Source organism: Anastrepha obliqua, chromosome 4 (genome assembly GCF_027943255.1).
Source record: "Anastrepha obliqua isolate idAnaObli1 chromosome 4, idAnaObli1_1.0, whole genome shotgun sequence".
NCBI classification, from domain to species: Eukaryota; Metazoa; Arthropoda; class Insecta; order Diptera; family Tephritidae; genus Anastrepha; species Anastrepha obliqua.
In genome coordinates, this window is record NC_072895.1 from 1954581 (window position 1) to 2242938 (window position 288358).

Here is a 288358-nt window from a genome sequence, read left to right on the forward strand (position 1 = left end):
TATATTTTAATATACCTCTCTTACCACTACATGCGTACAGGTAAATGAATTCAATATATGAGATTTCTTTGGTTAATTTGTAGTTTACTCAATTATATTAGACTTACCTACATATATTTTGTTGCACATTAAATAATGACTTAATCATATTTAACAATAACGACTTTCTGTTTTTTATTTTTTTTATGTATATAAAAAAGAGTAATACTTTTTCGCAATTTTAATTTTTGATTTTATATGAATCGAATCGTTTCATGTACTTTTTCCTACTGGAATATATATTTGTTTAATACTAATTATAAATTTATACCAATTAATGGTTTAATACAAACATTTTTTTATTCAATCTAATATTTTTGATCACAATTCACTCTGCATAGTTTTCATCTGCTGATACGATTTACAAACAAAACTTTTTGATTTTTTATGTATTAATTTGTAGATTATTTAATTACCAAGTAATTTTTTTGGGAGTACATTTGATAAAATTTTTTATATAATTTCTATTCATTTTATTTTTTTTATTAAAAAGCAAATACAGTAAATAATATAATACCGACTATTTTATATTGGAAGAAGTACCAAATCCTCAAAAGCTACCAAATTTATAGGACTTTTCCATTTTGACTTCACTACGACATTTAACCAGGTTTCGTACAAAAATATCAAATACACCAATTTTATTAAACAATGGATTTCATTCCATATTAGTTTTGTTTTTAATGATAAAATGATTTCCCTAACAGTGGTTGCCCTACAGCTTACCAGAGAACGTAAATTTATAAATATAAAAGTTTATAAGTTTAAAAATTTACTTTCTCTGCGCTTACTTCAGCCACTTGCAACCCTGGAATGGGTTCGGAAACATGTTGAGTAGTTTTTGAAATGAGAATTTCTCTGAAAATTCAATTTGCTCACGGTTAGCCATAGAAATTAATCCAAGTACTGCGACAAGACGCAAACACAAAGTGAAGACTAATCAGTGTTCGACCAACTGCTTGTTTTGGACTTTAGTTGTACCAGCGTTGATTGGCTAAGATCTATTGCTCTTCTACTCTACTACGACACACTTCAATGAAGAACCCCAGAATGCATAAAGCTTCTCTATGCTTGCTGTACTACTGGCTAACGAGCAATCGACTATACACTCTGAACTCTTTCCTTTTCAGACTGAAATCTCTGTTATTTTGCAAAATAAATATCCCAATATTTATTTGGACAATGCGATAGCCTGCCGAAGAACAAGATACATAGCCCGTAAATAAAGAAGTCCTACGAAGAAAGTTGTTGCGTGTGAAGGAGGAGGTTGTCGTTGTTATAGCTGCATAAACGTTCTCCATACATGTATGGGGAATGCTGACAGTTTTTGACCGGATGTAAATCCGAGTCGTTCCGGTGACGTGGAATCGACTGTTGTGGATAGCAAGGTAGTAGTAAGAGGTGTCGACTTGAATGAAAAACTCGGGCAACCTAATCGACAATAACCACGGTGGAGAAATAATGAGGTGCACCTATTATAGTCCTGTTACTTAGCTCTCAGCAAATTTGACAATATCAGCTGATTTTCGTGTCGTCACACCAACCCGATTGGTGATTAGTGTGACCAGATTTCCATTTTAGTAACTTGATTAACATTTTTTTTTAGTTCTCTAGCCTCGGAGTTTTAGTTCTTTCTTCTTGACATTTTTTCTAGCCTCTTCTAATTAAAAAGTGATGTTAATAATTATGTAAAATATACATTTTTTAAAAATTAGTTCAGTAATTCACTCAGTTCTATTTAGATTTTTTTATCATATGGTTCGGCGATTGCGATTATTGTTGATGTTGAAAAGTCGTTCAATCTGGGTGCGGTACTGGTTTAAAAGGCGAGATGCGTATTAGCATATAATTTTTTTCATACTTTCAGTATTATGTACAATGGACTGCATTGAAAAAACAGAGTTTAAAAAAATCCATCTTTGTATTTTAACTTATGTTTAGAGAAGGACCGCAACACTTTTTGACATATTTGAGGTTATGTAACAAGATAAGGTACTCCTTTTCCAAAAAGGTCGGCATTGGTTCTTCAGTATTATAACTGGTGTCGGGAGAAAGGACTTTCGTTAAATCCGAACAAGACTTGTGTGGTACCCTTCACCCGAAGAAGCAAATTAAATCTAAGGACACTTCAACTAGGGGACGCCGACTTAACTCTATCTGGAGACATGAAATATCTGGGAGTAAGCCTTGATAAAACCGTGACCTGGAAAAATCACTTATCTTACATCACAAACAAAGCCTTCAGCGCAATATACGTATGCCAAAGGCTATATGGTAAAACATGTTGACTGCGGTCAAAGATGATGGCATAGTCTTATAAGACAATAATAGTGCCAATGATCACCTATGCCTCTCTGGTATGGTGGCCAAAAGTAGACCAAATTAAGACTCAGATAACATTTAACGTTTACAGAATAGCCTGTCTGAGCGTTACGGGAGCAATGCGAATACGCCCCACAGCGGCTTTAAGAATGGTCACTGGACTCATTCCACTATGTCTTGTAGCCAAAAAGATGGCAATTAGTGCAGCGCTAAGGCTTCCTAATCTACTCCATCTCAAAGAAGGCAATCTTACAGGAGATGTAAGGATTCTGGGTTGAGTCCGAAACTCTCCGTGCCTTACAGTTCACAATAAGATGGAAAGGAAACTAGAATTCTCCAAAAAATTCAAAGTGGTCATTAGTGACGGCTCAGCGTGGAGAAACAATTAAATACTCCTAACACAGGGCGCACAGGTGTGGTTTACTGTAGGGGTCCAAAATGGAAGACGGTAGGGCGGGGGCTGGAATTGTCAGACCACATTTCGCAAAAGTAATTGCAATGGGAAAAACCACTTCCATTTTCTAGGCCGAGGTCCACGCCTTAGAGCTGTGTGCCAGAGAATGTCTACGGAGAGGCACGCACTGTGCCAATATTAACATTCTCTCTGACAGTCAAGCAGCTCTAAAATCGCTTGATAGCTTCTCATTCCAATCAAGGTTGGTCTGCGAATGTTCTAAAATCCTCGACACCCTAGCATCAAAAAACTTTGTTACCTTGATGTGGGTTCCGGGACATGAGGGGCACGAAGGGAATGAAATTGCTGACACTTTAGCGAAAAAGGGGGAAGCACTCCCTTCATAGGTCCTGAACCTTTCTGCGGGGTTAACAACAGCTTCTTAAGTGCCCATCTACGTGAGCAGGAACAACGAGGTCTAATCGATTACTGGAGTGCCAAATCGAACTTGCGGCAATCGAAAAGACTCATAGATCCGGAACAGATAAAGGCAGATGCAATCCTTAACCTAAGCAGAAAGGACATAAAGCTTTAGACTGAACTTTTCGGGTAATAAAAAGCACTAACTTCATTGCAAAGAGCAAAGGGTTGGCAACACTACACATCTAGGCTAGTGTGACGCACGCATTCTCTGATGGGCGCAATCCTGTTTCTTTCCTTCTTGGACTATAATTAATTTTAATATGCAGGCAGTATTTGCTTTGAATTAATTATTTCATAAGCCGGTTAAAAATTGTCGACATAAATACGCAGGTGCGAATGAATTAATTTAATTTAGTTAAAAAATTACTTTAAAATTGGAAAAATAATAGTGATATCTCTAAATAATACAAAATTACTGAACTGTCCATATAGTGAATTTTTATACCGATTACTCCGTCTTCGGTTAGGCTCAGTTTAAACGGCAGCCGCATCTAATGCTTTTGCTTCTTTGCTTCTATGTTGCTAAATTAAGTAACTAAGTAAGCCAATAGTTAGTGGAAGCAATGATCTGCACAAGACTGTAATGCTATTGATGAAGTAAGCCAATAAAGTAATAAAAAACAGTACACACACTAAGGGAATGCTCTTAGTCTTGCAACACCCCGGCAGGGTGCACGAATTATACGAAGTGCAAAGTCTTGTATGCCATGCAAAGCTACAACAAGAAAATGCGAGCGAAACGATATTTGCAACATGCAAGTATTCCAAGTGAAACCCATGTAACCAGGCCATGAATTATGATCTGACAACTGCGACCCTCTGTCAGTTATTTGCTTTTATTCCTGTATTGTAACTTTGCGGCGTGTAATGTGGATACTCTTCTACTTTAGTGTAGGATTTTCGCATCTTATGTTTTTGTGCAATCGTGCTAGACAGAGAGAATCCCACTACTGCACTATCCTGCCTGGCTGCGTATTTGCTAGTTGTCAGTATTTTACTCACATCATTTCGTGTCAAGCCATTTTTTTATCCAGGCCTTGTAAAAAATTAGCAGCGTGAAAAACTCCAGGTGATTCGTCGCTGCTGTGAAATGTAAAATCTACATCAGTTGCATCTAATTTTTTTTTTTTTAATTCTTATTTATTAGGTAAATTTTGGATTCCATTGTTCAGATTTTGATCGTACGCCCTGTTTCTATGAATGCTTTTTATACCATTGATTTTTACAAATTAAGTTCTTATTTGCTAATTTTGATCCGAATATATGTATGTACCGAATTAGAAGTACCGTTACATTTTCCATCTAAGCTTAAATTTATAACGAGCATCGTTCTTTATAATTAAAAAATATTATTTACGTACATACATACATTTAATATCTTAACCATCTCTTGCACAGCATTTTCCTTACTTACATTTACACACATCAACACAATACATCCATATATTATAATTATATAATTTCTCTTTCTTAAGCTCACCACTAATCGGTTTAACCGCTTGTATGTATATACACTCGTATTTGTTTTGTTTTTGTTTTTGTTATTGTAATTGTTTCTTGTTTACTATTATCAGTTGTGGATTATTGGTCACTAGATACGCTAAGCTAAGCTTTTCCATCGAAAACTCGTTTATTAATGATTTTGAAAAATTTCCTATAGTTTACATGAATTCATAAGTATGTAAGTATCTGGTAATTAGTATAAGTAAATAGTAAAGTTTTTTTTTCTAAGTGTCGAATTGCTTTGTGCAAAAAGTTTAAAAGTGTGCATTAACTGTGTTATGGAAATAACAGTAAATTCTACTAAGTTTGTTTCATTTTTGATCTTATTTATGCGCAATTCATTTCGAATTAGATAATCGTCAAGTTTCTCAAATTTTTATTTCGTCTTAAAAATAATTTGTTGTAAAGAAAATTTATATTAAAATATTCCGATTCGTTTATTCGTAGACATATGCAGTTATTTCCAAACGTTGCTGATGATGATGCCACGAAAACTATGTTTTATGGGTGAATTTATTATTCATATTTCGTTCATGAAAAAACTTCTCATACAAACTAAGTTTCTTCTATAGGGAGCAGCGGGAAGCAGTAGGTGTTTCGGCCTAAACCCCTCTCATAGCCGTATGGGCCATATTTATCAAGATTATCCGAACATCAAATAATTTTTTCAAATAGCGGTCGGCCCTCGGCAGGTAATGGCAAATCTTCGACCATCATCTTCTGTTCGGAGTTGGCTTAAAAATGTAGTTCCCCCCAGCAAATGTAGTTCCTTCAAGCCGCACATCACAAATAGGAGGAGGAGCTCGGCCAACCACCTAACAGAAGTGTACGCGCCAATAATTTTTTTTGTTTTAATGACTAAACAGTCAAATAAATTGAAATTATTGTGGGTATCAGAGTAAAAATGTTATATTTCTCATACAAAGGGTGTTCCATCTGGTATATGGTATTTGAGTTACACATTTTTTTTGACTGTGACAACTCATGTAACATCCGTCGTATGCCAAAAGAACAGTTTATACTTAGAAATTTACAAAATGCGTCGCTTTTCGCTTGAACGAAGTTGGAAAACATCAACAACAATTGAAAATCCGCGAAAATTGACTAAGTCTGTTAGACTATTTTTTGTGGGATGTCGTTAAGAATAAGTATTACTCCTATTCCATTGGTGAATTTTTTACTAAGAACGAAACGAATGCCATCCATTAGCCACCGAAGTAATCTGACATGGCTCCTTGCGATTTTATTCTGTTTGATCGAGTCAAAAGCACATTACGGGGAACGCGTTTTAACAGCCGCAAGGAATTAATGGAAAAATCGGAGACGGCTCTAATGGCATATTGAAATTAGAGTTCTACAAAAGGTTTCGTGAGCTGGATCGAACGCTGGCGCAAACGCGTTGCAGTTGATGCAGAGTACTTTTAAGGCGATAATATCACTTTTAAGGAGTAAACTTGTGTTTAGATTTTTCTGAACAACTTCCGGGAACTCTTTGGTCGAGGTGGTTTGTATGTACATCTGTATATTAGGATGTTTATTGTTTCTCGTGCTATGTTTTGATGTTTATTTAAGTAAGAAGAAATGAACTAATTTTTGAAATGACTTTGAAAGCCACCCAAAGTTAAAAAAAGTTAAAATTGAGAAACAAAAATATTGATGTTGTAATTAAAAGCGCAGATTAAGAAATATCGATCTGTAAATATTTAAAGTAAATTTAAATTTAAAGTTCATTTTTTCCCATTTTTCTTAGAGAGAGGCGCAAGCGCAGCATCAATCCACCAATGCGGCTCCAGTTCCAATCTAAACTTAATTATCAAGAAAAGCTTTCAATTCGCAGTTCCCGAATTTCTATAGGACAATTGCTTCTTATGTAGTAATTTCGGACTAGTTTTTCAGACATACAAAGAATTACTTTGCGCGCTGTTTCTGGTGTATTAACCGAAGCAATACTGGCCCCCTCTAGTTTGAAGTCAGGCCATTTGTGCTGCACGCATAATCACACACACGTACGTATACGCAAAGTGTTTGGCTTAACAGTACGTACTTAGATACTCGCATAGGCTGTCATAGGGAGAGGGGAAAGTTAAAAAAGTATTAGATGGTATGAGGGGAAAAATGAAGTGAGTGCAACGCGTTGGATCAAAAATTCTGCGAGACAATTAAAAAGTTGAATATTTGGTTATTTACATGACAACCAAAAATGCAAATAACACCAAACGACAAATGGTCGTAAGTACTATGACGGTATGCACATGTGTGTGTGTGTGCACATATGGATGTAGGATGAAAGTGATATTCAAATTAAGAAAGATATATCCGAACACACACACAGCTATGTGCATATCAGTAATTGTAGAATAGATACTGTACTTTGTGCTTGGAGGTAAAATTGCTCGTAAAAAACTTGAATAATTAAAATTTTTTAAATTGCCTAGAATTTTGTGTGGGTGTTGAATTATGTACGATGGTTGTGTAAACGGCAGCGTTAAAATTTTGCGATAATTTAGAATAATTCTACTCACATGTGCATTTAGATATGTGAATCTATGTAAAAGCTGCATTTCTTTAAGGTAAATTCATGAAGGGTCTTTCAAAAGTGACGCGCAGATGTCAGTAGTGAATAATTCCCAGAGGGTATCTTTTTATGTCATCTTTAATATTTGCCAAGTAGACAGATGTACAATTCTACACCATAGAACAAGGCGTTAAAATTATTGAAACTTTTTACGAAAATAGTCGATCTTTAAGAACGACGTACCGCAGAATTCGTGATTGTTTTGGTGGAAATAGTCATACGAATAAGTCGACAATTCAAAGGTTGGTGAAAAAAACTCAAGAAACGGGTTGCGTTGAAGGTAGAAAAAGGACTGGTAGACTAAAAACTGGACGTTCGGTTGAGAATTTTGCTGCTATGGCGCAAAGTGTTGCAGAACAGCCTTCAAAGTCGATATCTCGACGTTCTCAACAATTAGGTATTCATGAATCGACTCTTTTACCTATTCATGGTGGACGTTGAAATAATGTCATTTTTCACACATAATTTATTAAGAGCGTATTTTGATAAAAAATAGTGAATCCTGAAAGAATTTAAATTTCCAAATATTTTTTGTTTTAAAACAACATATAGGCGCATCTTATTGGTAAATATGCATCAATAAAGACGTCTTAAATTTGTAATGAAGCTCTGTTATTCGAGGGTAATCGTTGACTGTATTTTCCAAATATTCATTGTAGGCAAATTTTTGAAAATAGAGAAACTTTAACAAAGATTTAAAGAGAAAAAATCGGATGGATTTGAGTAAATCGGGCGCAAGGTTCCACGAGGAAACAACGTGCACAAAGAGTCCAAACAAACAAGCGGGATTAAAGCAGTCTCTCCATTTTGTTGAAATTTTCAGTAAATATGCCTGCGTACATTCTACGGTATATTTAGATTTTTTAACGTCAGAAGAGAACAAAGAAGTTAACAGCTCGCTCACTATGCATGACATGACGATCCTAAACAGAACAGAGAAATCAACATCTCGTCCACTGCGAATAACATGAGAACCCTAAATAGATCAGAGACTTCATTCAGTTTCTCATTGCCATATTTACATACAAACTGTGTGCATGTTTGTACGTGTTTAGAAGACGCAATATCGCAAATATGTAATATCGAATTAGCGGTAAGGGTAAAAATATGCATTTAGCTACGAAGACAGCAGACTAAACTCTCTGTGGTACATAACAAAAACAATTGAGATTTCACTGAGACTGTTCGCAATATACCGCGGTTAGACTAAAGCTAAAGAACCGAGTGTTTTGAAACTTGAACTTAAGCTTAAGAAGTTTTGTAATTTTGTCTGTAATACTTTTGCTTTTACACATGGCCCCCCAGCAAAGCGTCAGGTGGGGCCTTATTCCGTAGCCTTTGTAGGCAAAAATATCAAAGTACCCATAGCATATATTAATATATGCACAAAGTCAAACATATTTCTGTTAATTTTTTGTTCAATTTCTGTGTTAGTTTAGAGAAATTAAAATTCTGACATACTGTGGCATTTGATGGAATTATTCCTTGCATTCATGCATACATATTTTGGAATTGGTAAATACATATGAATGTGAAAATATTCACGAGAAAATTAAATAGATAAAATTATCGATAATTGTGTACATATAGCCTTGGCTAAAAGTATTAAGAACCCCAGAAAAATGCAAGTAATTTCAAATGTGGCTACCAAAGTAACCACAGCTTTATGCCATTGTGTTGCTAGTGTGTTTAATATATATATAGTGCGCATAGTCTAAAATGAAGCATTTTTAATACATAATAAATAAAAAAGTGGGAGGAAACCCCTCACTAGTGTACGGGATTTATTTTTAAATTTATACGCGAGTCTCTCAAGGATCGTAGAAAATCCTCTTCTTCCCTTGGATAGGGCAGCTAGCCCTGTCGGAACAAATTAGAAAATCAGTTAGTCCTCTAACAGTTAGAAGAAGGCCTTTAAAGGCAGGTTTAAGAGGATAAAAAGCCTGAAAGAGGTTGTGGCTTACGCAAGAAATCGGAAAAAGCGTTTAAAAATGGGCTCTCCGATACTGAAACTTTGATTTTGTTTTGTTAACGTGCATTTTTGGAGAGACTAATTTAGATGGCGACCGCCGTAGCCGAATGAGTTGGTGCGTTCGGAATCGGCTTGAAATTGTAGGTCACTACATTTGTGGAACAACATCAAGACGTACACCTAAAATAGGAGGAGGAGCTCGGCAAAACATCCAAAAAGGGTGTACGCGCCTATTATATATAATTTAGATGGAGTTCAATTCCAACAAGACAATGCCCATTGTTACAAATCAGCGACTCATGTTCTTGTTTAGAGAGAATAACATTGTTTTGTTGGATTGGCCAGCACAGTCTCCAGATTATAAAGCCCATAGAGCACATGATGGCGATTTTAAAGCGTAAGATGAAGGAACACAGCATAACGTCGGAAGCAGCGAGAAAAAAAGCTTTAATTCACAAGTGGAGCTCAATAAGTACAGGCGGATGTGCAAAACTTGTACGCAGCACAACCTAGAGGGTTACTGCTGTTATCAAAACAAATGGTGGACCTACTAAATATTAATGTTTTTTATCACTAATTCCTTTTATTTGTACATATTTATTGATTAAAGGTCATTATTTAACTTTTTAAAAGGAACATTTAAAGAGGTGCCTAATACTTTTGGCCAAGGCTGTATGTAAATTTAGGAAAAGAAATGAAGTAAAGAAAAAACAGTATATTATACATACATAAAAATTTTGAAAATATTAAAATTCATATTATTTACAATGAAAATTATGTATATTATTTTGAAATACTTTTATCTAAAAAATTCGTGAAACTGGTTTTTGTTGTGAGCAAATTAAATTTAATCGCGAAAAAACGTTCGAGCGTTTGCTTTGGCATAATCACATTTTAACATTTATAAAAACTTCCGCTTTTAATATAAATTTAATTTTTTATTAATAATAACTAGCACGCAATTAAGCTAAAAAATTAAAACTAGCAAAATTTATTTATTTATTGCTCTTTGTGATTTTGATTTATTTGCAAATTTAACTATTTATTTACTTAATTCCGCTGCGCTTTCACTTTTATTTGCATGGGCAACTTCCTGGCAACAAACATGCACAAAATTGCATATGTATGCGTAAACAAAACTATTTATCGATTAACTAACATTACTGTCATAGTGTTTTTTATATTTCTAATTAAGCGTTCATATCAAAATTTGTATTTTTTCAACATAAGATTAACATCTTTGCGTTCAATCCACCCGGCTGCTTCGCGAATACACACAAACGCACATATGCCTACCGACTTACATATACCCAGATGCACAATTGTAGTTAATAACCTTAAGTTCCTGCTTTGTGGTTCAGTTTTTACATTCCTTTCATGTTCATTTACTTTTCACACCTCCTTCACTTTATTGCAAATTACAGTCGTCGGACGCGTTGTTGATTTGCTGTTTGGTTTTGCGCGATGCACGGCGTATGAGTGACCTGTAATTTAGTACAAAATACGAGTATAAGGGTAAGTGAGAATAGGGGGGATATGTAAGAATGTAAGTATATGCAATTTACTCTGATTGTCGTATCTGATCACACTATCACTGAATATAAATAATATGTTAGGTATACTAACCTAGAGCGGGGCTTTAATTTGGCATCGCTGCTGCTGGTGGCCGGATCAACGGCGTCAACCAAACTAGACTTTTTATCACTGGAAACGGATGGACTGGCGTTGCGATTCTTATCTGAAGAAGAAAATAAGTATGTTTGTAAATTTGTATATTTGGATTGCCTTTATTACAGTTATTACAGTTGACAGTTGTGAAAGAGAAAGGTAGAATGATGTTGCAGAGACACAAACAAAGGTAGGCTCAAAATGAGACAGAGGTAGTTAAGGAGACGGAAAAACGATGGATGTCTGTTTATGAGCTTCAATCCAATTGAATTTAAAGCTTGATTCGGGATTTATACAAAATTTCTAAAAAAATATAAAAATTGAGAACTGGAATTCATAAAATAGCAGTATCCTTTTCACTCTCTAATCATTTAGGAATTTTGGATAAATAGTTAAGAAGCAGTCTTAGAAAATTCTGGATCCATTTTAAATACACCACGCATCAGATGGTTTCGGAAGGATTATCGGGATGAAGGGAACATCGAAAGAGTATGTACTGTTTGCGCTACCTGTACCAATGCTTTGTTTCTGCCAAAATCCGCTGCCGTTTGCCGGGACCACACCTTTTCGAACACTTTGTCGATCTAAAATTATGCAAAAACTATGAATGAGCTATATTAGGAAATCAAATTAAGCTTAGAGTAGGCAGGGGAGCTCTAACAATTTATTTTTCCAATAACAACAATATGTATAGTGGGAACAGTAAAAAAAACGATTAAGTCGGAGAATCACATGACTAGAGAATATCGTAAATCATCATAGATAGGCTGGGTTGAAAGAGAGGAATCCTTTCGGACTTGGATTCTTAGAAGGTTCAAGTTGTTGGGTATGTAAATTCTTTAATTATTGGCTATATTAAAAAAAATAGCGCGTACACTTCTGTTAGGTGTTAGGTCGCTATTGGAAAAAACTTTTTCACAAGGATTGAACCTACGCACCAAACCATTCAGCTACAGCGGCCGCCATATTAAGTATAAAATTTTAAACTCTGTTCGTAGCTCATTTAAACTATACGAGTATTTACTCCCTACAAAATGGCAATAATGTGCCTTACGATATGCATTTCGATTCGAATTTTTTTGTTATTATATGCACTAACATTTTCACCATTCGTTTGGTGTGTTTTGCGATGTTGCCAATGCGCTTGCAAACCCGTTATCAGCAGAGGTAAAATATTCAGTAATGAAATGAGCTGGTAAAGAGCAGACAAAATCTGTCTGTTAGTAGAGGAGTGCAAAGTCTAAAGTACGAAGAAACGTATAAAGTTGAGTCTGAGGCGGAAAACAAAGTTTATTAGTTGTTAGGCTTGACGAGCAGTATATACAGAAAAAGGGAATAATAATGGAATCTTAAGTTGAGCTTTACAAAAAATGCTACGGCCACCGTAACAGATGAAATCAATTGCTCCATGTTTTGCGCAAAAGTGAGGCTTGCTATGACCTAAGTGGAAAGATTGAGTCGCTTGGCTGTAGCGCGGCTTCTTTTGGGAGCTGTCGATGATGCCCTAGAGCAAAATATAATTGAAAAATATTTCAAACTTAATTTAACAGCTTGGCTAGAATGTCTTTTTGTTATAGTTCATTGCGTTATTCGCTCATTTTGATATGTAATTCTCAATTAGTTTGAATAAATAGAAGAAGAATACAGCCGCTTAGTGTTAGTTAGCATAAGTTTGTGTATAACACAATCATTAGTGCAAACGATAAATATTTTAGACAAAAACAATTGTCGAAACGTTCAAATTTAGTGAATTGCACGACAGGTCAAACCAGATAAGATAAAGAGCTTTTCATGTTGGACACAGTCTCTACTTAAGAAATCTGCAGATGAGAGATAAATACCCGGCTTCCTTGCAGAGATTTTTTGGTACATAGAGGTTAGTTTGTCTTCTAAAATGTTCCAGCACTAAATATTGCTACCCTCGTTGAAATTAGGACTACATTAAAAGAGCCAGGGCAGTGGAACCAAGAATTATATAGAGACGTGAAGTGTCGCTGATATCACTGGGACATCTTAGTGCAACTGGTTTCTTGGGTGGGCGATTATCAAAAGGAATGCCCTAAGCGGTAATACAATCACGCTTAGCTGGCCATATCAAATGATCTATGAAACAAAGTCGCAATTGCTAATGCCAAATAAAAGAAGGGAACCAATGAACAAGCCACTTGTTGGATGCAATACCCATTAATGGATAATCTCTTATACAATTAACGTGTCAATGAAGACTTAAAGCTTTCAAGATAAGGAAGAGATGGAATAGATGCACGACTGCCTATGCCAAGGCAACTGTACCTTAGTTGATTATAGTAATTGTAAGAGGGTATTGACAAAAAAGTTGTGCAGCCCGGTTCACTCAATTAGATGCAATAATTTTCATGGAATGAAATGGTTATTAAAGCACCTATGTTTGATCTAGTAATCCAAGGTTTTCTGATAACTCAAGTGAAGTCTGTACTTTGCTCGAAAAAAGCAACATGCATCATAATGTGGGCAAACCATAGCCTAACCATAGCCAGGAAGTTGAAATGATGGGCATGAACTTGAAATAAGAAAACCATATGTTTTTGCGAACAAAAAAATGCTTCGCTTGGGATTAGAAGTATTTCTTATTCTAATATCATAAAAGCAAAAAGTAGCACAAACGAAATAATGCACACATACACGCACACTCAAGAGTATGCAATGCAATTTATTGAAATGTCTACATCGTCCAAAAATACTGGCAGCCACAAAATACGAGACAATAAAAAACTTTTGTCAATTACACACCCATATACATAAATATGTAGGTATTTATTATGTAGATGCTGAAGGGGCTGAGTGGCAGCACAACGACAAACAACAATAAAACTGGTCGTTCACACAAATCTGCAGTTGCAGTTCTAATTCCAGTGCGCCAATAAAGTCACAAAAAGTACGATTGAGTGCAGAAAGAAAGTTGGTCGAACAAGGAGAACAAGGACACTCAATGCAAGGTAGTGGCGCAAAGGGAAGCGGGAAATCATGAGGCAAACAGGCGCACAGGCGAATAGATGCACAAAGCGAGGTAAGCGCTGATCTTAAGGGAAACTTATTGAATGCCAATGAGGACGAAGTTCAAGTGTAGTTCAGACCAAGCACGCTCTTCATGTCTACTGTTTCGAGTTGCGCACTCATACACTCATACATACGTGTATACTGCTTACCTATGTTTGCTAAGCATAAATATGCAACATGGCAAAAATATAAATATGTATGTTAATACTTTTGTTATTTTAATTAATGTATGGAGAGAAAGGCGTGGTGTATTTTTCATTTTGAGTGACTGAAATTAGCGCCAAGCCGCTGAAAATAATTGTGTTGCCACAAGTGGAATAACAGTTTTGATTTTGGCCACTGTAACCCAATTTATTATAAACTTGCGACGCTGTGTGTTAGAGAGATATACACAGGGTCCGTACGGTATTTGTGGAAAACTTGATAACCCTCCTTATTCATATTGACCATTGGGATTAATGGCAGTCTGCAGAGAAAAAATGGTGTTATGAGGATGCTTATTGGTTTCACGTTCAACTATGCCCCACACATAGTAATCCAGGCGCTTAAAGTCTGAGGATTTAGGTGGCCATAAGTTCGGTGCTTTGTGATTATGGAAATTTTCAGCCATACAATCTTGTGTCTTGCGAACTGTTACCGCGTACACTATAAATCCAGGGTTTCACTACTGTCACTAGAATCTCGATATATGCAGCAGAACTCACACGAAATCCTTGAGTAAATATTGGGTGTGCAACTAAGTTTTAAAGGATTTAAAACATATAGTAATACTTGTGTCAAATTGTACTGAGTATTTGTATAACGAGTTTCATGTGAAAGTGTCATCATTAAGTGTCGTTTCTTAGTTTGTGTCATTTCGTCGAAGTGTAAACAAAAAATTTTTTTATACAAAGACTATGTCAGCTTTTGTGCCTACAAAACTTCATTCGCGGGAAGCATTGCTATTTTGCTTCCATCTGAAGAAAAGTGCAGCGGAAAGTTATCGGATGCTGTGTGAGGCGATAAACGGAGCACTTTACAGACAAAAAATTATGCGATTGAAGCGGGCAATTGCGGAAAAACGTCCGGATTGGGAAACCAGACATGAGACATTGATCTTTCATCATGACAATGCTCGGCCGCATGTCGCACAAGTGGTCAAAACCTATCTCGATGGTAGCGGATGGGAAGTTCTACCCCACCCGCCTTATAGCCCAGATCTTGCACCATCAGATTACCATTTGTTCCGGTCGATGCAGAATGCCCTTACGGGAGTGCGTTTCACTTCGGTTGAAGGTATCCAAAATTGGCTTGATGAGTTCTTCGCCTCCAAAAGCGAGCAGTTTTATTGGGACGGAATCCATGCATTACCAGAGAAGTGGGAAAAAGTTATAGCTAGTGATGGACAGTATTTTGGATAAAATAGGTTGTACCAATTTTTAACAATAAATTTTTGAAATCGAAAAAAAAACCTTTAAAACTTAGTTGCACACCCAATAAGTGTGGGGGCTGACATGTACCTTGACACATAAAACCAAAACAGTGGCTGGAAGTTTCGTGTGCATGACAACAGGAAACTCTGTATGATTCGAACATAGCCTTCTGTCATTTCCGCGGTTGGTCCTTTGGTCGTGGTCAAAATGTTTTTCGTTAGAAAAAAACCATGACATCTCACGCGCTTCAGGGTGTTAAATTTTGTTTAAAAAATGTTTTGATCAGATAACTGCCTATTCTCATGTTTGCGCCGACATAAATTGTCTTCTGCGCATAACGTAGAACTTAAATCGGTGATTTTCTCTGAAAAATTTACGGATAAGACCCTTAAAAAAATTGAGCTCCCACTCATTGATTTTGAGAGATCCTCGTCAGTGATCGATTGCACTTGTTGAATACATTCTACAGATCGGGCAGTGACAGAAAGTTCCTCGTCTGTTATGCTTTGTTAATTGGTCTGTTTTTTTCCGCCATTATGATTGGTTATCTTATTAAATAGGTAGGTAGGTATAGTGGTTGTCGGTTGACACACCTAAGCCTGCTGCAGGCCCATTGTGATACCACCAGGGCTGTCTCCTCTCCTCAATCTACATTGTCCTCATTGAACCAACCTGTGGCTTTAATATATCTAACAAGACTTGTTATTTTTATATTGCCTACTTCTGCCAAGTTATTCACGGAACTTTTTCCTAAAATATTGAATCTTCTTCTATCCAGAGCCATGCACCCGCATAGAAAGTGTTCTATAGTCTCTTCTTCTTCAATGTCGTTACAGCTTCTGCCGTGGGCGTAGTCTTTAGTGCCCCGCTTATGTAGAGACTAGCACCCCTTTGAACACTTTCTAGGCGTTTTACTGTTGTTCTTTTCTCAAGTGTTGCCCACCAGACTAAGACACCGTATGTCATGATAGGGCGTACCACTGCTGTATATAGCCAGTGTACTATTTTGGGGGTTAGGCCGCATTTTGCCCCCACAATTCTTTTGCATATATAGAGTGCTGTTCCGTTAACTTCACAAGGCCCTCTTCTTCTTCTTAATTGGCGCGATAACCGCTTACGCGATTTTGGCCGAGTTCAACAAAGCGCGCCAGTCGTTTCTTTCTCGTGCTAATCGGCACACCAAGTGAAGCCAAGTCTTTCTCCACCTGATCTTTCCAACGCAGAGGAGGCCTTCCTCTTCCTCTGCTACCACCAGCTGGTACCCCATCGAATACTTTCAGAGTCGGAGAGTTTGTATCCATTCGGACAACATAACCTAGCCAACGTAGCCGCTGGATCTTTATTCGCTGTGCTATGTGTATGTCGTCGTAAAGCTCATACAGCTCATCGTTCCATCGCCTACGATATTCGCCGTTGCCAACGTGCAAAGGTCCAAAAATCTTACGCAGAATCTTTCTCTCAAACACTGCAAGCGTCGCTTCATCGGATGTTGTCATCGTCCACGCTTCTGCGCCATACGTTACGACGGGCTTGATGAGAGTCTTGTAGAGTGTTAGTTTTGTTCGTCGAGAGAGGACTTTACTACTCAATTGCCTACTTAGTCCAAGGTAGCACTTGTTGGCAAGAGAGATTCTACGTTGGATTTCAAGGCTGACATTGTTATCGGTGCTAATGCTGGTTCGTAAATACACGTCTTTTACAACCTCAAAATTATAACTGTCAACAGTGACGTGAGTGCCGAGATGCGAGTGCGCCACTGTTTGCTTGATGACAAGAGGTACTTCGTTTTGTCCTCGTTCACCACCAGACCCATTCGCTTTGCCTCTTTATCCAGTTTGGAGAAGGCAGAACTAACAGCGCGGTTGTTAAGTCCGATGATGACGATATCATCGGCATACGCCAACAATTGTACGCTCTTATAAAAAATTGTGCCTGAGCGATTAAGTTCTGCGGCTCGTACGATGCTCTCCAACATCAGGTTAAAGAAGTCACACGACAGCGAGTCACCCTGTCTGAAACATCGTTTGGTATCAAATGGCTCGGAGAGGTCCTTCCCAATTCTGACGGCGCTGCTGGTGTTGAGCAACGTCATCTTACATAGCCGTATTAGTTTTGCGGGGATACCAAATTCAGACATCGCGGCATACAGGTAACTCCTCTTCGTACTGTCGAATGCAGCTTTGAAGTCGACGAAAATATGGTGTGTGTCGATTCTCCTTTCGTAGGTCTTTTCCAAGACTTGGCGTATTGTAAATATTTGGTCGATGGTAGAATTTCCAGGTCTAAAGCCACACTGATAAGGTCCAATCAGTTGGTTGACGGTGGGCTTCAGCCTTTCACACAATACGCTTGCTAGAACCTTATAGGCGATATTTAGAAGACTAGTCCCGCGGTAATTATCATAGATTGCAGGATCGCCCTTCTTATGGATTGGGCAGAGCACACTTAAATTCCAATCGGCAGGCATGCTTTCATCCGACCATATTTTGCATAGGAGCTGATGCATGCACCTTACCAGCTCCTCACCGCCATGTTTGAATAGCTCAGCTGGCAATCCGTCGGCGCCCGCGGCTTTGTTGTTCTTTAGATGCGTTATTGCTATTCTCACCTCGTCATGATCGGGTAGCGGATCAACGATTGGGGTATCGGGATCTTCACACTCTCTGTGACATGCGCAGCTGTCACTATTTGATAGGTGCGAGAAGTGTTCCCTCCATAATTTAAGAATGCTCTGGATGTCATTCACCAGATCGCCGTCTTTGTTCTTACAGGAAAACGCCCCGGTCTTAAAACCTTCTGTAAGCCGCCGAACTTTCTGGTAGAATTTTCGGGCGTTGTTCCTATTGGCCAGCATCTCAAGCTCCTCGCACTCACGTATTTCGGCCTCTCGTTTCTTCTGTCGGATAATACGTCTCTCGTCCTTTCTTAGCTCTCTGTAGCGATCCCACATGGCTCGCGTTGCTCCCGATCGCAGCGTGGCTCTATAGGCAGCAACTTTTCTCACAAGGCCCTCGGCGATACCCAAATCAGTCATCGCGCTTGTTATGGCCTCCGGTAGAATGTTGTTGAAAGCGCCTTTTATGTCTAGGAAGGCTACCAGAGAATACTCTTTATTCTCTATTGATTTCTCTATCTCTGAAATTAGTTTATTAAGTGATTAAGTATAAAATTTATGCAGGAATTTGTAACTGATATTTTGTAGGACATTTCGCTGTTAAAAATACCAGTTGGTGGCATGGAAATAGTTGCAAAGCAAACTGGTGGTAAAGTAACTAGTTCAGAACTAGTTGTGTTTACTGTAGGCTAATTATAAATATGCACATAGGTATGTGCACATACTCACACAGTCATAATTATTGCTAGAGCGCCGCCCATGCAACACACACGCACTCGTAAATACATACATAAACGTAGAAAAGTGTGTAATTACTAATAAAACTATTATTTTTCGTTTCAATTATTTGTTAGAATTTAGTTTCAATATTTGCAAAGATTGGCGCAACCGCAATCATAAGCCAACTGCTGTACTTCAATATTCTATATAAATTACTGGAATAAGCTGGAACGCTTACAGCAAATTTGATGAATTTGTTGAGCTATAGCAATAAAACAATGCGGATTATTCATGTTTTTCATTGAAAAAGAGATAAAAATTTACACGCGTGTAATAAATTTTTCCATAATAGACTGTTTATTGACCTTGATTTATATCATTTGATGGCTGAAAATCCAAATATGTGTTGCGAATTTAATTTATTAGCTTGCTGGCCTCAATAGCTGGCCACAGTAACATTACAAAAAAAACTCAAGCTTAAGTGCCTTCATATGGTACTTGGACTAAAGTTGTGTACTTACATACCTATTAATTTATTTATTAATTAATTTAGTTATGTTTTGCAGTCCACAGATAAATCTTACAGACTACAATAAAAAATATGTTTAAGTATTTAATTAATTTGCTTATATAAACTTAAATTAAAGCCGAGGTTAGGATAGTTGTTGCAGAATCGAATGCATCTCACCATTGGTTCACTGAAGGCGTAGTTAGTTCTATGCCGTTGATCTATAAATAAACGAACTTGCCTTAAATCATGGTGCTTCGTTTGAAATTTCATTTAACTCAATAGCTCACTGAAATTAATATTGGAATTTAAAAGATTAATCACGAAGGGAACCGAAATGTACATTCTTCTATTAATCTTCTTATATTCTATCTTCAAGGCTTTGCAGTCTACTAAATTTGTAATTAGGGGGACATTGGGCCAGTGCAGCTTATACAACGCATATTTAGTAAATAGTTTTTGAACTCTTTCGATCTTATTAAGATGGCAATGGAAGAAGCGAACCGCCCGTCTACCACTAGTAAGCCAATCCGAGACGAGAATGGTTCGCTTGCCAGCTCAAGTAACGACCAACTCAAAGTCTGGGAAAACTTTTACAAAAATCTACTCTCCAACACTGATGGAAGCAGCAATTTACAATGCAATTGCGCTAGACACGCTGATAACGATAGCGTTCGGACGCAATGCCCCTCCATGAAAGAAATTGCAGATGCAATAACAATATTAAAAGCCAATAAGGCGCCTGGCATTGATAACATCGCACCAGAACTATTAAAGGCAGACCCAATTACTAGCGCTAAGCTCGTTCAACCTATCATCGAACGCTTCTGGTCAGACGGGCACCTTCCAGGCGAGCTTAAGGAAGGAGTTATAATAAAAATTCCAAAAAAAGGCGATCTCTCGCAATGTACTAATTGGAGAAGAATTACACTTATATGCAGCGTTAATAAAATCATTGCCCATATTATAAATAAACGAATCCACGAAGCCTACTCGACATCAATATTTCGTGAAGAACAAGCGGGCTTCAGGCCACGCCGATCATGTGTTGACCACGTAAACAGCCTTCGGGTAATAGTGGAGCAAAGCGTGGAATATCGGTCACCGCTTTATTTAATATTTATCGACTTTGCTAAGGCATTCGATACTCTTCGTCACGACGCTATTTGGGCCGCGCTCCGATGTAAAGGCATTCCCGAAAGAATGATTAATCTCATTATAAACTTATATACGCACGCACGCTGCCGAATCCTACATGAAGGACAGCTAAGCGAGCCAATAACTGTTAAAGCTGGAGTAAAACAAGGTTGCCCGCTCTCTCCAACTCTCTTTAACATTGTCCTTGACGCCATTTTAGGTCAGGCTCTTGCTAATCAGAGAGGCATCACATGGGGTCTTCGTGGATCCTTAAACGACCTCGATTACGCCGACGATATTTGCATCCTTGCGCACAACTACGACGACATGGCACGAAAACTCAAATCGATATCGACACTGGCATCGAAAGTGGGACTCAACATCAATGTCTCTAAAACCAAGGCCATGCGCATAAATGCAAACAACACGCGCCCATTCCTACTAAACTCAACACCTTTAGAGGAAGTTCAAAGTTTCTGCTACCTAGGATGCATTATCTCAACCTCTGGCGGCTGTGCGGAAGACATCGAAAACAGAATAAATAAGTCGCTGCAAGCATTCGGTCAATTGAAAAACATCTGGAGCTCCTCATTCTTGTCGCGTGGCACCAAACTAAAAATATTTAATTCCAACGTCATATCCGTTTTACTATACGGATGTGAAACATGGAACGCTGCGCCACTATACCCAACGACAGACTGTGGGAGCTGACGAACCATACGCTCATCAAAACAAATATTCTGAAAAGAAAGTGGAACTGGATCGGCCATACGCTCAGAAAACCCGCACAAGATATCACGAGGCAAGCCATTGAATGGAACCCACAGGGATCACGCAGAAGGGGACGCCCAGCGCATACTTGGAGAAGACAGCTAGAGAAGGAGATAACATTAAGTGAAATGAACTGGAATGAAATTAAAAGAATTTCATTGGACAGGGACAGATTTAAGAGTTTTGTTGTAGCCCTATGCTTCACTATGGAGTAAAAGGAATAAATATATAATGGAAGAATAGGTTCCATTTGAATGAACAATAATCTAATCGGTTTCGAACAAAGGAGACGTAGAGTGCTTTCAAGATCAAGAGATTAGAGAAGTCTTGGTAACGTTCACCGTTTACAGTAGAAGCGTTACCGGTATCATTTTCGGTTAACGCTCAGATGACTCCGCCAACATAAAGGACACAACGAACAGTTAGGCTTTGTGGATGCATACTTTTTTCTTGACGGAAATGTAGATTTTTAGTATCCTTTACTTGTTAAAATATCCGCTTAAATGAAAATGTGCCTCGTTGCGCGCCAGTCGTTTCTTTCTCATCCTAACCGGCGTCAGTTGGTCACACCAAATGGAGCCAAGTATTTCTTCACCTGATCTTTCCAAAGCAATGGAGGTCATCCTCCTCTTTTGCTACCATCAGTTGGTACCGCATCGAATACTTTCGGAGCTGGATTGTTTGCAGCTGGCCAGGTGAGTCGGACCTTTATTCGCTGCGCTATGTCTATGTTGCCGTAACACTCATACAGCTAATCATTTAATTGTTTGCGACACCCAAATCAAGCCTAGAAAGTACCTGTTTTGATTTTTTCGTACACCATTAACACAATTTCAGTTTAGTCGTAAACAAACCACTGTCCCCTCCCCTGGTACATCAGCAGATTAGCTGATACCTTCAAAATCGCTGAGAACCAGTTAACGGTGTGATGTTGGCCACACCTACTGAATTCTTTCCATAGTGAACATAAGCAATGCTATCAGGTTAGTTATTGACAAGGAGAGCGTCGCCGTATGACGCACCGCTATGTAATGTTGCTGAGCGCGGTTTTCTAAGGTAGCAACTGTGAGCTGTGAAGAGCTTCGCTGAGTGTAGCGATCTCTTATCATGACAGCAAGACTGGAGCCAATGCAGTTACCCAGTGTAGTCGCAGCGACCCAAGGTGATGCATTCTCTCCTACCGTGGCTGCGACCGTAGTGCGGGAGTGGTGTGTTCATGTATGTACATATATGTTGAGTGTAGTTATGTAGTTATTTGAGGGTGCGCATTGCGAACTGTTGATCAAATTTAGTACATTGGTGGCTCAGAAAGGCGGACAAGATGTGCTCCAACACTAACTGTGTATGAAATTTGAAATAAATAAATTGAAAAATCTAGCTTTTATGTTGCACAAAAAATTGTTAATGAAAAATATTAGCTCAACTACCATAAGTCGGAATAGTAATTGAATAGTTTATTGCCACAGGCAAGTGCTTTGTGTCTCAAAGGCGCCGAAACGACAAAGCGACAAACCGGAAAATGTAACGAATGGCAAGCGAATTCTTGGGTCAAAATCTGCATGCCAATCACCAATCACTGAATTGGTTGGGCTTGTGTCTGTTGTAAAATATAATACATGCCCACACACACATGTACATGCATATAGAAGCAATTCACAATGTAGTTGTTTCTCCGTTTTCCACTCTCCGAAATGCCAAGCTAAACCGCTAATACTCTCAAATGAATATTTAATAGAACAGCCACAGTCGTAGCCATAACCCCAATCAAAACTTGTCCCAGCTGCCCGAAAAATAAATTACTTATTGCAGGCTGGTATTAAAAAGAGATAGAGTGCGAAGTGCTTTAACAAGAAGTATGTATGTATGTATGTCTTTTCACACATAAATAAGCAATTTATAAGCAATATGTTCGCCCTGGAAAGAAAAATCACTGCTGGCATTCAAATGCAAATGAGCGGCTCAATTTTGACGCTAAACCATAGGCATTTCCGCTTAAACTTTTTCTTGGAAAAATTCAATTCAAATAAAATCTGGTGGTCGCCTTCTTATTCCCTTTCTTCCTTAGGGATTGTTTATTCCTTTATTTGAAGTGGATTTATTTAATTTTTATGAGCCACTTGCATTTTCCACTAGAGTTGGTAAACAGGTACGCTTTTTTTTTAATATGCGACTCAGTGAAACAAGGCATGTTTTTCAGAATTTTTTTGACGACATAGTTAGAGTTGGTTAGTTTACAAAAATATAGCAACATTTGAATAATATTTGATAAAATTTTCATTCAAACTATAACAATTTTTCTTGAAAAAATGGGTAGTTTTTTAATGGAAAATTAATAATTATTAAAAAAATTTAAAAATCTCCAGGAATACGTCGTGATTTGTCTGAGGAGTTATCGATTTTGAGTAAATGCGTACAACGATTACAAAAAAACAATTTTCAGAAAACCGCATTCAGGCAAAAAAGTCGGATTGAAGCAGCAAATGCTCAAATACTTATTTTCAACATCTTAGCATCGGGGTGAACCATGGCTTCCGTTACAATTCGCCTTCCACGTCACCCAATCTCCAGCTTTTCTTTTGTCATCAGATATGCACATAGTTCGTATGCCTTCTTCTATGGCATCTCCCCATCTTTTACTCGGTCGAGCTCTTCTTCTATCCCCTTGTGGATTTGTTTCGAAGGTCTTTTTTACAGTTCTATCTTAAGAGAGAGAGTGCTGAGTACACTGTACTTATAACTTAACGAATTTTGCTCCGATCCACTTGAAATTTTGCACGATAGCCTTAAGATTTTATGCATTCATTTAAAAAATAAAATAAAAATCCTAAGAAAATTGTAAGTACAAATCTGTTCGAACGTAAGTAACTAAGGTATCGCAGTGTAGATATGTATGCACCATCCATCTCATTGAGTGTTCACTCGAAAGCTAAACCAATGATTAATAAATCCCATGACTTTTAAATTAAATTAATTCAATAACATTATTCAATATGAAGTCTTAGTTTATAACAACGAAATCAATAAACTTTTTTTGCTGAAAATAGATTGCGTGGCTTGAAGCATATGCTCCTATCTACATAACAAACATACATCTATACACAAATAAGTTGCCCGAATCATTGCTTTTCTAAAACTCCCTCCTAAACGTAAGCTTTATAACTTTCGCTAGGCTTTTTTACTTTGTTTATTTGCGTCTACTTTTGCAGGAAAATGATTCATGCTTTTTAGGGACAGCGATGTGACTCCATTGACTGACTGACTGGAAACCAGTGGTGCGCGTGACGCGTTTCGAAGCAGATTTATCACAACAAACACATATTTGTGTATGTGTATGTGTACCAGCCAAGCCAATAAATATACAGGGTTACCGGAAAAATCGTTCCAGATATTTAAGGACAATCATATTTAGATGATTAATTTTTTGATAGATATGGTGCCCAAAATTAACCGTTCCGATTTTAAAGATTATTTAAAAAATAAACAATATTTTGTTTTTCGTTTTCACGCCCACTTTTTTGAATGCCGCATCCTACCGGACACCAAAATAAAGGCACTGTCCGATATGGGGATCTCTGAGGCGCTGGCTGAGTTCATTAAAAACTTGCTTATGAGCAGATTTTTGATCGCAACCCCAGAAGGCTCGAATATCAGCAAAAAAGTCAGTAAAAGAACACCTCAAGGCGGTGTGCTCACCCCTCTCCTCTAGGTGCTGGCAATAAACTTCTTGCTAAACAGCCTAGAGGAGAGAGGCAGCACATCGTTGCCTAAGCGGATGATGTTGCTATTACTAGGGAAATTTCCTAATACACTTTACTAAACATGGTTGAAAACTGATCAAAAGCAAATGGACTAAGCGTCCACTCTAATAAAACTGAACTCATCTTATTTACTAGGAAACACAGAATTGCAGAAATAACTACACCTATGCTAGGTGGTACGGGACGTCCGTTTAGTGATGAAGCCTGCCATTTAGGACTGATAGTAGACAAAAACTCACCTTTTATTGTACATTAGCAGGGATGGTAAGACCAATTCTAACCGTCTAACCTGCAGTAGCCGGTTTTAGAAAAGAAATATATCAAAAAGACTATGGAACATGTAAAAAGGATGTCTGTTTGTATCTACGGGGCCCTTAGGACTACTCCTACAGAGGCACTAAGTATTATGCTCAGCCTATTACCTATAGACCAATTCAGCAAGCAAATAGCTGCCAAGTCAGCTCTCAGATTAAGAGAAATTGATCTATTCAGTACGAACCATAGAGAACACTCGTCAATTTTAGAGACATTTTCCTGTACTCCTTGTACAACGGTTCTCGGTAGGACATTACTTAAATAAGGACATTAACTTAAATAAATTCTTCAACACGGCGTTTCCTTTGAAAGAAAAATGAGAAAACGTTCTTGTTGTTAACGAAAATCATATAACCAGCTATACAGATTGCTCAAAACGTTACTGCTACAACAACAACAATATGGCTCAAAACTAGATAACAAAGTAGGTGGAGCGGCTTACTCTGATAAACTTGGGGTCAACCAATCGTTTCTCCCACCTAGTAATTGCAGGGTATTTCAAGTGAAAGTCACGGCTATAAAAGAGGGGCTCACATGGATAAAAGCGGGACTATTATCCACAAATGAAATCTTCATTTACTCAGCAAGTCAAGCAGCTGTACAAGCGCTAGAATCCAGAACACACTCAGCAAAAACAGTCAATACTACAAAGTAAACCTTATTTGGGTACCAAACTATACGAATATAGCAGGAAACTGGATGGACCGGCGCTACCTATGCCCATAGCTACTTGTAAATTACTGATAGATAGGAAAACCATCGATATGGTATACACAATTTGGCAAAACCGCACTACATGCGAGCTAAGCAAACAGACGTGGCCGAAATGGAACAGCGGTCGCTCAAGAAGCCTGTTTAGATTTAATAGAGAAGTGACAAAACACATTATAGGTCCATCAACTGATCATTATATAATAGGTAACCCCGTCAGAAGGTCGGGTCTTCCATACTACGATTTTTGTAGAAGTTGTCTTAACTCGGAAGAAGAGGAAAAATCAAACACTTGCTGCATGAGCGTGAAGGCTTAGCCAGAAGGAGACTTCGCACGCGGTATTCTTAACACATATAGCGTGCATCTGAAACTAAAGAAGCTTTGCTCGTTTCTGAAAGGTATAGAATGGCTTACAAAGGAACCCATAGTGTAGGAAAGGCTCCAGTGGTATCTCAATGGATCTACGACAGGTCTAAGTGTGTCATTACGACAGCCATCCTACCTACTTAGTTCAAACGTCTGGGTTTTCCGCTTTTGGTTAAGGGGTATGCCAATTAACAAAAATCATGAATAAAATTGGCAGTTAAAATTTTCAGCTTACGATTTTTCTTATCATCTTACGTACATCTTACTCAACATTATAAAAGCAAAACAAACAAAAATTTGAATGAAAAGTATCTAAAATTTTAAAAACTAGTATGTGTTTTTAGCTACCCTGTATTTACTTGTACGTAATACTGACACATATATATATGTGCTAAAACAGCCTCACGCAAATTTAAACACTTCACCGCATTCATGTGTTTTTTACACCAATATGTATACACATATACAAGTCCATACATGCAAACATGGATTCATGTGTCAGAAAAGGTAGATTTTCTCGCACCTAAATTTGTTTAAATTTCATTTCTCATCGCAGCATCCCTTTTCAACACTTTCTTCAGCCGTGACTAAATGCCCGTTGTTACTAGGTTTTCAACACAAATGCAAAAAAGGCATATGCAGACATATTTAGAGACGTTGAAATGTAGAGACAATCGAGGTATACACGCCCACGCCCCACCACACACATCCAAGCATGTCTGTTAGCGCGTGTGCGGGTAAAATCTGTAAAAAAGTATCCAAAAATGAAATTTCAGACTATTGGTTTTTTGGTTGTACACACATACATCTGTACATCTGTATAATATTTCATCACACAATTTTTCGCAGAATTTGATAATATTTATTCATTCGCCGTGGCTTTCCCTGTTGTCATGTTTCGCTGCTTAGATTGGTTATTTTCATTTTCATTTAGTAAAATCAATATTTTTTGTCTTTAAAGCAACCAAATTGTGATTAAATGTTTAAATATTTAAAGCCATGTTTAGAAAGTGTCTGTGTCGCATGAAAAGGACTCTGGATTAAACTTCTTTATCCTAGAAATAAGACTTTGTTAACTTACTATTAAAGTTCATTTTGGGACCAGCAAACATTACCTGCAAAGGTACGTCAAACTAGACATTCCGCATCAAGTATGAAGTTTTCCAACGCAAACGTGCTTGGAACTTTTCGACCCATAATTAATATTTATGTTGCTTACATTGACCTTAAAAAGTATTAAACTGTAATAGCTTAGTTTTTTATTATTTTCGAATTACCTCAACCACTCTGCGACGAAGAATTTAATTCTAGTTTCGGTAGCATACAATGCATAATTGAATTGTAGTCGTAGGTCACACGTGAAAAAATTTAACGAGGGTTTCAGAAAAAATACAATCGCACTGCTTCAAAAGCTGTAACTGACAAGCAAAGGCACGGGTTTCGATTATGCTTAGAAAATGAACTGAAATTGATTAAATGGGTCTTTCGACATGATCTAAACCCAGCCGATCAAAAGTTTGCCTAAAGCTCGATGAAATGCGAGACACAAATTAGTTCCCTTACAAATTTTTGCAGTTAGCGCCATCTATGTGAGAATTCCAGCTTCACAGGTGTACACTTGTTAAGTAAAACAGATAAGCCACTTTCGTATTTTGAGCTGCTAAGAAAATCCTATAGTTTGTACTTCGGCCGTTTACGCCGTAAGCAGCTCCACGCACTGTGAAACTCGTACTAGGACATATCGGTATCTGGATTATCATGAAGGATCTTACGAAGAAAGTTCGTTGGTTGGTTGGTTCGTCATTTTGCCAACGAAATAATTATTTATTGATTCCATTTGTTGCAATAAGACCACCAAATGGCAACTTTTATATGGTCCTAACTAGCCATAATTACAATTACTAAGTAGGCTAAGTTGGCAAATTCTGAGCATAAGAAATAGTAGAGAGCAAAAGCGATTCGACAGTTGAAGGTATTTGGTTATCCCTTTGTTGAAAAAGAAATCAAGTCTAGAGCTGAATCTGATAATAGGTTGCTGATCGGTTGCAATCGGCCAATGCATCGGCTAGGTTAGGCTATTGAGATGAATTGCTCACTCTGTCTTGAGGATAATAAGATATATAATAAAATTTTATGCACATACCTAATTTGGTTAGATAAGGATTGAAGCAGATCAACTCTTGTAAAGTTATACCTCGAAGTATTAGGGACTCGCCTTTCGTAGAGCAGTTTAGTTCAGATCCCTGCATCGCTACGTATATACAAAATGACAGTACTATTTTAAACAGTCTTATGGGGCTTGGAACCGTACTAGATGTTGAATACCTTTTCTATTGGAAACAAACCTTTGCTATTGGAAACAACTGAGCAAAAAAACCAAATTACGATTGTTCAACTTCAATGTCAAATCTGTGCTGCTCTATGGCTGTGAAACGAAGAAACATCGGAAAACTTGAAGACCTTTATCAACAGATGCCTGCGTACAACCTTACAAATCTGGTGGCCGGAAAGTTGGATCTCCAAGGAAGCACTTATGAAGCGCAGTAAGCAAAAACCATCAGTGTTCAAGTAAGAGAAGAAAACTGGAGTTGGCTGGAACGCACCTTCCGGAAAACCGAATATTCTCTTAGTAGGATGGAAATAGAGTGCAGTCCGCAAAGCTCCCGTGGACGTGGAAAACCTAAAGGTTTTGTTGATTTGACCTTCGTTCCCACAGCAGTCGGATCTACGTAACCGGAACGACCCAGAACTTCAGCAGCATTCCCCGTATATGTATGGGAATGTTTATGCTGCTACCACAACAATAATTGACAGCGATCTAACATGGAACCAGCTGAAGACTCCAGCAACAATGGAAATATTTAAAATGGAAATACAAAATAATGATAATAATTCAATTTAAGTCAAATTAAATTGTTTATGATTGAATCAAGTGCTATTAATAATAAATGGTGAAATGCCATACTTGAGAGTAATACGAGTAGTTAGTCTGCGGTGAATTATTGAAGATTAATAAATTAAACGGGAATAGTTGGTCAAATATTAATTGAAAGCACTCTTGAATTTGGCCTCCGCTTTAGCCAAATGAGTTCATGCGTGACTCTCGCATTCGGCAGGTGGCAGGTATGAAGCTCGATGTGGATATGACACATCAACTGATTTTTTTCTGATAGCGATCGCCACTCGCTAGGCACTGCCAAACCTCCCAATGCTTTTCTGGCATGAAAAAGCTTCGCCTAAAAAAAATCCTCTGTTCGGAGGCAGCATAAAACTGTAGGTAAATAAATTTGCATTTAAAAAATTGCCAAAGAATTGGAATTGCGCAAACACAAAATTCTCGAAAATACTACTGCTACTTTGGCCTCGCGTGAAACCTGCTTCTTTTGTAGAGCAATCAACGAATTCACGCAGTAAGCTGCCCATCTAAAATCATTCTTATTTTCTTGTGACATTTATGTTGCCCTTTTTTTCTACGATGCAAATCAATATAAATTGAGTTTTAATATTTATTTATTATTTTTTTTATTATTATTAATATAATTTATTAAAAATAATTATATAAAATAATGTTTTAGTAGGTTTTAGTGAAAAAATAATTTTAATAATAGTTTATTATGTATTGTGAAAGAATATGGAAATAAATTGAAAAATTTTTGATTAAAAAGAAAATTTAGTTTATTGTACCTTGTGTATCAGGGTTGATCAAATAATTAATAATTATTTATTAATCTCGATTTTATAAGAGTTAATAATTTATTAAAGTTAATGTGTCAAAATTATTTTAAATAAATTATTAGAAATGAAATGTTATTCGTTTATAAAGGTATCTAGTTTTTTTAGAAATAAATTTAATCTACAAATTTTTAATTTATTTTTTAAATTTAAAAATTTATTAATTTGAATATTTTAAGGGATAAGCTTTAAAATAAAATATTAAAAATTATTGAATAATTGATTTAAAATGTATGCATAGAATTAGCAATCATTTATAAGTTTGTTATAAATTATTTTATAATTTATATTATTTAATTTTGTTTTCATTGAATTTATAAAAATGTTTTTATTAATTTTAAATAAAAAGTAATAATGACTAAATTAGTATATTTAAGATTGTTAAAATATTTTATACTGAAAAGTTTATATAAAGAACTCGGCAAATTTTATTTTATACTCGCCTGTTTAACAAAAACATGTCTTTTTGAATTATATTTAAAGTCTGACCTGCCCACTGAATAATTATAAATGGCCGCAGTATTTTGACTGTGCAAAGGTAGCATAATCATTAGTCTTTTAATTGAAGGCTGGTATGTACGGTTGGACGAAGTATAAGCTGTTTCATATAAATTTGTAATAGAATTTTATATTTTAGTTAAAAAGCTAAAATTTTTCTCTATGCATGTAAACATTTTTCCTTGTTCTTTTTTCAAACTTCTTGTTATAACAACCAGCCGCACGGCATTTATTAATGCTACTTTTTTCTGAGTGGCTGTTTTTATGCTTTAATTGGCCGCGCTCACGCTCTACACTTCTATAAGTAGTACAGGTTTAGAAGAACATAGAAGTCTAAAGGAAGAAAGTTAGCGGTGGTCACAAAATTGCAGTTTTTAGGTTGGAGGCGTACTGTGAAGTTTAGCCAAGGCCAAAAAAAAAAAAAAAAATACAAACTACGCTTGGCTGAGTTCATGTTTTTGGGGGTCATTTGACTTTTGATGTCGACTAATTTTTGTTACTAACAACTGTTCATGTTTATTATGGTTTTTTTGTTCTCTGTTCATGTTTTTTATGGTTTTATTTGTTGGCCAAATGAAATGTTGCGAGCGCTGCTGGCGTTCGACCTAAGATCAAAAATGCGCCTTACGTTTTTTGTTTCACTTATTTTTATTTTCGCCTCGTGTTGTAGCTTGTACTCGCAGCTGGTGTTGTGATTTAACGTTTTTGTTGGATTCTATAACAAAATTGCTAGAAGTTCTAGTAAATTACAGACAATTAAAATTTGTGCAATTAGTCAAAACTTTAAGTTTTTATGCTTCCCCAAGTTTTATTCGGTTTTTTTCTTCTTTCCTACTTGTTTTCCTTCGAATTTATTGCGAACTTCGCAAAGATGTTTGCTTATTTGATTTTTTCACTGGTTTTGGTTTTTATTGCTTTCAGCACTTTGTTATTTCAAGTCTATCAAAAGGTGGCTAAATGTTTATGTATGCGCAGCAAATTAGTCGAGTATTTGAATGCGATATGAAAGATCTCTTGTTCGAAAAATATCCTGAGCTCTTTTTGTAACTGATAATTATAACTGTAGGCCAGTCAAAGCTATCTATTGCAGCGTCTGAGTTCGAATCACGTACACTACACGGCACCACGGGCACACCACACGTGGCACTAGAGAGCCGTTTTGATACCGTAATGTATAGCATTACCTGCGAAAAATTACAAAACTACAGCCATCCAGAGCTGCTGATGTAGTGGGGGAGATAAAAGGGATCTAGGCCGGAGAACTGTCTCAGGCTGTCCCCAAAAGGAACACTAAGAAACCTCAAGCGGTTAGCCACCAAACCAAGAAAGCCTCTTTCCCTAAGCATCTCCATATGAATTCCGATCACCCAGTGGCCGGTGAATACCGCTTTGAGTTTGGCAATTGAATGACGGGGGATTCCCAGTACCTCCTGTCGTACTGAGACTGAAGTGTTTTTGAGATAGCACTCGATAAAATAGAACTCCATCTGACCAGCCCTTTGTTAAGAAAGAAATTGTGCAATTTTGTTTTGTCAATGGTCGAGGGGAAAACTGAGATCGCTACTGTCGATTCCTTTCTGGCAAGCTGGTCTGCAATTTCATTTTTCACGATGTTGCTATGCCCTGGAATCCATATATGATAAGTGTTTCCTGCAGTTTGAGGCGTTTGATCTCCTCCTTACAGCAGTTCACCAGAAGAGTGCTGCAACATGGCGACGACAAGGCCTTGATCGCAACTTGACTATTGGAAAAGATACTTACGAATCCCTCCGAACAACGATTCTTAAGTATTTTGCATGCCTGTAGGATCGCGAAGACCTCTGCTCGAAGAACACTACTAGTTTTTGACAGTTTAAAGGAGGCTGCAATCTTGAGTGAAAACAGAGGTACCTATGTCCATGCAGACTCCCCCTCATTCCAATCCAGTCTGCTTCGAAAGATAGCCCTAGTAAAACCCTCAAAACCCAGTTTGCGGATTTAGAGATACGAAGTACAGAAAAGGAAGAAGCCATATGCCTTAAAATACTACCATGTCCTACAGGAGATTGCCTCTAGAGACCAACCTCTTTCAACCTAATAGCTCTCGGGGCAGCAATGAATTGAACTTGAAGATCCACGAGAAGTAAGCTCAGAATGGGGCAGTGGGGCTCAAATACTAATATAATAGAGATATTTTAGGATCTCTGTGTTCGATTCTGATATTCAGGGAATACCGTTTTCCTAAGAATTCTGATATTTAACGGAGGCTTCTGTTTTATAATTTGCTTTTAATGACCACACTTAATTACATATAATTAATTACACATAGAAAAGAGAGGCACAAGTGAATCATTTTTATTGGCGCAGCAAAGTAAAGATTGAAAGGAACTTTTCTTACCCGGAAAGTAGGTTCTAAATATTTTAGATTTCGAGGTAAGCGAAGTGTGGAGACAAAAACCGATCCTAATTAAAAATCTTATTTTCTTTTGGATAAAAATTCCCAAAACATCTAAAGCAACTTTTCTCTCTCCAAGTGAGGTTTGTAGGGAAAATAGTTCAACGTGATTGTGTTCAAACTTTTCAGTAACGCTTTAACGAAATGCATCAGACAACGATTCAATTAAAATTCCATCGGCCTTAGTGTGTGTCATAAAAATTCGATTTCGTTCGGATGACACGGGTAGACAGACAGGCGGTTAGAATCCGCCATTAGTGTACCTGGTCTTTGTTTTTCTTCAGCGGCTAACTTGAGCAAATTATACCAAAGCTGCCTCTGCTCGTTGTGTTCATCACTCGTTTCGTTGGATGCATGTGTATGTATGAGTGTAGATATGTATGCGCATATACATGCATCAATTACACATAAATTGATTTGTCTGCCCAGGTTTGTGAGCTAAGTTTAAAATTTTAGTTTTGTAGCAAAATTTTTGCCAGCTACTGCCATGAAAATATGAACGATTCAACCATTAGGTAACTTAAGGTCAATAATCACTTTCACAAAAACTTTCTGCGTGCGAGCACTTTTGCAGTGTTTAGCTTAAATGTAATAAAATACTTATATAGTAAGCAAATCGTGGGTGGAAAGCGGGTAACTAAAACTTGTGTAATATTACAAACACAATAATAATAAAATTTAAAAAGTACTCCCTAAAATGGTTCGAAATATACCAGGTGTGTACAAAAAGAAAGGTGACTTTAATTTTTCTCGAAAAATATTTATTTTTTCATCAATATCTATTTTGGTCTCTCTAAAGTAATACCCCGCAGGTATAACTCAGGAAATATTGCGAAATCCTCGCTCCCAACCTTGATGACAGATACTTTTGTGACAGATTCGACAATGCCTTTTCTTCATTTCACAAAGTAAGCGCAGTGGTACCTCAAGGAAGTCTCCTATACTTCTTGTATACGCACGATTTATCGGTCTATAAGAAACACATTAGCGCAATCGTTGCAGATGACATGGTTATCCTGGCTCTGTCCTGGAGGATCAATCGAGGCCTCAACGACGAAATTGTAACCAGCAGTTCATTTGCAACATGGGCCAACAAATGGGGATTCAAACTGAACAATTCAAAATCGGTACTCATTGTATTCTGCCTGAAAAAAACAACTTGCAAGCCAGTCTTCATAAATAGCGTAAATATACCTTATGCCAACGAGGCCAAATATGTTGGAATAACTGTTGATGCTAAACTATCCTGGAAAAGCGTGAAGAGCTGAAATTAATATTCAAAAACTGCTTTACCCTACTGGAGGCACTCTATTCTGTCATATAATACATACAATAGTAATTTCTGTTATATAATCAAATTCTTAAACCGGTCTGGACTTAAGGCATTGAGCTATGGGAATGCTCAAGCGAATCTTGCATTACTATTATCCAACGGTTCCAAAATAAAATGTTGCGCGACATCGTCAATGCTCCGTACTATGTGCGAATCCTCGGGCTCCATCGTGGTTCTGCAAGTCGTCACTGACGTGGCGAAAAAGTGTGCCATGGCTCACGGACAACGTATGAGTGCACAGGTCAATGCTGAAGCATTGGCTTTGTTCCAGCCAAGTACGGCTCAAGCATAAAACAGTTTTAGACCAGATGAGCAGAAAGTGTCAGCTGTACCTTATATAAAGGGTTTTCCAATAACAGGTGTTATCGAGGCACTATCGAGAGATGATTAAGGATTTTTTATGGCCGGAATTGAATGGCATTGATCTGGACAACGTTTATTTTCAACAAGACGGCGCTACGTGCCTTACAAGCAACGAAACTACTGATATTTTACGGGAAAAGTTTCCGGACCGTGAGATCTCTCGAAGAGGTAATCACAATTGGCCACCGAGATATTGTGATTTAACACCTTGTGACTTTTTCTTTTGGGGCCACGTGAAAGAGAAGGTCTACGGCAACAGCCCAGGATCGATTCAAGACCTCAAAGAGGGAATTCGTGAGGCTATCGAGGACATAGGGCAACCACTTTGGAATTCGGTTATGGGAAATTTCATGAAAAGGATATTGACCTGTAAGCGTGGTCGTGATGGTAATTTGCCTGATGCTATTTTCCACTACTAACGGCATACCTTCCTCTTTATAATGAAATAAACATCCGATCATTTATATTAAAAAATTGCTTTTTTCTTTGAATATCAAAATAACACCTCTTGTTGCAAACCCCCTTACTTATATATTAATTCTGATCCGCGTGAGCAGAGGTATGTTTACTCCAGACTACGTAACTTTTACAAATGGCAAGTCAAGGCGATACGATTTTGGTATGAATGTTAATCACAGATGTGGAAACCTTACAAAAAAAAAAACAAAAAAAAAACACAGAACTCAAATCAGTTGACATAGAGCTTCACCTAGCGATTGTCCTGGGAAGTTTTAGGTTCGGGAACTTCAGTTTCGGGAACAAGAAAAAGTCACAGGGCGCCAGATCTGGAGAATACGGTGGCTGTGGCATCATTAGCGTGTTTTTTTTGGCCAAAAAGTCGCGCACAAGCAACGATGTGTGAGCAGGGGCGTTATCGTGATGCAAGAGCCAATTTTTGTTCTTCCACAAATCCGGGCATTTCTGGCGGATTGCTTCCCGCAAATTGCGCATAACTTGCAGGCAATATTCCCTATTGACCGTTTTACCCTGCGGCAGGAGCTCATGATGCACAACGTCCCTGCAATCGAAGAAAACGGCAAGCAAAACTTTTACATTCGACCGAGCTTGGCGCGCTTTTTTCGGTCTTGGTTCGTGCGGCAGCTTCCATTGAGATGATTAAGCTTTGGTTTCCACGTCATAACTATAAACCCACGATTCGTCACCAGTTATGACCCTCTGGAGCAAATTTGGGTCGTCGCGGACAGAGTCCAACATCTCATTAGCAATGTTGATGTTGTTGCGATGCTGCTTTTGGTCGAAATTGAGCAGTTTTGGTACGAATTTTGCGGCGACCCGTCTCATGCCCAAATCATTGAAAAAAATCGAATGGCACGAGCCAATCGATATGTCTAGGTCCTCAGCAACTTCTCTAACGGTGATTCGACGATTGGCCAATGTCATTTTCTTCACTTCATCAATTTTTTCATCTGTTGTTGAAGTGTTCGGGCGTCCGACACGCTTTTCGTCATTCACATCTTCTCGGCCTTCTCGGAACATTTTGTACTACCGATCAACGTTGCTTTGGTCCAAAGTAGCTTTTCCGTATGACAACAGGGAACATTCGGAATGCATCCGTGCACTTAATTTCATTTTTCACACAAAATTTGATACAGGTCGTTTGATCCATTTTTTTGAATAGGTAAAAATCGAAGACGACCCTAAACACGTGCAAGCAAAGCAGCTGTCAACAATTAACTGAACATTCAAAATGGCCGAACTCGTCGGCATGAGTGAGAGACATGAGTACCAACCAAGAATTATAGAATTCTTCCATCACGAATATACGTAACCTGCGAAAATTCAAAATTCGTGATACTTTTTGAACACACCTCGTAACCTAACCTAACCTATAAGGGTTTGGTTTTCAATAAAATCACATAAGGATTGCCTATTATTTAATTTGTGAACAAAAAGATGCAACAATGCATGTGAGATATGCAAACAGTTAGAAATTGTAAAGATTTGTAACGGAACTTTTGTGAGGGGCAGACATTTTTTTTTTCAAATTAAAGTTGCATGCAACGACTACTTTTATGGTTTTTTAGGCGGATTACATCGCTAAATGTTGGCTTCGCAGCCATTCAACATAGCTGATTTATCAAGATGGAACAGTAACTTGGAATTTCCTAACGAAAAGTGGCCCAAAAGTATCAAATTTCATGAACCACCAGATTAATTGACAGACCCATTTCCAGGCACGATTCAACTACCAAAGGTCGCTTCCCCTTCATTTAGCGCTTAGGTGATTTTTATTATCGCGTGGAACTAAAAACATTTGGATCCTTTTTTGTTTGCCTGAAGAGCTTATCGCTGATGGTAATATTGGTGCCCTCTCCAATTTAAAAAAAATATTGACCAATGTTGCCTTCGGCAAGTAAGTCACATCAACCAATAAGTTGTTTGTTGTACTCAGGATAATAGGCTAATTTTATGCATTAAGCCGGAATGAGCTTAAAAGCTACGGAGGATTTTACGATAATTGGGACCGGCAGAAGCCATGTCTTCTTTGACATGTATCGAATGAGCATGTATTGGTGCATGAGTGCATGTAGGCATAAGTTATTATAGGCCCATTTTTTTGATAATAATTTCCTCTAAATTATTTTAGTAATTTATAGTGATTTTTATGGAGCGCAATGGAATATATACCCACAAATATTCATAAAAACCGTACACCACGCACTTTCAAGGAAATGACACTTGACATATCGGAGCAGCCAAGCAGCGACCCAAAAGCCTCGTCCCACTTGTTTGCAGTATAATGAATGTATGTATGTATAAATCCAGCTCAGCTTCTGTAGCGGTGGTCACATCACGTTCCTCATTTTCTCTCGGCGAGGATGATGTATGTATTTCCTATTTTCACAGCCATACTCTTTCTTACGTACATATGTATGTGCCTATGTATCTGCTTGAATAAATGAAGTGCTGCCGGCTATCTGAGCAAGCACTTCAAGTTATTCACGCACCTCTATGCGAAACCAAATACGCACACATACACTTACACTTACGCGTACGCATTCAAGCCTCTTATTTGAGTAGAAGATGTACTTGAATGCGAATTGCGAAGCGGTTGTTGTGGTTTCCCTTTGTTTTGCAGCCGGCATTATTGTTAGCCTTCATTGTGCGTATATATGTCCGCACACATGTCAGTGAAATGGCTAAACAAGTGGGCAGGGGTGTAGGGAAATGGACAGCTGGATAAGTGAAGAGACATGCACTTTGGGAGTTGGGTAAAATACAAAAGCAATAAAAAGCGATAAAGTGCAATATTTGCTGAGCAAAAAAAAAAAAAGAAAAAAAAGACAATGCAAATTTATATTCAACTCTATTCAGCTTGAGTTCTTACACAAGCACAAACAAATACAAGCACATTTGCCGCATATTCATGCTCAAGTAAAAGTAGAAAAAATGTATGTCTCTGTGATACATTTTTTTAACTTTTACTTGATTTATTTTGCAATTAAAAATTAATTATAAATAAAATAATAGTTTCAAGCGTTTGTGGCGGGTCACTTTCGCATTGTTTGGCCTTGCATTGATTTATTAATTAAATTTAATTTGTATAGACATTCGTATACACCCGTCCCTCGATTTGTGCGGCACTCGAATTACACGATTTCGCTTTTACACGGTTTTTAAAACAACAAAAAAATTGTTGGTTTGATAGTTTTTCATTATGCCTTTTATTAGTATCACATTGATTAAGGTACTCTTTTAAAAGCTTGTTCTGAAACTGCAATCGCAAATATTAAGGTGGGGGCATTTTGCGGAAAGAAGAAGAAGAATACACTTCCACGTCATTTCTTCTGATTAAATTCTAGTAACAAGTGAAAAACGGCAATTTTTTAGTTTTAAAAATTTATTTCTTAATGTGCTTCAACTCAGTTCTTCTGCTTAGCCTCACAGCTCGTGGTGGACCATAGCTTCATCAACAATTTTCCTTCACTTTTTTTTTATCCATGGCTTCATTTCTCCAGTTGTGCACGTTTATTTCCTTAAGATCTGATTCGACGTCATCTAACCATCTCTTCTGTGGGCAGCCTCTTTTTCTTCCTCTAATGGATGTTAAAATAAAAGCTTTCTTAGCATTTCGCTCTTTTGGCATGGGCAGTACGTGCCCAGTACATCATGTCTTTGAAGAATTTCTGCGATTTCATTGGTGTAGCGAATGCGGTAGATGTCGTCTATTGTTTTATCCGGGCCATATATTTTCCTTATGACGCGCCTTTCGAAGCACAGCAACTGATGAATATCATTTGTTGGTGTCTCAAAGGGAAATAGTATGCAACGAGTTGGCAGATCGAAATAAATGAAGCTTTTCACCCCTTTTTCCAATCCCCTTACATCGCCTTCTCGTGGTGACAGTTAGTGACGTTCGCCTAGTGCGGAGATCAAGTAGCTGCAAGAAAGAACAATCCTTGGTGGAAGCTCAGGAACAAAAGATGTAAGGTGAGAACCCCCGAAAGGGGACTGGCCTTTAGGCTGACAACCTAATGTCAGTATAAAAAAACTTGTCTCGACACGTCAACATGAAAGAATATGAAATGAATGAGACAACTATTAGGACAATAAAGCAAATGGAAGCTTCTGTTCGAAAAAGTGTATCCAGGGGAACTACTGTCAGCGCAACATTTTCCACATATCATCGAGATGATTTAATAGAAGCAAGCTCTAGTAATTTCGATAAAGGATAATAGTAAAAACAAATTCTATGTCGATAAGATAAAAAGCACTTAACATTTCTAGCTCATTAAAAGAAAAGCAACAAACTCCATCTACTACCGAAGGTATAAATAGTACAAAAAAAGAGACAATCTGAATCAATTTTTATCTCATATCTCATATCTCTTTATCTCATTTTACACGACTATAATGAACATATCTCCGACTTTTCTATGCCTTCTTTATATCGATTTACACAGTTTTCAGGTTTATTGAGCATATTCGGCGCGCTTTTTCCACGAACGAATCCACCGTGTAATTTGAGGGATGAGTGATAAATATAGCTTCTGCTCAAATATGAACGAGACTGATTTAATAAAACACAAACGGTTAATTATTGTTCAATTTTTATTTTATCTCCTTCAAAGTAATCACCATTGGAGGCGATACACATATGCCAACGTTTTTTCCAATCATCATAGCATTTCTGGCAGGCCGATTTCGGTATGGATTTCAGTTCCTTCTTCTAATTCTCTTTTATGACTTCAATTGTCTCAAAATGTTTTCCACGGAGCGGCAACTTGAGCTTGGGAAACAGGAAAAAGGTCACATGGAGCCATATCAGGCGAATACGGTGCTTGCGGAACGATATTAACATTATTTTTGTTCAAATAATCGCACACAAGGCGTGATGTGTGAGCTGGTGCATTATCGTGATGCAAGAACCGTCACTTGTTGTCCCACAATTCCTTCCTTTTAAGACGAATGTTCTCGCGCAAACGCTTTAAAACGTCCAAATAATATTCAGCGTTAACCGATTTTGCGATTTGTGCGATTTTCAAGCACAATTTCCTTTACTTTTCCGATGTTTTCGTCGTTTACTGATGTTGCTGGACGACGTTCATGAGGCAAGTTTTCAACCGATGTACGGCCCTCTTTGAACGATTTGTACCACTGGAAAACACGTGCACGCGATAGAGCAGAGTCCCCATAGATTGTCTGCAACATTTTTAAGGCGTCTGAAGCCGAAATTTTGTTGGAATAACAAAATTTCAAACAAATTCTTTGTTCAACTTGAATTTCCATCGTTAAATTCGAAAAACACACTCGAGCTTGATTTGTTTACAGTAGCACAGAAAACAAACTAAACATATCACGCTGAAATTTGCCATGTAAGCTTATAACAGTCCTACCATCCAACAAAACATTTTTTTTGCCATATGGGTAAGACTCCGTCAGAAAATATGAGATTTGCAAGTGGTCTTTCGATTTCTTTGAAACTTTGGGAAATATTAGTTCTAGGTAAGATACATTACATACATTACAAGATACACACCGTGAATTTCGCGGTTACGCAGCGCAGGAGGAGAAAAACGCGCACAGACCTGCAGCAGTCTGCTCCAGTCACTTCATACAGGAACACATAACGCAGCGCGAACCGTGCGTGCGTACGCGAAAGTGCGTGCGCGCTTCCACTAAAATCGCAATATCTCGAGAACTATTATAGACACCATAAAATTTTTTTTTTCAAAATAAAGGTTAAATCATAAGGAATCGTTACGTGTATAACAGAAAATCTAAAAAAGTGGCCAAATCAACTAAAAATTGATTCAAAAAAATTTTTTGACTTTTTTTTGGTCAAAATTTCGAAATTTTTTTTTTACATAATACTAATTTAAACTACTTATTTGTTTCTATATTGTCTGTAAATTGCATTGAAATCCATCCACCGGTTCAAGAAATATTGATTTTTGAAAAAACACGGTCCCGATATTCAACATGGCGTAGATGACTCAATTTTGAAAATTTTTCAAAATCCTTTTAGGCTTGAATGTATCTTACCTAGAACTAATATTTCCCAAAGTTTCAAAGAAATCGAAAGACCACTTGCAAATCTCATATTTTCTGACGGAGTCTTACCCATATGTCATCCGCGGACCGTTTTATTGATAAATTCTCGTTCATATTTGAGCAGAAGATATAAGTGATTGGCCAAGCTTATCCTTCAATGTGAGTTGCGCAACTTGGTATTGCCCTATAGTTGGTGGTCGCCACTGTGGGGTGGGCTGGCACATGACTACAATTCGTGACTATCTGCATTAAACTGCAGGTTCCTCCAGTATAGAAAAAAAATGAAAATGCACCACACCAGTTGGTGGATAAGTTTGGCCAATTACCTAATAAAATAAGGGTGTGGGAATTCTATACGGATACGCTTTTACTCTACTGCAGAGGGTTGGAATTTATCAGAAGCTTCAATAACACCAGGACTAGAACTATCAAGAAACAACCGGAGCTATGCTTTGAAGTCCTGGTCAAGATTTTCGACTAGGCTGCAAAGTGCGACTCTTTACTAGTACATCAAATTAAGAGAAACTCAGCATCCAAGAGAAATACTATTTTTTCACTCTCTTGCGCTACATTAAAACTGAATTTGTATCTTAAAAAGTTTTTGGCACGTACGAGCTACTTTCTAAAATTAATTCGAATATGAGCGATGATGTATTTCATGCCCGTTAGCTACACTGTGCTGCTTAAATATTTTGGAAAGCTGCTTGTGATTTTAATTGCATCGAGTCCCAGCAAAATGTTTATACTGTAATTCAATTATGAGCAATTGATTCTGAAGACGAGCAAGTGATGAGCGATACATATCTACACATATATAAATACATGTATATTAGGGCGGGTCGATTTAAAAATCGCTCATTGCTCTGTTAAAATCGTATTCTAGGGATCAAAATAAGAAATTTTGCCGAAGGAACCATACCTCTAAAACGAATTCTGATGCCCCCCAATTTGGGTCGAACTTTTGGGTAGGGGCAAATTTTGAAAAATCCCACTTTGACCCATTTAGAGTGCTCCAATCGAGTCCAAATGTATGACCGACCCCCACTAACTTTGGACGGCCGATCCACGCATGCCAGTGGCACACCCCCTGGAACTCCCCTGGGGGGTTCCCCATACAATCATTTCAAAATATCACCATTTTTGTCCTTTACAGGAAAAAAATCAGCTAAATGGCTATGTTTTTTCTTTATTTTTATTTATTTATAATAATAATATCTATTTTTTCTCTTAAGAAATTTATTTAGTCAGAACATATGTAAATGAAAAAATTAATTTAAGTGAGTTATAGAAAAGAAACTAAAAAGTTCGGCCCAAATTGGGGGACATCAGAATTCGTTTTAGAGGTATGGTTCCTTCGGCAAAGTTTCTTATTTTGATCCCTAGAATATGATTTTCACAGAGCAATAGGTGATTTTTTTGCCTCCCCACAAATCGACCCGGCCTAATGTATATAGGGATGAAAATTTTCAATAGCTCACTGAGCTCGTGATTTTTGGGAACTTATTTCGTAACTACGGGACCCCGGTACTGCACTGAAATTAAACGATAGAGTTTTTTGTATTTAAATATTATAGCGAATTATTAGTTGAAATTAAATCACTGTTTGCTATGATTAAAGGATGGTCTTAAGAAACTAAGTCATTCAGAGAGTTATTCGCTAGGTGCGACCTAAATTTATTTCATACAAAGCCAGCAGATAGGTAGCACAGCTCTGCTTCAGCACTTGTGGGCTGGATGGTTGAAGGAAGCTGGTTACACTTGCTGTTGTAGGTAATAGCCTCTATCACCGCGATTAGCAAAAACTTATCAATTTCCTTAATCAAAACTGCTGACATACGGCTACGCACAGCTAATTAGCAAAGAGATATTCGGACCAGTTTTCGACTACTTTTTCAATTTTTATAAATGTTTTCAAATATATGGTTAATTAGACAACAAATTTTATTTTAACCAAAGTTTAGGTGAAGTGGTTGAAGTGCCAGTCTGGTACTCCTCCTGTGTAAAAAATTTATAAAAATTCGCAAAATTTATAACAAAATTCCAAACTTTGTAATCAGAACTATTGTAAAAAAAAAAAAAAATATACCAAGGTTCATAGCCTTTACAATTTTAGGGTAGTAAAGTGAAAATTTGAAGTGGCTCTAAGTTTTCATTGATTGTTGATCATTTTTCCCGACAGTGTTGCAAATTTTCTACATTAAAAATGTACTATGGGAGGTTGAATTAGTTTTAAAGGTTTTTTTCGAAGATTTGGGGCTTTATTGTGAAAAAACGGTACAAAATATTTTATTCGAAGTATTGGCCATCGCTAGCTACAACTTTCGCCCATCTTTCGGGCAATTTCCGGATGCCGTTTCTCCAAAATTCTGGCCGCTGCTTGGCTATCCATGACTCAACCCATATTTTGGTAGCCTCGTACGAGGAGAACCGCTGGTCCGCCAAATCGAGACTCATATGCCGGAACAAATGATAATCGGAGGGAGCTATGTCTGGACTATACGGCGGGTGGGGTAACACTTCCCAGCCCAGCGTTCCAAGGTATTTTTTGACAGGTTGAGCAACATGCGGCCGAGCGTTGTCATGTTGCAAAATAACCTTGTCGTGCCTTTTTACGGTTTCCGACCGTTTTTATTTCAATGCCCGGCTTAAACGCATCAATTGCAGTCGGTAACGATCCCCCGTGATTGTTTCGGCCGGTTGGAGCAGCTCAAAATATACGACGCCGACCTGATCCCACCAAATGCAGATCATGATTTTCTTGCCGTGAATATTCTGCTTGGCCGTCGACGTTGATGCGTGGCCGGGCAAAACCCATAATTTTTTGCGTTTTGGGTTATCGTAGTGGATCCATTTTTCGTCGCCAGTCACCACCCGATGCAAAAAACCCTTCCGATTTTGTCGCTCGATCAGCAATTCGCACGTAAAAAATCGCCGTTCGACGTCGCGCAGCTTCAACTCGTACGGGACCCAATGTCCTTGCTTTTGGATCATTCCCATCGCTTTTAGACGCTTGCAAACGAATATATATTTTTTTATATGAAGGTGCACACGCTTATAGCTCCTTGAAAAGGAGAATTTTTGTAATGAAAAACCCGCCCAGTATCGCGGTTTTCGAAATTAAAAAAAAGTGAGGCTGACATCCCTTTATCCACCTACATGCAAAGATATAAGAAGTTTAAATGAATTTCACTTGATTGCAGTATTCATTTGTTGCTCTTTTTGACTCATTCTATTATCCTTTACTGCTGCTCACAGCTTGCGTCTTTGTCATCGCTATGCCATCAGCACCTGCACCGCGCCATCTACGTATGGTCCGCCCAGCTGCGAGTATAAATTGTGTGACAACTCCTGCATACTGTTGCAACTTGTCAGCCAATAAGCCGATTATGTCCACCTCGCTGCCCGCGGGAGAGCGTTTTAAGTTCAGTTGAAATTCTTAATTAAAAGTACAAACCGATAAATGGAATAAATGAACGATGAAAATCCACCAAAAAGCAATAAATACACAATACAAGTAAAGAAAAGCATAAATTGCAGGCAATCAAAAGTAATAAAGATTGAGTGACCTAAGAGCTAACAGACGTGGTTACATGTCATCGATGGAACATCGTGTAGATCGTAATGCAAGAGTGTATGGTTGTGCTTATCTTGGCTTTCCAATTAGTCTGGGTCAGCAAGAGGTCGGAATTCGACCGATGTACTACCAGGAGTTGAAGGTCACCGTTTTTACAGTTTTTTAAACAGTCTACATACATACGAGTACATCCATATGCAATTTTCGTTTACGTAAATATTTGTTCTCTGGCATATTTAGCTTAAAGTGTGAATAGGAAGGGCGGAGAGAAAAGTGCTGCATGCTAGTGACGGAATTCTGTAGAGGGCTGATATCCTCTGGTTTTGTTAGTTAGTTAATAGCTAAAATGCTTAAGCCCAAGCCTTGTGAAAGCAGGGTAGCTCAGCATCTTCCGTTCAGCTTTGCTTTCGCACGGGTGGGTTGAAGTAATGTTGAGTCCTGCCGCATGGATTCCCGAGTTTAACAAAGTGCGCCGAACATTTCTCTCTCGTATTAACCGGCGCCAGTTGAATACACCAAGGGAAGCCAATTCTATCTCCACCTGATCTTTCTAACGCAGAAGAGACCTTCCGCTTCCTCTGCTACCATCAGCTTAGTTAATTACCTTCAAAGTAGCACTTATTGACAAGAGACATTCTCTGTTGGATTTCAAGGTTGACATTGGCTTTGTTAGTCTCAGAAAATCCCTCGACCGCCTTCGGTCAACCAGTGACCAGAAAGTCTTGGCAACCCTACTGATAAATTTTTTCGCCAAGCACTCGCTACGTTGACTCGAGACCCATCTGTTCAAGAACATTCAGGAATTTCCAGCCTAGTTATGCACCAAGAAATCACCTCGTGGTTACTTTACTTTGCCGGTTCATTGGAGTTTCATATGCAGTTTCTTGTAATACCACTGCTGCCTGACCCTCATGTGGATTGTATTGGGATGCATCTGAAAGTAATGTCAGCCATTTAGCGAGAATTTTCATTCATACCTTCAATGAGACTAAGGTTTCGTTTGCCGCTTGGTTATCAGACTAAAGATTTATATCCTCTAAGAATACTAAGCGAGTCACAGGTCAGCAGCTTCATTGATAGTTGGTACTTAAGAGAAACGCTGTAGTGATCTGAAATTCTAACCTTTCTATCCAACTTCGAACAGATGCTGCGAGATACTGTTAACTGCACTGCTTCGCGAAGTGAATTTGTGTGGAGATTAACGCGATTCGATTGCGGTTGGAAGTGCACTGGTCAATCTCAGCGGGAAGCTTACAAAATTCCGCGCTTGGCAGCTCATTCCATCCACTCCAATTGCTTACCTATTGTTGTCTTTTCCAGCGAGTTTTATCAGCTAAGGGCTCCATAAAGCAGTTTTGTTGAGTGCCAAAAGGTTAAAATATAATATTATGTATATATATGACATATGCCCTTTTTTCCTTAAGCCTGGGCTACAAATATCGTCTTCACGAAATGGAAAAGAGAAGTTATAATTACGATCCCTGAAAAAGGTCACCTTAGCCAATCTAAAAATTGTCTTGGGCAAACGTGGCTGAATGCCATAACTAAATTGATGACTGGCTTTTAGCCGGCCGACTTAAGTTGACCACATTATTGCTCTGCGTATAATTATTGTACAGTCAGTTGAACTTAGCACGCATTTATATCTACCTTTTGTGGGATTTGAGCGAGCTTTTGACACTGTCTGCCAATGGGCGAGAAAGTGAACCTTTTGGCATCTCCAGAGGAGTGAAATAAGGATGCATTTTGTCACCCTCTCTCTATGAGTTTCTCGGAGACATTGATGTTTTTTCGCGCATTGCTTCGAGCATATAGAGGCCAAACTGAAATGCTTCTCGAAGAATGCCGAAAATTGGGCCTTAAATTCAATACATGAAAAACTAAGCTTATGCATAACGGCCCATCAAAGGTAAATCCGGTTTCAATTGATGGTCAGGTCATTGAAGACATTGACAGCATTTGTTACCTTGGCAGCAAAATTACTAAAGATGGCGGATCCGAAGAAGATATTAACGGCCGCATAGTGCTTTTCTCACACTCAATAAAGTTTGGAGATTCAGCAACGTCTCACAAACCACAAAAATAAGAATATTTAACTGCTGTGCCAAGGTAGTGCTGTTACACAGTTGCACAACTTGGAGCTTGACGCAAGCAACAAGTAGCAAACTCCAAGTTTGTACCAGCAAATACTGCGAATTTTCTGGCCAAATCCTATTTCAAATGAAGAGCTTTTGTTACACACAAACACCAGCCCAGTCGAAATAGAAATTCGTAGTAGGAAATTGACTTGGCGCGCCATATTCTATGCCTAGCAAGCAACGAGATTGCCCGAACTGCATTAGACATGGATCCGCTGTACCAAAAGAGAGTTGGAAACAACCCAAGTATCCTGTATTCAGGCAAAACCTTAGCCAAAAATAGAGTTAGATAGAGAGAACTAGGCGATCCCTTAGTTTCATTTTGAAAATTCACATTTTATATTTAATAATTTTATTCATGTCTATATTGTAAATAAAAGACATACATATATATAAAATGATATAAATTACGTGTAATTACATAAATTATATGACGTGGCGTATGAGCGACATTTTAGTTATAGGAGTATTTATGTTTGCTCACCGTTGATGGTGTCCTTCTATACAAATTATTTGGTATGACCGAAGACCCAGTGCTAAAAAATCATGACATACGTGAAACATCGCCAGATTTTCTTTCGAAAAAAATGGCAAAACTACTTGAGTGCATTTTTATAATTGGAACAGCAAAAATTGTTGGAAAAACTGAGTCTAAATCTTTTAGACTTACATAAGCCACAGTTTTACTTGTTTATCGTTTTAACTTAATATTAAAAAACAAATGAGAGGAGCAAAACAATGCTTGCCTTTAGACACCTTCTCGGCTGTGGAATATCGAAGAAAGCCAAGATATACGCGTAATGCTTACCTGCCCTACGCTTAGTAGAATATGGTACGCAATTTCCTGTAGCAAAAATCGCCATTAGCAACCATTCAAGTCGATGAACACGATAATTAACTGTTGTGTAATTGAAAGTTTTTATTTGTGCTTGTTTATGTGAGCAGTAGTTTTGGAATTTTAGTGAAATAGTAGACCACAACAACAACGGCAAATAAATAGGTGAATATTGTGAGAAATAGTAGAAACGACAAAACACAAAGGTTCTAAAAAGTAGAACCTCAGAGCGCGGCAGTGTAGAAAAGGTGCAAAAGGGAAATTTTGCACAACAAAGGCGCCACTGCCGTGAATATGCAAAGTATTAGGTGCCAAAAAACTATCTTAGGTACTGGCAAGTGAACTGTCATGTCACGGCACACTGAACTCTTGCGGAACCTGTAACTCCAATGGCAACCTGGCAACCTTTGTTCTATTTAATTGTTGCGACACAAACGCACCGGATACCGCAATGTTGCTACTGTTCTTGCCTCAGTCGCATTCATGGTACGTGCGCGCTCTGCAATTGCATCAGACACACACACATACATGCAGAGCTGAGTACTCATGCACAAAGCTGAAGAAAGCAAAAAGCAGAAATTGTAATGAATCCACGACATATTAAGTAAAGAGAGAGGGAGTAAGGCGACAGAGCGCGGAAAGTTGGCAGTTGCGGAGGCGATGGAAATGCGATGGTGATAAATGACTTACAGCCTGCTGGTGTCTGGTGGCTGGTTAAGTACAGAGAAATGTGAATTTAAACACAGATGAAACATCATGTAAATGTGTAATTCTTTTTTTATTTTATCAGGAGCAGTGGGGGCCAAATGCGTTTGAAGTTAAACGATGCCGAAAGACTGAGTTCTGAAAAATCAACAACGCAAATTGGTGAAGTCTGGAAAAGTTGTCTTGCAGAATTTTGATATGAAATAATATGAAATGCGTTTGTGTACAGACTGTGACTTGTTTTGATATAAAAGATACTATTTTATTTGCCGAATTATTTTCTAATTATTCAATTTTTGCATAATAATCATTAGTTGAATTTAGTTCTCACATGAAATAGTCATAGTCACAGAGAAAGAATTCTCACAAGATGTAGAGAATTTAATTCAGTAACTCTGGCTTACTGTTAATTGACGATAAGGGATAAAAATCGATTGTTTTTTTGCATGTTATTGTAGTAAAACATTTCAAAAATACCGTGTTAAAATTTTAAGTCAATCCGAGCAAACCTTTTTAAGTTATAGAGCATAAAGCCGAGCCGCCTCAAACATCTGCCGAGACGCAGCAGTTGCGCGCGTAGTCCGTTACAAACTTTAAACGCGGTTTTCTCGAACATTTTTTTTTAAACTTTTGAAAACTACTCAACCGATCCTTTTGAAATTTTGCACACATATTTTACATATAAAAAACCTCCTCCCAACGTTTTTTTTCGCCATTTTTTTTTATATTAAGGTGGTTTTACACCTACAAAATGGCGGCATTTTTTCGTCAAAAATTACTTTTTACTTCAAACGACTACCAAATGGCTGAAAATGAAAATAAATCGTCAAAATAAACGTGGGGGGGGGGGGGGGGGAGTTTAACTCATACTTTAACTAAATTATTCGATTTTTTTGATTTCAGATGATTCTACGCTGAGATATGCTGACTACTGCAAAATGTATTTTTGAAAAGACGTCTACGTAAATGTGCTCTCATTCGCTCATTTTGCAATATTTTTACATGAAAATTTTATCAAATATTCTTGAAATGTTACTTTATAATATGCAACAACTTTTAATAAACTGACTTGAACCGTTTCGCTACAATAAATTCATGAAAAAAGTGTTTTTTTTTAGCGTTTATCCCTTACCCCCCCCCTTAACAAAGAACCAGTTCATCCAATTCCTGTGTAACATCGGTAGCTGAGCCCACATATGGAAGTCCACGTATGAATTTATTTCACCCAACATAAATTGAAAGTTTTCATAATTTTGCAAGAAAAGTATTTTTTTTTTAATTTTTGTTTTATTCAAAAATACCAAATTTATTTAACTCTAATTTAGAAATTTTTGTGATCTACCTTTTCTCTTAAATTCAAAAGCTTCATTGACCGATACTGCATAGGAATTGCATAGTCTGGTTCTTGGGTTTTGGGCTACAAAGTGATGTTATAATTATAGGAAATTTGAAATTTAGATAGATGTCAAGGCATTCTACGTTTCGGGTTTTATTTTGTAGACCTCTTTTATAAGGGTTACAGCCAAAGAGCAACCGTATATCCTTAAATAGGTACCTCTTATTAATTTGGAACCCGAGCCGAAAGAAAACTGAGTCACTTAGAAGGATTCGTCAAAGGAGAAGACGAGGGAATCGTGAGCTGTCATCAATAAGGGAATTGGGAAGATCCAGCTTTAGCATTGCCAAGGAAGACATTATTATCACTTGCAGGAGCTGTGAGCAAATTTATTATTTAACAACAAACTCTCTGTAAAGCTTCAGTTGCTCTGTGAAACAAATCGAAATTTCATTTGATTACGTAATTAATAAAACCGTTCAGGAAATTCGTTGCATGCAACATTTAACACGCAAATAAAAGCAAGCAACTAGTATGGCAAAATGATTGAAAAATAAAAATTAAATTAAATTTTCAGTTTTAAATACTTCCCCTCTCACGTATGACGGTGTTATTGTGGAAGTAACGCAGCAAAAGCGCAAACTACGCTGATGGAAGAGACAGAGGTCAGCAAGCATAAAATTGCTCGCCAGAGGTCTTTGGAAAACGCCATATCAACTCAAGCTACAGTGAAAAATCCAGTTAAAAAACGGATACTTGAAAGACAAACTCTGATCAAATTAAGTGGACTCTAGTAGTTGACATTCGGCGCTTGCGATTTTCAGCAAAGGCTGTAGGGTGAATCGAGGTGCAAGATGCACTTACACATACATACATTTACACATACGAGTATATACCAGTTGCATCTTAAATTAATTTTTCTTCACGTTTACTTAGTCTTCATTTTTGGTTGCCTTTTTCATTGTTTTGCCAACACAACGCTCGACTATTTGAAGGTTCGTTTGTTTGTTAGCCCTTTGTGAATTTAGTTGCAGGAGTACTTACTTCTACTTGACGATGCGCTAACATATGCCGAAGAGCGTCGCTTCAGTCCACTTGTGCCATCATTATTGCTCCCAACGGGTAGAAATCGCGACAAAGACAGCAACGTTTTGAAGAGGTCAGTCACGTTGTGATCCTCCTTGGCGGAGCACTCCAGCACTTTCGCCCTGTAAGTAAGAAAAAATAACGCAAGTGATGAAAAGCAAGCAAAGGGAAAATGTATAAAAAGTACACAAAATGTAATTGGAAATGTTTAAGCGAGAAAAGAAAGAAAATCGTAAAAGTATGCCACTATGAAAGAATATTTGCCGACAAATCTTTAATGGATATAACTGGGAAATCGTCGCTGAAATCAATTAAGTTGTACCCACTCGATAACCAAGCTTTACTAACTCTTGAAAACGGAGGTGATGGTGAAAGCATGTGGACTCTTTGCAGACTTGGATGATATGGAGTGCAAGTAAGATTTAAGTATCTTTTGGCACATACTAATTATTCAAACTTGTGTTTTGTTATACTGCAATTTAATGAGCTACAAAACTGGATATCTGAAACAAAAATTTGGAAAAAACGTGGACATTTTTTTTAATATTTTGGTTAAATTTTAGATTTTTTTCTACAATTTTTTTTTTATTTGAGCTAATAGGAAAAATCGATGTATGATTTTAGTGACACTTACTGTATATACAGTGACTTCAAAACGAGTATTATTTTCGCCCTTAGGCAAGCAAAAGCATATCTCCGGCTGTATTTCTGCCATGAAAAAATATCTGCCATTCGGAGTCGGCTTGAAACTGTAGGTCCCTCCATTTGTGGAACAACATCAAGACGCACACCACAAATAGGAGGAGGAGCTCGGCCAAACACCCAATAAGGGTATACACGCCATTTTTATTAGATTGGGGGAAAAAGAAGTTCATTATTTGTGCCTAAAATTCAAAACTTTATTTAAGATGTTTCGGATTGTCCGATTTGGGTCAAATGTGCACCGTTTTGTTGTTTAATTTGTTGCCTTTTCAAAGCTAGCTTCATAATGCCTTTCTCATAGAAGTCTTGGTCCTTATTGGCGAATAACTTTAGTAATCAATTTTCACAATCTTCTCCAGATATTCAGGAAGTCTTGAAATGAGAGAAAAAGGTGGTAATCGCTGGTGCCAGGTTCGGACTAAATGGTGTATGATTTAAAACTTCCCAACCAAGCTACCGGTGTTTTGGCTAGTCATTACAGACGTGTCTTGCATTGTCCTGATGGAATACAACACTTCTTCTGTTGGCCAATTCTAGCTATTTCTACTCAATCGGTCTAGTTGTTGGACATAATAAATGACTCCTTTGAAGTCCCACCAAATACCAGTAGAACCTTCCTTGCCATTAGTCCTGGTTTGACCATCGTTTGAGCTGCTTCATCACGATTCCACCTCGATCGTTTTCGCATAATATTATCGTATGCGGTCCATTTCTCATCACCAGTTACCATCCGTTTAAGAAATGGCTTGATTTAATTGCAGATGGAAATTCGATCTTTAGTGTTTTTTCGTGTTATTTGCTGTGACACCCAAACATCGAGTTTCTTTTTTAAACCAGCTTTGCGAAAATGGTTTACAACTGTTTTATGGTCGATCTTTAGCTCATAGGCGATGCTACGACTACTAACATGCCGGTCACCTTCGATTATTTCTGTGATTTATCGACATTTTCTTTGACATCATAAATGCCTGAAGGGAATCGATACAGAACGAAACCTTTTGTTTTGCAGTATCAGCTCCATAAACACTATGCATAACTTCAGCTTTTTTTTAACCAAAATTAGGGAATTTTCGGACTCACCATTCGACTTTACATTGAAATTGGACGGTCTGATTATTGGGTAAAAAATCTTTAATTGTTTGTAAGCCTGTGTTATTAAACCGAAGGGTGCGAAAAAATGGAGTGTGTTTCGCTCACGAACTGAGCTAAGGAAGTGAGATTACTATCTGCCATAAATTTTGGAATAATAAAATTACCATCACTCTTCTCCGTGTTTCTTTACGAGCAGCTAACATAGCTTTTTAGTGGAGCTTTGGTGGTGACAAATGGAGACGAACCAACTTCGTTTAGCATTTTCTACTAAAGGGTTTTTTAATAAGAGGTGTTATTTTGGTATTCAAAGAAAAATTCATTACAAAGAGAAAGGTATGCCGTTAATAGTGGAAAATAACATCAGGCAAATGACCACCACGACCACCCTTATAGGACAATATCCTTTTCATGAAATTTTCCGTAACTGAATTGCAAAGTGGCTGATATGTCCTCGATAGCCTCACGAATTCCACCTTTGAGGTCTTGAATCCACTCTGGACTGTTGGCGTAGACCTTCTCTTTCATGTGGCCCAAAGAAAAAAGTCATAAGGTGTTAAATTACAAGACCTCGGTGGCCAATTGTGTTCACTTCTTGGAGAGATAACACGGTCCGGAAACTTTTCCAGTAAAAGATCAATGTTTTCGTTGCTTGTGTGGCACGTAGCGCCGTCTAGTTGAAAATAAACGTTGTCCAGATCAATACCATCGAATTCCGGCCATAAAAAATCCTTAATCATCTCTCGATAGCGCACCTGTAACACCTGTTATTGGAAAACCCTATATATGTTATTTATGATAGGCCGTTCGGTCATCTGTTTTTATATTGCATAATCTCGGGATCTCTCAGAAAGCCTGTTTGAAGGTCATTGTAAATTTAATGAAGAGAGCTCTTGTAGCAAGGTTTACGATTATGCGTCGTCAATTGGTTTAAAATAAGCTGGGCCGTAATCCAACATCGATTTTGTATTTTCAGAGACCTCTTGAATGATTCGAAAAAAAAACTTATGTTGTATTTGCAGAAAGACGGTTGGCATTGAATTGAGCTTCAGCGATTCCGTTTAAATGTGATTGTTTGTAAAAAAACTCGACCAGAAGATAACTGAAAAATAGCCTCCTGGATATATTTCCTATTCTCAATTTGTTTTAATATCCGCTGCTGGTGTAATATTCCTACAACTTTCCGCTCCTAAGTTCTACTTTGCCCACTGCGTGGTCGCCTTATTGATTCTTTGTTTTTGGCGCATTAACTATGTACATGCAAACACTAATACGAGTATGTGTATATGGCTGCCAATTTCGTCCGTAGTGTCTACCGTCGGGCCTTTGAAATTCTGCTGCTACCATCGCTAAATACCGGCGATTATTTTTTTTGTGCTCCCAAAAGCAGGTCAACGGAAATGAACAAAATGCCCTGCACAGCGCTGACCTTGCATCGACTGGTAACTGTTGCACGTGCACTGCACTCCATGTCCTTAGGCAACTAGTTAACCATGACGAGCCAACGCGCTGATCGGGCGATTCAATTCAACGTAGCTATGCATATTCAAGTACAATACGTTTGTGTGTGTATAGTTTGTTGTTGCGCGTGTAGTTGTATGCAACAATGATTGCCCGCATTTGGCTTAGTGTACATACGAATGTTATTCGTAAGGATTTGTGGCAATGTGTGTGTTGTTTTGCTTTCTAATAGCACAACACATTGGCCTGGTGCTGAGTTGCATTGAAGCGCAGCGAAGCAGTTTTCCCACTAAAGCGCCCTTTTTATCTGTTTGTGTGACAATATGAGTTTGGAGCTTAGCAGCGGTGGAATTGTAAATATATTTCCAAAGCATAAATTCAAATTGAATTTTTAATAATTCACACAATGGAGATATGAATTCATGTAATCTGCAGAGCTGTAATTTCGCAAAACACAAAAAAAAACTGAATAAAATAAACAGATATAATTTTTAACGGACAAAATTATAATTTTTTAATTCAGAAGATATTTCCTTTTTAAGTGACCCTCACTTTCCTAGCTTTTCATGTATGCTCAATAGACATAATAAATGGAATCGCTTTTGCTGTAGCACATAAAACTCTTCTTCTTCCACTTACATCAGAAAGTTACTTAAATATTGGCAGAATATTTTAACAGAGTTCGCCGTTTAACTGGTAGAGGTAGAAGCAGCGAGAGCAGTTAACTTAAATTTCCAGTAGAAAAGTGATGCAATCATCGGTAATCACTTAAGTACTTAAGTGGCTACTTAACGTTGTTGTCAACTAACTGCTTCAATTGCTAAATTAGCAACTGGGATCTACGCAAGCCACTATTTGCACAACCATGGCCTCAGTTGCGCCAAATATTTAGTGGGAGTCGTCGGAATTACTGGTAGCAGGGCTGTTCAACTAAGAGCAGCTGCTGCTGCCATGCTCGGGCGCGTTAATGAGGCAATAAAGTGCCGATTTCAAATAGCACCGCGCACTAAGTCAAAGTGCAAATACCCTGTAGGGAAATGCACTTTAGCCCAACTGGGGCCACTCAGGTAAATCTAGCACAAAGAGCACTACGCGCGACTTCTGTTTTCTATAATTATAAACAACTGATACATTTTACTTGACAAAATCTTAGGAAGTACCAGCTGTCCTCCCGTGCATTTCTTTTTCTGCCACGTGGAACAGGCGTGCGGACCAGAAGGTTAGGTTCAATTAATGGCACAACAAATTCTTCACTTTTCTGCGTTTTTATCTGCAGGGCAGTTGTGGCTATGCGCCAGAACCAGAAATTCGTTTGGAGGGTTGAGGCTTTTCCTGCAGAGTAATTTCACAACATTATCGTCTGTATGTATGTACAGGAACGCCAAATATTAAATTGTGAAAGGCAGTGCAAGTAAATTGAAAATCTTTTACCTAAAATATTGTTTCTATTTTCACTGAAAAAGGCTCTTTTAAACAAATTTTAATTATTATCAAAAATTTTGGTAAGGATGAACAGTAGTTTGTTTTTAATTATTTAATTCAAACTTGTGCTTTGTTATACTGCAATTGAATGAGCTACAAAACTGAATATCTGAAAAAAAAATTTCGTAAAAATGTTTCCTGTTTCCCAAGCTCAAGTTGCCGCTCCGTGGAAAACATTTTGAGACAATTGAAGTCATAAAAGAGAATTCGAAGAACACACTCGAGCTTGACTTGTTTACAGTAGCACAGAAAACAAACTATGTGACATATCACGCTGAAATTTGCCATGTAAGCTTATCAACAGTCCTACCAAAAAACCAAAAAACCGTTTTATTGATAACGTCTCGTTCATATTTGAGCAGAAGGTATTTCTGCCTTGAAATCTTTTCTATAATAAACAATTTGAGTGATATGCAAAAGCTTTAAATTGATATTGACAATCTCCATATTTCGTTTATTAAATTTCCGCTCTCTCTAAATAGTAAACAAATCTTTGGAATCCTTTTTGCAAAAACTCAACGCATTGCACTGCCTCATTGCAGTCTGCTTGGTCAGAAACTGTTGTGGTCGAAAAAAAAAACATTAAATTTTTTATATTTTTTAACAAAATTTCTCAATCGACAGTCACATATGACTATTGGAAATTGTTAGAAAATCATATTGAATTTTAGGCTTTGTAAAGCAAAATTGTGCTACATTTTCTACGTCTTTCATACGGCCCTATGTGGAGTATTCTACGATTATTTAGAAGCTATATAATGGTGTTGTTGTTGTTGTTGCTGAAGTGGTTGAGTATTTCTACTGGAATAATCCTAATTAGTGACCAACACCGTTTTACTACCACTGTTCTCGTGTGATGATGCCTTTTTTTTTTGTTTTTGCTTCTAAGTTAGATCCATTTAGTGAGTTCCAAGTATAGCAGCAAATTCTTTAACTCGATGTCTGAGATCTCATTAATTTGCCGTAAGAAAGGCTTTCTGAAGGAGCGAAGTCGTGCCCTAGCTAGCACTGGACATTCACATAAGTAGTGCAAAAGACTTTCCTTCACCTCTTCCGCTTGACAGCTCCTGCAGATGGGATTGAAGGGGAGGCTGAGTCTGGCTGCATGATCCCCTAACTTCCAATGACCTGTAAGGATTACAGTGATGCGTGAAATGTTTGGTCGAGAACATCCTAATAGGAGACTCGTCCTTTGGATTTTGTACGACGGCCATGTTTTTTTTTGTTGTAATATATTATATGTAGTTAATTGCTTCCATCTTCTTTCGGCTAAAGCATGATAGTGTGAAGCAATGGATGATTTTATTGTGTTGAGTGGGGTGGAGTCTCGCACCGCCTCTGCTATGTCTTGTGTCGAATCTTTTCTTGCTAGCTCATCCGCTATCACATTACCCCGTTTGTTCCTATTACCGGGAACCTACGTCAGGGTAATTTCAAGCCAATCACTAAGTAATTCTAGTTCCTCTCTGCCCTGTAAGACTCATAGTCTTACTTCGCGAATGTTTTTATCAACGGCATTGGGGTTTTAACCACTGTACGTTTCTACTCTAGGCAGGACTAAAACTTTAGTATAGCAAGACTTAAACGACTTTGTCACTTGGAGTGTCCAAAATAAGCTTTAACTTACATTCTGTCAAAAAAATATCGGGAATCGTTCATTTAAAAGGCGCGTTACACATATATCTAAATTTTGTTTGCCGGAATGTTGGTACAACTGTCCTCTATAGCGTCGCAGAGTTTGAGCGTGATTAGCTTGTGTTTGTCATTTAATTTTATTAGTCAACCCCAGGTGTGCTCAGCAATTTTCACTATGGATAAAAATATCGAACAAAGAATTTGCCTTAAATTCTGTGTTTTGAACTGGATTTCTTGAGCCGAAATTGGCTTCAGAGACGACTTCTTATTTCTTTTTCCTTCGGTATAAAAATGGTATGATGAGAAACTTCGGCTCGCCTATTAGTCCCACCATCTGATTACCTGTGCCTTCAGATACTTCAGCCAACGGCAAGGTGACCTGCAAGTGCAGTGCAACATTTCTGAGAAGTTCCTAAGTTCATCTTAATATTTAATAGGACTATGCGGTTTTACAACAGATGGCGTAACTTGATTATTATTCCATCGATCCACATTTCCAAACATTCATTGGAGAGCTACTGTCGTAAGGCACAAACGTCAATATAAGTTTTTTATTTGAAGCGTAAACAACAATATTTTTACCACACTTGAAAATGTCGAATTTCGTGCCAAATAATGTGTTTTTGCGGGGAATTCTTCTTCATTATTTTAATATGAAGAAAAAAGCAGCCGAAAGTCATTGTATCTTGGTGGAAGTTTATGGTGAGCATGCTCTAGCTGAGCGAACGTGCCAGAAGTGGTTTGCACGCTTTAAAAGTGGTGATTTTGGCTTGGAAGACGAAGAACGCGAGGGTGCGCCGCCAAAGTTCATGGATACCGAATTGGAGGAATTGCTCGATCAAGATCCGGCTCAAACGCAAGAAGAGGTTGCAAAAACTTTGGGAGTTGATCAATCAACCATTTCCAAACGTTTAAAAGCCATGGGAATGATCCGAAAGGTAGGCCATTGGGTGCCGTATGAATTGAAGCCAAGAGACGTTGAACGCCGTTTTATGGCATGCGAACAACTGCTTCAACGGCACAAAAGAAAGGGTTTTTTGCATCGAATTGTGACTGGCGATGAAAAGTGGGTCCATTACGACAATCCAAAACGTCGGGCAACGTATGGATACCCTGGCCATGCTTCAACATCGACGTCGGCGCAGAATATTCATGGCCTGAAGGTTATGCTGTGTATCTGGTGGGACCAGCTGGGTGTTGTGTATTATGAGCTACTGAAACCGAATGAAACGATTACGGGGGATGTCTACCGACGACAATTGATGCGTTTGAGCCGAGCACTGCGAGAAAAACGGCCGCAATACGCCGATAGACACGGCAAAGTTATTTTGCAACATGACAATGCTCGGCCACATGTTGCACAAGTGGTCAAAACATACTTAGAAACGCTCAAATGGGATGTCCTACCCCACCCGCCGTATAGTCCAAACCTTGCGCCATCCGATTACTATCTCTTCCGATCGATGCAACATGGCCTGGCTGACCAGCACTTCCGTAATTACGATGAAGTCAAAAAATGGATCGATTCGTGGATTGCGGCAAAACCGACCGAATTTTTCACAAAGGGAATCCGTGAATTGCCAGAAAGATGGGAAAAAGTAGTAGTAAGCGATGGACAATACTTTGAATATTAAATTTGTAACCATTTTACGTCAATAAAGTTTCAAATTTCGAAAAAAACCGCACGAACTTATTCATAGTCCTATTATGTTTTGTTTAGAAAGAGTGGAAGAGAGAAAAAGTAAGGAAGTGATAAGAGGGATGTGCAAGTGTACTGTAGTTTTGTTATTGGCTGCAGCAGAGGTTTTATTTATTGGACACTGTGGCTTCAAGAACTAATTATCTCCCTTCGGACTTTGCTGTGAGGGTACAGCAAAACTGATTATAGGCAGAGGAAACTATTGAAACTACCACTGTATTATTTGCAGCTGTGGTTGTTTATATTTTCGTTGGAAAAACAACCATGAAACCGAGCAAATAATTTTGAATAATTAACCAGTGAGCGAGTCAGCGCGTGCTGCTGAATGTAAACTTTTTCAATAGCTGTGTGCATTTTAAATTTTAATTTTGACGGTTTGTTTGTGAGTTGGTTTAGTATGAGTTTAATGTTTCGCTGAAAATATTTGGCTTGAATCGAAAAATGTCAACAAATTTCGTTTTTGTGAGAGTTGAAAAGTTGATGTACTTCGTACCAAACAACCTCTACACATACATACATTTACGTATGTATGTGTTGTTGCACAAGTAAGTTCAGTAATAGCAAAAATGCATGCCAATCATGAAACATAGTTGTGAAAGTACTCACGCTTTCGAGTGTGCGCTACAGCAGAGCGTCAGGTAGCGCAGTGTTGCACTACAAAGTTGCTGTGCCATGCAGTGTAGCATTTCGATGTGGTGATAATAATGATGCTGATGCGGGTGGCTGGCGGCTGATAGCGGTGAAAGTGTTGATCGGTGAAGGAGTGGACTTTGAAACTTTTCAGAAACGTCGCACTGCACCTGAAGCTGCGAGTCACCTTGCCGTTGGCGGAAGTAGCTGACCCGTCAATTGTGGGTTTATAGACTCTTTTTATCAGCAGTCGATACTTGCGAATGTATGCATGTGACTATGTATGTGTTCACGTTTGTTTGAACAACATTCAACAGCTGTCAAGTTGGTTGCAAAACTTTAAGTGACCATCAATTTTCAATTTCTTCTCGTTGGCAATCTCCGCCCTTGCTTGAAGCAAAAGTTTTCGAATTTGCAGCAGAGCATGAAAGTGTTCAACATTTTAAAAGGGACGTAGGGGGAAATGGAAAGGTATGGCGAAACGCTCGGATGTCCAACATCGATTGGCCAGCTGTCTACGGTGCAAATATTTGCCAACAAACAGACATCAAATATCGTTGCAGGAGTAGATAAGTGAAGGAGTAAATATAGCAGAGCTTCAACCTGTACTGATGGAACTGATTCGATGGATTAAAAGTAATTCCAAAGCCGGTACATCAGTCTGGTAGAATTCTTTGCTTTAAAAAATGTCGAAGTTGGTTAAGATCTTTAATGCAAACATTTTTATGTGCTTTTGCAGTTTTTGCAGAGTAAATAAAAATTGGCTTTTCAGCTGAAATCGAACGTATGTGGGTTAGAGCATTTCTAGTAACATTTTGTATACATCTGCACTCATATAAGGTAAATAACACAAATTTAAGAAAAAGAAAATGCCTTGACATTTGTAAGTTTTTCCCCTTTCACCAAAAAAGGTGCAATAAGGGCGCTTCAATAAGTGCACTTGAACTTTGGCTGGAGTATTTCCCGCTAAATTTACCAAAGTTCGAGCACTTTTCGTGAAAAAGCCTGTATTTCTGAGAATGTTGCTTATCAGCGATGCTCCCAAAAGATTTCACGCTCTGCATTACATGTCACTGTCCTCGGAACTAGAAATCTTTCGCCAGTTTTATTGCGTATTTTTGTTTGTGTGGATACTTAGACGCTTGTCCACTGTACTTCGGCAAAGTGCGTTATTTACATCACTGATCAACCGCTTCTTCTAAAATGTGAAGGAAGCTCAAAGAGGCAGTGCGTCGCTTACGTAAAACGAAGAAGATGTGTTGGGTTGCTTTTCATCAGATCGGCATCTATGAGAATCTCTCGCTATCCTGATAACTATTTGCTATGAGAGCCTCTTTATACATAGCCATATGAAGAGGAAAGAAGCAGAGTAAGTTCTCCATTGTGACTGGAACGCAAGGTCCAGCAGCATTTTTAATAGTTTTTTTGTTTTTTAGAGTAACCGGCCATGGTAATAACATCAACACCTAAAAACGCTGCTTCAATTTCTGCTGAAGTATTTCACCTAGATTACAGTTTATGATTGGAGTCGTCAGCTTCTGCAATGGGGCTTGTACGGAAGTCCAAGCTACTCCGCATGAGTTCCGCACATGATGAACACCGCTATGAGCTTTGAAATTGAATGTCGGGGGATTCTCAGCACTTTAAGTGACCTGCTTCTTTCGTACTGAGGCCAAAGTGTTATTGAGAAAGCGCATGATAAGATAGAAAGATAAGAAATTGTGCAGTTTCCCTTTCACAATGGTCAAGGGGACCCTATATCTGAGATGGGGACAACTGAAACCGGTTCTATCGATCCCTTTCTTAGCAAACTCCTCCTTACATGAGTTGAGCAAAAGAGAGGTGCAACATGGCGCCGACAGTGCTTCGATCGGAGTTTGATTATCGGAAAAGGTATTTATATCTTCCTTCGAACAGCGATCCCTAGGAATTTTGATTGCCTGTGGGATCGTAAAGACCTCTGCTTGAAAAACACTACTAGTTTTTGGCTGATTAAAGGACACTGAAATATTGGCTTATTTAGATTCCATCTTGGATCCGTCGGAGAAAACAGAGGTACTTATGTCCGTGTAGACTCCCCTCCTTCCAATCCACCCGGTTTTCTAAAGATAGACCTTGCACAACGCTCAAAACCCAGTTTGCGGATGGTGATATCTGTACGAAGTATAGGGAAGGGAGGAGAAATATGCCTCAAAATGCTACCTCGTCCTACAGGAGATTGCCTCCAGAAGCCAACCTCTTTCAACCTAGTAGACCTCTGAGCAGCATTGGACTGCACTTGAAAATACCTTTCCAAGTGAGTATTAACCGTATTCCAAAAGGTTATTTGTGCGTGTGGCACCAATGTTAGAGCAAAACAAAATTTGTGGTTTCAATTAGTGAACAATACAAAAACTTCCGAGAAATGGGTTTGCTATGTTAATGCCCAAGAACGATCGAATTGCTGTGAAATAATGAGCGAAACTTTTTCATGACGAAACAATAGATGAAGTGAAACAATTTGCGTTACTGATAATAGAAAAATATTAGAAAGAAAAAAATTTAAACAAATTCTTAATCGAAATTTTAAAATTGTAGTCAGCGTGCGAGGTCAGCAAATATGTAGTTGAAATTGAAACAGATGGCCTTCAGTCAGCTAAATTTCACATCTACTACCTGCAACGCTTTAAAAATTCAAAAATTTACGCTTCAATTCATTCATTGGCTTTTTTGTGTTTTTTATTTTGTAAAATGAATAAAGCATAAATTGAATTTGGTTCGAATTCGCTTTTCCACAAATTTTTCATACATGGTCAGAATTTGTTGTTGCTTTACGTGCAATCCGTTTTGGTGCAACACATGCGCTGACCCGTGTGAAATATTTTTTAACTTTTTCACACTCGATATTTGTAACGGTTGCCTTTTGTTAGTAGCTGTCATTTCGATTTTTTAAATTTTGTCTTTTGATAAAACCTTTTTGAATCTGCGACTGAAAGTTTCTGACATGTCAGCAACAAAATTTCACTTCAACAATTACCAGCATTTCAACGGCAGTGCAAATTCTAGCACGAGATAAAGTGGCAATACTATTTACTGCATAGTTGTTGGTGCACACTTTTGCAAGTAAATTACTGAGAAAGTGGTTCTTTTGAAAATGTCTAGTTATTTACAAGGTTTAAGGTCGCTGACATTTTTTGCGCGACAATTTTTTTTGTCATTTTTTTATTTATCGAATCTTTCTTGTATAAGAAACTAACAAATCTTTTGTGGTAGCGTATTATGTTTCCTTGCCAGTGCTAATGAACTAATTATTTGTTCAATGAGATATATGCACATTAGGGCGGGTCGATTTAAAAATCGCTCATTGCTCTGTGAAAATCGTATTCTAGGGATCAAAATAAGAAACTTTGCCGAAGGAACCATACCTCTAAAACGAATTCTGATGGGTCGAACGAAAAATCCCACTTTGACCCATTTAGAGTGCTCCAATCGAGTCTAAATGTATGACCGACCCTAACTAACTTTGGACGGCCGATCCACCCATGCCAGTGGCACAGCCCCTGGAACTCCCCTGGGGAGTTCCCCATACGTTCATTTCAAAATATCACCATTTTTGGCCTTTACATGAGAAAAGAAACTAAAAAGTTCGACCCAAATTGGGGGACATCAGAACTCGTTTTAGAGGTATGGTTCCTTCGGCAAAGTTTCTTATTTTGATCCCTAGAATATGATTTTAACAGAGCAATGGGCGATTTTTTTGCCGCCCCACAAATCGACCCGGCGTAATGCACATACATATATGATTGAATCGGATGTGAATGTGGTGGGAGTGAATGAATGGATGAAGCTAGAGATGACGAGTTTCCAGTCTCCGATTGTTCTTAGTTGGGCGCCGGAAAGGTCTAGTTTCCCGTTTGCCTTAAAGCTTCCGTTGTCCCTCACGTCGATTGTGAGCGATGTTTTTTTGTTTTTTTTTTTTTATGTGATAAAATCGATGGATGGAGGGAGTCGGGATCGGAAGGATGTGTCCAGTCTCTCTTGAAATTGCACTTATCTATCATATTTACGAGGCCGTACTGAAAATAATATTGATTTGAAATCATTTCCAAGCTTTCGAGTAGTAGGCAGTACGAGAGATGGCATTAAATAGGTGGGTGATATAAAGAATGGCAATACTGGGAAGCTATTTCAACTGATTTGGGTGATTTTTTCATAACCTGGTGCTTTTTTAGGTTTAAGTTGATTAATAAATGAAATTATGTTATTTGTTTTGAATCGTATTGGCTTTTTTGGTGGCTGCAATATGTTTAGTGGTACACAAGTAGTTCCAAAGATTGATTGGGGGGAGACAGATTGCAGATGTTCAGCAAATACGCACCCTTTTTCAGAATCCGTACGTGCCGAGTTACCGTTCCCTAGTCGAACTGGTGATTCGTAATGTATGGGCCGATTTATATTTTTTGTTGCTTTTCACAATGCGACGTCAATAGGAGTAAGACTAGAAAGAAAATCGTGAAGATCCCTCTCCTTTGTGGAGAACGATATTGTTACCAAGACCTTCTCAGCTCTCGTTTCTTTTTAACTAAGCTTCTACAGTCCCATCAATGTTCCGCTTGGAAATAAGCCAACTTTTGCTATTTGCCGGCACTTCTGCCCTAACAGCTCCATCCATTGGTTCAGTCAATGTACATATCCGCCTATCGATTTCATTATCGTTCTGTAAGGCAATATTGGTTTTTATATGAGTACTAATATATTTCCTCTAATAAGGTAGAACGTCATTTCACCTCTACTAAATGAAGAACCTCTCCGAGCCGTTTGATACCAAACGAGGTTTCAGACAGGGTGACTCGCTGTCGTGTGACTTCTTTAACCTGATGTTGGAGAGGATCGTACGAGCCGCAGAACTTAATCGCTCAGGCACAATTTTTTATAAGAGCGTACAATTGCTGGCGTATGCCGATGATATTGACATCATCGGCCTTAACAACCGCGCTGTTAGTTCTGCCTTCTCCAAACTGGATAAAGAGGCAAAGCGAATGGGTTTGGTGGTGAACGAGGACAAAACGAAGTACCTCCTGTCTTCAAACAAACAGTCGGCGCACTCGCGTATCGGCACCCACGTCACTGTTGACAGTTATAATTTTGAGGTTGTAAAAGACGTGTATTTACGAACCAGCATTAACACCGAAAACAATGTCAGCCTTGAAATCCAACGTAGAATCTCTCTTGCCAACAAGTGCTACTTTGGTCTAAGTAGGCAATTGAGCAGTAAAGTCCTCTCTCGTCGAACAAAACTAACACTCTACAAGACTCTCATCATGCCCGTCCTAACGTATGGCGCAGAAGCGTGGGCGATGACGCTTGGAGTGTTCGAGAGAAAGATTCTGCGTAAGATATTTGGACCTTTGCACGTTGGCAACAGCGAATATCGCAGACGATGGAACGATGAGCTGTATGAGCTTTACGACGACATAGACATCGCGCAGCGAGTAAAGATCTAGCGGCTACGTTGGCTGGGTCATGTCGTCCGAATGAATACAAACGCTCCGGCTTTGAAAGTATTCGATGCGGTACCAGCTGGTGGTAGCAGAGGAAGAGGGCGGCCTCCTCTGCGTTGTAAAGATCAGGTGGAGAAGGACTTGGCTTCACTTGGTGTGTCCAATTGGCGCCGGTTAGCACGAGAAAGAAACGACTGGCGCGCTTTGTTAAACTCGGCCAAAATCGCGTAAGCGGTTATAGCGCCAATTAAGAAGAAGAAGAAGAATATATTTCCTCTACTTAAACCAGCTTATAATATTGGGATTGGTGATCTGATTATCCGCTGTTCCCCTGCAAGGACTACCTTCCATGGTTATAATAGACGGAGAATGATCGGAGGACAGTGGATACAACATCAAGCTTTTAACTTAGTATGCAACTACAAAGTTTTCTCCCTCTAGGTGTGACTAGTCTAAAATCCCAGTAGTGGTGTTTGGCATTGAAAATACCTGCAGCCATAAGCTTTGGCCCAAATTTAGTAAAAAATCTTTGAACTGTTGCTCGGTTATAATTTTAGAAGGTGGGCAGTATACAGCTGCGATAGTTATAGTACCGGAAAACTCTTGCAGTTTAATAATTGTGGACTGAAGGTATTTGTCTCTAAACTCCTCTAATATACAGTGCTTTAGACTTTTTTTATTAAGATTGCTGTACCACCACGAGCCATACTTCTACGATGCTTGGGATCATAGAGAATTCAAGAGAGAATTAAGATATTGCGGAATGCTAAAATAATTTTTATCTATAGGATGAGTTTCGGATATAAGCATAGGGTCAATGTTATTTGATAATATAAAATTATAGACTAATTTTGATTTTGTACTTATGGCTTACTTACAAGGGTTTGCATTAAAATGGTTTGCATTCCGACCATAAATTGATTAAGAGTTTGCACGAGTGTTCGCAGCATAGATTCTTTACCGCCATCATTCATATTACTTGTTTCCACATTTGGGATTGTTTTAAGGACGTTTGCATATGACTGGATTTGTGCTTATGCTATTGATGTTTGGCGACTAAAGGTACTTACATTTGTTACTGTTGTAGGTGAGATGGGTCTTCTATAAGGCAGTAATCCTTTTTGTTTTATTGATAAAAATACAGGACACCTCCCCAGTGATATTTTCACCACAATTACTAAATTGTTTAACATTTGCATCTTGTTTTGGTTTGCTACACATGGATGTGGAATGTAAGTCACCGCATATCACAAACGCTTAGTAAAGTACAGTAGCTGCGAGTGAGGCCAAATTCCTGGCAGTGTACCTGATAAGTACAGAGAGCCATGGACAGAAAGTATTTCTGGTCTCAATATTTTCAGAATTGGTGAGACACTGGCCATCGTGGCATCCAGGCAGTGTATATGCGAGCCTTGAAGACCGTCGTTTTGATGAAGCCCGTATAGTGTGTGTGGACATTGGTGGGAGTAGATAGGTGAAATGGTTGAAGTACCACTCTGGCACTCCCCAAGTAGCACTAAAGCGCCGGTATTTATTTTAATAAAAGGATAATCTTAAGTTGATTGCTTGCGTGCCACTGCAACAGCCTATTACCTCTTTCAAGTCGCTCCTTGCTTTAGTCGTTCCTGGTTTTGATACCATTGTGAGACCTCCAACAGACGGATATCTTCGGATTGATGGGATTTACTTGTATGTTGACGCACTGCCCCTAACTGTCGTAGAAAGGAGCACCCAGTGCCTTTCATTGTCTGGTTGTCAAACCTGGACATATACAGAGAAAGGGGTCAATAATATCCTTCTCTGAAAGGTCCCCACAGGTAAACCAATGGTAAACCTAGCTTCTCTGCGTGAGTGCCGATCAGCCAATGACCGGTAAGCACAGCTACAAGTTAGGAAATAAAATGGCGTGGCGTCCTTAGGACTTTCGGAGTCCTACGTCTATTGTACTGGGCCCACAGGATTTTCGAAATAGGATATGAAGAAATGGCACACCATTACTTCTGCACTTTCCTGAGAAATGAGTTGTGCAATTCCTTGGGCAGGTGATCTCCGATACCAGTAGTCGGCAAGTAATCTGCTATCAAATGTAGTCCACGTAGAACAATGTAGTCAACTGGTGCATAGAAAAAGCGCTCACCTTCAACCATTTGGAAACCGAGATGATGCCAGCGAGCAACAGAAAGGAGAGTGCCGATGGTTCTGGTGCCTACTTTTTTGGACACTGACCAAAAGCTGGCTAGCAGCATGAAATATGTACTTAGTACATAATATAATTTAGCTGTTTCCAAAATTTCTCTACGCTGGCTACGCTGTGTCGCGAGTGGCGAAGACCGCAAATTCTGTGACAACAGAAACGAATGAGCGAAAGGTCTCGTGTGACCAGCGTCAGTTGAGTCCCCTGGTAAATACCATCCCTTAATGAGCATTATCAATTAAAGAAAATATTTATAAAGTTCATTGCCAGTCAGTCCGTGCATCTTTGCCTTTGCCTTTGCCGTTACTCTTTATTCGTGGAAATCTATAAAATTGACTTCTATACCGCAACGTATGTCCGTTTTGGCCACTTAAAGAATATTTTCGGTTTTAGGTTTTTTTTCATTTATTTTAATAAAAATATCATCCATCCCAAACACTTTTTCCCCATCGTACGGATAATTTTAAGTTCAGGCTTGCGTGCCGCGGCAAAAGCTTCTTTCCTCATTCAAGTCGTTCCTTGTTTTAGTTTAAGGCTTATAAAGGATTATGGGATCAATGGAAAGCTTTCGTCTGAACATCTCCACGGATATATTGCTTTATGGATTTGAGGATTATCCAATTTACGTACCATAATTGTCTGCTTCTTCAGTCGTTTTCCTACATAAAAAAAAAAAAAAGAAATCACTCAGAGGTATCGATAGGCTTGAAAAACGGCTTACCAATATTTATGGCAATACTAAATGCTCTGTTAATTTAAATAACATTTTTGTGGAAAAAAAGAGAAGCTGTCCTATTTTTTTTATTTTGAGCTAATCTGCTCCCAAATGTGAATAGCAGGAAATCCATTGTGTTTTTATTGGCTTTATGAATGTTTATTATTTTTTTATTGTGTTTGCATTTGGGCCATATACATGCAAATATGCATACACACATGATGAATAACATATACAAATTGGTTATGCAACTACAAATTTTAAAAAAGCATGCTGAACAACCTTCTTTTGACACATTTACATTTATATCAAATATTTATTCGCGCAAACTACTTTTTTATTGCTTTAACCTTCAGTAAAAGTATTAATTCAGGTCTATGCAGTCACTTTGACACTTTTACAAGCAATGCGGGAAAATATTTATGGCCAAAGCTTATGTTACATACCTACAGATATACGAGTATATATGTACCTAAGTATAAATTTGTACATATTTACAGTCCTGCGTAAAATTTCAGACCACTTAAAAAAGCTATTTGCAAAATTTTTTCGATTATAAGAAGAAAATGAAAAAAATTTCCAAGAAACAAATTTACTAGAATTTGTAGCTGAATGGCAAAAGAATGCAATTTGGGATCATCACTCAAGAACGGTTGAAAACAACGTTGCGCTGTTTGAAGTAAAAAATGAGCGCAACTTTAACATGACGCAACTGCAGATGAGGTGTGTGAGGGAACTAAGAAGAGAATGAGGGCAGAAACGACCATGAGGTCGAAGTGCAAACCTCCAATAAATATAAGAGAATGTCAAAATAATCAGAACAGTCAGCTTTTCTAAGCAAAAGTTAATAGTCATTCAGGTTTGTGTAAATAAAGCAGAGCAGGAAAAGAAATAGTTGTTTGTTAGCAAAAATATAAAACTACTACGGCTCAACAGCTTCTCCGGGGGAACTCATGATGAGCCGAGTAGCGGTAGCGCGATACACGAATCCTTCAATGGGAAGCTATCAATTAAAGTCTCCACTAATGTCATCAATCTAAACAATGAATTTTAAAAAAGTCGTGCGTCTTTTATTCTCTAGATTTGTTAACGGTTAAGGAGGGAAGCTGGTCTAGAATTTTGAAAAAATCTAAAAATTTTTTTTGTCTTAAAAGGTGCTTTAGGGTCTTAGAAATAATATACCAAATGAGGGATGCCAGCAAAAATGTCTAAATGTCCAAATTTTTCATTCGACGGCAGTGCCTCGCAGGTATGCCCCGAACGCTATTTACAACTTTAAACGCGTTTTTCTCGAAATCACTTTTTTTAAACTGGCCCAAGACATAACTCGAACAAATCTTTACCGATTCTTACGAAATTTTGACAATACATTCGAAATACCTTTCTCCGGAGACGTACGTAGGATTTTTTATTTATATTACATAGTTTTTTTTTAATCAACAATTTTATGTCGTTCTTTATAGTGAAAATTGTAACTTTTTGTTCAAACGTGCACCATTTCGCGAAAAAACAAAATATCGAAAAAATCCTACGTACGTCTCTTTCTGTTGTTATATAGAAACTAAAAAAATTTTATTTTTTGATCCAGGACAAAAATTAAGGAGTTTACGTCTTCGGCAATGGACCCACTAGAAAAAAAGGCGCCTTAGGAGAACTGCTGGACAGCGGCCATTTTGAAATTAATTCAGACGAAAAATTTTATATTTGCACCATGAAAGCTATATTATTAAACCTATTTCACAGATTTTCGATTGATTCCTTTGTTGAGTCAAAATAAATTCATAAAATATGCCCATTTTTTGCGCTCTAGACCAGCTTCCCCCCTTAATCTTACACGATCGTTTCTTTGCTGCTGGCAAATTCTACTTTCAGTTGCTCTTTCAGGTTGCTATTAAAATATTTAAGCTAAATTAGAAAATGTGGAAAAATGTTTTGCTAATGAGAACATTTGGAAACATTTTATATTATTTTGATTGCACTGGCCAACATTTGATTGATTTTCAGAATCAATTTTCCCAAGGTTATTAACGCGCTGAATCCGAATATAAACTCAGAATAGCTCCAGTGCATTATATTTATATTATATTAAGATATTCCGGCTTGAAAATCATGAATTTTTGGTTTAAGGTTTATGGTTATGGTCATCATGGAAAAACTGACGTCTCAACAACGTTTAACAAATCGGGCAATGGTATTACGAAAATTAACGCTCTCTGAAAAGTGTTCCTCACGCTCAGGCCGTTGGTGTACAGCGATGTGGTCCATTTCTGGCTTGATGGTTGCGTCAATAAGCAAAATTGCTGTATTTAGGCTGAAGAGCAGCCCGAAGTCATTCAAGAACAGCCATTACACTCATTGAAAAGAACCGTTTGGTGCAGCTTATTAGCAGGAGGAATCCTCGTCCCATATTTCTTCACACCTTTTGATGGCAAAAATTGAAGCTCGTGATCTTCACAACATTTGGTTCCAATACAATGGATTTACTGTGTCATTGTTTTGGTGAGCAACTTATTTCTCGTTTCGGACAGTGGATTAGTCACTAAGATCATGTGATACCACACCCTTGGACTTTTATTTGTGGGAACATGTAAGCTTCGAATGCACTGCGAACATAAAACATGCAGAGCAAGGAGTTTTTCTGGTAGCGATCGAACCTCGGAAGGCTTTCTTTCATGAAAAAACTCCTCGAGAAAACCCAATTGCCATTCGAAGGCGGCACAAAACTGTACTTCCTTTCATTCGTGTAACAACTCCAAAACGCACATCACAAGTTCGAGGAAGAGCTGTCCAAATATCCAACGAAAAATGATACATATGAAATGTCTAATTTCGTCCAACGAGCGTGGTTTTGTAACAAGTAGGTCCACACTTTCAACCTGACCGTTTTTAGTGAATATTTTATTTAATTATTTTCGACTGCACTTCAAGTCGAGCGCATCTATACTGATTTCTCCAAGGCCTTTGACGCTGTGTCACATAGAATAAGTTTGTGTAAGCTGCGCTTTGGCGGCCGCCGTAGCCGAATGGGTTGGTGCGTGATTACCATTCGGAATTCACAGAGAGGTCGTTGGTTCGAATCTCGGTGAAAGCAAAATTAATAAAAACATTTTTCTAATAGCGGTCGCCCCTCGGCAGGCAATGGCAAACCTCCGAGTGTATTTCTGCCATGAAAAAGCTCCTCATAAAAAAATCTGCCGTTCGGAGTCGGCTTGAAACTGTAGGTCTCTCCATTTTGTGGAACAACATCAAGACGCACACCACAAATAGGAGGAGGAGCTCGGCCAAACACCTAACAGAAGTGTACGCGCCAATTATTTATTTTTTTATTTTATTTAAGCTGCGCTCTGTTTCCTTTCACTCGGTTTTCCTTTTATGGTTGAAATCGCATCTAAGTGAAAGGAGTTGTCTTGTTACAATTGAGGCTTAATCTTCTTCCCCTGCTGCTTTCGAGGTACCTCAAGGTAGTGTTTTGGCCCCCTAATCTTCGTCTTATTTATAAACGTGCAGATGCTTTTCATTTGCCAGGCACTTATTAAATGCAGACGACTTAAAAATATTTGCCTCAATAAGAAACCCAGAAGATGTGCTTAGGTTCGAGGCTGACCTTAATGAACTCGTTTCTTGTGTGCATATTCATAAAAAAAAAATATTTTCAAGTCACTTACTCGAAATCTTATTATATTTATTCTACAATCATCTACTATCTTTAATAATGTCCTGTAATCTGTGGATGAGATCAACGATCTTGGAGTACTTTTTGACTATAATTTATCATTTTCAAGACATATCAATTATGTTATCTCAAAATCCTCCTCGATCTAGGGTTTTGTTTCACGTAACACTTCAAACTTCTCAGGCCCTTACACGATGAAATTACTATGTACCGTGTTTGTTCGATCTAGGGTGGAATATGCTTTATGTATTTGCAGACCTTATCACCGATTTGATATTACAACAATAAAAGGGGTCCACAAGATTTTCTTAAATATCCCTCTTATAGCTTCCACTTCTTATTAATTGGATTTAAGTCGCTTGAGGGTAGAAGCTCGATTCTATCGCTTCCTTATCCATTTTATTTCAAGATATTCAGAACAAAATTCGAGTCCAATGCACGCATTGTTTGGACTCTGCGCGAATTTAATGAGATCTCGAATTCCATATGACTTAAAATCAATTCTCTTCTCTTTAATTCGCTAATATAATTGTATTCTTTTCAATCAAGTTGTATTTTAGTTTTAGCTCGTTTTATTTGTTATTTTGTTAATATATTCGGCCTATGTTGAACAATGGGGGTAGAAAATAAAACTCTTCAGGGGCATATCGTGGTCTGGTAAAAATGATTTGCACCTTGTGGCGGGTATGGTTAATTTGAAGGAATATGTAAACACTTTGACTAATAACATACAATCATTCACTCACTATTTTCCAAGAGGGCAATGCTCGCCCATATAAAAACCATGCCACAATGAATAAGTTTGTTCAACAAAACATTCACACCTTTCCGTGACCAGCCCGCAGTACAGATCAGAATATTATGAAAAATTTATGAATGTTACTGGAAGATGAAGTAAAACAAGTAAATAATTGGCGCGTATACATTTGTTGGGTGTTTGGTCGAGCTCCTCCTCCTATTTGTGGCATACATTTTGATGTTGCTTCACAAATGAAGGGTCCTACAGTTTTAAGCCGACTCCGAACGGCAAATACGCTTGGAGGTTTGCCATTTCCTACCGCTATAAGGAAACACTTTTTCTATAATTTTGCCATTTCTTGTACGGAGATTTGAATCTACGCACTTCTGAATGGTAGTCACAGACCAACCTATTCGGCTACGGCGGCCGTTACTGGAAGATAAAGTAGCCAAAAAAGCAGACTCAGAAGAATTCAAAGTTTAGTGTAATTTAATGAATGTTATTCCAAAGGATAGAGTGGAACGAATGCGACATTGAAATCTTTCACCAAAAATAAAATTAAAATAAGTCAAAAACATGGGTGAATTAATTATGTAGTAATAATTTAGAGGCCGGTTCGTTCAAATAAAGTTTCTCGTAATTTAAATTAGTTGGTACCACAGCTATTTTCAATGGTCGCAAACTTTTACGCTAGACTGTACGTACGCCAACTGATGCAAGCAACAGCGTTGATGAAACTTCAATAAATAAATGCAATTACTGCAATGCAAGAGGGAGGTTGTGGCAGCTGTTAAATAACTTGGCGTGTTGCACGTGCAACAATGTGCACGCCAAAGCCAGTTGAGGGCAACACTTGCGCTGCAAAATACAAGCAACTGTGAACTAGTTTTTCTTTACCACGTTTATGCGTGTGTGTGTGTGTGCGGACGTGTGTGTTTCGAATGACTGCACTTTGTACTTTTACAATATTGTCGGCATTATAGTTTTTGTTTATTTTCGTAACATGATAACCGCTATTATGCAGCTTGAAGTGGTGCATGCCACGCCGTGCCGCCATCAAAGCCGCAGACAAATATCGTTTACATGCAGGCCCACCGCCGCACAATCACAGGTAATGTTGGCAACACTAACATAAACATGCAAGGATGCTTTGTTTGCTTGTTGCACGCAAAGCGATCGTTTAAAAGAGGCAATTTGCGCCGAAAATATATTGTAAATTTGCCCCATTCGCACCGTTGCGCCGATTGCCAGCCGTGTGATTCGCCATCCGCCATTGCCACCCGCAAGCCATAAAGTTTGATGATGGTCGAGCACCCTGGAGAGTCGAGGATTAAAAACTTGAATAGGTTTTGCGGTAGATTGCATTTTGCTGCTTTCTCCTATGAATGTGTGTGTGGCAGTGCATGTGAGTATGCACATAAAAGAGAAATATAATATTCACTTGTACATGTATGCACACACAAATACACATACATATATGCATTCATTCTCTGTAGCCGTGTGTGACCTGTAATACAACAAAATCACTTCAGAAGCAACATTTGCGCAAGTGTTGCTGCCCTTATAAAGGGTGGCCCATTAGGGTCGTATACTCTGAAATTAGAAAAAAAGACGCTAAGTATTCATGATAGCATAAATTCAAGGCTGGGTCAACAGGTTTGCAGAATGGGATGCTATTACAAATACCCACCTTCCCTCGAAACGATTTATCTGGAATATCGCCCGATAAAAGAGTCATTTGGAAAGAAAACATAAACTTGGACAAAATTGAGTTATGCGCCTTGATTGAATTCCTTACTAAGCAAGGAAATGCCTCCATAAATAAATATGGAAGATATGCACAACTGTAACCGGGACTCTTTCCCAGATCAAAAATAAAAACAGTGGTACACAGCCTATTTAAGATAGGTTGAGAGTCAATTGAAGATCATCAGCGCTCTAAAAGAAACAAAAGATCTTTCACGTCGAAGTGGCAACCACTGGGCGCACCACAAATACAAAAATTATGATACAAAAAACAAGTCACAGAAATAGGGCAAGTTTACTTTACCCGAACGGCCAAAAGTTTCCTTTTCGAATGACCTAAAAGTTTCCCTGCTTCAAGGGATCAGTTAGAGATCAAGAGATTGTCAGTGCCCCCTACATCTCAATATTAACAAGTGTTATCACGATACGTTCTCCGAACTTCGTAACATAGTACGCACTTTCTACTATATCTCTGGTGCTCCCCTTCAGTCTATTGACGAGATCAGAGACCTTGGTGGAATTTTTGGGTCCTCTTTTTTTCAGCAACTACGTCAATTTTATCATATCTAAATCATATGCTGCGTTGGGATTTGTGCGTCGGAATACTTCTAATCTCACAGATACCTACACTCTGAATTTACTCTACGCGCCTTTTGGTCGTCCAAAGGTTGAATGTGCTGCATCCACCTGATGGCCTCTTCACAAAATTGCTATTGAAAGAATTGAGTATACTCAAAGAGATTTCCTTAAATCTTCCCTTTATTCCCTAAATTTTTTCACTTCCATCCCTCCGTACAATTCTCGCCACCTTAATTACCTCGAAAGCAGAAGGACCGTCCTTCCCTTGTCTTTTGGGCATGGTTTGGTAAGTGATTGCCCGGCATTACTGCTAGCTACCAAATTTCTTATTCCTGCGAGAACACTTCATTTCAATTTTCCTTATTACGCACAGATCCTTAGTACGAATTACGCGAGAAATTCCCCATTAGCGCGTGCGAGTCGAGAACTCAACAAGATTTTGAATGCTATTATGTTGGATTTTTCTCTGCGCAATAATATATTTGCTAAATTACTAAATTCAAATTTATTTTAGTGCTTTCTAAACTTAGTTCTAAATTAAGTTAGTTAAGAACGTAAATCAGTCCACTCTGCCAGGAACGTGACCATTTCTTTATCCCCAAGCAAATTCTGGGTCAGGATGGTCTACTCGCCGCGCAAGAATACCGCTGTTGGGCCCCAGTGCTCAATTCTGAGCTTACTAGACGAGCTGGGCTAGAAGGTAATATATGAACATAGAACTAAGTTATTCTTCAATCCAAACCGGCCTTCCATTAGTATAGTAGTTGGAATCATCGCTGGAACGCACGGGAAGCGTTTGGCTTCTGTAGCAGCTGCAAAAACGAGGAAAAATGTACAGTATTGCACTTTCTCTAGCACTGTACCGCTCTTGCCAGAATAAAGATTGCTGTCTAAGTTTTTACCTCGTTGCGTGTCTGGTTGACTTCCATTCACAACGTTTCATCGTTTCTCAGAGAGAGAAAGTGGGTTCACCACAATGGGAATCAGAGGTGAAGACTTGAGCCGATACAAATGGTATCAAAATGGACCAGTAAACACGCTCACAAGATCTAAGAGTGACAATCACCAAAACCTAACGTAAGGTCAGCGCAAGATGAGTACCGAGAATGCACATCCCACTTCTGAAGGAAAAGCGAAGCGTCGAGTGTTCCCGCGAGCCTTTGGGTATTTTGAATATCTGTAGCGAGAACTGAAACACATTTTACAGAGCCGAAAACTAAGTGCATCCCCATGAAAATGAGTCGAGACAGGCAAGAATTGATGCAGAAGTAAAAAAACAAAAGTTGAAGGTCTAACAATCGGCTGGAAAATTATGGTAAATCTTATTTTTGGGATTCATGTGGTATCTTTGCGGCAAATTGTAAAGAAAAATGTGGCAATACAATGACAATACAGAGGCGTAGCGAGCTTTTTCAGCGCCTAAGGCAAGGTGACAATTTAGATTTGATCCGCACCACGAAAAAAAGTTCTATATTATATCCGTACGATTTCGCCGCCCTCTTGGTCTGGCGCCTGAGACGGCCGCCTCACTCGCCTCGCCCTCGCTACGCCTCTGAGAATATACACTCCATTCTGAGAAACTAGTAAATGCCTTTACTGAATAAAAAAGGTTGAAAACTGACGAAAAGTGCATCTTTTGTGGCACAATGCGCCCGCCCTTAAGTTGCGATTCCTGCCCTACGCTCGTGTACACACAAGCAATCAACAACCATACCCATAATTTGGACTTATGGAACTCCTTCAGATTAATATTTTTTCCACAACTCAAAAATAATTTGAAAAAAATTGTTCATGTGCAAAAAACTTTTTTGAAATTTGACTGAAGCAACGCATAAAGGAACAAAAATGCCCTTTTTAATCACGAAGTTGACTAAGCAAGAATGGTTGTGAAAGGATTAATCACTTTTTGTAGTGAATGGTTAAATTTTTAGTTTTAATGAGATTTCTAATTTTGATTTTTGCACAGAAAATGTGTCTATTTGACCTACTGTGCATTCGGCAAAATTTTGTTACCAGCTACTTTTATGCGTTTTTCTTAATCCATGCACATATAAGTGCAGCCAGTGAATTTCATTACCAAATAATGAAAGCTGGCCGATATTTCCTAAAGTCTTCATCAAAAATTAACCGCAAGAGAAAATTTGTTCGATAAGTTGCAAGGCAAGAATTTGGAAATTTATAATTTTAATTAACTCTAGACTTTTAAAAGGAACTGAGTGGGAAGTACCCTATAAATACTTACAAACATATACACATTCACACACCTACAGTCAACACCTACAGTCTGCACCTATACCTACGTTATCCTGCGGTTGGTGGTTGATGGCTGGCGGGCTGATTGTTGCTTTTCACATGGCTCAGATCCCTCTGGAAACCGTTAGCTCACTGCAATTTACTGTTATTGTTGCGCTTGCAGTTTTCATTGTTGGCACATCCATTTTCTTACCTGCGGCCACTTCGTTTCGTTCGCCAATAGAGACTATCAACAATAAGTAAACTCCTTGTTGACAATATAGCGTGAATTCTGAGTACAAATTTACACTAACAAACACACTCCCACGTATTTGCACATATAAATACTTATTTTCGTCGAAAGTGGAATCATTGCAAGCACTTGTGTCGCTTACTCTAATTGGCGTAGCTTATACGAACTTTAGAACTAAAAATTATAATACAAAACAGAAAAATTGTTGACATGCATTTTTTTTATTATAATCCGGTAGATAATTTAATGAATTTAATCTTTGAATATGACTGCAGCGGCTACGAGTTACATAGTCCATTCGATCAGTCCAATTTTCTCCAAGCCAATCCTTACTGCGGCCGCCGTAGCCGAATGGGTTGGTGCGTGATTACCATTCGGAATTCACAGGGAGAACGTTGGTTTGAATCTAGGTGAAACACCAAAATTAAGAAAAACATTTTTCTAATAGCGGTCGCCCCTCGGCAGGCAATGGCAAACCTCCGAGTGTATTTCTGCCATGAAAAAGCTTCTCATAAAAATATCTGCCGTTCGGAGTCGGCTTGAAACTGTAGGTCCCTCCATTTGTGGAACATCACCAAGACGCACGCCACTCGGCCAAACACCCAAAAAGGATGTATGCACCAATTATATATATATAATTATATATATATTCCGCTAACGTAGCGGAATGACACGGATTTATATCCGGCCAAGGATTTGTCTCTCCAGCAGCATTTTCTCTGCAAGTATGGGCAATGCTTACACTGCTAGAAGAATACCAACATATCGATAGTTCAACTGCAGCTAAAAAAACACCTGATACTAAATAAATACAAGTATCAACTCAACTTGAGAAAGATATTGAAAGGTCTTTTGCCGGGGACTTGCAGTATTGCAGTTTCTACTAAATGCGAAGTAGCAGAAATTTCACACCTACACACCTTCTCCTATTTGTAGTGTGCGTCTTGATGTTGTTCCACAAATGGAAAGACCTACAGTTTTAAGCCGACTCTGAACGGCAGAGATATTTATCATGGCACACAAATGAATCACGCAAATAGCTCTTGATTTTAAATAATATAAGACAGGATAATCGAAACTCATAGTAAAATACTTTCTATTTTAAATGCGGACAGAATACAGATAGTAAATTATTTGTTTTGCTAAAGCAAACATCAGAAGCATACAAATAACTAAATTGCATTTCATTTATAATGAAGATAGGGAAGATTATAATGAATGCGGAATCTTTATAAAATAGAATAGAAGAAAGGAAATAGGTATAACCCATTTGAATGTAGCCTAGGCCAACAAAAAAAAACATAAGAAATAAAAATTATCAGTTTCACCTTCGGTTTAGAATATATTTCTTTATTTATTTTTTATTGTGTTGATCTACTGTACAAATTACCTTACATGCGAGGGGTGCCTTTTAGGTGCCGGGATTTGGCAACTCTGGTGTTGCAATCTGGCAACTGACAGCTGTATCGCAAAGTTTGACATTTTTTGGCTTTTACGTCCTCAGAACGTTTTGAAATACCAGCGCTATTTGTGTTGTTTACAGTAACTTAAAAGATTCATCTCTGTCCAAAAATGGAATTAAATCGTGAACATTTTCGTGCGATTATTTTTTACAACTTTCGACGTGGATTAACTCAGCAACATTGCATGGATGAACTTAATTCATTTTTTGGCGATGAAGCTCCATCAAGGACCAGTGTTTATCGATGGTATGGTGAATTCAATCGTGGTCGTAGTTCACTCCAAGACGAATTTCGTGAAGGTCGTCCAAAATCATTGAGCTGTGCGCGAACTGATATTGCAAGATCGTCATGTGACCTATCGTGATATTGAGACAATCTTTGGCATTAGTGGGACCAGCATACATTCAATATTGCATAAACATTTGACTGTCAAAAAATTTGTTCGCGTTGGATCCCACACAATTTGTCAATCGCTCAAAAAAAGGCTCGTGTCGATTGGTCGAAGGAAATGCTCAAAAAATACGATCGCGGGGCTTCGAAACACGTCTATGACATCGTGACAGGTGATGAATTATGGATTTACGCGTATGAGCCCGAAAGTAAACAGCAGTCGACTGTATGGGTGTTTCAAGATGAGCCAAATCCAACAAAAGTTGTTCGCGCACGAAGCACTTCCAAGCAAACGGTCGCCTGTTTTTTCGGAAAAACTGGACATGTCGCAACCGTACCATTAGAACAACACAGAACAGTAAATTTTGAGTGGTACACAACCATTTGTTTGTCTTCCGAGAAATTTAGGAAAACCAATCGCCAAAGACGGATCACTCTTCACCAGGACAATGCGAGCTCTCACACATCGGCTCAAACAGCTGCATTTTTGAGCACCCAAAACATCAAATTAATGGGTCATCCGCCGTATAGTCCTGACTTGGCACCGGATGACTTCTTTTTATTCCCGTACGTAAAAAACAAACTGAGAGGTCAACGTTTTTCGATACCTGAAGAAGCGGTTGCGGCATTCAGAATGCATGTTTTGGAGGTACCTCATTCAGAGTGGCAAAAGTGCTTCGACAATTGGTTCAAACGCATGCAAAAGTGTATAGATCTTCATTGAGAATATTTTGAAAAACAATAAAGTGATTTTCGATGATTAAAATTTGTTTTTGTTCTCTAATCCCGACATATAAAAGGCACCCCTCGTATTAGACAAAAATATAAAGAAAACCAAGCCAAATTTGGCAACTAAAATATTAGAAGTCATTATAAATTTATTAAGCAACTAAATTTAGAATTTTTGTAAAATTATATATTAATAGATTTAGATAAAGCGTAATCCAGCAGGCTGGAATTCGATAATGAATTATAGTCTTGAAGTGCGAGAGATATGGGTACATTACTTGACCTGAAAGATTATTTTTATTGAGTTTTGTGTGTTCCGATGTCGTGAGAATGAGTAATATTCGTTCTCTAAAACTAAAGGATATTTACAGATTTACCAAAGAACCTGGAAAATTCTCAGAGGACTAGCTAACTTTGTCTCTGTCTCTCTTCTTTGCTATCTCTTTCTCAGATACTTTTCTCCTTTCCCCCTTGACTATCCACCTTCTTTCTAGAGCTCTAAATGGTCTTTTTAGTCTGAGTGTTTTAGGAGCCACCAAATCTCTTGGTGCTCCTTGGCTCGACCAATTCAAATTTGAATTTCAATTGTGTTGTGTACTAAGATCGGTATAAATCATATCACAATATCTTTTAGCAAGCCCAATGTAGTCACGGAATGCCGTTTTAAAAAGCAACCAAACTGCAAGTCACCGGATGACTTCGCTGAAAAATGTCAAATCACCTTGGCGCGCATTTCCGTTTTTAAGCAAAATTAACAAAATTTGGTATCCAAAGTGAAAGTGAGAAAAAGTAGCATAAAACACTCAAGGCAGTCATATGCAAACATATGTACCTATGTATACACGTGTGGCTGAATGCGCTCTTACGCTGCCAAGGACAATTTGTCACTGTCAATGGCACAGAGTACAAAAATAACAAAATACATGTAAAGCAGCACAATGGCTGCTGCTGAAAACAATTGACAAATATACAAACAAGCATAGGAAAAAATTCTACAAATGCTAAGCAACACGAGCGTATGTTTGATAGGCAACAAAGTGTAGCAAAGGCAATTAAGGTAAGGCAAGTACCGCTGGCTCAAAAATCAGCCAGCAGCTGTTTGGCTTTTGTAGAATAGTAAGTTGGGGAACGAAAAGTCAAACGGAGATATATCTGCATGTGTGTGAAAAGTAGAACTGCTATTAGCGCGGGTATTGCCCAGTGGGTGTGCGCCTAAAAATATGCCATTGAGACATTTGCAATATTCAAATGTAAGTGCGCGCGTGTGCTTTAAAGTGCTACTAAAAATACTTCAAATGGAATGTCTATTTTTATGACGAGTGTGTTTGGGATATAAAATAATTTAGGCGTGTGATTGTTTGAAAATTCTGCGCAGGACACATTGAGGTAAAACTTTTTAGTGGGGTTGAACGGTGACAAAACTATTATTATATTCCTCTATTGCTTATTTTTTAATTTTCTCTTTAAACAACTTATGTGGCTTTAGCAGGTTTTGCTTAGAGGGCGATAAACTTTGGTCAGCATAGAAAAATTTGCTATTTAACACCTATGCTGTATTCGAGAGTAAAATTGCCCAAAACACTTTCATGAGTACTTATGAATACTTCTTTTTGGCTTTAAAATGAAAGGATGAAACTGAATTTGAAAAGATTTTTTGCGGTCCTTTAGTGTGAAACGTCACCTTGGCAACGAGCATAAACTTTAAATTATTTCATCTATACTTTACGAGTTATCGATCACTTCATCTATATACCGAGAAAATAATGGATTTCTTTTTCCTCAAACTTATGATAAAAGTATATGAAGAAATAAGTGCCTCTAAGATTTTTTACGACTTATAATTTTTTTTAAATAAGATTTATAATTCTTCGGTATAATTTTTTTATAAAAAATCCAAGTTAATATCCAAATATTTGTGTATGAAATTTGACTAATACACACCTACTCCAAAAATAAAAATTTAGAGAATTCTAAGCAAAACTGAAATATAAATGAAATATCTTAACAAAATTTGGTAAACATTGTACTCGATTCTTTCTTATTGGCGAAATTAGTCTACAACCACCAATACCCAAAATGCAATATTTCTGTCATTTGTGCAGAAAATGTACTAAAATGTAATATTTTAATTGAATAAATATTGTAAGATTTTTCGTTTTATTTTTGTTAATACAAGCCAAAAAAAAAAAAAACATATGAAATTAAACTTTTCTAAACCCTGCTAGAGAGGGTTTACGCTAAATACAGGGTGGCTGATGAAAGCCGCTACCAAAAAAAATTGAATAACTTTTTTTCTTTTTAAGTTATCTGTTCCATTTTTGTTTTAATTTGCAGATTGATCTTTAAAATTTATTAAAATGGATAACTGGGACACGCAAACAAGAATTTGGATAGTCCGCCGCTATCACGCACTGGAGTCCGTAGTTTTGGTACAGAGAGAGTACAGGCGGATGTTTGGCGGCGATCCCCCGAGCAGATGGACCATAATGAGACTGGTGAATAATTTTGCTGAGCAAGGAACAGTCGCAAGAAGGCCTTATCATCGAAACCCACCAGTTCGGACGGAGGAAACGATCGCTGCTGTAGCTGCAGCCATACAAAGCAATCCAAGGGTTTCAACAAGAAGCTTATCTGCTCAACTTGGTGTCAGCCGACAGTCTTTGCAAACAATAATGCACAAAGATTTAGACTTATTTCTCTACAAATTCAAATGGTTAACAAACTGAATGCAGCAGACTTGCCGATTCGCTTGGAATTTTGCCAGAAGATCCTGCAAATGGTGGAAGAAGACCAAAACATGTTAAACTGCCTTTTCATGTCTGATGAGGCCCATTTCGATTTAAACGGCAATGTGAACAAACAAAATTGTCGAATATGGAGTACTTCTAACTCTCAGATACTCCACGAGACGGAATTGCATCCTCTTCGCGTGACAGTGTGGTGTGCGGTTTCTTCACGCTGTATTGTCGGGCCTTATTTTTTTGAAGAAAATGGTCACACCGTTACGGTTACTGGAGACAAAGAATTTTTCTATCCAGAACTACGCCGAAAGAGAATTCCTTTCAACTCTGTGTGGTTTCAACAAGATGGGGCAACGTCTCACATAGCCCAGACTGTTATGGCAGAGTTGCGACGAAAATTTCCCAATAAACTGATTTCAAGAAACTCCGAATTTCGTTGGCCCCCCAGGTCGCCTGACCTTACTGCACCTGACTTTTTCTTGTGGGGTTTATGTAAACAAGAAGTTTATAAAACAAAGCCAACAAATTTGGATGAACTAAAACAATCCATTCGGGCAACAATTGCGGCTATTCCTGTCGCAACTCTCAAAGCAGCAATGAACAACTTTTTACTAAGATGCCGCACTTGTGTCAACGAGCATGGGGGCATCTAAATTCAATTATTTTTAAAACTAGTTAAGCTACATTTAATAAAATTTAATGACCTTCAACTTGAAAAAAAAAAATAAATGAATTCCATACACTAAAAAAAAAGTAATTTGAGTTTCTTAATGTAGCAAAATTCATTAGCCACCCTGTACAAATGCGGGACATTGCAGTCTTCGTTAGTATTTCAGAAAACTAGAATTAGTAGAGACAGGCGTCTGGCCTTTTTGCGAGCTGGTTGATGAAGCTCCAGAGCTCATTCCCTGCGAATGTGTATTTTCTCAAGACGAGAACTCGTACGACTAGGGATGCGACTTTATACCCATTAATGATATGGAACAAAATCCTGAGGAGGTACCCAAATTCATCAGATGCCTCCAATTTTTCTATACTTTTTTATATTATTTGTTGTTTTACTGGCTATTCTTAATTTTATGATTCAAATTTATTTATAAAGCAATGTTTTCACTCATTCACTCTCCATTGCAGTCCGAACAATTTAGCAGTTTTCTCTTTGCTACTTTCACTGCTTTCACTAGTTTTGCTATCATATTTTCATTCTAAATATAATAGAAAAACAACAATCTGCAATCGCTATTTAAATATAAATTTCGTGCGGAATTCTTTGGGCTGCGCAAAATGGAGGCCCTGCCGATGGCTGCAGGGGCAGAAACCAGCAAATATCCATTTGGCGTGCAGTTTTCTCATTATTTGCCAGCTGCAGCGCAGTCGTCGCCGTTACCTGAGCATTTTCCACATTTCCCACATTCCCCGCATTTCCCTCATTCCACAACGTGCGCGACAGCATTTTAATGTCTTTTGTGGTTGTTTGCTTCAACGATTCCATCAACTTTTTTATTTGATTCAACTTTATTTCTGTACTTTCTTAGTTTCCACTCTGTTTATGTAACATTTTAATTTTATTTCATTTTATTTGCTACTTCTGCATTGTATCATTGCCGTTTATTTTAAATGGTTGCGAAAGTTATTGCTGCTGATTGTTTGTTTACTTTGCTCACGAATTGTTGCGTGTTTGTTGGCATTTAAAAAGATTGCACCCCGGTGGCAAGTGGGGTGGTGGGGGGTAAACCGCCGTTTTCGATTTGCTGCAATAATTACATTGCATTATTTTGCTTTGCACTGATTGCACAATTGCGACTGTTGGCTGACTGGTTGGCTGGCGGTGACACGATTACCCACCAACCGAGAAATGTGAGCGCGCAGAAATCCGATTAACTGTGGTTCTTGTCACGTCCTTCTCACTTTTTAAACGAAAGCTACGTGGTTGACTGTGCGTAGCTACGGTAGCTCATTAGGGTAGTTACTTCGAGTCTTTTTTTCAGAGCCTGTATTTATGTATGCGTCATTGTGGTTGTAAAGAAAAAAATGTTGATTAGTTAATCTGCAGCAGCAGTTTTATTTAAAGTGCAATGGAATTTCCGTATGTGTAAATAAAAAAAATCTAGTTGTTGACTTCCTGTCAAACGTAGCTTGGAATCAGATCACAAGGCATTTCATGCGAAAATTTTAGCTAGAAAACGTATATAATTTTGGAAAGCAATAAATGACAGGACCCACTTTTAGTATATTACCTATGACTTTGGAACAAAATCATTTTCGGTGATGAGGTTCATTTCGGTTTCGTAAACAAACAATATTATGGAATTTGATTAGCTTAGGTGGATTTAGGGAGTGTTAACCAGAGTTTATGGGTGAACAAATTTACGACTTCATTTACTAGAGCTTTATATCTCTTGTAGGCTTTCAGCCTGTATCAATGTTAGGCGGCTCATCTCATTTTAATCATTTATTGCGCCTTGTGGCTCCGGGGCTTCTCGTAATGGGTATTGATCTTATTGCAAGAACTCTAGGTGGTGCATGACTGTAGTATGAACGCAGTGCAAGCTTGCAATTTAACATTTCATAAGCTCTTTGAGAGATGGAGCGATCTGCTTTGCAAATGAAATGATATACAAAAGCGCACTTGCTGCATACTTACAGGCGAGAAGGAGATTTAATATAATTCACTTAAATACCATGAGGAATTCATTCGATGCCTCTACCCAACGGAAAAGTCACCACTGTTTGGTGTGGACCTAGCTTCCGCGATATCATCGGCCCTTATTTCTTCGAAGATACACAAACAGCTGCCCTCACAATCAAAAGATTTCCAGTTTTTCTCCTAAAGCAAGGGCGTAGAGGTAGTGAGAGTTTTCAAAAAGTTTTATTTTTTTTTTTACATTTTCTTAAAGTATAATATCATAAAAATATTGTGTGAAAATTTGAAGTAAATCCGACAAATACTTTTCGAGTTGTTCAACAATTAACAAAGGGCGCTTGGGCGCTTCGGAGCGTTCATAGCACTTTAAATGCGTTTTTCTCTATTGGCAACGCAGTTTTGGCTATGGTTTGTGCTGCTAGCGCAGCTGCGAGATAGAACGTGCTAGGGTGAAATCTGACAACCATTTTGGTCTTTTAATTAAATGAAATAATAAAGAAAGCGAAAACGAAGTTTCATTTCATCAAGATCCGGAAATCCTACATTCTCAAAACTATGTTTTTTGAACTGATGATCACTGTAAAACCGTTTGGTAGATTTCAATAAATTTTAAATTGCTTTCGAAAAATATGTCCGAAGGCCGCCATATTGTTAATTTTGAAAAGAAAGCTTCGATCAGGCACAGGATTATCTATTAATAAGACTAATTTCTTTTGTCTGATTGATTTTAGATGAATCTCCAAGAGCTTGTGATGAGCACCGCAAGGGACTTCTGGTGAAACGGGTTCCTCACAAACAGCGATAACCTTTCCAATTATTAATTTTTTTTTTTGAAATTTTGTCTAGTCGAAACATGATGTATTAATGCTATGTTTTTATTTTTGTAAAATAAAGCAATTGACTAGCAAAAAAAATTATTGAAAATTAACATTTTTTCGGGCCTTTGACTACCCCTAACCCCTTAAATAATAATAGCACAGGTACTTACTGACAAATAAAATAAAATATATAATAAAAGTACCACAGTTTGTTTTAAGCTTACAGGTTTTTTCGTTTAAGGCATAAGTTTGCTTTTATCTAAATGAAATCTTTTATATTTCATGGACGCTTACTTTATGGTATGTGCGAAGATTAGAAACACGAAAGCCAGCTGAATAATTGAACTCGAGTGTGCCTCGTAGTTAAACTTCTTTTTAAAAACCAAAAATCCGTTAGAAGTCGCTGGAGTATAAATATTTCTAAAAATCGTATTTGTTGCTCAATTTGCTTCATATTCGAAATATATATTCCTGGAGCAAAAAGAAATAGGTTGAAAAAAAACTGATCGATCCTCCGCGTTTATGCAACGCGACCCGACTTGCTGTCAAAAAGTTGAGCAACAGTTTAATTAAGTCGATGATAATAACAGGAGGATGGGCGATTTGGGTGAGGAATTTGCCTATATGCCTTGAAAGAAAGGTTTATGATCAGTGCGTCTACCCGTTATAACCTATGGCTGCGACACGTCTACTCTTGCGAAGAGTACTGTATACAAATTGCGGAAGGCTTAAAGAGCTATGGAAAGATCGATGCTGGGCGTAAGCAGAAGACACTGAATTTCAAATATAGCTCTGAGACAGAAAACAAACGAAAGAGTTACCAAAGCAAAATGAATATAGGCTGGCCCCAAAGCGCGCTTGAAGAATTGAAAAATGGAAAGAACGCCTACCAGATGGAGCAATGACATTAACAGAATAGCGGCAAATTGGATAAAACAGCACAGCATAGAGAAAATTTTAAATCAATGGAAGATACCTTCGCTCAATAGCGGACGTAAACAGCTGGATAGTGATGATGATTAGCAAGAATACTAATAATTATAGGACAATAATGCTATTATAATTAATAGTATATAGGATAATTGCATGAGCCAAGCTCTAGAGCTGGAAAAACTTTCGGATCCGTTTCCGAAGCTCATTGCACAAGCATTAGTCTCAGACATACAAATTTTAGATTTCTGAGCAAATTTAATTTTTTGCGTGGCAAAAAAGCCAACCGAAATAAAGCTAGTGTTGAATATAGGTTAGGTTAAGTTAGCCTGGTCGGCAATAAGCCACGCATAGACCTTTTGTCCCTAGCGATACCAGATGGAGACCGACCTCTATGAATACCGAAAGGAGATATCATGTAGGATGCCAGCGCTTTTGGCAAATCTAAGCAGAGCTGGGAGATCCGCTTTTGAGACGTGCTCCAGAGCCTCAAACAAAGGGGCTCCCAGGCATTTTAAACGCGTTTTTAATAATGCCGGACAAACGCACAGAAGGTGTTCTAAAGTTTTCTCAACATCCTCTCTGAATTTCCTGCATTTGTCCGTGTTAGCAATCCCTATCTTGTACGCATGTGCAGCCAATAGATTATGACCTGTTAGCATACCTATGATAGTTCTGAGAACGTAAGTACGAATTGAGTCAGTTTTTTGTCGTTAGTTCTACACATGACTTTTGCTGTTTTGCATGAGGTCAGATTAGTCCACCTACCTTCCACTCGCCTTTTCATGTAGTCGTCCATTTCGTTGTATATTGTGTTTAGCGGTTTTGGTATGTCGTTCTCTTGTTCAAAAGGTAGCGTAACATCACTTATTGCTATCTCATCTACTATTTCGTTCCCCATAAGGCCTTTGTGGGCGGCCGCCGTAGCCGAATGGGTTGGTGCGTGATTACCATTCGGAATTCACAGAGAGGTCGTTGGTTCGAATCTCGGTGAAAGCAAAAGTAATAAAAACATTTTTCTAATAGCGGTCGCCCCTCGGCAGGCAATGGCAAACCTCCGAGTGTATTTCTGCCATGAAAAAGCTCCTCATAAAAATATCTGCCGTTCGGAGTCGGCTTGAAACTGTAGGTCCCTCCATTTGTGGAACAACATCAAGACGCACACCACAAATATAAGGAGGAGCTCGACCAAACACCTAACAGAAGTGTACGCCCCAATAATTTTTTTTTTTTTTTTTTATAAGGCCTTTGAGACCAGGTACCCAATAGATATGCAGCCTACTGTTTGCGACTAGCTTTTCTATGGCCTCCCTGCTCCGTCGAACATTTTTAGACTTAATACAATATGAGCTTATTGCTTTTATTGCTGCTAGACTGTCCACGTATATATTAATTGTTGAGTTCTTTCTTGTTCTTGTGTAGGCTAGCTCCGTTGCTTTCCCCACAGCAAAAACTTCCGTTTGGAAAGCTTGCAGCTTGATAGGCTGCCTTATCCCTAGTTGTGAGCAGTAAATACCCGCTCCCACTCCGTATAAAGTTGTATAGATGTGAAAAGTCCTATGGCCAGGCTTCATGTCTTTGTGCCATCCCTCCTCTTCAATTGTAGTGCGAAACCTTCTCTCCCAATTAAAGTACGGAGTCATGTAGTCCGTGCCACCTGAGCTCCACTTTCCTGTTGAGCTGTGACCGAAGGTTCTGCAGGTGAATACCCCCACAACCTCCTCGCGGATTTCGCTGCCTGATTTTCCGCCATAAGGTCAATAGGTGGCATGCTGAGTATCATTTCCAGCGCCGCCGTTGGAGTGGTTTTCATCGCTCCTGTTATGCACAGAGCAGCAAGTTGTTGAATGGCATTAAGTATTCCAGTGGCATTAAGTATTCCAGTGGCATTAAGTATTCCAGTGGCATTAAGTATGCCAGTTTTCTTGTCGCAGTCCACCATACTAAGGCCGCATACAGCAATATTGGTCTAACTTCTGCCGTGTAGCACCAATGCATCAGAAACGGTGATAGACCCCAAGTAACGCCCAGCATTCTTTTACATGCGTACAACGCATTACTGGCCTTTTTCACCCTTTCCTCAAGTTGAATATAATTTTCCTTAGTGTTGAATATAATTTTACGTTAAATAATATTTAGAGAAAATTTTATATTTTTTAACATTCCGTGGCTTCATTGGTTGTTCTGCGGCCTGAGCATACTGCTGAAAGTGATAAATTTAAAGGTTAAATAATTTGCCATCTGGCCACGTAATTCGTAACAATTTAAAAGCTATCGGTCAGCAAAAAAAGTATTTTGTTGTATTCTCAATCCTCACAATGCAATGGAATAGTATCCACTGAATGTTTATGTATATGGATGTGTGTGTACATATTTCATACCGCTCGACCAATACGGCACACATTTGTTGCTCTCTATCGTTGTGCTCAATCAAGCACGTTAACTATTGTCAGCTAAAATATATTTATTACGACGATTTGAATAAATTTATCCAAGTGAATTGCAATTGCCATTTCTAATATGCTTTCAGAATTTTCATGCGGCAGAAAATCAGCAAAATTGATTTGTCGAGTAAACCAACGTCTATACATATGACTGAGTGTACAGCCCGCGAAATAAATATAGCACCTCAACATTTTGACCATTTTAACGATTTTTCTTTTTTTAATGTTCATTATTTTTTTATAAGATTTTAGTTCACTGTCTAATATAAAACCATTTAAGTCAAAATTGTTAAACTCTATACAAAAATTGCAATAACTCCAAAAATGGTCTTCAAAAATTTAAATTTTTTTTATCAGAATTTAAAAATCTGTTTAGGTACCCCATGAAATGTTGATATAAAAAGGTAAAAGTTGCAAGTTCCTACAAAATCCAGTGAAAAACCCCCTGAATGTTTTTTATTTATAAGAAATTACTCAACATCATCAGGCCAAAAAATTATCAAAAATTAACTAGAATTTTGAGCCACTTCAAGCTTTCGTTTTGTTAAATTGATTTTTTTTTTGTGGATTCTGATTAAAAAATTTGAAATTTTGGTGGAAAATTTGGAATTTTTATAAATTTTGTGTGAAGTTGGACACTTGTATTTTAAAAAAAGCTATTTAAATTGGAAAATGAATAAATAAATAGTCAAAACTTGCCGAAATGTTCAATGCTAAATTTTTTTCGCGAGCTGTATATGCGTATGCTTATGCATGTATGTATGTATGTTGAAGTCTATAAAAACGAAAAAGCTCAATACACAAATCCAGTCAAACTGACGGTGTGCAGAAACCAGCAGAGAGTCATAAATATGAGGCTTTGCAGACGCCACATTTTCTCAGAAAAAAATTTGATTATTAAAACCAAAAGCAAAATTTTAGTTCATAGGCATTGAAACCTTTGTGCGTACACACATACATACATAAATATGCGTTTATCTATGACGAAAATATGCATTTGGGTATTGGAAACTAACTTGGATACTTTTAGGTAGTTTTGAGCTTACCTTAATCGCGGCAATTCGCAGTAGACCCAGTCCGTGACTTCTTCCAGCCTGACCTCTCTGTGTGTATTGGCTAAATCGAATTTATTGCCGGCGATTACGATTGGAATATCCTTTGAGACAACGAAATGAAAATAAACAAAAGAAATATTAGCAACAGTGAGTTGGATAACAGTAATAAATGTAGTGCAAGGAGGTGTGAGGAGAGCGATACAGTTTCAAAGTAGTGTACAAGTTGGTCAAGGTTTAGCAAAAAAAAGTAAATACGCTACAACTGAGAAACTAGTGAGTAAATGTAAAAATGAGTAATTAAAAATAAATATAATAAGTTTTCTATCAAACGATACTTTCTGGCGCGCCCTGACATCTTAGCTGAAGTGAAACTGCGATGTACTCAGTTACACTCAATAATGATGTCCGTTTTAGCTCCATCTGAAATGACGCTTAATTTATATTATCGAATTATAAGTCATTTAATTGCTTTTCCTTTTTCAAATTCTGACATTTCTGCTAATTATCGGCTCCTGAAAGACGTTTTGGACCGTGAAAAACAAAATATGAATGGTCAGCATTTAATGCCAACTAATAGTGCCGACAAGAGTAGCTGGGTTGTAGTACAAGAAATTGCTTACTGCTCTTTATATGCACCTTTTGATTATCGTTGGGTTTCGCACAACGCTTAACAGATTGAAGAGGAAATCAGAAGTAGATTTCACGTGATAAAAAGCAAAAATTTAGGAGTGTTTGCACCATAGGGTGCTTTCCATGCATGTCTCGTAGAGTATCTTAGTTTTAAGTATAAAAATTGTTAAATGCTATTTAACAGATCGCAATAAATAAATGGATATTAAAAAAATAATAAATATTAATTTTCGATTCACCAATGAATAAACGAAAAAAAAAATTCTTTAATTCAACGTTGCACATGATTGACAGCACTGCATTACCTTTTATCAGGTCAGTCCATAAGTTCGTGCGTTTTTTAAAGGTGGTTTTAAAATTAATAAAAAAGATGTTTAAAGTATTTATTAATCAATAATATATTTTCCTTTCCTTATTTACAATGTCTTCCCAACGTTTAGGCAAATTTTTAATTCCCTGCTCAATAAATTTTTTGTCCTTGGAGCCAAAATATGCTTCGATATCCCTTTTTATAGCTTTTTTTTTAAGTGCCTCATTCAGGTTTGATAGCTGATGGGAATAATAATCAGCAGTTATCGTCTGGTTTGGTTCCAGAAGTTCATAATAAACAATACCGGCCATATCCCACCAAATAGACAGGAGCATCTTCTTGGGGTGAAGGCCATCTCTAGGGGTCGGTTCTGGTGTTTCATCTTTATCTAACCATTGGCGTTTGGGAACAGGATTATTGTAAAAGACCCATTTTTCATCACCAGTAACGATACGGTTCAAAAAACTTTCATTCTCAAGCCGTTGCAGCAGCTGATAACACACATTCACTCTCTGCTGAAGGTTGGCGACGGAAAGTCTATGCGGAACCCATTTTCCCAGCTTTGAAACCTTTTCCAACTGAACCAGGTGCCTGTGATGAATTTAACCTCTGAGCTATAATATCGACTGTCAAATTTGGCTCAGCTTCCACGAGTTCGAGCAAGGCGTCGGAGTTAAAGACTTCAGGACGACCAGCGCGCAGGGCATTCTCCACGTCGCAGTTACCACTTCGGAATTTTGAAAACCACTTTGGCGCAGTCCTTACACTCACGGTATCCTCTCCGTAAACAGTGTTTATTTCTGCGGCAGCAGTTGTTGCATTTTTACCACTTAAAAAAAAAAATACAAAATTTGCCTCTTATACGCGTTCGAAGATTCCATTTTATTTTTTAACAACACGTGCTTCTATCCGCGATTAAAATCACTTGTTGAATGCACAATATATCAAAGAAAATATAAATTGTTCCGTTATATCCCGCGAATAATTTTTTGTATGCAAAAATCGTCCAAAATGAAATTATGGGTAAAATACGCACGAACTTATGGACTGACCTGATATTTATTAAGCATCCGCCTGAAAGTAACCTGAGTGGCGAAAAACAAAATCACTTGAACAGTGCTAAGCTGTTGCTGCTTTCACATAAAAGTTGTTGGCTTAGCTGGCAGCGGAAATCTTTTCCGAGCAGAGAAGCTGAACCGAAAGTAGCAAACATCCACTAACTATTGCTCAGACGCCCATGTCGTTGCAATGTGTAAAGAGACAATTTGTTTTTGTCATTTCCCTTTCTTTTTAATCTGATTTTATTTTTTGCTTAAGCTACGCTAGTTTCCAATCGCACAATAGTTAATAAATTGTTTTGCTTATCCCCGAATGGCACGCCATGCAGGCTGGCCCAAACCCCGAACTGTCTGCTGCAAGCACCCTAGCGCACACACATGAGCATTTGTGCAACATTCCGAGGAACGTATATTGAATATTGAGTTCGCATATTTATGAAAACATATCTTTGTGTGTGTGCGGATGTAAAAATATGTGCACGCATGTAATCCCAAATGAGTTTGGCATTTTTTTATGTCACTGACGGGTTAACATTGAAATTTTAATGACTTTTTCACACCCCAAATAATTTTTTTTGTGAGAAATTGATTTAAAATATAAGAGAAATTCCCCATCCACGGTATTTATTTTCCTTATTTTCAGTAAATTTTTATTTGTAAATTGATTGCTTGCAATTTTTAATTGCTTTCTGTTATGTCACAGAGAAATATACATACATATGAAGTTATGTGTGTGTGGTTATGTGTATGCAGCATATGTTTAAATTGAAAACAAATTCGGGTTGAGGTTTTTCTGCTCATGAAATATATTTTAACTTTTTAATGGCCATTTCGTTTCCATTAAAATTGAAAAACATTCGTGAAAGCAACTGGAGTTAGGAAGTGGGAAATTAGAAACTTAAATGATTTACGGAGAATATGAAAACAGTCACCAATTTAGTTAATAAGAACAAACACATTTTATATATTCAACCATCAAAAACTACATACAATTATTTTGCTTCGAAATTCGTCAAAATTTAGTTATGTGAAAGTGCGCATTGACAATTGGCAGCCATTTGCTTTTATCGAAAAAGTTTTGAAATTTATATGGAAATAAAATTTTGTTGCTGCTGTTGTTCCACTCACTTGATAGTCTGCGCGCTGCTCGCGTATCTCTTCGAAACACTGTTTGACACATTGAAAACTTGACGCGGACGTTGACGCATAGACCAGCATGAATGCGTGGGCGGTGGCAATGGACAGACGTCGCATGGCGGGGAATTGCATATCGCCGGAGGTGTCTAAAATGTCAACCTGAAAATTGTAAAAGACAAGCGATTATTTTTTGTAGAAAGCATATTTTTATAATAGTATAGAGTGTGACAGTGAGCGAGGAGAAAATATGGTGATAATCGGCGAGTTGTTCTTTGTATCAGAACAAAAATAGTATACTAAGTTTAATTTTTCTTTGAGTTTAAAAATGGTTCATGGCGTGATTTTTGATAGATTTTTTTTAGATTTTTGGCACCTGCCTCATAACGGACCTATTCTCGCAAAGTTTCATTGAGCTATTCTAACTTTTGCGCGGTTCAACGTTCGACTGGACCGGAGCATGAACAAAATTTCTATTATGCGACGGGATATTTGGCTTTTATCCCCGTGGAGATCAAACTTTTTAATTGAATTCATTGAATGCCAATTTGGGTCAGGTTTCATTTGCACTTGCCAAGGTTTGGCTGAAGGGGCTTTACATAAAATTAGCAAATTTTTTCTTCAAACTTCTACAAGATCTCCAAGCTGTACCCAGTTAACAGACAATTCACTGGAATGTAAACGATTTTATTACAGAAGAATTTCCGTTAACGGCGGCTGTGATTCGGAGACATCACACAGCATGAAATTTGATATTGAAATTGGCAAAAAGGCGAGCCAAGAAGCGCCGAAGGAATAATAACTAATAAAACACTTAGGCTAAAAACGGTTTTTTTCGAAGCTGTGGAAAGTAAAATGGTAAAAGGAAAGGAGAGAAGTGACAAAGAGAAAAATATAGGATAGAATAGAGACTGAGACAGAAATAGCTAGTCCTGTTAGAATTTTCCAGATTCTTTGGCAAATCTGAACGCATTCTCCAGCTTGAGAGAACGAATTTTACTAATTCTCATGACATCGGAACCCTAAACGCTAAAGGCTACGAGCCTTGTTCCAGCAGAGGTAGGACCTTCACTTCGGATGGTGGTCATATGCTGATCCCATGGGCTGTGTCCTGCAATAATACCGACAATCAACCGAACGAATGCACAGCATACCTTTCGTTTACATCTGATATTCCTATAAACAAAAATGCGGATCATACCCCCGTTATGTACCAAATAAGAAATACCCAATAGAGAAGCCCAAATTCTAAGACTTAAAACTTGTAGAGAGAGCCTGGGAATGCGAATGCTAGCAAGCAATCACTAGATACACAAGGAGCGATCTTAAACGAAGCGAGGAGATACTAGAGATGTGCGAAATCACTGACGTAGTAAAATGGAGCCGCAAAAGAAGAAAACAATGGAATCAACATTTAAAGAGAATGGGAGACGATCGGTTGGCAAAGATTGTGATGAAAGGTCAGGTTTTGGACGTCTGGATCCCGATCCGAATAATGGAACTATATCTGTATTAAAAAAAAACAATAACATACTGTAATTTTTCTCGTCGATAAAAATAAGACCTAGTCCTACAATAAAGATGATGAAGAAGAAGCAGAAAAAATAAAAATAAATTAGTAGTCTAATAAGGTTTTGAAGTTCATTGGCTCTGATTACTAGATTCGTGGAACAATTGCCAACCAAGCAAGCAACCCCTTGAGGTTGAGTTAGTCCATTTACTGCTTTATTTTCACTTTGTTTAAGTGTTATTAGTGCCATTAGAAATCCATAAATGCGTTCAATGTTAATTAATGGGAGCAATCGGCATTAAAATGCAATCGACTATTTGTGATAAGGTAACAATTTCACACGTGCCACATGTCGTATGAGCAATATTTTGATGTTGTTCAATTGATTGCCTTATTATACATAAATAACTGATTGCTCTTTCTTTGAAATGCCCTGACATTATTCAGTTCACTACCTTTTTTACCTACAATTCACATGCGCATTTAATTGTTTTGAAATGCAAACGAAGTCATTTTAATATTTCAAAGGCAGAGGCAGAGGCAGAGGCAGAGGCAGAGGCAAAGGCAGAGGCAAAGGCAGAGGCAAAGGTAAAGTAATTTCAATTTCAAATTCCTTGCCAACTAATGGAAATATACCTACAAACACGCAAACTAACTGCAATTAAGCGTCCTGATTCCTCGTGGTAATGCATTTTTATTGCATTTGAAGAGGGACGAGCCCGAGGGCCTTGGAAAATTTGCAATTAATAACAATTACATGGAACTAATTGCAATTATGCTGACATTCTAAGATTTTAAATGCCACAAAGGCATTGATTGCCCTTCACATTTGAAGCTGTTTGTTTATGCTGCAGAAAGGAATGGTTGGCAATGAAAATTAAAATTAATTGCAATGAAAATGTATTATATACCATATTACAAAAACAATTGCTTAGTAGTGGCATTTCGCTCTTGAAAGTGTGCTTTAAAGTTACTGGCGCTCTTTAAATACTGGCAATCGCTTTGCTTTGTGGGGAATGCGCAGCCTACACGTGTCAGTTTTGCAATTTATTGCACCATTATTTTTTCTCCAACATCAAATCACTATTTTATTTATTATATAACATCTGTGCTTATGTGCGGGATTTCCAAAAGCTATTAAATTTCGAACACATTTTAGCAAAGAACAGTGGGTGAGTTGACAAATATCAATCGTCAAACGCTGTTTCAATTCATATACCAAAGCACTGAGGATTGGCCTGACTCACTTCCACCGTGAGCTGCGGCTTATCGTGTATTGATGAAATTTGTGGGCCTCAAAAGCGAAAAGAACAAAATACAATCAGCGTGAAATTGAAAAAAAAACTAAAGTAATTGTCGTATCATAGTTAATGGACCGTCAGAAAGAGCAACAGCAATGTTGTTTATTTTAGACTGCAGGAGGGTGAAAGAGTATGCAAATTAATTACTTGTAGTGACAAAAAATGAGATTAAACACATACATATCCTACACATTTTTACTCGAGTGCTTCTGAAATCTTCAATTCACCCTCCTGCGTACCTTTGCTCTGCCATCAGCGACAGCAATAACCGCATGCCAGTAACACTAATCCCATCGGCATTTGGCCTCCATAAACACTGCAGTTATTCTGTTGTGATATTTGCTGTTTTTTTGTTTTTGGCTAGTGAATGTGTGATATGTTTTTTGCCGCTGAACGCGTCATTAATCAAATTTAAACTTACATACAGACTTACTTTTAACAAACCGGTAGTGGAAGGCCAAGCTACTCAGCAGACAGTCCAAGTCATGTACTGGTATTTGTTGCAAGAAGTTGTACTAGTTCGAGAGTGTCTAAAAGTGTACCAGTTGCAAAGCTGCTCGTTATTCGTCACTTTTCTATTATTATAGGGTGTTTTTTAGCTGCGTGACAATTTTCGATATAAACTAACTGATAACTATGGCTTGGCAGCGGAGAATGGCAAATTGTGTTGACATTTCTGTTCAGTGAGGTTTGGCAAGCCATCACCAATCGCTTAATGCCAGAATAACGTTTTCAAATTATGGAAACTTACTATGAAAAAAAAACTGTTCGCGCAGTTCATAGAGTGAAGTGTTGAAAAAGACGCCGAAATGTAGATTGTTGGCATTTGTCCTTCGACTACGTGGAAAATGTAACGTAAGGGTCTTGGCTTAAGTGCCTATAAAATACAGGTCGTGCAAGAACTCAAGTTAAATTACCATTTCTGCTGATTAGGCCCATTTAGATTTATTATTCAGATTTATGGGAAAAAATAGTCAAAAATTGGGCTGATCGAATGCGCCATGCAACTCGTAGCCACGGCGGATATACACAGTATGTTCAATAAATAACATAACTTTTCAGATGTAGAATAAAACACGTATCGTACTGTGTTTGAAAGTTATTTTTTATTCAATTATTAACTCGATACAACGTTCAGAACGATCAACCAATTTCTGCATGGACTTTTTTATGTCATCTAAGGGAATGTTCTTTAACATCTGTGTCACGGCTGAATGGCTGGAATATCATCATAAAACGTACCTTTCATGCCAGTTTTCAATTTAGGGAACAGAAAATAGTCGCATGGTGATAGATCAGGAGAATACGGAGGGTGGTCGATGACACAAATATGTTTTCGCATCAAAAATTCACGAACATTTTTGGTTTTGTGAGGTGGTGCAGTATTCTCCATTAATGTAATGGTAATAGTTTAACCTTCTGCAACAAGTTCCTTGTGTACAATACCCTTGGAATCGTAGAACGTGAACAACATTGTTTTGATTCTTGACTTCTGAAAACGCAATTTCTTTGCTTTTGGCTCCCCTTTCGTCTTCCATTCTGCAGATTGACGCTTAGTTTCAGGGTCATATTTGAAGCACCATGTTTGGTCACCAGTTATGATCGAATCAAGAAAATCTGGATCGTTTTCAGCTGTTGAAATGATGTCTTTACAATGCTCTACACGAGCGATTTTTTTATCTTCATTTAATTGGTGTGGAACAAAGCGTGCACAAACTTTTCTTTTACCCAAATCGTTAGTTAAAATTTTCCAAATACTCGTAGTACCAGTAGATGAATTTAATTCTTCAGCCAACATTCTTACAGTGAAATTCCCGTTAACAGCAATGATTTCGCGGACTTTTCCCACCAATTCAGCAAGATTACTTGCTTCTGGAAGACCAGGTCTTTCATTATCATTCAAATCTTCACGACCATTTTTAAATCGTTTAAACCAATTATATACATTTGAACGAGCTAAACAATCATCACCATAAACTTTTTGCATCAATTTGTACGTCTCACTAAATGTTTTTCTAAGTTTAACACAGAGTTTAATATTTGCTCTTTGCTCCATTGTATTTTTACTACACAAGCACGAAACATACTGTCAATAAAATGCGCGTAACTTTTTAACCTGTCAAACGATTTACATGAAGTTGGCTGCGGTTGAAAGCTTGTATCTTTTCAATATGATCAAAGTTTAATAAGTGTTCCATGATTTAAATAAAAAGTTCTGTTAATTATTGAACATACTGTGTATGCCGGATATCATATTCAAGAAACAAATGCCATGTTTTATAATAAAAAAAAATATTCTAACAATATTTCTCTTTTGTATTGTCATTTTAAGTTCCCAAGCTCTTAAAAAACACCCGATATAGCTAAGGGGACTCGATTAGTAAACTTCCATACTTCCATACATAGCCAGGCTTACATGCTTTCATTCACCTTACCACCAGTTTGCCACATTTTAACCTCACCTCTGCCCCACGAAATGTCAATCGCTGTAACGAACCCTCCATCGGACACCTCTTTTAAAATCTTCGGTTGGACACCCGGGCCTGGCCCTTTTTCGACCTGTTCGAAGATCCTTTTTAAAGATTATATCCATAAATGGATGGAAAATTAAATTGTAGGAAGCTACCCGGAAGGTGAAGTCGTTAGCTATAATAGAAATATGTTAAATTCACGTCCAAAGCGAAAAATACTCAGACCCGGGTGCCCAACAGAGGGTTAAAGTTATAATTCATCATAGACACAAACAACTCTGGTCCAACTTATTGCCATATCATCAGTTTTGAATGTGTTGAAAAAGTAAATAAAAATTGATAAATGAACGTTTCAAAAATATTTTATTCTTATCTTTAAATCTGTATTTCTACTTATTTTGACTTCATGTTTTTTTTTTTGAATTATATTAAAAAAATGGCTTTAGTCTGAAAATTGGTGAATCATTTCTATTTAAAAATATAAGAATAAAAGCAAAAAAAAGCATGAAATACCAAATGAAAGAAAAATGCGGTCGTCCTTCGACAAGCAATGGCAAGCCTACGAGTGTAAGTTGTAGAGTGTAGCCATGAAAAAGCTTCTCATAAAAAACCAGCAGCCGATTGGAAGCAACGTAAAACTGAAGGCCCTCCGTTTAATGAGAAAACCATTTATATGTATATATATTACTTATACAATAAGTATATAACACAAGGTGGCGCAAAATTAATCACCCTATCGGAAGATTTATAATTTTTGTAAATATAGTCGCACGTCAATCATATTTGACACTTGTGAACTAGATAGCTGCAATACACAAACAGACAAGCCATGGAGTGCCTAATGGTCATAATAAAGATTTATATTACTTTTCACTTTTCCAAACTGGATAAAGAAGCAAAGCGAGTGGGGTTGGTGGTGAACGAGGACAAACCGAAGAATCTCATTTGCCAACAAGTGCTACTTTAGACTAAGTAGGCAATTACTAACTCTCGACAAGGCTCTCGTCATGCCCGGCCTATCGTAGGCATAGAGCAGCGAATAAAAATCTGAAAGTATTGGATGTGGTACCAGCTGATGATAGCAGAGGAAGAGGAAGCCTCTAACCAACTGGCGCTGGTTAGCAGGGAAAGGAAAAGGTGGCGCGCTTTTTAAACTCGGCGGTTATAGCCTCAATTAAGAAGAAGCAGAATAAAAAAGTGATTTTGCGTCACCTACTATTTAGAGATGTTAACTACCACGAAATGAAGGAATGACTTTCTTTATATGCTCAAACATCATTTATTTAAATATAATTAAAAAAAATAGAAATAATTGCAGCTTTTGCGCGAGAGCTTGACCTATCCATAGCTAAATGTAGAGACCCGATAGCGCTAGATCTAGCGGAGGTTTATTTTATTCAAACAATGGAGGTACTGGAAATGCATGCTCTCTATGTTAGAAGATAGTGGCAGGGTTGCCACATAATTACCACCTCTAAATGGTAATTTTGCAACTAGTACAATTTTAGACACTCTTGAACTAGTCTAACTTCTGCCACCAAATACCAGTGCCTGAACTAGAATGCCTGCTGTGTGGCTTTTCGCTTCATGGATAATATTACTCATAAATAGGTGCATGTGTGTGTGAGCTGCACTATTTGTGTGTGTTATTTATGCTTTAGAGCCTCGAGTTTGTTATAACGCGGGACCCAGGGGGTTGTTTGCTCAGTAGTTAAAAGAGATTTGGAATATCTCTTTTGCCGTGGTAATAAAAACATCCCTTGGGGCTTAGAAAAAAATTCTTCTACCCATTTTTCATATGAAGTTCGTATAAATGTATCAGTGTTAGTATACAAATACATATGAAAAAAGTTCAGCGCAATACCAAAGTGGTGGAACAAAAGTGATTCTGCATTTTAAATTTGTGAATTAAAAAACTAAGTGACTTTTGATTTCATTGGCTGGTAACGCAATATAAAAATAGATTCGATGCTTATAATGGCATCCGAGCATGAACTTTGTATGAAAGAAAAGGCATAACACCTCAACTAAAAAAATAGTTAAATATCATCGGTATTTTTTAGTCACTTAAAATTTGCACTTTGTGGATTATAAAATTGCATAGCCGAAAAAATTCTGAAAATTCTGGTAAAAAGTTGAAATAAAATAGAAAAATAGAGACGTGTTTATAACTTTGCAGGGGTGTTTATTTGAGAAGACATCGTGGGGTACGAATTAATAGCGTTGGTTTGGGCAAGCATATCAAAATTACTTCCATGGACTTAGTTAAAACTGACTGTTAGGTCCAACATACAACAGATTTAAGTGTAGGTAATGTGTCAATTGTATCAAAGTCATTGCCCTAAAGCCACCAATGGGGACTGGGTGTGTAACTACAAGGCAAAAAGTCCGACCGGCGTTAACTTGGCAATGTCCAGCATGATCCTTCCAAGTACATACCAAGCAGCTCACGGCCTCCGAGGTTAGCTCAGGCACTCCCCGGATACTGAAACCATAGCAGCCCCTGTAGTAGTATTCTGGGACCTTAGTGAACAAGAGTGACATCTTGTTGACATGGCTCCCGTGCCAATGCTGCAGCGTTCCCGTTCTGTATAAATTTTGGAATGTCACCATGAAGTTAGTGGTGCAGGCTCAGTTCAGAAATCCTGAAAAACTCCTGTCCTGGTTCTGAACTCTATTGCTTATGAAGCGTAGAGTCAACTCTTGAATGACCTTTCTGCCCGCATACATTGTGGGGGTAAGTAGTAGTGAAGTATGGACCTAATAGAGCTGAGAATGAACAATAATTTAAAACAAAAGCACGAAAACGAGGGAAGCGAGAAAACAACAGAAGTAAAGATATACGAAATGAGGACAGTCTGCGCTCAGAAGGAAGACACCTCCAGTGTACGAAGGCTACAATCAGCGCAGCAAACGGCAATCAGCTCTCATGCAACAGAAGAACAGCTGGCCACTCACAATCGACGCAATTGAAACGTCTCCTCGGCTCGATCTTATCAAAAAAATTAGGAGGATGGAGGAGGATGCGTTCTCCCAATGTCGGCTGGTCATAAATACTCTGCAGCAGGCATTGAGACGCGAAAGAAATAGGCAACGAAGTCAAAGTTGGAGTATCCAAAATGGTTGAACTGTTAGATGGAACGCTGAACTGCAGACGTTCGTGGAAGGCAGCAGAAGACGAAAGGGCAAGTAGATTAGTAGTTACATATTTATTTATTACTATTTACTTTATTAAGTTAGACTTAAGACCTAAACGGCAAGTCCAAGGGATGTAATCTTTGTAGTTGTTGTATTTCTTTGCTGTTGCCTAACAAGTTAATGGCATGAGAGTCTGGAAGCTTGTGCTGTTTTTTTGTATTTCCTCTGTTAGCACTGGCACATTTAAGTCTTTGTGTTTGTAATATTGAGCATGGATCATTCACTATTAGTCGGACTGTTTTTGACTGGCATTTTGGGTTCACATCTGCGTCCGACATTCCTAATATTTCTCACAAAAAATGCTAACAGGCCATCGTACAAACTTCTAACCATGAATGCATTAATAGATAAAAGTACTCTTAACGCAAATTGTCTAATCTAATTTCTAATTATTAGAGCTGGATAATATGGGTGAACTGGATGAAATTTATTTATCCGTATTAATCTACAAGAAATAATCGGAAAGGTAAAATAGCACGTAGCCGAGTGAGTATACATAGGCATCGCGGCAACATTCGTCAAACGCATCATTACTAGAGACGAGATGTGGGTTTGTGAGAACAACACGCAATCCAGACATCAGTTGAGTGAGTGGGGAACTCCGAATGAACCAAGGCCAAGAAAACCACGTCGCTTTGAGTTGAAAAAGAACCGGTGCTTACGGTTTTTATGGATTACAATGGTGTTGTGTTACACGAGTTTTTGCCAGAAAATCAGATAATTAAAAAGGACTATTAACTGGGTGTTATGAGACGATTACGTGAAACAGTTCGGCAAAACAGAAAGGAGTTGTGGGAAAACAACTCTTGGATTTTGCATCGTGATAACGCACCGTCGCACAGTGCTATCATTATCCGTGATGTTTTAGTCCAGAACAAAACGAATACCATCCAACAGCTATCGAATTCACTTGATATAAGTAACTGCGATTTTTTTCTGGGAATCGGAACACGTTTTAACAGCCGAAAGCAAGTAATAGAAAAATTAAAGACGGCTCTGATGGCAAGACCGAAAATAGAGTTCCAGGAATGTTTTGAGGGCTGGATCAAACGCTGGCATAAGTGAGTTGCCGTTGACGGGGAATACCTTGAAGGCAATAACAACACTTTTGGGGAAATGAACTTGTATTTCAAAATTTCTAAATATATTTCAGGAACTTTTTGATCAAAATGGTAGGCGTGTTCGTAGAACTACTTATATATAAATATACCGTACACCTATAAGTATATGTGTATGTATAAGTCCGGAGATTAAAAAGATTTACTGCAAGAAATTGCATTTCTGTTCGTTTCAGGAGTTACTTAAGGAGTTAATAAAGATTTTTGAACTTTTTAAAAGCTTACATGTGCGTGATTTAAGAAGTGTACAAGTATCCAAGCTTTAGTATACCATAGGGAAGCTATACACATACCTGTCACCCTTTCTTTCTTTTTTTTTTGATATAATGATGAGTTTGGTTTTCGATACACTTTGGTTTTAAATTTATTCCAAATCGTTTATTGTTTTTTGGAGCTTGCTAACGTGACATGACATGATAAAACATGGTAAGATAGAACCGTTGCTTAGACCTTTTTTGAAGTTTGCCAGCATTATGCGGTCTTCATCAGAGAAAATATGAGCATGTGCAGGTTAGATAAAAAAGAAAAAAACTTTCTAAATATAAATAAAAATAGTTTTGTAAAAAACAATTTTAAATTTAAAATGTTTATATGGGATTGATTTTGAATTTATATATGAATTTTCCAAACGAATAAAACAAAAATGTCCTGATAAGTCACACATCCATGGAGTAAAGATATGGCAGAGAATTCGCCGGTACTTACGCTCTCGTTTACTTAAAATTATTTGAATTTTTCACGTTTTTACGATTTGGACAAATACATTTTTTATTAAAACATTTTTAACTTCGAATGTATTCTAATTAAAAAACGAATCGAGAGCAAACCATGCAAATGATATTGTGAGATTAAATGGTGTTGGGCGCCAAAAATGTTCAAAGTCTTTCTCAACGGTTCTACTTTACTATATTTTGTATCATGGCGTAAGATTCAAACATTAATTTGGGTATAGGTTGAAGGTTTTTGAGAAAAGTGGCGATAAAAACACAATAATTTTCTTGTCTCAAAAACATGGCGGCAAGGACTCTTTTGGAGCCCAGAATTGTTTTCAAGACACAAAACCACTTCGGAAACCAGTCTCAATAAAAACGAAAACAAAGTATTTTCATAAGGGCCGGAATGCATCCCAATGTATGTGAATGTAGGCCATCCTATCAGTCAGTTCACTTTTGAACGTGCATTACAAACATAATTTTTCGTTATTAATTTAAAACTGCCATTTGGTGCTCTAAAAAAAATTGTAGTGGAAATTATTTTCGCTCAAACGAATGCGCACGCAATGCAGTTGTTTATATGTAAATCAGCGAATAAAATGTAAAGTGTGCTGGTGAAGCGGAAATTGTGTGTCAAGAAGCGTTTCGATGAAGCTGAAGCAGTTTATATTATATAAAACAGCAACACAGTTACTTGCTTATTTACTGTATTTACATATATATACACATACCTCTACATGAGCTGGCATCCAAAGGAAACTGTTAAACTGCCAAAATATTACTTTATGGAGTGACAGTCATATTTAAATTTACACACACTCACACGAGTACACACGTGTGAGTGTCTGCGGGTGGGCAAAATGAAGTAGGCAGACTCATACAAATTTTAACACTGGCAGCCTTTGTTTAGTAATGTTTTTGCTTTCAAAATAGAAAATAATACATTCGCGCTAGATGATTATCTACAACATAACATTTTGCGACGGGATATTAATGTTGCTCATACGCTCCGTTGAACCGCAATGCTACAAGTATAAATTTGATCTGTATCGTCGTGAATTTGGTTGAAGTACTTATAAAGCTGAGAATATTCTTCCAAAGTTTGTTCAATCGGATTTTGAATATTTTACATTATTTAATTTAAAAAGTATTGCTTTTTCTACAGCGTATTGAGTGCCGCCATCGTGCCGATTGGGTTGGAGCGTGACTATCATTCGGTAGTACACAGCTTCGAAGCCCCGGGCATGAAACACCAAATGACAGACAAAATGTTTTCAAGAGCGAAATGGTAAACTTTCGAGTGCATTTATACATATTGAAATTTTTACAGTGCGGTAGCTCAATCATGAGAGTAGATTAATCAAAGCGAGAATATTTTAAATTTAAAAATAATATAATTTTTAGTATTAAGTCAACCGCCATATTTCTTCTCCCTTTATTCATTCCTCATGCACATATGTATTCAGATAGTATTCACAAAACATACAGAGTTGCATTTACAAAGCCTTGTGGAGCCTCATAGACAACAAACTCAAATCTTGTGGCTTTAAATTTCTTATTTATTTACAAATCCTTACAGACTATGACACAAAAGTTGCTTAGATTAAACTACTGATGTATTTAAAAACAGCTATAAGATAGAATTCAAGAGATTTAAAAATGCTACTCTTGAAAGCGAAAAATCGAGAACAACATCATTATGAGCGGTATTTAATTCCCGCGGCCGCCGTAGCCGAATGGGTTGGTGCGTGACTACCTTTCGGAATTCACAGAGAGAACGCTGGTTCGAATCTCGGTGAAACCCAAAATTAAGAAAAACATTTTTCTAATAGCGGTCGCCCCTCGGCAGGTAATGGCAAACCTCCGAGTGAATTTCTGCCATGAAAAAGCTCCTCATAAAAATATCTGCCGTTCGGAGTCGGCCTGAAACTGTAGGTCGTCCCGCCATTTGTGGAACAACATCAAGGACGCACACCACAAATAGGAGGAGGAGCTCGGCCAAACACCTAACAGAAGTGTACGCGCCAATTATTTATTATTTATTTAACAAAAGATATACCTTATGCTCAAATATAAACGGGACGGTATCAATAAAACGGTCCGCGGATGACATATGGCGAAAATAAATTTTTTGTTTTTTGGTAGGACTGTTATAAGCTTACACGGCAAATTTCAGCGTGATATGTCACATAGTTTGTTTTCTGTGCTACTGTAAACAAGTCAAGCTCGAGTATGTTCTTCGAATTCTCTTTTATGACTTCAATTGTCTCAAAATGTTTTCCACGGAGCGGCAACTTGAGCTTGGGAAACGGGAAAAAGTCACATGGAGCCATATCAGGCGAATACGTAGCTTGCGGAACGATATTAACATTATTTTTGTTCAAATAATCGCGAACAGGACGTGATGTGTGAGCTGGTGCATTATCGTGATGCAAGAACCATGACTTGTTGTCCCACAATTCCTTCCTTTTAAGACGAATGTTCTCGCGCAAACGCTTTAAAACGTCTAAATAATATTCAGCGTTAACCGATTTTGCGATTTGTGCGATTTTCAAGCACAATTTCCTTTACTTTTCCGATGTTTTCGTCGTTTACTGATGTTGCTGGACGACGTTCATGAGGCAAGTTTTCAACCGATGTACGGCCCTCTTTGAACGATTTGTACCACTGGAAAACAGGCGTCTGAAGCCGAAATTTTGTTGGAATAACAAAAGTCTGAAAGTCCATCAGCATCAGTTTGAGAAACTGATTTCAACTTAAATAGGTAGGTAAGTAGGTATAGTGGTTGTCGGTTGACACATCTAGGCCCATTGTGATACCACCAGGGCTGTGTCCTCTCCTCACTCTACATTGTCCTCATTGAACCAACCTGTGGCTTTGATATATCTAACAAGACTTGTTATTTTTATATTGGCTACTTCTGCCAAGTTATTTGGGAACTTTTCCTAAAATATTGAACCTTCTTCTATCCAGAGCCATGCACCCGCATAGCAAGTGTTCTATAGTCTCTTCTTCTTCGATGCCGTTACAGCTTCTGCAATAGTCATTATAGGGCGCTCCCAGTCTGCTGGCATGCTCATGTTTTCCTGTTTAGTTTCAACAGTCGGTTTATGCGGCCGCCTGTTGGCAGCCCTGATTGTGTGTTTATCTATAAGCATCTTACAAGTTGCTGAAGGTATAGGTATGTTCGCTTTGTCTGGTTGGATCGGTAATGTGGTACCCAATCTCGCTAGTTCATCTGCTTTGCAGTTGCCTTCTATGCCTCTATGACCCGGCACCCAGAGATTTAAAAATGCTACTCTTGAAAGCGAAAAATCGAGAACAACATCATTATGAGCGGTATTTAATTCCCGCGGCCGCCGTAGCCGAATGGGTTGGTGCGTGACTACCATTCGGAATTCTCAGAGAGAACGTCGGTTCGAATCTCGGCGAAAACGCTAAAATTAAGAAAAACATGTTTCTAAAAGCGGTCGCCCCTCGGCAGGCATGAAAAGGCTCCTCATCAAAAATATCTGCCGCTCGGAGTCGGCTTGAAACTGTAGGTCGTCCCTCCATTTGTCGAACAACATCAAGACGCACACCACAAATAGGAGGAGGAGCTCGGTCAAACACCCAAAAAGGGTGTACGCGCCAATGGCATAAAAATTAAACGCCAACAACCAAAGCAACTGGTATAATTAAATACAGGGCGAATTCACTGCACAAGCTGTTATTGTAATAGCAATTGGTTTTGACTTTGGGTTTCGAAAGAAAAATAAGGAAATACGAACAAATGTTATGTTGAGGCAGGTGAGCTAAAAAGAAAACTAAAAAAAGGGGGAAAGAAAAAGAATGAGAGAAAATTAAATTAGAATTGTAATAAACATGCGTTAGCTGCTACTAGGAAAGGAAATAATATTTGCTTTCTTCTATCGGCAGAAATAGGAATTCGCAGCATAGCAATACAGTGATTTAAGTACCCAAGCATATTGGGAAAAAGCAAAATGATGAACGCAACTGGAATAACACCATTCTTGGGGCAATGCAATTGACAAAACAGTCATCAGATCGGAATGGGAAAAGTGGCACCGCGCTTTCTGTTTATACCTGGAAGCCGAAGACATCCAAGACCCCGTGAAAAGGAAGAACAAGCTGTTACATTTAGGGGGAATGCAACTTCGAGAAGTGGTTTACAATATACTTGGTGCGCTTGAAGATGCGAAGGAGGGGATCGATGTGTTTAAAATTTTAGTTGACAAATTGCACCAGCATTTCTCTCCTAAGAGGAACTCCACCTTTGAACGCCACTTATTTCTGGTGCTAAAACCTGAGGAGGGAGAGAATCTTAGCAAATTTATACTCAGACTACGAAATCAAGCCGCTAAGTGTCAATTTGGGGAAGCGAAAGAAGAGGTAGTTCAAATTAACTTTAAAGATAAACTAATAGACGCTAATAAACGGCTGCTAGAAAAGGAGTATTCTTTGGATGAAATAATTGGCATGTGCCAGGTGTATGAGCAGATTAAAACCCAATCAGAAACTATGGTATTGCCTTCGCAACCAGAAAGCATTAACAAAATTACTCCGGTGGTCCCAGAGAAGAAAACGGATGCAGAATGTAGCAGGTGTGGTCGACAAGGGCATATGAATGACAACGTTGGGTGTCCAGCCAAAAAAGTTAAATGTAACAAATGTAATTTTGTAGGCCATTTTGCTAGAATGTGCAAGACAAGGGCTCACAAACGGAAGCAAAATGATGAAAACGGCAATAATGTAAAGAGGAAAAGAAATGACGCAACCAAAATCCACTTCGTTGCCGAAGAATGTAAACCGCATTGCGATCATAGCAGACTTCATGAATTTGATTGTTTTAAAGTATCAGATGACACCATTGGAAGGTCGAATGAACTTATAGATTGTTTCGTTGGTGGTCAGAAAATTTCGATGTTAATAGACTCTGGCTCGCGATTCAATTTACTCACGGAAAAGGATTGGAATTATTTGTCTAATAAAAATGCCACAATATGGAACATCGGGGCGAATCAGATGTACAATTTCGGGCGTACGCAGGAAGTGACCTGCTGAAAGTGAAACTGGTATTCGAGTCTGTTATTGGTACCGATTTAAACTCAAATACGATTTCTTCATTCTATGTTATTGAGAGTGGTAGACAATCATTGCTAGGTAGAGATACGGCTATAAAACTAAAGGTTTTAAGGCTAGGCATAGAGGTAAATGCTGTTAAAAATGTGGTTCCTTTTCTGAAAGTAAAAGGAATACAGATATCGTTGACCATCGACGAGTCGGTGAAACCAGTACAACAAGCACTCAGGCGAACTCCATCTGCGTTGGGAGAAAAAGTGGATCAGAAGTTGCGAGAAGCTTTGGCACAAGATATTATTGAATCTGTAACAGGCCCAAGTGCATGGATTTCGCCCGTGGTAATTGTATTTAAAGAAGATGGTGACATTCGTCTATGCATAGACATGCGTCGTGCAAATAAAGCCATCCTAAGGGAAAATTACCCGTTACCAACGTTTGATTCATTTATGACACAACTCAAAACAGCAAAGTATTTCTCTAGATTAGACCTTAAAAACGCCTACCGCCAGTTAGAATTAGATGAGAGTAGTCGGGAGATAACCACTTTCATTACAACTAGGGGCCTTTTCAGATACAAGAGACTTTTGTTTGGGGTGAATTCGGCTCCTGAGATTTTTCAGCGAACTATGGAAAATATATTAGCCGGGCAGAAAAACGCCCTTAACTACCTAGATGATATTATTGTATATGGTGAAACAGAGACCGAGCTCGAGATAAACTTAAAAGGCGTCTTAAAAGTTTTTGGGGAATTTAACATAGAGCTTAATAATTCTAAATGTATCTGGAAAGCACAAAAATTGAAATTTTTGGGACACGTCTTATCGGCTGAAGGTATCGACCCGGACCCGGAGAAAGTTGAAGCAGTTGTAAATTTTCGCGCGCCCTCTAGTAAGGAGGAGGTCAGAAGTTTCTTAAGTCTGGTAACGTACCTTGGGAAATTTCTGCCAGACTTGGCTGACACCACTGAGCAACTGAGGAACCTGGTGAAAAAGGACATAAGATTTGTTTGGGGTCCACAACAAGATAGCGCGTTTGAAAAGCTAAAGTATAGCCTTGCAAAAATCCCGACATTGTCATATTTTGATCCGAAGAGACGTACTCAGGTAATAGCTGATGCAAGCCCAGTGGCGTTAGGAGCAATTCTCGTGCAATTTCAAAATGAGTCACCTCAAGTAATTTCATTTGCCAGTAAGTCGCTCTCTGAAGTGGAACGCCGATATTCGCAGACTGAGAAAGAAAGCTTAGCGTTGGTCTGGTCAGTTGAGAGGTTTTATTATTACCTGGCAGGCATAGACTTCGAACTCGTTACCGACCACAAGCCGCTGGAGGCAATTTTCAAAACTACATCGAGGCTCCCAGCAAGATTCTCCGGTTGCAATCGTTTAAATTTAAAATAGTTTACCGCCCGGGAAAACACAATATTGCTGACACATTTTCGTGACTATATGTAGGGAAACTTTCGAACACATTCGATCAATACGGAGAACAGAGTATTTGTGCCATTATCGAAAAATCGGTTCCGCGAGCCCTCACAATTTTGGAGATATGTAAAAGTAATTCATCAGATCCTGAACTATTGGAAGCAATAAGCAATGTCAAAGAAGATACCTGCGGTTGTAATTAGTTGGAGATATACTTCTGCGAGGAAAAAAGATTGTTATACCCATGTCATTGAGGGCTCGCGTTCTTGAACTAGCTCATGAGGGTCATCCCGGGGAGACAGTGATGAAGAGAAGAGTTCGGTCCAAAGTTTGGTGGCCTCTAATCGACCGAGATGTTGAAAAATTCGTCAAGAATTGTCGTAGTTGTTTGCTAGTATCAAGACCCAACAATCCAGCTCCAATGAACAGGCGCGGCTTGCCAGAGGGGCCATGGTTGGCAGTCGCAACGGATTTGCTAGGCCCTCTACCAAATCATGAGCATATTTTCGTTGTCATTGACTATTATTCGCGATATTATGAAGTAAAAATTCTGAAAAGAATAACTTCGACAGCCATAATAAATTTTCTAGACGAAATATTTTGAAGACTCGGATACCCAAAGTTCATTACTGCGGATAATGGTCGCCAGTTCGTAAGTGAGGAGTTCAAGAGTTATTGTTCAGAAAATGCGATTGAGCTAATAACATCTCCACCGTACTGGCCACAAGCAAACGGGGAGGTAGAGAACTTAAATCGGTCATTACTTAAGCGCCTGCAAATCGCCAATGCACAGGGAGCAAACTATACGAAAGAACTCCAAAAGTTTATTCTTATGTACAATGTAACTCCACACGGTACAACGGGAAAATCGCCATCAGAAATGTTATTTAACAGGTGTATACGAGATAAAATCCCGTCCTTAAGAGACATTGAAGAACCTGCCTTAGGTTCAGAAGCCAGAGACCTAGATTTGCACAATAAAGAAAAAGGGAGGAGGAAAGGGGATGAGTACCGTGGAGCTAAAGAAAGTGGAATTTCGGTTGGAGATAAGGTGGAGGTGGTAAAGAGTTAAGGCGAAACGTCAGCCATTTAAAGAAGCTACCTGAACCGGACACGACAGGAGTTGGTAAAGATGCAGCAGAGCAGGAGGCTAATCCACCGTTGAAGATGACTCTGAAAAATATAGGAGGGATGTGGAGATCTGGCAACGCAGTTGGCTCTGACAGCAACGGGAGCAAGGCAGTTAAACAGAATTTGTAGAAATATAAATATGTTCTCCCCGAAGATTTACTTGTACATTCATAAATTTGTTGTCAAATAAATATTTACAAAGTAAGTGTGAGTCGTTACATAAAGCATTACTAATATCCTCCGATGAGAAGCAAAGAGCTCCAAAGTTCAGGGCATAAACTAAGTCATAAGGAAAATCGGACGGACAAAATTAGATTTAAAAACTCAGCAAATAAATTTGCCGCTTTACTGGGGCTTCGGGCTTTACTATTATGGGTACCCTGGCACTACTCCTTCTAGATTTTATATATTTTCAGAAACTTTTGGGATTTGCTTTAATGTTTATTCCATGTGTTAATATAAAATAACTATCTTTCAGATTTTTTAACCATTTCAAAGTCTTAAAATACCAGGGTAATTTATAAGGCTCTTTCTCTCTGAGCGGAATTTTATCTAAGCAGAATTTAGACAAAAAGGACTTGAAAGCAGAAAAACTGCTAGATGTGTCAAGTTCAGCAAATAAATTATCCCAATTAATGTCAAGTAATAAGTCACTGACATTGGCGAAATCGGGTTTATATGAGTTGTTTAGTATATAGTTCGTTATTTTCATTAAAAAAATATTAAAATCTAATTAAAGACACATAAAGTATCAACTTCTGTCAATCTTGTTGTTTGAGCAGTGACAGTACTTTGCCGCATATAAATCCGGGTCGCTCCGGTAACGGAGAACCGACTGTCGTGGGAATCCTGTGAATAGGTCCCTATGATGTAGTTATGAATTGCACTTTATTTAGTAATCTGCTATTTCATATTAAATACAATAAATGCCTAAGTTTGCAGTATTTCTCAAAAGCGTACTTCATTAATTACTCTAATGACCATAAAGTGGAAAGTGAGCGCGAGCAAACTATATTTATCTGTGTATTGTACAACAATAACATAGGAAAACAATAAAATCTAGTTAATCCCATTTTCGAGCCGGGTGCAAACAAATTAATGTAATTATATGCACATTGTATGAATATTTGCAAACACACACACATACACAAGCATTGTTTAGCTGTAGTTATCGGCTCAAAATATTGGCAATAATCACATTATAAATATCATTATTCACTTTAGATCCCCATGATTTTCGTCCTAAGGCTGATGTAATGTTGCTACTAAATTTTAATCTATGCAAATGCGCGCTTACATATACACACACACATATATATGCAGTACGTGTTACCATATATGAATGTGTATGTGTGCATAAGTAGCAGTGAGTGAATTTCAATTAGATGAGCCGGAATGACAGAAAATTAATGCGGACCAATAAACCGAGTGTCAACTGGTCAACTCCCTCAGCACAACGCTTCCAAGAGTGCGATTATGGTTACTAATGCAGTGAGAATTATCGCACTACTTCGCATTAGGAGGCCAAACAATTGAGCAAATTCTGTATGGAAGCAATGGAACGAAACGGACTGCCATTGTGTGAGACGCGGCGAAGCGCAGTGCGTGTGTGACATGTCGACTATTGCCAGACAGCCAACCGAATTGTAGTGATTTTCAGCCGCCGGCTAGGCTGGCCACCAACGGGGAATGCGGTTGAAGAAGCGTGTCATGGTATTGGTTTATTTGGTTTATTCAAAAGCTCTTTCACATCGCAAAAATGTGTGGTGCCCCAATTTGAGTGCCAATGAATGTACAGCTTAGACAGATTATTAAATTTTAATGTAACCGAAATGAAATGCCCACGACAGAGCTGGCGGCCGCTGGCATAGCTGCCTGAAAATAACCGCACAAAGAACGAAATAAAATAAATACAAATAGCTTAGCGTCTCGTATTTCACTTATTTTATATTTTATATGTCTTCTGAGGAATGATAGGGCAACTGGTATGAAATATGTATGTATGTATTTGAGAAAAAAAGTTTGCATTTTCCACGAAATACGAAGAATTTATTTTATGAAATTTTATTCTGGCATTTTAAATCACAAATTGTACACACATTTATCAAATACGTGCACAAATCATATAAAAAGACAGCAAAGACAGCAAGAAGCGGGTGACTTACTCTTACTCTAGGGAATCAATTTACACCGAACTGCTCTTCTACTGAACTTAAAAGGATTCCTGTCCTCTTGTGCAAGTGCTGAATTTTGCTTGACGCTGCCATAGGCAGTGCTAATAGGCCCTAGTTGTATAATTTTTAGTATTTCGGAACTATTGTCAAAAGCTGAGGATGGGATTTAGTACCTATTGTGACAGTGGCAAACTAGTGTTAATTTCAACTAATTGTACCTAAGCCGTAAATGTTACGCTAACTGTAAATGTAACGCCGCCACGACGGTGGTACAAATGTGCAAATCATCTAGACAGTTTCTGCAGAAGCCATGTGCCTGAACGCCTGTCCTCTGTAGTGCTCAAGAAATCAGTATGCGAAAACTATTTTTGCCTTAGCAGAGATTCTGTGCATTTAGCACTGAAAATCGAGCGAAATTGTCAGCCTATTGTGCAGGAGATCTGGAAAGATCCGCAGATGTTCGGAATATATAGTATACCTCAACCCACCGTACCTTCGAGGTTTGAGCCATTTGTATCCACATGGATGGACTCGCGCTGTCTTATTCGTCCCGTTACCACTCTTCCCTTGAGGGTAGGAGGGTCGTGCATGTTGTAATGGAAATTGTAGGGGGGAATGCATAGTCCAACAGCATGGGAGGCTTCGAAATACCAGTAAAGATCATACCATAGCCGTAGGCCATATTTGACTACTTACTTAAGGTATTCAGTCTTATTTTCGCCCTACTGACGATATATTTTGCATGAAGATCTACTGGAAGGAGATTTGGTACCGCAATGAAAGCATTATTGCGGTGCTTGGTTGGCATTACACTGTTTATGCGAACAAATGTGAGTCTTTGAACCTAGTCAGCCCTTTTAATGCTCATACCCTTCAACCATACCATCATATTCCATTCCCCATTTTGTCCAATTGACCGGCTGCGGGAGTACATCGCTGTCGTTGCTTTGCGCTTCCCATCTGCAACTGTGAGCCGCAAGTTTAGCTTCGTATCCAGTACAAGGTCAAGATGTTTGGCACTTTCCGGTACTATGAGAGTTTTCCCCGCTAGGGAGATCCAGATAATATTTCAGTACAAACAATAAACATTCTCATTATTTATCGAAGACATTTCCACCTTCGGTGACTGTTAAGACAATTTTCCCAAATTTGGATTTTCTCCAACCCATGCTATGCCACTTTAGCGTTTTAAATGTTTACATACTTTATAAATTAAAAATAATCGATTTTAATTTTACTTTATTAGATTAATGCAAAAAGACAATAGCAGGTTTATTCTTAGAACTTCGCCACATGTCCAACAAAGTACACGGCTTCCCTGTTTCTAATCGCAAATACAAATGGATGATCGGCTCTAAAGAGTTTCTGGTCCAAGTTCAGACTCATGGGCACGATTTTCATGACTGAAAAAAAAATAAAAGTAAATAACATTACAATAAAGTTTCGGCAGTGCAAACAGTTGCTTACATGTCGCCGCAGCCGCCTCTGAGCCAGCCTCATTTACACCCAGGAAAGCTTTGTGCTTAACTTCGTCAATCTTTTGCAATGGACTCTTGGAAAAAAGACTACTGAAGTCAGCCGCGTCACTAAACATTTTAACCATGCCCAGCTGTGAAGAAAATTGCGATTGAATATGATGTAAATTTGAACCGATCCATTTTGGTACTAACCTTCTGCAGCGGCTTCTTCAAATCAATATCATATTCGATGCGAAATTTTGGCAAAGATATATGTATTTCTGCTGCTCGCATTCTCGTGGCAATAAGATTTAAATCCACATTTGTCAATTTCTGTTCCAACTCCTGTAGTCCATCAACTTTGTTGGGCAAAAGTATCAGCATTGACAGGTCCGAATCCTTGTAGGGCAGTTCAATAGCTGTCGCATCCAAATCGAGTAATTCGCCATATTTCACGAATTCGTCCGAATACATCATGGCCACTGTTGCTGTCTGTCCACCGCTCATCCTGAACTCGGCATTGGATGTTAACACTTTATCGAAGGGTTTCAGCCACTTAGCCTTGAAATAGATTGCATTTACCAATATGGCGCTCGTATCAGAATTCACCGTGTCCAGCTGTAACAAATTTTTGATCTTTCCCTCTGTTTGATGCTCAACCCACATATTAATAGATTTAACGGCATTAGCCGAATCAGCGAATTTCGTAGGTACCGCCTCGGACTCAAATCTACTCTTAGCGAGATGATTGAACTGTGGCGCCAATTGCAAAGTATCATTGACGTAGATACGATTGGCCATACGCAACGTTGGCGCATTTTCCGATGTTGACTGACTCCTCTGGAAGTTCTTCTTTAGAAAGCCAGCATAATCGTCCGCTATGCTAGTCTTATCCAGAGCTGCTGGCAATCGTAGGCCATGTCGAATTTGTTGAGCAGTTTCGCCCTCGGCGCCGAGAAAGGCGAGCGCCAGGCTGCTTTGTATGGACGCCGGTGAAAAAACCACGTTTTCTTGGGATCGTGCGGGGGCAATAATTTGAAATATATCCGCGGCAAAGAGATTATGGCTGGCCGCAAGCGAAGGTGCGGTTGTACCGGCCATGGCCATATTAATAGAGGTTATGCCGAAAACGGTTGTTATGGCTAAAACAAAGTAAACTGAAAGCAGGCAAAGAAAATGGATAAAAAATAAACGATAAACTCTTTGAAAACAAAAACATATTTTGGTATAGACCAAGACGATTTCATAAAAGATATTGTTTGGTGGTTTGAATGTCAAAGTGATCTGCTTTTTAGTTGTTGCTTTGTTTATTTGTTTAGATTATAACTTAAATTTTGACATTCAAACTACCAAATCCAAAACAAAACACACATAAATTTTATCGTTCGCGTTAACACATACAATTTTCAATTTCTCATTCCAGATTTGCCAACTCTTATCCATCCCGAAATGAAGTCCCGATTTACACCCAAAGATATCCGGAAGGGAGACACTGGGAACTCTCTTTCGATATTTCACTTTACTTTTGACGTTTAATACAGGAAACAAAAACCCCTGTCTCTTCCCCGTCCGTCTTTCTGTCACGAACAAAATGTTTCCCTTCCAAATGTCTCCCTGTGTAAATCGGGACTAATGTTTAAGTAATTGGGACAGAAGTGACGATCTTTGCACTGCTAGCTTTCGCTGTAGTATCATTTGCATTCAGCACATTAATGTTTCACTCATAACACACCCAAAATTATTTGTAAAACAAAATAAACGAATATGAAATGATTTCCATCCGATGTCAGGCAGAATTCCGACACAAGCAATGTATGTGTGTGGCTGCATATCTAATCAGAATCAAATCTATACTTCAATTTTATTTTTACACCAAACTTAATTCCCGACGGCATTGTTGTTGTTATTAATAGCGCCGGTATTATAAAGAAAAACGGTTCATATCTAATTTCGCATTTTTATAAATTTTTAATAAATTCTCTTATTCTGGTTCGGCATTTCATTGCATCTAATTGCATGTAAGTATGTCTGTGTGTATTATGAGTAATAAAAATAAGGTCGTACACTCTAATGACGTCATTCTATTCGCTAATGTTGCACGTCATGCAAATCGCGTTGGCATATCTGTTTGTTTTTTTATTTATTTGTACACCAGCAATCTGTCTGACTTCTGCACTTTTCCAGAATTCTATTGAAACTCAAAAACATATTTATTCACTGCGATTTATATACACCGGATGCCCAAATATCAGTTCTACATATTTACAGGCCGACAACAGATAAGGGGGAAAATCGTGATTCAAACGCTTGCTTTGAGCTCGACATTTGTTAATAGAATTCATCGCTTTAAGCACTTTCTCTCTTACTTCCCATATCTGCATACAAATGCACATATGTACATACAAACATATGTATGTAGGCTGCAGTATCAATCAATCATCACCAACTGAATATCGTTTATAAATAACGAATTCTAATTCGTTTTAAATACGTATGTATAAGTGCATGTATATGTATGCATTATCAGCAATTTCGATACTCTCATTATTTGTATACATATGTTTAAAATCTAAGCCGGTCTCATTTTGAGCACTTATTTATTTTTTACACCCACTCTCCAACCTGCGCTGACTTCGCTTTCTGTAATACTAAACGTTTCTCTAAATTGTACTGTAAAGTTCTTGCCAGCACAAATTTCTACTTGAACAGATAGCAAAACAAATAACGAGACGTGGAATTGTTTTATTTTTCGAATATGATTTTTTTCAGCAGTGATTAGATAAAGAGAGCCATCTAACATTTAGCAAGAGGTAAAAGAGAAATGAGCGAAACATGCGACTCATCGCTTATAAGAATGGGCGCACACACACCTCAATAGGTACAGTAGTGGGCAGCGTAATAGTATATTAATAACAATGTTTTATTATAACACGTGCACTGAAAAGTCCCGGGTCTAACACATATGCAAATGGCACTATGCATTATTCCATTCACCTCCTTTCAGTCAGTACTAACCTGTCTTTTTAAGGCTTTTAAAATTTTATAACTTTCTATTCATTAGTTCGTGAGTTATTGTGCTAAGAGTGATGCTACTTTTGTTATTTTCAAAACGAGGGATCAAAAATAATTTCGTGTTTTAATTTTACACTGCTTTTTGATGGGGAAAAATATCGTTCAAACGAAGCAATGGCTTAATAAGTGTTATGGGGACTCCGCTTCATCAGAAACCACAATAAAACGATGGCTTGCTGACTTCGAACCTGGTCGTAGAGCCACCGATGATGCACAACTTAGTGGACGTCTGGACGGAAAACATAAAAAAATTCCCAAAATCGTTTTGAATGATTGAAAAGTGAAGTTGCGTGAGTTAGCTGACATCGTAAAGATATCAAAAGAGTGTAAAATGTTGGCGTTATATTGCATGAGCATTTGACTATGAGAAAGCTCTGTTAAAACTCAATACCGCGTTTGCTCATCATTTTGTTTCATGAAGCCAACGCACCGTGTCATAAGTCAATCAGAACAATGGGGAAACTATGATACATGAATTGAACTTCGAATTGCTCCCTCATCCACCGTATACGCCAGATTTGGCACCCAGCAACTATTAGCTGTCCAAGGACTTAAAAAATGCTTGCCCGTGAGAAATTTCGCTCGAATGAAAAGGTTATCTCTGAAACTGAGGCCTATTTTGGGGCAAAAGATAAATCATTCTGGCGCTGGAATGATTGCGTTGTTCTTGATGGAAATTACGTTGATGAAAAAAGCTAATTTTGAACAAAAAAACGAGTTTTCTTTGTTAGTCCCTGGACATTTGAGCCCATGTGCTACTTTACTCTGTAGAAGAAATCAAAGATCGACACCAAGTCATATAGACTTTATTCTATCCAAAGCATACTCCTTGGCTTTATTAGAAGAAATAACTCGAATTTGCAGACCCTTATGTTGTCATTTACTTACCGTGTTTGTTTGGAAACCTTAACACCAATTCTCTATTGACAGAATTGAACTAAAAGTGTATCTCAAGTATGCTTTCTCTGCCCTGAATTTCTCTGATTCTATCCCGTCATATGAACCTCGCTTATTTCTAACTAATCTTATACAACCAGAAAGTAGCAGATCGATTTTTTATTTCTTCTTGTTTAGTATTGTGAAGAGTGAAATCGATCGCCCCCAGTAGGTCTTTACGCAATAAACATCCGTTCCATTTGAATAGATTCAGAATTGCTCGTTCTCTTCATGAACTCAATAAGATCTTCAATTCTATTGAAATCGATTTCACTTATCTAAACTATGTTTTCTGCTCAATGAAAATGTGTATTGTAATTTAGCTTTTTGATTTCGTAAGTAGTCAGTGTGAAAAATTGTTATTTGACATAATTTTTTTTCTTGTTAAGGGGGTCTTCTACCCTCACGGTTTGAAAAAATCGATTTTTTTTTTTTTAGATTTTTTAAAAGCTACTAATGTTAAGAGTATGCTATAAAGAGGGTTTTATGAAAAACATGTTCCTTCATGAGCATTTCGGGGAGAATACATGCATGCGCGTGGCATTTTCGAGCGTTTCTGTGGCGTGACTTTATCTTTAAACGCCTTTTCCCGAAAGTTGACTTTTTTCAACTTTCTGGTCACACATCTACTATAAATATTTGTCGAATTCATTCCATCTTTTTTCCAGTTATTCAGTGAACATCTCGCTATGTTTTCCCAGACCACTTTTTTCAATTTTTGATTAGTTTAATTTTGCGGGCCTCTAAAGTGTAAAAAAAAGAGGAAATTTTCAAACTTTTTTTTAAAAATCACGCATTTTTTACAAATTTCAAAATATTTAAAATCGCCACTGGGAAAACATAGCCAACGCTACACTTTATGATAAAAAAAAAAATTTTTTTGATTTCAGATAAGTAAAATGGTCGATCGCGTGCCACAAAGTCGCCTAGGACATTTTTACAAGGGCAACCTCGAGGACGGTTCAAGGACACAGGGCCAAAGAATTCGATTTGAAAAATATATTTTTAAATAGTGCAAACTTGTGCAAATTAAATAAAAAAAATCTGATTTCATTATCTCAAGTGGTTGCTTTGTAATTAATTCCCAAAAATAGGCCCGAGATTAAGGCGCGACGGTAGAAGACCCCCTTAAATATTCCTTTGTATTAGGCAGTCAGTAAGAGCAATTGTTTATTGATTTCAGAATAAAAAAATAATACATGAAAGCAATATTTTTGTTGCTGTTACATAAAACATTCCACATGAATTGTAGAGAATACTGCTGAAGTGACAGTCCTTGGCCGGATATAAAACCGGTCGTTCCTGTAACGTAAAACTGGCATCCGCGGGAATGAAATAAAGAGAGTGTTAGTAAGCCGCATATTTCTGCGTTGACAGGTTCCTTCTGATTTAGTGAGTTTACGTTTACATATATTAACATTTTCATAAAACAAATCGTATCTGCTGACACGATCTACAGGTTTACGTTACACCCATAGAAAGAAGTTCATGTGATGACTAAGGTCCAGAATGCTGCCGATATTAGCCAGCTTTAGAATTAAAAAAACTTAAATCCATTATTTTTATTTCTTTTTTTATGACTTGGTTTTAGTTTTTAATGATTTGGCATATTTTTATTTATCTTCTTGAAAATTTTGCAAATGCATTTAATTGCGGCTGATACACAAACATCCCACTGGGTTTGCTGCAACTTCGAAGTAATATTATAGACTTAGCTACATATAACCATGCATGTCATCTATACCACGAATATGTATATATGTATGTATGAGTTTAAATGTGTATGCAAACCTATTAGGAAAAATATAAGGAAAGTATTATATTTCTTGCACTTCAGCAGAACCAAATTTAGTTCGCTAACCATGCCAGGCGATCATCAGAAAACGCCTAGATGCGGATGCGCATACTTCTTCTGGTGTCGAAAAAAAATAGCGAATAAAAATAGTGAAGTCTAACCGCCGCCGGGGTGTGGTGAAACTTTTAACAGAGATGTTTTACAGCGATTTCTCCTTTAGCATATTGGCCCTGCACAGTTTTTGGCCTCTGTAGGAAATCAAATTGACGAATAGCCGACGGCATTTTGCAAAGTACTTGCTTGTGCATTTTTATGTTCCCTTGATAAACGAAAATTTATTCAATTTGTATTTTCAGACAAAGGTGATGAAGAAAAAATGAATATTTATTATATGCGCCAACATTTCAAATCAAAGTAACTTTAATATTTTGATTTAATTTAAAAAAATTCATTATAAAACGACGTCTCACATTTTGGTATGTGCGTTTTAGTAAATTTAAAACTTAACAAATTTGATGAAAATTTTTACTAATTTTTTGAGTCGAAATTAATTCATAGCATACAAGTGTTTTGGTATATCGACATATGTATTTACATTTGAATATGCATTTATTTGTTCCTTTGGCAAACCAAATCTTTTTCAATTTACATTTTATTACAGGGAATAATAATATACATACATTTGTATGTATGCATTTTCTAGATAGTATAAAACTTTAAAATAAATAAAGGAAAACTTCAAAGAAACGTATTTGCATATGTATATGGGACAACTAAGTTCAATTGCATCTTTATTAAATATGTATATGTTGCACGCATATGTGTGCACTGAAGCAACATGACCTACCTCACGACCATCGCCTTATATTTCATGTAAATAACCTAATGATCAAATTCCTGCCTCACAAATAAAAATTAAATAAAACAAATTTCTTTTGAATACTCATGTACGCGTATGTACACTTGGTGCCCATATCCCTTCAAACAAATCAAAAAATTCTGTATACAAAACGCTTCATTACCAGGCACACAGGAAGATGGCATATGCAAATATAAATATGTGAATTGAATTCAAGCAAAACAATGCTTATTAATATACCATATGCATGTACATACAACCGCACACACAGGGCACTCACTTTATTCCTCAAAATGCGTATGTCGTTCAAAGCTAAAATTCTATGCCTAGCGACTACAAGAACAAAATGCAGTCATAGACGCAGGCGTAGCGGCCATCATTCTAGTTGCCATAGCGCTGAACAGTCGCGGCGGCGCCGAACAGTTTCAACTATTGTACTGTGCAACAAAAAATCATCATAAAAAAATTCATTGATAAATTCGAGCTCATAGTTTTAAGAGCAAGAACTTTCATTCATAAAACGAGCCGCCCATATGCTAATTTTCTCGACAATTCGAAAATAGTCAATATTGGAATATTTCGCGTAGAATTATTTGCCAATATTTGATAAATCTTGAAATTTTGTCAAGTCGAGTGCCCGCGGCTTCGTACATATGTATGCATCAATATATGTATGTAAATATGTGATATGTACAATGCTGTGCCAATAAATGTGCGCTGCGCCTATGAATGCGCGCTGGATTTCTTGAGAAGTTTTACCGTTTTATCTTGAGCTGTGGCTGGTGAGCATACATACACACAGTATATACATATGCGCAAATGTATATAAATTCACAAATTTACATTTGCATATGCCATCTTCCTGTGCGCCTGGTAATGAGGCGTTTTCTATAGAGGATTTTGATTCAGTTGAAGGGAATTCAACAAAGTTTTACAGACACCAGACAGACAGACAGACAGACATAACATATGTATATAATTTTGGATGATTTGGAAAAATTCAAATATATACATAGGTCATATTAAAAAGCTACCTAACATTATTTGCTTCTAATCACCAAGAAATTCTTATCGACTGCTGCTAAATTTACATAATTCAGCCCCTTACTGTTAATTTTTGTTGAAAAATGTGGCTGTGGTGTACCTCGCGCGACTTAAATTTTCTTTTATTTTTCAAAGAAAATTTTATTTTTCAAAGAAATAAAATATTTTCAAGAAATTTTATTTTTTGATGACTTTATTCATTCAACTCAATTTTTTTCAACTCAACTTAAAAAACAAAACTACATCGACTCATATTTTATATCATTAACTCGCATAGTACATGAATCCGGTGAATAATATAATACATACATACATTAGTAAATACCTTAATAAATACAGGGTAATAGATAGTAACATAATTAATACAATAACATAACTCATAACTCCTCCACGGATTAGATAAGAGTTCTCCTGGACTCTATTTCTAGATTTTTATTAATACAATATATTCTGAAGAAATTCATTTAATTAGTTGGGGACATACACAAATATGTGTTTACAATTAGTCCAAATTTGAAAATAACAATAATTTTTTTTTTTTTTTTTTTTTATGGATTTTCTAGACGGTTAGATGAATATTTAAATGGTCGTTTAATATTAGATACATGAATATTTCTTAATGGCAGTATTCTATAATAGGGTTGGTCTTTATGCCTAACTCTTTTATAATTTTTAACTGGGCCTGTTATTCGTTTTTCTACATAAGTTTCTCTGCTCATATTTCTTTTATTTATTAAATTTTCTTTAATTTTTCTTGTTCTTTCACACAAAACAGCTGCATCTACTACATCTCTGGCTTCTTTAGGGGTACATTTTAAAGTTGTATGGTATCGGTTATTATAAGTATTTATAGCAACCTGCATCTTCATATTTATAGTAAGATCTTTATCCTCGATACCTGTTATTAATTCAATAAGAGTTGAGTGTAATCTTTCTATGTCGCCATTGCCAGTGTGTGAGTTGGGTTTTGTCAAATGGACAACTACATTTTCCTCTTTTAAATATTCAAGCAACTGTTCTGCCCTGAACTCGTTATCCATTATAATTTTTTTCGGTTTACCAAATTTAGCAAAGTGTTCTAAAATCAAAGTTTTCTTCGTTTGCCAATTTCTATTTCCTATATCATAAGCTGCGGCAAACTTTGTTAATTTGTCTATAGTTGTTACGAATGAATGTTTTTTTATGTGGAATATATCTAAATGAATGACTTCGTTTTTTTCAGCTGGCGTTTCTGTGATACAAAACTTCTGCTTTACAGGATACCTGTCATATTTTATTTCCTGACATTTCTGACAATTATTAATTATTAAATGAATGTGTTCTCTTAATTTTGGAAAGTATATTTTATTTTTTGATGACTTTATTCATTCAACTCAATTTTATAACTTCCAGAAAATTTTCTTTTTTCAACTCAACTTAAAAAACAAAACTACATCGACTCATATTTTATATCATTAACTCGCATAGTACATGAATCCGGTGAATAATATAATACATACATACATTAGTAAATACCTTAATAAATACAGGGTAATAGATAGTAACATAATTAATACAATAACATAACTCATAACTCGCGCAAAACGAGTACCCCTGAAAAGTGCTGCCTTTTCAGTCATTGAGAATTCTCTATATTTAACGTTCTCTGCTCTTAATATTTCCTTCCCTATGGCTTGGGGAACATTTTGAGAGAAGTAAGAAAATGTGAAATTTCACGCGTTCGAGCAGCAAAATGTAGGCAATATAATTCGAAAAATTTCCAAAAAATTAAACTCGTCAGGAGCAGATTTGTTGGCCAGGTGTTCACTGGCTTTTGTACGTAGACGAATTTGATTTGAAAAAACTTGGTTCTTTGAGGCAAAGTATTGGACAAAATGAAAATTGATGCTCCAGATCTTACGTTTTCAAAGCACTAACTCCAACACATATTGAAGTGAAAACTTCTTTAGAATCGTTAGGAGTGATTTGAGACTCGATGAAACGAAAAAGCGACACTCTTGGCTACGAACCGTTATATGTTGATACTAGCGAAAACCCGCCCGTTCCGCTGGTCGTCTTTAAAAAAATCTAGACTAATTAATTAAATTAAACCGAAAAATACTGTGTGTATTTTATAAAAATTCTCGCACATGAATAGTAATGAAAGAGGTTTTAAATAGTAGTAGCAATTAAAAAACGTTTGATGTGATTTACTTTATTACTTTTTTATTGTAATGCTCTTTGGTATACAATATTCTTCGTCTTTCCATGCGTTGTTGAATAAATGAACAATACCGATGGCTTACCAACTCTTGAGCATGAAACATAAAGTTGGCCATGAGAAAAACATTGGTATTCGAAATCAATACCTAAAAATTGATAAAGTTTGGCCTTGTGACTTATTAATAGTAATCGCGAATGCAAGGCGAACAGGAAATTGAAGACGTTTGAGTTCAAACGGCATATCCGATGGTATCATTGGTATTCGCGGTATTAAAACGTCTTCACCAGAGTATTTTCCATTCAAAATTGTTGCTTCAATGACGTTATTCATCAATCTCTTAACTGTTAATCGAGTGCCATAACGTAGTCGTGGTTGATTTATGTTTCTCAACATAATAATCGGTGCTCCTATTTTCAAGTATAGCAAGTGTGGCGGTAACCCAGGTAAATCAAGGGAATTCAAAAATTCAGTGGGATAATCTACAATATCATCTTGATTTGTAACAGTGTCAACGGATTGATATGTTTGTTCTGGACTTGGTATGTTAGCCAAAATAGCCGCATTCATTTCATTCACATCTTTATTTTTGCCAGCCATAATGGCTCGTTCACTAAGCCAATCATGTCTTTTGTAATTTTGAGGCAAATTTGGGAAAATACTTTGAATTAACTGTTCTTTCGTTTGACTTATTTGACAAAAGTTTGGTTGTAAAGTTATTAAGCCAGTTAAATTATCGACAGGAACTTTGCCATTTCCAATATCCAATAATTGCTGTGAAAATTCAGCAGCTGATGGATTATTTTGCATTAGAACACGTACATTTGTAGTTAGTTTGAGTGTTTGAACATGTCTCCACAGATGAGATTACCCCGGACAAATGCACACTTTTTTTCGGCTCAATTTTTATATATATAGATACGTATATGTGTGTGGCTGCGTACTGCTGAGTCACGCTAGTATAGTGAGTATTGTAGTATGTATACCAGACTGCCTATTACTTGCTTTGGTGTTTAGTTCAAGCGTCATACGCATGTATGTTTGTATGTATGCTAGTACGTATGTGTGCGCGCCTGCGTATTACGGAGCCACGGTGAGCGAGAAGGCATTATGTATACCTATATTACACTACCTAATACTTGCTTAGACCAAGCGTCCTACGAATGTTTGTGTGTATGTTAGTACGTCTGTGTAATATACGCGTTACGACGCTCATAATAGCAACCGCGTGTGCTGTATTGCGTCCGTATTTTTATATTCGTAAATATTTTCATTTTTAAATATTTACCGCAATTATGCCGAAAAATAATGCAGAAAGGTGTCGTGAATATCGACAGAAAAAAAAGTAAAAAGAAAAAAGAGGTTGTCTGTAAAGTCGGTTTACTGACGATAGTTTAACGTGACAACGTCATAAGAAAATCTTGATGGAATGGTTGCAATTTTCAAAAGAAAATTTTAATTTTATTTGTTTGATAGATACTTTGTATGGATATAGAGGAGGAGGTAAATGGAATTGCAATGGAATAGGTCAAGTTACATTTACACAAACGTGAAAAATGACGAAACATTTATCAAATTCATGAAAGATATGTTCAATTTCGATTGTGCATCAGACGTTAATAAGTCAACAACACTAAGAGGCACCATCATCGATTTGTCTTTTTCAAGACACTTTACCCTCGAAACACTCCCTTTCATTTCCTCCTTTTTCTATCATCGTCCTATTCTCAACAGAGAAATGGTTCATTACCAAGCACACAGGAAGAAGGCATATGCAAATACAAGTATGTGAATTTATATACCTACATATGCGCATATACATACATATATATGCTCACTCAAGTAGGACAGAGCCAGATGTCGAGCGTTGCCGAACGCGGGGGCCGATTGTGCTCTTTGTCGTTCGTTCCGCGCTCTCGCTTGCAGTTCAAGCACATTAGCTTACATTTGCTTGCGTACGGAATAGATTCGTATATTTGATATGTCCATATGACTTGTATGCATCTTTACATATAGATTTGTTCTTTTTGAAAATTGTGCGAAATTGTATATGTATATGCATGTTTGTATACATATATTAGTATACAACATATAATATCTTATAAGGTATGTGGTAAATATTACCATACATTTTTTCCTTCATATATATATTAATAAAAAAATTAATAATAATAACATTAAAACAACAGGTATTATTAACAAACTTGGTTTTATTTTAAATTCTTCAAGTAAATCAAATTAATAATAATCAATAAGAAGGCATATGCAAATACAAATACGTGAATTTATATATGTACATATGCGCATATACATACATATATACGCTCACTTAAGTAGGAGAGAGCAAGATGTCGAACGTTGCCGTTCGTTTGCTTTGTTTGCTTTGTCGTTCGTTCCGCGCTTTCGCTTGCACTTCATTCAAGGTAACGGCAATGAGCAAGGTAACGACAAATGAGCAAGGTAACACTAATGAGCAAGGTAACGACACATTTTTTCGTGCGTGCAGCCTGTTAAATCGAATTATAAGACGTTATCACGTCAAAATGTTACTTTGTTCTATTCTAGAAAAAATTCATTCTACAATGAAAGTTTTTATAAGAGTGGTACAAGGGATGGGTTTTGTTTTGTCTATGTTTGATACAAGAAATTGGGTATTTGGCCTTCAAGTGAGTGGTATACCATAATATCAAATGCAAGAACTAACCCAAGAAAATATAATTGTATTGAATTAACTAACAGTGATTTTAAAGACTGGAAGACATTTTCACATGCGTTACTTCCAAATTCTGTGAAAATTCAATTTACAAGATTACGCTCTGCTACATTGAAAAAAAATATTCCAAATATTACTCTTAAATATGGCTACTTCGATGAATCTGAAACCATAAATTATGATCTAGATTCTATTCCACGATCCAGACGAAACTCCGAAATAGTTTGTGAGGGACCTACTCAATTATATGATGATATATTCGGCCGCCGTAGCCGAATGGGTTGGTGCGTGATCACCATTCGGAATTCACAGAGAGGTCGTTGGTTCGAATCTCGGTGAAAGCAAAATTAATAAAAACATTTTTCTAATAGCGGTCGCCCCTCGGCAGGCAATGGCAAACCTCCGAGTGTATTTCTGCCATGAAAAAGCTCCTCATAAAAATATCTGCCGTTCGGAGTCGGCTTGAAACTGTAGGTCCCTCCATTTGTGGAACAACACCAAGACGCACACCACAAATAGGAGGAGGAGCTCGGCAAAACACCTAACAGAAGTGTACGCGCCAATTATTTATTTTTTTATTTTATTTTTTAATGCATAGTCCAACAGCATGGGAGGCTTCGAAATACCAGTAAAGATCATACCATAGCCGTAGCCCATATTTGACTACTTACTTAAGGTATTCAGTGTTATTTTCGCCCTACTGACGATATATTTTGCATGAAGATCTACTGGAAGGAGATTTGGTACCGCAATGAAAACATTATTGCGGTGCTTGGTTGGCATTACACTGGTTATGCGAACAAATGTGAGTCTTTGAACCTAGTCAGCCCTTTTAATGCTCATACCCTTCAACCATACCATCATATCATAGAAGGAAATGGGCCTAACTACACCTGGGTGGCGTATTGTTCAAGGTTCCATTCCCCATTTTGTCCAATTGACCGGCTGCGGAAGCACATTAGTGTCGTTGCTTTGCGCTTCCCATCTGCAACTGTGAGCCGCAAGTTTGACTTCGTATCCAGTACAAGGTCAAGATGTTTGGCTCTTTCCGGTACTATGAGAGTTTTCCCCGCTAGGGAGATCCAGATACTATTTCAGTACAAACAATAAAATCAAGAAAACTAGTTTTCCCCGTGAGTTTTCACTATGAGTTTTTTTAGAGGGAAACATTTTCTATATTTATCGAAGATATTTCCACCTTCGGTGACTGTTAAGACAATTTCCCAAATTTGGATTTTATAAATTAAAAATTATAAAATAAAATTTATATATAATTATAAAAATTATAAATTAAATTTATAAATTAAAAGTAATCGGTATTCCATTTTAATTTTGAAGTGAAACTTCTTTTGTCTCGAAGGATGAAACGCTGTGAGGAGTAAAACCATAGCGTTTCATCGATATGTGACGCTACGCCAGCGCCATCTGTTAAAAGCGTGGCGTGGATGAAACGCTGTGAGGAGTAAAACTACGCTAAACTACGTAAAACTCACGCTATGGCAGCGCCATCTGTTAAAAGACTGGCGTGGCGTGTCGTCGTGAATGTAATGCGGTCGTTTATTATTGCATTCTTATCGAATGTAATTTGTAAATATGACATTTGATTGACGGCCGCCGTAGCCGAGTGGGTTGGTGCGTGATCACCATTCGGAATTCACAGAGAGGTCGTTGGTTCGAATCTCGGTGAAAGCAAAATTAATGAAAACATTTTTCTAATAGCGGTCGCCCCTCGGCAGGCAATGGCAAACCTCCGAGTGTATTTCTGCCATGAAAAAAATCTGCTCATAAACATATCATAAAACAAAATGAAATAAATGCATAAAAAAAAAAAAAAAAAAATTTTCTTGTGATTCGAACCAAGGATTTCGGATCGGAAGCCCACATTGCTAGCCGCTGGGCTATCGCGCTGTGCTGTCGCCGCAAAATAATGTATCATAAATCTGTTTACCATACCAAAGACCATACACTTTGCGAACGCATTTCGGTGGAAACAGTTGACAGTTATCCCAAACACAATATTATTAGTAACGAGAGACGCGTCATAGAGTGTGTGTGTAGTTTTGAGCAAATCTTACAAACATATTTTGTTTTGTTGATTGATTTCTGTTAAATATGGCATCAAATCAACAAAAACGGAAACCGAAAACAGGTGCTGAACGGCAACGTGAGTATTTGGAGCGTAAAAAATTAAGAGCTACTGTTGAACACCGTGACAGTGAATCCTCCGGTTGTACGATAAGTGATAATTTGTAGTACCAACAACAAGATGCGGAACTACCATTGATGCAGTATTTCATCGATACCTTGATAGATTAGAATGTAGATCATTTTTTACGTATTTCAGTTACCATAAAGCCCTTGTTTCATTTTTGGAAAACGAATCCAATAATGATAATGACAATGCCGAGAACCAAATGTAATTGAGTACAATAAATTCATTTCTTTTTATATTAAAATAAATAAATAATTCTGTTTAATAAAATTCCATTCCATGCTTTCCATGACTTCTGCATGCATTATATTGAAATAATAGTTAAATTATTGATTTGTTGATAAAAGAAGTTTCACTTCAATCGTGCGGGTTCCGTGAACTACCACACACTTTCTTTTTTACTTTATTAGATTAATGCAAAAAGACAATAGCAGGTTTATTCTTAGAACTTCGCCACATGTCCAACAAAGTACACGGCTTCCCTGTTTCTAATCGCAAATACAAATGGATGATCGGCTCTAAAGCGTTTCTGGTACAATTTCCGCTTCATGAGCATGACTTTCATGACTGAAAAAAAAAGCAAATAACATCACAATAAAGTTTCATCAGTGCAAATAGTTGCTTACATGTCGCCGCAGCCGCCTCTGAGCCAGCCTCATTCACATCCAGGAAAGCTTTGTGCTTAACTTCGTCAATCTTTTGCAATGGACTATTGGAAAAAAGACTACTGAAGTCAGCTGCGTCACTAAACATGTTACCCATGCCCAGCTGTGAAGAAAATCGCGATTGAATATGATGTAAATTTGAACCGATCCATTTTGGTACTAACCTTCTGCAGCGGCTTCTTCAAATCAATATCAAATTCGATGCGAAACTTTGGCAAAGATATATGTATTCCTGCTGCTCGCATTCTCGTGGCAATAAGATTTAAATCCACATTTGTCAATTTCTGTTCCAACTCCTGTAGTCCATCAACTTTGTTGGGCAAAAGTATCAGCATTGACAGGTCCGAATCCTTGTAGGGCAGTTCAATAGCTGTCGCATCCAAATCGAGTAATTCGCCATATTTCACGAATTCGTCCGAATACATCATGGCCACTGTTGCTGTCTGTCCACCGCTCATCCTGAACTCGGCATTGGATGTTAACACTTTATCGAAGGGTTTCAGCCACTTAGCCTTGAAATAGATTGCATTTACCAATATGGCGCTAGTATCAGAATCCACCGTGTCCAACTGTAACAAATTTTTGATCTTTCCCTCTGTTTGATGCTCAACCCACATATTAATAGATTTAACGGCATTAGCCGAATCAGCGAATTTCGTAGGTACCGCCTCGGACTCAAATCTACTCTTAGCGAGATGATTGAACTGTGGCGCCAATTGCAGAGTATCATTGACGTAGATACGATTGGCCATACGCAACGTTGGCGCATTTTCCGATGTTGACTGACTCCTCTGGAAGTTCTTCTTTAGAAAGCCAGCATAATCGTCCGCTATGCTAGTCTTATCCAGAGCTGCTGGCAATCGTAGGCCATGTCGAATTTGTTGGGCAGTTTCGCCCTCGGCGCCGAGAAAGACGAGCGCCAGGCTGCTTTGTATGGACGCCGGTGAAAAAACCACATTTTCTTGGGATCGTGCGGGGGCAATAATTTGAAATATATCCGCGGCAAAGAGATTATGGCTGGCCGCAAGCGAAGGTGCGGTTGTACCGGCCATGGCCATATTAATAGAGTTTGTGCCTAAAACGGTTGTTATGGCTAAAACAAAGTAAACTGAAAGCAGGCAAAGAAAATGGATAAAAATAAACGATAACTCTTTGAAAACAAAAACATATTTTGGTATAGACCAAGACGATTTCATAAAAGATATTGTTTGGTGGTTTGAATGTCAAAGTGATCTGCTTTTTAGTTGTTGCTTTGTTTATTTGTTTACATTATAACTTAAATTTTGACATTCAAACCACCAAATCCGAAACAAAACACATATAAATGTTATCGTCGCGCTGGTGACTTCACATTGTATAAATTCGCGTTAACACATACAATTTTCAATTTCTCATTCCAGATTTGCCAACTCTTATCAATCCCGAAATTAAGTCCCAATTAACCCCAAAGACATCCGGAAGGGAGACACGATATTTCAGTCGCAGTCACACAGGGGCACATTTTTTCGGCAACTTCGTTACTTTTGACGTTTAATATAGGAAACAAAAACCCCTGTCTTTCCCCGTCTGTCTTTCTGTCACGAACAAAATGTTTCCCTTCCAAATGTTTCCCTGTGTAAATCGGGACTAATGTTTAAGTAATTGGGACAGAAGTGACGATCTTTGCACTGTTAGCTTTCGCTGTAGTATTATTTGCATTCAGCACATTAATGTTTCACTCATAACACACCCAAAATTATTTGTAAAACAAAATAAACGAATATGAAAAGATTTCCATCCGATGTCAGGCAGAATTCCGACACAAGCAATGTATGTGTGTGGCTGCATATCTAATCAGAATCAAATCTATACTTCAATTTTATTTTTACACCAAACTTAATTCCCGACGGCATTGTTGTTGTTATTAATAGCGCCGGTATTATAAAGAAAAACGGTTCATATCTAATTTCGCATTTTTATAAATTTTTAATAAATTCTCTTATTCTGGTTCGGCATTTCATTGCATCTAATTGCATGTAAGTATGTCTGTGTGTATTATGAGTAATAAAAATAAGGTCGTACACTGTAATGTAATTCTATTCACTAATGTTGCACGTCATGTAAATCGCTTTGGTATATCTGTTTGTTTTTTTATTTATTTGTACACCAGCAATCTGTCTGACTTCTGCACTTTTCCAGAATTCTATTGAAACTCAAAAAAATATTTATTCACTGCGATTTATATACAGCGGATGCCCAAATATCAGTTCTACATATTTACAGGCCGACAACAGATAAGGGGGAAAACCGTGATTCAAACGCTTGCTTTGAGCTCGACATTTGTTAATAGAATTCATCGCTTTAAGCACTTTCTCTCTTACTTCCCATATCTGCATACAAATGCACATATGTACATACAAACATATGTATGTAGGCTGCAGTATCAATCAATCATCACCAACTGAATATCGTTTATAAATAACGAATTCTAATTCGTTTTAAATACGTATGTATAAGTGCATGTATATGTATGCATTATCAGCAATTTCGATACTCTCATAATTTGTATACATATATTTAAAATCTAAGCCGGTTTCATTTTGAGCACATATTTATTTTTTACACCCACTCTCCAACCTGCGCTGACTTCGGTTTCTGTAAAACTAAACGTTTCTCTAAATTTTACTGTAAAGTTCTTACCAGCACAAATTTCTACTTGAACAGATAGCAAAACAAATAACGAGACGTGGAATTATTTTATTTTTCGAATATGATTTTTCAGCAGTGATTATATAAAGAGAGCCAATTAAAATTTAGCAAGAGGTAAAAGAGAAATTAATAACAATGTTTTATTATAACACGTGCACTGAAAAGTCCCGGGCCCAACACATATGTAGATGGCACTATGCATTATTCCATTCACCTCTCCTTCAGTTAGTACTAACCTTAAAAACACAGCTTTTAAAATTTTATAACTTTCTATTCATTAGTTCGTGAGTGTGAGTTGTGCTAAGAGTTACTCTACTTTTGTTATTTTCAAAACGAGGGATCAAAAATAATTTCGTGTTTTAATTTTACACTGCTTTTTGATGGGGAAAAATAGCGTTCAAACGAAGCAATGGCTTGATAAGTGTTATGGGGACTCCGCTTCATCAGAAACAACAATAAAACGATGGTTTGCTGACTTCAAACCGGGTCGTAGAGCCAACGATGATGCACAACTCAGTGGACGTCTTGACATCCAAATGAGGCGGTAACACGAGAAAACGTAAAAAAATTCCCCAAATCGTTTTGAATGATCGAAAAGTGAAGTTGCGTAAGTTGGCTGTCATCGTAAAGATATGAAAAGAACAGAACGTGTAGAATTGAATGGATTGAATGAATATTTGACTTTGAGAAAGCTCTGTTAAAACTCGATACCGTGTTTGCTCATCATTTTGTTTCATCAAGCCAACGCACTGTGTCACAAGTTAATCAGAACAATAGCGAAATTACATGAATTGAACTTCGGATTGCTCCCTCATCCACCGTATGCGCCAGATTTGGCACCCAGCAACTATTAGCTGTCCGAGGACCTAAAAAATGCTTCGAATGAAGAGGTTATCGCTGAAACTGAGGCCTATTTTGGGGCAAAAGATAAAACATTCTACAAAAGTGGTATTGAAATTTTGAGCGGCGCTGGAATGATTGCGTTGTTCTTGATGGAAATTACGTTGATGAATAAAGATAATTTTTTACAAAAACACGTGTTTTCTTTGTTAGGCCCTGGACATTTCAGTCCATGTGATACTTTACTCTGTAGAAGAAATCAAAGATCGACACCAAGTCATATAGACTTTATTCTATCCAAAGCATACTCCTTGGCTTTATTAGAAGAAATAACTCGAATTTGCCGACCCTTATGTTGTCATTTACTTACCGTGTTTGTTTGGAAACCTTAACACCAATTCTCTATTGACAGAATTGAACTAAAAGTGTATCTCAAGTATGCTTTCTCTGCCCTGTTTTTCTCTGATTCTATCCCGTCATATGAACCTCGCTTATTTCTTCTTGTTTAGTATTGTGAAGAGTGAAATCGATCGCCCCCAGTAGGTCTTTACGCAATAAACATCCGTTCCATTTGAATAGATTCAGAATTGCTCGTTCTCTTCATGAACTCAATAAAATCTTCAATTCTATTGAAATCGATTTCACTTATCTAAACTATGTTTTCTGCTCAATGAAAATGTGTATTGTAATTTAGCTTTTTGATTTCGTAAGTAGTCAGTGTGAAAAATTGTTATTTGACATAATTTTTTTTCTTGTTAAATATTCCTTTGTATTAGGCAGTCAGTAAGAGCAATTGTTTATTGATTTCAGAATAAAAAAATAATACATGAAAGCAATATTTTTGTTGCTGTTACATAAAACATTCCACATGAATTGTAGGGAATACTGCTGAAGTGACAGTCCTTGGCCGGATATAAAACCGGTCGTTCCTGTAACGTAAAACTGGCATCCGCGGGAATGAAATAAAGAGAGTGTTAGTAAGCCGCATATTTCTGCATTGACAGGTTCCCTCTGATTTAGTGAGTTTACGTTTACATAACATTTTCATAAAACAAATCGTATCTGCTGACACGATCTACAGGTTTACGTTACACCCATAGAAAGAAGTTCATGTGATGACTAAGGTCCAGAATGCTGCCGATATTAGCCAGCTTTAGAATTAAAAAACTTAAATCCATTATTTTTATTTCTTTTTTTATGACTTGGTTTTAGTTTTTAATGATTTGGCATATTTTTATTTGTCTTCTTGAAAATTTTGCAAATGCATTTAATTGCGGCTGATACACAAACATCCCACTGGGTTTGCTGCAACTTCGAAGTAATATTATAGACTTAGCTACATATAACCATGCATGTCATCTATACCACGAATATGTATATATGTATGTATGAGTTTAAATGTGTATGCAAACCTATTAGGAAAAATATAAGGAAAGTATCATATTTCTTGTACTTCAGCAGAACTAAACTGAGTTCGCTAAGCATGCCAGGTGATCATCAGAAAACGCCTAATTGCGGATGCGCCTACTTCCTCTGGTGTCGGAAAAAATAGCGAGTAGTTACGAGTATCAGTCGAAATGATGGAAATTACACTTAAGTGTTGTAAAGATTTTTCACAGATCTGTACAAAGGAGCGTCTCTTAATATTTCCTTCCCTATGGCTTGGGGAACATTTTGAGAGAAGTAAGAAAATGTGAAATTTCACGCGCTCGAGCAGCAAAATGTAGGCAATATTCGAAAAGTTTCCAAAAAATTAAACTCGTCAGGAGCAGATTTGTTGGCCAGGTGTTCACTGGCTTGTAAAGTCGGTTTACTGACGATAGTTTAACGTGATAACGTCATAAGAAAATACTGATTGAATGGTTGCATTTTTCAAAAGAAAATTTTAATTTTATTTGCTTGATAGATATTTTGTATGGATATAGAGAATGAGGTAACATTAACATAACATAATATACTTTAACATAACATAACATAACATAGCATAACATAACATAACACAACACAACACAACACAACACAACACAACACAACACAACACAACACAACACAACACAACACAACACAACACAACACAACACAACACAACACAACACAACACAACACAACACAACACAACACAACACAACACAACACAACACAACACAACACAACACAACATAACATAACATAACATAACATAACATAACATAACATAACATAACATAACATAACATAACATAACATAACATAACATAACATAACATAACATAACATAACATAACATAACATAACATAACATAACATAACATAACATAACATAACATAACATAACATAACATAACATAACATAACATAACATAACATAACATAACATAACATAACATAACATAACATAACATAACATAACATAACATAACATAACATAACATAACATAACATAACATAACATAACATAACATAACATAACATAACATAACATAACATAACATAACATAACATAACATAACATAACATAACATAACATAACATAACATAACATAACATAACATAACATAACATAACATAACATAACATAACATAACATAACATAACATAACATAACATAACATAACATAACATAACATAACATAACATAACATAACATAACATAACATAATATAACATTACATAACATAACATAACATAACAAATTACCCCGTATTAAAGCACTTATCAACAGCTTTCATTTGATACCCATATTGTACATACACAACCAAAGGTTACCCGGGTCCACGTTTTGTTCTATATCTCGAGACCCCAGTCACGGAGCGGCATGAAAAATACTCTGTACTAAAGCATTCACCAACAGCTTCAATTTGATATCCATATTGTACAAACACATTCTAGGGTCCACGTTTTGGTCTCTATCTCGAGACCCTAGTCACGGAGCGGCATGAAAAATACTCTGGACTAAAGCATTCACCAACAGCTTCCATTTGATACCCATATTGTACATACACATCCGAAGGTTACCCGGGTCCACGTTTTGACCTATATCTCGAGCCCTATTTCCAAAATAAAATATAATCCATGTTACTCGTGGAGGATGTAGCTTTCGAATGGTGAAAGAATTTTTAAAATCGGTCCAGTAGTTTTTGAGCCTCTTCATTACAAACAAACAAAGTTTTCCTCTTTATAATATTAGTATAGACAACATATCTTATAAGGTATATGGTAAATATTACCATACATTTTTTCCTTCATATATAATAAAAAATTTAATAATAATAACATTAAAACAACAGGTATTATTAACAAACTTGGTTTTATTTTAAATTCTTCAAGTGAATCAAATTAATAATAATCAATAAGAAGGCATATGCAAATACAAATACGTGAATTTATATATGTACATATGCGAGAAAGATTTAAACAAAAGTTTTGGTTTAGATATTCACTTTATTTCACTTTTACTGCTTAATCAATACTAATAACTTAATAATATTTTTCTTACTTCATCACCCACACTTCGGGCTCCTATCTCTGAGTATAAGAGACGAAATGTGAGAGACTTTCGGGAGTGGAGTCATGTATGTAGTCGACATATATAAAGTATATATGTCACTCCTCCCAACTTTAAAAATGTCCACAGTTCTTAACTAATGTGCTAATATACATTTGCATTTTATATATAAGTTTTTCCTATTAATTCTTTATTTTTATATTCTATAAAATTATTTTTATTATTTATATTTTTTTTGTTTTCATTTTTTTTTGAAATTGCTAGATTTAAATGATTCGTTAACATAGCTTTCATTAATTATTATTTACATAAATAAAAATAAAATTCCAATTAAATAAGAACTTTCATTTACTCAATATATTTTCTTTTTCCTTTTAAACTGGTTTTTATATTTTCTGACTTTCTGATTTTTAAATTTTATAATATGGTGCTCCCCATCTTCTTCCGTTTTTAACAATCTTACTTGCCTATACGGATTACATATTTTATCTAATCGTTTTCTTGCATTTTCCGCATTTACAAAATTAGTATCGATTTCATTTTCTTGTCTGTGTTTATTAATATTTTCAATTCTTTTTTCTTTGATTATTTGGGGATCATTTTTTGGTGGTTGTTTATTGAAAAATATATTGTATGGAATTTCCCCTGTAGTCGAGTGAATAATTATATGATTATAGGTATAAATTGCTTGCTCTATTCCTAAGTATTTTAATTCTTTGTCTTCTGATGTATGTATTATTCTTAACTTTTCATTGAGTGTTTTGTGTAGTCGCTCAATATCGCCGATACCTGTTTTTCCTGTTGTTACTTCAATTTCTATGTTCATTTGATCACACCACTGTTTGATGTTTGTGTTATGATCTTGGTCAACTTTCATAACTTTGGGGGGTCCCATAGTATTAAATATTTTTAGTAAAGCTCTTTTCGACTCAAGCCAGTTTAGTGTCTTCACCTTCTCTACCATAGCGAATTTAGAAAATAAATCGATACACGTCAAATAATATTCGTTGTCCCATTTCCAAAAGTCTAATACAAATTTTTCTCTGATTTCGTATGTCGGAGGGGTAACTTTGAATGGAAGCTTATATGTAATATGGTCACTTTTGCAGTGATTACAAAGCTCGCAACTATTAATAATGTTTGAAATTTCTTTCAGATAATTTGGATAGTAATATTTTTCTTTAAAACATTTTGCAACTTTCTCTATTCCCTGGTGAAGTCCACTTATATGCATTTCTGTTACTATAGTTTTAAAATCAGAATAATCAAAAATATTTTCCAATTCCTTAGTTGTCCTATAAACTCTATTTCTACTAGTATTAATCAAATATTTGTACACATTTTGAAGCTGCAGGAAATCATTATCATTTGGCTTATATTGTATATAACTATTTTGTTCTTTAAAAGGTGAGTTTTAATTATTTCTTTAATATAATCTGTGGTTAGATCTTTATACGTAACCAAAGTAAAATTATTCGTGAAAACTTTTTTTGTGTTGCTACTATTTTGTTTTCCTCTTACTATTTTGAGTTGATTTTTATATACATTTAAGGGTCTTTCAGTTATGTGAATAAAACTTTCGTTGTCCTCATCAGCGGAATGAATGGTTGCACAATTAGAAGCGATTTCATCTTCTTCTACATTACATTCCTCAACTTGAATGCGAGAAAGTGCATCTGCAACATGATTTTCCCTTCCCGGGATGTATTTCACGTCGAAGTCATACTCGTTGAGGCGAATCTTCCACCTTTGCAGCTTTGCATTTGGCTCTTTCAAATTATGTTGCCCTTGAAGTGGTCTATGGTCGCTATTTATAGTGAATTTCCTACCAAACAAATATGGTCTAAAATATTTAGTGGCCCAAACCATTGCTAATAACTCTTTTTCTGTCGTAGAGTAGTGAAGTTCATGCTGATTCAGAGTGCGGCTCGCGAAGCAAATAGGATGGCTTTGTTGGCTTAACACTGCCCCTAAGGCGACGTTAGAAGCGTCTGTAGTTAGCGTAAATGGTTTTTCATAATTTGGGTATACTAATACAGGATCTTCTGTAATCAATATTTTTATAGTATCTATGGCGTTTAGGTATTCTTTATCCTGCGAGTTTATCCTATTTCCCTTTTTTAAACAGTTTGTCAGCGGTTTGGTAATTTTGGCAAAGTTTTTAATAAATTTGCGATAAAATCCAGCCAAACCCAAAAACTGTTTAATCTCTTTTTCTGTTTGAGGTACAGGATAATTTAATATCGCTTTAATTTTATTCGGATTTGGCTTTATACCTTCTGGGGTTACTATGTGCCCCAAGAACTCTGTTTCGTGTTTCAGAAACTCACACTTAGCAAGCTTTACTTTAAGGTTAGCATCGAATAATCTTTGGAAAACTTTATCGAGCGATTCGATATGCTCCTAAAGGGACGTGCTAAAAATGACAATATCATCTAAATACACCATACAATTCTTACCAATTAACCCTTCCAATACTGTATTCATCAGCCTTTGGAATGTGGCTGGGGCATTTTTCAGCCCAAATGGCATACGTAGAAATTCGTAGTGACCTCCTTGCGTAGAGAAAGCAGTCTTCTTTCTGTCGGCAGGGTCCATTTCTATTTGGTGGAAACCCTGTGCCAAGTCCAAGGTAGAAAAGTACATACATTTACCCAACTTATCTAAAATTTCATCCATGTTCGGGATCGGGTACCTATCGTCTACGGTAATGGTGTTTAACTTACGAAAGTCGAAAACTATTCTCCATTTATCTTTCCCAGAGTGATCTGGCTTTTTAGGCACAACCCATAGCGGTGCAGAGTACGGAGAATCGCTATGGCAAATAATTTCTTGCTTCAGCATTTCCATTATTTGCTTATCCACTTCCGCTTTGTGCACTTCCGGATATCGGTAAGATTTCACATATATAGGGTCCTCATGAATTGTTTTGACTCTATGTTTAATTTTGTGGGTAAAAGTAAGGTGGTCTCCATCCTTATAAAATATGTGTTTAAATTTGTTTAATAACCCTTTGAGGCTTTTACATTCCTCGATATTTAAATGGCTTAATCTAAATTTTGTTTCTTCGTCGTCATCATTTATAATATTTAGAAGACTATCAAAATTCTCTAAGGAGTTCTTGCTATCTGAAAACTTATAAAGCATTCCACTTAAATGAAGAGTGTTATTTTCAAGATTTATTTTCGAATTTAATTTTTTCAGTATATCATAACCTAAAAGTCCTTTGTAGTTGTTAGAAAAATTGTACACATAGAATTTTAAATTTTGCTTATTAAACGCAATTGTTTCCTGCACTTTGTCTAGCACGACTTTTCCGGTTGCAGTTTTTAAAATTATTGGCTTTACTTTAATTGCTTCATTGCTGAGTATACACGGTTTAATTAAACTAACAGACGATCCCGTATCTATTAAAAATTTTATCATTTTGTTGTTGAGTGTCAATTTAATTGAGGGTAGTTCTCCGAGGCTTCTAATTGAAAATTCGAATCATCGTGATCCATTGGTTCAGGTTGACCGTATCTACGTATTCTGGACTGGTTTGAGTCAGCCGGGCTAAACTTTCTGGCTGGCAATGAATTCGTTTGCAAGACATTGCTTGGAATTGCGCTAGTAGGGCTATTAAATAAATGAGGGCAATGCTTTTGTGCGCAAAATTGGCCTACATTTATCTGCCTGGATTGATTATGGCTTAAATTAGAATTATCTGATGGGACTCCTCTTGTATGAAAGTTGTTATTATTTAATGTTTGATAGTGATGATTTCTATCGGTTAAAGTAGAGTTCACAAATCCACCTTTTTGAAATCTATTATTATTAGAGTAATGGGGAGCCCTTGAACTGTTTCTTACATCCCGTTTATATTCATAATCAAATGCATCATTCTCTTTTAAAATTTTAATTGCAGATTTTACACTAGTTGCTAGATTAGCATTAATTAATGCTGTTAAATGATTAGGCAATTCTCTTTTGAGGGTTTTCAAACTTAGTTGTTCTAATTCATTTATCAAAAATGTTTTAGTAGAGCTACTTACAGGTTTTAATTTAATGCAATCTTTAATTCTACAAATTTCATAATTTATTTCTTCACATAGAATACGAACATTACTTCTTAATTTTATAATACTAACTTGCAATATAAGAGTCGGAATTGGGGTATGTTCCCCGAACTCATCAACCAAAAGTTCTCTTAGGATTGTCCAATTTGACGGCTGCTCCCTTCTTACGACGTCCAACGCTGCCCCTCGTAAAGTACATAAAATGCAATTGAAATAAAAAGCTCGCTCTGCTGGTTGCGTTGGTACAACCTCAGGCAATATGGAATCAATGCTGTCGATATATAGTGCTAAATAGTTTGCATCACCATCAAAAGGCTGAATTAACTTAATATTTTGCATAACTAGTTCTCTTTGTTTTTGTTCCTCAGCCATGTTTGTTTTTGTTTCAGCGCTAATATTTAATGTTCTTAAATACTCATTAAAGTTTTCTAACTCTTCATTTAAGTCCATTTATTTATTTTATATGTATATATATTTTTTATTTTTTTATTTATTTTTTTTTTTTTTTTTAGTTAGCAGTTTGTAGTTTTTACTTTCTCACTATATTAAATGTAACAACACCAAAGTGCAAATGTAAATCTACTGAGAGTGAAAGCTAAACAATGATTTTGTTGTTACTAAGCATTGCATTCGGCACAACACCAACCAAAAGTAAACTCAAGTAACAAATGTTTTTTTTTTTTTTTTTTTTTTTTTTTTTTTTTTGTCACTTTTGTTATCAATGTATCACTACTTACTGCTCTTTCTAACTAATTGCTTATTGATGAAGTTACTCTCGAATCTCACTTTTTACTTTTACATACGTCGCTCTTCTAAGCATCTATTCAGAATCGGAACTTTTCTCGTCACTATTTGTTGAAGTGGAGAAATGCGCGAAAGGTCAATTCAAAGTCACACCAAAGCCTATTATCCAAAGCAAATGTGCATTGAAGGTTAAATGAAGGCCGATTCCGATGCGATCGTAAGTTTTCCTAATTAAGTCTTTTTTTTTTTTGGTCGATGGAATAATAATCAAGTTACGCCATCTGTTGTAAAACCGCACGAACTTATTCATAGTCCTATTAGTATTTCAATTTTTAAACATTATATGTGTGCACCATGTATCTACCTTTTTCATTCGTTTTTCGTTTTAGCTTTTTAATTTTCACTATTTTGTTTTGATTCTTAAGCATTTTATTGAACAAACTTATTTCTATTTTTATTGTTTTTTTTTTCTTCAGAACGGATATTTAAAAATAAAAATAATAATTTACACTTCTTCGCAAGGAATATGTGTTTACGTAGATTCGTTTTTTATTAGGATCTTTTTCACAGATCCTACCGACTGCGCCAGAAAGATTTAAACAAAAGTTTTGGTTTAGATATTCACTTTATTTCACTTTTACTGCTTAATCAATACTAATAACTTAATATTTTTTTTACTTCATCACCCACACTTCGGGCTCCTATCTCTGAGTATAAGAAACGAAATGTGAGAGACTTTCGGGAGTGGAGTCATGTATGTAGTCGACATATATAAAGTATATATGTCACTTGCGCATATACATACATATATACGCTCACTTAAGTAGGAGAGAGCAAGATGTCGAACGTTGACGTTCGTTTGCTTTGTTTGCTTTGTCGTTCGTTCCGTGCTTTCGCTTGCAGTTCATTCAATGCAATGAGCAAGGTAACGACAAATGAGCAAGGTAACGGCAATGAGCAAGGTAACTACATATGAGCAAGGTAACACTAATGAGCAAGGTAACACTAATGAGCAAGGTAACACTAATGAGAAAGGTAACGACACATTTTTTCGTGCGTGCAGCCTGTTAAATCGAATTATAAGACGTTATCACGTCAAAATGTTACTTTGTTCTATTCTAGAAAAAATTCATTCTACAATGAAAGTTTTTATAAGAGTGGTACAAGAGATGGGCTTTGTTTTGTCTATGTTTAATACAAGAGATTGGGTATTTGGGCTTCAAGTGAGTGGTATACCATAATATCAAATGCAAGAACTAACCCAAGAAAATATAATTGTATTGAATTAACTAACAGTGATTTTAAAGACTGGAAGACATTTTCACAGGCGTTACTTCCAAATTCAGTGAAAATTCAATTTACAAAATTACGCTCTGCTACATTGAAAAAAAGTATTCCAAATATTACTCTTAAATATGGCTACTTTGATGAATCTGAAACCATAAATTATGATCTAGATTCTATTCCACGATCCAGACGAAACTCCGAAATAGTTTGTGAGGGACCTACTCAATTATATGATGATATATTCGGCCGCCGTAGCCGAATGGGTTGGTGCGTGATTACCATTCGGAATTCACAGAGAGGTCGTTGGTTCGAATCCCGGTGAAAGCAAAATTAATAAAAACATTTTTCTAATAGCGGTCGCCCCTCGGCAGGCAATGGCAAACCTCTGAGTGTATTTCTGCCATGAAAGAGCTCCTCATAAAAAATATCTGCCTTTCGGAGTCGGCTTGAAATTGTAGGCCACTCCATTTGTGGAACAACATCAAGACGCACACCTATAATAGGAGGAGGAGCTCGGCCAAACATCCAAAGAGGGTGTAAGCGCCAAGTATATATAATCTAGATGGAGTTCAATTCCAACAAGACAATGCCCATTGTTACAAATCAGCCACTACGATGCTCTTGGTTAGAGACAATAACATTGTTTTGTTGGATTGCCCAGCACAGTCTCCAGATTATAAGCCCCATAGAGCACATGAGGGCGATTTTAAAGCGTAAGATAAAGGAACACAGCATAACATCGTAAGCAGTGTTGAAAAATGCTTCACTTCAAGAGTGGAGCGCCAAAAGTACAGCCGAATGTGCAAAGCTTGTACGCAGATTGCCCCCAGAGAATTGCTGCTGTTCAAAATCGAAGAGTGGATCTACTAAATGTTAATGTTTTTATCTCTAATTCCGTTTTTTACACATCACATAATGCCTTAGTATACATATTGACGTTTCGTGACTTGGGTAGTTCGATTTTTTTTTTTTTCATAAAAAAATAAAATCTGAAATGTTCAACTGCTTCCTAAAATGTATGACATTAAGTGAAACCACTTTTTTCTTTTTAGCTGAATAACGGTAAATTTCAAATACTTTAAAAGCTTGCCCATAAAAAAATTAACTCTACTTTCAAAATCGACGAGCAGTTCTACATAGGAATTTGATAATGGTATCCAGGGTGCAAAAAAATCCAAATTTGTAAACCAGTGTTATTACTGGCGTTTAATATAAGCATGTGGCGACTTAATCATTTGCAAATTCTGCCGGATCAGCCGGCAATGAATCATGAAATTAATTACACTTGCTGGTGAAACTTTTCGTTGGCTACTTGCGGTTACCAGATAAGGTTTAATTTTAACAACTTTGCACTTCCCACGAAAGCGATAGCTGCCGCTGGCGCGCTCAGTACATAATCAATCCGCAACATACATAAGTATTACCCGACAAAGCGAAAACAACTAAATTTACACCCACTTTTCCTAATTTTTATTTTTATAAGTTAAGGGGTTTATGGTAGCCAGCCACAAAACATTATGAGTAAACGAAAGACACAGTGTAGACCTACGAGTTTCTTAGGCCTCGAAACTTATAAGCATGAGACGAGCAGAATATGATGGGCATATTTGAGAAATATTTTTTTCACACGTTCGATTCTATTGATAGCTTGCTGACCAAAAGCCTCCAAATAAAAACAGACCTAACAAAAGATGTATAGAGTAACTTAAGGTATAAGAATCAGAGAGCTTAGTGGGGTTCCGTCTGACGAAGCCCAACATCGAGAGAGATTTTGAAGTAAAATAATTTATATGATTATTGAAAGAAAATTTGTTATCAAAGATAATCCAAAGGTCATTAAACTCGCTATCACACTGCAAGACACATGTCGAGATACTTTACTTAGTTCACAAAATGTTAGATGTTTTCGAGTAAGATATTTGAAAGCACTGGGATAAATTCAGCGAAAGACGTGAATTCTGGCGCCACAAGTAAAGCCTATCCAAATCGGCTTAAAGTTTATCGGCATCCTGTTGAGTCTTTATCGCTGAGAAGATCTTAAGGTCATCAGCATAAAGCAAAAATTTAGCAAATGAGAAACAACTTTTGATGTCATTAATAAACCACACAAATAAGAGCGGCCCCAAGATACTTCCTTGTGGAACACTAGAGGTAACAGTAAAGGGAGTAGATGAAATACTATCAATTGTTACAACACAACGTCTATTGCTTCAATAAAAGTTTATCCATTGCAGATATGCAGAATGCAAACCAAAACAAGCTACTTTTTTAATTAAGATTCTATGAGAAACTTTATCGAAGGCTTTAGAAAAGTCAGTGTAAATACAGTCGACCTGGAAACCAGCCGAGAAAAGATCAATGCAGTATTCACTAAAAACAGCCACATTAGATACTGTAGATGTGTTAGCAAGAAACCCATGCTGATTTGGGCAAATTAGAGTTTTAACCGAAAAGCTCAGCCTTCATTGACCCCGTGCTCAAAATTTTATAAATAGTCGATAGTTTTGAAATAGCCCACTAATTTCTAACGTCATTTTTATGGCCAATCTTAAAGAAGGGCGTAATAGAGGAGAGCTGGCATGCGTCAATGAAACACCCCAACGATAAAGATTTGTGGGTGATAGACCGAGGGCGGACAATTTTTTATCAAAACTGCTGAAAGTCCATCAGCATCAGTTTGAGAGGATAATTTCAATTTAAATAGGTAGGTTAGGTAGGTATAGTGGTTGTCGGTTGACACACCTAGGCCTGCTGTAGGCCCATTGTGATACCACCAGGGCTGTCTCCTCTCCTCACTCTACATTGTCCTCATTGAACCAACCTGTGGCTTTAATATTATATATCTAACAAGACATTTTTATTTTGATATTGCCGACTTCTGCCAAGTTATTTAGGGAACTTTTTCCTAAAATATTGAACTTCTTCTACCCAGAGCCATACCACCCACATAGCAAGTGTTCTATAGTCTCTTCTTCTTCGATGCCGTTACAGCTTGTGCAATAGTCATTATAGGGCGCTTTCAGTCTGCAGGCATGACTGCCAATCAGACAGTGCCCTGTTAGGACCCCTAGAAGATTTCTCATGTTTTCCTGTTTAGTTTCAACAGTCGGTTTATGCGGCACATGTTCCAATCCGGCCACGTCACTCTACTTATTGCATAGGTCATGGACTGAGACCATAGCATGTTGGCAGCACTGATTGTGTGTTTACCTATAAGCATCTTACAAGTTGCTAAAGGTATAGGTATGTTCGCTTTGTCTGGTTGGATCGGTAATGTGGTACCCAATTTCGCTAGTTCATCTGCTTTGCAGTTGCCTTCTATGCCTCTATGACCCGGCACCCAGAGCAGATTTATTACAAAGTACTGTGACAGTTCTGTTAAAACGTCGATACATTCGTTTACTGTCTTCGAGCTAATATTAGGCGATTCTAAAGCTTTCAGGGCCGATTGTCTATAGGAATATATATTTATATTTCTTGTGCTGAGGACACTTTTATTTAGGGCTAGCAGGCCTTCCCTGATAGCCAAAATTTCAGTTTGAAATACACTGCAGTGATCCGGTAACCGGAATGAGATGTTGGCCTACTTGATCATTTAGCTTGGAACCATCAGTATAGGTGCGGCCGCCGTAGCCGAATGGGTTGGTGCGTGACTACCATTCGGAATTCATAGAGAGAACGTCGGTTAGAATCTCGGTGAAAACGCTAAAATTAAGGAAAACATTTCAAAGTCTTAAAATACCAGGGTAATTTATAAGGCTCTTTCTCTCTGAGCGGAATTTTATCTAAGCAGAGTTTAGACAAAAAGGACTTGAAAGCAGAAAAACTGCTAGATGTGTCAAGTTCAGCAAATAAATTATCGCAATTAATGTCAAGTAATAAGTGATGGAAATTGGCGAAATCGGGTTTATATGAGTTGTTTAGTATATAGTTCGTTATTTTCATTAAAAAAATATTAAAATCTAATTAAAGACACATAAAGTATCAACTTCTGTCAACCTTGTTGTTGTAGCAACATAAACATCGCCATACATGTACGGGAAATGCTGCTGGAGTGACAGTACTTTGCCGCATATAAATCCGGGTCGCTCCGGTAACGGAGAACCGACTGTCGTGGGAATCCTGTGAATAGGTCCCTATGATGTAGTTATGAATTGCACTTTATTTAGTAATCTGCTATTTCATATTAAATACAATAAATGCCTAAGTTTGCAGTATTTCTCAAAAGCGTACTTCATTAATTACTCTAATGACCATAAAGTGGAAGGTGAGCGCGAGCAAACTATATTTATCTGTGTATTGTACAACAATAACATAGGAAAACAATAAAATCTAGTTAATCCCATTTTCGAGCCGGGTGCAAATAAATTAATGTAATTATATGCAATAAATGACACTTTCTGCACATTGTATGAATATTTGCAAACACTTACACATACACAAGCATTGTTTAGCTGTAGCTATCGGCTCAAAATATTGGTAATAATCACATTATAAATATCATTATTCACTTTAGATCCCCATGATTTTCGTCCTAAGGCTTTTTTTTATCCGAAGGGGGAATCTTACATAGATACCGTCAATACAGACGGCATGCACGATTCATACTGATCGCTAAGGGTGCACCTCATTCGGGACCACGCATAGGCAGTATTACTACTAAACTGGACTTGCGAAACAGTACACCTACGTACTAAACCCTAACTCCGACCTCTGTAGCTTTAGTTTGCCCTGCGGTACCACCGTTTAAGCATTGCATCGCAGGGCCAAGCTAGCCATTATGGCTCTTCATTTGTATTTCTCTCTCCGTCAACCCTTCATTATTTCTTTGTCTTCTTTCCTTACTGCGTTCCCATTCCTTTTTCCGCAGTTCCTGTAACGCATTTGCGGACCATTCTTTCATCTTGGCCCACACCAATTTCGACTGCAGCATGTGATCTACAATGTAGCCCGGGGTTATTTTTTCTTTTATGATTTCTTCAATGCACATTCTTTCAGATGCGTATCTCGGGCAGGAGAAGAAGACATGTTCCACGTTCTCACTACCGTTGCCGCAGAACGAGCAGTCAGCTGCGTCCTCGTGGCCGAGTCTTTGCAGATACTCTCTATAGCATCCATGCCCCGTCAGGAACTGTGTGAGGTACTAATCTGTGTCACCATGTCCTCTCTCAACCCAAGCCTGTACGCTTCTGATAAGTTTGTGCGTCCATCTTCCTTTGTCGCTAGGTCCCAGCGATTTTGCCACGCACTTATGCTCCCCCGTCTTTCTTCTTTACGCTCTTCCGCCGTTAATCGCCTGTTTAGACTTTTGGCTTTGTCGTACACTCTACCCAGTTCAGAGGCCATTATATCTGGTGGCATGATACCCGATATGGCACATACTGCTTCAAACGATACTGTCCTGAAGGCACAGGCAACTCTGAGGGAAATAAGTCTGAAAACTATTTCCGCCTTCTTCGCGCACGTTTTCTGTATCAGGGCGTTACCCCATATGGGTGCTGCATACATGAGTGTAGACTGGGTAACTTTAGCCAGGAGCGCTCTTCTACTCTGAGTAGGACCACCGATGTTGGCCATAATCCTTGACAGTGCCGCCGTAACCATGGCTGCCTTTCCGCATGCTTTTTTAATGTGCTCCCTGTAGCTTAGTCAAGCATCGATCATTACACCCAAATATCGTAGTGCCGCCTGTGTTGTGACGTTGAACCCATCAATGTTTAGTGTGGTCGTTTCTAATTTTTTTCTACTCGTAATGAGAACTGCTTCTTGACTATGGTCAACGCAATGTCGTCTGCATATCCTATTATTTGCACTTCCCTCGGCATTGGGAGTTGCAGTACCCCATCATATAATACATTCCATAGCATCGGGCCCAGTACAGAACCCTGCGGTACTCTTTCCGACAGATAACTGTTTATAACCCGTACTAAGTATGCTGGCGTTTTTTTCTCTTCAAGAGCCTTTATAATAAGGGGCCAGTATGCCTAGTTTAAGGCGTTCTTAACATCCAGAGTGACAACTGCACAGTATTCTTTATCACCATGCATCCACCTGTCACCCTCAATAGCCTTACTTGCAATGTTTGTCACCCTCCTGACGGCATCGATAGTTGAACGACCTTTTCGGAAACCAAACTGATGTTCGGATAGTTCAGCCGGCACTTTCTCGAGGTGCTGTTCCAGGCGCGTGCAGATTAGTTTCTCCAAGATTTTACCCATAGTATCTATCATGCAGAGTGGCCGATAAGAACTTGGGTCACCCGCTGGCTTTTTGGTTTCTGAAGTAGGACTAGCTGTTGCTTCTTCCATACTTTCGGAAACATGCCTTTTCCAAAATCACCTCTGCTTCACTGATTGTGACACTATTTCCTGCTGCGTGGAACTGGGCCTGGCTTGGTTGCATGTCTTGCTTTGGAAAGAGTGTCTGTACAATCTTTTCTAAAAGAATGGGGCAAGTTGGCGCCTGTCCTCTACCTCCTTTGACCTTGGCCATAACGAGTTTGTAGCCATCACCCCACGGGTTTTCGTCCACATTCTGGCACAGTTCATTAAAGCTGGCTGCCTTGCTGCTTTTAATGGCTTTCTTTAATTGTTTCCGCTTCTTTTTATAGTTCTCGCGGAGTCTATAGTGTTGTGCCAGCCCATAACTCCTTTGGGAAAGGTGCCTTGCTTTTTTGCATTCGCTTCTTAGGGTGCTGATCTCGTCGTTCCACCAGTATACAGGCTTTCTGGGAGCGCTCTGTCCTTTCCTGCACATAGCGGCATCGCAAGCTCTGCTAACATGTTTTACTAGCAGCTCCGCCTGTAGCTCCACATCGTTGATGCTAGTTGGGTTCTTTTCTAGCATGATTTGGAACATTTCGTCATCAAGCGTCTCCACCCTCCAACCCTTATTCTGTTTTCTCTGTACGGTTTCTTTTCCATGCGAAAAGTCCACCTTAATGGCATGGTGGTCACTGCCTGTGTAAAAGTCACTCACTTGCCAGCTTGCTGATCGTACTAGGGCCCTGCTGGCGTAAGTGATGTCGATTATTGATGCATGACCATTCACTTCAAAGGTGTTTTTCCCCCAGTGTTTAGCAGAACCACATCAAGCAGTGAGAATGCTTAATCAAGGCATCTCCCCTTTTATTGGTGTATCTGCTACCCCATTCCAAGGCCCACGCATTGAAATCACCCGCAGTCACGTTTGGTGTGGTACCACGAGCGTTTTGCACAAGTTCATCCAGTAGGTTTTCGAACTCTGTTTGCGTCAGTTTCGGTGGCGCGTAGCAACTGTAGAAATATATGCCACATATTTTTGCTCGATTATAGTAATCACTGTCGGTGTGCGGTTTGTCCTGCAGGGTATTTCCTCCACAGGCCCAAATGGAAGCTTTATTTTTCCTGTCCGATACCCACGTTCCGACGTTTAGGTTTTTATGCTGGTCGCTGACTATCGCATACTTTCACTTGGTGACCCTTTTCTCCACATTTGAGACAGTTCTGGCTTCTTTCGTCTTCGTTTTCACACGCCCTCGCTAGGTGTCCATACTCCAGGCATCTGTAACATCTCCTCAAGTCAGGCTTTTCTCTTATTCGGCATACCGCCCAGCCGATTTTTAGTTTTTGCTTCTCAAGCAGTCGCCTTGCGTCCAGTGCTGGTAGGCTTGTCACCGCTGTTTGCGTGCCTGCATACGCCGCTCTAATGCCTTTTATTGCGTTTTCACTAAATAGGTTAAGCTCGTTAACTTGCGTTCGTATTGCCTCACCTATGTCCTCTTTGGTTGTGATTTCATCTAAATCACGGATCTCCACTAACATCTCGTGGATTAGGACCTTGATTTGCGCCTGGTCACCTAGCACCTTGTCAATCTTCTTCTGGTATACTCCTGTATTGGCCATCTGCACTTTTTCAATTGAAGCAGGATTTCGCCTTTGGCCGTCTTTCTTATGCGCGTAACGTTTTCGCCGAGTTCTTGCAGGGCATCATCTTTTTTAACCACCCTGAGAATGTCACTGTACGTCATTGTTCCAGCACGCGCAATGACAATCGCATCAGGCCTCGGGGGTGGTTTATTTGTCACTTTCTTCTTGGCTGGTTTGCGCTTGACACTCATCCAGCCATTTTCCCCAACCCCGTTTGTCCACTTGGCATTACTCTCTCCTTTGAATTTTTTGTCTGCACTTGCTGACACTTTGTGTTCTTCTCCATGTGTGGTTTTACTTTTCTTGGGTGGCGTTTTTCTGCCCGGCTGTTTATCGTCGCGTGGTCTCTTCGGTGTTCCTTCAGCCATTACACTTCCAAGAACGTTTCGCTTGGCTTCCTTGCTTTTAGCTTCTTCCTGAGCTCTCGAGTGTAGCTTAGTGATCGTTTCGAGGAGTTCCCTTATATGGTTGTTAATCGAGCGTTGCGGTAGACGCATTGCTTCGGTCAACTTCCCAATCGTCTCACCCGATTACCCGATTGTGCTGCTTTCTCATTGCTTTCTTGCAACGCAGGTGGCGACGATTTTGCTCTCTCTGGCCTTTCTACACTGAGCGTCTTGATAGGACTCCGTCTCAGCTTTGGTGCGCGCTTAAAAGGATCAGCCCCCGTGATTATACGGCCTTTGGGGGTCTTGTACTCCTCAGCTAGGTCCACTGGTAGATCACTCGATCCACTTGCACCTGGTTCCTTTCTGCTAGCCTCTTCCCGGCTTTCACTTCCACTGCCCATAATGGCTCCATAAATGTTACTGCTGTTGTTTGTTGTATTTCTATTTCTCATTTTGGTTTCCATTCTTTTTTTGTTTACCAGCGCATCGTGTGTAAGGGGGCGGGCCGAAATAAACAGTAACGGGTATTCCCTTGGGGACAGTGCCCCTACCCCAGTTCCCTGAGGCCTGTTCTTCGCTTTACCGGTCCCGGAAAACACGGACGGACCGGAGCTCGCCCGGAGCAACGCATACTACCACCTCTACGTCCAATACACACTCCCTGACTAGGGCCCGAAGGGGCTGGTCACTGATACACCCCGCGGCTAACACCTCGGCAGAGCAAGCTCACATCAGTCCCCTCACTTCAACAACAGAGATGGTTCTTAAAGTGATGAGAGACTCCCAGTGCGCCACGGCATATACCGGTCAGTTAGCAGCCGCACCTAACATGGTGAACAGACGCTGACCAGGAAGCCGTCCATTATGGAAACCGCCGCGCCTGGATTTTTATTTTTTTTGTTTTTTTTCCCCCCTCCCCCATGGCCTTGCATGATTAGGGAGACAGTTATTTCTCAGAGGCATTGAATTTGGGCCTCTGTCACCGGAAGCCTCATCGGATGGGCTGTCATTTAGCCGCATTCTCCGCTTCTGGCCGCTCATTGTCGGGGATTGCTTATTCGTTTAAGCTTATTTCGCAACAAACCTGCTTCCACAGGCCTTCCGGCTATCCGCAACCTGCCGACCCCCACGGTAGCTTAGAGCCCAGCTTAGTCGTTCAACCCCGTGGAGTGAACAACCCCGTGATATATGCATGTGTATGTGTGCATAAGTAGCAGTGAGTGAATTTCAATTAGACGAGCCGGAATGACAGAAAATTAATGCGGACCAATAAACCGAGTGTCAACTGGTCAACTCCCTCAGCACAACGCTTCCAAGAGTGCGATTATGGTTACTAATGCAGTGAGAATTATCGCACTACTTCGCATTAGGAGGCCAAACAATTGAGCAAATTCTGTATGGAAGCAGTGGAACGAAACGGACTGCCATTGTGTGAGACGCGGCGAAGCGCAGTGCGTGTGTGACATGTCGACTATTGCCAGACAGCCAACCGAATTGTAGTGATTTTCAGCCGCCGGCTAGGCTGGCCACCAACGGGGAATGCGGTTGAAGAAGCGTGTCATGGTATTGGTTTATTTGGTTTATTCAAAAGCTATTTCACATCGCAAAAATGTGTGGTGCCCCAATTTGAGTGCCAATGTATGTACAGCTTAGACAGATTATTAAATTTTAATGTAACCGAAATGAAATGCCCACGACACCATGATTACATAAGTACCGATTTAGTAAGCCATGACAGAGCTGGCGGCTGCTGGCATAGCTGACTGAAAATAACCGCACAAAGAACGAAATAAAATAAATACAAATAGCTTAGCGTCTCGTATTTCATTTATTTTATATTTTATATGTCTTCTGAAGAATGATAGGGCAACTGGTATGAAATATGTATGTATGTATTTGAGAAAAAAAGTTTGCATCTTCCACGAAATACACGAAATACGAGGAATTTATCTTATGAAATTTTATTCTGGCATTTTAAATCACAAATAGTACACACATTTATCAAATACGTGCACAAATCATATAAAGAGACAGCAAGAAGCGGGTGACTTACTCTAACTCTAGGGAATCAATTCACACCGAACTGCTGCTCTTCTACTGAATTTAAAAGGATTCCTGTCCATTTGTGAAAGTGCTGAACTTTACTTGACGCTGCCATAGGAGGTGCTAATAGGCCCCAGTTGTATAATTTTTAGTATTTCGGAACTATTGTCAAATGCTAAAGCTGGGATTTAGAACCTATTGTGACAGTGGCAAACTAGTGTTAATTTCAACTAATTGTATCTAAGCCGTAAATGTTACGCTAACTGTAAATGTAACGCCGCCAGATTGAACATCAAGAATAATGTTGTAGAATTAAAGAGTATGCAAATTGAATTAAATTGAATTGTCGCCGACTAAATAGTTGAAGGTGCAGCCGGATTGCAATCAAACTATAAGGACTGTGGATCATCGGCTACCCCACAGGGATCATATCCACTAATCGGAATCAGTTCTGCAGAAAGCATAAATTGGATCGATTAAGTATGCAATTTACATGAAAAGCGAGGTTCCAGTCTACCCTGACGCTGCAGAACTGTAAAGTGTTCTGTGAAAAGTCCGCAAAAAAACTGGCGAACTTGGAAGAACGTGCGGTAGATGGTCGGTATTATTGCAGAAAACAATCCATGTCCAGTCAACATATGACCATCTTTGGAAGTATTGAGGACCCGATTTGCCTGTCTTGCTTAGGGACCCGGGTAGCACTGACCATTTTCTGCCTTTGCTAGAGCAAGGCTGCAAATTTTCGGTTCCAATATCATGAGAACGAGTAAAATTCTTCTCTCAAACTGGAGGATATTTTCAGATTTACCAAAGAATCTGAAAATCTCTTACAGGTCTAGCTGCCCCTATTTCTCTATTCTGTCCCATCTTTTTCCTTCTGGTACTTCTCTCTTTCTCCTTGACAATCTACACTTTCACAGAATCACAAAGATTTAATATAAAAAACTTATAAAATTTTTCAAGACACAATTCACAATTTTTTTTAGAGTTTCTTATCTTATTTGTATTATATTGTTCGAGATTAATAAAGTTAAGTTATGATACAATGAGCGAAGATGGTATACAGCCTGAACTAATGATAACCGACCCGCAAATATCAGCGGGAATTCTTCATCCCCTCATTACCGCCATCTAGAGCAATGAAAAGCTGCATCCGTTCTGGACAAAAGGCATCATAGTGAAGCTGCCCAAGAAAGGCGACCTGCGTGACTGCGGCAACTGGCGAGGAGTAACCCTACTTAACACCATCTACAAAATTGTAGCCGTAATCACACAAAGTAAGCTCAAAGATATCGAACGCCCCTTAAGAGACGAGCAAGCTGGTTTTCGCCCTCACCGAAGCTGTGTTGACCAAGCCAACACACTTCGGATTATAGTAGAACAATCAGTTAAGTAGAGCTCCCCGCTCTACCTGTTGTTCATAGACTTTAAGAAGGTGTTCGACGCTATCAAACGAGACGCAGCTTTATACCCTGAGCGTTTTAGAAGCTGCCAAATCCCTCGGTGCTTCTTGACTCGCCTTTTCAATTTTCGGCCGACTACGCACACCGTTGATCCTTTATTCGGCCAGCTTTCCTGTGTCTGATGGGGTACTGTAGACGAGGTGTGCTCAATAATTTTTTCGTGTTTTTTTATTGGGCATGGGAATAAGTTGCCGCCTTCGAAAAAGAGGTGTCGCTGCTGATACTATTTTTGTGTTCGCTCTAGTAATATACTGGTGATTTGAAGGTGTATATGTGAGGTCTCGATCGCAGTAGTTGACATTCGTTTGAAGCGTAAAGATCTTTTTTTATCCGAAAAAACAGCATTTGCGGAAAGTCATACTTCATGACTACCCTTTAGAGAAAAGTGCAACTGAAACGAGTCATTTATTGATCAATATTTGCGGTAAGCCTGCTCCTTCAAAAACAACTTGTAAAGAGTTGTTTCGACGCTTCCAAAGTAGCAATTTCGACGTGAGTGATGAAGATCGCGAAGGAAAAAATTCGAAGATACTCAACTACAATAACTATTGGATAAAGACGCATGTCGAACCATTGATGATGCGTCTAAAGAGTTGAATGTCGTCGGTAATCGTTTGCACGCGATGGGAATGCTACAGAAAGCAAGTAACTGGGTGCCACATCAATTGAAGGGCAGGAATATCGAGGGCTGTTTGATGACGTCTGAGATGCTTCTTGATCGGCAGAAAAGAAAAGGTTTTCTGCACCGCATCGCCACTCGTGATGAAAAGTGGATCTATTGTGATAAACCTAAGCATCGAAAATGTTGAAGCCTGCCAGGTGAACCAGGTCCATCGACAGCGAAAAAACTATTCATGCTCCAAAGGTTATGTTGTGCATCTGGTGTGATCTATTATGAACTTCTTAAACCATCCGAATCCATCACTGGTGATCGAGCTCTCAAAGTATTTTGTTGCAGACGCGAAAATTTCCAACCCTACGATTTGGTCTCCAGTGTGTGCACCTACAGCCCAACCCAACAAAATAATTGACCAACTAAAAGTCTGTTGTGTGCGGTGACTTTAACTCTGCCGTAACGCAATTTTAGATGAGAGAAATTGTGTGAGAGAACTGATAACAGAGTATTAAAATAGCGAAGCTTTGTAAGGAAAAATTAAAAGTTAGAAATAAAGTATTTGCAAAAGAATTTCAACAAAAATTCATAATTACGTCAGCTATACGGCTGATTCTCCCCACCGTAAATGAGCATGTCGCTCCCTTGCGTTAAAGTGTTTGATTCTCGTAACATAGAAAATGCTAAGAAACGCCAGAGTAAAAGCGTTGCCACGATAACAAATCAGCTGCTTTGTTTGGACGCAAAAATTTTATTGTGAGTAATCAGCCTGTTATTGTATGCCTATGCTTTTCTGCTGCTCTTATCTGCCCTATGCAAGTAAGAATCTATTGTTCATTTGACTAAATAAAATAATGAGAAATATGTAAAGTTAATTGGTAGAGTAAATCGTTGGTGTAATATTAAGGGGTTCCGGTGGTCTAGAATTTTCTAAAAATCAATTTTTGTGATATTTCGAAAGTATGGGCTTTTAAGAATACACTGTCAAACGTTTGGAAGGATATTCCCAGTATTTTCGATTCTACAGCCGTTTTAGCAGGTAGAGTCGGATTCGTCCCGCGACGGCATCAATGGTCGCATTATCCACTCTCAACACTTTAAACTCAATTATCTCAAAACTATTTGTTTCGGCCGGGTGTTGTCCAAACAAAAAACTATTCAACCGAATCGTCTGAAATTTTAATATGTTGTTCACAACATCAATGGCTATCACCCGTACTAGAATCATGTTATTATTTGAATTATTTCGTATTTTATTGATTAAAAAACTGAAAACCCCGATTTTTAGAATGTCACGGGGCATAGCTACACTCATATTGATTCATATTTTTTTTGGTTTTTGTGTTTCAGATAAATAGAAGAGCCAAAGTGGGCAACACCGTCCAGGTCCAATTTTTCGCGAGGGTCAACTTCAGCGCCATCTCTAAAATTATTCATATTAAAAAATTTTGTTTTTTTCATTTTTGTATGTAAAAGAAGGAAGTAAAAAGCCTAAAAATCTTAAATATCGTTTTTCATTTTTTTTATTGTAAAAAAAATACCCTGAATTTTCGAGCTTTAGACCACCGGGACCTTTTAAGGATAACGATTCTTAATCAAATAACTGTCAAAATAATACAATCAGGACAGCCTCAGGAATGTCTCCTGATGTCTCCCTGTAACACCTTCACAACGAGACTTCCATGCCTCCGGTTAAGGATTGCCACTTGGGAGCCACCGAAAGAATCACCCTTGCACACATTTGGTGGAGCCTAAGTCACCTCTCAGGTGTAACAGGAGGCATGCCTTCAACAAAATTAACGAGATCCAGGATAAAACACAACTACAACTACTGGACCGAACAATATATAGTCAGATGTTAAATGACATTCATCGAGAGTCTCTTACCCCTTCCTAAACTCTCGAACCTAGAATACAGTATTATGCTGCTACAGACTCAAAAATGACATGCGTCTCAGTTTCGCGAGATCGCTGAGCACTTTTCTCTAACAATTTTCAATAGGGTCACTGTACTCGCATACTGATGTATAGTATAAAGCTTCTGTTACTGAGTTCTAATTTTTTATAAGCTTCTTTGTTTTTAAACACCAACTTTTATGGAGTTTTTGTTTATTGCAACGCATTGTGAGTTTCATTGCTACTGGTACTTCAGGCTAAGCAAAAACGAGATCAGTCCCATTCCCACAATATTTATTTGTCGACACTAGGTGAGATGGAAAATTTTTCACCTTTATTTTGACACCGCCATTCTCTGAAGACTGGTACTCGGTAGGGAAGTGTAGTTCGCTATTAATAAAATGGCGCCAAGTAAGTCTGAAACAGAAATTCGTTTCACTAGCTTCAGTTCTCCCTAAAGGCTTCTGTGGAATAATATTTATATATATACATGCATACATATACTTATAAATATTCTTTTGAAATGGAAAAGGGAAACCTTGTGTTGCAGCTCTGTTTCAAGTGAGTTCTTGTGCTTGAATATGTCGACAATAGGAAATGGGTGCACAGCCTACTATTAATTTGCTTCTATAATCAGAGCATTTGCAACAAATCACATTCCACGTAAGTTCTGCCAGACCACAATTAAGATCAAATTTGTGGCCTACACATTTTGCCATTGGAAATCCATTTGTACTTCTGTGAATACGTACTTACATGTACATATGTGTGTACTTCTACTCTGATTCTGGCTTCCTTACACTTCGCTCTATTTAATTAACTAAAATGTATCGAATTCTCCTTCCCGAAAACGATGAATATCGTAATTAATGGGCATTGGCATGTATTTTTCCTAATAAGTAGATTACTCATGTGCCTTGAAAGATTTTTTTTTGTTTTTCGGCTAATTAAATATTTCAATTTTCCTTCGATTAAGCATCAAATGAAAATACCGAAGTGAGTGTTCGTATTAAAGCAAAACTGAGAGATGTAAAAATTAGGATAAATTGTATCCCCAATAGTCATATAGCCGACATTTGGTTACGAAAAGCAGTTAGCCATTAAAAAAAATAAATAAATAAATAATTGGCGCGTGCCTCCTATTTATGGTGTGCGTCTTGATGTTGTTCCACAAATGGCCGTTTTAAGCCGACTCCAAACAGCAGATTTGTTTTTTTTTATGAGGAAATTTTTCATGGCAGAAATACAGTCGAAGGTTTGCCGAGGGACGACCGCTATTTCAAAAAACTTTTCCATTTTGGTGTTTCATGCACGGAGATTCGAACCTACGCGACCTCGAATTGTAGTCATGTACCGAACATTCGGCTACGGCGGCCATTTTAAAGAGTGCGTATATTTCGATAATTGTTTGTAGATATCATAATCACGTAGTTTCATTGGGTTAGATTAATTTGAGGTATTATTATTGTATTATTATTAGAAGGCCATTACGCACTGCGACCAGAGATGATCTATTGTGAAAGGCCTATTTTGTAACCCTAGAGTTTTAGGCTTTTTAGAAATTTTAGCACAGTTTTGGGTCGTTGTTCCAAAGATTGCATGGAGATACTACGATACCACCAAGGTGGTGAAGTCTTTGTCTGCCCAACGCAGGAAATTCACAAAGCACATGTTCTGAGCTTTCTATGTCCATTTCGCAAAAGCGGCAGACATTGGTCTCGGATAGGCCTATATTATTTAGATGATACCTCAGGCTGCAGTGACCTGTAAGGTATCCGGTTAAAAGACGCAGATCTACTCTGTTTAGTGAGAGAAGTTTGTCAGATATTCCTTTGTTGGGACTTAGGAATAGTTTGGCTTGACGCTGACCGGCACAGTTTAGCCAGTGTGCGGCAAGTTTTCTTTCTTCCCATTTCCTAAGGAATTCATTAATGTGGCCTTTTGTTAGTCCACAGAAAGGCTCAGGACCAGTAAGTTGCATATTTGCTCCTTGTTTTGCAAGGTCATCAGCCATTTCATTTCCCTCATGCCCTTCATGTCCCGGAATCCAACATGGTGTTACTATGTTGAGGTTTCCTAACGTATTTAGAAGGTTTAGTCAATCATTTACCAATTTAGAGGTGATAGTTGTTGATAGAAGGGCTTTTAGAGCCGCTTGGCTATCTGAAAGTATGTAGATGTGAGTACCTCTCATTTTCCTTCTAAGGCATTCTCTCACACATATTTCAATGGCATGTATTTCTGCCTGGAATATTGTTGGGTTGGATCCCATCGGAATCGATTTTTTGAATTTGGGCCCATTGATTCCTGCCCCTGTTCTACCATTTTCCAATTTGGACCCATCAGTAAACCATAGCTGGGAGCCAGGTTTGAAAGTGACAGAGTTAGTTCTCCAGTCTGTTTGTTCATTGATTATAACTTGGAAGTTCCTGAAGAGTATTGGTTTGGGTGATAGTATATCATCCCTGTGAAGAGTGGGACTATGTAGGAAGTCTTCTAAGATCTTTAAATGTCCTTTCATATCCCCACTTTTAAGTTCAGTTATACCTTTTAGTCTTAAGGCACTCGAGCGAGCTTCCCTTTCAATTAGAATTGGAAGCGGTGGTATGTTCAGCAGCACACCCAATGCATCCGTGGGACATGTTTTCATAGCTCCTGTAATACCAATACATACCAGGCGATGCAGTTTGCTTAATTCGTTTGCCGCCTTTCTATGCTTGACCTTGGGCCACCATGCTAAGGATGCATAAGTGACTATGGGTTTTACAACTGTGGTGAATGTCCAGAAGGTCATTCTAGGGTTTAGTGCCCATGTCTTACCAAAAGGCCTTGTACAGGTAAAGAATGCCCTTGTGGCTTTTGAAGTAACTCTCTCAATATGGGAATTCCCCGTAAGCGTTTTGTCAAGACTAACGCCAAGATAGTTCGCTTCTGTCGAGAGTTCAAGTGTTGTTCCATTAAGGGTCGGGCATTTGAGATTTATGTTCCTTCTCCTAGTAAACGGTACAACTGTTGTTTTGGATGGGTTGATGGAGAGCCCTTTTTCCGTGCACCATTTGTTTATTATTGTAAGGGCTTGCTGCATGCGATCCGAAATGGTTTCCTCATGCCAGCCTAATACGTAAACTACTAGGTCATCAGCGTAACCCTGAGTGTGAAATCCTAGGTTATTCAGTTTGTGGAGAAGTTCATCTATGACTAGAGTCCACAAAAGAGGAGAAAGTACGCCACCTTGAGGGCAACCTCTTGTGGCTTTAATAGATTTGATTGTTCCTCCTAGTTCGGTGCTGATCGTCCTAGATTTCAGCATGAATATTATCCATCTCATAGTCAATAAAAGGATAGGAAGGACTCCCATCCACAAAATCACTCTCGCCGAAAACCTCGAGAGTAGGGTCACAACACTGGAGAAGGCATTTAGTAGGGCCTACAAAACGTGCTGCCCCATAAAATTTAGTAAAAAATCCCATCCCGCTTGGTGGAGAAGTGAGCTCTCAAAACTAAGGGAAAAATCTAGATCAACGTTTAACCTCAGCTACTCGACAGGAAATTGGCAATTGTACAAAGAGAGTCGGAGGCAGTACAAGAAGGCAATTAGGGCCGCCAAGAAAGAGAGCTGGAGCGAATTCTGTTCGTCAATCGAATCCACTAGGGATTCTGCCAGGCTTAGCCGTGTTCTGTCCAAAGCTCAGTCAATGGCTTCTTGGGTCAAGAAGCCTGATGGTAGTTGGACAGCTACGACAGAGGAACCGCTAGAACTTTTACTAAACACGCATTTCCCGGGGTCCAGCGTCCACGAAAGTGGGCGGGGAAGTATCAGGCGGAGCCAATATAATCCACAGCACCTTGCAAAAGAAATAATTACAAAGGAGAAAGTTGCATGGGCAATTAAATCTTTTTCACCTTTTAAATCTCCGGGGCCAGATGGGATCATCCCAAAGATGTTACAGGAAACCTTGGACTGTATCCTACCATGGCTAGAGGAAATTTTTAAAGCGTGTTTAAACCTAGGTCATATTCCAGATAGTTGGAAACTAGTGAAGGTCGCCTTCATTCCAAAAATAGGCAGGAGGGGACATGAATCAGCGAAGGACTATAGACCAATCAGTCTCTCGTCTTTCCTGTTAAAAACCTTTGAAAGTCTTTTGGATATATATCTTAGAAGCTCTTTGGAGAGCTCTGGTATATCTACTGCACAACATGCGTACCTTAAAGGCAAATCTACGGAGACAGCGCTTCACGAGGTAATCCGAACAATAGAGGGCTCTCTAGAGAACAAACATTATACCATGGCGGCATTCTTGGATATAGAAGGCGCCTTTATCAATGTTAGTACAGATGCGATCCAACGGGCATTGACAGACTTAGAGGTGGACAATTGCATCAGTAATTGGGTCATCTCTATGCTAGAAACCAGGATCATCAAAGCTAATATGGGTAATATCAGTATAACCAAGAAGGTCCACAGAGGCACCCCACAGGGGGGAGTACTGTCTCCACTTCTCTAGTTATGCATTATTAGCAAAGTCTTAATAAAACTTAATAGAGGTGGGGTAAAAGCGGTGGCTTACGCTGATGATGTGGTGTTAATGGCGTCAGGACTGTGTCCTAATACGATCAGTGGGATCATCCAAAGGGCATTAGGCGAGCTTAACTCTTGGGCCACAGGCTGTGGCCTAGGTTTAAACCCACGTAAAACAGAGCTTATGATTTTCACCACCAGATATAAGATACCACCTTTCACCCTATCAAATATTAATGGACAAACTCTCTCACTATCACCCAGCGCAAAGTACTTAGGGGTAATTCTGGACTCCAAACTAAGCTGGAAATTAAATGTTGAAGAACGGGTAAGGAAGGCAGAAATTGCTTTATATGCCTGTAAACGTATGGTTGGAAGAAGATGGGGTCTTCAACCTAAGCATACATTATGGCTGTATAAGACGGTTATACGACTTATTCTATCGTATGGTTCGGTAGGCTCTAGGGAGAGAGTACAATACCAAACTACTCGGCAGAATACAAACATCAGCATGTGCAATAACGGTCGGTGCAATCAGATCATGTCCTAGAGAGGCTCTCAATGCACTGACACACGTTATTCCAATAGACCTACATATTAAGAAGACGGCAACCATGAGTGCATTTAGGTTAAACGAAGCGGGTCGCTGGAGAGAAAAAAGTTAATCTCGGTGAGATCTGACTACTTCGTCCCAACGGTAACTTTCAATAGGAATTTTGCCACTCTCTTTCCAACTAAGGAAGAATGGAATAAGGGATTCTCTCTAAACAACTTCGACACTACAGTCTATACGGATGGAAGTAAAATGGGCTGCGGTGTTGGAGCTGGTATATATTCTCACAAACTTAAAATTGAGAAATCTGTGCGTCTCCCTAATACCAGCAGTGTCTTCCAGGCGGAAGTACTGGCGATTGGGGAAGCTTGTAGGCTACTAATCGCAGATTTCTCTTTTAAGGGTAATATCGCTATTCTCTCGGATAGCCAAGCTGCAATCCAGGCACTGGGTTCGGCCACAACAACCTCCAAAGTGGTGGAACAAAGTAGGAATAGCCTCACCATCTTGAGTGAAAACCATAGAGTTACCTTAATCTGGGTCCCGGGACATCGGAACATTGAAGGTAACGAAAAAGCAGATGAACTAGCAAGAGGGGGATCTGCCATGAATAACGCTCTTGCAGAATCGGTACTCACACCATTAGGTGCAGTCAAGAGCACAATTTCCCAAAAATACCTCCGAATCGCTGACTGTAGGTGGAAAGTCCAGACGAAATGCAAAATTAGCAGAACGTTATGGCCCACCTACAACCTCAAGCAATCGTCGGCATTAATAAGAATGAAACGACGGGACGCCTGGAGACTAACGGCAGTCATAACTGGCTTTTGGTCTATCGGAGAACAAGCAGCCAAAATGGGTATCCCTCACAATACATACTGTCACAGTTGTAAACAACCGGAGAAAAAGGAGACAATCTTCCATTTCCTCTGTGAATGCCCTGCCCTATGGAAGGACAGAATGTTAACCCCGGGCCAACCGCTGTTCGGGAATCTCGAACAACTATCTGGCTTAGACGTTAACAACCTAATAAGGTTCCTTAACCGCACAGACTGGATATACAGGGTAGGCCATTTAAAGCGGGCCCATTTGTTTCTGAAAAAAAACATTGAAAAAAACATTTTTTTTTGTGTTGATATGAAAAATCATTTATTTTGATTCAAGGAGATTTGTTCCAGCTAGTTTTTGAAAATGATATCCTTCAAATGTTTGCCTCTGGCCTTGATGGCCAAATGTGTCCTTTTTTCGGCGTTTTCCATCGTTTTGGCCAATATTTCGGCCGGTATGGCGGCGATTTCGCGTCGGATATTGTTTTTAAGTTGAGTTAGAGTCCTTGGCTTGTTGATGTATACCTTGGATTTCAGATAACCCCACAAATAAAAGTCCGGTGGCGTCAAATCTGGTGATCTCGGTGGCCACGGAAAATCACCATTTTTCGAAATCAACCTTCCAGGGAACAATGGCTTCAAAAAATCGATTAATTTTTGTGCCATTTGAATTTTGTACGGAAACATTTTCAAATCGATGCGAATTATGCGCCTGAGTGTTGTCCTGGCGATGCCTAATTCCTGAGAACGACGATAACTCGATGTTCGCGGAGCCTCCTCAACACTGGCTCGTACAGCCTCGATATTTTCAGCAGAACGTCGTGTACGTTGTCTGGATGCGTGGCTGGTATTGCTGAGCCTACCGTGGTTAATAAATTTTGCGTATAAACGCTGTAAAGTGCTTTTGGATGGCGCACTTTTAACTTTATTTTTTTTTTTAAACGCACGTTGAGTTTTCACAATTGAGAAGTTATTTTGGATGTAAAGCTGAATTATTTCAGCGCGTTCTTTTGGAGTGTACTGCTCCATGGTAAAAATTGTCTTGGACTGACGCTTCCAACGCGCTATGTCATTAGTCGATCTGACGTTCCTGTCAAAAGTTATAGGGTTGCCAGATGGGCCCGCTTTAAATGGCCTACCCTGTAGTTATGCTGTAAAAACCGTTAAACAAGTTGGCAACGAGGATGTGGCAACAAAATGGCGCGGAAGCGCTAGTTGGATTCTGGAAGAATCACCACTTTAACCAACCAACCATTATCCATCTAGTGATGGGTTCAGGTACCTCCTTTAGATATAGGGCATTATAGATTGCCTCATAGGAGGTGTTATCAAAAGCTCCTGATATGTCAATAAATGCACATAGAGCTATCTGTTTGGACTCAATAGCCTTTTCAATAACTGTTACCAGGCTGTGTATTGCAGTCTCACTGGATTTTCCCTGTTGATAGGCAAATTGAAGTCGATGCAGTGGGAATTTAGCTAGGTTGTTTTCCCTAATATACTGATCAACTATCTTTTCCATTGCTTTGAGGAAAAATGAGCTGAGACTAATTGGTCTGTATGATTTAGGCAATTGTTCGGGTTTTTTCCCTACCTTTGGAATAAATACGACCTTAACCTCAGCCCATTTTGTAGGCAAATATCCTAGCAGTAAGCTTGCTTTGTATAGTCTGGTCAAATTAGGGATAACATGGTGTGCACCCTGCTGTAAAAGACAGGGGAATATCCCATCAGGACCAGGAGATTTGTATGGGCTGAATGTTGATATCGCCCATTGTACCCGCTTTTCATGGAATAGCTTGTTTGCTAGTTTTAAGTTCTCAGCACCCGCAGATGTAGTAGTTTCTGCCGGTACAGAGATCTCGTCTAGCACAAGTGATCCAGGGAAGTGAGTGTCCAGGTTGAGGTAAGTAGATATAAGAAGAACGATGAAAGCATTGACTGCCTTCTTTATGGTATGAGTACTGATCGTTTTACAAGATTGGTATGAAGTTTTAAAATTTTCGTTAAGTTTAGTGCAAGTGTCAAGTGGCTCGAAATTCGCGCTAATTTTTTACAAAGTTTACGAGAGTTATTTTTGTCATGCAAAGGGCTATTTCGTTTTTGGGTCGCTTTTTTGCCCCTTTCAATGTAAGTAGAAAAAAATTTAAATATGACGAGTGTAAGTATTACACTTTATTTTTGGAAAGAACATATTTCAACATTCCCGGCTTGAATAGAAGCTCAAAGAAAGAGAAAATCTCTAGTTTTGCAAATAAGCAAACAGACCTGCAACTTCGTCTTGACAAGAGAACAAGAAATGTGTCGAATAAAAATTTGGTTAAAAACAATGTTACGTTAAACATTTGGATTTCTAATTCATATCTGTTGACTCATTTTTGAAAACAAAAACAACAAAAATATTAATTTCCACAAATTAGTTTATATTGGACACGCTATTGATAAAATTCCACTTAAATTAGACAATAACTATGCATGCGATGCATTTTTATTCAATTTACAATAACAACTGCAGTAGCTATCAGTCAATAATACAAATATGCATTTTCTGTAAAAAGATTTTAAGTGGAGCCAACTCAAAAAATGCTCTACTGCGTCACAAATAGCAGAAATTTAATTTGTGAGAATTAAAAAAACCAAAAAAATTGTTTTTGTGAAACATAATGAAAGTAAAATGGTGATCCAGATATCAGGTTAAGTTATGTTGTAGCGGTTTTCCATTACAAGGCATACTCAGCCTCATAGCCTATTGTGAAGCCGCACGAGGAACTTGCGCTTATCTCTTTTAAAATCAATTCAACTATGCAGAAACTTTAAACAGTAAATCCGTCTGTGGATAGTGCAGGACAGTGGTAAAAATGTGCAAAATCATCTAGACAGTTTCTGCAGAAGCCATGTGTCTGAACGCCTGTCCTCTGTAGTGCTCAAGAAATCAGTATGCGAAAACTATTTTTGCCTTAGCAGAGATTCTGTGCATTTAGCACTGAAAATCGAGCGAAATTGTCAGCCTATTGTGCAGGAGATCTGGAAAGATCCGCAGATGTTCGGAATATATAGTATACCTCAACCCACCGTACCTTCGAGGTTTGAGCCATTTGTATCCACATGGATGGACTCGCGCTCTCTTATTCGTCCCGTTCTCACTCTTCCCTTGAGGGTAGAAGGGTCGTGCATGTTGTAATGGAAATTGTAGGAGGGAATGCATAGTCCAACAGCATGGGAGGCTTCGAAATACCAGTAAAGATCATACTGTGGCCGTAGCCCATATTTGACTACTTACTTAAGGTATTCAGTCTTATTTTCGCCCTACTGACGATATATTTTGCATGAAGATCTACTGGAAGGAGAGTTGGTGCCGCAATGAAAGCATTATTGCGGTGCTTGGTTGGCATTACACTGGTTATGCGAACAAATGTGAGTCTTTGAACCTAGTCAGCCCTTTTAATGCTCATACCCTTCAACCATACCATCATATCATAGAAGGAAATGGGCCTAACTACACCTGAGTGGAGCCAGCGTATTGTTCAAGGTTCCATTCCCCATTTTGTCCTATTGACCGGCTGCGGGAGTACATCGCTGTCGTTGCTTTGCGCTTCCCATCTGCAACTGTGAGCCGCAAGTTTAGCTTCGTATCCAGTACAAGGTTAAGATGTTTGGCTCTTTCCGGTACTATGAGAGTTTTCCCCGCTAGGGAGATCCAGATACTATTTCAGTACAAACAATAAAATCAAGAAAACTAGTTTTCCCCGTGAGTTTTCACTATGAGTTTTTTTAGAGGGAAACATTTTCTATATTTATCGAAGATATTTCCACCTTCGGTGACTGTTAAGACAATTTCCCAAATTTGGATTTTATAAATTGAAAATTATAAAATAAAATTTATATATAATTATAAAAATTATAAATTAAATTTATAAATTAAAAATAATCGGTATTCCATTTTAATTTTACTTTATTAGATTAATGCAAAAATACAATAGCAGGTTTATTCTTAGAACTTCGCCACATGTCCAACAAAGTACACGGCTTCCCTGTTTCTAATCACAAATACAAATGGGTGATCGGCTGTAAAGAATTTCAGGTCCGGATTCAGTCTTATGTCTATGATTTTCGTGACTGAAAATAAAAGTAAATAACATCACAATAAAGTTTCGGCAGTGCAAACAGTTGCTTACATGTCGCCGCAGCCGCCTCTGAGCCAGCCTCATTCACATCCAGGAAAGCTTTGTGCTTAACTTCGTCAATCTTTTGCAATGGACTATTGGAAAAAAGACTACTGAAGTCAGCTGAGTCACTAAACATGTTACCCATGCCCAGCTGTGAAGAAAATCGCGATTGAATATGATGTAAATTTGAACCGATCCATTTTGGTACTAACCTTCTGCAGCGGCTTCTTCAAATCAATATCAAATTCGATGCGAAATTTTGGCAAAGATATATGTATTTCTGCTGCTCGCATTCTCGTGGCAATAAGATTTAAATCCACATTTGTCAATTTCTGTTCCAACTCCTGTAGTCCATCAACTTTGTTGGGCAAAAGTATCAGCATTGACAGGTCCGAATCCTTGTAGGGCAGTTCAATAGCTGTCGCATCCAAATCGAGTAATTCGCCATATTTCACGAATTCGTCCGAATACATCATGGCCACTGTTGCTGTCTGTCCTCCGCTCATCCTGAACTCGGCATTGGATGTTAACACTTTATCGAAGGGTTTCAGCCACTTAGCCTTGAAATAGATTGCATTTACCAATATGGCGCTAGTATCAGAATTCACCGTGTCCAACTGTAACAAATTTTTGATTTTTCCCTCTGTTTGATGCTCAACCCACATGTTAATAGATTTAACGGCATTAGTCGAATCAGCGAATTTCGTGGGTACCGCCTCGGACTCAAAACTACTCTTAGCAAGATGATTGAATTGTGGCGCCAATTGCAGAGTATCATTCACGTAGATACGATTGGCCATACGCAACGTTGGCGCATTTTCCGATGTCGACTGACTCCTCTGGAAGTTCTTCTTTAGAAAGCCAGCATAATCGTCCGCTATGCTAGTCTTATCCAGAGCTGCTGGCAATCGTAAGCCATGTCGAATTTGTTGGGCAGTTTCGCCCTCGGCGCCGAGAAAGGCGAGCGCCAGGCTGCTTTGTATGGACGCCGGTGAAAAAACCACGTTTTCTTGGGATCGTGAGGGGGCAATAATTTGAAATATATCCGCGGCAAAGAGATTATGGCTGGCCGCAAGCGAAGGTGCGGTTGTACCGGCCATGGCCATATTAATAGAGTTTGTGCCTAAAACGGTTGTTATGGCTAAAACAAAGTAAACTGAAAGCAGGCAAAGAAAATGGATAAAAATAAACGATAACTCTTTGAAAACAAAAATATATTTTAGTATAGACCAAGACGATTTCATAAAAGATGTTGTTACTGGAGCAGCTGATTAGGCTTTTTTCTTGCGGTTTGGTGGTTTGAATGTCAAAGTGATCTGCTTTTTGGTTGTTGCTTTGTTTATTTTTTTACATTATAACTTAAATTTTGACATTCAAACCACCAAATCCGAAACAAAACACATATAAATGTTATCGACGCGCTGGTGACTTCACATTGTATAAATTCGCGTTAACACATACAATTTTCAAACTCTCATTCCATATTTGCCTCTTATCAATTTTGAAATTAAGTCCCGATTTACACCCAAAGACATCCGGAAGGGAGACACTGGAAATTCTACTTCGATGTTTCAATCGCAGTGACACGGTTTTTCGGTATCATTCGTTGCTTTTGACGTTTAATATAGGAAACAAAAACCCCTGTATCTTTCCCGTCCGTCATTCTGCCACGAACAAAATGTTTCCCTTCCAAATGTTTCCCTTTGTGAATCGGGACTAGTGTTTAAGTAATTGGGACAGAAGTGACGATCTTTGCACTGTTAGCTTTCCCTGCAGTATCATTTGCATTCAGCACATTAATGTTTTACTCATAACACACCCAAAATTATTTGTTAAACAAAATAAACGAATATGAAAAGATTTCCATCCGATGTCAGGCAGAATTCCGACACAAGCAATGTTTGTGTGTGGCTGCATATCTAATCAGAATCAAATCTATACTTCAATTTTATTTTTACACCAAACTAAATATTCCCGATGGTATTGTTGTTGTTATTAATAGCGCCGGTATTATAAAGAAAAACGATTCATATCAAATTTCGCATTTTTAAATATTTTTTATAAATGCTCTTATTCTGGTTCGGCATTCCATTGCATCTAATTGCATGTAAGTATGTCTGTGTGTATTATGAGTAATAAAAAAAAGGTCGTACACTGTAATGACGTCATTCTATTCACTAATGTTGCACGTCATGCAAATCGCTTTGGTATATCTGTTTGTATTTGTATTTATTTGTACACCAGCAATCTGTCTGACTTCTGCACTTTTCCAGAATTCTATTGAAACTCAAAAAAATATTTATTCACTGCGATTTATATGCACCAGATGCCCAAATATCAGTTCTACATATTTACAGGCCGCCAACAGATAAGGGGGAAAACCGTGACTCAAACGCTTGCTTTGAGCTCGACATTTGTTAATAGAATTCATCGCTTTAAGCACTTTCTCTCTTACTTCCCATATCTGCATACAAATGCACATATGTACATACAAACATATGTATGTAGGCTGCAGTATCAATCAATCATCACCAGCTGAATATTGTTTATAAACAACGAATTCTAATTCGTTTTAAATACGTATGTATAAGTGCATGTATATGTATGCATTATCAGCAATTTCGATACTCTCATAATTTGTATTTAAAATCTAAACCGGTTTCATTTTGAGCACATATTTATTTTTTACACCCACTTTCCAACCTGCGCTGACTTCGCTTTCTGTAATACTAAACGTTTCTCTAAATTGTACTGTAAAGTTCTTGCCAGCACAAATTTCTACTTGAACAGATAGCAAAACAAATAACGAGACGTGGAATTGTTTTATTTTTCGAGTATGCTTTTTTCAGCAGAGATTAGATAAAGAGAGCCAATTAACATTTAGTAAAAGAGAAATGAGCGAACCATGCGACTCATCGCTTATAAGAATGGGCGCACACACACCTCAATAGGTACAGTAGTGGGCAGCGTAATAGTATATTAATAACAATGTTGTATTATAACACGTGCTCTGAAAAGTCCCGGGCCCAACACATATGCAGATGGCACTATGCATTATTGCATTCACCTCCTTTCAGTTAGTACTAACCTGTCTTTTTAAGGCTTTTAAAATTTTATAACTTTCTAGTTCGTGAGTTATTGTGCTAAGAGTGATGCTACTTTTGTTATTTTCAAAACGAGGGATCGAAAATAATTTTGTGTTTTAATTTTACACTGCTTTTTGATGGGGAAAAATAGCGTTCAAGCGAAGCAATGGCTTGATGAGTGTTATGGGGACTCCGCTTCATCAGAAACAACAATAAAACGATGGTTTGCTAACTTCAAACCGTATCGTAGAGCCACCTATGATGCACAACGCAGCAGACGTCCAAATGAGGCGGTAACACGAGAAAACATAAAAAAATTCCTAAAATCGGTTTAAATGATCGAAAAATGAAGCTGCGTAAGTTAGCTGGCATCGTAAAGATATGAAAAGAACAGAACGTGTTGGCTTTATATTGAATGAGTATTTGACTATGAGAAAGCTCTGTTAAAACTCAATACCGCGTTTGCTCATCATTTTGTTTCATGAAGCCAACGCACCGTGTCATAAGTCAATCAGAACAATGGGGAAACTATGATACATGAATTGAACTTCGAATTGCTCCCTCATCCACCGTATACGCCAGATTTGGCACCCAGCAACTATTAGCTGTCCAAGGACTTAAAAAATGCTTGCCCGTGAGAAATTTCGCTCGAATGAAAAGGTTATCTCTGAAACTGAGGCCTATTTTGGGGCAAAAGATAAATCATTCTGGCGCTGGAATGATTGCGTTGTTCTTGATGGAAATTACGTTGATGAAAAAAGCTAATTTTGAACAAAAAAACGAGTTTTCTTTGTTAGTCCCTGGACATTTCAGCCCATGTGCTACTTTACTCTGTAGAAGAAATCAAAGATCGACACCAAGTCATATAGACTTTATTCTATCCAAACTATACTCCTTGGCTTTATTAGAAGAAATAACTCGCATTTGCGGACCCTTATGTTGTCATTTATTTACCGTGTTTGTTTGGAAACCTTACCACCAATTCTGTATTGACAGAATTGAACGAGTACAAAAAGTGTATCTCAAGTATGCTCTCTCTGCCCTGAATTTCTCTGATCCCATCCCGTCATAAGAACCTCGCTTAATTCTAACTAATCTTATACAACTAGAAAGTAGCAGATCGATTTTTTATTCCTTCTTGTTTAGTATTGTGAAGAGTGAAATCGATCGCCCCCAGTAGGTATTTATGCAATAAACATCCATTCCATTTGAATAGATTCAGAATTGCTCGTTCTCTTCATGAACTCAATAAGATCTTCAATTCTATTGAAATCGATTTCACTTATCTAAACTATGTTTTCTGCTCAATGAAAATGTGTATTGTAATTTAACTTTTTGATTTCGTATGTAGTCAGTGTGAAAAATTGTTATTTGACATAATTTTTTTTCTTGTTAAATATATGTACTTTAGTATTAAGTAGTCAGTAAGAGCAAGTGTTTATTGATTTCAGAATAAAAGATAAATACATGAAAGCAATATTTTTGTTGTTGTTACATAAAACATTCTACACGAATTGTAGAGAATGCTGCTGAAGTGACAGTCCTTGGCCGGATGTACAACCGGCCGTTCCTGAAATAATGAAATAATGAGAGTTTTAGTAAGCCGCATATTTCTGCGTTGACAGGTTGCCTCTACTTTAGTGAGTTTTCGTTTACATAACATTTTCATAAAACAAATCGTATCTGCTGAGACGATCTTCGGGTTTACGTTGCACCCATAGAAAGAAGTTCATATACTGAATAAGGTCCAGAATGCTGCTTATGAACATGAAGCCAATATAAGCCAGCTTTAGAATTAAAAACAAACAAAAAAAAAATTCAAAGCCATTATTTTTATTTCTTTATTTATGACTTGGTTTTAGTTTTTATTGGCAGATATATTTTGTTGTAATGATTTGGCATATTTTTATTTGTCTTCTGGAAAACTTTGCAAATGCATTTAATTGCGGCTGATACACAAACCTCCCACTGGATTTGCTGCAACTTCGAAGTAATATTCTAGGATTTAGCTACATACATATAACCATGCATGTCATCTACACCACGAATATGTATATATGTATGAGTGTGTTTAAAAGTGAATGTAAACCTATTAGGAAAAATATAAGGAAAGTATTTCTTGTACTTTAGCAGAACTAAACTGAGTTCGCTCTGCATGCCAGGTGATCATCAGAAAACGCCTGGATGCGGATGCGCATACTTCTTCTGGTGTCGAAAAAAAATAGCGAATAGTTACGAGTATCAGTCGAAATGACAACAAATACACTCAAGTGTTGTAAATATTTCTCACAGAGCTGTAGAAAGGAGCGTCTCTTAATATTTCCTTCCCTATGGCTTGGGGAACATTTTGAGAGAAGTAAGAAAATGTGAAATTTCACGCGCTCGAGCAGCAAAATGTAGGCAATATTCGAAAAATTTCCAAAAAACTAAACTCGTCAGGAGCAAAGTTATTGGCCAGGTGTTCACTGGCTTTTCTACGTAGACGAATTTGATTTGAAAAATGTGAGCCGTCATGGGACGTCTGGCAGATGTGAAACATCGTGTGTTCATAAGTAATAGGCAAAAAAGATAATATTATGATAGGAATTAAATATAGCCTAATGAAAAAATGAAGTATTACGAATTTCTTACAGAAAATGGTAACTTTATTTAATAAACATTTATTTACATGTGATATCAAAACTCTATATTAATATCAAGCCACAATTTTAATATTTTAATCTGTGACTTCAGTAATAGTTATATTCAATGTTTCCTCTGCCGGTTTTACTGTGACGATTGGTCGATGATAACTAAAGTACGTTACAAAAGTAAGGATGAAATATTAGCAAGATATCTCACAAATACAGCATCTATTGAAATTCTTGTTGAAGTGTGCTTTGAGTGCTAAAATTTTTTGAATTTTCAGGTGGCGCAAAATTAATCATCCAGATTTGTATTTGAAAATTATTAAATAAAATTAAAAGAATAATAAATAAAGAAATTATATTGAGTGATGACTTTTGACCTTTACGCCCGCCATTGCGTTTTTATAAAGCAGCTCTACACTTCACAAATTTCAATTATGATTGACGTACTGCACTATTTGTAAAAAATTTAAATAATCCGATAGCAGGATTACTTTTGTGTCACTTTGTATGATAATCAAAATGCCTTCCTCCATAAGCTTAAATTTTTTATTCAATTTCAACTTTTGCTCATTACGAGCTGGCATATCTTGAATTTGCTATTAAATAAGTTTGCACTTTTCATTTCGAATTAATAAAGCAATAAATTTGGCATTGCAAAATAGCTCCACTTGGTTTAAATAATTGAGTAATGAAACTTCTTTCTGCTGTGGCTCTGCTTTCTATGACCTTTTGATATTTTTCAACTCAAACACTGACCTTCGTCATTTCTTCGCACAGAGAGCGCGCCTCAAAGGTGCCCACTCTAGCCAGCCTTCCAGTTTCCCATGAATTCTCTGTAATCGAATTCCTATTATCTACATAGCAAATTACCGAACACATTCAAAAACACATAACGCACCAACATTTACTAAGCACTCACGAGCATCCAACTTGCCGCTCTTTAGCAACTCTACATTTGTCTCTCTAACATGGCACACATACTAACACACTTTAACCCACATCGTTTGTGAGTTGTTCCTTTGAAATTGGCTTAGCACTTCTCATACTACTACACATAAAATATATATATGTATACCTTAGTATAGCGTGGCGACCCGTCGCCACGGCAAGCGTCGCCACGCCAACGATTCGGTTTACAAATGAGCCTATAGATGTTTCACATCAAAAACTTGGTTTTTAGAGGCAAAGTATTGCACAAAATGAAAATTGGTGCTCCAGATCTTGCACTAACTCCAACACATATTTTTAATATGGTAGCAACCTATGAGAGGCTTTTTTCTGCATTTTCCGTGGCCTTTCTTCATGAGTTTAATCAGTTGGAATAGGTCTAAATTTCCTTACCTCTCTCAAATACCACGTTCTGTGTAAAATACACACAAAAAACCGCGTGTAAGTAAAATAAAATCAACAGAGGATATTTCAAATAAAAATAAAGGCTTATTACGCATAAAAATCTGTTTATGAGAGACAGAGTTTTACTTTAAATTACTTTAAAAAAACTTGTCACATCCTGCTACATAACCTCAAAATTAGCCTACTGTCGTGTGTTTCGCACTTCATGACATCAATAATCTTCGGAAAATTTTAGTCCCATTGGTTCTGAAAGTCTATAAAATTTTTACAAGTAGAGATTTACGCTACTCATTTAAAATAATCTCAGATTATGTGTTTCACAGTCCAGGTCCCGTTTCACTTTGCCAATTTTCAGAGTCTCTAAAATATATTTCAACGGAACATCAAAACTAATTAAGTTGTTCACAAAGTGTCGGCAGTGTCGCATTTCTGCTTGTCGTAAAGTTCTCAACTATTTTGTACTGTGGGAAAATTCAATATACTTTTGTGGCCCTTAGGGACCCCCTTGGTATATTTGTAACTCTTTGAATTTCACGACGCACATGCAACAGTACGATACCTACAATGTCCGTCTGAATACCCTAAAGGAAAAGTTCTGACCTCAGCATTCCTGCACTTTGGTTACACAACTCCAGTTTAAATACAAATAAATAAATAATTAATGCCAACTAGTCACGATTTCAAAATCACCAGATGTTGTGCAGCTTCCCGTTACTAGCCTATTTTCTTACAGGGCCTGGTTGTTTGGATAACTGTTGTCAACACGTTCTGGACAACTTTGTCAACTACAAGGAAGCGATTGTGTGTATGTGTTCGTGTGCGTCAAATAAATACTCCGTGTCGAGCGTGTCATGTTAAAGATGTTTGCAGGCAAAAGTTTTGTCGTTAATTGTCTTGAAAGCGTAAGGGTGTATGTAAGTGGTTGTAGATATGTTTGTATGCATGTATCCGACTGTACGGCTGCTGCACGCTACATGGCGAGACAAAATTTGCAAGCATCTCTTTTGTTTGTGTTAGTAAGTGGAACTGTGCGAGCTTCCTGTTGCTATGATAGGGAAAAGGGAAACTTTAGATGAATTTAGGCAACCAGAATCTTCTTAATATACCAGACGAAAGCTTAATAAAAACCATGAGAAGAGACAAAAACAAGCAAAACAAAAAAGAAGAGGAAGAGGAATGCAATTAAACACGAACACGCATCTCCGCTCCGTTTTAGTTGCGAACATTTCTTTGATGGTTTATTGATTTTCTACTTCTGAAATGTTACGAAATCTACTCTCTTAGGTATTGGAACTTATTATAACTGCATAAAAATATATGCACATAATTATTACAAGTTTGCTAAAAATAGGTTTCGATTTCCTTGAGAGACGTATAAAAATAATTCAAATTGGAGAACACTGGTTTACAGAAATACGCACAGAATGCCACTATCCAATTTTTATATAGAATCGCTCGCTGTTTAAGCAAATTTAGTAAATTTTTGTTTTGTAGATACTGACAATTCACCGTTATTCAGTCAGAATGAAAAAATTGATTCCATTTAATCAAACATATTTTACGAAGCATTTGGACAATCTTATTCGCAAATGCAAGATGACATAATTACCCATAAACTGTATATAAATTGATTAATCATTTCTGATTTAATTTTTTGTACGAAAAATTAAAAAAATTGAAACTTAACAGTAAAAAACTTTAGAAGATAACGAATTTCTAATAAATTTTTTCCTCAAGCACTTAACGAAGAAAACCAACGGATCCGTAAGAAAGTCGTAAATGATCAAAAGAAAATACCCAAGCCGAGAAACGTCAATATATGTATAAGTATACATAAACAGCCTTGGTCAAAAGTATTAGGCCCTAAAATGCAAGTAATGTCAAAAGTGGCTACCAAAGTGAACCCTGCTTTATGGGAAAATCCATGGCTCACTTGGAGCGCATAGTTTAAAATGGTGCATTTTTAATACATAATAAATCACAAAGTGGGAGAAAACCCCTCACTAGTGTACGGGAAGATCCAAAATTTATACGCGAGTCTCTCAAGGATCGTAGAAAATCCTCTTCTGCCCTTGGATAGGGCAGCTAGCCCTGTCGGAACAAATTAGAAAATCAGTTAGTCCTCTAACAGTTAGAAGAAGGCCTTTAAAGTCAGGTTTAAGAAGATAAAAAGCCTGAAAGAGGTCGTGGCTTACGCAAGAAATCGGAAAAAGCGTTTGAAATGGGCTCTCCGATACCGAAACTTTGATTTTGTTTTGTTAACGTGCATTTTTGGAGAGACTAATTTAGATGGCGGCCGCCGTAGCCGAATGAGTTGGTGCGGGGCTATCATTCGGAATTTAGAGAGAACGTAGGTTCCAATCTCAGTGAAACACCAACATGAAGGAAAAGGCAGTGCAAACCTCTGAGTGTATTTCTGTCATGAAAGAACTCCTCATAAAAAAAAATACCAGTCTAACGGTTAGACTTGATAGAAGTGAAACCTTCCGTAAAACAAACTGAGAGAGAATAAGACGAAAGCAGCATTAGGAGCGGGATAATTATAGGTTCATTATAATATTGCTATAAAGTTCATATTTTATTTTCTTCATTTTATCATTATTCATCCTCAATGTTTTCAATTTCAACAAATGATACGAGTGGCTTATGATAGATAAAATATGATACAAATGCTTTGGTTTCGATGTTGTCAAAAAAAATACCCAAACGGACCGAAGAAACAGACTTACAAATTTCTTCCATTTTCGTCTACTTGTATTCATATAAAAATTTATGTCTCTTCCCACCAAAGCTAAATGTATTAGTATATTTTTTCTTGTATTTATTCAAGGCTGAAATCCAAAAAACTGTTTTCAAAAAATAATCAGAAATGTCCTACAATGCAAATTTCAAAAAAAAAAAAAAAAATTTATTTCTTGTGATTCGAACCAAGAATTTTGGATCGGAAGCTCACATTGCTAGCCGCTCGGCAATCGCGCCATACTGTCGGTGTTGGCCTAAAAGTTATTTAGTTCGTCGCTACGTTTATATGTAATTCGTTTCACTTTTTCCCAAATCACTCCCAACGATTCTAAAGAAGTTTTCACTTCAAAAATTAATGTACGAAATATTTATACCGATTCACTTAAACTGACTTTCAGTATCTAAACCAAAAAACTGTTCAATAAATAATCAGAAATGTCCTACAATGCAAATTTCAAAAAAAAAAATTCCATTTTCGTCTACATGTATTCATATAAAAATTTATGGCTCTTCCCACCAAAGCTAAATGTACTAGTATATTTTTTCTTGTATTTATTCAAAGCCGAAATCCCGGCGGTACTGCAATACCGGGTCAACCCGTGGCAGAGAAGGAGCAAGCCCCTAAAACACTCCGCCCATTTCCAAAAATCAGTTTAACATTTGTTGTCCTCCGATGAAGGATCTATCAGATGTTAAGCTGATAACCACACTACCTAGTCAATACATTTTAAATAATAAACCTAATAAAACTTTTGAGAATTACACGCTCATAAAAATTATTTATATCAACATATAATATAACGCTTCGTAACTAAATAACTTTTAGGCCAGCGACGACAGCATGGCGCGGTAGCCGAGCGACTAGCAATGTGAGCTTCCGATCCAAAATCCTTGGTTCAAATCACAAGAAAAAATAAAAGTTATTTTTATTTAGTTCGTCGCTACTTTTATATCAACATATAATATAACGCTTCGTAGCCAAGTTGGTCGCTTTTTTCGTTTCACTTTTCCTCAAATCACTCCCAACGATTCTAAAGAAGTTTTCACTTCAAAAATATCTGCCGTTCGGAGTCGGCTTGAAATTGTAGGCCACTCCATTTGTGGAACAACACCAAGACGCACACCACAAATAGGAGGAGTTGTTGTTTAGAGACAGTAAAAGTAGACCAGTACAGTCTCCAGATTATAGAGCATATGAGGTCGATTTTAAAACGTAAGATAAAGAAACACAGCATAACATCGTAAGCAGTGCTTGAAGAGTGGAGCTCCTAAAGTACAGCCGAATGTGCAATGCTTGTACGCAGATTGCCCCCAGAAAATTGCTGCTGTTCAAAATCGAAGAGTGGATCTACTAAATGTTAATGTTTTTATCTCTAATTCCGTTTTTTATATCTATCATTACTTCACTTTTTAAAACGAAAAATTCAGTAAATAATGGGGTGGCTTATACTTTTGGTCTAGGAAGTAAATATTATACAAGTGTTATATATCTATATTAGGGCGGGTCGATTTAAAAATCGCTCATTGCTATGTGAAAATCGTATTCTAGGGATCAAAATAAGAAACTTTGCCGAAGGAACCATACCTCTAAAACGAATTCTGATGGGTCGAACAAAAAATCCCACTTTGACCCATTTAGAGTGCTCTAATCGACCCCAAATGTATGACCGACCCCCACTAACTTTGGACGACCGATCCGCCCATGCCAGTGGCATAGCCCCTGGAAATTCCCTGGGGGTTCCCCATACAATCATTTCAAAATATCACCATTTTTGGCTTTTACATGAGAAAAGAAACTAAAAAGTTCGACCCAAATTGGGGGACATCAGAATTCGTTTTAGAGGTATGGTTCCTTCGGTAAAGATTCTTATTTTAATCCCTAGAATATGATTTTCACAGAGCAATGGGCGATTTTTTTGCATCCCCTTAAATCGACCCGGCATAATCTATATATTATATAAAGCCAATTTTATCACAAAAACACATCACATAATTCCTTAGTATACATATTGACGTTTCGTGACTCGGGTAGTTCGATTTTTGTTTTTTTTAATTTTTTCATAAAAAAATATAAAATCTGAAATGTTCAACTGCTTCCTAAAATGTATGAAATTAAGTGAAACCATTTTTTTCTTTTTAGCTGAATAACGGTAAATTTCAAATACTTTAAAAACTTGCCCATAAAAAAATTAACTCTACTTTCAAAATCGACGAGCGGTTCTACATAGGAATTTGATAATGGTATCCAGGGTGCAAAAAAATCCAAATTTGTAAACCAGTGTTATTAATGGCGTTTAATATAAGCATGTGGCGACTTAATCATTTGCAAATTCTGCCGGATCAGCCGACAATGAATCATGAAATTAATTACACTTGCTGGTGAAACTTTTCGTTGGCTACTTGCGGTTACCAGATAAGGTTTAATTTTAACAACTTTGCACTTCTCACGAAAGCGATAGCTGCCGCTGGCGCGCTCAGTACATAATCAATCCGCAACATACATAAGTATTACCCGACAAAGCGAAAACAACTACATTTACACCCACTTTTCCTAATTTTTATATTTATAAGTTAAAGGTTTTGTGGTAGCCAGCCACAACTGGTTATGAGTAGCAATACAACAAACATTTACAGTCATAAATGAGTCATTGAGGAGCCCCAGAACTGAACGCACTGAGCACTTTAATGGAGGGCTTAGGAGCTCGTACCGAATAAATTCCTCTCGAAGTGCTGCTTATCTACGTATGCAATTAAATGAGTATGTCCCTCACTGCATACATTAAGTGAGTTGGGTTTCTGTGTCAAATGGGACCTTACTGACTTCATTCATGCCTCATATCGGTCTCGGAAGTGTCTGCTCTCCAGCTCCGATATTACAATTTTTGTGCCGGCGAAGCCACTTGCCAGTGCGAAAGTATTTCACATCCGAAAACTTGGAAGCGGAGGCGATGGCTGATTGCTGTTAATGGCCTTTGGTTTTCCCTTTTTATACACCTACATGCATCCATCGAATCTAAACAGCTTCTGGGCTTTAAAAGTTCTCTCAAATATTGAATTCAATTTTGTTGCGATTTTTTATTTCAAACTCTTTGTTTCGCAAAATATTTAGCTGCCCAAAGATGTAAAATGTGCATTTTAAAAAATACACGGTCAATCGACAGTTGATAAGTCAAATTAGGATTTGTGGTGCTCCAATTTTTTTTTATTATTGCGAATAGTTCATCAATATTTAGAAATGACCAACAAGCAACTTAAATATGATATTATTCAATTTTCACTCTACATAACATAAAGCAGTTTTAAGGAAGTATGAGATCGCTAGGTTTAGTGCGCCCCGGCCTTCTTATTAATCCGTCGGTTTCAAAAAAATTATGTGCTTCTTCATTTATTAATCTTTCTTTATGAGATTTCAGTGTTGACGGAGTTCATTTTAAGGTCACGCTTAATGCCGGAACTTCTGCAGTACCATGGTGCCTTGACAATGCACCTAAGGACCTTATTTTGGAACTGTTGGATTTGATTTTTCGTACTTGGACTGGTGCACCCTCATAGCTGCGCACCATAGCTTTTGCTCCAAATGCAACAATTCGCACCGAGACTGAGTTCTGTGAAATTATTATTTTTGGTGTTTCATAACTGGTTAACACTGGTTTTTTCTAAGATTATGGATGGTCTAGCCATATGAAATCGGTCGCTGAGTTAGAAGGCCATATACAGTACAATCATTCGTAAACGTCGAGTTATATGGAGGAAAACACCCAACACCGTCAGCCGAAAAATTGTCTAAAATCAACACGATGTTTGAGCCACTCGAAACTTGCACTTGATTATACTAAAATTTAACATATTACAAAACTGCATACTTGAAATTTTTGCAAAAACGTTTTAAATTTTGGCTAAAATTTCCAAAAAATTGTTATGTTTTGTACAAACTTCGAAGCTTTACGTTATATAATTTTTTTCAGATTATATGAACTATATTTATATGAAAAATAGTCAAAATTTGTGAATAAGTTGTATACACTTTCTTTACTGACTGTGTATGTAGACTTAGAGAGATTTAGGAATTATGGGACTTAAATGTGAAGCTAAACTTAGTACGTGAACTCTTAGCTTTATTACATGCAACCTCTAACTAAGTGTTTGTTTAAAATGTTTAGTTTTTATTTTTCTTTTCACTAAACATACCTATATAGGGTGGCCATGTAAAATTTGCTTTTTGAATCGGCTATAAAAAAAAAAATCAATATTTGTTCAAATTTTTTTTTTTATTTTGAAGATTGAACATTGTCATTTATGAATGAAAAATAATATCATTCAAATGACTGCCACGACTGGCTTTACAGTAGGCCATACGATCAACCCAATTTTTAAGCACATTTTCGATTGTTTGGGCTCCAATTTCATGAATGGCAACTTCGGTTTCGTGTTTTAAAGCATCAATCGTCTCTGGATGGTTCGCATAGCATTTGCCCTTAACGGCTCCCCGGCTTAAATCACAGCTCCGAGGCGGCCAATTGATATCGGAATTTCGGCTGATTATTCGGTTTTCAAAAACGGTAGCCAAAAGTTCGAGTGTAACTTTGGCAGTGTGACAAGTTGCACCGTCCTGTTGAAACCAAATGTCGTCCATGTCATCCTCTTCAATTTTTGGAAACAACTCGTTGAGCATGTCACGGTAACGCTCGCCATTTACTGTAACCGCGGCTCCTCGCTCATTTTCGAATCAAAATGGCCCGATGATGCCGCCAGACCAAAAACCGCACCAAACAGTGACTCGTTGTGGATGCATTTGCTTCTCTACAGTAACGTGTGGATTTTCTGAGCCCCAAATCCGACAATTTTGCTTATTGACGCAGCCACCGATGTGAAAATTAGAAAAGAAGAAGAAGACTCACCACTTTGGAAATAAGTTTTCAATATTTCCCAATTTTGTTCAAGCGTATAGCGTCCCATTTCGTAAATGTCAAACCTTTAAGTAAATTATGAACACATTTGACATGTCATTTGTGTTGCCATTCTCAAAAAAATAGGTGGTTCAAAAAGCAAACGCTATATGGCCCACGCTGTATTAAAAACCTAAATTTGGCAGACATTTTTTTTAATTGCTTCCAAAAAACATGTTAATTTCTTCCTTATGGGAAGTGGTTGAGTATTTCTATTTAAAGAATCCTAGAGAGTAGTGTAGTTTTTCGACCACTGTTCTCGTGTGAGATCCTGCTGTTCGTTTTTTGTTGTTGTTTTTCATCAAATTCATTTGATGAGCTCCAAGTGGTAGCAAACTTTGTATGAGATTTCATTAATTTGCTGTAGGAAAGGCAAAGAGAATTTTGATCGAAAAACTAGAGTTTACTTAGAGTAGTTTAAAACCTCCAGTTTCAAATTTGTTTGCAGAACAGAACAATTAAGTTTCTGATAATCTGACGCTATCCGCTATACTCCTTCCATTCTCTTTAAGCGGAGCCACCGAAATCTGAAAATGTTTGCTTTTTTGCTCGCCAATTAATGCAGTTAATGCCAAATACAAGATTGAAGGTAAAGCCGTAAGCAGCAAAACTAAGGATAGAATTTCAAAAGCTTCGAAAGCATCATAAAAAATACTTAGTTACTACTGTGAATAGGTTCTTTCATGTTCAAATTCCATACAATTAGCTAACAATTTAAAGTTTTATGCATAATTTATATATTATATATAAAAGAAAGTCATGTTACTTACACTATTTATAGCTCGAGAACGGCTGAACCGATTTGGCTGAAAATTGGTGGAGCGGTAGCTTAGAACCAGGGGACGGACATAGGATACTTTTTATCCCATTCGAACGCGTTTCCGGATAAAATGTGATATAAAAAAAACGCATCTGATATGGAGTAACAAAACGCAAATGACAGCTAAACGTAATTTTGTCTATGGTTAAGTAGAAACTTTGATAATATAAATTTTGTCAGAAATATAATATATAATCACAATAATTTGTATTCTCTTTGAATCATCATTATCAATGCCGCGACCAAGACGATCGAATTTTTCACGGCAAAGCCGTAATGCAAGAAAGATACGAAACATTGCGAATGAAACGACTGAAGAAGCACAAGGAATTGCCCGTGAAGAGCGCCGTGTTAGTATGGGTCGACTTCGTGCTTCTCAATTACAAGAGCAAAGCGAGGCAGCCCGTGAAACGGTTCGGTTGGCAATGCGAAATCGTCGTTATCAAGTGCTGATTTGAATCGAGCAGCGTTTCGATATGATTGCAACACTGATTACTGCTTGCATTCTAGCGTTTGCATTGCAGAAATCACTTGAAGCACCTAACTTCTTACCTTTGGCGGCTTGATCATATTGTTGGCAGACGATTTCAGGCAGACGTTGCCAGTAATTTCCCGTGGAACGCCTGCAGATGAATTGAATGCTTGCCTGAAGGCATCAACTTTGTGGAATAACGTAAAAACATTATCGCTAACCACTAATATGAGAGTTCAATTTCAAAATGAACAAAGTGCTCCACAATTTTTCAAACAATTGTTAGCTGTTGTAAATGGGAAAGTCCCAGATGATGCGACAGCTGGATTAATTACTCTTACCAACGACTTATGCTGATTTGTAGACTCTCAATTAGTTCTTATTGAAAATGTTTTTCCAAACATTAGTGAAAGTTATCAGAATTATGCTTGGTTAAGTCAACGAGCAATTCTCGCCGCAAAGAATAATGATTTACACGCACTGAATTTCATCATTCACCATTCGATGGCGATTAGGTGACATACAAATCCCCATGATGTAGTGAATTATTCAACGGGGTTTTTGAACTCTCTGGAATTACCAGGATTTGCACCATATAACTTGCAACTCAAAGTTGGTTCAGTTATTATGATATTAAAAAATCAGTCTTTTCACAGGGGCAGCTATACGTTGTGAGTTCCCGAGTTGGAAAACCATCCGCTTTGTTTGTGTTAACGTCATACCAAAGAACAAACAATGTGGTTTACCAAAAGCACTTCAATGAAACGGATAAATGAAATATAATTTTTCCTTTTCAAATATAAAACAAAAAAAATAAGTTTTTTTCATCTTTTAATCCCTAAACGAAATGTTACAAAAAACGAAGCCATCTGGTGGCGAAACGGAGTTCGCGGGTTTGCTAGTTTTTAATATTTTTTAGCACTTCAGTAAAATTCGTATATCAAAGCCATTTGCGCTTTTTCTATGAGTATAGGTAGTTTACGAGTATATATTATTTGGATAGAACTTGATGATACTCACCTTTAGGGTAACACCGCCCAAATCATATTCGCGATTGAAGAGATCCTCCACCGTTGCGCGATACTTGTCTGTGTAGGTTTTGAAGAGAAAACGTTTGATAATCGAACTTTTGCCAACACCCGCACCGCCTAGAATAACCAGCCTTATGCGTTCCAAATCAGCCATCTTGAATAACAGCAGATGACCAGCAAATGCTACAACGGATTGCAGCTGACCAGAGGTTGCTGCTATTTGATGACTGGCTGACGCTAAAGTGACTGATAATGACAGAGCTTAAAAGCTTTTTGCGTTTGATGTTTTTATGAACCTTTGGTTAACGGCGATCGATTAATTACCGCATGGGTTGAGATTTTTTAATACTAATTTTTGCAATGCTGTGGCGATACTTCGAATAAGATGTTTAAGTGCAGATTTGTTAGCATGCGGATTTTAGGCTCTTTAGAGTTTCTATGCGGTGTATAGAAAGTTACAGCTGCTTTAAATTAATTTCGCACTATTGAATTAATATATGAAATATTTTTTTCTTTTAGTCTTCATTCAATTTCAGCTAATCCATCAACGCGCGATTGCTTTTAATGTGCTTCATGTGCTTACACGCGCCACACACATACACAGGCAGCTGCATATACACATACATATTTACATGAGAACATTATATGTAGCTATCTGGCACTCGTAATTTATATCTAACACTTTTCCATTACTTCCTGCTTAATTTAATTACGACTACAACAAATACAACAACTACAGCAGCAGGAAATAAGTGTAAAATGAGTAAATTTAATTATTAGTTTGCATCCGTTTGCGTTTGTGTTTCCGTTTCCGTTATTGCTTTAACGCTCCGCGTCCGTACGTAACGCTGGTATTATGCGATTTTCTTCTTTGTGTGCGTGTTGCCAATTAATTCTACACTTTTCCGCTATCGGAGCGTGGATTTCGAGTAGTTTTCTTCACTAAGTGGTTTATTATTTATTTGATTCATGGGCTCATTTAGTTACGTATTTTATTAATCACAAATCTGCTTTCAGTTAGCCATTTGAGAATTTATTTAAATTTTGCGTATTCGAAGGGTGTTTATTTAATTAAAAGTCAATCCATTATGACTCCGAAGATTGAGGAGAGATTAGCTGAAAAAGTAATTAGGCGAGTATTAGTAATTAGTGAGATAGTAGAATACTTTGTGGAGAATGATACGTACATATATACATATATACAATATATATTTTTTTTCATTCTTACAAACTATGTGAAGTTAAAGTACTATAGTTTAATAATTACTAAGAAAAAAAAAACGACTAACGATGGCTGACTAAGATGCCATATGGCCATGTAAAATCAGCACTAGCAGAATTGAAAAACAAATCTAAATACGCATAGGCCCTAGAAATCGGAGCATTACCCCGTAGTTAATTCCCGGGAAGCCAATTTTCAAGGTTTCGTACTGTCGAAGATCCTTATTAGGAACCTTAAATTAAATTTTACTCAGAAGGGAAGGACAATCAATAGTTCCAGTAATGATACCAACAATAAAATAACACAACAGAATAGATCTTCTGCTGTTAAGTGTTTTTAAGTGAATCAATAAACATCGAGCGCGGTATGTTGATAAAGGTTCTGAAAAGTTTGAAAATCCGAATGCGAAACGCTCTCTCAAGAAGTATTTGGTACGGTCTGCAAATAACAGCGGCATACTCTCGACCAAACAAAACCCCCATTCAATGTTTTGAGAGTGTGTGGGTTAGTAAATCCAGAGCGATTTCGACGTACGAATGCTGGCATCGAATATGACCGTTGCTGTTGTAGCAGCTTACTAATCCCTGTCAGTGCAATGTAGTTACCGGTGGTCTTCGCCTAGCTCATCTAACGGTAGACCCAGGAAACTTGCTGTTTCGACAAATTGGTTTCAGAGGGAAAGGGGTCTTAGGTGAGTAGGTTCGATGTGACATGTGAATAGGTGGTTAGTATCTTGCGGAGTGCCTTCACATACTGAACATATGTTGGGTATGAAGGGTCAATTCTGGATAGGTAGGAGTTAAGTCTGCTACAATGTGCCGAACACAATTGTGCCAAAGTTGCGCGGATCTCTCGGGGTAGCTGGAGCTCTTCATCTGCTGTGGGTGGTGGTTGGGCTCCGTTTACGGCATTCAGGGGTCAGGAGGTTAGGAAGGAGGTAAGTGTCTCCCGTTGAATGTCATTGAGCGTATGTCTAAACACCGTCCGCTCCAGTAGTTGTCGGTTACTTTTGTCCTGGATCTCGTGGGAATAGTTAAAGAGATGCCTTCTGACGTACCTGGGAGGCGGCTCAATCTGAAACCTACGGAAGCACCCAAATAGAAACTGTTTGTTGAGCAGTTTGTAGTGGTCCTTGCGTGGGAGCATCTGTGCCTCATTATGAAGGTGTTGTAGGGGGCATAAGCAGGCTACCGTGGCAGTCCTAATAGCAGTGTTTTGGCATGTCGGATATGACCGGCTTATGACATGGTTAACGTGGCAAGTTAAACTCATCTTAGAGTTGAAAATAACTCCCAAGTCTTTAATCCCTGTTGGTCAATTTAGCAAATTTTTCGTGAATGCTTTTGCTAGGTTTATCGACAAACGATTTAAATAGCATCAATTCTGAACATTGTGTAAGTCGGATTGCAACTTTTCAGAGTCACGAGCTCTCTTAATAACCCCGGATAGTTGGAGATCATCAGCAAAGAACACAAATGAAAAGCATGAACCAAAATCATTAATAAAGAGAAGAAATAGGATGGGTCCTAGAATACTTCCCTGAGGGACACCAGAGGAGGCAATAAATGCATGGGGTATTGCAATATCAATGGCTACAATGCATTGCCAACGACAAAAATATGGAGAGACTCCCCCTTAGCCCAACCTTCGACAATAGTATTCGGTGGGATACTTTGTCAAACGCTTTATAGCTTAGACAGACGTTGACATTAATCGGGATTAACGACTTAATTCGGAATTATGGATAATATAAGGAATTAAGTGCAACTATGCGGATTGACAACTAGATTTAATTCTCATAATTTATGCGGATTAGGGAAATCTTCGATGGCAACATTGCCGAAAAATGACAGTTAATATCTACTGTGAATGAAAAATAATGAAACTTTGAAAGAGAAGAACAACAAAGATTGGGTGCAATAATTATTTTGATATTTCGGAGGAGTTTGACAAATTGCAATTTAAGATTTTTTTAAATAAATAATTGTTTTTAGTATCACAGCAGCTAAACGCCTGCGGTCCATATTTTAATGACAAAACTATCGAATAAGCAAATCAGCTGATTACTAATCCGCGTAACAACACTACAATTTTAATCAGAACTAACTGCGCCGGTAATCCCAATTAACGCCGCCGTCTGTCTAGGCTATTAGAAAAGTCCGTGTAAATTGTATCAACTTAAAATCGTTTCTGGAAAACAGAAATGCAGCAATCATGAAAATAGTGGCATAAAATTCCAGTATGATCACAAAGCCCAAGAGATGGCTGAACTTCTTAAGGTATGTAGGCTTGTAGACTTGCTATGTGGACTTTGCACGCCCAAAAGCTTACGTGTTGCCAAATATTTCGATCCCGTTCCGCAAGTGAAGTTTATGCTTGCACTCTCTCCAATCTGTTGGAGTAAGTTTGATAGTAGGGATTCCAGATAATACAACAATAATTAAAGAGACTCCATACCAGCAAGGTATCAGGTTGCCTTATAAACGTTATATGGAGGAATAAGTCCTTGAGGAATAAGAACGGGATCTGTGCTAAGATCAATTTTGACGTATGAAGCAGAGGAGAGAGCTTAAAACTCAAAAATAAAACAAAAGCAAAGCACTACAGAAATGCGAATTTTATTATCCATCGCAGGAAAAACTAGTCACAAAACACGAAAGCTACATTGTTAACTTTTAAGAACTAGAAAAAGAAGCTTGAAATGACCATATAACCAGGTCACACCGTGATCGAAAAATAAGAATGGCGAGTGATCCTAAACCAAACGGAAGACGTGCATCGGAAGGCACCCAAAACAATGGAAGGAAATCTAGGTATCTACGTCATTTGAAGACACATAAAATTATTGCAGATGAACTATCGTTATTAAGAACATTGAACCCAGCACCAACCCAATAGTAGCCTCCCACGGTTCCACTCGGTTAGGACGGCCGCAGATACATATCCATAAATAATTATGTAAATACATAACCCGACATAATAGCGCGGTTGTAAATACTTACTTACTTATCTAGCTATGTGTTTGTGTGCGTGTATGTATGTATTTGTGCAAATAAGATAACTGGGAATCTACTTGCAATTCTCCATACTCTCCTTTCGCCACACAACCTAACATCAACACATACAGACTACCAAATAATTGACTGTTTTCCAACTCTTCGCCCTGAGCTATAGTCTGTATTGCTCTATCATATCTGTAAATATTTATTTTTAATCAATTTAATGAATTGGCTTGCGGGGATGCAAATATGATGAGATATGCATACCGGTGTAACTAAATTTTTTCGAAGGCAATGTATGTATGTATGTACGTATGTATATATATATGAAGAGTTCAGTTGCTTTGATCGCTTTGCATTGTGAAAAGAAGGCTCTCCTGTGAAGACATCTCAATTGGAAATAAAAAACCGTATTTTACTTTACTTTTTAGCAAAATGTCTCAAATTTCACCCATATTGAATGCCACTTGACCTTTGTAAATACAAAAACATTTGTATAAGTTTCCTCCAATATTGAAGTACTTTACCCATATATTATCACTGTATCCGTAGTAGGTGTGGCTCTTCCCTAAACTTTCAAAAATGGCATCACGCACATTAGAAATTTGTAGAGTGCTGTCACTGAGTCTACTCATAATGTGTAATCGCAGATTTGCAAACAATCCCTCTGCGAAAAGTTTACGCTGTCACTTTATTTGCTAAATCACGGATACTTTAAACATACACCATATGTATGTAAGTCCATATATGAATTAAATAGGAAAATTTGAAGCAAAGTTGCCTCTTGATTATTTTTTCTTAATCAAAAACATTCTATCGGGTTTTAGAACTTAAAATGATAATATAAAACAGAAATATTGTTGGAATGAATTTTTTTTATTATAATCTGGTAGATAATTTCATGGGATTTATTTTGGAATATCATATCTGGCATATGTCCGCCGCGGCTACGATTTACTTGGCCCATTCAATCTGTCAATTTTTGACTACTTTGTCAATACTTGACTACTGACACACGTAGTCGAAGGACAAAGGCCAGCATATTGAGAACGACGACGAATCGACATTTCGGCGTCCTCTTCAATATTTCGTTCTATGAACTTAGCGAGCGGATATGCTCTTTTTTCAAAGTAAATTTCCACTCGGTGAATACACAATCTATTTCCCATCCAGAGAGGACTGGCGAAATGGTAAAATAAATAATTAAAGCGTGGTCAATATGTGTACATACTGATGGCTCAAAACTCAATAATAGAATGGAAGGCGATGAATATATACATACATACATATATCATTTCGCTGGCCTGATCATTGCAGCGTATTCGAAGCCGAAATCTTGGCACTCTCAGAAAGGCTTTAGTGCTAAATAAAAGCGTCACAGTTAAAGAAATCTTCATTTACTCCGATAGTCAGACAGCTCTGAAATCGCTCCTATCTTGTAAACACTCGTCTAGACAGTAAACTAGTGTTAAAAATTATTAAAAATACTTGCACAGCCTTTCTATTCATCTACTCTGGGTGCCTGGACGAAACATAGAAACATTAAAGGTAACTGTAAGGCAGATGCGTTAGCTGGATTGGGCTCCTGGCTACAAATTAGTCAGTATGTCGACCTTATACTCACTAAGCGGTTAAGGTTGTGACCACATTAAGTATTAACACTACATTTACGGATTTCAAATTTGCCATGAAATATCTTGAAAACCGAATGAAAAAAAGATAAGACGACCCCAGATCTATATAAGTATAAATCATCATTCATCCTTACATATATGTATATGTATATACTTCTGCTCAAATATGAACGAGACTGATTTAATAAAACACAAACGATTAATTATTGTTCAATTTTTATTTTATCTCCTTCAAAGTAATCATCATTGGAGGCGATACACATATGCCGACGTTTTTTCCAATCATCATAGCATTTCTGGAAGGCCGATTTCGGTATGGATTTCAGTTCCTTCTTCGAATTCTCTTTTATGACTTCAATTGTCTCAAAATGTTTTCCACGGAGCGGCAACTTGAGCTTGGGAAACAGGAAAAAGTCACATGGAGCCATATCAGGCGAATACGGTGCTTGCGGAACGATATTAACATTATTTTTGTTCAAATAATCACGAACAAGACGTGATGTGTGAGCTGGTGCATTATCGTGATGCAAGAACCGTCACTTGTTGTCCCACAATTCCTTCCTTTTAAGACGAATGTTCTCGCGCAAACGCTTTAAAACGTCTAAATAATATTCAGCGTTAACCGATTTTGCGATTTGTGCGATTTTCAAGCACAATTTCCTTTACTTTTCCGATGTTTTCGTCGTTTAATGATGTTGCTGGACGACGTGCATGAGGCAAGTTTTCAACCGATGTACGGCCCTCTTTGAACGATTTGTACCACTGGAAAACACGTGCACGCGATAGAGCAGAGTCCCCATAGGTTGTCTGCAACATTTTTAAGGCGTCTGAAGCCGAAATTTTGTTGGAATAACAAAATTTCAAACAAATTCTTTGTTCAACTTGAATTTCCATCGCGGAATGTCATCCGCGGACCGTTTTATTGATAAATTCTCGTTCATATTGGCGCGTACACCCTTTTTGGGTGTTTGGCCGAGCTCCTCCTCCTATTTGTGGCGTTGTTCCACAAATGGAGGGACCTATAGTTTCAAGCCGACTCCGAAGGGCAGATATTTTTTTTATGAGGAGCTTTGTTATGGCAGAAATACACTCGGGGGTTTGCCATTGGCTGCCGAGGGGCGATCGCTATTAGAAAAAAAATTTTCTTAATTTTGGTGTTTCGCTGAGATTCGAACCTACGTTCTCTCTGAATTCCGAATGATCAACCATCGCACGCACCATCATCCTTACTGTATAAAAAAGTAAGCGGAGAATAAAAGTTCCCTTCCTAAGCGCCAGGCCTATGACCTGCACATGCAGCAAAAAAATGGTACGCGGAAAATGAAAAGGGAAAGCGGAATATAGGTATTTGTAAAAATGTACTGAATAAAAGACTACCCGTTAGTATTTTTGTTTTTACTTCCATGATATTTTTAAAGGAACTTTTTATTTCTTGATAGTTTATTCAAACTTGAGGGAAAATGTTGTGCAGTTTGGAGTTAACTTGAATAAATCGGTGTCTCAAAGAAAGTGTGTTTTTTTAATCACCCTTCACTTTGATGGATGCCGTAGAGATAGGTATATAAGAAGTGACAGTAAACCTGCCTGTAGTGTTAATTTGTTGTTGACGAATGAGTTCAGGGATTCCGACAAAACCGATCAACAACTGATGCCGTGTTTATCATAGGACAGTTAGCTGAATAAGCAATCGAATACAATAAACCTCTATACATACATGAGTGTTTATAGACTTGACGAAAGCATTTAACAAAATACGGGTACCAGATGTCCTTAACCACTTAAGAAAACGAAACATTTATAACAGAATAGTACAACTTGTTAAGGATATCAACAAAAATAATAGTACCTTCATAAGTACAAATAATGAAAAATCAACAAAAATCCCTATACCTACAGGCATCAGGAAGGGTAACAGTTTAAGCCCAGTTCTATTTAATATAATATTATTAAGGATGAGATCATCTCCTATGTAAGCGCCGGGAAATGGATATAACATGGGCGCAAACGAAAATAAGATTGTCTGTTATGCATTTGATGCTGCGATTTTAGCAGATACGGAAGATAATGCGCAAGGACTATTGTATATTTTCGAGCAATCGGCAGTTAAGTTTAAAATGCAAATCTCCGACACCAAGACAAAAGCCATGGCCGTTGAGGTGTAAACTGGTCATGTACGAGCGAAGCATAGAGCAAGTCATGAGTTTTCAGTACTAGAGTACGACAATAACATTGCATAGGTATTTCAGGAGGGTGCGCAAGCAACAAAATCAGCACAAATTTCCGGGTACTTTAGAGATATAGTGTGGAGAAATAAGAACATGAGTTTTAAAAGCAAAACACGTACATGCAAAACATGGGTACCCTTGCCACCACAGAAATGCAAACGCTCAGAGCGGTTTGTGGGCGCACAAGGCTTGATCATATCAGAAGCGAAGAGATCCGTTCATTGTGTGATGTTCAAGACATCTGCAAATGAAGCCGAAGACGTCGGAAAGAGTGCGAAAAACATGTAAAAAGAATGGCCCCTGACCGTATAGCCAGAATCGCAATGGAGAATAAACCAATAGCCAGTAGTTCCAAGGCCACCGAAACGATGGCATGAGTGCTGAACGTCTCAATCGCAAAATGATTGAATTGTGTATATGTATTAAATTGCTTACTAAAAAATTGTTTGTATAATTGTAAGAATTGTGTATTGTAATGGATATATTTCTAGCATTAAGAGAAATTTCGTTGTGAATAAGAAAATATAATCTATACTAATATTATAAAGAGGAAAACTTTGTTTGTTTGTAATGAATAGGCTCAAAAACTACTGGACCGATTTTAAAAATTCTTTCACCATTCGAAAGCGACATCCTCCACGAGTAACATTGATTATATTTTATTTCGAAATAGGGCTCGAGATATAGGTCAAAACGTGGACCCGGGTAACCTTCAGATGTGTATGTACAACATGGGTATCAAATGGAAGCTGTTGGTGAATGCTTTAGTCCAGAGTATTTTTCATGCTGCTCCGTGACTAGGGTCTCGAGATAGAGACCAAAACGTGGACCCTAGAATGTGTTTCTACAATATGGATATCAAATGAAAGCTGTTAATAAGTGCTTTAATACGGGGTAATTTTCATACCTATTGATGACTAGGGTCTCGAAATATATGTCAAAACGTGGACCCGCCGTGTCTTTGCACCGAATTAAACCAAACTTACGCACATTGTTAAGTAAGTATTGAAAATGGGTTTCGTAAAGTTTGGTTGTAATTCGGAGCACTGGCAACGGGTACAGGGTTCTTTTGAACCAGCCATAATGTCGCTTACTTTTTTAACGCTTGGGGCGGAACTGAACTGTCAAATTGACAGTGTGAGTTACAATGTGTCAATATTTCTTTCTGATTTGGATGCCATAAGGAAAAAATTGTAAGGAAATTGTTTGTGAATTTTTTTTGGAGTGGATTTTGGAACAGTGAATAATTTCTTACGAAATTTGAGAATTTAATGTGAAATCCGAATGAAATTATGTGTTCGTGGAAAAAACAATTTTTTTTCGTTTTTTTTTTTTGATAAATATAAATGGATAATGGTTAAAAAAGCTCCAATGCTTAATAAATCATATAAGTTGAAACGAAAAATTCATGGATGATCAGGAAAAAAGACGATTGTTTCTTAGTTATTCATATGCGTTGATTTGACATTTAAAAACAATATTTTTTCCTGATTTTCAATTTATATTTTATATTTACTCAAAAACAAATAGAAAAACAAAAAGTATTGTTTATGCCAAAGCGCTTGAATAAAGAATAAAGAAATAAATAATATGAAAATCATATATTTTCTGTTCTAAACCATATCTATTCTATTTTAGTGTGCCCAGCGAAGGGGGCCGGGTTTGCTAGTCTTAAATAAAGTGGAAGAGGAGTTCATAATTTAACAAGACAAGTCGTTATTAAGGAAATAAGCAGTAGAGTTTTACTTTTCGTTTCTTTTCAATTCAAAAATGTAATTTTCACGACTTAATATTGAAAAATATTCTTCGAGGAAGTGAAGCAGCATGAAATGTCATAATCATTGCAAATGTCGGTTGGTTAATGTGGAGAATTAAAATTTCTGTCACAATAATACTCGTTTGTTTTTGATTTTTCCTGGAGGCCTTCTCAGCTTATTTATTTTGTAATGGAATTTATGCAAATTTTTGTGTTTTCAAATGATTCAAATTGTTTTTTCGATTGAAAGTAATGGTTCATACACAAACAATGCAATACTCTTTGTTTTGTCGAATAAAAATAAGAAATACTACAGCAAATTTGAATTCATACGAAAATATTTTCATGTTTTTACATTATTTTGAACAGAATTTGAAATAAAGACCAAGCGTGGAAGAGATTAACAATGGAAAAAGATTTAGTTTGTATGCCATTTGATTAAAAAAAATCAATATATTTCCGAGAAACTATTATGCAGACCATTACATTTATTGCTTACTTAGTTTTTTCTATTATTTTGGTAACACAAGCGCATAGATATTTCTTTATTTATTTACATATATGTATGTATGTAAGCATAGATGTGCATGCGATGTGAAAAGTGCTGCCAGGGAGATGTTATGTAAAAATGCTTTTGTAAAGGCTGAGCATGAAACCGATTAACTTTCAAGTCAAACAGAGTTTGCATGCATATGAGCACACATACAAGAGCACGTAAGTAGTATGTGTAAGTGTATGCAAATATGTATATTAATTTAAATTAAGGTGCCTCACCAAAAAAGTTGCAGTTTTTCCTCCAGAATTGTAAAATTTATTATATTTTAAGATTTCCGCCAAATCCATTATTTTTGCGTAACATTTTTGCGCAACTGGTTTGTACAAGTTCATGGTTGATCTTTAGCTCCTGGGTGATGCTACGACTACTAACATACCGGTCAATTTCATTATTTCTGTGGTTTTATCGACATTATCGCCATTTTCCTTAACATCAAAAATGCCTGAACGGAATCGACGAAACCAAAAATGCACGTAACAAGCTATCATATTATCGCTATTCAAAATTTACGTAAGCGGGACCGATTTAAAATACCTCGAAATTTCGAGTTTTTTTAAGTAAACTTAGTTTTTTGTAATCACAAAGGATCAGCAACGTTCTAAGTGAGTTGGTTGAAAAACCGACTGTCACTTCCACTTTCTTCTTCTGGGTTTTAAAAAATGTGTCACGAGAAAGGGTTAATTTTCCAAGAAGAAATTGAAAGTGATGAGAAAACACATTTTCAATTAAGTATATTTACAAGTCTTAATCCGTGAAGATTGGGCTGAAGTATTCAAGTTTTTCTTAAACTTATCTTCCAAACAAAATTCCGTTAGTAAAAAAAATATTGCTCAAATTTTGAATTATTATGCGGAAATTTAGTGAATAAACTAACGCTCTGTATATCCATGATGAAAAGAATCCAGAAGATGTGGCCAATATCAGACCCTCATCAAGGTCATAACAACGGGTGTTTTACAAAAAAAACTTAGATTGTGTTGGTAATATACAACTCAACTCATTCTTATCTTAAGTTGCTTCGTTGCCGTCTAAGCAAGGACTGATTGGACGAGCGTGTGAATACGTGTGAAACGAGCGGACAGAATTCTGCTGCCAAATCCCCTGTGACGTGGTAGCCAAAGTTGCTCTCCCAATTTTGTTTTGCACCATAGCGGATTGGCCAAACTCTGTAAACCATCATCCAAATAGGAGGGAGCCCTTAATGCCCCTGCCAAACTGATTTCCAATATCTAATCTTACAGAATTAAAAGAATGTATGAATGTTTGTTATGTAGCTTAAAAATCCACTGTAGACCAATTCCCACCGAAGAATTGATATTAAGCCTGCTCATGCATACACACGCATACATACGTGCAACATTTCTATGGACTTTGTTTTTGTTGTGACTATTATGCACTCAGATGCATTTTCGCATCAACGTCTTATTGCAAAAGCATTAATGCGTATGTATGTATGTAAATGCGATTACGGTAGTTTTGTAGTGAATTATAAATGAAAATTTAAGAATATTTTGTATTTTTGCAACTTCATTCCATCAGCGAGCGGAAATGCAAAATTTCAAAAAGGAAATATCTATTGAATAAGCACACAGCAATAGCAAACTCAAACATGCATGCAAATATGCGCACCGCCATGTGCTTACATCCACAGACATAATTCCAAAACACTCCCATGTGCTCAGAAGTTTCTACCCAAGCAAACAGCTGTGTAAATAAACACAAAGGGACAGTTTCAGCAAATAGATGTACGCATCTACGTGTGTATGCATGTGCATGTGTGTAAAAGCATATACGAAGCAAGCAGCAGAGAGAACCCGAACTAGTAAAACAAAGTTCTAGTTCAGAACGAATACGCTTTTTCCAATTGCGAACTACTTCTCTACTCTTGTCATGAACAGTTTTATGTGGCTTCAAAGTAAAGGTAAGAACTCCCTATTTTCCTATTATTTGTTTAAAACTTTGTGGTTAACGAATGGTAAAGTATACTGGCGAAACACGAATAAACTGCTTGGGCTCTGCATCATTTTCAACCTTATCGAGTGTGGCAAATCAAACAATTCGCAGCCTACTTAAATTATCTAAACTGTGTATTGAAGACAAAGTATAAAGTTCTTAAAATCTCCATATAAACGCTTGGTATCACTATGGACCAATTTCTGATCCATGTGCGTTCTACAGAACCCGCCAAGTCCAACCTAATCTTACTGAACCGAACGTATATTTTAAATATTTATTTATTTTAAGTCACATATTTCAAATTGCTTGTGTTTGTTACGGAAGAGAATCATATTTTGATTTTCTCCTTTCTTTTCCACAACTTCCAAGGGGGGATGATGTGGTGTACATTTGAATAAAATCTTCAAAAAAAGTGCATGGCTTCTCATATTAAATTAAGAGTAGGATTTCAAAAAATCAATTATCTTATGGCATTGATTTCCTTACGGCGGCCGCCGTAGCCGAATGGGTTGGTGCGTGATTACCATTCGGAATTCACAGAGAGGTCGTTGGTTCGAATCTCGGTGAAAGCAAAATTAATAAAAACATTTTTCCAATAGCGGTCGCCCCTCGGCAGGCAACGGCAAACCTCCGAGTGTATTTCTGCCATGAAAAAGCTCCTCATAAAAATATCTGCCGTTCGGAGTCGGCTTGAAACTGTAGGTCCCTCCATTTGTGGAACAACATCAAGACGCACACCACAAATAGGAGGAGGAGCTCGGCCAAACACCTAACAGAAGTGTACGCGCCAATTATTTATTTATTTTTATTTTTTTATTGATTTCCTTACTCATTTTTGAATTGCAAATACAGTGAAACCTCCCTTGGACAGACACTCAGCGTCAGTCAACTGTTGTCCGCTCAAAGGGAGGGTAGCTTGCTTTATCTTTTTGAACGTCCTTACAATTTTGGACCTCATTGCTTGTTTGAAACAAAATTGCGTAAGTCCCATAACCTGCTCACACTTAAAAAATAAACCATTCTGAATCACCTTAAAAAATAGTTTTAGGCCATGACACATCAAACTAATTAATCGGTAGCCATCGCATTTGCGCGTTTTGATTTTTTGTAGAGGGACAAAACTTGATTGTAGCCATTCTTTTGGTTTCCTGCCAGAATCATAAAATTTTTTAAGCAATGTTACGAGTATTTCTATATTTTCATCGTTTCTTTGATTGGCATTCTGCGGAAAATAGGCTTTGACGAAAAAGAAATAAGAAATAATAATTTGTTTTGGAGTCAAACCGTAAATGTAAAACTGGAAAACGTTCTGTCCGATGATGTTAAAATTAAAAAAAAAGAGTGCAACAGGGATGCATTTTATCCCCAATGCAATGAAGAAGCTGTAACTTCAAACCATATGGGCATCAAAGTAAATGGAGAATTCATTAACAAGATAAGATTTGCTGATGATACCCTATACTGGCTGATAACATAGCTGATGTTCAACCTCTGGTACAAGCTGTCAGTGGAACAAGTCCCATTATGGCGTGCGCATTAATGCTCAGAAGACAAAACACATGGTTGCCTCCAAAAATAATCAACAACGGAATATAAATTTAAATATGGGAGTTCAATTCAAAAACTCTCATGTTTCAAATACTTGGGATGTTGGCTTAACGACAGCTGGTAAAGCGATAAAGCAATTCGCGGTCGGATAGAAGTAGCTAGAACAGCCTTTTACAACGACAAGAAGGTTTTCTGTAACAGAAACTTAAATTTAAAATTGCGGCTGCGGTATCTTATATGCTATGTTTGGTCTGTTTTCCGTGTAGAGCTGGATCTAGGGCACTGAAAGTTACATCTGTGAATAAGTTGGAGGCCTTTGAAATGTGGTGCTATTCAAGAATGTTTAAACTATCTCGGACACACAAGATTAGCAACGCAGAAGTTTTACGTATACTTAATGAGGAAAGCGTCGAAAAACGATATATTTCGAGCATATTATGTGCGGATTCAAATACGAATTCTTGCAACTCATTGTGCAAGGCAGACGTGGCATAGGAAGGACGCAAATGTCTTGGTTAAGGAACATAGACTGGAACAGACTGGGCTTCGGACAATTGGGCAACTCGTATAAGCAGCACGAAAGCGTGAATATTATAGTGATGTAGTAAACTAAGAGTTATGAACTTACAAATTTATAAAAATGTCCACAATACTATAATGCTGCAATCGCTAACATTCTGTAAATGGAATAGGCGAATAAGGAAGAAGAAGTCATAAAACAAGATATATTAGATTGGCTTTGGCTTTCCCTCTTTTTCAACAATTCGAACGCAGTAAAGTCGTCGCTGCAAAAGCGCTTTAAGTTTGAAATTAAATTCAAAGCCGTTTCGTTTCAGATAATTTCATTAGATTCTCAGTGCCAGTACTACGATCGTCAATAGTTTCCATGTTTTCATCAGCAACAAAATCCAACCCGAAATCTAGCTTTTCGGTCGATTTATTATTATTCTATTGATATAAATACATCAGAATTTGAGTTAGATTTCCCAAGGATTTTTGATAACTCAAATAACGAAGCCAGCGCTGATAACGTCAATTCATCTTCGGGCTCGTATTTAGTTGGCACATTTATATTTTTTCGAAATGTTTCTAATTTGTTTCGAAATGTGTGCTCAAAGTTTGGATGCCCATCTAATAGAGGTGTCCGTTCGAAGAGCTTTCACTGTATTACAGGGTAAGCCATGTAAAATTTGCTTTTTGAATCTGCTATAAAAAAAAACTAATCAATATTTTTTCAAACTTTTTTTTTTTATTTTGAAGACTTAACATTGACATTTATGAATGAAAAATAATATCGTTCAAATGACTGCCACGACTGGCTTTACAGTAGGTCATTCGATCAACCCAATTTTTAAGCACATTTTCGATTGTTTGGGCTCCAATTTCATGAATGGCAACTTCGATTTCGTGTTTTAAAGCATCAATCGTCTCTGGATGGTTCGCATAGCATTTGTCCTTAACGGCTCCCCACAAGAAATAGTCCAACGGGCTCACAGCTCCGAGGTGGCCAATTGATATCGGAATTTCGGCTGGTTATTCGGTTTTCAAAAACGGTGGCCAAAAATTCGAGTGTAACTTTGGCAGTGTGACAAGTTGCTCCGTCCTGTTGAAACCAAATGTCGTCCATGTCATCCTCTTCAATTTTTGGAAACAACTCGTTGAGCATGTCAAGGTAACGCTCGCCATTTACTGTAACCGCGGCTCGTCGCTCATTGTCGAATCAAAATGGCCCGATGATGCCGCCAGACCAAAAACCGCACCAAACAGTGACTCGTTGTGGATGCATTTGCTTCTCTACAGTAACGTGTGGATTTTCTGAGCCCCAAATCCGACAATTTTGCTTATTGGCGTAGCCACCGATGTGAAAATTAGAAAAGAAGAAGAAGACTCACCACTTTGGAAATAGGTTTTCAATATTTCCCAATTTTGTTCAAGCGTATAGCGTCCCATTTCGTAAATGTCAAACCTTTAAGTAAATTATGAACACATTTGACATGTCATTTGTGTTGCCATTCTCAAAAAATAGGTGGTACAAAAAGCAAATGCTATATGGCCCACCCTGTATATACCATTAGCAAATATGTAAATTTATCGATGTTATTAAATTTATAATGCGGTGCGGGTAATCATTTGAAAAAACAGAGGACAATTAACTCATTAAATTTTTTACTTGTCGCTAGAATCGATCCAAAGGCTTTCTGCAATAATTTGTTGAATGTACTCGTAACACTGGTTTAGATCTTACGAAATCTTCAACGGAGAGCAATGGGATACGGCCATATAAAGTTCAGCAGTTGCTTGTAAGAAAAGTGGAAGAAACGGGGACTAGTTATGATTCTAAATTCACTAGAAGCGCATCAGTTCAGTACGCACTAAAGTAATTTTTTGCAGGGTATATTATTTTTGAAATACAAATCTAACTTTCATGTGGGTACACTAACACACATGCATATGCATAAGTTTAAGAAAAAAGCCAGATAAATGCTATACCAGGCGACAATACAGGCAACTAAGCACTCGTCTAAGAGTGAGCAAATAACATACATGCGAGGGCTCTCGATAATATTATATTTGCTTATGTAGGATTTTATTTAAATTTTCATGCGAATATAAATGTACATTTCTGACTACAAGCTCATGTGTATGTATGATTGGGTATGTTTACTATATAAGCGTATACTTATATTTTCATGAGAGAAATGGTTTTTCGAAATCTTTCTCTTAATTTAATAACGTCGTTTAACTTAAGATTCGGTCTTAACTAACATGTAAATTAAGCCATGTGGTTTCCAGCTATATTAGAAGTTCATAAATAAAGTGCTAAAGTGCATGTGTGTGTGTTAATAAGCGTACATGTGTTTACTATTAGCTTAATTGAATTTTTGGATGAGCAGAAAATGAAAGATGAGAGGATTATCTGAGCTGCGCTGGTAATTTTCATTAATACGAGCCTTCACTGATTCACTTGTTATCCATTCCTAAGGAATCAAGGCATCACATGAAACTGTAGTCTATGTTTTGCAGATACACTCAGTTCAGTTCTAAGCTACATGTCGGGCTTTCTTTCATGAATACTTCTTTTAAATTGTTTATCTAGTCGATGGCCGGTTTACCAAATCGATAATGCATATGAGCTGGTAGCTGCCGTAGCCAAATAAGTTGGTAAGTGACTACCATTCGGGAGTGTGTAGGTTCAAATGTCCATGCATGAAACAGCAAAAATTATAGAAAAGGATTTCTAATAGCAGTTGCCCTTCGACAGGCAATGGCAAACCTCCGGATGTATTTCTGCCACGAAAAAAGCTCCTCATAAAAAATAATTGCCGTCCAGAGTTGGCCTAAAACTGTAGCTTCCGACATTTGTGGAATAACACGAAGACGCACACCAGAAATAGGAGGAGTAGCTCGTACGTATAGTCGTATAAGCTAGTAGAGTCTAATCTATATAATCAATATATACCTAATATTAACAAGTCAAATATCGCGAAAGCAGTGTCGTCTCTTAATAGAAGCCAAATTCTCCTCGGCTTTTTGGTACGTTGCTTTTTAACAGCCTCGATAATTCTTTCCCACAGTCGCATAATAGACAATTGATCGCATCATCTGGCAACTATGGTTTGACAGCTGAGAATGGCAAACGCCAGAACAACGCTTTCAAATTGTAGAAGTTTACATATACTCTGTGGGCAAAAAGTAAGGTGAATTTGGTTGTAAAATGAAAAATCTTTATTTATTCTTGTAAGTCAATTTCATCCCCTTCAAAATAATCCCCTCTCGATGAAATACACTTATGCCAACGATTTTTCCAATCCCCGAAACATGCCAAATAGTCCATTTCCGGTATAGCCATCAGCACCTTCTTCGATTCAGCTTTTATCTCCTCAATCGACTCGAAACGCATTCCCCGGAGTGGTCTCTTGAGTTTTGGGAATAGCCAGAAGTCACACGGAGCCAAATCAGGCGAATACGGTGGTTGCGGAACGATATGCGTGGAATTTTTGGCGAAATGGTCACGAAGAACGAGTGCAGTGTGAGACGGTGCATTATCGTGATGCAAAAACCAAGAGTTGTTGGTCCATAATTCTGGTCTTTTTAGACGAACTGCTTCATGTAAACGACGCATAACACTCAAATAATATTCCTTATTAACAGTTTGGCCAGGTGGAAGGAATTCATAGTGCACCACACAACGACTTTGACGTGCTCTTTTCGGTCTGGCCTCGCCTTTAGCACGATATTCGCTTGATTGGTCGGTTGTTTCAGGGTCGTAAGCATACATCCAAGTCTCATCTCCCGTAATGATGCATTTGAGCTTGTCCTGATAGTCTGAAAGCATTGTTTCACACACATCAACGCGACGACTTTTTTCCAAGAAATTGAGACTTTTCGGTACCAAACGAGACTTGACTTTTCGTAGGCCCAAATGGTCTTTCAAAATGGTTTTCACAGATCCTTCTGATATTCCGATCATATCAGTAAGGTCTTTGACAGTCAACCGACGATTTTTGAGCACTAACTCCTTCACTTTATTTGACGTGTTGGTCATCTGTTGACGTCGATGGTCGTCCGGAGCGCTCCAAGTCATCAACACGTTCTCGACCCTCTTTGAAGTCTTTGTACCACTTATAAACATTTTTCTGCGACATGGTCGAATCACCAAATGCCTTCTGCAACATGCTAAACGTTTCCGCAGCCGAAATTTCATTCCGCAAACAAAATTTGATGGCACTTCTCTGCTCAATCAAATCAGACATTGTAAAAATCGAAAAATGCACTCTTGGTCGTTTGGTAAACACAAGCGTAAATATATTACTGATAATGACATTCACATGAAAGTTGGCCCAGATGTTATTAACAGTGCTGCCAACTCATGAAAAAAATAACTAGAGCGAAATTTTAATCCCGCGAAGTTTGACAAATAAATTCACCTTACCTTTTGCCCATAGTATATAATTGGCGCGTACACCCTTTTTGGGTGTTTGGCCGAGCTCCTTCTCCTATTTGTGGTGTGCATCTTAATGTTGTTCCACAAATGGAGGGACCTACAGTTTCAAGCCGATTCCGAACGGCAGATATTTTTTGTATGAGGAGCTTTTTATGGCAGAAATACACTCGGAAGTTTGCCATTGCCTGCCGAGGGACGACCGCTTTTAGAAAAATTTTATTGTAGAAGTTTACTTTAAAAAATAAAAGTAGATAAATCTGATCTCGCAGCTCATAGAGCGAGTTGTTGAAGAAGAAGAAATGCCGATTGGTCGTAGTTCTCAACTTGTTGGCTTTTGTCCCTCGACTACGTAGAAAATGTCACGTAGGGATATTGCAGCTCGCACAAGAATTGAAGCCAAATGACCATCGCTTGCATGCCATTTTTTTCTGATTGGGCTCCTTTAGATTTATTATTCAGATGTATTGGAAAAAGTAGTGAAAAATAGGGATTTTTGAAAATTTTCAATGGGCCATGTAACTCGTAGCCTCGGTGGACATACATATCTGATATTATTTTCGAAACATTATCTACCAGATTATAATATTTAGAAAAATATTCTGTTTTTTATTTGGTTTTATAATGTTGTACACTTAAGTAATTTAATTTTTTTGATTTATTTTGAATTAATATTATATTGTATTAAGTTAGTAAACATAAAATTAATAATTGTATGCATGCTCTGGCTTATTTAAATAAACTTACTTATACAAATAAAGGGTTTTCCAATAACAGGTGTTGTCTATCGCTATTGAGAGAAGATTTACTATTTTTATGGCCGGAATTGGGTGGTATTGATCTGGACAACATTATCTGGTTTATTTTCAAGAAGACGGCGCTATGTGCCACACAAGCAACGAAACCATTGATCTTTTACGGGAAAAGTTTCCGGACCGTGTTATCTCTTGAGGTGATCACACTTGGCCACCGAGATCTTATGATTTAACAGCTTGTGACTTTTTTTTTGGGGGCCACGTGAAAGAGAAGGTCTACGCCGACAGCTCAGGGTCAATTAAAGACCTCAAAGATGGAATTTGTGAGGCTATCAAGGACATAGGGCGACCACTTTGCAATTCGGTTATGGAAAATTTCATGAAAAGGATATTGTCCTGTAAGCGTGGTCGTGGTGGTCATTTGCCTGATGTTATTTTCCACTATTAACGGCATACTTTCCTCTTTATAATGAAATAAGCATCCGAAAATAAATAGTACAAAAATAGCATTTTTCTTTGAATATCAAAAAGTAATTATTCAATATAGTTTTTTATACTTAATTTTATTATTTTGTTTAATTTTTTGGTTTTTCGGTTTCTTTTATGCGTTTTCTGTAATACTTCGTTTTTGCTGTGACCGTCGATGCCAAGCAGCGATTAGGACAAAGCGTCCCGTTTCCTTTTGGTTGCCAGGTACAAACCTACCTGGTGTGAGTGGTGAGTAGGGTAGTGAGAACCCAGCATTAAGTACATTAATAAGGTATATTTATCATGTCCACAATAAATTCCTTCCAACAATATATCTGTTTTATATTATTATTTTAAGTTCTGAAGCTCTTAAGTAACACCCTTTGCTAATTAATTATTAGTGCTAGTGCCAACAAGGCTTAGGTTCTTGAATGTTTTATAGCTGATTTAAAATAGTTGCATTAAGCACTAAAGTACGACCGCAAACGAGTATGTCCGCCATATGACTATCATACATATCTATGTACGTATGTATGTACAGCTGTTGTCAGTTTTGTAGTTGTGAAATTGAAGTACCGTTAATATTATCCAACGCAGTGCATGGGCTACTTAATTCAAGGTAAATAAACTGAGACGAGTAATTAGAAACAGTTGTTCAATGGAAGCATATTCGGCAAGTTGTGTTATTTTAATAGTAATATAATCGACTTTTTGGTGTGTATATATTTTAAATTGGTTGTTTAAAAGCAACTAAAATATTCGTCTTCAAGATGTGTAATGGGAAAAAGCAGCAGCTGTACACCTGCCCTGCGGAGCTCCATTTTTGACCTTTGTAAAGCTGGAAAGTCGTACAGTGAAATTTCTAAGCAAGTCAAATGCTCAAAAAAAATGGTTTTTAATGCCTTAAAGCATATCCAACTTTTTAAGACTTTTGACAATGTTCCACGTAAGAAAAGGCCGCGGAAAACTTCAGCAGAAATTGACCGCAAGATAGCAATCATCTCCAAAAGAGACCCAAAAAAGACTTCCACTAACATCCAACGGAAAATTCAGGATCAATATAATTTCGAAATATCCAAGAGGACAATTGCTCGGCGTCTGGTCGAATCTGGACTGCATGACAGAGCAGCACGCAAGAAGCCCCTTCTAACCAAGATACAAAGGAGACGGCGAGTAGTCTTTGCGAGATCCCATTGGTCATGGACTCCAAATCAATGGAAATATATCGTTTGGAGCGATGAAACCAAGATAAATCGCATAGGCCCAGATGGTAGAAGGTATGTTCGACGGCCAATCAACCAAGAATTCAATCCTCGCTACGTTCCACGGGTAGTGAAGCATTGTGGAGGATCAATCATGGTGTGGGGATGTTTCTGGTGGAATGGTGTTGGCCCAATCCATAGGATTGATGGAATTTCAAATAAGGAGAAATACGTTGATATACTAAAAAATGTAATGTTGCCGTGGGTTGAGGAAAATTTGCCTGTTATATGGAAATTTCAACAGGATAATGGTCCAAAGCACACGTCAAAGTTGACGAAACAGTTTTTCGACGAAAATTCCATCAATGTTTTGGAATGGCCATCATCCAGTCCGGACTTAAACCCAATAGAGCATCTCTGGGGTGACGTTAAAAAAGCCGTGAGTGCCAAAAATATCCCAAATATGGATGTCCTTTTTGCCGAAGTAAAAACGGCATGGCAAGCAATACCTGTGGCGCGCTGTCAGAATCTCATTCCATCAATGCGCAATCGATGTGTTGAAGCAAAAGAGTTATGGAATCAAATACTAACATAATCTTTATGTAGATCTGATAATACATTACTGTTTCTAATTAGTTGCCCTATCCAAATCCTGCATTTCACATGCTTTAAAAAAAATATATATATTTAATAAAGAATTGGGATTAAATTGTTTTCCACTAGTTTTTAAGTTTGTCATATGTTTAAATAAAATTGGCAAAAAGTTATGAAAATACGTGTTTAAAAGGAAAATGGAAAATTTATTTTGAAATGAGTCTCGTTTCTAATTAGCTGTCAACAGCTGTACATAAAGTGAAACTTGTTTTTGTGCGGTGTTTTTGTATGCGGTTTTTTGTAGTGTGATTTTTTATGCGTTTCGCTTTGTGTGATCCTTCTTTGAGTGGTATATGAATAGGAAGCTCAGTTAAAGCGTAGTGGAGTTGGCAAACATATACATACATATATACATATGCCCTGCACTAGGCAATTTCAATACCTATCGATCCATCTAATAAATTTAAGCTATCGACCTTCGAAGTGTACGCGCACACATAAGACAATAAAGGTAGGATAAATTTCATAGTGACTTAGTGACAAGTGATACTCGTAGTAGCTACTTTTTTATTTTGATATAGTTTTTTATGATTACTAAGTAATTTTATAAATAAGTACTTTCATCAAGTGAATAATCGAAACTAGAAAAACGACGAATGGTTGTGATCTGCATGTTTTAATTTTTCGTTTCTGAGTGGATTTTTTTATGTTTATGCTGTTGTTTATTTATCTTATATTGAAAATAGGGAACTAAAATTTTTTCAAAGGTTTTTTATTTTGTTTGAAAAAAATTTATAAGCAGAATTTGTATGCTGAAATCGTGTTTATAATCTGAAAATAAACTTTTTCCTTAGGTTTCAATATTTTTGCATGACGCGTTGGCATATTTCCCAATTGAGACTTTTTTGAGCGGTCCCTCCCCTTGTTTTTTTGAAGAAATTTTTTTCTGCATTTTTGTTTTGTTTTTGGGTTTGACTTTATATGAAATATTTAACTACATAATACCAGGCTAGACATACAATCACTTATAAAAGCTTACAACTTTCCAATGAAGGAATTATTATATTCCAATTGAAAACCTCAGGGCATAAACAAAACCAAAGAACACACACATGAGCACTTTTGCCATTAAGAGAAATGTAGAAAGGATGGCAGAGTGAACAAGAATAAATATTGCTCCCCTATATGCACGTACATGTGAGCATACATATGTACATATATCTATACATTTTTAATACATTTAAGTGGCAAGATTTACATTTTCTGCTTCATCACTTTTCTCAACATCATCACAGCCTCAACAGGAGAGCGAGACAACATCTCCTCTCGCACAACTATTGCATAGAAAATACCAACAGAGATGTTCATATATACTTATAAGCCTCACATGCTTACCTATATACGATTGCAGCGCTTAGTAATTACACCAATTAATTGGATTGCCCAGAGCTTTATGCTTTGAATATTTTTGCCTCTTTTTATGACTCATACTCGTACACTTATTTGCTCTCAATTTATGTTGCTTTTTGCTCTGCTGTTTATGTCATCATCATAAACCGTTGAGCGCTGATTGAAATTTTAGAGCGAATATTTTTATTTTTATTTATGGATTTTTACGCCGATTTGGGGCGTTTTTGGCGTTCTGAAGTGATATCTAATCCTTTCAGAATCTGGTGTGTAACGGTATACCTAATACACGTCGATGCTTTGTGTGGGCGAATGCAAGTAGTGGATTTTATACTCGTTAATATTTTTTATGTGAATTATTGTTATAAAAATAAGAGGATAAAAGCACACACATGTACTCAGAGATCAATATTTATACATACATATGTATGTATGTGTAACCATGCGTATTTTCAATTGAGTATAAAAAATTGTTTTTATATGCGGTTAAGTTGCCGCTTTTCGTTGGCTTATAGCAACTAATCCGTGGTGCGACGCAGTCAGCTTGAATGAGCGTGCATACATAAGTACATCCATATGTGCAGAGAGGCATATAGTGTGGCGTGGTTTTAAGTACAAAAATATATGTCTATGTACCAACCGGGTGATCCAGTTACTAGTATTTTTTTTTTTAAGTGAAATACTACATCTTTTACTTTGTTTTTACAAATTGTTATACTCTAGTATGGGTTCCAGGTCATAGGAACATTGAGAGTAATGAGAAGGCGAATGAGCTTGCTAAGTTCGGATACTCCTTAAGTGCGACCGAAGCGGAGCCAGTAGAAGTTTCCTTCAGCCGAATTAAGGCGGAACTAAAGTCTCACTATTACAGCATTGCAAGTAGACGATACAACTGCCTGTGAAAAATTATATAACTTAAAGGAAGAAAATAAAAGCCCATATACAGCCATCCAGTGATTTTTATGTAGAAGTGGAGAGAAAAGGGTACTCTGCTGAAGAACTGCTTCAGGCTATCCCCAAAAGGCACACTAAGGGGCATCAAGCGCTTAGCCGCCTGACCTGGACATTTGCAAAGAAAGTGTTAAACAGTCTATTTCTCTACAGGATCCCCACAGCTTTTGCAATGGAGGTTGTACGGAAGTTCAAGCTACTCCGCATGAGTTCCGATCAGCCAGTGACCGGTGACTACCACTTAGGCCGTAGTTGTGAAGACGTGGGGAAGAAGGAAACTCTTTTTCACTATCTCTGCAGTCATCCGTGGTTGTCAAGAACAAAATTACGAACTTTCGGCAAACCATTCACATAGAGGTCCCTTTCTTTCTCTCTAGACATAACGAAGTGGCAATAAGAAAAAGCACTCTGGAAAAATCCATTCAAAAATAACAGAGGATTGCTGCACAATAGATATTTTCAGGTGGCTGTGCACACACAGCCAATCCAAATAATAACAGGGGATTGTCGCATTAAAACGGCGCCAGATACTAATTAAGTGTATCCCAGTTTGGAAAGTACAGCCACTCAAACAACAACATCATGGGGGAACTTCAGAACCTGCTCATTTTAGATTCCGAAGTTACAACTTTATGCAGGCCAGTTAAATCTAAACTAACTTGATTTTTGCAAACTGTTTAATTAAGGGGGTAGTATGGTATTTTTTTTTTTCATTTTTTTTTTTTTTTTTTTTTTTAAATTATTCTATAACATCTTAAGATTATTGTGTGAAAGTTTGAAGTGCATTAGAGTAAAATTGACAAAGACACAAAGGATTAAGTATCTACCTCTCCAACCGGATTTCACGCTGCCGAAAATAGCTACCTACGTTTTTCTCACACTTGCCTTTTTTACGGTCGGTGTCCACTGTAGATTCATATCTACTGCACCGATTCTTTTCAAATTTGGTTTTTTTGTTTCTTTACTTTATTCACGAGGTAATGACTTCGAGTTTTTTTTTTTTTTAATTTTGTCATATTTTAAAACAACAAAGTTTTCAAGTTTTTTTTTATGAAAAATCGGTGTTTTGACTTCAAAGCGCTTTAAAAAATTAAAAAACAAAAAAAAATTCGACGTTGTTACCTGCGAAACTTTATTAGCTGATGAAATAATTTGGTTTTTTGATTTTAGTTGATCCAGTAATGAGTTCTGAGGGACACCGCAATAAAACTTTTTTATGAGACGTCCGCGAAGATTCGCTGCCACCAACTCATTTCTTCATAAAAATCAATGAAAATTTCACACAATATTCTTTAAATATGACTTTATAATGAAGTAATTTTAAAATTTTGAATAAATCAACTGTGTCGACAAAAAAAATTTCGAAAAATATGCTTGTTTTACACCGAATTAACCATACTACCCCCTTAAGTCAAGGAAGTTAAGGCAAGTCGTACGACTCAGTAAGATGAAGCGCACAAGTAAACAAGACTCGTGCTTAGGTAAGCCATAATCTAACCATACTGAAGTTACTGCAAACAGTGCAACAAAATTGCGTCTCCATGCTTTATTTTATATGTACATGAGATTCTTGTGGTCCTTCAAGAGGTACGCAACCAACAAAGCAAGCAACGCCGATGCAAATTTAATGTCTCTGAGACCGAGCCAATGCAATCACATTCCAATTTTTCTTATTGCATAAACTTCAATTGCTTCTCGACTTTCACCTCTTGTTTAGCTTCTCTATGTAGTTTAAAGGATGTGCATAGGAAAGCGGTTTCTTCCACACACTGAATTGAATGCACAAATACATATAAAATCACATACAAGTAAAAGACAACGTGCATATGAACTTGCAGCCGTTAGAGGAATACAGCCGCATGAAACCATGAATGGACAGAAGGAAGTCTCATATGGATGTCTGTGTGAATGAATGAGTGTATAGTGCCACATGCGCCACATTGTATTTGTGCGGTAAATAGTAAGTCAATGTTGCCAAGTAGTGGAGTCGCCCACATCAGGCTGGTACTTATGCATTTCTACTCCTACACTTCTTTCCATGCAGGTTCTCTAACTGCAATTGCTTGCCATTACCGCCAACACCCAGTTTAAGTCGATTTCGTGTTTCAAACCCTACGACAGCCAACAATCGCCAAGAGCTGATGGCACTCACCAAAACAATAAAAAGAAAAAAACACAATAAGAAAATGCAGAACAATAAAAAGGGTTCAAGTAACAAAAACCATCAGCCGCAGAGTCGATTTCAATATGGAACCGAGTTGGACAGTTGGAGTTGGTTGAATAGCAACAACAGCAACAATGAGAATAGAAGCAGCGGCAGAAATAATGAAAAAGCAACAAGTAAAATTTGAAGTAATTCCAGCTTGAGCGTTGATGTTTGGCGTCTATATTGCCAATATTGTTGCTGCTACGTTGTTGCACGGTATTCATGGTTAATATGTTGCAAGCAATCGACTGCAAATGAATTTTTTCCTTTACTCCGATGGCAACAGAAAGCATTTCACTTATTCCAACTCCACCCAATTTGTGTCCATTCAGTTTTCTTTCCATCTCTTTTTATTGCCATTGACTTTATTTGCCCCTCATCATTGAGTTTAATTCGGTTATTCGTTATATTTTTATTGTTGCTCATGTGTTTTCGGTGCACATTTATTGCTTCTGTGGTAACTGCGAACATTTTGACATTTCCTTAAATAGCAAATTTGTTGCAGTCTTACAAATCACACACGCCCCCCCTATCCTGCAGCCCTGCCGACTAGTTCCAAACTAACTACTTTGATCTCAATTTGTTTTGCAGCGGAAGTACTTCGTATTCCACTATTTTTTAAGCTAGCAATTGGTATTTTAAGGTGATGATATCCTATGAAATGCCAATTGTCAGCCTTTACATGAAAATCACATAAATATACGAGCTCCTAGCCTCTGTATCAACGTTTTACCAAATACTAAACCAGTTTACAAAAGCAAATAATTTACTTCACCAGCATTTGTATGCGGCTAATGCCCACTTCTTGCATCCTTAAGGCATTGTTGTTCATGGTAACAGAAAAATATTTGCTTTGCATTCATCTCTAATTGATCATTTTGCAACTACTACAATTGTAGTCAGTCTGTAACTAGTATAACTTCTTCAATCACCTACCAGTGCAGGAAATTGAAAGTTTGCAGCGTACATAGTTTGATTTTTCTCTGCCGGATATATACATACTTGTCAACGTCAATGGAAACACAGACATGCACACTCATCTTTGATGTAAGAATGTGTGAATGCAGAATTTCATGTGAATACAGCAAAACTTCTCGGAATTAATTCGAAATGGCTTTTGACTTTGTAAATTGGTAATAAGCAAGGAAAGGAAAAGTTTACATAATTATCGGGCATGCATAAATACACGCATACATACTCGTATTACAATAAAAATATGTATGTAAGTAGTTGAGTGCGGGTACAAATGTATTTTGAGCATCAAACGGGTAACTCTCCCTCTGACATATTTTTACGTATGGCTTTCTGTTTGTTTATTTTTTTTTTTTTTAATTATAAGCAGAAACTAATTTGCAAATTTATTGAGACAAAGTGAAAATTAAAATTCGAAATATTCTTTTTAGTAAAAGTGAAAATATTTCATATTGTTACACAAGCCAGAAGGGAGTTTTCCTACTGACTGATTTTAAATTAGACTGCGTGATTAATTTATTATTATTAGAAGGCCATTACTGTTCAACCTTCAATTAATCATTATTTCAATCAATTTAATTGAACATTTCAATTAATCAAAATTTCAAATTTGATTACCAATAACTCTGAGTAAAATAATGAATTTTCTTCTTCTTTATTGACGCTATAATCGCTTACGCGATTTTGGCCGAGTTTAACAAAAGCGCTCCAGTCATTTCTTTCTCGTGGTAATCGGCGCCAACGCTGAGAAGGAAGACTTTCAGAGTCGGAGCGCTTATGTCCATTCGGACCACATGACCCGGCCAACGAAGCCACTGGATCTTTATTCGTTGCGCTGTGTCTATGTCGTCGTAAAGCTCATACAGCTCATGTTTCCATCCAAAATCTTCCGCAGAATCTTTCTCTTAAACATTCCAAGGACGCCTCATAGGATAATTTCATCGTACAAGCTTGTGCGCCATACGTTAGGACGGGCATGATGACAGCCTTGTAGAGTGTTAGTTGTGTTCGTCGAGAGAGGACTTTACTTCTGAATTGTCTACTTAGTCCAAAGTAGCGCGTGTTGGTAAGAGAGATTCTTCGTTCGATTTCAAGGCTGACATTGTTAGCGGTGTTAATTCTGGTCCTTAAGTTCGAAGTCTCCTACAATACGCAAGTACGCTGACTGTTTGATGACAGGAGGTACTTCGTTTTGTCCTCGTTCACCGCCAGACCCATTCACTTTCCTTCTTTATCTAGGTTGGAAAAGCAGAGCTGGCATCGAAAAGCTTATTAATTCCTACTAATAAAAAATTGAGTGATTTTCCTCCGAATGTTTGAACTTATTCTCTACGCATTTATTTTTTATTTTTTTGGTCTAATCTAAACATCTAATTTTGGCCTTATCATCAATCCAAACAAACGTGAAAACTAATTATTCTTATCATAACTTAGTTAGCTTATGTCAATGACTACGGGAGCATTCTTTAGAGAAGCCAATCGGCAAGACAAGGAGGCGCAAACATTATAATAAAAAATAATAGCCATAAGAATCGTACCCTCCCTCCCACGCTTGGGGATGTATTATATTTATTTATTTTTTTTTTCAAGAAGTCAATATCTTTATCATCCTCATTTTAACCTCCCTTTATTTAAATTTTAGTCTGCGTTTTTGACCACTGGATATTTCAAGCTCGCATACAAACGAATCAGCATAAAAATCGACATCCAAGATGAAGTTTCTAAATTTTTCAGACACTCGTATCAAATCAAGTCCTACCATTATCTGGAAGTAATCTATTAGATGATACATTAATTTTTATGATTTATTAGTATTTATGTAAGATTCGCTTAATATTCTTCTCACCTGTGAGTATGTCTGTAAGTCGCGCTTTTTGTTTATTATTTTATTCGTCTAATAAGTCTCTTTATCTCTCAAAGGTCTCTCTCTTAAATCTCTTTATCTCTCGCTTATGAATAGGTGCACGAGACAACTCTGCTTTGCATCACGCTCTTCCCCTGAATGCAATATTCATTGTGAGATTCTCTCCTATCACCAGGTTCAATAAATTAAACAAAGTCCAACGAGCTAAATACGGAGCCCAAATATTGAGAATGAGCACATGCAATCCTCCCTTGGGACCCCACTCTACCTAATCCAGTCAAACTAGTGTTCAAAAGCATTTTCGTGCATGGAGCTATGTAAATATCCTTTCCTTCGACGGGAAATATAGAAGAAATTTACTAATTACAAAAATATATAGTTGTAGAATTAAGGTTTGTGATGTGAGCTAGAAAATTGTACTGCAGTAACATAGATATTGTAATATTTTTTCTCGCAAAAAAATAATAAGCATCTGCATAAAAATTGTCAGTTGCGCCGTTTTATAGAAGTTTAGATGCTAATTGTTCGACTACTTATCCGTTATGACTCACCACCTCATTAGGAAAACTAATTAGACTTCACTTTGGAGTAATGCATCAGTTTCCATGTCATCACACACACATACACTCAAATATGTAGATTTATTTGTATGCTTATTCGTGCCTCTAAAGCGAGTAACAAGTTTACTGCTGATTATATTACAAACGCATGACTGCATAGCTAAAGCAAAAATCCTACGCAACGCTTTCACGCCCTGCAGCTCACCGCTCTTCAAAACACTCAACACGAGTGTTGCAATATCCTCCACCACCTGCGCGTTTCATACGTTTTGTATGTTCGCTTATGAATCGATTTTATAGGTGTAGAGCATAAGTAGCGCAAATTTACTCACTCTCATCAAAGGTGAGCAGTGATGATTGAGAGTGCGCGTGTGAGTGTTGGGGAGTTTGTGTGATGGGCGTAGTGATGTGTGGGAGATCGGGTGTGTGTTATGCTATGCTTACAGTAGCATAGGCAACGAGCAGAAAATGAGAATTATTTTTAATTTTAAACTAACATTAAACTCCTGCTTTGCGCGCAACATTTATGAAAATGAGACAAGCCAAAACGGAGCCGAATGATGAATAATGATAAATTCTTCGCACGCCCACCACTCAGTTAGAGGAGTAGGAGTCACATATTATTCTCCTTATATTGCAAATTCGGGTGCTAGAGGTACTTAGCGAAATATTTTAGCCTGCACTCAAACTGATAAGCGACTGTAAAGTCACAAGGGAGGAATAATAGTTCCAATATTATTTTTGATTAAAGTTCTCAGAAAACTTTTCCGATGCCCAATCAATAATTTTAAAGCTAAGAGTTTCAGGATTTCGAAAACAACCTGTTTGACATTTACATATATGAGTACTAGAGGACCTGACAGGCGTTGCACAGCCTTAATGGGACCCGGTGGTCTAAAAATTTCAAAAACTCGATTTTTTTCGATATTTCGAAGTATCTTTTATATACTGTGAAATTTTCATGCATAAATTCCCAATATTATAGCTTCTACAGCCCATTAACTAGGTAGAGAGCGAGCGGCTTGCGCGCTCCTGTATCTCAAACTTTAAACGCATTTATCTCGAGACAACTTTTTTCGGCACGGCGGGACTACAATCTTATTTAGATTTTTATTTAAATAATTTCTTATTTTCCACGAAAAAACTGGTGAAAAAGATCCGATTTTTCGAACTTTTTTCAAAAGCGCGCCATTTTGTCAATTTTTAATTTTTTCGATTACTTCCGACCATAACTGCACTCTTTCTGATTAAGAATCTTCTTTAATTTTGTGTTTCAGATGAGTAAAAGTCTCGAAATCACCTATGCCGTCTGGGTTCGATTTTTCGAGAGGGTCATCTTCAGCGGCATTTTTATAATATAAAATATATAATATAATAATAAAAATTTTGTATGCTCAATAGATGTATTAATAAACGCGAAAAGCTGAAATATCGGTTTTTTAATTTTTAATGCAAAAAAAAAAAATCGTGAAAATAGGTGGAATTTTCGTGCTCTATACCACCGGCCCCCTAAAACATGCAATTTTTGTTCAGAAAAAACGTATTTAAAAAGCCGGGGCTACTTGAGAAAACGATCCTTGGTTGTTTATGTATGAGACCTGTATTTAGAGCAATGCTTTAAAATAAATAACGATTTTAATTTAAGTAAACAAATAATATTGGGTTACTACGTTTCACGAAATTGCAATTTATAATAATCTCCTGTGAACATATTATACATAGCTGGGTATGATTAATATACTGAATTCAAAAATATTTTTACTAATTTTCATCACCGTTCTTTGATATTTGTTTATTTATGATTTACTAATTTTTCAAAATTCTCATTTGTGATTTGTAAAATTTTTTGAAGTGAAACTTCTTAGGTGCCGATGCACGAGCGAGAATGGAGAGTAAAATTTCAAGGACATGCAACGTTTTGGGTATTTTCGTTCCGCGAGAGAGAAAAAAGATATAACGTAGAGAAAAAGAAGAGAGAGAGCTATACCTTATATATATCTTAGATACACTTTAGGCTATTTTTCCTGAGTTTTTCCTTGTGGTTGCTAATTTCTAGTGAGAAATAACACTGCCTACATTTTAGCGCTTGTTTGTTGGTGCAAACTTGTAGGAAATATATTTTTGGTGCCTACTTTTTAGCGTTATATTTCCTTGGTGCCTTCTATTTGGGGGGTTTTTGATCCCAATTTTTTGGGAGTTTTTTTTGGTGCCTACTTTTTGGCGCTTATTTCCGTTCCCTGGCTAGTGCTTGTGCGTACTATAAAGTGCTATCCATTCCGACGTCGGATTTATTGGTATTGACTTGCGGTAACGGGTGCCGTTTACCTACACCGGTCGACCCTTCTGCGTTTTTTGCCAATTTTGTCTATTTATATTATATTATCTGCAAGTATTGTGAATTTATTTAGATATATATTCTTTCTCTCTCTCTCATTCTCTCTCGGGTCTCTCCCTTTTTCTTTGTCTGCCTTGAAAGTTTCACTTCTGTTATGTGTACTATTTTGTTTGCCTTTTCGTATATTGTACCATATCATACCCCAAACAGTGTTAAAATATGTTAATGAACTCCCTTTTTTTAAATAAATGTAGCAGTCGCCCCTCGGCAGGCAATGGCAAACCTCCGAGTGCATGAGCTCTGCGAAAATATACAGACAATTTACTGGGCACCAGGTCACAAGAGAATAGAAGGAAGTGAGAGAGCTTGCTAACACAGGCCCAGCTGACCTAGGATGAGTACGTCGAACATATATCTTTCACTCTCAGTTTTGAAGACGGAACTGGATAAGGAACTAACTCTGGAAGCGCAGTCAATATGGAAAGCCTCAACCTCCCACAGAATAACTGCAAAGAAGGAAGGGGTACGTTAGAACACCTCCTTTACCACTGATTTGCTCTAGGCAGAACTTGTTACAACTGCCTGGGATCGGTATACTTTTCATCTGTTTATTGAAACTTGGCGGGACATGTATGACGAACTATGCTTAGCACGACCCCAACATCACTGGTAACACTACGGACCCTTGTGATCTGTGTGAGATCTATTCAGATCTCCCAGATATACTTAACCTAACCCAACCAAATTTGAATAGATGCCGTTGGAGTCTCGTGATTCGAAAAAGCATATGCAGCGCAGGTGAAATTAGAAATACTTCTATAAAAAATGAATCTCTAAAAAATCACATTTATTTTAGACACTTTTTTTTTAAGTTGACAGGGATTGTTTTGTATGACTCATTTTGTTGAATTTTCTCGTTTTTTATACAAGGTTTGTTTGAATTGTTTATGTTGTTACAATTATATTTCTATGCGCTATATTTGAATATGAAATTATTTTAAATTAAGAGAAAGGTGATAAACTATAATAGAAAATATAAACATTTGCGGAATTGCATTAGTTATTGAACGCAGTGTTTAAATTCAATATTTCTGACTAATACAAAGCAATAAACTTCTTCTTTGGCAGGAGCCATCAATGTAAATAACCGTGTAATGAAATTCCCGTTAGTAACGCAAAGTTAAAGACAATAGTATCGTGTTAAAATAATGACCTTAAGTGTTGCATTGAAATTGCCCATCACTGAGTGCGTGGCGCTAAATATAGTCATTTGGGGGCATTATGTGTCTGAATATTCGGCGCTTACACACAAAGCCGCAATTCATTTTTACATATATAGATATGGGTACACGCATGTATGTATGGATATGTAGACAGGAATTCCTCCCCGAATTTCTTCAGCAAATAACGAAAAATTTGTGAATCAACCAACATTTCAACCAAAATTTAATGACAGAAGACGATTTATTTTGTTGTTAGCTGTTTTTTTGTTAAGTGGCAATCCCACATAAAATTATGTTATATATTTTTTTCAAACAAGTTCTGTTCGGTGGCAATGTTATTATATGGCATCCGTTAGTATGATTAAATACCTTTTTGCAGTTTTTTTGATAGATGGCTACTACTTTTTTCGATGGCGCCAAGCTTTTCTATGCGTTTGGACTAAACGTCAATGTTAACATTGACATCAATTCAGCACAGCAATTACAAAGCTCTGTGGACAATACAACAAAAATTGCCCTCCAAACATAATCTGTGCTCTTAATGGCTTATAATGGATTAGTTTTAAGATAATTTAAGACAAATTCTAAAATTAAAATGAGTAATGGTCAATTAAAACGCAAGGATAGAGCAACACATATTCACATACATAATAGCTTAAAGCGAAATGACAGCACGAAACAAATAAATTGGCCAAATTCAGAGTAAAATTTCATTGGTTTGAATGATTTATTTTAATGAAAAATGTCGCTACTGCTCGATGATGCAACTGCATGTCTTTAGGGAAAATGAGGCAAGCAATAAAGTCCAGAGACAATGCGCTTATTTGACAGTTTGCTTACTCTATGCTGGCGGAAGTTATGGTTGTTATGTAGGTGAAATTACATGGACTTATTTCTAGTAAATATTGTTAAGTTTGCTTTACTCATGAATGGGTGACATAAATACTATAGGCTCGTGTATTGTGAGCTTCGTTTTCTTACAGCCAACGAATGGTGATTGAAAATTATGCCACTCACTTGGGAGAGGCCTAGTCATTGTTTAGCTAGCATTACTTTAGAATATACTTAAAAAAAAACAAGGATCTGCTGCTTACGAAGGAGAAACGTGCAAAGAAATTTCATTTCAATTATGATCAGTATATTGACCACGACCACCACAACTGAAGAACTTGCGAGGGTGATATGTAAATTGTACAGATAATAATAAAAAATTTCCTTCTCAAGAATTATACGGTTCAAAAAAAAATGTATGAGCTATGGAGTTATATTTTTTGTTTTTAAGCCTTTCGATTATATTCTAATTAGATTTTTAATAGATTATATTAGGTGCGCGACTAAGTTCTCGCTGTTTTTTTTTTTTTGATGAAAATACAACTTTATTCTGAAAAAATGGTTACAAGAGAATCATTGAAAGTATTGCCCATCGCTGGCTACTACTTTTCCCATCTTTCTCGTATAACGTCGCGATAAATCTGTTCATCTTTTGAGACTATCCACGGATCCAGTAATTTTTTTATGTCTTCATATGAATGGAACTGCTGGCCAGCTAGACCATGTGCCATCGATCGGAACAGGTGATAATCGGACGGCGCATTATCTGAAGAATATGGCGGATGGGGTAGGATTTCCCAGGTACGTTTTATTGGGTTTGGCAACGTGAGGCAGAGCGTTACCATGCTGTAGAATCACTTTTTCATGCCTCTCCGCGTATTGCGGCCGTTTCTCGCGCAGTGCTCGGCTCAATCGCATCAATTGAAGTCGATACCGATCCCCAGTGATTGTTTCGCTTGGTTTTGAAAGTTCATAATAAATAACACCAACTTGGCCCCACCAAATACATAGCATAACCTTCGCAGCGTGAATATTCGGTCGAGGCGACGACGTAGAAGCATGACCGGGCAGTTCCCATGACTTTCTTTTCTTTGGATTGCTGTAATGAATCCATTTTTCATCACCCGTTACAATGCGATGAAGAAAACCCTTCCTTTTTTGCCGCTGGAGCAGTTGTTAACAGGCGAAAAAACGACGTTCAACATCCCTTGGTTTTAACTCATAAGGAACCCCTCAAAGTCCCATGTTTCTGAATCATTCCCAAAGCATGCAATCGCTTGGAAATGCATTAGCGGGTAACTCCTAATACTGAAGCAAGCTCTTCTTGCGTTTGCACGGATCCTCGTTGAGCAATGCCTCCTATTCAGCGTCGTCGAAGGTTTTTGGCCTTCCTTCACGCGGACAGTCGTTAACATTAAAATCATCAAAAACCAATCTCGGCGCGTTGTTTCACTTAAAGCAGCATCTCCATAAACGTTTGTAACTCTCGATGCGCTTCAGACGCCGTTTTTTTCAAATGAAAGAGAAAAATCAACACTTCCCGCAAATGACGATTATTCGGCACAAAAGCAGACTTTTTCACAAAACCAAAAGTATATGATAGCAAAACAAAATCACTAATGTGTCGAAGCAGTTTGTTTACCATATGTCTAAGCTTAGTTCATGACGTTTAGGTTATGTTAGAATCCACTAGCACACACTACTGGCGGCATCTATTGGCAAACAGCGGGAACTTAGTTGCGCACCTAATATTTATTAGAAAAACGGAGGAAGCAGAGTTTTGCTTCTAATAAATAATTACATATTTTTTCTAAGATTTGTTCGATGAAGTAAACATTTTTTAAGGTGCATTTTTTCAAGTCTGAATCTTAAAGCCAAAAAGAAACAACAAATTAAGGAGCCGCATTGAAGTACTTTACCCATGCAATGCACTCTGAAGAGTAAAAAATATGGCTGGCTTCAAAAACTTTTATTTGAAGCTTAAATATAATGCAGCGTAGTAATTCTAATACAAATTTTTGCACCGTTGCACATGAATACATCTAAATACACACATCTGTACATACATATATGTATACGCAAAGCAATTGGGCCACAGCACTGTTTTAAATAATGTTTTAACAAAAGCTGTCACCTGGCAAAAAGTACTGCTGACTCAAACACATACTTATGCACGAAATGTTACTTCTGTATCCAGAGTTTCTCGGAAAATTCACGTGCTATTTCCTTTGAAGTTCATCTGCTTATGTGGAATGCCACTGCTTTGTGATGCGTTGCTTATTCGAGTTTACGGCATTTCACAGAGCTTTAATGTATGTACATTAGACAGCAGACAACAGACAACAGACAACAAGGGGCAGACATTTTAAGAGACCGTCACCAACACAAAAGCAGAAGGTGAGCATTAAGAGCACAAAAACTGCCATAGCAGCTGTAAGCAGTTGGAGTGCATTGCGTTAATGAAAAGTGTATCGCAAAAAATGTTTTGAAAACCAGAGCGAAGAAACATCCACTGAAGTGACACGAGAAATTTAAAAGGCTTGCCTTTCTAAAATCATGGAAATTTTGCTACAGCTCGAGTACTCTGTCAAAGTGTTTCTCTTTTAAAGGGTGATTTTTTAAGAGCTATAGGAAAGTTTTTCAAAAAAACGCACGTAAAATTCAGAAAAATATATGAAATTTCTATTTAAATCGGTCCATGTTTCGGTCGGTATCTCACATATAAATGCTTTAATGTTGTCTTCCAATACGTTAATTGAAGCAGGCTTGTCTCAATAGATATGAGCTTTAACATAGCCCCACAAAAAATAATCTAAAGGCGTTATATCGCACGATTTGGGTGGCCAATTGACAGGTCCCGAACGTGAAATAAAATGTTCACCGAACTCGCCTCTCAACAAGTGCATTGTTATGCTTGCTGTGTGCCATGTGGCACCGTCTTGCTGAAACCACATGTCATGCAAGTCAAGCTCTTGCATTTTGGGCAAAAAAAAGTTGGTTATCATTTCACGGTAGCGCTCACCATTCACAGTTACGTTACGATTCGCAGCATCTTTGAAGAAGTACGGTCCAATGATACCTGCAGCCCATAAAACGCACCAAACTGTGACCTTTTCTGAATACATTGGTAGCTCTTGCAATTCTTCTGGCTGATCTTCACTCCAAAATCGACAATTCTGCTTATTTACGTACCCATTGATCCAAAAATGAGCTTCGTCGCTGAACACAATTTTTCGATAAAAAAGTGGATCTTAAACTTTCTTAACAGAACACGCATTTTTATAATAAAATTCAATGATTTGCAAGCGTTATTCGTTTGTAGGACGATTCATGGTTAAATTATAGGCCGAACTGAAGATGTTTGACAGTGAAACAAAACACGAAACGTGCGTCAGCTGTTTAAACCAACTCTTTAAAAAGATAATAGCTAAAAAATCACCCGTTACTTGAAGATATACAATCATATTTTTAAATTTTGTTTAATATGAATTGTCATGCACCCAATTTTCAAACTGAATGTAAATGTATGACAATCGACCCAAGGTCTGACCTTCATCAATAGCATTTTTCTATTCAAACGTTCAACCAAAAGTGACCAAAACCAATGAGCAAAGTCATTGAAGCTGCGTTATTGAAGCACTCAACTTAAAAAAAGAAACAACGCAAATATTGGCAAAATTATAGAGCCAGTCGTTATACCTTCGCATGTTGTGCTCCACGTCTGGCATCAGTCAGTTTTAATTTAAAAATAGTTCGCAGGTGGAAATTGTTTCAGGTTCAATAAAAAGAGAGAAAAAAAACGGCTGGAGTTGGCTTACAAGGGGATTACGCATAATGCAAAAAGGACCTCACGTAACAGCTGCCATCAGTAGGTTGGATAAATCCCTATAATTTGCGGCAGGTAATGACAAATAGGAAAGACAATTGAAAAATATAGGATAAACTAAAGCCCCGCGATTTGCGTCAATTCAACAAATAATCCTACACGCACGCACTACAACTAACAAACGAAATTGACCTTTCGTGAAAAAGAGAAAAGCATTTGATTTTTTTGCTTACGTATACGTTAAGGTGGGAGTTACATTGTAAGATTTGTTATTTTAGGGCAAGAGAATTTTCTGAGTCGAATGGTTGTAAACTCGTCCGCATTTGTCAAGTACTAGCGACCGCCTGCTGTTTAGCGTGTAGCTGTCGTGCTCCATTTCAGCGCGTTCTGCTTCCTCATTCGTATTAGAGTTTCTTTTTGTTCTTTTTTGGTAAGTGTAAGCATGAGCAACTATTTGTGGTGAAATTTTGCATGCGGCTATAATTTATGAAAATTAGTCTATCACAAAGCATATTCCTAAATTGTAGGTGTTTTTGACAAAGGGTTTTGAAAATATGTTGAAGTTGATGAAAGTATTGTGTGATACCCATATTCATGGGGTTATACTACTTCACTGGGTGTCTGAACGTCAAAATACCTGTCAACACTTCTACTTTGAACTAAGTAAAAGTTTTTGAATCAAATGTCTCCTTTTTGGAAGGTCAAGTGCTGAAACTGCTGATGATGGCCACAGACGTAGGCAAAAGTGTTGGACACACTATAAGGACTGAAAATGATCAAAGAATACTTGCCGCGAGCCGATGCTACTTTGCGTTAGATAGAAACCTAACACGTCGCATTCTTGGAATCCCAGCAAAAAAAACAATTTGTCGTACTCTTACCGCACCAACACTTGGAATTTAAGAAATGCCACTTGAACACTGAGAACTCAAGGTTTTTGACCGTAGAAACTTATGGAAAATATTTAATTGCTGTTTGGGAAAAGGGCATTTAGAGAATACGATTCGACCACGAGCTTCAAAGACTGTATAAACACCCGACAATAAGCTTAGCCGTCCATGATAGACTGGTCACATTATAAGGGCAGATGAAGCATACCAACCGAAAAAAATCCTACTGCACATACCCAGAAGAGATAAAGCCCAAATCTCCAATGGTTGGATGGCGTAGATCGGGACGCTGAGGTACACTTTGTTGGAGAACTCAAGCGAGGGATAAATTGAACTGGAGGTAAATGTTATAATAAATCAAGATCTGGACCGGTTGAGCTTACAATAATGATGATGATGATGGATATACTTATATATATATATATTTATAACACTGCGTTACAAAAACGAACTTTTTTTCTGTCCTATGAACCAAATATACTTTTTCGGAAAAAGGATAAAAAATAAAAATACACGTGTATCGGCGATTTTCACGTACACGTCAGAATTTTTTTTTTTTTTTTTTGATCAATTTTTAATCCTTTTTCCGTGATCCAATCGCGCTGAATTTCTGCAGACAGACTCGTGGAAATGTTTTTATTATGTAAAATTAAAAAAAAAAAAATTGTATCAATTCTCAGATTTTCTAGAATTTTTTTTTTTCTAAAAAAAAAAATGTTTCTAAATTTTCGGCATAACTTGAAAGGACTCCAAAATGTATAGTATAGAAAGTATATAAAATCTACCATTAGTGCAGCCATCTCAAATCATTTCGCCATCACTACACATTAAGCTCGGTGTCGTATCAAATTTTGTTAAAAAACTGGATCGTGAGGGCGAGGCGATTGCAAGTTTGCGCAATATTTTTCCGAAACTGAGCGGCGCAAAGAATCATGCAGGTATTTTTTTTACGAAGGCTTTTAGTAACTTTATTTTTTTAATTATGTGTATAATTTAAGGTGTTTTCTGTTTCTGCAACTAGATAAAAAAAATAGTTGCAAGTTATGAATTTTCATCAAAATTGAATGCTATCGAACAACGGGCATGGAAAGGCACAGTTGCCGTTATTGAGCAGTTTCTTGGCAACAAACGAGCTGACAATTATAAAAATATTGTTGCAGAAATGATTTCGGCATATGGCGAAATGGGCATATTAATGTCGCTAAAGATCCATTTCCTTCACAATCATTTCGATTGTTTCCCTGGTGATTTAGGAGCTTGTAGCGATGAACATGGCGAAAGGTTCCATCAGGACATTGCGGCTATTGAAAAGCGCTTTAAAGGACAAGACATTACGCATATGCTTGGCGAATACTGTTGGTCTATTTGTCGCGATACTGACACAAATGCTTACAAACGCAAAAATAAAAGGCCTAAGTTTCTTTAAAAGCATTAAAATTTTTAATGTAACAATTTTTACTGTAATGCGGAGTGAAATACTTTTCTTTTGATACCCACATCGGCATATCTCATGCAATTTTTTTTTTTGACGTGATAACGTCTTATAATTCGATTTAACAGGCTGCACGCACGAAAAAATGTGTCGTTACCTTGCTCATTTGTCGTTACCTTGCTCATTGCCATTACCTTAAATGAACTGCAAGCGAAAGCGCGGAACGAACGACAAAGCAAAAAAAGCAAACGAACGGCAACGTTCGACATCTTGCTCTCTCCTACTTAAGTGAGCGTATATATGTGTGTATATGTTTTGTTTATATATTTTATATTGTTTAACAGTGCTGAAGTTTTCAAAAATATGACATGCACATGAAGCATGGAAGGAATAAAGGAGGGGTGTATATGAAGGAAAATTATAAATAAATAATTGTCTTGGAGAAAAAGAAATCCATTATTTTTGTGTAAAATTTTTGGGCAAATGGTTTAAAACTATTTTATGGCCGATCTTTAGCTCCTGGGCGATACTATGACTACTAACTCTGTGAGTGTCCTGCCTTTGCTAGAGCACGGCTACGAGTATTGGGTTCCGATGTCATGAGAATGAGTAAAATTCTTCTCTCAAACTGGAGGATATTTACAGATTTGCCAAAGAATCTGGAAAATTCTCACAGGACTAACTATCTCTATCTCTGTCTCTATTCTTTCCTATCTCTTTCTCTGATACTTTTCTCCTTCCCTCCTTAACTACCCTACCCCCTTTCCAGAGCTTTAAATAGAATGGGCTCTTTAGCCTGAGTGTTTTAGGAGCCACCAAATCTCCTGGTGCTCCTTGGCTCGACCTTTTCAAATTTCATTTTTCAACATGCGGGCTAATTTCGATTATTATCGACATTTTCTTTAACATCAAAAATGCCTGAACGGAATCGACGAAACCAAAATTGCACCTAATCAGGTGTTACAGTTTCGGCTGTCCGCACCATAAACACCATTCACAATCTCAGCGGCCTGGCTTGCATTTTCGCCTTTATCAAAGAAAAACTGTAAAATGCATCGAATTTTCTCTCTGTTGATTTCTATTTCCTGTAACTCACAACTGAATAGAAAAATAAAAAACAGCAAAAGAGCTTTTTAGTGTGAAATGTCGCCTTGACAACGAGCATAAACTTTAACGAAACCTTGTAAAGTACCGATGACTACAGCCATGTACCGAGCAAATAATGGATTTCTTTTTCCCAAACTAATTTAAATATACATATGATATATAATATCTAAATAAAGTTGTGCAATACTGTGTCGAAGTAAAACCAACACTAATCTAATCGAGTTCAAATTCACTATATTATCATATAATCATAGTGGTCGCCTTAGACTAGCATGTTTAGAGAAGATTTGTGATGTAATTGATTGAAGGGAAAATCAAAGTTTACGACAATTTGAAAACGATTTTATGCTTCAACAAAGTTTTGGGTTTCGTGAAGTCAAAAATTCGAAAACGTTCTTCATTGCAGCAAGCGGCTAAGAAAATTTCGTACTTTCGTCAACCTAATGCGGTATGGAATGCAAGCATTGGGTTTCCGTTCTTGTAGATCAAAAGTTGAAAATATCGATCAATTCATGGAAATTGTAGAACCGGACAGACATGTTGCCACTATTGTGTATTGTTGGTGGTGGGAGCATGGGCATGTGACTATATAGCTGTTATGTGTATGAAATATATATTTTTCTTCCATCCAAAAAATCAAATACTTAAATTTTCTTCTTATTTTCAGCAGACTTGTTTGTGTGTAAAAATGGTACAAAGCTTTTTTCGAAGTTTGAAATTTTGTATAGGCAAATTCATGCATACATATCGGCCTCCATCAGTCACAATGCTTCGAATCTTTCACTGATCAGCTCTTAGCTCTTTTACTTGGCTATCATAATGTTTTTTCAATTATGATAAAAAATTTCATTGCTATTCATAATGAAATGCAAAAAACAAATTAAAATAAAAAGAATTACAGTTTTATTTTTCAGGCGTTATAAACAGTTTTTTCTTCAGGTCCTTCGGCTCCAATTCGTACAATGCCCATTTACTTGATGAAAAAATTATTGCTTAGTCACGACAAATTAATCTGTAAGCTCTTGTATTTTTTGACACGGATCTTTACGCAGTAATTTGGGATAAGAAATACGCGGTTTTCTACTTTTGCAATCTATTCCTCTCTTTCCAAAAAGTATGGCCTGCATTATATCTTTGCCCACTCGCTACTGTCTGATATCTAAATGTGCTTATTTTTATAGCTAGAACGAAAAATTCGGAAACCAACGATCTCAAAAATTATGGCCTTCCCTAATACGCAACTGTGATTTCAAAAGCAATCGCCAGGCTAACAAGCCTTTTGCGGCGTTTTTCACGGTATTTTATCTGCTCTTGAAGTTCAGCCTATTTCCAGAATTTTTTAGCCAGCACAAGGTTTTTGATGCTTCCAAAAATGTTTCACATTTTGCTGTCCTTTGAATTCAAATGCGCTCACAAATTGATGTCCATCCACTGCGTATACGTAACAAAGTACTCAGCAGCAGGAGTAGTAGGTACGAGTGCTCTTGAAAGCAGATACAATTCGGTGAGGCGGTCAGTTAAGTGTAATAGTTGAAGAGGTTAAAAAAATTTAGCACGTTTGAGTGCAGAAATGCAGAAAGGTGGTGAGAATAAACGAAAATACAACAAAGCATTCCTTTAGAAATGGAGAAGCGGAAAAAGTAAAAATACAAAGCAGAACGTTGAGCATTGTGAGCTTTCATGGCTGCCGTTAGCATCAAATTTTGTTCGTCTTTTACCTTGTAATGGCGCAGAATAGAAAAAAAGCAGTTTTGTGCTGTATCGACTGGCCTATTTCCGGTTGTCGTTCTGCTGATGCCTTGGCGATTTAAATTTCCTCAACTCACTGTTTCTCCTTTTGCAAAATCACAATTTTACTTACTTTTTCCACACATTGCATTTTAATATGGACACTCACTCATTTTCTCCCCTCGAATTGCTCTGCTTGTCTCTCTGTATTCCTCCTACCCTCTACCACTTTCCTCAATTTTGGGTTACTCAATTATTTACTTGGCGGCGCGTGTGACTCAAGCAACGACTCAATTAATTTTTTTTTTGTTTTGGAATTGCGGATTTACTATTAGTCGCATTAATGTATGAAAACAGCTGCGGATGTGTGTGCACCTAATCCTATTCACATAACTGGCGCATGACCGCTTTTAATGAATATTGGGCTAGGAAACACAGAATGTCTCTTTGCGTGCGTATTATGAATTTCCGTGTGAACTTCCACATGCAAGACTTGGTTTATTTGTTCCTTTTTTTGTTTGCTCCTAACCGAATTTCACGGAGATGACTGATTAGCGCGTTATGTACTCTAGCAATTGCTGTGGGCGCCTAATTCATTACACTTTCTGAACAATGTTGTAGGCGTGTGCTAATAAGTGATTTATGGGATTCTTAAGAGAGCGAATTAATCATGGATAAGTGAACGATCAACACTTTTGTAATATTTGAAAGCCTCAACACCTTCGCTGAATTCATGTATGAGCTGGCGTTTATCCGTCTCTCTTTGATTATTTGAAAACTAAGTAATTGAAAAAAGTGAGAAAGGCACCCTTTCCCTTTCTGTGCTGATGGCTTTCATTAAATGGAATATCCAGCATTCAGTTCGAAACGAAAAGTCAATAAAAAAACATATGACAATAAATTTAAATGATTTTCTAATATACAAATTTTATGGAGATACCTCTCGCATCTTGTCAGCTTTTTATTAAGAACGCACTAATCAGTTCTGCAAATCAAAGATGGATTAGCGTTAACACCCGTGAAATTGCTAGGCAAACATGGCCAAGGCTAAATCTACGTCTTTCCAAGAGTATTATAAAACTGAGTAGACTTCAAATTAGGACATTAGTAGGGGCCCTCACAGGACATTGTCTAATAGGAAATCATGCAAGGAGATTAGGCGTTTACACGCATGATTTCTGTCGTAGCTGCAGAAATGAGGAGGAGTTGGAAACAATTGAACACCTTTTTTGCACATGCCCAGCTCTAGTCAGAAGTAGGAACCGATTTTTAAAATCCTACTACTTAACGAATATAGTTAATCTATACACTTAGGTAGCAACAACTAAAAGCTCAGGATGGTTCAATATGGCGAGGGAAATGTAGCCCAATTAGGTTCAGCTAATTTTTATTTTAATATTAGTTGTATTTCCAAGGAGGTTATTAGATTTATTATAAATTATAAATTATAAATTATTATGAAGTTAGGAAATTAGGAGTCAATGTCCGACAATTAGGAGACACAACTTTCCAAATATCGGCTTTTTGCACAACCGGCAACACACTTAACGTCAATGTTTCATGACTGCAGACAACTGACGGTCAACAGAAAAAGCTCATAGACTATCTACAGCAGATGTCGCCAACCCGTCGATCGCGAGCTACCGGTAGCTCGCAAAGGCAATTCTGGTAGCTCGCGCTGCTCACGTTGCAAAAAATCCAAAAGTCTGAAAATCATACCAGTATTAGTAAATTTCAGAAATTTTCATAATAAATAGATAAACAGCGGCAACACTGCGGTAAGCGATTTCGCGCCGACAAACACGACGCGAAGTCGCGTCTCCATTCTAGGATCGGCTGGAACCGATTAGCGTGTTCAAGAAATTTTTGGCTTTATATATACGCAATGCACGTCGACATTGCGCTCAGTTTAATACTGAATGGCATTATCAACGTTCTGCGTGCAGCGGTTGGGTTAGAGTTCGAAACATTATGGCAAGCAGTAGTAAGAAGGCGAAGACATACCATTTCCATTCGGAATGGGAAGAACAATACTTCTTCACAGAAGTTAAAGGCAAAAGTGTTTGTTTGTTATGTAATACATCTGTGTCAGTTCCTAAAAAAGGAAATATTGAGAGGCATCATAAAACTGTACATTCGAATTTTGAGAAGGCATTCCCGTTAAATTCTGCCACCAGAAAAGAAAAACTGAAACATTTAAAAATCCAGTTAATTGGACAACAGTCATTATTTTTGAAAACAATCGACAAAAATAAGGCTGCAACTGAAGCATATTATCGTGTTTCCCAGATAATTTCACAAAAGAACAAACCTTATGAAGACGGGGAAATCATAAAAAAAGCATTTTTGGAAGCTGCAGATTCTTTATTCGCCAACTTTAGAAATAAAGACAAAATAGTGTCTGCTATATAATCTATGATATTTTTTTACAGTTAAGAAGTGACTTAGATAACTGTATTTATTTTTCACTGCAACTGGATGAATTAACAGATGTAGTTGACACCTCACAGATGGCCATATTTGCCAGGATGGCTTCTAGTGATTTTACAATTAAAGAAGATCTTTTGAAGTTTATTCCACTCAAAGGACATACTACTGGGCTAGAGCTGTTTTCTCATTTAAAAAATTTCATCTGTTCTGAGAAAATTCCAATATCAAAAATGGTAGGCCTGACAACTGACGGTGCTCCAGCTATGGTGGGTTGTGATAAGGGGCTCGTGGCGCTATGTCATAAGGATGAAAGTTTTCCACAATTTCTTAGTTACCACTGTATTATACATCAGCAAGCATTATGTGGAAATTTTCTAAACTTGAACAAAGTTATGAAACTGGTGGTGAAAATTGTGAACAAGATTAGACCTCAAGCGATACAAAGAAGGTTATTTAAAACCTTGGCTGATGAAATTGACTGTCAATACGGAGAGCTACTTCTTCACTCTGAAGTGCGATGGTTAAGCAGAGAACGAGTGCTCAAACGTTTCAATGATGTCCTGCCTGCTATACTCCAATTTTTCAAAGAACGCGATGAACCGATTCCTGAACTGGAAAATTCGACTTGGCTCAGAGATTTTGGTTTTCTTGTGGACATTACAGAGAAATTAAATGAGCTTAACTTGCAGCTTCAAGGCAGGGATAAAGAATAAGCGGAAATGATTTCTGATATAAATGTATTTATTACAAAACTTGAATTTTGAGAACAAAACCTAAAAACCGCGATACTAAGCATTTTCCTATTCTTTCCGAAAAGATATCCAAAAATCTATTAGAGCCCTATGACAGTAAATATCATATGGAAATAGTTTCTAACTTGAAGGAAAACTTCAAAAATCGTTTCAAGGATTTCAGCAAAATTGCTTTAGTGACGGAATTTGTTTTTTCACCCTTCATGGACATTGATATACAACAGTTTGCAACTTGTGTTATGAACAACTTTGGCGAAGACATTGCTGTGACAGAAATGGAACTGATTGCTTTTCAAAGTGACTTGACTTTAAAATCTTTAGGTTCAAAGACAAAATGTATATGGACTTTAGTAAGTAAAGATAAGTATTCAGTTTTATGTCGTGTTGCGTTGAAAGTGAAAGCGTTATTCAGTTCAACTTATTTGTGTGAATCTTCTTTTTCCAATATGAAATTTATTAAAAATAAATACCGCAATCGGCTTACAGATATACATTTGGCTAACTGTATTCGAATGACTGTATCAAATTATACTGCAAATATTAAAAAAATTATCGATGAGTCAGAATGTCAACCTTCTCATTAAATATGCTCTTTTTATCTGCCCATATTTTATTTATATAATAATGTACTATTACTGTTTTGTTGTTTTTTTAAGTCGCTTGTGATTTGCCATTATGACTGGAAAAAATTTTGTTACGATTGATAGGTGTGAACATGGATGTAGTTATGCATAAGTGTAAACACTATAAGTCATAAGTTTATTATATATAGAACGTTTATTAGTAAAATAAATACATGTATTGTATGTCGAATATAACTGTGTATTATTTAATTTATGTTGGCTTGTGCAAGTAGCTCGCTGTTTATTTCAAAATCTTGAAAGTAGCTCAACACATTGAAAAGGTTGGCGACCACTGATCTACAGGGTGCGCCATCTTTTATGTCGGTATGTAAACGCTGAATAACTTTGTCATTTACAAACCGATCGACTTCAACATACATGTTTTCGATACGTCGATTCCGTGCAATTTTAACCATTGATCGCTTTACACCGAAACATCGAAATCGACGCTATAAAAGCCGAAATGCTTGACAAAGAGATGACAAGTGCAGAAAAAAGATCGCAGTTTGTGATTGCTTACAAAGGTGGCCACTTGATTGATATTGTATTCAAAAAATAGTTTAAATAAATTATAAATAACCAAACCAAATAAAAATACCTCACTTATACAAATCAAAGCTTTTTTCAAAGTTATTCAAGTTTTCATGCCGATATAAAATATGCCGCACCCAGTACTCCTTCGTCTGTGTTAAATACTTCGACCGTCACGCATTTGGTACTTTTTTATAGCACCATTTATTGAATCAATATGTCTTAACTTAACATTCAGTATTAAAAAAAATAATAATAACAAAATAAATAATTGCATTATCATTACATCCATATTCTTGTGTGCTAGGAATAGCTGAACTTCATGGTTATGTTTTATAAGCCTGTTGGCGTTCCATATTGCAAGTTGTAGGGAACTACTCGTTTTGATTGGTTTGCGAGCAAGGCTGTGAGTAGGTTAAGAACAGTGCTCAGTTGCTGCACCAATGATTTGACCAGACTTTTTAATTGTGATAATTCGTCGTTTTGCTCCTTGAAAGGGTTGCTGCTTGACAGCGCTGGTAAAGGGCGTGGCGTGGGTAGATCGTATTTTACAGCCGCTGCATAAGGCATGGAGTGTGGGGTTTGAGTTCTGTTGCTACACCTTGTAAACAGCACAGCCTTTATGGTTGGTACGATGATTACCCTCACAGAGCATACATTTGACTACTTTTGAGATGCCTCTCCGAGGCCAATCAGCCGTGAGTTGGTGAGTTACGTGCAGAATCGTATACAATTTCAGCACGAGAAAACTTGTACAGCAGATTTTGAGTTATGCCATGGACGCAGTTTAAAAATAACAATTTGCAGTGTAGAAATCTAGCCGATTCGAACTTCGTCATTAGACGTTTCGAGAAAATATTCCTGAGCTATTCTGCATTTACTTAAAAAAAGCACCTTATACCTTATGCCCTTTAAAAGTCAAAACTTTTTCCCTGGCAAATATATTATACTAACAAATCTATTTAATAAATAACTGTTTTTGCTCACATACACACACATTTATTTATATATAATACATGTAAGTATATTAGTGCATTAACGGCCTCATGCACGCGTATTTTGTAAAATTACACTTAACACAGAATGCAGAAGAGCCACATGTAAGTTAAATCTGTTCGGCCTTGCCACAGCGCATCATCAACGAATCATGGGGTCGCTCCAAAGCTGTTTCAAGTTGAATGCAACATAAAAGAAAAAAACCTGTTGAGTTCATTTCAGTTCAAAAGCCAACCTGCAACCATGGCGGCACCAAGAAGTGGAGAAAACAAAAGCCAAAACAGTGAAACGCATTAAGAATAATGGAGCGCGCAGTTACTGCTGTTAGTGCAACACCAGCAATGCCTCTGGCACGTAGAAAATGCAATTTACTATCCTTTTCATTGCCTCCTTCGGCTCTCTACCTTTTAGCAGCGCCACCGCTGCATCCCTGCATGTAATCATCAGAAACGATTACAATTCTTATAAGTTCGCAATTATCTTCGCTGTGGGTGGCATCTCAGTAGCGGTGGTGACGGAGCATTTTAACCAGACAATACCCAGGTGCATACATACACAAACGTACTTACATATACGTATATCTGCTATTAAGCTTTCAGTATTTAAACAGATTTCTACTAAAGCTTTAAGAGAGTGGGTAAATTTTTGAAGACCAAACGTTGGCTGAGATCCAAAAGAATTTGCTTTTTACAGTTGTACTTAGCATAACTTTGAAATTTAAGATTAATTACTCCACGTGTGAGCTCAGCTGCTCTGGCCTGCCTGCTTTCTGTTTGTTGAAGTGAAAAAAGTAAAGGAAATTTCTAAATTTTTGTGGCTAACTGCGAAATTCGAGTGAATTTGATAAGGGCGCACCCACTGAGACATAAACGGATATCAGTTCAATTAGAGATAAAAGGGAAAGTAGACAATTAAGGTTAAAAGAAGGCCGATAGCCTTTACTGTTAGTTGTCTAATCGTTTACAATTATGTTTCATGCAAATAGAGTGGTTTTATCTGCAGAGAACCGTGGGTGTTGCCATTTTCAGCGAAGTTGTCTTTTCCTTCCTACGATTGCTTTATTTTTTTGGGATAAAGGGACTTTGGGGCAAAGCGGCTCAGGAACTAAGACAAGAAATAAATAATGTAAAAAATGAGTCAATGAGTCGATATTTGTTTTATAAAAAACGAATAATCTTTTGGAAATGCATAAAATATTAAAGAAAAAAAAACTATCTCTAAAAATTGCAAATATAAGTGAACTGAAAAAAACAATCATGAAACTGAAATACGAAAAGGCACCTGGATTTGGTTTAATCATAGCGGAAGTATTCAAACAACTTTCTAATAAAAGCCTAGTAAAATTAGCCAATCTATTTAATTCCTCGATCCGACTCCAAGACTGTGGAAGGTTGCGTAGATGATTATGATTGTCAAACCAGAAAAGGATCCGCATATTGTTTCTTCATACCAGCCAATCTCCTTACTGCCACGAATTTCAAAATACTGGAAGATCTCATTCCAAACCGCTTAAAACCAATCATTGAATCTCGCTATCTGATACCTTCACATCAGTTTTTATTTTTTTGCAATCACACCATATGAAAAACATGTGCTTAGCAGTCTTCCTGCACGTCGCGCAAGCATCCGACAAGGTTTGGCATGAGGGTCTTATCAACAAATTGAACTCATGCCTTCCACTTCAATAGAGTGCCTTTACGAGATCCTATATAACTGAACGCTATTTTCGCGTAAAACAAGTCAAGCATTATTCCAAATTAGAGCAAATAGGCCCTGGTCCCCTTCTTAACCTTCTGTACAAGAAAGATATACCATTGCCTCCAAGCACTATGATCGCCACCTTTGCTTCCGACACAGTGATCCTCGCAACAGAAAAACCTGCCGAAGAAGCGACAGCTAAACTTCAAAACGCTATAGAAAGATTCAATAAGTTATATTAATTACTGAAACTCACTCTTGAAGGTTGTTGTTTTTAATGGGATCCCTACAAAATGCTGTATATCAAAATTCTTTTCGTACGAAATACTGTAAATTAACGTAACAAAATTCTGCAGTGACAAAATTCTGTATATACAAAATTCTGTAAAAACAAAATTCTGTACTGTCTTAAAAAAATTCTGTATTGACAAAATTCTGTACTGACGAAATTCTGTACTGACGAATTTCTGTATTAACAAAATTCTGTATTGAAAAAATTTTGTGTTGACAAAAGTCAACGAAAAAAGGAGTTCTACGCAAAAATACGGTTAATTCTATCGAAACTGAAGAAAAAAAGTGCGAACTTTTTTTTATAAAATTTGTTAAATTTTTATCATTTACTTACAGCATTTCGTCAATACAGAATTTTGTCAATACAAAATTTCGTCAATACAGAATTTCGTCAATACAGCATTTCGGCAATATAGAATATTTTTTGCAGAATTTTAAAATACAGAATTTTGTATCATACAGCATTACGTACCCAACCCGTTTTTAATATCTTATAACGTGCGCCCTATGTTGAATGGGGTGAATTAAACTAAAATATTATTTAGAGAGGAATACTAGTGGATTTCACTGTCTAACCTCTGAAATATTTCTGCAACATTATTAAATTTCCGTTCAGCTTGTCAAACAACAGCAAAAGCACTGGATTAAAAGGTGACGCGACATAACTCGAAGGCAATAAATATCGCACGAATGTGAATTTACATATACCCATATATGGCAGCATACACATAAACACTCGTACACTGGAGCGTGTGAATGCGATTAACCTCAAAACAGTTCAAGTGTTGCCGCATACTGCGCGCCACACAGCGAAGAGCGAGCAAGGGTACATACAGCACACAAGTATTTGTATGTAGGTATGTATGAGTATAAAGTAGTGCCTATGCCAGTATAACCTCTAACTCGTATGTCATTTCATAAATTATCTTAACCCAGCTGGCGTCGTTGCTATGGCGTCCTATGTATGCTCGTACGTAAGTGTTTTGTGAGCCGGCGTCTGTAGTGCAAGTGAGCCTTCAATATCGAAGATTGGCATAGAAATTAGTATTTTCATTTTCCACATTCGCATTTTCCACATTTAGACTCCTAAGCATTTCCAAATACATGCAAATACTTTTAAGTACGCTTACGTACATACATACATATGCATGTGTGTATGTATTTGCTTGTACAATGTACCGCAGTGCTTGAGTGAATGAACTTTGGTTGCTTGTGAGTACTCATCAAATGGGAAACACTCTGCACAACAAACTTGGCAATACTCAACCACACCGTCAGTCAGTCAATCACTCATTCACTGCGGCCTGAGTCAGTTATTTCGCCAAATGCTACACGTGAATTCAAGGACCAATGGGGAGTGCATCCACTCCAGCCTTGTAAGACCTGAGGCGGTGATACAAGCAAAGCCACGACATTTATAAATTTGGTTGCGTGGTGATAGACAAAAATATTAATGTAATGTTGCTATGTTCGTCTTAAATAAAGGAGGTGCAACATATGCGATAATCACAGCTACAAACTTCAGAAATGCAAACTGCGGAACAGGTCTGATTGAGTTAGGTGGTATCGGGAGAAAAGTGTTCTGTTTGGGACATTTTTGTAACGGAAAAACTAAACAAATCAAAAAGCTGATGAAACTTCTTTGTTGTAATTTTCATAGACTATATAAATTATTTTTTTTAAAGCAACTTAAAAGAAAATTATAGCTTTGGGCCAACTGCACTTGCCAGTTTTAATCCAAAAAATCACTGAAAAGTACCGTAATATTGTAATAAATAAATGGCGGCTGCTGTAACCGAAAGGGTTGGTGAATGACTGCCATTCGGAGTTCAGAGAGAACGTAGGTTCGACTCTCGGTGAAACCCAAAATGAAGAAAGAGTTTTTCTAATAGCGGTCGGCCCTCGGCAGGTAATGACAAACCTCCGAGTGTATTTCTGCCATGAAAAAGCTCCTCATAACAAATATCTGCCGTTCGGAGTCGGTTTGAAACTGGTCGACCCACCACAAATAGGAGAAGGAGCTCGGCCAAACACCCAAAAAGGGTGTACACGCCAATTATATATTATATATACAGCTATGGTCAGACATTTAGCGCACTTTATATTATACTGATAAATAATGCAGTTACTTCTAAGAGAGTGCAAATTTTCCCAATTTTGTTTTCAGCATGATAAGAGTTCTCTAATTCTTTCGTATTTGCTATTGCTTATTTTTTCTTGAGTTCTGTCTCAATTACGTTGGACAACTACAATATTTAGCGCACTTACACGTGTTTTTCTTTTACATGCAATCGGTTCGGCAAATAACTATTTTTTGTAGTGAATATTTAATTAATAACGTCTATTATTTAAATGTTTGCTAAAATGGCTAGAGGAAAGTGTTGTTCAGTTGAACAGGGAAAAATAATTTGGAACCTTTACCAAATGGGGACCAATCAAGTGAAGATTTCCAGAATAGTGCATTGTTCAAGAAAAATGGTATACAATGCCATCAGAGATGTCAAGTCGGATGCTAATTTATTGAAAAAAAAAATTCGTAAAGCTCCGCCACGTAAAAGTTAACCCCGTGAGGATCAAATAATTGTAAGGAAAAGTCGATCGGATCCTTTTATGTCTTCACGAACGATAGCGGCTGAAGTAAGGGCAGAATTAGGCTTAGTTGTGTCCAGTAAGCTCGTGCAAAGGTGTCTGAATGAAAATAAAATATTTGGTCGCATAAGCAGAAAAAAACCGCTCCTATCAAAAAAGAATATTAAAGCGCGTTTATCATTCGCGCGTAGGCACCTCTTTCAAAAGACAGAGTTTTGGAAACGAGTACTTTTTACGGATGAAACTAAAATAAACCGCATCGGTCCTGAAGGAAAAACGTATGTACATTGTGAAAAAATTCAGGAGACCAATCCACGGTACACAAAAAAGACGGTGAAGCATAGCGGTGGGAATTTAAAAGTTTGGGGGTCTTTTTTGTGGCGCGGGGTTGGGCCGCTGGTCAAAATAGAAGGAAATATGGATAAGCATATATATCTGAATATACTTAGAAATAATATGGAGCCTAATTCTTTCGAGTTCATGCCAGTAAATTGGATATTTATGCACGACAACGATCCCAAACATACTGCGGGAGTGGTCAAAAACTGGCTTTCGCAGGAAAATATTACCCAGCTCGATTGGCCAGCACAAAGTCCGGATTTAAAGCCAATCGAAAAATTGTGGAACGATGTGAAGACGATGGTTGGACAAAAAAAATTTAAAAATATCGATGAACTTTGGGAAGGTGTACAGTGTTGAGTCCGTCTATGCATTTAATTTAAGTTTTAATTTTTATAATATTACTTAAGGGTTAATGTCAGCAATGTAAACACTTAATCGCTTTTGTTATATTCTATTTTCTGCTATATCCTTTGTTCTTACACGTATGTATGTACATGCGTAGGTACATATTGCTGTTTAATTAGGTCTTTGAACTTAGATTTTATTTACTGCTTTTGTTATTCATCCCGCAATTACTGCATATTTTACCGCTTATGTTTTTACCGCCTAACTTACCGCTTTAGAGAATGTATATAAATGCAACCGCGCTAATTGTTAAATTAAATTAAGAATCTATTTGAAACGAAACGGTTGTGTGTTTTTCTTTAAGCGATCCGCGTCAACATACAGGAAGCATGGAACTCTATTCCTTTGGACAGGTGCCAAAAGTTAATAGAGAGTTTACCACGCAGGTGTGAAGCAGTTATACAGAATAACGGCTATTCTACCAAATATTGATATGGTAAATAATAATAGTCAACAATCTTTTCTCAATTCTTACAAATATTTCACATTTTTTTACAGAAATCAAAACTGCGCTAAGTCTTCGTGCAAATCCCACTGTGACCAAATAAGAATTACTTCTATTTTATCATATTTTTACTAGGAAAAACTGTCTACTTTAAGTTATTTTGTCTTATAATAAAGTGTTAAATATATTTAGTTAAAAAAACTGGATTTAGTTTGGTTTCATATCATTTAATCGAGCATTATATTGAACTCTTTTTAAGTGCGCTAAACGTTTGACCATAGCTGTATATATAATATTTCTTAAATTTATTTTAGTTGTTGGCGTAGCAACGCGCGTCGGGTACAGCTAGTCTAAAATAAAAAACAAAAATATAAAATAAAAAATACATAGAATTCGTGAGCCAATGGAAGCAAGTCAAATAAACTAGAGTCAAGCTTTCATTAGCCTCAACTATACCGCGACTGTTATGCAACGCTGAGCTCTTGAAAGTATACTACGAGAATATTTTTTAATGGTATTATATTTACGTACACATATGCACATACAGTGGCTCATGCGCTTAATCGTACATACTCAATATTCAATCAGATTTTACTTCCGCTACTACTTGTTAAGAAAGTCAGAAGCAGACATATGCGAAATTGCGTCAACAGTAACCGGCCATTGGCCTTTGGAAGACCATGCAAGGAAGATGGGGCGTACGGCCACCCGATAGATGTAGATGCTGTATTCAGGGTGAATCAAAGAAACAGCTTTTCACTATCTGTGTGAGTCCAAAAGTCTGGGTGTCCCACGACATAGAATGCTGGAGAAATTCTCGAGGGTTAGCTAGAAAAAACTTGCAGAAAATAAAATAAACGACATAAGCAGACATAGTCAAATCAAGATGGTTCGACTAATAAAAAACAGCGGTTCAAGTGGCGTATCAACACGGCATCTTTTGTGCTAATTGGGTCTGGGCTGTGTCACTCAGACAACAACACCACCACCACCGCCACCATACTGAAGATTTAGTGGCACGTGAGTGACAATTTAATACTCTTGTCATTCTTGTAATAAAACCTTTTCTCTGCACACGAAGTAGATTTAGCTAAACTTTTTAAGTTGACGAAATAACCTCAACCTGAACTTGCAACTTGGTTTTAGAGATATTAAAAATTTAAGTTGGCTGCAAAAGTTAGGTGCTTTGGTCAGTTAATTGATTACCAGGTACTGCAAAGCAAGAGCAAATGCAAGGTAGGCGAAGCACATAACCATATAGTATTTTTCTTTTCACTTAAACTTGAAGCTATGGCGATAAAGTGAAAGCAGAGCGAAGGCGATTGGTGAAAGCGAAAGAGAAAGTGAGAGCATATAAAATATTCACTCAAAGTAAAAGATGCAACAAAGTATCGAGTAACAGGACACTACTTGCTGGGCGCTAAGCTCCTTTAGGGAGAGACTAAAGACGAAGGAATGGCTACGAAAACTTTACACAACAAAGTCGATGATGTAAAGTAAGTCAAAGTGATTATGGCAACAAGCAGAACAACACCAAAAAATAAACCATTGCAGCAATTGATATGCACTATTAATATTATAGCAAAATTCACAGCAGCCGGTGGATTTGCACTTAAATGTTTTCCATTACAACAGGGATAAAGTGGCAAGCACGCGTCACGGCTCGACTAAAAGTGAGTTAGTGGGTAAGTGAGTTAGCGACTTAGTGAGTTAGTGAATGAGTGTCGATGATACAACTGGCCATTTACCCAGTTACTCGGTTGTGCTGTCGCTAAAGTGACCCATTTCCGGCGCATCATTATACGAAAAGCAAGCAGTTATTGCCGCAATGAACAGCACGAACATTACCGTTACATGCAACAATTTTCCGTACCACACAACATAGCTATCACACTTTTCCATCTTTTCAAACTTTTCCATGCCTGTGCCGCATAAAATGCTAACCCACCCAACGAATGTTGAACAATTTGAGGGAGATAACTTAATGCGAATCGCATTAAAGTGCACCAGCAAACACACAAACACTGACGGGTTTCTCACTTTACTCATTCTGTACTACTTCCAGCAACCGCAGATTGTTATCGTTTGGACAAACCATAGTCTGCATCTGGTGTGGTTGCATTGCAGCCAAACAATCAGGCCGCATCATCATCGGCAACGTTATTTCCAACAACAACAGCAACACTGATCTGTTAGTAGATAATTCTTTGTTGTCTGTTTGCATTCCAGTATATCTTTAGCAGCTCAGTAGCAACAGCAATGGAACATATAATTTCATCATTTGCCGCAGACCAACTCACCTGCACAGTCACGAAGTAATGGCAATGCGTACTCATACATGCATACATACCATAAGTATGTTTGCATACACCCATAAGGCAATGTATCCAGCTACCATTGAGATGTATGTATGAGTAACTCAATTGCACTTACTTTCACGCACGCCTGCCTACAAACACACAGAAGTCTCCTTAGTTTGTTACGAGTTTACTCCACCCTATGCAGTTTGTTGTTTTCACTTCATACGTACATATGTATGTACGTACGTGTAATTGTATTACAATTATTGGGTTGCTTTTGTGATTGTTAATTTGAGCAGTATGGTGCATAAAATATTTTACTTAAAAGTTCCATTAAGGCTGCTCTCAGATTTATATGTATGTGAATGTGATTGTTACAGTTATATCAGTGCATACAGAGAGCAACACAAAAGGATTTCGTCACGTACAGCCCGTTACAATACATAGATGTGCATGTAGCGGTCGCGCAGCCGAATGGGTACGTGAGAGACTACCATTCGGTAGGGTCTGATCTCAAAACCCAGGGCATAAAACACCAAATTAAAGAAAAAGTTGTTTCTAATAGCGGCCGCCTCTGGGCAGGCAATGGCAAACCTTCCAGTGTATTTCGGCCATGAAAAAGCTCCTTCTAAACAACATCTACCATGCGGAGGTGTACTAAAATTGCAGGTCCCTGGATTTGAGGAAAAACATGAAGAGGAGCAGGAGCTCTGCGCCAGAGCCGGATTGAAAGCCATACTCTTTTAGTTTAGTGTTAAAGTTTACCTGCTCCAAACAAAGACTGAAAAGTGCCGCACCTAAAAACAAGCGAATCCGCGTAAAAACCACCTGTCACGCAGTACTTTTAATTATAATTAACTGCGCCGGTAATCCCGATTAACGCCGCCGTCTGTCTGGACTATTAGACTTTCAAGTTTTCTCAATAGAATACTGTGCGAAATAGTATCGAAAGTTTTTGAAAAATTGTCTAGATAACGGCCACTGAAAATCCAATTTTAAAACACAAAATATAGAATTCGGAAAATGCTGTTATATTGTTTACTGTAGAACGGTCACAGACAAAACAGGTGTGATTCAAGTAGCACTTGGTAGCAAAATCAAATTTTTCTTTCTCTACTTTTTTTAATTTTTGAGCAGGAAGTAAGTCTTTATATGGATCTGTACTTTCTAACGCCATTTTCCTTATCAGACAGGAACATTGAAGTAATAGAAGCAGTATTCCAACGACCAATGAAAACAGCTAAGGAAATATGGAAGATTTATTTTAATAGCGCACAAAGCGCGGAACTACATTTCGATATCACATTTGAACGAAGGGTTCAGGTAAGATATGCCACTGTTTATATCCAACTTAGAAGCAGACAGTGTAATAAAGAGTATGGCTTGTGGTAAGCCAACACAACTCACATTTTTGCCCCTGTACTTTCATCCCAGGAAGCCATTTGGCGTAACTTTATCTTACATACAATAAAAGATGTAATTCTACTTATTTTGAGTAAATTGCCACCTAGAAAACCTGCAAACCATGATGCCCATTCTATGTATTTGCCAATATTGAAGCTATTTGGGGATTACTGGGCCCTCAGGCATGCAGCAATTTGTCGAAAGGTCAGAAGATTCCAACTGATGTTATTTCAAGGGTATTTTTAAATCTCGCAAAATGTGGAAAGTTTGTGTTTATTTCAGTACCTACGACCATTTTAAGTAGAGACCTTTAGAATGATTTTCACTTTCATGAATTTTTTATGTTCGTAAATAAAAACCTTTTTTATTAAAAATCTGGATTTCAATATTTGATTGCTTAAATGTACTAATTTTCTCGAGCTAGCAACTAGCGAAATTCATGGTAAAATATCCAAAACACACGCCAGATATATTTATTTCGTTTGAAAAGAAAAAGTTCTGCATTTGAGGGTTAATGAAAGTTAATCACTTTGTTTGAGTAAGCAATTTTTCCAGTTTCTCTTTAACAAGTACAATAAACATCTCATCGCGCATATTCCCCCTCCATTCCGAATACCAGCGAATCTCGATAAAAAAGCATGTAAATTAAATTTAATTGCGGACTTTACTTGTAAAATAATTAAAGCAAAATAAGTTCGCTGAACATTAAGATTTTGCAAAAAGTAAAACTATAAAAAAAGGTTCAGCGCAAAGCAAAAAGTGGCATCCAATTTCCTGTAGCGGAACTGCGAAAATCCCACGTTTTGTTTTACTTTCGTTGATTACCAAAATAATGATAAATTTCTACTATCCGAAATGCGGAGAAAGGGAGGGAGGAAGTTATTGGGCTTAAAGGGTTATGGAATACAAACTAATTGGAAATTCATGGAATGCCACAAAGAATTTAAGGCAACAATACGACATGACACACCCACATACAACACCAACATACACGCACAACGCATGCGAGCGCGTGTGTGTGCACGTAGCGGAAAAGAGGCGAAATGAGGAGGAGAAAGCGTTGTTTTTATTGTTCTGTTAAGGTTGAAGTCTAATTGAGTCAGTGGATAGTTTTAATTGCCTCTCAGGCTGAACACACACAGGATGCATATTAAAAAATTATAGGAAATAATTAATATATTCGCATGAATACGCCAACGCATGAAAACTGTAACGCAAAGTGGTAATAAAATATTGTAACTGTGATGAATGGGAAAAGTATGCGCACACAAAAGTTAGCTTTCCATGTAAATGTTTATAAGCATTTTTAACTTTTAAATCGCCTCAGGCTCAATGTTAAAATCGAGCTTTGTTTGAAAGAATTCATATACGAAGTTTCGTGCTTGTATCTATGGCTGTGGGATGAGGCAAAAGTGATGACGGCAAAATGGGCGATCGGCAGATTAATTAATTTTAAAAGCACGCAGCAGGAGTAAAAATAAAGTGTACACCACATATTGATAACTTGTGACTATACGAGGCGTGTTCAAAAAGTATCGCGAATTTTGAATTTTCGCAGGTTACGTATATTCGAATTTCGATTTTTTTGTGGCGCTATGTTGGTACTCATGTCTCCCACTCAGTTAAATGTTGACCTGCTATGCTTGCACGTGCTTCGGCTCGTCTTCGATTTTTACCTATCCAAAAAGATGGATCAAAGAACCTGTGTGCATTCCGAATGTTGATTGTGTCATATGGAGAAGCTACTTTAGACCAAAGCAACATTTATCGGTGGTACAAAATGTTCTCAGAAAGCCGAGAAGATGTGAACGACGAAAAGCATGCCGGACGCCCGAGCAATATTACCTGCAAGTTATTCGCAATTTGCGGGAAGCAATCCGCCAGAAATGCCCGGATTTGTGGAAGAACAAAAATTAGCTCTTGCATCGCGATAACGCCCCTGCTCATCGTAGCTTGTGCGCAACTTTTTGGCCAAAAACAACACACTAATGATGCCACAGCCGCCGTATTCCCCAGATCTGACCCCCTGTGACTTTTTCTTGTTCTCGAAACTGAAGAGGTCCATGAAAGGACGACGCTACGCCACGATTGACGAGATAAAGACGGCATCGAAGGAGGAGCTAAACAAGATAAAAAAAAATAATTTTTTGAAGTGCTTCGAAGATTGGAAAAAACGTTGGCACAAGTGCATAATATCTCATGGGGATTGGTTTGAAGGGGACAAAATATATACTAATGAATAAATAAATAATTTTTGAAAAAACACAAAATTCGCGATAGTTTTTGAACACGCCTCGTATATTAATTTTTTTATAGTTTTATATAGTTCATACTACAACAACTATAATATAAAGCAATTCGGCAAGTTTTCATTAAAATTTCAAACTTTTTACTCAGGATTTCTAGAAATTTTTTTTACTATATACAACCATATGAAGGAAAGTTTCAAACTGTGTATAATGTTTGTGAAAATTCGGCAAGTTTTCAAAAGAGGCAAATTTTCAACAAACTTTCAAAGTTCTTCCTCAGAACTTTTAGAAAATTTCGGGTATGCAGTTTTATGGACCTTTGAAGTTTGTATAACAAAATGCAAGTTTCACGTGGATCAAACATCAAACTGATTTTTTTCGTACGTGGTCTTGCGCATTTTCCCTATTCAACACCTTCTCCACATTTTTGTTTTAAATAGAAGAAAACTCAAAATACCATCAACAGCAAAATTTATAAAAAGCAAGGCTATTTTTAAACCTTTTGAAACTTGCATTTCATTATACGAAAATTCAATGATCTATAAAACTGAATACCACAAATTTTTCTAAAAACTCTGAGTAAAAAGATTCAATTTTTCATAAAAATGCGTCGAATGCTTACAAATTTTATACAAAGTTCGAAATTTTGCTGTATATAGTAGTTGTAGTGTGAAATATATTTTTATATTAAAAAAATAGGAATTACAAAATAAATATCCAAAACTTCTCAATGTGTGGTGTACACTTTATTTTGACGCTGACGGTATATGTACGCATGGATGTGCGTAAATGTGCGTGCAAAAAACCAAGTCTGTATAAGACAAATGGAAAACCATATAAATATATTTTTAATTTGAATACAAACAGTCGTACTCGCAATAAAATTATTACATGTTAACATAAAATCGATTTATTATGGTGTGAAAATTGCATTTTAATTGGATTTCTGAATAATATAATATTATGCATTCATACATACATACATACATATATATATACAACAATTTGTCAATGCGTACAATTCATGCACACCTACGTACAGATGAGTTCATGAATGCGCAAATGTGTGTATATGAATAGTTAATTCTTCAATTATTGTCATCAGAATGTTCTGGTCAAGGCTAATTTGACATACAAACAGGCAGACAGACAGACAGTTTTTATTTAACACTTCGTTGCGTACTTAGAAATATGGCTGAATATTTAGTAGTAGTAGGTTTTATACAAATTCAGTTGAACTGAACAATGTGACTACAAAATAGTATTTAAATCACCCAATAATAAAATTAAAACTTTTTACAGCAATCGGAAAATCAATTTTTTACAAAAAAGTAAAGTAGCCCTCATCCTAAGTCCACAATATTGGCATTCAGTTATGCGCAATTTATTTAGTTTATCCATCATCTGGTTGGTTGGTTAAAATGGTGATACATCCGGCACACCTAGCGCTTCCGAACCATTTTGGTGGCACATCCTCGCTACCAACTTGTTAATGGTCTGTGTCCAGTCTGTGCGGCTTAAGAACCATATTACCAGGGTTGACATTTCTCCTTCTGTAAAGCAGGGCATTCACAGAGGAAATGAAAAATCGTTTCCTTTGCCTTGGTTGCTTACAACTATGCCAGTTTTGGCTGCTTGTTCTCCAATAGACCAGAAGCCGGCTTGTTGTCTGGTCTCTCCATCTGCATTCCGCGATTTGTAATTATTTTAAGGAAATTGTATTCTCGATTGCATCCATTGGTGCGAATACTGATTCAGCAAGAATGTTATTCATAGCTCGTCTGTTCTTTCATTTCCTCCAATGCTCCGATGCTCCTGGATCCAAATTAAGGTAACGTTATGGTTTTCGCTCAAAGGGCCTCCAGTTTAGAGGTTGTTGGAGCCGAATCCAGTGCCTAGATTGTAGCTTGGTTATCCTAAAGAATAGCGATGTTACACTTAAAAGAGAAGTCTGCGATTAGTAGCCAACAAGCTTTCCCTATTGCCAGTATTTCCGCCTGGAAGGCACTGAAGTCTATGAGAATATATGTCCAACACCAAAATCCACTTTAGAACCATCTGTGTAGAACTGTCGAAGTTGTTTAGTAAAAGCCCCTTACTCTATTCCTTCTGAGATGGAAAGAAAGTGACAAAACTCCTATTGAGTATCCTGTTTGGATGATGTAATCACTCCTCCACAGGTGAACTGAGTTTGTCGCAATAATAAACCGACATGACCACACGTTTTTCCCATGATGTGCTCTCCAGTTATTTTTTGCAAGTTTCGAGCGCAATTTCCAGCCTGGAAGTTGAATGCTGAATTATTGGAAACATTTTGGCTAATTATAAAACTAAACTAAACTTCTATTTAATAAACCATGTTCGCTCGGGGAATGACTGACTTCTCTGCCGATTGCATTCGAATAGCTCTATATTAGTCTCATCGGGGCTTTCGGTCACAGCGGCATAGGGGAAAACTGCTGGGCTGATGAGCTGGCTAGACAAGAGACCCTGGAGACGGTTTTATCTTAAAACGAAAGGTTTGGAGTTCCCTTGAGAACCTGTGGTATACTTCTGGAAAGATAGGCCTCGCGTTCGCTGAGCGAGCGCTGGGCTAGTGCGCAAACGTGCAAATTCGTGACTTCTAAGGCTCACAAAGCCGCAGCTCTCGAGTTTGGAAGGTATCCTTACCGGACATTGTCCGTTAGGTGCCCACGTGGTGAGACTTAAGATTGCTTTAAGTCATCTATGCGGAAGCTGTCTGGAGGATGATGTGGAATCATCTCAACACCTTCTTCTCAGCTGCCCTGCTCTCTTCGATATGCTACTTCTATGGATATTCCGTGTCACACCTTTTCCAATGCCAACTACTTTTAACCATAAGACAGGTACGTGCGTGACTGTATCAAATTTCACTGTCTTAGCTTGTGTGGTTCCAGAAAAAGGCGATTTGGAAATTTCAATTTCCCAATTCATATCACTTTTCGCCATAAGTACGGTGCATACATTTTATGTAGTCGTTCTAAGATTCAATTTCCTAGCTTAATTGGTTTTAGAGATATATGTAGCATCTCTTGGAAGAACGCACACCAAGCTTCTGGCAGATCGATGTATTTCTTTGTGTTTGGCATTCGTTTGAATCGAGGAAGTCGAGTGGTTTTCCTTTTTTACTGCGTTAACGCACCAGCTCACACCTCAGTAGTTGCGGTCACAAAATTAATGGAAATAGGGTTCTAACTCATTTCACAGGACCCCAATTCTCCAGACGTGGCTATCTCGGATCCCATGGACTACTATTTGCTCCCCAATCTGATTGAATGGCTATTTTTCACACTTGAACAATTCGTTTTATTCGGATGATATCAACCAACTAAAACAGCTTTGGACGAAGTGTATGCGCCTAAAAGGAGACTATATCGAAAAGTAAAAAAGGTTTACCTCAAACAGTTATAGTATTTATTTTTGCATTGACTTTTTTAACGCCCTCGTATGTCAGATGCCACGATCTCTATATGTAAGATTTCTGAAATTAATATTTTCATTAAATTAATATTTCATTGATTTTAAGTGTTTCAATGATATTCAATACCAAGAACCTGTCCTTTTTCAAGCAACAACTTTCAAGCTGATAAATGAATTTGGGGCATTCAGCATTCATCATAGAAGTGCGCAACGAAGGGCGTATAGCTTACACTCAAGAAACACAGCTCTAATGTAGCACGCAAACAATACCTAGAAATGCAACTCCGGGGATCACAGATCGCTATTATTATTTTTTTTTTGAAGTGAAAACTTCTTTAGAATCGTTGGAAGTGATTTGAGACTCGATGAAACGAAAAAGCGACACTCTTGGCTACGAAGCGTTATATGTTGATATACGTATATGTGTGTGGCTGCGTGCTGCTGAGCCACGCTAGTATAATGAGTATTGTAGTATGTATACTACACTGCCTATTACTTGCTTTGGTGTTTAGTTCAAGCGTCATACGTATGTATGTTTGTATGTATGCTAGTACGTATGTGTGCGCGCCTGTGTATTAAGGAGCCACGGTGAGCGAGAAGGCATTATGTATACCTATATTACACTACCTAATACTTGCTTAGGCCAAGCGTCCTACGAATGTTTGTGTGTATGTTAGTACGTCTGTGTAATATACGCGTTACCACGCTCATAATAGCAACCGCGTGTGCTGTATTGCGTCGTAATTTTATATTCGTAAATATTTTCATTTTTAAATATTTACCGCAATTGCAGGCGGTGTTGCAATATACCATAATCAAAATGACGGTGCTCGTATTGTAACTCCACAGATAGATCTGAATGCACAGTAACTAGAATCACTGTCTGTTCAGCTCTCTAAAGTGGGAGAAATATGTGCATGCGAAACCAGATTGAGCAATGGAAAAACAGTTTTATTTGTGGCAATTTATATTTCACCGAATCAATCAATAAATAGCATCACGGAATTCATTCACGAAAATTTAATAAAGTATACACCAGAAGTATCGCGGATACTTAAAAAAGATTAGGATAAAGCTCCAATGATTTTAAGTGGTGACGTAACGTAACACAGCGGTTCCTTTAATTGGCTTTCTCAATACAACATTCAATTTAAAAATGTGTAACAATCGCACTTAATCGACAATAAAGATATGTTGACAACATCGAAACCAAAGCATTTGTATCATATTTTAGCTATCACAAGCCACTCGTATCATTTGTTGAAATTGAAAACATTGAGGATGAATAATAATAAAATGAAGAAAATAAAATATGAACTTTATAGCAATATTATAATGAACCTATAATTATCCCGCCCCTAATGCTGCTTTCGTCTCATTCTCTCTCAGTTTGTTTTACGGAAGGTTTCACTTCTATCGCGTCTAACCGTTAGACTGGTATTTTTTTTTCAACAGGATGCATATCAGGAATATTGTGTAAAATTTCAAGCCGATCGGAGCAAAATTGACAAAATTATGAATATTTGCTCGTTGCTCTAAACCAGGTTGGTATTTCTCGACTTTAAAACGTCTTTGTTCGAAGTATCATCGAAGATCAACGCACATCTCTAATTTTCTTACTCATACCGCCATGGAGCTGTAGTTATAAACGGGCACAAAAAAGTACAAGAGTTAATCTTAGCACCTTTTATGATATTGTATAAAAAATATTCTCTTCATTTTTCACACAGACCACAAAATTTAATGTTTCACATTTCAAAATAGGCAGCCTTAATGGAACACCCCATAAATTTGCATATGCACAAATATGTATAAGCGAATTAAAAGTTGTCGAATTGCCTGTTGACACCGCAGCTGTTGTCAAAGTGAGTGTGCTCCGAATGTGGCACTTCGTAAAGTTATGCAGTTGCTTTGTTCCCCGCATAAGTAGATGAGTCTATGCATAGCAAACTGCCGTTATTACCTTTTCATTTAAGAGCGACTATGCGCTGACTGCAAACAAAACCACTACTTAATACCTTCTATGCGCAATAAACGCATAGCAACAAATTAAATGCCTCACTTCGGCATGCCATCGCCATTCTGCATTCACTTGATGCCTTCCATCGGCGTCAGGTTATAGCTGGTAGAAGATGGCGAAATGAAGAAGTGGCGTTGTGAAAAGTGCCTCTGAGTGAGCAGCAAAATATATCAGGCTGAAGTAGTTGTTGGCAGATCTAAAGAGGAAAACAAGTGTGTATGTGTGTAGTTCCACTGCTTTCCACTCTCACTCCCGTTTTTCTACCCCAGGCACGCATTCCTTAGTCGTCGCATGCCATATTAGGTAAGGTAAATTTCATGAATAAACTCAAGTGTTACCTATCAGCAGCTGAAGTTATTCATGGCAACAAGAAAAATTCTTAATATAAACACAAGCACACATACACTCAAGCTCTACGTATTTAGTATATATTCTTGCGTGTGCACACATTTACGGCGGAAGCATTCTTGTATTTGACCTGCCACATTGTTGCCCAGTCATCGCGTACAACTATTTAATACATATTTATGAGCACGGTTTTGTGGTTTCTAAAGCGTTTGTTTTTTTTTTTGGTCTAAGCGCCACATCTATCGGCGACTGTTAGCGGCGTCTACTTACAAACACAAAATAACAAAAAAAAAAATAAACAACAGCATTGGAACGCCAATTCTAAACAACATGTCGTAGAGGACTACCCCTTGATGTCTATTCTCAATCTTACCGTTCTCATTCGCACTCACTAACACTAATATACTATGCACAATAAATGGAACATATTACAGAATACATATGAGCATGTATGTGTGTGTGTAGGTTTCTAAATAAATGGAATAACTCTCCTATTTGCCGGTATTCGGAACTTCAGCTTCACTGAGCTGGAAAATTTATTGTCATCTTACAGATGTGGATAATACAGTGGGAGGTAATAACAGCAAAGGTAGGAAAATAATTTTTAACACTCGAAAGCGTATTTTCACTAACTATTTTAAAATAAAACACTTTTACGCGGTCAAAGGTCAGGCGGTAAAAGATTTAAAATAGACGTAAATTTTCTCTATGAAATTCGATATTCGTGTAAAAAAATTTACATTTAAAAATTAAAACATTTGTCTGCACGAAGTCCAAGAAAAGCTTTAATTTTAAATTTCATAAACGAGGGAAATTTTTCGAATATTTATCAAATCTCTTATCGAATACCACAGACAAAAGCAAACTTTAAATGCTAAGAATGGATAATTTGGTGCTTTTCGATGTCTGGCATCAAAAGAGATATATGATAAAGAGAAAGTATTTTGTTCCGATCCAAAAGTACGATCGCCCAACGAGAAAGCATCCGTCTAGCAGAGGTGCCCGTTAGAAGAGGGTGCGGGTTTGGCAACGTGGGGCCGAGCGTTATCATGCTGTAGAATCACTTTTTCATGCCTCTCCGTATTGCGCCCGCTTCTCGCGCAGTTCTCGGCTCAATTGCATCAATTGAAGTTGATAACGATCCCTAGTGATGGTTTTACAAATACATAACATCACCTTCACAGCGTGAATATTCGGTCGAGACGACGACGTAGAAGCATGACCGGGCAGTCCCCATGACTTCCTTTTCTTTGTATTGCTGTTATGAATCCATTTTTCATCACCCGTCACAATGCGATGAAGAAAGCCCTTCATTTTTTGCCGCTGGAGCAGTTGTTCACAGGCGAAAAAACGACGTTCAACATCCCTTGGTCTTAACTCATAAGAAACCCCTCAAAGTCCCATGTTTCTGAATCATTCCCAAAGCATGCAATCTTTTGGAAATGGATTGGCGGGTAACTCCTAATACTGAAGCCAGCTCTTCTTGCGTTTGACACGGATCCTCATTGAGCAATGCCTCCAATTCAGCGTCTTCGAAGGTTTTTGGTCTTACGCGGACGGTCGTCAACATTAAAATCGCCGTCTTTGAAGTGACGGAACCAATGTCGGCGCGTTGTTGCACTTAAAGCAGCATTTCCATAAACTTTTTGTAGCTCTCGATGCGCTTCAACCGCCGTCTTTTTTTCGAATGAAGGAGGAAAATCAACACTTTCCGCAAATGACGATTCGCACAAAAGCAGAATTTTTCACAAAACCAAAAGTATATGATACCAAAACAAAATCACTAATGTGTCGAAGCAGTTTGTTTACCATATGTCTAAGCTGAGTTCATGACGTTTAGGTTATGTTAGAATCCACTAGTACACACTGCTGGCGGCATCTATTGACAAACAGCGGGAACTTAGTTGCGCATTTGTAGATGAGTATGAAGAACTGTTCGGCGTGCGATCGAATGTATAGGGTGACCAGATGGCAATGATAATTTGTTCTACAGATATGTTAGAGCAGCTGCCATATTTACCAATGACATCGAGTTGTCTAAATATTCCGAAAGTTTGCCATTTCCTCAAGGGGCGTTTTACGCTTGTCACATGTTTGGAAATCAAAAAGCGCGTACACCCTTTTTGGGTGTTTGGCCGAGCTCCTCCTCCTATTTGTGGCGTGCGTCTAGATGTTGTTCCACAAATGGAGGGACCCACAGATTCAAGCCGACTACGAACAACAGATACAGAGGTTTGCCATTACCTGCCGAGAGGCGACCGCTATTAGAAATAAACGTTTTCTTCATTTTGGTGTTTCACCAACGAGCGCGATTATGCGACTTAACACCTCAACTTCTTAGCCTCCCCTAACAAGTCAACCAACTTGGCCGAACTCAAGCTGGTGCTGATGTGAATGATTTGCTATTCCATACATAACGGCATGAGGTCATACCGTTGCAGTTTTATTTAAATCCCTATCGCTCAATCTGGTCACCCATTATTTCGCGTTTATGGCATTGTTTAGTATTCCTAAAGATCTAATGATCTAGGCGGGAGCCGTAGCCGAATGGGTTGGTGCATGACTACCATTCGAAAATCCGTACGTTCAAATCTCCGTACATAAAACAGCAAATGATAGAAATAGAAAAAGTTTAGTCTAATAGCGATCGCCCCTCGGCAAGCAATCGCAGAGCTCCTCATAAAAACCGTTTGTTATTTGGCTTAAAACTGTAGGTCTTTCCATTTGTAGAACAACATTAATATTAACAACATTTATGAATTTCTTACCTCTTAAGACTGGATATTCGATTCGAAATAAACTCATTCGTTTTAGATAAGTGGCGTAGAGCTGCTCTTTATTCTTTCGTTAGCTCTACAAACCACAGTCAAATGCACAAAAAATATAGATATTTGCATACAAATATATTTGCTCGATAATTTTCCAACATTTCTCTTAAAGGTATTTGTCATGAATGAACTCCGCAAACTCTGCTTCTTATCGCTCAACTTATTCTTATGTGTTTTCGTAATATTTTATATTTTCATTCTGCCAGATATACAGATGGCAAGTAAGTGAACTTCGCCACATGCCAAGCTGTCGGCGTATATGCCCATACATATCTACACACATACGTTAGCACATGTGTAGGTGGTTGACTTTAACGAGACTGCACTAATATCATAACATCAGTTGCAGGCAATAGTTGGCAAGCTTCACTTTTCGTCCCCTTGACTGTCCTGATGAGTAAAATGCAAATGAGAGCTGTCGTCAGCGTTTTCTCGCAGCACTACGTGTCTTTCGCCACATGCCGTCTGTGGTGTAGTGGAGGAGCTCTTTTTATTTCTACTAGCCACCACTACCCAGGTGCCACTGACGTTGATAAATAACTTCGTTTGTGGCAATGACACGGTTTAGTTCCGCTTATGCCTTCATCTTATGCAGGTGCCAAGCCTCATTCTCTCAAATTTCTTTGCGTTATTTTGCACATCTTCGTAGGTGGCTGGACTAATCCCTCTGCGTGAGCTATTTCACTTGGTATCTAAATCGTCTCTATTTGCGGCAGTCACTGTCTGCTACCTTCTGAAAAGCTCGTTGCTATTATTTCCAAAAATTACAATTCAAATATGTACAAATATGCACATATGTACGTGAAATATACGAGTAAGTATCCCCCCATGCTGCTGCTACTTATGAATTTCTTCTTTTGCTCTTTCTTCGCTCCTTTTGCTCTTTTGGCTCTTATTCATAGTAGGAAACGTAGAATGGCCAGCGGTAATGACACTCTAATTAGAAATTGTAATGTTCATGTTTCCATAATTTTCGCGCAATGGGAGAGAGGACTCCTTGAAAGTTTTCAAATTGCCGGTTCAAGTATACTTAAATGCCTTTGTGACTTGGCTTTGCAAACTTTGCATGACTGAGAAAAGTTATATCCAGCGGAGGGAACTGAAAGCTATTAGGAAACATATTCCCTTTTTTATAAAGGTAGTGGCTTATTGCGAAATGTTGGAAAATTAAATAAACACCCGGATTTTAACTTTTGAATGGTTTGTGTGCCTGAGAGTATGCAACAATTATTTTACGCCATGAAATTTCGACTAACAATAACAAAAGTATTGCTTTCTTATCTTACAAACACCAGCCGGTTACTATTTTATTCTAGAGTTGTGCGATACTGAAGGTTAAAACCTCCTTTAATAGAAATTATCACAAAAGTAAGTATTGGAAGAAGTAGTAACAAATAAATAAAAATTAAATTATTTAATAACTATCACTTAGACACAATATTTTGAAGGAGAAAGTTGCGTGTAGAAATTTTTGAACCTTACTTCTTGTTTGGCTGGTAAAGTGTCTTCGCGTTGTGCCAATCCTTTCTGTCTGCACCAGTGGCTTTGACGACATTTGTCTAATTAAAATTCGTTAAGCGTTTGGATTTGTAGTGATGTTTTTGTTGGACCACGAAAAACGTGCGTCAAATAACCTACAAGAGCCTCGAATAGAAGTAGACCCATCGATAATGGTTTGAGAAAGTTCACGCTGAAACGCCGATAAATAGAAATTGTTTCTAAAAAGATGTCTATAAAAACCATCAAAAACAGTTGGACCTACTGACCTAGAGCCAGGCTGGAAAATCTTTTATCTGGCCACAAGATAATAGCGAAAACAGATGGACAAAAACCAAATTTATCAAAACAATTTTTAGACTGGTTGAAAGAACTGTGAAGCATCCGGCCAAGGTCCATATATATGGCTACTTCCTACTAAAAATCTAGCCTTGATAGCCTTCATCTAAAATTTTGAATTCCAGTTCATGGAATATTAAATGGCTTGAGTCTGCTGAAGATCGGCAAACAACTCTACGAGGATAATCGCCATGAGTGGATATTACAGGAAAACAACGAGCAGGTCCTGCAGAGTATAAAAAAGGGAAAAATGGCATCTCCTTCACGAGGACTCCATAAAAATCCGTTAGGAAATATATAGACCTTAGTAAAGGAAAATATCAAACACTCGGTAGCTCGGAGAAATGGGCCGAAAGTTACTACAGGAGATGTCAAGTCATAATTAGAGCCGCTGGAGAGTTGCAATTTAGATATATCCGATATTTTACTGCATAGTATACCACACGTTTCTTTTGAAAAAAAAAACAACTTCATATACAATAGAAAGTATTTTTAAAAATAGTTTACTGCTGCTTACCATAGCTCCCAGACGCATTTCTGTTTGACACACGGAGATCTGCAAATAAGTATGCATTTTTACTTTTTTGTTCATAGATGAAGTGTGAAAAATGAATATATGTTAGTCAACGAAGATAAGGTAAGGTAATGTGATAAAATTTAGCGTTGAATTAGTTTGGCTAATCACACACATACTAGGTAGTTTAATAAGTTTTGCGGTTCGATAAGAGAGGGCGTTGCCACTAGCCTAAATTTGTTTGCTGTATTGATATACTCTTCATATGGACGTATGTGAAGTTTCATTCAATCTGTGAATTCATTCTTCGTTTACAAGCCATTTAGTACCGACGTGTCCAGTATTTTCTACAATGGAAATCAAGTATTGTGCAGTGATTGAATTTTTATTTATGGAAGGTTTAATAGCAAAGGAAATTTATGAACGAATGTTGAAAGTGTATAAGGACTTTTCGCCATCAATTAGTACAGTGGAAAGATGGGTTGCTGAGTCCAAACATGGTCGTATAAGACTTGAAGACGATCCACGTCAAAGACGTCCAAAAACAGCAAAAATAGCAGAAACCGTAGAATAAAACAGTGACTGGTTTAGTAGAAGCCCTATGCATCTCATTGGGCAGTGTAAGCAATATTTTGACTGAAGTATTGGATTTCAGGCAGTTATGTGCACAATACTCGCTAACAGTGGAACAAAAACCCTATCGAATGCGACTTCTTCCGCAACATTTAGGGCGTTTTCAAAAGGACAAAGTGGATTTTTTGCATCGATTCACACTTGGATCTGTCTGCACATAAGATCGGCCAAGAAGATGTTAACATCAGGTTTTTGGGATGGGAAAGGAATTTGTTTGTCGATTAATTGCAAACTCGTTGAACAATAAATTCTGAATATTATTGTAACCTTTTACTCCACCCGAAGGAAAAACTTGAAAAGTTTGCAAAAGAAAGAAAAAATATTTTTAATCAGGACAATGCACCGTGACACAAGAGCATTTTGGTAATGGCTAAAATCTATGAATTAAAGTTCGAATTGTGGGAGCATCCACCGCATTCACCTGATTTGGCCCCTCGCGACTTTCATCTGCTTCCAGACCTATAAAAATGCATGCGTGGAAAGCGTTTTTCATTAAATGATGAAGCCCTGATTCTCACTTCAAGGATGGAATTCACAAGTTAGAATCTCGTTGGAACATGTGTATTGATGTTCTAGGAGACTACAATATCCGGTCAGTCCATAAGTTCATGCGTTTTTTAAAGGTGGTTTTAAAATTAATAAAAAAAGATGTTCAAAGTATTTTTTAATCAATAATATATTTTCCTTCATTATTTACAATGTCTTCCCAACGTTTAGGCAAATTTTTAATTTCCTGCTCAAAAAATTGTTTGTCCTTGGAGCCAAAATACGCTTCGATATCCCTTTTTATAGCTTCTTTTAAGGAGGCGGCATTAGCTCTCATCCCAGCTCGTTCAGCTTGCCTAATGTTTGCCTTGCGGTATGAGGTCTTGCTTTGACGTGGTGAAACAAAACTTTGCGTCTATTCACTAAAGACGGTCGATTTTTGTTAAGTGCCTAATTCAGGTTTGATCGCTGATGGGAATAATAATCAGCAGTTATAGTCTGGTTTGGTTCCAGAAGTTCATAATAAACAATACCGGCCATATCCCACCAAATAGACAGGAGAATCTTCTTGGGGTGAAAGCCATCTCTAGGGGTCGGTTCTGGTGTTTCATCTTTATCTAACCAATGGCGTTTGGGAACAGGATTATTGTAAAGGACCCATTTTTCATCAGCAGTAACGATACGGTTCAAAAAACTTTCATTTTCAAGCCGTTGCAGCAGCTGGGAACACACATTCACTCTCTGCTGAAGGTTCCCATTTTTCCAGCTTTGAAACCTTTCCCAACTGAGCCAGGTGCCTGTGAACTGTTCCATACGATGAATGTAGCCTCTGACTATTATATCGACTGTCAAATTTGGCTCAGCTTCCACGAGCTCGAGCAAGGCGTCGGAGTTAAAGATTTCAGGACGACCAGCGCGCGGGGCATCCTCCACGTCGCAGTTACCACTTCGGAATTTGAAAACTACTTTTCCGCAGCCCTTACACTCACGGTATCCTCTCCTTGAACCGTGTTTATTTCTGCAGCAGCAGTTGTTGCATTTTTACCACTTAAAAGAAAACATACAAAATGTGCCTCTTATATGCGTTCGAAGATTGCATTTTATTTTGTAACAACACATGCTTCTATCCGCGATTAAAATCACTTGCTGAATGCACAATACATCAAAGAAAATATAAATAGTTCCGTTATATTCCGCAAATAACTTTTTGTATGCAAAATCGTACAAAAGTGAAATTATGGGTAAAATACGCACGAACTTATGGACTGACCTGATAATATAATAAAGTATATTTCAAACAATAAAATTTTCTTTTTCTAATCGAACCGCAAAACTTATTGAACAACCTAGTATATACGAAATTTCCTAGCAAATAGCATAGGAAGCTTTAAAGAAGCTGAAGAACACGCTGACAATTTAATACGATCATTGAACTAAAGCAACATATTTTTCCTTGAATATTTATTTAAATATGGAATATGCAAAAAATTCAGGAACCAGGAGCCTTATGAATAAAAAGTCTGAGCTAAAACTTAATTTTTAATTACATATGGAAAGAAACCTGAATTTATGAATTTCAGAACACTTACTTGTGAACTGGCTATTCTTTTGATCACTTCAGTGAAAGTAGTAAAGACACCAGGACACAACGATAGCTCAGGAATGGCAGAGTCAATAAACAGGTCGAGCAGAGTACCCTGGTTCACTTTCGTCTGTTCTTCTGGTGGACTTCAGTCAATTTTGCTATCCCGTAAGGTAGCGAGCATAGCCGCTTGACATACGAGTACATTAGTTCTCAGTGAGTATTTGCGACAAGCTGAAGAGCTTTAGGCTTAGGAGCAGTAGTCTTCTGGTAAGATCGAAATAAGTAAAATGCCAACTTACTTTGCAACACCAAGTCCTTCGAAAGCTAAGAGAGTGAACTCAAACGACAGCATCTGTGCAATATTGAGTGTGCAAAAAGCCAATTTATTTTGAATCTGCAGAAAATTAGTTTATTATCCACCTATCTTTACTGCCTGTCTGGAAAATATGGCGAGAGTGATGCCGCTACTTAGTCAAACAATGAGCAAAATTATTTCCAAGTAAAATTTGATTTTAAAAGAGATATTATTGTTGTTGATATTTTTTGATGATATTAATGATGATACTGACAGCAGTAAACAGGTGGGACCAAAATGAAAAACAGTTTCGTACGAATTCCAATGCGAATAAATTAATTTAAAAAACACCCACCGTAACTCAACTTTATTCAACACAAACACAAAGCGAGGAGCGTAGCTGTGACAAATGAAATGCCATAAGATTAACTGAAAGCCACAAAACGGCCCTAAGGTGTCGTAGCAACATACGGGATATGTAGAGAAATAAAGAAAGTCAAACATACAAAGAGATGCAACAAAAGAGGAGAAGATTCACAGATTCAAACACACATAGAACTGAAGTAAAGCGACAGATATGAAAGTACTTACAACATAATTGTGTAGAGGAATATTTTTTACGAGCACTGCAGGTGCTTATAAGGCAAGTAAGTAGGGCGGGGAGGTTGTGTACTTAACAAAGCGTTGCTAAGTTGTGCTAAGCAGGCGAGCATCTCTGCGCGGACCGCTGGGCGTATGATAAAGAGCAGATCAGTCTGCCCTGCCGACTGTCAGAAGCAGATGGTGACTACTACATAATTTTATGGATTTAGCTTTTGCTGAATAACTCACCCAGCCTACTTTTTATTCGCCTAAGTGTTGGTGCTTAGTTGGCGGGTTTTGGCGTCCACTTACAGTCAAAGCCACTGTCGTTAGAGTGCGCCGCGACGATTACGTGCCACATTTTATTCCCATAGCACGCAAAAAGGCAAAAATTATAACGAAAAATACAAATTTCAGTGTAGTTGTGGGCTCAGGTAGAATGTATGTATCTGCGTATTTGCATGCATGAGACAATGCAAATGAATATCAGATGAAATCTGCTAGGCAATCTCGAGTAAATCTAAATTGGTTTATTGTGGTTGCTAATGATAATACTGGGAAGCTGGCACTTGGAAGAAATTTGATTATTTTCATTCAGTTTGCAAAGATTAGTTTTGTGTGAGTTTACTTTGGGATGGTAAAGTTAAAGCTGGTCGCGATCTGCCAAAAGCATAGAATCTCTTTGCTTAAATAGTTCCAGAGTACTTTTTAGTAACTGGAGTATCTGTATAAACAATTTCATTTCAGGAAGCAGTAAATTATGTTTCCATCCTGGTTAATTTGTATTTAACTCTAATCTGCGCTTTTTACTGACTTCTGGACTTTCGAACGATGACTAGTCACGGTTGAGTTAACCGCTTCCTACTAATGATAGGATTCCCCAGGTGGTTAATATATTCTTCTTCTTTTTCTTGATTGATTCGATAAACGTCGAGTTTAACAAAGCTCGTGCTAACCGGCGCCAGTTAAACACACTAAATGAAGCCAAGTCCTTCTCCGCCAGATCTTTCCAACGCGGTGGTTAATATGTAGGCCTGCTATATCTGCAATCGTAGCAAATAAGTGAGCGGCCAGATATCTCAGTATTAGCATAAATAAATATTAATTAAGAAGAAGGTGCTGAGACGATTTCACCTCATCCACCAGACACTTGCGACAAAAAGGACTGGTAGTAGCACCAAGTCTTGCAGCATGCACACCTAGCGGGCAATATCCGGTAAGGGCACAAGTAAAATTCAAAAGCTGAGGCTTTATTAACTTAATAATTAACTCGAGCACCTCCGGTGAACCCGCGGCTAAAAGGATCTCCCAATGGGTTTAAAATCAAAGAATTATTTTGCAGCCGAAAGGAAAGTCAGGCAACGCCCCAACAGTTTCGTGCGCACTATCATCAAGCTCACACCCAGTGGCGGATCTACCTAATGGCTTTTTGGGCTTCAGCCCAGGGCCCCGTGGTTGCAAAGGGCCCCCAGCCACCAACAAAAATAAAATACGAATGCCCTACAAGACGCACTGATATTTTATTACCACACTCACATTAGTTTTCTACTAAAAACACTAGACGGCCAGAACCGTTTAAACGGTTAAGTGCCAACTAATTAAGTACTCACACTTTTTGACAGTGCTGATCCTGCGCTGACATAAACATTGATACTTGACTTTATATATGTTCTTTTGTTTGCACACGTGTGCAAGAGAGCTGCGACCGAAACCAACAATATCGTACTTACAAAACAGTATATGAGGAAGTTATTGATAAGCAAACAGATAGTGAAACAAATTTTAAATCAAATAAATAACGACGACACAAAGTATTATTAAATTGTGATGGATTCAACTCCAGATCTGTCTCACAATGACCAATTTGCTATTGTATTACGATACTGTTTTCAGGGAAATGTGTACGAGAGATGTGTCTCATTCATCAAAATTAGTAGTCATACTGGTTTACACTTATTTAATATTCTACAAGACTTTTTAGAAAAAAATGGGCTGGTACTGGATAACTGTTGGGGACAGTCTTATGACAACGCAGCCAATATGTCGGGTCAGTACAAAGGTGTCCAAGCATTAATTAAACAAAATAGTAAAAGCGCGGATTATGTACCATGTGCTGCACATTCCCTTAACCTAGTTGGTGAAGAATGTGTTAAAGTTGCAACCGAAATTGTAAATTTTTTTGGAGTGGTGCAAAAAATATATGTTTTCTTTTCATCTTCAATCCACAGGTGGGAATTTTTACATCGTGAAATGTAACTAAAATATACGTTAAAAAGTTTAAGCCAAACCAGATGGTCTTGTCATTATGAGGCTGTCAAAGCCTTAAAAAATCATTATTCTGAAATTATGAAAATTTTAAAAACTTTTAACGAAAATGAGGATAAGAAAGCTGATTTCAGAAAAGAGGCACGAAGTTTATTTGATAAACTGGCGAAACTCTCATTTGCAATTTTTATCACATTTTGCGAAGAAATTTTGGAGAGGTTTCATGTAATAGGTCTATCGATAAGTTCGTGCGGTTTTACAACAGATGGCGTAACTTGATTATTATTCCATCGATCCACATTTCCAAACATTCATTGGAGAGCTACTGTCGTAAGGCACAAACGTCAGTATAAGTTTTTTATTTGAAGCGTAAACAACAATATTTTTACCACACTTGAAAATGTCGAATTTCGTGCCAAATAATGTGTTTTTGCGGGGAATTTTTTAATATGAAGAAAAAAGCAGCCGAAAGTCATCGTATCTTGGTGGAAGTTTATGGTGAGCATGCTCTAGCTGAGCGAACGTGCCAGAAGTGGTTTGCACGCTTTAAAAGTGGTGATTTTGGCTTGGAAGACGAAGAACGCGAGGGTGCGCCGCCAAAGTTCATGGATACCGAATTGGAGGAATTGCTCGATCAAGATCCGGCTCAAACGCAAGAAGAGGTTGCAAAAACTTTGGGAGTTGATCAATCAACCATTTCCAAACGTTTAAAAGCCATGGGAATGATCCGAAAGGTAGGCCATTGGGTGCCGTATGAATTGAAGCCAAGAGACGTTGAACGCCGTTTTATGGCATGCGAACAACTGCTTCAACGGCACAAAAGAAAGGGTTTTTTGCATCGAATTGTGACTGGCGATGAAAAGTGGGTCCATTACGACAATCCAAAACGTCGGGCAACGTATGGATACCCTGGCCATGCTTCAACATCGACGTCGGCGCAGAATATTCATGGCCTGAAGGTTATGCTGTGTATCTGGTGGGACCAGCTGGGTGTTGTGTATTATGAGCTACTGAAACCGAATGAAACGATTACGGGGGATGTCTACCGACGACAATTGATGCGTTTGAGCCGAGCACTGCGAGAAAAACGGCCGCAATACGCCGATAGACACGACAAAGTTATTTTGCAACATGACAATGCTCGGCCACATGTTGCACAAGTGGTCAAAACATACTTAGAAACGCTCAAATGGGATGTCCTACCCCACCCGCCGTATAGTCCAGACCTTGCGCCATCCGATTACTATCTCTTCCGATCGATGCAACATGGCCTGGCTGACCAGCACTTCCGTAATTACGATGAAGTCAAAAAATGGATCGATTCGTGGATTGCGGCAAAACCGACCGAATTTTTCACAAAGGGAATCCGTGAATTGCCAGAAAGATGGGAAAAAGTAGTAGCAAGCGATGGACAATACTTTGAATATTAAATTTGTAACCATTTTACGTCAATAAAGTTTCAAATTTCGAAAAAAAACCGCACGAACTTAAACATAGTCCTATTAGTAAATAAAAAAATACAGAGTCCTGGCTTAAATATATGCGAAGGCTCTAAATTAATTGTTTCGTTAAAAGACTTCGTGTACAACATACGACAGCATTCGGCTTAGAAGCTAAAAGAGTACGAAGGGAAAGCTAAAAAATTAATTACTAGTGTGGAAACAAATTACAGCGACGTTTAAAAGAGACAAATTACTTCAAAATTTGCCGATAAGTCTACTGCTAAAGTCTCAGTGTGCGGCACAAAAAAATTTAAAAGAGACACGCTAAACGTTCTATTGGATAAGCTGACTATAAATTTAAATGGAAGTGATCAAGTCTATGAGGCAACCAGCAAAAAATTTAATTTTTTAATGGATTTGCAGAATAAAAACCAGGAAAGCGTGGATCTGGAAAGTGTACGCAATATTGTAAAATATTATTCAGATGACGTAGATGAAAATTTAGTAAATGAATGCATTCAATTAAAATCATATTTACTACAATCTAAATCAGACTGCTACACCTCTTGCAGTGAAATTTATAAGCTTATCTATGAAAGGGAACTTGTTGGTGTATTTCCTAATTGTTACACCATCTTAAAATTTTTTTTGACGTTACCCATCACCAGCTGCGAAGCGGAGCGCTCTTTCTGCAGGATGTCATATTATATATTGAAAATAAGTATAGGACAACAATGTCGAACGATCGACTTAATCATTTATCTCTTCTTTCGATAAATTGTGATCTAACAAAGGATTTAGCAGTTGATGAGCAAATATTGGAATTCGCTGCACGAAAATGCAGAAAGATTGATTTGTAATTTAATATTCTTTATTGTCATATTTGTTTTGATAAATAAATGTTTTTATAAGATGATTTTTTTCTGATAACTATATACTGCATCACCATGGAAAACAGGGCCCCCGAGTAACATTAGCCCAGGGCCCCACTATGTCACGATCCGCCCCTGCTCACACCCTAAGTAGTTGTCACTTGGTTGTCGAGATAGATATTTAAATTGCTTCACTGATAGTTGTCACACAAGTGAGCAGCCAATCAGCTGTTTCTTTAATTGCGCCTGCCTCCGCTGGGAGCACACTGTCGCTGCGGTGGGCAGGTAGCCTGAACATGAGCCTTATCGGGAGCTCCTCGCAGGATACACATCCATAAACCCTTCCATTCTACTTTGAGCCATTCGTGAATAGGCCCAAATGTTCCATCTGTAAATGTTGCACCCCGCCCACTCTTCCCTTGAGGAAATATGAATGGAGAAAGTCCCACTCGGTACGATTGATCCATTGAGCACTGCATTGCATTGTATTCCATTCCATTGATCAGTGTCCCCGGGGATGGACTAAAACTAATTTAGATATAGAACTCTGAAGGTCTTTTCACTTTTAGTTTGTAATAGCAGGAATTTGCCAACTAATGACTGCCTTATATCCGATATCAATTCTAATTTTCTCAAGTTTTTAATTTTATTATTATTTTGCACTTTTTTAATCTTAGACACGATTTCAAGAATATTGTGCCGAAATTTCAAGTAAATCGGAGCAAAATTGACCAAGCTATGAATATTTGAGCGCGGCCGCCGTACCAGAATGGATTAGTACGTGGCTACCATTCGGGAGTACGTAGGTTCGAATATCCTTTCAATATTTTAAATAAAAAAAATGTTTCCAATAGGTGTTGCCTGGCAGGCAATAGCTAACCTCCGAGTGTATTTCTGCCATGGAAAAGCTTCTCATAAAAATTATTTGCTGTTCGGAGTCGGCTTAAAACTGTAGGTCCCCTCATCTGTGCACCAGCATCAAGTTGCTCCGTTGCTCCTGTTCGAGTTTCAATACCAGCTCAAGTCTGACAATAGCAAATTACTCAGATTTTTTGAGCGAAAATCAGTTGTTTCGCATTCAAAATTTAAAAATCGAAAAATCCCCTTCCAGAGATGCCGAGAGAAATATTCTTTAGAAAATGTTGCGAGTTATGATGTACAACTTTTCTTTGAGACACCTCCGGAGATTCCGATTAAGCAAAATATTACGGAAGTCTATGCCATCTTGAATGTGGCGTACTGGCTAATTGAGAAAAAGTGGCGGCGCAACAGAATTGGAATTTGTAGTGACAGTCAAGCTGCACTGAAAGCCCTTGCTAACCCACGCTGCTCTTCGAAGTTAGTCTGTGAATGTAAGACAAAACTGAACAGTGTTGTAAAACACAACAAAGTTAGTCTTATTTGGGTGCCTGGACATTGTGGTATTACAGGGAACGAGTTAGCTGATAAATTGGCAAATGAAGGCTCTGCAAGTACGCCACTAGGCCCTGAATCCTTCCTAGGTCTCAATTACGCATCGATTCAACTATGGATTGAGAACTTCATGAGGTCTACCCACAGAGGTCGTTAGTCTGAGTTGAGCTCGTACAGAGTTGCCAAGTGCTTTGTAAAAGAAGCAAACAGGAAAACAGCGACCTTTCTTCTAAAACTCAGCAGGAAGAACCTGAGAGTACTGGTTGGTGTAATCACCGGACACAACGTCTGTGGTCAGCATATGGCTACCATGGGGGTCGTGGACAGCCCGATACGCCTATCCTGTCTTGAAGATGACGACACTGCACAGCATTTTCTCTGTAGCTATCCTGCATTTTCCAGAATCAGACTTAGGATATTGGGTTGCGATACCCTGAGTATGGACAAAGTTCATACTCTTCTTCCTCCGGATCTCTTAAAACTCATCAATGAATCCAAGAGATTTGTGGAAGAGTGACCTCAAACTAATGTGTCCATTTTTACCATCCACCTTTTATTTTTCCTATCTCTATTTCTTCTACTGATATATATCCGGGTGTATTGCATTGGTTTACTGACTGAGTGCTTGGACTTGCCCAGCCCCCCACAAATCTAATCTAATCTAATCTAAGCAAAATATTGTTCAAATATTTCCTTATTATATAAAAATTTACTCAATAAATTAACGTTGCTTCTATCGCCTAAAAATGTCACTCTTGAAAAGTTCTCTCGAGAAACAACCTTATGAACTGAACGGTATGATTCTTCTTCTTGCGGCAAAATCAAAAAAAAAAAATTTTTGATATTATATGAGAATTATATGATGAAAACAAAAATTCTCCTCCTTTTATTAAATTGAAATTGTTCGGGTGAACAGGACATTTTACTTAATTTAAGGAATATTACACAAGCAAAGGTTCACTTTTTCCTTTTTGCTTTGTTTCTAATAAACATTTTTAATCTCATACAGTAATCACAGATTTTCACTAAATTCAGGTGGTATAAACTTTTTAGCTTTCGCGGAATCAGAGATTTTCGTGATCTTATAAGAGATTAAAAACTACGTTAAAATATCAAAATGAATTGGGTCCAATTGCTAATCATACTTAAGTTAATAAAATTAAGTTCCATGATATTTTTGTGATTAATTAAAAATAAAAAAACTTGAAAGATTATCTTTCCAATAGACTTTGTCAGTCTGAGTAGCTCTTATGTAGCAACTCCAAAAAGCGTAAAAGTGAAATAAGGAATAGAAAGGAATTTTAAGTGGTTCATAGTCAAAAAGCTTACTAATCACTGATTTATTTATTTTTAACATTTTGATGTTGTCTTTTGCTGTATTCGTAGACAAACTTTGAAAACGAAAAGAAAACAAATTCCATACTTTTTTTTTTGTTCAAATATTTTGGGCCTAATTTGTTAGATATAACTACAAAGCAAAACAAATGTAAGTCACCGCACTCTACTACTTCCACGCTTCTACAAGTACAATATATTTAATTTATTTCCACCCCAATGAACCATGCGAAACAAAAAAATACAAAACAAGAATTTTAATAAATAAATTTCAAATCTGCTGCCATTCGACAACATCGAAAAAAAGTAGCTAATACAAAAAATTTGTGCATGCAACCTCCAACTGTGAGAGGCGGAATTCGCAAAATTTGCTACGAAATAATTTCTTTTATTGTGCTATTATGATTCCTTTCATATTTTTTGTGCGCCATTGTTGCACGTGAATGTTGCGCGGATGTCCAGCGGCCCAGTCAGCCGTACAATGTCCGATGTCCACTCAGTCTTTGGGTATTCAAACGGATAGATAAGCTCTTCACAATTATTTCTCTTCAACTTTTTGATTTGCACAAAATTCGCCAACCGTTTCTCCTTCCTCATGTTAACTGGCGTCAATTACATACACAAATGTGGCCAAATCTTTCTACACTTGGTCTCCACAATGGCACCTCCACCTCTTTTACAACCTACGGCTACTTTATTCAATACCGTCAGGGCTGGAGCATTTGAATCAATTCGTACGATATGATTTAGGTGGCGGAGCCGCTGGCTGTTTATTCCCTATGCTGCGACAATGCGATGCGTTAAAGCTCAGGCAGTATTTCGTTCTGTCTTAAGCGATACTCGCCGTCGTAATGGACGACGGTTCCTAAATAGTTCGTAGAAATTTTCACTTGAATACTACAGGTTTTGGAAGAAACTTCCAAAATTTCTTCGCCGACCAGTAGGACAGACATAATGAGATACATATAAAGAGGTTCGGTTTGTTCGTCCAAAGTGGCCTTTACACTTCAATTACTTCCTCAGTCTAAAGTGGAACTTGTAAGCAGAACGGATTCTAGTTTGGATTTCTAGGTTGACATCATTATCAGAGTTAGCGCTGATTCTATAATAAAAATCTACTACTCCACTACTTCAAAAACATAATGGTGACACATGTTTGGTGATTGATTTCATTACGAGTATTACACCTATTCAATCATTCCATTCAAAATTCTACGAATCCTTCTTTATGTTTGCCACTTTATGAGCCACGCGCGTACACATACACACACTCACCCTCTCGCACTCGCACTCGCATTCACACTTTCACTTTATTTTCAGCTTCATTTAGAAAATGTATTCTTCTCCCAATTTGGTGAGGAATTTCAAAGAAACAGAAGACGAACCAGCAGTTCAAGAAATAACAAGAAGTGCCAGCAATAGTGTTGGCCTTATCAGTGTCTTATATCCTGGTGTTGAAGCTTTGTAGTCTCTGTTCGGTTTTTCTCAAAAAGAGCGTTCGCTACTGTAAATAAAAAAGCCAGTAGAAAAATTGTTTTCTGCAACTACACAGAGACTAACGATACAAAAGGGGAGGCGACTGCTGTTAGATATTTACAAAGTCATAAGTAAATATTTGTTTATCGTTGAGGCGTATAATTATTATTTGAATTGAACGAGTGACAAACAGAAGGGAACCTTATTTATTAAAATATTTGTGAGCGATAAGCAATTGAAGTGGCGGTAATTGGCATTTAATTTTTTTTTTTTATAGAACGGAGCTTACATTGAATGGACTTCGAAGTGTTCGATGACAAGTTGCGTGTTAACTCAGGTGAGAATGTAGGTGATTGGTGCACGGGTCAAAAATATACGTTTCCTTGATTTTAACACTCTAATGGCTATGTGAAATCTAACGGAGAAACTCTCTTGATAACATGTGCTACAAAACTAACACTCTAGAAGGTTCTCATCATGCCCGTCCTAACGTATGGCGCAAAAGCTTGGACGATGGAATTATCCGATGAGGCGTCCCTTGGAGTGTTTGAGAGAAAGATTCTGCGGAACATGAACTATATGAGCTTTACGACGACATTGAAATGGCGCAACGAATAAAGATCCAATAGCTTCGTTGGCTTGGTCTTGTCGTCCGTATGGACACAAACGTCCGACTCTGAAGGAATTAGATGCGGTTCAAACTAGTGGAAGCAGAGGAAGGCCTCCTCTGCGTTGGAAAGATCAGGTGGAGAAGGACTCTGTTTCAGAGTTAAAGAAAGAAACGACTGGCGCGCTTTGTTAAACTCGGCCGAAATCGCGTAAGAAGAACAGCTATATAGCATACATGAAAATTGTCATAAATTTATGAAGTACGGATGTGCCATTGTATTGCTTTTTGCCTTGTTTTGTTTGAGAAACTAGAAAAAAATTTATGAACGCGTATTATTTGCCTGTCATTTAATAATAAAATTAGAAAAAAATTAGGAGAGGCAGCTCAAATGTGATGATTATTTTTTTGAAATACCCTTTTACCAACATTTTTCGGTAATTTTCCAACTGCTACAGGGCTGCCCATATTCGACGGACTCATCTGGCAACCCTGTATCTTTTGACAGAGACGTCAGATCGCTTAATGACATACCGCGTTGGAAGCGTCAGTCCAAGCAGATTTTTAAAATGGAACTGTACACGCCACGCGAGCGCTCCCAGATTGTTGAAATTTACATTCAACAAAAGAAGTCAAAAGAAGAAGAAGAAGAACAAAATCATCATGACCGATGAGGCTCATTTCTTATTGAATGGGACGGTAAACAAGCAAAACTGCCATATTTACGCCACTGAAAATCCTCACGAAATTCAAGAAGTACCTCTTTACGACGAAAAAGTCACTGTTTGGTGCGGCGTTGGTGCGAAAACGATTATTGGGCCGTTTTTCTTCGATAAGGAAGATGGTCAAGCTGTTACCACTCCTGCGTTATCGCGATATCATAACCACTTTTGTGATGTCAATTATTCGTCGAAAGCGTATGAGGTAGTTCTGGTTCCAACAAGACGGCGCTCCACGACACACAGCTCGCACCACAATCGATTTTTTGAAGAAATTGTTTCCTCGTCATTTGATGTCGAAAAATGGCGATTTTGACTGGCCACCGCGTTCGCCCTATTTAACGCCACCTGACTTCTTCTTGTGGGGATATTTAAAACCAAAGGTTTATATTAATAGGCCAAATACCATAGAAGAGCTCAAGAACAACATCCATGAGGAAATAGGCGCTATTCCAGCCGAAATGTTAACTAAAACTATGGAAAATGCTGCAAAACGGGTGCAATACTCCATACAGGCTCAAGGCGGCCATTTGAGAGATATCATGTTCAAAAAGTGATGTCAACAAATCTACTTGAACCAAGTAAAATGATTATTATCGTCAACATAAAAAAAATTGTGTTTTTCTTTAATTTAAAAAAAACACATGGGTCCGTCGAATATGGGCAACCCAGTATGTATTTATTTATTTTTATTTTTTCAATTCATTATGAACAAATATCAACTCATTTGCAGTCTTTTTATCATGGAGTTGAAAAAAATCCATTCAGAGCGGTTATACATCGAAGAAGGAAAATTCTGAACTCTTTAGGAGGCTACGGGAAATCAGTAAAGCAAACCCACAAAAATCCTATAGTAGTGATTTATAAATTTACAAAAAGTACAAGCACTCCACTTCTTATTATTTTTTTGGTATGAGGCACCTAGGTGTGTAAATGAGGCGTGTAGTGTGCCAAATTAGAATTTTTATTAGTGAAAAACGATAGAATATTGACAAAAAAAAAAAATTTACATATATCTCTGACTTGGAAAATGTATAATAACAAATATTTTTAATACATTTATATATTAGCCATAATAAGGCTTTTTTATTGGAAAATATCTAAATTTGTGCGATATTTTTTAGCCTTTTGATACGATTTTCTATGAAACTCAATCATTTTTGATGCAACCTTTTACAAAAAAGATCGTTTTGGAATCATGTGATCCCAGCGCGTTTTTGATTATAGATCTGTGCAATGATTACGTCAGCCCATCAGCTGATTCTGCCAAATTCACTGAGAGCCGGTTATAGGTATGTGTATCGCTTATTGATCTTGTAATTTGAACCTTTGCCAAGATTTTGATTTATTTCATTTTTTATTAAAAAAAAACAGAGGTACTGAGCAAATGCATCAATATAAAGATCCATAGTGAGAGTATTACACGTATTGGCCCTGTTGAACTCTTTAGATTTTACAAATAAGTCAGCATTTTCGAATGGTGCGAAAAATATTAAAAGGTTAACAATCCTATTCCCATGCAAACTCATCACATCAACAATTATTATAAGCACGGCAATTGTCATAACTCAGTGCGGTCAAGTAAACCTCGAAAGTTTTTATGCTGTCAATTGTTTGTATTTTTGTTATGTGGTTTTGAGTATGCGAAAGCGCTGGAAAACATCGACACTCTGCATTTAATTAATGAAATCGGTTGCGGTATGCTGCGCTTGTGTGAATTTACGAGTATTAATAGAAATAAATAACGAGGTGGTTGCTGCTTTGTATGCAAAAAATAAGATTTCTTTAAACAATTGAAAAACCGATGCCTGTTTTTAATTGGCATGTCAAAAATTATCAAGGTCAACATTTATTCGTCACTCTTGCGGTTTGTGCCTGCATTCCCATACCAAGCATGGCAGAGAGAAAATTATTGTAATGTGATTATAGAACAGGAAGAAATCACAGATTTTAAGCGATATCTGAGGGAAATTAGCCAGGTGGCGATAAAATCCCTTACACAACAACCTCTAAGGTAGCCATAAAACTCCCACCATCTCTTAACGAGATGGCTGAGCCATTGTGACATTAAGGATAACTGTAGAGCCAATGAGGTGGCGAGACCCGGCACCAAGTTGACTGATGAGAACACAGTCAGCGACATACGGTTACTCTTACACACTTGTAACCTACTTATCTTGGAGAAAATTGTAAAAGCAGTGAATGAAAGATGGTGTAATTAAACCACCTGCAGAATCGCCCGATAATTTTGGCCGACTCCCAATGCTAAACGCTCTCAATCTCTGCTGAGCCAAAATAGGCACAGTCTTAACACTCTGAGTTCAGTTATTACGGGGCAGTGCTTAATAGGAGGATAGGTGTGCAAGTACATGACTTCTGCAGAAGCTGTCTAGATGAGGACGTGGAAGACGACAAGGCGATTTCGCACCTACTGTGCCATTGCCTTCCTCTATCCAGACGTAGATTTACCATTTTCGGTAAGCAATTCTTTAATGAGTTGGAAGATCTCAGTACTGTGAAAATCAGGGAACATCTAAAATTTTTGAAAAGTGCACACTGGATTTAGGAGAAATACTGAGTCTATCCCACTGTGGAGAACCACTTCAACTCTTCACAAAGTGGACTACAAAAACAATAAAAAAAAATTGTGCATTGTAATATTGTAGAAATATAATTCCATTTTAAAAATAATGGCTTCACACTCTGCTGAGTCTGGACTCCGCGCCACCTAACGCAAATTATCAATTTGCCGCCTCTCCCAAAGAAAACACAATCTAATTTAGGTTTCTAATAAAAAAAAATATTTGTATATTTTTTTAAATATTTCACCATTGAATCAAAATTAATAAAGCTTATTTTATAAATATTTGTCACATAAAAAAATTTAAGGGTCATTGAATCTTCCCTATAAAATAGTTAAACTGAGGTGCATCGTAATTAAAATTGAGTTTAGAAAATATTTCTTGGTCACCTGTAGAGTGGAAATAATCTTCAACGCTGTTACTAAATTTAGATATTTCTCAAGTGCAGAAGGCATTGCTGAATAATTCACAATTGAAATTGCTGATATGCTGAAATTATGTTCAGAAAGCAATTTCATTGAAAATATTTTCATTGCCGATGTTGTTTTGCTCTTCATTCGCACGCTGTTCGTAACTTTTGACATTTTTTCCTGCTGCTGGTAATTATCATTTTGCCGTGGCTTTAAAATATCTCATCGAATATCGAAATATTTGCCCAAAAGGTCATATTTTTCAAAGCATTCGTCAAGTGAATTTCAAGCTTTATTCATAAAAAAATAAAAAAACAACAGTCTTATGTCTTGATTTCGGATCCACCTGGTCATTTATTTGCATATGGAAGGGAACGTCAAAAAAAAAAAAAGAATATGCGACTCGTGACAAAACTAGTAATAAATCGTCAAGCTAAAAACCAATTGGTCACATTTCTATTTCCATCTGAATTTGGTATTCGAATCAGTTGATTTTCAGCTTGATGAAGTACGTTCATGAGTTTCTGTGTATGGCTTGCTCCTTTTCTACTTTAGACAGATTTTGGATTACAAACCAACCATATAGTATAAGTAAAATCTGAAAGAATTTTTTGAAAACACTGTCATAACTTATTGAAATACACTAAACATTATTTTAAAGCCATTAATTTTGATTGAAGCCGCTTAAAGTGATATTAATTCTGTTTAAGCATTCATGCTAAATACCCTTTGGCAGTATGAAATGGCATTCGGGGAATTGTTGAAATTAAACGAAAATTTGATTTCTCGCACTCGGGCTATCTGAAATTTGTATTAACGCATCATAAATCTCAGTTAAATTTCCTTTCAACCATTTCATTGCTTCATAATTATTGAATTTGTCCCGCGAGAGTTGTGCCACCCCAAGAATTATGCTGCCCTCGGTACGGCGCCTGCTGCAAACAGCCCTAATCAGTAATTGCCACTTAGGTTGTGTTATATTATAGCTGCATATGTAAACATGCCTTACATAACTGTACCTCTTTAAAAATCCCTAAGGACCATTGCGCTTGAGAATTGGCATTTCTTCGACTTGCACAAAACCACTTGATGTTTAAAGTGTTTACCCTGCTTGAAAGGTGCTGAACTAACGGTTTTGCTGGTACAGCACAGATTTGTTTAGCTCTTTAGTAGCATATTCCACTGCATTTTGTTTGAGACAGATTTTTTTTTATTTGCCTGGAGAATATATTAACTTGTGTAAGTGTACGCGAATATAGGTGTACACTATTGTGCAAAATCGCAGCTATGTTTTTCGTAATATATTCCGACTATTTTCTTTTGTTCAAGTAAAGAGTTGTTAAACACATTCACGTGCACATACAAATAAATTCAGAATTTTCGCTTTTAGATTACTAAAAGGGTCATTTGCTCAAAAAATGCTTGTGCAAAAGCAAAACTACAATAATTTTTTTGGAAAAATATTTATCTTGTTGTATATTTGTTTGTTTCGTACTTCTTTCAAAACATCAAAATCAGACTTCTAACATATATTTGAAAGTTGAACTGTTTCAAAGGATTTTGGTGGTTCTGGATAATGCCAAAGTCCCAGTCAGAAGGTGGTAAAATTATATAGGGATGCAAAATCTCACTCTTATAGTGGGAAACATGACTTATACGAGTAGTACTATAAAGAATTAGAACTTTTCTTTATTAATTTTCTTTATATTTTTTTTTTTTTTGTAATTTTTAATTTCTTCCCCTTGATAACGAAATTTTTTGAAGATCTCCGCGAAAAACCATTATATAATTTTATTAAATTTATATATTTTTTTAATATGTATTATTTATGCATATTTATTAAAACTGCATACTCTCTCCGTGAACGTAGTACAGATGTCATTATAGCGACCATAGCCATTATAGCATTATGGCTCTCAGACATATCATTTTGATATCAGTTCAATTAAAATAATATGCTCTTAGAAGACCTAAAAAATGTAGTTTCGTAAAACATTGGAATATTTTACCAGTAAGTTATTTATTGAGATGGTTCGTGTATTGGTGTTGTCATTGCTGGCGCTCGTAGGAGGTATGGCATCAATATAATTAGCACTGGCAGTAGTGTCTGAACAGTTGGTTAGTACGTTAGCTAAGAGAAAATCAGCAGCACAGAACAACGTCGAACTGCAGCTGGATCATTAATACAGTGAGAAACATCACATGCCAATGCAGTATTTCCCTCCCCTGCTAGGGGTGTATGTACAGACACCGATTTTCTGAAAAGTTATATGTTGAGAGCTGAATATTACTATATAAGCTAAAATTGGGACAAAAGTACCAACAGTTTTAACTAAGTAAGTGTCACTATTAAATTTAACTCTTTCGCATCATTTGACGGAATAATCCGGGAACAAAAACTCTCTCTTATCACCAAGAGTGGAATAATCCGCTTAGAATCCGCTGTGGAGAGAATTTCATTCATTCTATCTATCATTCTTGCTTACAAACGACTAGTCCACACATTATTCGTTATCAGTTTATCAGCGGCCATCTAAGAATCGGATTTTGGATTACATCGCGCATTTCGAGCAGTGATGCAATAGGGTTAAGAATATCAAACAAAATACCAAAATTTGCTAAAGTTTTGTTAATCTCTTCTACAACCCTATTTCCTCCTTTTGACTATTCGAATATGTGAAACAAATCACAGATAAAAATAATATTGAACTAAAGCGAAAAATTAGCTCAAGTTTTGCCCAATACTGTAAAAAATAAATACTTATGTACTCTGCGTTATTTTCATTCACAGAATTACTTCCATTCGCATAGCTGCTGCATCTGGTAGCACAAAATAGGGAAATTTAAGCTCGAAGCTCGCACTCATATTCAATTTATATAAATTTGCATATTTCATGATGTGGCAAGAATTTGCTTGAGAAGAAAAAGTCAATTACTTGACGCAATCTTGCAATTTTATAATTTTTTTTTTTTCACTTTTATTTCTAAACACAGAATAAGTATACAGTACGTTTTATAACTATAACACAAAGACTTATTAAAAAGTTTTGACAGTTTAATTGTTTATTCTTTAATTTCAATATTTTTTAATGCAAACATAGGTCGTTTCACTACACGATCTACATTCAATTTTAATTTTTTTTATGAACTAAAAAAATTTTAATTTTTCTTTTCTCAGAACCTTTAAAAAAATTCGAAGTGTGGGGTTATAGCTCGTTAAATTTTGGGATAATAAGGTTCAAGATGTAAGTGTCTCAAGTATTGCGTTGATTTGTTTTTTGACGTTAGCATTCGTCATGTGGAGAGAATTTAATTAGCGATAATCCTACATACTAAACATATTTTTTTTAAATTATGAAAAGCAAGTTAAGAATTTTCATAAAAATTTGTTGAATTTGTTTTTTTTTTTATTAAAATGGCTTTTGTTGTAAAACATATTACACTTTATAACAGGTGGCGCTAAAGTAATCCTCCTATCAGAAAATGCTATAAATTTTGCGATTGGCCCCTAATGTCAGTTCTGTTTTGACATTTGTGTAGTAAACACATGCGAAATACACGTTAATAAACAATGTTACGCTACACTGCTCCAGAACGCGTAATATTGCTGACCAATAATCGGTCGGTGACTTTGGCACAACGTGAATTTCGTCGCAGATTTCCTTGCCGTCCAACGCCTACTGGTGAAACACTGCGACGTTTAGCCGCTCGCCTCGAAGAGACTGGCACAACACGAGATGCTGCCAGGCGTGGCAGACCCCGGAGTAGCCGTTCTGCAGAGAATATTGCTGCTGTAGCCGAGGATGTCATGGAAGCGGCGTCGACATCGACCAGACGACGTGCCACGCAAATGGATATCAGTCGACGGTCTTTACAGCGAATTTTGGTACAAGATTTGAAGATGTTTCCGTACAAAGTCCAGCTGTTAGCTGCTGACCGCCAATTGCGTCTAACATACGCTCAAGCCATCCTTAATCACCACCAAGAGGAAGATGATTTTTCATCAAAAATAATCATGAGTGATGAGGCCCATTTCCATCTTTGCGGGTACATAAATAAGCAAAATTTACGCTTCTGGGGCACTGAAAATCCGCGTGTAACCCACAAAGAGCCATTACACCCGCTCAAAGTCACTGTATGGTGTGCTGTTTTCGCTGGAGGAGTCATCGGACCTTTTTTCTTCGAAGACGTCGCGGGCCAAACGGTTACTGTGAATGGTGACCGCTACAGAGCAATGATCAACGAGTTCTTTTTGCCGCAACTTGATGAATTGGGATTGGGATTGTGGTTCCAACAGGACGGTGTACACTGCACGGCACACACTGCACGTGCCACAACCGATATGCTGAAGGATGCATTTCCCGGGCGCCTAATCTCCCGTTTTGGCGATTTGCACTGGCCAGCAAGATCGCCTGATTTGACCGCTCCAGACTTCTTTTTGTGGGGCTTTTTGAAGTCGCTCAAATGGCAATCAACTGTGGCGGCGGCCATTTACATGACATCATATTCTCGACTTGATGTAAAAAAAATTAAAAGACCAAATAAAAATAATCCACAAGAAGAATCAAAGTTTCTCATTTTTTTTTTAAATTACAGCCAAAAAACATCGCAAGGTTACTTTTGTGCCACCTTGTATATATTACAAATATATATATGTGTATGTGGATATATTTCCTTAGCTGCAGTATGTAATAATTTTTTAATAAATTTTTGAAATTCTGAATTGTTACCAGCTGCCAGCAATGAGCCATCGAATTGATCAATCATTTGACTACCTGGTAGCGTAATGGAGTCAACTTTATAGGCGTGTATGCAATAACTGAGCTTAAGTAAATTTGAATACCCACTCAGTTAATATAAATTTGCATATTTTGCAACGATAACTACGACAACTGAATGTGGACCAAAAGATCTAAAAAAATTGTTAGAGTGCCATCAAACAAGCAAAGGATTACAAATGCAGGAAAAAAGCAGAGAGCACGACTTACATACATACAAGCGATGCTTGTGGGTATGTGAGTGCGTCATAAGATATAAAATTTGTTCGTTTGTCATTGTTGTTATTCTTGTTAAAACAAAGGTCAATTATGCGGCCTAAATAAGACAACAATAAAAAAATATGAGAGCGCTCATGTATATTCAAGTAAGATAATATAAAAAACATAATAAAACAAAAAAAAGTTAAAGGAGATTAAGTCAAACATTTCAATTCCCGTAAACTTCCGCTGTCGTGCCGGTCCTCAAGGGCAGACACAAATAGAACTAAGGACAGCAGCATCACCGGAAGACAGAGTAAAATAAGCAAAAACAAAGGCATAACAATGGAATGGCTAAGAAAAAGAAGAAAAAAAGATATTTCAAATGGAAATCATATTTCTTTATATCTGTTTTCCTTCAACAAGGTTGCTACAGTCATTATTATGTTTTTTTTTGTCGCTTTTTGTTGTTGTTTGTTGCTTTCTACTGGCCACTTTAGTTTTCAGTAGCTGACGAAACGAATTGTATTTCCGTTAGGTTTTTTGCATTTCGTGTTTTCTTTTTATTTACTTTTTTGCTCGTTTTTCCGTTGTGCTTTTGTGATTTTGTGCTACTTTTTTTTTTTGTTATTTTCTGTTATTTTTGTTCTTAGCGGACGATCGAGCAGCTCAATTGAGCCATAAGCAATTTATTTTAAACACAAAAGCATTAGAAGGCTGATGGCGGTTTGCAATTTTTGTTACAAAAGTTTAAATGGCCACTTTGGAAAATATTGAGCAATTGTGTGATTATTTGGACTATAAAAAATTCTTAAAATGTTTCTCAATGATTTCAATTTGGTTGTACTTGCTCGTCTTCGGCAAAGACACCTCTAATGAAATCTAGGTTAGGTTAGTTTTGGTTGAGTGGCTGTCATCCGACACACTTAGGCCTGAGTAGTCCCATTGTGATACCACTGGAGCTTATCCTTTACACTTCTGAGTCTTCTTTCACCAACCTGCGGATTTAATGAATTTTGTTAATTTGCGCAACCCTCTCTATGAGACCTCATCAATGCTGTCAAGAAATGCTAATCCGAGCGTGAAAAGCCATTTTCTGTGTAAAGCAATGCATGTACACAGGAGGTGTTTCTCGCTCTCCTCTTCTTCAATATCTTGACAGCTTCGACAAAAGTCATTACTTGGTACCCCCAGTCTAATTTCATGCCTTCCAATAAGCAATGCCCTGTTAGTACCCCATAAAGCTCGGAAGATCTGCCTTAGACTAAGTGCTGAACAAGAACTGCAGCTACCATTCGGTTTGGCCAATGATAGATTGCGCCAGTGGCTTCTACTCTCAGAATCAGCCCTGGCTTAATAAACTTTAAGAGGAGCAATACTTGCTTTTGGGGCCAGTAAACCTTTCGCATTTTGTATACCCAGCTTTGTTCACATAACAGTTGTTTCTGACGAACTCGATGTAGATATGATTTTGAGCGAGGTGATGCTGAAGTTGCATACTTTGATTAGCACCCACATATTCTTCTGAGTCCGATTCTACTGTCGCATTCAAATTCAAAATCTTCTGATTCAGACATAAAATTACTTCAAAAAAATTAATATATTTTTCAAGGAAGATAAAATATTTTTATTATCTGTTTATCAATTGTCATGAAGTTTTGGACTGCAAATTTCATATATCACTTCAGAAACCTTAGATATAATATATTTGAACTGGGGCTTGAAAAGCCGTTGCTACTCTGCCATCGGCATATCGGTTTTTTACATAAGATATAAACATGGGCCTAAACTTGTGAAATATTTTAAAATAGTCTAGTATTGAAACTCTCGATCGTGTCATGGACGGATCTAAAATATTCGAGTGAAGAGAAAAGTACGGTGCCCCCCTACGGTCACGGTCAATTCTGCAAAAGGCCACCATGCGTAAATGTTAAAGTACAGTGCAGTAAAAGACCTCAAACAATGCTATATTTTTCATTTCTATTTCGACTTGTACAACGAAATATTCAACAAATTCTATATGCTGTTAAAATCACTTTATTACATTAGAAAAATAACTATCGTCATGAAAATTTCTCGAGGCCACAAACTGCTGACATATCATTTTTCTGATCCTAAACCACCACGACTCATAACAATCAACCACAAATTGCACACTCCTTTCCCCACAGGTCGGTGTTTATTTACACATAAATGAATTTTTCAAATGGCTGGTGATAATGTTTGCCATTCATCAGTTATCCGCCGCAACAGCTGGGAAGCACATATGGCAATCAAAATCAAACCAAATCCATCACTTCACCGCAAACATTTCGAAAATCATCAAAATTTTACCCAATAACAGCCAGCAGTCGCCAACTGTCAGCCAAAAAAAGTAAAAGTACATAAACGAAGCTCAGAAAAGAATGAAATTATAGTGGTAAAACATCAATTTTGGCCAAAATATAGCATTAAATATTTCAACCTAACACACATACTCGTGCATGCACATATCCATATACGCACTTAATACAAGTGCAGAAGTTTTTTGCAGCTTCTATCATCACTACTTTTCACAGAATCAATGTGCTCACTGACACAATCACCCTCGTCAACTTAGGCGCCATGGCATGCGTCAGTGGATAGACTACTCGTGTGAAAATTCGTTGTTGTTGGTGTATTTATGCATATGGTGCATTTTGTTGTTTTGTATTTACTAAAAAATAGCAAAATTTATTTCACTTCAATTCTATGCTGTCAAACCGGCTAAGAAAAAAATAAAATGACAAAGAGGTGGAACGCAGAGAGGCATAAATACTTCTTGTAGTTCATCACTGGATAGCGTTATTTAAAAAATAAGTTAAATTAGCAGTCAAATATGTAGAAAGATAAAGATAATGATAAAGATAAAGATAAAGATAAAGATAAAGATAAAGATAAAGATAAAGATAAAGATAAAGATAAAGATAAAGATAAAGATAAAGATAAAGATAAAGATAAAGATAAAGATAAAGATAAAGATAAAGATAAAGATAAAGATAAAGATAAAGATAAAGATAAAGATAAAGATAAAGATAAAGATAAAGATAAAGATAAAGATAAAGATAAAGATAAAGATAAAGATAAAGATAAAGATAAAGATAAAGATAAAGATAAAGATAAAGATAAAGATAAAGATAAAGATAAAGATAAAGATAAAGATAAAGATAAAGATAAAGATAAAGATAAAGATAAAGATAAAGATAAAGATAAAGATAAAGATAAAGATAAAGATAAAGATAAAGATAAAGATAAAGATAAAGATAAAGATAAAGATAAAGATAAAGATAAAGATAAAGATAAAGATAAAGATAAAGATAAAGATAAAGATAAAGATAAAGATAAAGATAAAGATAAAGATAAAGATAAAGATAAAGATAAAGATAAAGATAAAGATAAAGATAAAGATAAAGATAAAGATAAAGATAAAGATAAAGATAAAGATAAAGATAAAGATAAAGATAAAGATAAAGATAAAGATAAAGATAAAGATAAAGATAAAGATAAAGATAAAGATAAAGATAAAGATAAAGATAAAGATAAAGATAAAGCGAAAAAGTGAGAGCCCAGATTTCTAAGTCGAGAGCAGGGCAGCTGAGAAGAAGGTGTTGAGATGATTACACCTCGTCCTCCAGACAGTTTCTGCAGAACTGACTTGAGGTAATCCCAAGTCTTACGGCGTGAACACCTAACGGACAATGTCCGGTAAGGATGCCGATCTACCCGTGGTCAGAAGGATCTCGCGACCTTGCACGTTTGCGCACTAGCCCAGCGCTCGCTGAGTTGACTCGAGGCCCATCTTTCCAGGAGCAGACCACAGGTTCTTAGGGGAACCCCAATTCTCTCATTTCGGGACGAAACCGTCTCCAAAGTTCCCTGTCTGACCAGCTCATCAGCCCAGCAGTTTCCCTCTATGCCGCTGTGCCCGGGAACCCAAATGAGCCTGATGATGAAGTATTCGGATGCAATCGAGAGAGAAGCCAGACTGATTGCGGCGCGTGCAGCGGTAGTTTTTCATACAATGTCCACGGGCGCCACCTTCAGCATAGCGTTAAGCGCTAGAGTAGGAGTGCTACGGAGAGCCCCACTGATTCTAATGAGGGCAGACCTTTGTACCCTCTCCAGCTTCTTAACTGATACCATCCTTTCTAGCGAGTTCCACCAGACAAGAACTCCGTATAGCAAGATTGGTTTTATAATCGTGTTATAAAGCCAAAAAGTGACTTTAGGCGAGAGGCCCCATCTTTTGCCGATAGCGCCCCTGCAATCATACAGGGCGACTGTTGTCTTTCTGATTCTCTCCTCAATGTTTGGCTTCCATGTAAGACCTCTGTCAAGGATGAGTCCCAGGTACTTCACCTTGTCAGAGAGCACCAACGGAGCGCCCGATATTGAGGGGAGAAACACTCTTGGTATTTTGTATTTCCTCGTAAATAAGACGAGCTCCGTCTTCAGAGGATTTATCGATAGGCCGCAATTTGCGGTCCAATTTACAACTAGATTCAGATAACCCTGCATCAGTTCCATCAGAGTATCTAGAAACTTGCCTCTGACAATAAGTGCCACGTCATCCGCGTAGGCAATCACCTTACAGCCCCTCCCCTCCAGCTCCTCCAGCAGACCGTTAAGTACGGCAACCCAGAGTAGAGGCGAGAGAACACCGCCTTGCGGAGTGCCTCTGTTCACTTGCCGGCGGAGAGAGGTGTCACCTCATTCTGCCACGACCGTTCTATCGGTAAGCATCGTGTGGATAAGCCTTATAAGTTCGGTTCCCACTCCTAGTTTACCTAACGACCTGGTGATTGCCTCCGGGAGGACATTATTAAAAGCCCCCTCAATGTCGAGGAAGGCCCCCACAGTTAACTCCTTCTGGTGGAAGGAGACCTCGATGTCCTTAACAATTGTATGCAAAGGAGACTCTACCGATCTGCCTTTACAGTAAGCATGTTGAGCGTACGATAAATGCCCCGAGGAATTTCACTCCTTATGTGCAGATCAATTAGCCTCTCCAGCGTTTTTAGGAGGAACGAGGACCTTTAAATCGCGTTTAAATAATCGAACGTTTTAGTAAAATTTCCTGTACCTCTTTTTCCTTCGCTCTTCAACTCGCAGTAATGTCTCCATGCAGCCCTGCTCTGAACTCAAACTTCTCTTTAGACATCGTACGAAATTTCAAAATTTGTTTGTCTTTTTCTTTCTAGTAAAATTTAACTACAAATGAAGCCAATTACTTAGTTTGGCTTGAACTCAGCGTCAATAAAATCGACAAATTGCTCGAATTTACTGCACAACTTTTAAACTTCTTGTTAGTCATTTATACATTTGCTTCTAAATTTGTTTTTGGTTTCCTATTTATTTAGTTGGCTTTCCGATTTTCTTGCCAATTTTCAAGCGACAAATGGAAAATGCGAAAGTGCAAGTGGAACATCACTTTTCAGCAGTGACTAATGCGTCACCTGCTTGGCAACCAAAAAACTACATTTGGAAGTTGCCAAAAAAATGTCAACATATTGACCTAAAAATTAAAGTAACTGTAGAGATACATACGTACATACATACATACAGAAAAGGAAAAGTAAAAAAAGTAAAAAGGAATTGGAAACTTTTGGTATCGTTGGTTAAGTTCACATACTTTGTTGTCTCTCAAGTTTCCAACATTTTTTGTACTACAAGTTGTTTATTTTATACTAAACAAATACGAGCACTTATAATAAAATTTGTAGCATACCTATAACTATGTACAAATGTATGCTTAGTCTGTGTCATGCAAAAAAAGCGGTTTCCTCTTAATACGAAACTTTTTTTAAGTGGTAGCTGCGCTCTATCACTTTTTAAACTTTGTTTTTCGCATTTATACGCTTTCAGCCATCATTCATTTTCCAACCAAAATATTAGTCAACCTCAGCCCGCAAGCCACTTCTCGGCGTCTCTGCCATCTCCTAGCAAACCGTTTGAGAGTCTTCTATTGCCGATGTTGATGGTTCATTTGGTGAAAAGCGCCCACTCATTGTCCACCACATCATCGTCATTGTCATCATCGTTTGCTCCTTTGCCATTAATTAAATTAATTATTTGCATGTCCTTCGATCTCCTGATTTAGTCTCAAAATTCACAACCTTATCAAAGAAAAGGAAAATTCACTTTACCAATTTGCACACCCTGCACTGCAATTTGCTTTAATTATGGCCATTTTTGCATGATTCAACTTCAAATATTTTCATTATAGATTCTCTTTTTTCTTCTTTTGTTTGCCTTTTTTTGTGTGAAGGGGTCAAATTCAATTTACCTTCAAATGGATCCATTGTTTCAAACATCACTTAGGGCGTATTTTTTTGGTCAGAAAATCATTTTTTTTTTTATGAATCGAGGCTTTTACAATTTCCTTTGAATTATCCTTTTAAATAGAAATTGATCAGAAGCCAAAAAAGTTCATTGCTTTCAATAAACATCTTCACGTAATGAGGTGCAATTATTCATCTGCCTTTTAATAAATCGTGAAGTTGCTTTTAAGACTTTTTCCTTTAGTTTTAGACCATTTTTAGAAATTTCAATAGATAAAAAGTTTATATTGTATCAATTACACAATATTTAGCTAATTGGTTCGCCCAACACCAGCAGGAGTCAAAAGAAATCAAGTAATAACTTTTTCGGGACCAAAGAAAATTTGGTAAACAGAATTGTTTTGTTTTTTTGTGTATTAATTACAGATTATAATAAAAAAATGCATTCTAACAATATATCCGTTTGGTTGGTGCGTGACTACCATTAGGAATTCACAGAGAGAACGTTGGTTCGAATCTCGGTGAAACACCAAAATTAAGAAAAACATTTTTCTAATAGCGGTCGCCCCTTGGCAGGTAATGGCAAACCTCCGAGTGTATTCCTGCCATGAAAAAGATCCTCATAAAAATATCTGGCGTTCGGAGTCGGCTTGAAACTGTAGGTCCCTCCATTTGTGGAACAACATCAAGACGCACGCCACAAATAGGAGGAGGAGCTCGGCCAAACACCCAAAAAGGGTGTACGTGCCAATTATATATATATATATATATATATATATATATACTAGCTTTACGCTCGCGTAGGAGTAGTTTTGAGGGATTTAGGATATGTATATAAAAGAGTTACAAACAATAATTTCATAGAAAATATTTTTTTATTAATAACCATAATATTACAATACCCGGCATCCGTTGCTATATCTCGTTGAATAAAATCAAAACAACCAACCAGAAAAATATCAAGCAAAATTATTTTTATTAATTTTCTATCTCAAACCGTTTTTGAACTTTGCATTTGGGTCATAGTTAAATAGCTTAAGAGGATTATGAAATCTAGAGTCGATTCGATTATTAGTGACGAATGAGAGTGGTGGCGCGGCCTGGGGGCTGTGGGAAGGGAGTTCTATCATAAAAACATGCCTCTAACCTTCATTAGGTGAAAATATGAATGCATAAAAATTTTTACGTCATTTGGCCTTGTCGTTTCGTAGTGATGCGCAGACAACGTACAGACATTCACCTTTATAGTATAGATATATATTATTTTAAATTCTCAAGATTTTAAGGAAACACTCAATAGAAGAAGTAAATTAGTATTGTTCTAGTAACATTCTTTTACTTAGTTTCAGTCAAAAGCAAATAAGATTTTGTAAACTTTCTTCTTCTTCCTTAGATCTGTGGTTAGAACAGTAGTCTAGTTCAATCGCGATATAATGGCATGAGCACCAATTAGAAAATTACCGGTAAGAGTTCTTGGAAGGAAGAAGATTTCATTTGTCTCACAAACGAGAGTTTTTTACTATAGAAGGACCAAGTAAGCTTAGTTGATAATTTAAATTGAGAAATCTCTACGAAGGTAATGGTAAGCATATCATTTTTCTTTAAAAGACGGCTAGTAACGGAAACATCAATGGAGAGTGCTAAAGGCAATTTGTCAATTTAAATCATCTAAATGCTAATGGTTCCTGAAAAACTATGCAATACTTTGAACAGCAGGAGAAGCTTTCACTTTATTTTAACTTCGAATTGGCCTAAGAAATTGACCTGCCAACTTGTCGCCTCGGTCATGTAATTTGACTCATTTCAACTACTCTTTGCGGGAGCACGTCAAGTATGTGGTCTAAGCTGAGTCAGCGCATTGATGTTATCAAAAATAGCCGGTTATGCCGAAAACCTTACACAAATTCACACATAGCGAGATGGCCTTCAAATGAAACAATGAAGGTGGCCTTTTTACCGAAAATCACACCCAATTGTTATGTGCCAAAACTAAGCAAGGTATTAAATACAGGTAATTGCGTTGACTTACGAGTATTCGAGACCATTTCTATACCTTCAATGACGATGGAAATTTAAAGATTCAGTTCTCTCGGACCACAAATACTTTTGGAAATACCTAAACCGCATGGGTAAAGTAAGCGACCTCTTTGTATACACTGGGAAGCACAGAACGATGACGCCGAACACACGTTCTTTAATTGCAGCAGATGGCTCGTGGAAAGAAATGGTCTGAGAGAGATCCTTGAACGCGATGACAGCTGGAATGCAGTTAAAAGACGTATTACGAAAAAAAATATAGACTGTGTCTGTGTACAACAAAGCGAAGTCTCTCAGACAAAGACATAAGAGGGCGAGCCTATAGCATGAAGCTGCTTACAAATATGGTGGACCCAGACGTGAGTGAAAATTTTTAAATTACTTTGGAAATGCATACGTACAAATAACGGACCTCAGTTTTCAGAAGTTACAAGGCTTTTCACCAAACCAATTGTTGTTTTCAGTTATTGTTTGAGGTCGATATTAAATATCTTTAATTCTGAAGTACGTACAAAGAATTTCTAATAGAGAAAATTGAATGCATTTATATAAAAATTAAAATTGCAGCCGAATTATTCAAATTTAGCCAGTTTACCAAGGGTGCCACATATAAATTAAGGTTCGTTGCACGAAATTAAACGAAGTGCAGAGTTTGTTGTTTTTAAAATATTATTTTTTGAATTAACTCTTTAGCTTACTTTTAGATATTAAAATGCTGTTTGTTTGAATTGAAGTGTGATCTTAAAAAAGTTAAAGCACTGAGTGTATTATCTTCCAAACGTGACCAAATTTATTGCACACAAGGCCAACAGATGAGAACCACCGATCTGCTTCAGCATTTATTGGCTAGAAATTGAAATGCAGTCTACAGATAAAAGCCTCCATGACCACCATTACAAAAATATACAAATCCTTCACAAGAACTATTGGCTTTCTATTAAATAAGGTTTGCGAACTGCTAAATTAAATCCTATGCAACTTATTCGTCAGGCCAACTGCTGTGCGCGTCGCTCATTAGCTTTTGCCATTTCTGAAAGCTCAACCAATATTGCAGAGAAAGCTTTTCTTCCCTCAAAAACCCCCTTTTGGAATAAAATTCTTATTAAATGCGTCTGACATAAAAAAATTTTACATTCGAAAATCTCGATTGAATCGACTAGTCCTAGGATGGTCGAAATTCAAAAAGTGTCAAGATCTCGAAATCCGTAGTACAAGGTTTCTGGTGGCAAAAAATTTTATTTCAATAACTAAATGTTCACCTCTTAATGTTGACCGTAACGTTGGATACTTTCTTGGAATCTGGTCTCCGTACGCCGTGTCCCTCGCTGGAGAAGTGATATCGTGATGCCATTAACCTGGCGAGCGATATTTTTTTAATGCTGAGTTAGTCAACTTTTAAGAAAGTAAAGTCCATAGAGGTAAGATCAGGCAACCTAAAATATGTCATCCAAGCAAGAAACCACCCAGTATCTGGTCGTGTGCGGCCACTGAAACAATGTGTGTGTAGAAGGAAGGAAGTTTTCTCAATATTGGCAGAAAATAATTTTTATTTTATATTTCACTGCTTGAGAATGCATACCGCACCGTCACTTAGGACTGTGAAGTGGCTGTTGATGTTTTAATAGAGGGCTCTGTCTATGAGAAGCTAATGCGGTCAACTACCCTTTAAATTTAAAATCTAATTCCGCCCCAGGACACCCTGTATGTATGCATGTTGAATGTTGCTCATACGCCCAAACATCTTATTTTAAACTTTTGCAAATTTTAAATAAACTCTATTTTGGTAAAAACTCAAGTAACTTGAGAAGCATCCGCCAAAATCTCCATTGTGCACCAAGGTTTCATACACACACACACACATACACATTTAAATGACATAACAGGAGCTATGTAATTTACCAGCAACAATAAATCGAATGATGTAATAACAACTAGCCACAACACCTTACAATTTTATGCTGACCTCAAACA

The 288358-nt window shown here is 37.5% G+C and overlaps 2 protein-coding genes and 1 pseudogene across 5 annotated transcripts; all 3 read right to left on the minus strand.

Annotated features, from left to right (window-relative positions):
• Positions 1-10383: 10383 nt before the first annotated feature.
• Positions 10384-185383, minus strand: LOC129245980 (GTP-binding protein Di-Ras2). Its single transcript, XM_054884453.1, has 6 exons — positions 185132-185383; positions 93505-93672; positions 90370-90479; positions 50814-50977; positions 10915-11026; positions 10384-10772 (listed from the first exon to the last, which is right to left on the minus strand). Exons 1-6 carry the CDS (start codon positions 185294-185296, stop codon positions 10697-10699), a joined length of 795 nt encoding a protein of 264 aa, XP_054740428.1. The 5' UTR covers positions 185297-185383; the 3' UTR covers positions 10384-10696.
• On the minus strand, positions 114867-133206 carry LOC129245977 (serine protease inhibitor 42Dd-like). 4 transcript variants are annotated; one of them, XM_054884448.1, is made up of 4 exons: positions 133191-133206; positions 130747-131690; positions 130544-130685; positions 114867-115032 (listed from the first exon to the last, which is right to left on the minus strand). In XM_054884448.1, the coding sequence occupies exons 2-4, from the start codon at positions 131638-131640 to the stop codon at positions 114908-114910; spliced, it is 1161 nt and encodes a 386-aa protein (XP_054740423.1). In that variant the 5' UTR covers positions 131641-131690; positions 133191-133206; the 3' UTR covers positions 114867-114907. The 4 variants fall into 4 exon arrangements, with proteins under 4 accessions (XP_054740423.1, XP_054740425.1, XP_054740422.1 ...); XM_054884450.1 differs by lacking the exon at positions 133191-133206 and adding an exon at positions 133170-133186; XM_054884447.1 differs by lacking the exon at positions 133191-133206 and adding an exon at positions 132644-132918.
• Positions 178426-178609, minus strand: LOC129246551 (U2 spliceosomal RNA; annotated as a pseudogene).
• Positions 185384-288358: the final 102975 nt, after the last annotated feature.

Coding starts and splice junctions, on each gene's coding strand:
- LOC129245977 (XM_054884448.1), bottom strand. CDS start 131,640: ATGGCCATGGCCGGTACAACCGCACCTTCGCTTGCGGCCAGCCATAAT. Junction 130,686..130,746: donor TGAAGAAGCCGCTGCAGAAG/GTTAGTACCAAA, acceptor TTTTCTTCACAG/CTGGGCATGGGTAACATGTT. Junction 115,033..130,543: donor AGAGGCGGCTGCGGCGACAT/GTAAGCAACTAT, acceptor TTTTTTTTTCAG/TCATGAAAATCGTGCCCATG.
- LOC129245980 (XM_054884453.1), bottom strand. CDS start 185,296: ATGGCTGATTTGGAACGCATAAGGCTGGTTATTCTAGGCGGTGCGGGT. Junction 93,673..185,131: donor TGGGCGGTGTTACCCTAAAG/GTGAGTATCATC, acceptor TACAATTTTCAG/GTTGACATTTTAGACACCTC. Junction 50,978..90,369: donor TGCGAATTGCCGCGATTAAG/GTAAGCTCAAAA, acceptor TCTTACTTACAG/GGCGAAAGTGCTGGAGTGCT.